This window comes from Vicugna pacos, chromosome 35 (assembly GCF_048564905.1).
Source record: "Vicugna pacos chromosome 35, VicPac4, whole genome shotgun sequence".
In the NCBI taxonomy this organism is placed as follows: domain Eukaryota; kingdom Metazoa; phylum Chordata; class Mammalia; order Artiodactyla; family Camelidae; genus Vicugna; species Vicugna pacos.
The window spans coordinates 15157038-15434296 of NC_133021.1; the positions used below are offsets into that span (position 1 = coordinate 15157038).

The following is a 277259-nucleotide window of genomic DNA, read 5'->3' on the forward strand; positions in this document are numbered from 1 at the left end:
CATTCATACATAAATATTTAAGAGAAAAGAAATTAATTTGGAAAACTTTACCAACAATTCATCAAAACAAAGGTTTGCTTTTGACAGTGGATGCACAGTATTACTTAGTTTGCCATCATTTCCTCTCTGGGAATACAGGGAAAATGCAAACTACGGCACAGAAGTCATTAAAAAACCCAGCAGATTTTTTAAAACACTTAAGAGACGTGAGTTAGAAAAAGCGCAACCAAACCAATTGAAAAAGCCATTTTTGCAGCAATAAGATAAATCTGAATATGGACCACATATTAGATGATATTAAGTAATTACTGTTTATTTAAGTGTAACAATGCCACTGTGGTTATTATGGTTTTTATTTAAAGGCCTTTTTTGTGAGAGCTGTAAATGGAAGTGTTGTAGGTGAAATGATTCACGTGGGATACGCTTTAAAATATCCCAGCTTAAAAAAAATGTACGGGGGCTGTTGACACATTCAGTAAACAGAGTTAACAGACCTTCATGTGTATGTAAGTGGCCCGCGGCGTGAGTCACTACACGGATAAGAACTGTGAAAGGTACTCAGGCCACGCACTGCTAAGGACGCCTGTGACGCGGAGCCAGAACCTGGCACGGGCACGCGGGTGGGAGGGTGGTGGGCAGGCAGGTACCCCAGGTGCCCCTATAACCCAGAGAGGCGAAGGGAGGGCAGCGGAGGCAGGGTGAGCCTGCCCCAGGGCTGACGGACTGTGAAAACAGAAGCCAGCCTCAGAACCGCTCTTCCTGAGCCAGACGCAGGCCGGACGCGCTCTCGTCCCTCGTTTCCGGGGCACAGCAGGGGACCCCCAGGAACTCTTGATGGAATGAAACCCTCGCTATTCAAATCGCTCGCATCCAAGGTACCCCAATCCATAAAAACAAAACATTCTTCCTGCTGAACCCCCTTTTGGGCACTTGAGAACAGTAATCTAGACATTTTTCAAGCAGGATTAGGCAGGCGCACAGCGAGTTAAACCGCCCAGGCACAAACACAAAACGGCTGCATCTGTGCCTGACGCCTCACGAGCGCTTACATGTGGTGCTTCGTGTGATACTCCAGCCACATGGGAAAGGCGTTCTATTTCTTTATTTTTTTTTTTATTTGACAAGCAGCAATATCATGTTTGTCATTTTAATGTAGATACAATTATTAGGTTATCTGTCATATTACAATATTTAAGTTTTTATCGTATGTCCTTTAAGATACATTAAAAAAAAAACACATCAACTGCAAACGTGAAGGCGAGAAAAAGCATGGTACCCAACCAAATTTCCACATTTCAGCAATATTTCACTCGTTCTTTTTTAATAAAGTTTTAAGAAATGTCATAATGACATGAACTTGAAATATCTCTAGGCATTTTCTCTGACGCTCGGGACGTGGCACTGGTGATGTTGTAAACAGCAGAAAAACAGGGGCTGCCAAATGACCAAATTATGGAGGCACAGGCCTGCTCTCTCCCCCGGGGACACCCGGAGGGCGACGCAACTACCGCACACGGCGCCGGCGGTGCGGGCTTCACGCCACGTAGCTGTACTCGTCCGCCGACGCCTGGCTGCGCTCCACGTACTGCTTGTCTATCAGGACCTCGATGCACTTCTTGATCATGCTGATGCTTGGGTTAAACCTGGCCCTGGACTGGCTGATCACCTGCAGGAGGGAGACCCGCCCGTTACACTGCTGTCCTCACGCGGGGGCGCCGAGCAATCAGCTCACTTTGGATGTAATGACTGAAAACAACTTAATGCAAACTAACAAATATGAGCTGAAGGAATTAAAATGCAGAACACAGGTACAGCACAATCAAGTAATACTGATACATAACTAAACTACAAACCAACCAATCTAAACACTCACACACCTGCAAGCTTCCCCTTGGCCCCTCCTCGACTTCCAGCTCTCGGCCAAAGTAACACTTGCTCAAGAAAGCGTCCCCAGCATCCTTAGGGCAAGACTCCTACACACGATCTTAGGTCCCTACAGCTTTTCTTCACTGCATGTTAATGCAATTTTACATTTACTTGTGTATTATCTCAATAATGCATTTCTTTCCTGTTGGACTGTGAACTCCAGAAGGGTAGCAGCCCCGTTCTGAGCCACTCTGCACCCCGACTCCCGCCCCGTCCTGAGCCACCTGAGCCACTCTGCACCCCGGACTCCAGTCCTGTCCTGAGCCGCTCTGCACCCCAACTCCAGCCCCGTCCTGAGCTGCTCTGCACCCCAACGCCAGCCCCGTGCTCTCTGCACAGCAGACGCCCGTCTACTCAGGGAATGAGTGAGTGATGCAGTCGGCTTCCTTCAGTAACCGCACAGAGAACTCAAACCGGTGAGGCTTGGACTTGTAAATTCACACACGAATTACATACTGAAATTACAAGCGAGCACTGCTCTAATTAAGTGATGGGGCATTTCCTTATGCTCCTTGGGCGTCTTGTTATTTCTGTATCATCTTCACAAAGAACCCTCCCTGCTCCTGACACCCCGACGCCCCTTTACCTCCTGAATGAGGGCATTATGCCGCAGCACCTTCCGCGCCTTCATGATGCGGACGATGGCGGCCTGGAGATACATCTTCCGGTCTTCATCCACGGCACTTCTCGTCTGCTCCATTTCCTGTTTCACATGGGGGGAAAAAGGCCAATGAGACATTAAGTCCTCGTACTCGCTTTTAACTCACTCTATTTGCGGGTTTAAATAAATCTCCAATCAATACCGAGAACCAAGTTATACAACCGTTTGCCCAATGTCACACAACCGTTACCAGAAGCACCGGCACGGTGTCTCAGGGCACAGCTGGAGAGCTACGCACAAGAGGAACACGCACAAGAGGAACACCGCTGTAAACAGAGACCAAGGCAGACCCAGTGCCCTGAGCAGTGGCTCCCAAGACGCTGGTCCGCTCAGCGAGTGAAGGCTTCGGGCACGACGCCCGCAGACTTCAGTGACCGGCTCCAAGGGCCGGTCAGGCTTCAGGGGCAAGGGCTGCGCCGCGCTCCCTGCTCTCAAGCAGGAGCGGTGGGCCAGAGGGTCCTCTCTCCACGGAGGCCAGGAGAGACGAGGGGAGGCACAGAGAGGCAGGCCACACTCCCAGGGGCCTCACAACAGCTTTTCAAAGGTGGGGTACGACTGATGTTACAAACCATTATTCATCAGCCTGAAGGAAAATGAGACCTCGAACATTCTGGGGTTCAAATTTAACAGCAGTTAATTAACATCTGCCTCCATGGGGGAGCGAGTTCCCAAAGAGGCCTGACGTCCCTCGTACCTTCACAGCCAGCTCTGAGCCCAGGACGGGGCGCACACAGGAGGCAATCGGGAAACTCAGGGAAACCAACAGGCCAGCCCGGAATGACAATCACTGCTGAGTGAGGGAAGCAACAGTGGACATGCCTGGGGCAGACTCACTTGTCTGTGCTGGACCCTCCCTGCTGGCCGACCAGCTCACAGTCTTAATGTTAACACAATCCCCACGTGGTCTATTTGCACACAAAAGTTTGAGAAGCGTTTCAACAACTTTTTTTTGGAAAGAAATGTGTCATAAAACTTTCCCTATTTTTCAAATGAAAACTGTAAGAGACTACATTACTACTCAAGGTAGAAATATGAGGAAAGAATACAGATTTATACATTTTAATACAGCTTAAGAGCAAATATGACTATGTTCACAGCAGCATTATTTACAATAACAGACATCAAAGCAATATAAGTGCCCATCAATAGATGACTAGATAAAGAAGTTGTGGTATGTATATAATGGAATATTATGCAGCCATAAAAACGAATGAGATCTTGCCATTTGCAACAACATGGATGGACCTGGAGGGGACTATGTTAAGTGAAATCAGTCAAGCAGAGAAAGACAAATACTGCATGATTTCATGTATATGTGGAATCTAAAACAAAACAAAACAAAACAAATGGAACAAATGCAACAAAACAGTTACACACAGAATAAACAGGTGGTTGCCAGAGAGAAGCAGGGAGTAAAGTGAGTGAAACAGATGAGGGAGATTCAGAGGTACAAACTTCCAGCTGTAAAATAAATGAGTCCTGGGTATGAAATGGACAATGTGGGGAATACAGTCAATAACTGAGATCTTTGTGTGTGACCGACAGTAACCAGACTTGTCAGGGGGTCAGAGCACAGAAATACTGAATCACTGTGCTGTGTGACTGGCACTAACATAGTATGGTGGGTCAGTTAGTTATATGTTAAAACCAAACAAACACAGAGAAAAAGGGGTCAGATCTGTGGTGACCAGAAGCCAGGGCGTGGGCAGAGAGGGCTGGATGAAGGTTGTCAGAAGGTACAAACTCCCAGTTACGAGAGAAATGAGTCCTGGGGGTGTCGTTCAGGGTGCGGTGAATAAAATTAACGCTGCTGTGCGTTAGGTAAGAAAGCTGCTGAGCGAGGACACCCTGCAGTTCTCATCACGATGCTCTTCCTATTTCTTTCCTTTTATGTCTGCATGAGAAGATGGATGTTCACTAAACTCGCTGAGACAGTCATTCCACAAAGTGCATACATCATGTGGTTATGCTGCATACCCTAAACCTTACAGGGCTGTACGTCAACTGTATCTCAATAAAACTGAGAAAAAACAAAAACAAAAGAGCAAATAGGACTGACGTATGACACCTCTTCCTTAGACACTCACTACACCCAACTTTTAGAATCTCAGATACTGGCAGAGACTTGGTGTGTGAGGCTGGTAAGTGCACAGAATAAACCAGAGGAGACGCGGCATAATTTCAACGAGCAAAGTTCCACTTCTGTCGCGGTGTCACCACTTGCAGTGTCCGGGGACCAGGTGCCTCCCGGGACCCGGCGTCAGAAAGCACTCACCTGTGGCGTGTCTTTCTGCATTGATGTAGTAATTTTGAATTTTGTCCTTTTACTGCTGAAGTTCATATTTAGTGAAAATGAAGATTCTGCATCAATGTCTTCCTACAATTAAAAATAATCCATTTACATTTATAAAAAATAAAATCTCTAAATAACAACTCTGCAAAAATATGTGTGAAATTAAATAACGATCAAGCAGAGACTACACTCTCAGGATCTTTTATACTATATATGTTATTTAAGAGAAAAATAATTGTCTTCTGTCAAACAATGAAGCAACAAACAATTCTTTTCTAATTTTACACTTGATAGAATTAATCAGCTTCGATTTTGAAAACAGCTATTTTCTGGCCCAGCTGTTATATACATGTTACCGTCGGGTAAGACGAGAGTCAAGCTCGAGGGCTTAAACAAAAACAATTGGAACATTTTAATTTGAGTGAAACACCAAGGCTCATAATTTTTCAGTCACATTTTGAAAAACTGAACAACCAAATGTTTTTTCTGAACACTGCAATAACAAAACAACTAAAAACAACCTGACTACAGAAGCTGGCTGTTTCTAGTGGCACACGAGGGTCACCTCTCCATGACCCTCCGTGACGCCAACACTACTCCCCAGTGCATGTTCTGTTCAGGAGCCGGGGCCGTCCTCACGTGGGAGCTGCTAGGCCAGCTTTCAGAATCACAACTGCTCTGTCGGACTGAAGAGAGCCACTCATGTCACATGGTGGAATTTCTCCACCAGCAGGACTCGGCAGATGGCACTTTCTCAATAACAACCAAAGAAAGTCTGCTAAGGAATGCCAGCTTCATGTTTAAATTTACAGCGTCAACAGCCAATCAGTATTTATTTTGTACATTTCTGGGTAGCAAAAATAACATGTTTTAGAAAAATACTTACCAACTTTTTAAGTACTTAATTAAGCTTAAAATTTTAAACTTAAAGCTTAGAAACTTTTAATCATTAATTAACTGCCTTAAGTAAAACCTTAATATTAAGAATTTAATACTATTAATATTCTGTAGTAGAAAAATTAATCATTTCTCTAAATTAAGAAAAGCCTGAACTTCAGCATAAATGCCATTTAGTTCAATTACAGGCTACAAAAGCCATCACAACCTTGGGATGTTAGCAAAATGAACTGGTGACAGACAGGCGGCAGGCCGTGAACCAAAATAAAAGTGAAACTTCATTTACAAGAATTTTTTCTAACAGGCACAATAATTTGAAGCAGGAGATTTAACTCATATGTGTTCATATCTGTTGCTATTTTAACCATTTAGAAGTATCTAAGATACAGTATAACAACAAGAATGTGTTACGAGAGTAAAAAGTTATAGAGAAAAACAGGATCCACTGTTGGTATGCTATTCCCACGACAGGTAGTCACACACACGGGGGTTAGCTGAGGCCTGAAGCCCGCGGGCGGGAGCGCGAGGGGCTCTGAGACGGAGACGGGCACTAAAGGCGCATGGACACCAGAGGGCGGTCGTCTCCTGTGACAGAGCCGTGTAATTACACACCAACTGAACATGTGAAAGAAACCAGAAAGGTTTGTGACAGACGGCGGTTTAAAAACTCAACCAGAATCCGTCTGGAGTCAGTTCCTGAATAACTTTTCAGTAAAGTGTCGCAGTACAGGACAAGTAAAATCAAACCATAAAGTCGCAGGGCGCGCGAGTTCTGACCACAGAGCCTCTGCGACGTCCCGCCCACTGCCGCTAGGAGCCTGGAGAAGTCCCCCAAGTGCAGTGGGCGTCGACAGAGACAACCTTCCTGCAGAACTGCACACGCCCCGTGAGCTGGTTTCCCGTACCTTCTCTGAATCGTGGTTGATCATCTTCACGTCGAGCAGGGATTTGATCGTTTTTGTCAGTTCCTTCTCGCTCATCTGCGTGCTGTCCTGAAGCTCCCTGTAGCTGACAGCCTCGCTGTTGTTAAAGGCAAGAAGGACTGCCATCTGGTATGTGGTGACCATGGCCACGTATGGTTTGCCTAGGTAGTTCATTTTAACTTCACCTACAATCAAAACAAGACTGTGACAATAAGGTGATCGTTCAAAGAAACACACCAAAATCATCTGAGTAGTAATTGTTTATATCAGATGCTTTCTCTTGAAAGAGTGAACTGAAGAACTCATGAAACCGTCCAACAGCTATTCCTGCCAGTAGTAGGGGCTGGGGGAGGGAGGGCTATCAGTTTTGAGTGTGTAGCAGAAGTCACAGTTAAGCTGTCATACCATTGCCGGCAGGCGTAAATGATGTCTTTAAATACTAATGGGAAGGCTAAGATCTGGGCAAAAAAACCAGTGAGGGGGTGGGGGCAGGAACAGAAACAGACAGACAGATGGAAACGGACACAGACGAAGGCGAGCGTGACAGCCTGCTCCCAGCACTGCCTCTCGTGTGCTTCTGGTCTACCCCTGGAAGGTTCCCGCACACGCAAGGACACGTGCATGGCGGCCCCGTCTAAACCATCACTGCTGCCTTAGTAAAGAGATGCTATTTTGTCTCATAAATGACATTCTTCTTATCAGTAATTTTGTAGGAGCAAATACAAATGGGAACAGAGACAAATGCGCAGATCCATTACTTTGCTGAAACAGCTGACAGAACACAAATGTTCCAGACTCTACACCACCTGAGCCCAGAAGACATGCCGACTCCAGCAGACACACCCCTGCCCATCCCAGGGGCCGCGCTCTGAAAAAGCGTGCTACACAGGCCTGTGCTTATACTATGTAAGAGACAGTTCATGCAGGTCAAAAAGATGCCTCCTGCAGCATAAAGCCATGATTCAGTGACACTCTCTCTCTCACACACCCTGCACTACTAGGCTGCGAGTGAACTACCAGCTAAACCAGCATGAAATTTGGGTTTAGGGCTCTACCTGGTAACTCGAGGGAGCTGTATTTCACATGAACTCACCCCAGAGGCTGCATTCTCCCTGTTGGTAATTAGTAACTCTGATCAAGATTTTGTGCTCTATTGTTTAATGATATATATTTAATTCATTATGTAATTAGAGCTTTTAAAGAATATAAGTCAATTCTCCAACCTATTAACACCACACAGATGCCTATTCTAATTGGCACTACGCCTTGATTTGTTAAAAAAAAAAAAGATACTCAAAAATATTTTTCAAAATTGTTTGGATAGAAACACCTAGAGAAAAAACTCCTAATCTCTGAGTTTCCATGAAAGGAGGGTTACCGTATTGACTGGGCTATCCAGGTCATGTGGAGTTTAAGTGGAGCATTGTCAGTAGGGCTGTCCCAGCAATAAAGAGCACTTTAAGGTCCTCACCTCAAAGTTTAAGTTTGGGAAAAGTGGTGAGAGGTGAAAAAAACCACATAAACTGCATGATATCACTTATGCAACAACTGCTTAATCCTGTCCCAGAAACAGGTACACACTAATGCATGGAGCGCCACGGTGACAGCTAGACCGCCACCGAGCTGTCACCGTGGCTGCAGAACAAGGCTTCTGCCGCCAGAGCCCAGTGGGCATCGGAGACAGTGCAAGCTAGGAGTCAAAGCATCAGCTCCTGGCACCAAGTCCATCTGCAGCCCTTAAAAGAGGAAAACTTATTTGTTTGTATTATGCCTTTTTGATGCTACTTTGCAGTAAGTTTTCGCTATCGGGGGTACACGGATCTCCTCCCACTTTTTTCAGCACCATCTTCTTATTACCTCACAGCTGGAAACCCTGGCGAAAGGGTGGAGGACCACTGGGGGCAGGGAAGGAAACCCCAAATCGGGATGATGCATTTAGTTCCTGCCCCATAAGCAGAGAAGGAAAATGACAAAGAGGTCCCTGAACCCCCAGGATGGGGGACGACCTCTGAGAGACTCCCAGCCTGACACATGCGCTTTGACAGGCACACTGCACACCACTTGAGGCACACTCTCCAGCAACAGAGACAGGGCAGGCAGGACCCTCCCGGCAGACCCATCCGAGTTCCTCGCCGCACCCGGTCAGCAACCGAGTCTCTATGGGAAAGCTCTCCTTCACAGAAGACGGTCAGCTACCAGCTGCCGAGTGTACGACAGAATGCCACCGACCTGCGACGAGGGGAGACACAACTGATTCACGCATGACCCCGGTGGGTCTAAACCACCAGGTAAAGCTGTCCCTGGAGGGGCATTTGCGTGGGATCTCAGAGTCACCCCTCGGGTCACCTGCTCACTGAAGAGGGCCAAGTTCCTCAAAAGGGGGGCGCCACCCGGACCACGCAGGCACCTCTGGATGACGGGACAGCCTGGCACCAGCCTCTACCCTACCGCAGCCTCAGGACATGGGGCTGCTGAGGACGTGGCCGCCAGCTGCAGCTCACCTGCTGTGATCCAACCCTGGGCCCCGACTCCCACCTCACAGGAAGTCAGGGCCAGAAAACAAACAAAACACACGGCAACCAAGTAATTGGACAAACCCAGACGCTGGAGGTTCTGTGACATGACCGTCCGGTCCCCTCAGAAAAGCGAAAGGAGGGCTGAGGGGTTCGGGGGAGACACCATGGTCAAGTGCGAAAGGGCATCTCTGGTGACGGTTAAGACCCGCAGTCACTGTGAGGACAAACACGGAAGTCTGAGTGTGACCTGGATGTTAGAGAATCCCAAAGCCCCTCATAATCTTAGCTGTGAAAGTACCGGAAACCGAACAGAAAATTCAGTCAACGACAGAGAGTCGCTCCTGTTTCGGGCATGTGTGGCAACACGGCGAGATTCTCACGGGGACAAAGAGAGACCCCACACCTGTGCAGCGACGTGCACGTGTCACCCTCCGGCCACCACTCCACTGTCTCAGCCACACCTGCAGCTTCTTGCTCTGGCACAAGTGAAACTACTCACATCCAGATGCTGAAATAATTTCTGGGTTCCCCATTCATATCTCTTTATCTCTTGTTCTCTGAGAACAATTCCATCCAGCGTCCTTGTCACAAGCCCCTGGGTTGCATCTCTCTCATCTTTGTCATGTCTGGTACCGCAGATTACTTCCTTCTTAAAATGCTCACCTCTGACGGCCATCCACTCCCAGCGCTGCTCTTTGCCTAACCTGACTCAGTCCTACTCAACCCTGAAAACCAAACTGAGGTGTTAGCGCAGAAGCTTCCCCTCGCCAGCAGCTGTTTGCCCCAGCACTCTGTGACACAGGACACCCTGGGCCTGGAGACCGAAACACCCGACCCCTCGCACCGTCAAAACACTTAGGTCCTCCTACTGCACGTCGGCTGTCTGGGGGTGAAGGCTCTGTCTGCTCGGCATGCAAAAGTAGCTGGGACACAGAAGATGCTCTCTGAATTGATAAGTGAATTTTATAAAGATAAAGATGAGGAAACAGGCTGAGAAAAGTTAAGCGTCTTGCTGAAGATCGCAAAGCTAGGAGGCAGACAGAACCCTATACATCTTCTGATTCTAAATTTCTCCAAATTTACAGCCTCTCTCCAACCATTTGCAAAGCTCGTCTTACAATACAGAAATACTTGGGAATGTGGAAATGGACTGGGAAAGAGCAATTCTGATTACATACTTTTATAAGAGAGAGGTTCTCAAGAAAGAGAACTCCCAGTGATGGGTCTAGGCTCAGAGCCAGCGTTTTAAAGGTGCCCAGGAGCCTCAGGACACATGCAGGCGCCCTGCAGCAAGAGCCCTAAACACAGGTGTTGCTTGAGGTCCTTTTGTTAAATGAATGAATGAATGAATGAATACATGCATATATACGCACATACATACAAAAACAAAATAAAACTTCACTCAACAGTTTCACTGATAAGATCACAGGTATTTTCAGTGCTTTCAGTGATTCAAATTAAGAAATAAATTTACAAGGTTAACATCTCTTTTCAAAAGGAAGAAACTGTTTGGCTTTAACTAAGACACAGACACAAGACACTAAAACAAGACAAAACAAAGGAAAGAGCTCCCAAAATCTGGTTATTACGGACCAGTTTGGGAATTTACTTCAGCAAAGAGAAAGGTAAGTTGTTCTCTCTCCTGCTTAGGCATTACTGCTAACAGTTTTCAGGCCAAATCCCAATGGCAGAAGCTATGTACATAGTTTTTTCTTTCATCCTCCGTACACCTAGTTGCCAAACATCAAAAGAGTGAGTCCCTCATCAAAATCACTTCAGGAAACAGACTGATTGTTATGAAGAGAGTTTAAACTCCCCAAGACAGATATTTAGAGGAAGTAAAAGTAAATTTAATTCAAGTACATTAAAGCACCGGTCCAGGGATGTTTTTTCCTTAAAGTCAATTATATACACTAAATGAGAACAGAAAAAACTCACAATAGATGTAAAATTCAAGGCTAGCTCCTAAGTGACCACTTAAGAATGTCGATGAACATCTATTTCACAAACTATTGAAAACATAAAACGCCCAACTTGTTCAGTAAACTTAACATAATGTGTGTTACCATGTACTAATTAAAATGTACTGTATGTATCACTGACTAGACTAACTGGGACGTCCTAGTCTAAGTGTAAAGTAATCAACTGATGGCACTTCAGGGAGACCACGCAGATGAAGCTTCTCTCAGGTGAGTGAACTTCCTAGCGAAGTTACGGCACTGCTCTGATTTTCCTGTACCGTCTCTGGAAACGTTAACACAGTCACACTGTCTTCTTACACAAAGGGAAAGCTGGCTCAATGCACGCTTCAAAGCATAGCTTTAGCGAAAGTAGGTAAGATCAGAGTGTCTTCTTTACCAATAACAGCTTCAGGCAGCTTAGAGTAACTGCACACAGTCTCCAGGCATTTAAGGTATTAATCCTACTTTCCAGTAAGTGACCCCACTGCTCCAGAAAAAAGCTAAGGAAATCAGATTTTGATGAAACTTTCGTAAAACTGGAAAGTACTGGAAGTTTACTGGGACATTCTGGGAAAGTGTCTTCTACTGCCGTTCACTACAGCACCACAAATAAAAATCAGAGGGCGGGTCTCCCTGTGATGCTGCAGTAGTTCGGGAAATCTCTGAGGCGACCTGGCATATCTAGAGAAAACAGGTTTTCAGGAATATCTGACTCATCAAGTCTGGGTTTTAATATCTATAAAAAGTGGCTTGCTACAGGAATGTAATAAACCATTGTAAGATTCAGAAACTTCCTTTAGAAGCAGCATAACCATAAAATACTATTAAAAAGTGCTGCACTTGAACGTCATTATTAGTTGCTTTAATGGTAACCAGAAAGATGAAGAGAAGGTTAAAAACTGTAATCAGGGAAGAAAAAAAACTATAACGAGACTATACAGAAATCTTTTTCCAAATTTTTAACACATCAGGTAAGTTCCATTAAACTACATATCATTTAAATGCATTTTACCTGTACAAAGATAATGCAACCATGTAAGTTTCCTTCCACTGAAATGCTGGCTGTAAAATAATTCAAACTGTAAAAAAGAAAAGAGGAATCACATTATTTTCAGCTACTACAACACAACTCATGTGGCTCTCAGTATACTAAAAACGTAACAGGAAAGCTCGTGTTAGGAGAGACTACAGCCCACGTGGCACATTTCTTGGTTGTACCGGTGAGGAAACACGCATGCAAGCTCCTGATGAAGACTGCGCAAACTGGAGCCCAGCTCTGCTCACTCACATCAGGCCATATTCTCCCCCAATCCACGGCCCTGCAAATCTGACTTTTGGTATAAACTCAGAAATTATCATTTTGAATGATATCAATTTGGACTTTATAAATACAAATCACTGACCAAAAACACTCTCATATACATTTCAATATGAAAATAGAAAGCGTACTTCCATTCCTCATCTCCTATTTGCCAACAGACACCCTTGCTGAAGGGTCAGGTCAATTAACACCAGTGGATGCTACTAAAGTGACATCTTCGATTTAACTCCCACATACAAACACAGCCCGGAGTACTCGCCTTTGTAGCTTCTGTTGATGTTATTAAATTTAACATTCTGTTTACAGCCTCACACAGGCACCTCTCGCCTGTGGGCCTGCTGTTGCCTATAGCAGTGTCCCTATTAAACTTTCCTAAACTCTTAAAAAAAAAAACTATTAACCTAGCTTTGAAATTTTAAAAACTCCTTCCTTGGATTGAATGTAGGATGTCAGACCATAAACACAGAGTTCACATCTTTAAAAGAGCTAGTGCATAATTACAGTGAGAAAATGATGCTAAAATGTAAAAAGGGCAAAACCTCAACTTCCTTATAAACCTGAAAAATAAGGAAACGCATTTTGTCACAATTCAATCGCGAACATACTTTCAGCACGATGTGCCAGACGTAATATACGTAAAGCTTTTATCTGTGTTTCAAACTTGACCTTCCGTGCTCTCAAAAAGAAGTTTAAAGAAAGCTACCGGCAGCATCTGACCACCTCACAGCAGAACATCACGGTGCCAGCCGGGACTCGGTGAGTCCTTCAGGGGTTGCTCCAAGTCCGCCTAGTCATGGGGGTGACGCTCAGCACCCTTCCCTCCTGTGGGCACCCTCCTCTGTGAGCAAACACACCAACCCCTCCACACGACAAATGCGACGGGACTGGCACATGGAACACGGAAACTTTCCTGCCTCGCCCTAACCTAGACAGAACCAAAGTGCATCGTAAAGGGTCTCAGAGGTTCGCCTGACTAACCAGCCATCCCCACGGGTGCCGACAAGACCCAGCGATCATGACACACTTTGTAGTTTAACTATGAAACACTTACAATGAGTTTGTAGACAAAAGCAAGATAAAACATTTCTGAAACTAATAAAACCAACCTTGGAAATGCTCTTTATAAATTAATATAGTGCAAAGCTAGCTTTAGGATGTCTAGTCCACGCTCTGAGGCACACGCTTTCTCTCTTTATACTCCCAGCAACCAGTGCCCTCAGGAACGGTTTACTGACGGTGCCCTCAGTACGCCCAACACTCCTTTACCTTCAAGTTAAAATCTGGTGATAAAGATTCTCCTTTCTACAGCCAGTAAAGAACCAAAGGATTCAGTTCCAAATTAGAGTATTACAAATTCACCTGGTGTTATAAGATAAAAGCTGTAGAATCTTGCTTAATTACACCATTAAATAATTGCTATCAAAGTGTATTAATAAGAAATATACCTTGACTAAACCTCATTTTAAAGCCAGACTTAACAGTCACAACAGTCAGGCTAAGAGGCAGCATTTTTCAAATCCCATTTGAGGGCATTAATTAGAGCTCAAAGAACCTCAAAAATGAACATCTCACACTTGAGCTTATTTGCTTCAAATGGAGCTGCATTAATACACACGATTTTGCACCTCTTCAGTATTATTCAGGTTTGGGGACCAGGTACAGACAGAGGATAACAATTAAGATTTATTGTTCTAATATGCAAAATAAATTACTTTTAAATAAAGCTTAATTCTGTAGTTTTAAGATACATTTATGTAAAATGGACATGATTTCTGATAGTCAGCTATATTTAAGGTAAAGATGTGAAATATACAAATGATCATTAAGGCAAGATGAATTAATTAACTTAAGATTAAAAAATGTACACTATTAAATACACAGACTAATTTTCATTCTTATGTAACTGAAAACTTGGATTTACTAGGGGAAAAAAAATGAAAGGACAGACTCCCTCTACTGGTAACCAGAGAAAGTCCAAGTGGAGAGAACAGCACTCCCGGAACCGCCATTCGGCAGCCAGAGAGAAACACGCTGCCTTGTCTGGAAATGAGGACACCGGGACCTGGGGAAGGCCATTTGTTAATAAATTAAGTTTAAGGGGCTTATTCCAATATTCCAGTAATTACTGCAAAATAATTATCTCAAGGGGAAAGAGAACAACAAAGTTAAAAAGAAAATTTATTAAAGCTGGCTCTTAAGAAGGAATAAGTTTTAAAGCTGCCAAAGGCAAGAGGTCAGTTTTCTTTTTCTTGCCTGGTCACAAATACATCAGAGTGCTTTACCTGGTCCCCCCCCACTCCCCCCACCCCCAACTCTGGGATCACAGTCTGCCCATCCGGACGGGTGCACTTCTCCATAGTTTCTAGCATGGTTTGTGCTTTCCGCCTTCTCAAAGATGCGAAGAATCCTAAATTAGACTCCTATTCTGAAAGTCTGTCTTAGTGCGGCATCTCAAAATCCACCTGGTCGTCCATGCGAGTCTGCTCTTACCACTCCTGTCGCCATTAACTACTGCTTCTTCCACCATCAAGACCACTTCTTGAGTTCTTACTAGACCGGCTAAGTGCTTCACATTCTCTTGTTTCATCTTCATATCAACAGTTGAGGTGGTATTACCAGTTAACAGGAAAATTAGAAAGTTATCTGCCCAAAGTCACAGAGCACAGTAAATGACAGAACAGACGTTTAAAACCAGGAATTTTGATTCCAGAGCTTACACTGTGTTATTTGTTTTATAATCTTTATTTTGAAAGAAACAAAAATAACGTACTTTTAAAAAAGATTAAAACTACACATTGTGAGCATCTCTAGGAAACAGTGTAATAAAGGAACAGTTTCATTTTAAACTTCATGAGCATACGCATAACCTGATTCACAACCTTCAGTTACTACCCAAATATTTAAAGACTAATAGATAATGAAGATCCTGCTGGGAAAAAATGCTGCCCAAACTTCTACCCGATTGAGAAATAAGAGGCCTCTTCTGGTGAGTTAGAGAATCAAAAAGGGTCAGTTTCAAGAGGAATGAAAACATGCTCATCCTATCAAAACCTTGTGCGTGAATGTCATCTCCGTAGCAGAATTATGCACATGCCGAAAAGGCAGGAAGGGCGCACACGCCATCACTGACGGGCAAAAACAGGATGTGGTGCACCCGCACGACAGAACACCATTCGGCAGTGAAAAGGGGGCACTGCTGACCCAGGACGGCAGGATGGACCCAACACCCTGCGAAGTGCGTGAAGTCAGTCCCAAGGGACCATGAGTCCTGTCTAAACCAGGCAACTCTAATCTCCCCCCGGCTAGCTCAGTCGGTAGAGCATGAGACTCTTAAACCAGGCAACTCTACAGAGGAGGAGCACAGCCTGCCTGGGGCTGGGGCGGCGGGACGAAGGTGGGCACAGTGAGGAATGACGAATGGGAAAACAGTTTCTTTTAGGGTAATAACAATGTTCTAAAATTAATGGTGCTGATGGCTGCACAGCTCTGTGAATACACTGAAAACCACTGAAAGTGGACACTTGAAATGAGTGAACCGTAGAGTGCTGTGATCTGAAAGTCTGTGTCTCCTCAAATTCGTACGTTGAAATTCTGGTGCCCAATGTGCTGATTTTAGGAAGTTGCGCCTCTGGCCGGTGTTTGGATCATGAGGTAGCAGCCCTCACCCAGTGGCATTAGCGCTCTTACAATCCCCAGCCCCTGCCACCACATGGGTACCCAGCCAGCAGTCTGTGACCCGCAAAGGACTGGCACCCTGACCTTGACCGTCCAGCCTACGGACCTGTGCGAGAACTCAGGCTCTGCTGTTGACAAGCCGCCCAGGCCGCGCGCTCTGTCACACCTGCTGGAACGAACTGAGCCGTGTGGTGTGTGAGTTACAGCTCAACAGCCGTCAAGGGCGTGGTCTCCAGCGTCTATTTAAAAACTTTTGGTAAGTATTCTAAAGTTTCTATTTAGTCACATTTACAAACCATTTTTACTTGCATTTTCCAGTTTCCATCCATTTTTTCTAGGATACTTCAGTCTATATATTTACCTAAATTACAGCCCAGAAATAAAACTAACTTTTATAAGATGAATTATTAAAATGGCTCAACATTCAAATGAAAAATGAGAGTGACTGTTTAAGTACTGGATCCTAAACTTTCTTCTAATATCAAAATTTTTGTAATTTAATATTGCTTAAGCCAGATAACAGATTTACTAAGAACAAGAGATGTGCTTTGGCAAAGAACTGTCTGACTCTCAAAGCATTTTACTTTAATATTAGTAATCACAATAATTTATACTCTTCCTACAAGGCAGACTACCCACAACTTATGAATGTATTTTTATATCACATGAGCCCTTTAGACTTTGGAAAAATATTTAAAGTCATGTAACATGAACACAACTATTACAATTCCTTAGGTCTTCCAAAATATTTTCTGCAAACTTACCATCTGTACACTTTTTTCCAATTCCTGGGGAATTGCAAACGTAGATGAAGGAGCCTGAGTGAGAGGCCACGCGCCAGCCTGGACGAGAAGACAGCAAGTAAATGGACAGAATCTCCCTCGAAAGGACATGTGTACACAATGATCTCCCTCCTCAAAATTTTGAGAAAACCCTTCAGTGTTACTAGCTCAGCACCTTTCATTCCAAATCGACATAACTTGTCCCTTTACCAGTGACAATCCTCTGACTGGAAGAAAGGCAGCCCGGCAGCTGCTTATTGCTCCTCCGCGCCAGAGGATCTGCAATGCTGAGAGAACAATGCCACAGGAAGACGCACACGCGTACCTGGAGGACATATATCTGAAAACTAATTCCCAAGTCTATCGCTGTGTCCTGACTCTTGATGAAGTTGTTGAACTTATTGTTGAGGTCCGCGCTGACGCTCATATCCGTGTACATCCGATGCAGCTTGCTGGTGAATTCATAACCACAGGCTTGCTGCAAAAAAAAGTTTAAAAAATAGATGATTTAAAAACAAAAATAATAAAGCACACTGATAAGCACGCTCTGCCAGCAGGTCTGACCAGGGTCCTGCTCGCACGTCACACAGGCGTGTGCTAGTCGTGACCCAAAACAGCTACTCAGACCCTTCCCAAAATTCCCTTCTTTTTTTTTTTAATGCAGATTAAGTAAGTGAATTAAAACATATTTATGAAATGACAAATCTCCCTTTAAGACAAGAGCCTTCCTATAAATCTGTACACTGCTTCAACACTACAGAATGCTCCATCACCGTGTGTGAAACACTCTGTAAGGCTTACAGACAGCATCAGACACACGTGGAAGGTACTGGGAGCACCTGAGTCTGCAGTCAGTTTTAAAAGAAGGTCACTGAGACATGTATTTAATGCCATCAATGGGGTCACGGAGAAACCTATTTCTTTGAAATTGTTCAAAACTCTGTCATCACCAGGTCAGAAAATTTGGACCTCTAGCCCTGGGATATAAAAAACTTTGTTAACATTACCTTTAAAAATTAATAGGTAAGTTTTTTTTGTATATTTTAAAAGGACTGCACATCCAGTGTCTACCATACAGGAAAATTATCAAGTACCGAGTAACTCAGGACAAACATGAATCAGTTACTACTTATTCTCATCAGCATGTAAGCTAAAATGATGTAAAAATGAACTGAAATTCAAATGTACTCCAAAACTTGTACTTAAAGGAATATTTCAGCCACGTTGACTTATGAATAACACGTCTTTTGCAAAGTTAACACTGCTCATCCTGTGGGTGATTCTGTACCAACACGCAGAGAGCCTGTGTCCTCTAACACAGCATGTGCACCCCCGCCACGACTATATCGCTGTACATTCATTCGCCACCTGCTGATGGATTACTTCCTGGTGTCACTCAGAGGCTACCATGAATGTCTCTGTGTGCTAGCGGAGTAATTTCTAGGACATTATCGTACCAAAGGCCTACAGTACCTTTAATTTATTGATCATGGCTTCTTCAGAATCCATAGACATAGATAACCCATGAATTAAACGTTTCGCCAGCATTCTCGCGTAGAACTGCATTAAAAAATATTTTAAAAGATTACTTCCTTTCTGATGATTTAAATCACACATAAAACTTCTCGACTCATAACTTGCCTTTTGAAAAACATCCTTGTCGTCAATGTATTTGAAGACGGTGATGAAGCTCGTGAGCTTGTCCTCGACCTCGTTCTCGGTCATGCCCTTTGCTGATTTCTTCAGCAGGTTGTCGCAGTACTTAGCGAGCTCAAAGAGAAATCAACAGAAACTCTCAGGAAGGAGCCTCCTCAAGGAGGAACGTGGCAGCCTCACAAAATGAGACCAAGGGTCTTCACCAGCCTAAAGCTTACATTTTAAAAATCACGGACATGCACTGAAGAACTTAAAATACACATTGGCAGATAAATTAAAAAAAAACTATAAACAAGTCAAAAATCTAACCAACACTTAATGATCAATAAAAAACCAACACCAGTTTCAGTGGGAACACCTAGGTGAGTTTTGAGCAGTTCTTTAATTTCTGACATGAAACAAATACTTTTTAAAAATCTTACAACCTTGTAATCAAGTTTCCTTTAAAGGTTATCAAACATTTTTCATCACATTCCCTTTAAACTTCAGATAAAATAAAATCTCTATGAAAAGTAATGCAAACTATTTTAAAGCAATCATACTTTCAAACCCAAACTTTGTAAAATGGGATATTTTCTCCTTTGATTATTTCCTAGGAAAAGACTATAGAAATGATCTATTCATTCCTTAAATGAATGCCAAATTATACACATCAGGTTTTATTTTTAATAATTTAATTTCATCTACTTTTCTGAAAAACTCTACAAAAACAAATTAATTTGACATTCTCCTCACCTTTCATTTTCTAATACTGATTTTTTATAATACATTTAAGCAACCATCAAACTTACCAACTCAGGGGCTTTGCAAACAGACTTGGGTTCTCTGTAGTTAACAACTGATGTAAGGGCCTAAACAGAAGACAGACCAGGAATTGGCCTCCAGTAACAGGGTAAAAACCAGCTGGCTCAGTGCACGCTGTAATCTGTGCATCCAGAAGTCACCACCCCACCCCAGACACAGCGTCCTGGTGCTAGTCTGTTGGCACTGTTTTCATACCTAACACAGGGCAAACTCCCCTCCCTGTAGCCTTCAGGGTAATTAGAGTAATTATACATCCTGCTCCTGCTGAAAGATACTCTGTATAATTCATTACTGATGCTTGAACACAGATAAAATAAGACTAAATTTTTAAAAATCTTAACTACAACCATGTAAGCAAATTTAAATGAAAAAGTTTATAAAAATAGTATTTCTTTCGAGTATCATCCAAATATTAAATTCAAAGGAAAAATGAGCACTAAAGAATATTAAAATTACACATGTATTTTTCAGAACATACAGTTTATTAACAATTCTCCTCATCTAGCATAATCATGGGAAGTTCAATACCCTTCTGATTTAAGCATTTGATTTAACCATTCAGTTATTCACTTAAAAGTTGTAAGTTACATACTTCTGTTTTAACTTTCACTACGAAATTGGTTGTTAAGGTTAATCTCTGTGTCCAGACTAGAAATCTCACATTTAGAAGCCCTAGTTCTGGAACTGCCTTAAAGAATGATTAAGTGAAGAGTATTTTATATAAAGAAACATGTACTAAAAAGTTACCTTGTCCAATGCACTCATAAAGTGCTGATCACCATTCAAAACAGTGTTGATAAGTTGAACAAATTTACCGTGTACTTCCAAAACCGACTCCACAAATAGTGTTGGCATCTAAAGACATGAAATACAAAGTACAAAGCTTATTTTAAGAAGTTCAAGGATGTAATGAGGCTTAGTGAAGAACTATTTAAGAGCAAAGATTTCCCCAAGCAAATTAATGTTACACACAACACCCACCCTCAAAAACTGTTTTTAGCTAAGATGGTCTTAAAAATCTAATGCTTTGATGTTGAACTTAGTTGTCATTCAACACCAGAAATGCAGGTTCCTCTGCCAGCAGAGCCCACTGAAAACACACTTCTGCCCGGCGCTGGAATTCCGCATTGTAAGTGTAACAAGACACAGTCAGAGCACCAGGCCTCTCAGTTTCAGAGAGGATTACATAAACCAAAACAGCCTTCAAGCCACTGGAGGCGGAGAGAGGGGAGAAGTCAGAAAGCTATCATCCGTGAGAGCTGAGGCCCCGAGAGCTGGGCAGGGCATGTCCGCACGTCTCAGAGGGAAGAAGCGCCCAGCAGTGTGAAAGATGAATTTTCTCTCTTAAATCAATGGGGCTAACTGTGCAGCTGGACCAAAGACCCCGAGTCAGCTACAACGATGTGAGTCTCCTGCAAGGGGGTCCCCTCATGTTTGCTGCCCACAACTCAACACCATGCCCTGTGCCCAGTCGTCAACACCCTGAACATGAAAAACCAGTAAAAAAACCAATAAGCCTGATAAATAATACAGGCCAGCAGACCTGAACAATACAAACTAACAGTTTTACAAAAACAGAAAGAGAAGTAGCATTTCCTGTCATATCTATCTTATCTGTCAACCATTATGAGTAAAAACAAGGAGCACAGTCCAGCAAAACCTGCCAACAGGAGTGCACTCTGACAGGAGGGACACCCTGCTGTGAACGGCTATCAGACTGGCAGGGGACCCTTGAGAGGAGATGTCAGGGACCTGAGTCCCTGCTGGGCACTCTGGGTGGTAAGCATGTATTTAGGGAAGAATGCTTCAACCCAGACTCGCTTCCTGGGTGATCCAATTCAGAGCATGTGAAAGGAAACCAGACTGCAAGCAGTCTGCACTAGCAATGACTGACACTGCTGCTACTCACCGAATGCCAATGCCAGCCACACAGGAACACAGTTATTTAGACACAGAAACGTGCTTTTCTGTGAGAAGCTGGTCAGCAACTGCTAACTGGACACAGCAGTGCGACTGAGAAGTCTGTCTCTCTCACCGATTTTCTAATAATGCGATTAATTCCAAAACGTGTCCAACACAGTCTAGGTTCAGAACATTTTAATAAAGACGCTTCATTCGCGGGCATGGCGGGACTCCTCCCTCACGGTTTACAACAGCCAAGTCAAAAGAAAAGCCCCATGGCAGCCGAGCAGGCGCCCAGCCTGCGCGGACTCACGTTTTCCTGAGCAAGGTTGCCAGTCGCCCGAAGGCCTTCGTCGTGGACGTGGTCCTGCAGCTCCTGAATCATGTGAGGTAGGCCGGTGGACACAGCGCGGAGGAGAACGTACATGTTCGCCATGTCTGAGGGGACAGAAATGCCATTAACAAACTTCCAAATAGTTCAAAATATTTTAATACACTAGGTAACATACAGTTCAAATGCATGATTACAGAAGGGCATGCGGGGCCCACCCTGTCACCCAGTCCTCTTCCTGGAGAGCCACATGGTGGTGGCCTGGTGGCCTTCAGGGCTGCTTCCTACCTGGTCAGGGAAATTCCCTGTTCCCACCTCTGCCCCTTTTACACAGACAGCATGGGAGACCAGTGGACTGTCTGCAACTGCAGAACCACCTCTCACCCCAAGACCCTTCATGTCAGGACACACAGCCTCTCCTCACACTGTGCCACCACCTGGCACCGCTGCCTGTCACATGCTCTACTGCAACTCCTTAACAACTGATGGGAAACTGCCTGCTCCAGTGCCCTGACACTACTGTCACGACTGACATCCCCACGGGCAAGACCACTTGCAGCGTAAACCCGCGAGGCAGGCCCGCTGTGCAAGGGTTCCAGACAGTTCCCAGAAGCCAGGAGCTCCCTGGCGACAATGTGTCACCTAGCGTTTTGATCTCTGCACTGAGGGGTGGAAATGACACTTCAGTATAGTGGTTTTTAAACTTTTTATTGATGTATAACACACAGAAAAGCCCACAAACCATTTAAGTGTACATCTCAACAACCTGTCGCATGTGAATGCCCCCCCTACCCCAGTTATCACCACTCATGGTAAGAAACGGATGTTCCCTGCACCCCAAAGCCGTCTTCACACTGCTCCCGGACCACTCCTCCTAGTTCTTCTGCAAAGGTCACCACGGTTAGGACAGACTAGCTCCGCCTGCTCTGAACTACTGTGAAAACGCAATCACGGACCCTCCGCGTCTGTTTCCGACTCGCTTCGCTCCTGGGGTCCACCTGTGCCGTGTGCAGCTGTGCCCTGTCCACCCCCACCCGTCTGCTGCTCCTGGGCGCCTCAGCTGCTGCCAGTTTGGAGCATCACAGACAACACTGCTGTGAGCACGCACGTACATGTCTTTTTGTGCGTGTGTGTACGCAAGCTGGGCGGTGGGGGGGACACCCAGGAGAGCGGGGCTGGACCACGAGGGACACGTCTGCTCAGCAGCAGCGGTCACGGTCCGTCTGTCCCGGTGGCTGCATCGATTTACACTCTTGGTCTGGAGTGTAACAAGTTTCCATTACTCCACACACTTCCACACACGTTATTTCCAGTCACCTTCATTTTATATCAAAACGGGATTAGTACTGACTCAGTGTGTTTAATTGGCACTCCCTATTTTAGTGAGACTGAGAGCCTTTTAACATGTTCCCTGGCCATCTGGATAGTCTCTACTCTGCAGCGCCTGTTCAAATTTCTTGACTGTTTAATATTCTGGACATAAAACTCTCTCAGCCATCGCAAATACGTGACCCTATGACTGTCTCCTTTTTTCTGAGGCGTAGCTGACATATAACATTGTATGAGCTTCAAGTTTGTAACAGTGATTTAGCATTTGCACATGTTGTAAAACGGTCACCACCGCAAGTCTAGTTAACATCCATCACCATGCATATCTACAGTGATTTTTCTTCTGATGAGAACTTTAAAAAATCTACCCTCTTGGCAACTTTCAAATATACAACACAGTGTTATTAACTAGTGTCACATGCTGTATATTATCGCATCCCCCTTAGTGTTTTTTTAATAACTGGAAATTTGTACCTTTCGACCCTCTTCACCCACCCCTGAGACTCTGGCAACCACTGATCGGTTCTCTGTATCTGCCAGTTTGTTTGTTAGATTCACATGCAAGTGAGGTCCTGCGGTATTTGTCTTTCTCTGACTTTATTTCATTTAGCACAATGCCTTCGAGGTCCATCCATGTTGTGACAAAACAGTAAGATTTCATTATGTTTTTATGGCTGAATGATATTTCATTATGCATGTGTGTTTGTGTATTTTTATCCATTCATCCATTGATGGACACTCAGGCTGTTTCCTTATCTTGGCTACTATAAATAATGCTAAAATAAACATGTATCTTCTTGGGTTTGTGTTTTCATTTTCTTTGGAGAAATACCCAGAAGTAGAATTCCTAGGTCATATGATAGTCCTATTTTTTATTTTTGAGGAAACTCCACACTGTTTTTCATAGTGGCCACACCAACTTACATTCCCACTAACCATGCACAACACTTCCCGTCTCTCCACATCCTCGCCACCATTTGTTACTTCTAGTTTTTATGATGACAGCCACGCTGCAAGTGCCACCTCACCATGGTTTGGATCTGCATTTCCCTGAGGACTAGGGATGTTGAGCACCTTTTCATGTACCTGCTGGCCGTCTGTGTGTCTCTTTGGAAAAATGTTCATCCAGATACTCTGCTCATTTTTTAATCATTTTTTTTCTACTGAGTTGTGTGAATCCTTTGTATATTTTAAATATTTATCCCTTATCAGACACAGGATTTGCAAACAACTTCTCCCATTCAGAAGGCTGCCTTTTCATTTTGTTGGTGGATTCTTTGCTGTGCAGCTTTTTAAAAAGTCTGATGTCATCCCACTTGTTTATTTTTGCTTCCGTTACCTTTGCTTTTGCTGTCAGATCCAAAAAACATCGCCAAGACAGATGTCACGGAGCTTACGGCCTACATTTTCTTGTAGAAGTTTTATGGCTTCCAGCCTTATGTTCAAGTCTTTAATTCACTTTGAGTTAACTTTTGTATATGGTGTAAGATAGTGGTCCAGTTCCATTACTTTGCATGTCCAGTTTTTCCAAAAACATTTATTAAAAAAGTCAGCCTTTCCCCATTATGTATTCTTGGCTCTTCTGTCCTCTGACTGTCTCGTGATGCTCTTCTGATGATCCAAGGGTCTTAACGGTCTTCAGTGACCCAAGGTTTTTAATGTTGAGGTAGTCGACTTGATCAATATCTCCTTTGTGGTCAGTGCTTTTTGTGTCTTATGTGAGATATCTACCTCTGCTCTCAGAGTCATCAAGTTACTCTCCTATATTACATTCTGGATGTATCACCGCTTTCCCTTTCGATCAAAGGCCCACAATGAATTGATTTTGTATAGGGCATTTGAGGTAGAGATCACATTTCACTGCTTTTCCAAATGGGCAGCCAATGGCCCTGGCACCCAGTGCCCTGCAGGGCCACCTTGGTCCTAAACGAAGTGTCCACGTGTGCTCAGGCTACTTCCTGGCTTTTTACTTCAGCCCACTGGTCTCTCTGTCTAATCTTGCGCCAACGCCCCATTTTGTAAGTCATGCAACCCTGCAGCTTTCCCACCATGCTCTTCAAAGCTGTCCTGACTGTTCTTAGTCTGAGTATTAACTTCCCGAGCTCAAAACAAATCCTGGGTTTTGAGGGGACGGCCCTGATCTGTGCATCAGTGTTGCTCTCAACAGTGTTTAGTCTCCTCGTAGGTCTGGCACGAGTCTTGTTACATTTATTCCCTGCTATTTGAAAACTTTAACTACTATTTTCTTTTTCTAAAAAATTCCATTTTTTTTACTGCTTATTGCTAACATCTCATTGTATTTTTATTTTGTACTTCTATTTTGAGTGAAATTGAGCATCTCCATATATTTAAAATCTATTTATATTTCTCTTTCACATTCTTTGTCTTTTTGCTATTAATTATTGTTAGAAACTCTTAATGTATTAAGGGAATTGGCCCCTGTGATGTGTAAACACATTTTCCCAGTTTTTCTTTTGACTTCAGAATAAAATGTGAAAATATACTTTTCCAAAAAAGTCTTTTAAAATATTAATAACCTGTAAAAAGGCATATTGAATATTCCAGAGACTGTTACTCACATATGTTTGAAATCTCGGCTGGCTGGGGATGACGCAGAAAGCTGGTTTATCACCTGCTTTCCACCCACACGGAGGCCGGGGTGTCACTTACCATTCTTCTTCTCTTGCCGGACGATGTTGTGACACTCTGCATGGAGGAACTGTAAGTGGTCTGCGACCATCCGCTGCTGACACTCATGAATCACTTTAGTATACGAACTGGGATGTAAGTATTTTCGACATCGAATTTCTTCATCTTTTAATCTGCCTAGAACCTTTAGAAATATATTCTTACAGTCATGAGCCACTATGAGGAAAAAATCCTGTAGTATCGGTAAGCAACTGACATGGAAAAGTAATAAAAAGAATCATATAACCAATTTAAACTCACATTCCATAAATCATTTCAAAATTTTGCTTATGCTTCCAGCTGACACCTACATTTCACCATCTTATGAACCAAAACTAAAGCTAAGAGGCTGCATTTTATCCTCACTCACTGACCTCGATCATTCTACATACAGACAACTCAACCGGCAACAGGACAAGTGGGTGAATATTAAAAACCAGAACAGGTGGTCACTTCATGAATATTTAACTACCAAACTAAAAAGTAATTTACATCAACTGGACATAGATTAGTCTATTTTATGCTGATTCATCTTAAAAAACATAAACAGTATGTAATGATAATCATAACATTAACGACTTCATTAAAATTTTTGAAAGTCAAGAAAAGTCACAGTCAAATATTTCAATCAAGACCTTTATTAAAGCGTATCCTGTATAAAAAGCACTGAGGTACAAACAATACACTGATTAACATTAACAAGAACCAGCTAATAAAGACAGCAGGCAGAGCATCTGGCTAATTTCTACCTCAAAACAAACCACATTTGCAATGAAAATCATGCTAGCACGGCACATACCCCTACAGAAGTTTAGTTTGAAAACATTCTGTGATGTGACGCTATGGAACCAGAGTTTCTGCGCGTGACTGGTCCCAGGGAATGAAGGACCCTTAAGCCTGGGGGAGAACTGCTGAGTCTGCCTGGACATAAAGGGTGATGCTGAGAAGGAAGTAACACAACACTCCCGGACTCCTCTCAGACATCCTCTGATGAAAACGAGGCTCAGGACTGAGTTTCATGGTCCTCACTTCCCACTGTGCTGCCTGTGGGGCCAAGAGTTCAGGGCAAAGTCACAGAAACCAAGGTGGGCAGAACGGTGTCTAGACTAATGGGTGCCCCCGTGTATTTCATCAACTGAGAAAGTCATCTTGGTCAGTGTTTTCCTTTCAAAATAAAACAGCCTTAGCCATGTACAGCACACAAGTACGATGTCATCTGCTTACGGATTAACTAACTGCAAAAAGGAACTAGTCTGAGGGACGTGAGGGAGGATGGTAAAGGAAAAAATAAAGTGACAGTAAGTGGAGGACCAGGGGTCACATATCGAGAGAATGTACACAGGGCTGGAGAGCCTCAGTGCAGCTTTGAACAGCTATAAACCCCCTGTGGTTGGGGAAGAGCCCAACCAGGGAAGACACAGAGTGGGAAACAGGAGGCCACAAGGATTAGTCGTAACCGAATGAACTGCTCTTACAAATGCTCTTTTCCAAACATGACCTCCAACGGCTTTCCTTTTAATAGTGTGAGATCTATTCACACATCATGCGACCACCCATTTAAAGTACACAATTCAATGGTTTTTGGTATATTACATTATTAGTGTTTTTAAATTGTGGTAAAATATATATAACATAAAATCTGTCATTTTAACCATTTTTAAGTATACAATTCAATACGATTCATTACATTCACAATGCTGTGCAACTATTTCCAAAACACTCTCATGACACCAAACTTACTCCGCGACCACTGGGCAGTAACCCCTTTCCCTCCCCCCGCTAAGTTCTAATCTCCCTTCTCTCCCTGCGAATCCCCTGCTCCAGACCCTTCGTGTAAGTGGAAGCACATGACACTTGTCCTCTCCTAGCGTGTCCGAGGTTAGCCCCTGTGGGCACAGGTGTCAGGACTTTATTCGGACTGAAGGCTGTACAATATTCCACTGTGTGCATGGACATTTCCCTGTCTTCCAACTCCTGACAGACATCTGGGTTGTTCCCACTGTCTGCGCACTGCTTGTGTGTTTTCATCAGCAGTGTTGCATTTTAAGCATTTTATTATCAGCCTGGTTTCAAGGGCCTGACATGAAGAGGGAATAAGCAGCACTGACACTCGGTGCACTTCCAAGGACTGGGTCTGGAGCCTCCAACAAGGGTCTAACATGTACAAAGGGCTATGTGCTGAGACGCCTGACGCAGTACAACCTGTGCTTCATAGACGGTGGGAAACGCCTGACGCCTCACTCAGGGCCCCTGAGCTCATCGGCGACACAGCAGGAGGAGGATTAAACAACCCAGACCCTGGCCTGGCTCTGCCTGGCGGCAGCAGCACAGCAGCTGACCCTGATGCTTCCCGACCCGCGTCCTGGGGAAGCCTCGCCACGGTCATCCCTTTACAACATCTCACTTTTCTAAAAGGTAAACAAACTAACAAAAGTCGTCCAATAGTAAAATGTTTAAAATGCAACACTGCTGATGGAAAAGACTAGGAAAAACTTCTGAAGTATCTTGTATGATGACTGAATTTATAATATATTCTTCTACTGAGAAAATACACATGGAATTTTAAATACGGTAATCAATACGTGTTGGTTTACTGACTAAACTTCTCGTGGTTTTCCACAGCCTTCCAAAAACTTAAAAGACAAAAAGAGCAAGTTCTAGAACGACTTTATCTTGACTACTTTCTCCTTGCATTTAGAGGAAGGAAGGTAAAACCTCAACACACAGCTTCTGCACTTACCTCATTCCCTAACACGTCTGCTGAGCACAAAAGACAGTGTATTATTTTGCCAAGGAAGTGAATATATATTAATTTCAAAGATAAGCAAACCCAGCAATCAGGATTTGTGAAAAAGCATCAACCACGATAAAAATCGGGACAGCACTGTTTCTCCTGGAAAACATGCCACGGCAAGAACGATGGTTTATCAGCAGGTGCTGAACACTGACTAAAACCCAGCACAGGGACCAGAAAAACAGAGCCGTCCCACCAAAAACATACATTAACTCGGATAACTAGTGTTAAATGAAGCCACACCTGACATATAGTAAATGATGGAGTTAACATGTTTTCTTTCTTACCTTTTCCATATACTGTGAGCAGTTTGATTCTTGTAATAGATTTGAAGCTTCTTGTTTGTAATACTCTCCTGTTTCAGTCAGAAAGGGAGACTCAAAGATTTCCTGATAAAACTAAATAAATCAATTAAATCACATTTTAAAAATGAGAAGAAGCAATTTAAGAAGTTAAAGGTCTGATGACTTATGTTTTTAAAGGAGGCTTTTTACCTTTAAGGGGAATTTTTTCTTATACTGTTCAACATGAACAAAGGAGTTAATAACCCCATGGATTACTTTCTGGTTTGGGTCTTCTCCACCACGATCACTGAAACAGGTAAAACATAAAACATTCTTGAGAATGCAAGTATCTACAGAAATACACAGAAACGTGCCAAAGTGGAGCTGCCTCTTCTACTGGTCCAATCACATTGTGAATAAAACATCTTAAAGATCAATGCATGCATGATGCTTAAAGATAACTTTCATACTGCAGCTGAATTTATATTTATGATGGTTAATGTACACATTAGATGTAATTTCAATGAACAACAGAAAAACTTGAAAGATACCATGTTGATACTAAGATGACACGTCTTCAGTTGTAACAGAGTAGATATGAGGCTGTCAGTTCAAGACTGTAAATACACCTGGGTAATACCCCACCTGCTTAAGAACACCTGGCTTTTACTCCCACCAACTCCATTCCTGGAGGAGCTGGTCCGAGAACTCGGTCTCTGAACACTCCTCATAAGCATGCCTGGCGGGGTCTGACAGGACGCCTTCCTCAAAGGCACACTCAGTACAACGCAGGGCCAGATGCAACGTCTAAGGGCCACTTTGGGTCCCTGAGGTCCGCAAGCGCCCCAGCGGCTCCCACTCAGGCACAAAGGCATTTCTCCACTTAGAAACTTAGTGTGAAGCATTTTGACATGTCCACATCCCTTCACAGCTGCAGGGGATCAAAATCACCTCAGTCATTCACGTGACACTGTGACAAGGTCCTATTTAGTCAAGGTACTAGTGTGACGCAAGTCTTAACCATAGTAAGAAATGTAAATGAATTTGGTTTCTCTAATTACAGAAATAGGAAAATGAAATATGGAAAAAAAAAGTTTGCCTAAAGCCGCAGTAAGAGAGTCTGGCTCTAAGCTGGGCATTTCTGACTCCAATAACAATGCTCCAATCAAACCATCATACAGTCAGAGGCGTACCTTTCTGCTGGAATCTCCCACCTCACTTCAAAACAGTTTTTCCTTGAACTAAAAATTATTTTACAAAGAGAACAACAGAAAAATATATTACCATCATTTCCTAGTAAAATCTTCTTGCTTTTTACTGGGAATAAAGGTTTCTAACATTTAAGAACAGGTGAAGTGATGACCTTTATACGTCTGTGTCCCATCCTCCCTCCAGCCCTCTCCTCCCCTTCTTCCCGCCATCATCTGAATGTTCTGGGAAAAGGTTTTTACTTGAATTAATATGCTACAGTGCTCCTGTCAGCCGTGGAATCCTAGTCACACACCTGCACTGTGGCATCACTACAGAGAAGGTGGAGTTCATGCAGGTGACATGGTGAGTGTCTCTTCTGCAGAACTTCCATCAGTTCCCTCCCAAGCCCACATTAACTCTGGTGACATAATGATCTCACCTTTTCTAGTGATCTGGAGTGCATCACTTTTTTCCTTTAACTTTGCCTGGGACCAAATGAAAATCAGTCAAAAGTGACAAATATCTGAATATTTGGAAAATCAGGTTCTCTAAAATTTGTTTCATGACCAAACCCTGCTGTCCCTGCCTGGCACCAGGAGAACTCCCACTCCTGCCCTTTGTTTCTGATTCCAAAAGACCCAGATGTGCTGGAATCAGGTAAGACTGTGCCTGGAAGGACCACTGACATTCCCAGTGCTTAACAACTAAGGTGCCCTCTCTGTAAGAACAACATCTGAACTCAGAAACTCTCAGGCATACTTACTCAGTCTTTAAGTTCAGTACACATGTTTATAACTGCACAAAAGGCACTATAGAAAATCACTATCATTTATTTTTACTAGTCTGACAGCTAATGAAAACAAACAGTGAAATGACGCTGTTAGTAACATACAAAAGCATCGACTCAGCTGGTCATCTGAATAAACTCTGGTCTCATCTAAGAACAGTGATCCCAAGAGATGAGGTCAGATCATAGTCTTGAGAAAAGAATGTAAATAATCTTTAGAAATAAATGGCTTATAATCTGATCTTGACAGAAGCATGTGGAAAATGCCTACAATGACCATAAGAAAGTCACCAGGATAACAAAACCGCTCAGCTGGGCGGTGGGACCTCATGGGAAGGGTCCAACAACAGCCTCCAGGACCAGAGTCTGGACGAGCCTGCCTGGGCTCCAGCCCCGCGTCACCCCGCGCAGGGGCGCCCCCTCTGGTGGGGATAATCGCAGAATCTTCCCTGGCGAGGACACCGCAAAGGTTAAACACAACTCAGAAAAGCTTGCAGCACAGGGCCTGGTGTCATGACAGTGTTTTAAGTGTGGACAGCGGCAAAATGGGAGCATTTTCAATGAGTTAGAGGGAAGAAGGCTGAGAGAGCAAAAAAACACCGGTTGTGACTTTAAAATGAAGGCTATTAAAGCCAGTTTAGCTCAGACAGCAGACCGGGCTGTGATGATCATTAAAGGTTAGGCTGGAACTCTCTAAAGTCCTGACTCAGCTGTGTGATGAGGGCAAATTAACCTCTTAGAGAAACTTCTTGAGAACAGGGTTCCAACAAATTAGGTGCAGCCACCTGCTCCGACTCCAAAGTCTGAGAAGTGACAGGAAGGATGCTTTTTAATACTCTGGTGTTGGCAGTAGTCCCTGGGCCTGCAGAAAATGAAAAAAGATGGAGTATGGAGGGGAGGTTGTAGTCAGTGGTGGAGCATGTGCTTAGCATGATACACAAGGTCCTGGGTTCCATCCCAGCACTCCACTAAAATAAACAAATAAACCTACACCCCCTCACCCCAAAAAGAAAAAAAGAAAAAGATGGAGTGAAGACTGGATAGCACAGAAAATCAAACTATGGACCAAAATGCGTAAGAGAAAGAACTGCTACGAGGAAGGGAGGGAAGCAAGTGAAGGAAGATGGGCGCTGTTGTGGCACAAAACCAGTGGGGTCGGTGGCCACAAGAGCTGCTCTGTGTGTCCCCGCAGGAGCAGCAGGTGTGGTGCCAGGAGGAAGGGACGCCTGCAGCAACCTGGGTGCACCTGGGGGCCCTGGGAAGCCGGGCGATCAGGGAATGGCTCGCCGGCAGACTGGACAGACTGGCAGCGTCACACACTGGTGGCAACGGAGAAGGCAGGTTCTCACAGCCAGCTGTGTAGGAACAGGCGCATGCACACTTCGACTCCAGACAAACATCTGCACGTGCGCACGACAGAAGCAAGAGCTGTGGGAGGAAAACCTGGGGATGACCTGAGGCACATCACCAGGGAAGAGGCAGACAGACCCACCACATGCCACGTGGGCTGCAGAAAGGAGGAGGAGGGCCTTTAGGTACTAACACAGGAGCATCACAACACGTAACTGAATTTTAAAAGAAGTTAATATGTATAAATATCGTGTATGTCTTTGAAAAGTTAGAAAAAAATTTAAAATTACATACTTAGACAAGAAAACAAAATTAACATTCTCTATTGTATTCTGTATCATATTTGCTTCTGTACCTAGATATAAAAAAATACACAAAAAGGTGTGAAAAGACAGTTAATCAGTCACATGGATTACTGTGTGGACAAGACTGCTGAGGAAAGGGTCTGGAACATTAAAGGTTTTCAAGAATGTACTTACATATCATCTGTGTATTTAGGACTAAGTTTCTCACTGAGTACCTGACGCTGGGTCCAGGGAAGAAAAGGTACAAGACAAGCCTGGAGCGCCCTGACACACACGACAGAGCGCTACCAAGGACGGCCAGGGTCCTACCAGAAGGGCTGCAGCAACACACAGAAGGGGGGCGATTTAGGCTTTAATAAAACAAGACAGTGAATCCAACATATTTAAGCCCGTAAGTTCATCACGATACACTGAAAAAAGGTTAACTGATCACTTTCTGAGGACGACAGCAAACCAGCTCATTATCTCACCAACCAGGTTAAGAAAAGAAACAAGCTGATACTTTGCCCTCCTAAGTGGTAACCAAACAACAGATAAAGGCAAGCATATCGTTATAAAAATTTTCAAGTTAAGAAACAAAACCAAAGGACAGAATTAAAGTGCCACTGTCTTACAAACGTCAATAAACTGAAAGATGTTGGTATTTAGCACCTGTGGCTGCCTAAGCCAAAAAGAGTGGAAAATCAAACATCACAGAAGAACAAATCTCTATAGTTTTTCCAGTGGGAACCAACCAGAATCTGAGGAAGCCACTGAGCCACCAATCTGCAGGGAGCAGAGGACAGAGGAGCGCCCACAGGAGTGCCCGCATGCAGTCTTCAGGGGACAGGGGACAGAGGAGGACCCACAGGTGTGCCCGCGCGCAGTCTGCAGGGGACAGGGAACAAAGGAGCGCCCACAGGTGTGCCCGCGCACAGTCCACAGGGGACAGAGGAGGACCCACAGGTGTGCCCGTGTGCAGGCAGCAGAACCCAGACAGCGGGAAAGTCTGAAGATCAAACCCAGGTCTCGTCAGCAAAAAAATGACAAGGGAAAAAGGGCGGAGGAGGAACCTGCTGATTAGAAGATTTAAAAGACATGTACAGTTTTTTAAGGATGTACAAGACTAAACAACAGAGTCTAGGAAAGCATGTGTGGGTGATATGACCACGAAGAAATAGAAGGTGATTGCTCTGGCATCAGGACCGTGGTGACCTCTGGAGAAAGGAGGGGCGGGACATGAGGTTTTGGGGGCTGGCATGCTTCTTTTCCTAACCTGGTGGCATTCATAAGGGTTTCACCCAATAAGAAGTCATCAAGAAGCACACCTGTGTTGCAGGGTTTTCTGTATCCATACTTAACTCCACACTCAAAAAGTTAAATGACACATATACAACAAAATCCCCAAAGTCTAAGAGAAAACTGTTCTAACAATATTAGTAGGTGACAAAATAAGAAGAGCCCAAGATACATAAAGTTACTATATAACAATAAAAATAATTAACCACAGGGCAGTCCTGACATTTACTCAACTAACAACAAAGGCTCAGAATTTATAAGACAGAAACTTACAATTACAAGGATGAAAATCGGTAACTCTAAAATGAGCTGGGAAATTAGAAAAACTTCTCTCAGAAACTGAGAGGTACAAAAGAGAAAGACTGCAAACTCATATCTCACTGATGAACCTACCCCTCACAGCTCCGAGACGGAGCCATGAACACGAGCACGTGGAGAACTCTCTGTCAAAGCCGGTCCTGAGTCAAAGGGGAGGGAAGAGTTTTGTGCAGAGCTTTAATTTTTGTTCAAAGACCACCTGACATGGGAAAGTCACCTGCAGACCTCTGCTCCACCTCCCACCCCTGCACACCGAGGAGTCATCAGAAGCATGAAAGACAGTCTTTCAAACCAAGTCACTTAATGCTGGCATGTCACTTTCTACTGGGTATTAACAGGACATTGAAAATATTCTCTCATCCTCTCTTGTGGCTTTTTTAACCCCTCATCTACCACAAGGAGCCTCAGCGAGAACAACACTTTGCTTCTTTCCTCACGTAGAAACCCCGTGTCTGGGTCTTAAAGGAAGCGGACTTGGGGGGTGGGGTGGGTGCTGTTGCACGGTGACTGCTGGCCTAGAGGAGCCCCCCCAGCACCTGCAGGGTCATGCACACCTGTGTCACCAGGTTTCACTTCTGGTTCCCCAGAGCTGAGGTCCAGCAGGAAGGATGCTCTACTCAGGACCCCACGGGAACACTTTCTCTACCCTAAACTCCTTGCACAGCGGTCAGGTGAAGAGCCAACCACTGGGCCAGGAGCGGAGCGGGGAGCCACCTTTCCACAGGGCTGCCTCACAAGTCAACCGACTATTAAAGTAACGGACTAACTAGAAGAATCAGTTTTCCTGAACAGGTTATCGCCATCAGACGTTCAGCTGAGGATACATTCAAACAACCCAGTACTGCCTGCAAGTCCAAGAGGTTTCAGGCTTGCAAAACAAGTCACTTCCTTCAAGGACTTATTTATTTATTAAGCATATTAGGCCATAGAAAAATCTGCCCTCCCCCAAACCAAGAGATTATAAAGTGATTTAGAAATACTGGCATTAAAATAGAAAATGAGGCTCATTACAGTAAAATGAGGCCTCGTGCAGCCAACAGCCATGCAACTGACACCATCTCAAACTGCCCCAGACCTGCCCGGAAGGGCGGCGTCAGTACTCACTGTTTGATTTCTCGGAGCAGCATTCGGATAAGGGTGGTCTGAAGTGGCTCGACCATCAGTTTCCTCCACATGTCCAGCGCTAGCTGCCAGGAAAAATGGGCATCATCGAGGCTGAATTACTTAGCGTATGTTTTTAACATCTGTTCAAGGCTTTTTTAAAAAGTGAAAATACCCATCAAAAGTACTTATAACCAGTATTTCAAAATTCAAATGAAAACTGAATATATGTAAGGAGAATACATTCTTCACTTACGACAATGACTATCCTACCAGACTTGTATAAAGAACAGAATTAAGGTTTTAGCATTAACTGGAAATGTTACAGAAGTAACTGGTTTTTATAAAACCTTAATTTACTGACTATAAAGTGCCCAGGATGAGGGAAGGGCTACAGATGCCAAGGTGGTAAGAAAAACCAAGGAGTCACGTTAAATACGAGATTGGCTGCGGCTGATGTTTGGAATCATAAAACCTCTTGTACAAACACAAAGGGGTAAGTCAATTTAACAAATAATCAAACACTCAGTTTAGTAACACAACTTCATCACCGTTGCCCCAAACGCCCTCCTCTGTATTTCCCCTCAGAGGCTGTCCCACCACACCCTGTGTTACATCACCTCCTCCTCGGAGCTGCACCGAGTGTGTAGGTGTCCCTGTGTAGGATTTCTGAATCGACTATTTCTCACCTTCTTTAATCACAAAATCACACTGTACGCTGTTCTGTGGATGTTTTTTAAATTTCAGTGTTGCTACTGAAATCCAACCAAACAGAGAATGATGGTTCATCGTTCAGTCGCTGGCACTGCTCCATCCCCGCTCTGGTGTGAGGACACCGTGACTGCTGATGAGCGTGTCTGTGGCTCCGGCCTGCGCCGGGACAGGGCAGCACTGGCTGGCCTAGCCGTCATCCCGCCTTCACCCGCACAGGCAGAGGGCGCGGGCTCTGTCAAACTCTGCTCATCGGCAGGGAAAATGGATCTCCCTGCGGTTTTAACTGGCATTTTCCTGAAATTAGGCTGCGACTCTTTTTGTTTTTTTTGTGTATCTCCATTTTTTTCCCCCATGAAATGCCCGTTCATATCGTCTGCCCGTTATTCCATTAATGCCTGTCCTGTTCTCAACAAGCCCAAGGAGTTCTTTGTATGTTGCGGAAATTAATCCCTTGACAGTTTTACGTAGTGTGGTTTGTCATAGTTTGTGATTTGACTTTTTAATTTCTTTATAATTTTTACAGTAAAAAAAATTTTTTTTAATGTACTCAAATTTATCAATCTTTTCATTTATTGTTTGCCTTTTCGTGTCTTTTAAAGAACTCCTTCGCTTCCTAGGATCAACTCTAAGGAGACATGTGTGCTCCCACACTGCCTTCTGAAAGTTTTCAAGTTCTGCCTTTCACATTTAAGCCTTTAAAAGCCAATAAATTTCTCTCATGCAGACTACAAATTATTCCAGTATCAAAAACTGATCGCTCCTGCTTCCAACTTAACCGAGCCCACAGAGGCCTAAGTCTGTTTTCAGCCTTTCTACTGAGATAACTTTATTCAGACCCACTGGTAATTCTATACAAATAAGTAAGAGCATCTGTCTTTCCACAAGGCACAGTCTTCAGGTTTTGCCTTCTTTTTCTTTCTTTTCAAATAGCACAAACAGGAAAAAAGGAGATAATATATGGGAGAAATGGGATCTTATAGCTGGAGTGGGAGGACAAACTGGTAAAGCCCTTTGAAAGGCTGGGGGCAGGGCCATCAAAATTCAGGCTGTGCTCTGACCCAGGAAGCCCACTTTCAGGTACACACCCCGTGAAAACTGCTCAGGTACAAGGAGAGAAATACACTAATGGAACTCCACGACCATAATGCTTTTGTCTACTTAACTCATCACTGTGTCCCCAGCACACAGAACAGTGCCTCGCACAGGGGGAAAGGGGGGCTCAAAAAATACTTAATAGATGAACAAGTGAACAATGATGTTCATGCAGTGTTGTTTGTAACAACAAAAAACTGACAACTAAGGGAAATGTTTTAATAAATAATTGATAAATTATTTAATATCCCTACTGTTTTTTGAAAAAGGCAAGAAATACAAGTAGAATTTTATATATACTGTGATCATGAAACTGTTGTGTATATATGTGCGCTTGTTTATACAAGAATGCACAGTTAAGAGTCAGAAAGGTGCTTCCCTCCGGAGGAGGAGTGGGCCTGACGCTGCCGGCCATGACGGACGACTGCGAAGTGAAACACTCAAAGTCCTGCAAGCTGAAGAACTCCTGTGAAGCTTTGGTACTCCCCACTGCCCTGTTTCTCTGCACCCTACTTCCCAACAGTTTCATTCCCATTAAACATAAAATGTGTCCAAATGTTTTCAGAAACCAATTTTTCCCTCTGTTAATGCTTCTATGAAGTATCTTCTACTAATTTATCCATCTGCTTACTTTTATAACAAAATCATATTATATACATTCTGTGTATGATTTTTATTGTTGGATATTGAAAATATGACTGTTTCCTCATTAGTCACCATTATTGCTACTGCAAGGACTACTTGTAAACTTTTTTACCCATATTTTTGCAGTACAGATTACTAGACATGGGATTACCTGGTCAGCAGGTGTCGAATATTTTAAAGTCTACTTCTGATAAATTTCTTTCTAGAAGGGTCATTCTAATTTAAATTTCTACTAATGCTGCGTCTTAGTTGTTTCCTTCCTTCATTGCTTTACTTGTTTGGCATCTGCTTCCCCACGAGGACAAGGACCATCTGCCACCTGTCTCCCCAGTGTCTGGCTACTGAGTAGACACGTGCTGCAGTATGTCTCCCACAGTCAGTATCACATGATATATTACTATAATTACTATAATTTCCATACTTAGGTTTGCACTGTGCCTCCAGAACCTGAGTGAGTCTTAAGCTGCACACTTGACTGGTTTACTCTGAATTTCCTTAATTACTTTTTAAAGTTAAAGTAAACTTGTTACATCCATAAACCTGTACTTCCTCTCCTGAGGTTCTCTTTTAAGTCCATGTCCTTTGCACGTTTTAACTACAGGAGCCTTGACACTTTTTATGGGACTGTTCACACAGCGGAGCTGCGGCCGTCCCGCCCTTCACCCACCACTGCCTTCATTATTGAAATAACACTCATCACATCTCTTCTGTTCTTCTTATCCACTGAAGTGTCTTAGGGAACCATGACAGTATTTTATTTACTTAACATTTAGGATGTTGTAAACCTTGACAATTTTAAGACAGTCAACTCAGTGTCCTCAAGAAAAGGACTGGATCCAATCACCTCAGTATATAGAACACTCTTACGTTCGCCAGTCATTTAAAGAACTTCCTACCTCTCCTATTTCCATAAGTGGTTCATTCATATCTACACCACCATAACCGTACTGAAGGTCGGCTTCTGTCAATTTATTCTTTTTAATAAACTGGGTGTTGAGATACCTGAAAAAGAAACGTAATGTCAATAGAGACCATGTCAAAATCAGCAGGACAACAAGTAACTTACAACTTCAGAACAATAATTTTAGGGTTATAAGGTAACTACAGAATAGTTCAGTAATACATCCAAAAGAAATTCACCATGTACAAATTAAAAATGTAATTAAAAAAGATAAAACTATCAGCCCAACTCTCAATAAGGCCCTAAGAGACAAAGAATAGGACCTCTAGAGCAGCAAAAAATCCTGCTACCCCGTCTCACTTAAAAAACACTCAAAGGTTTCGCTCTAAAAATTTCCAATATTCTTACAGCTCAACAGCTCCCGTCCAAGGGTCAGACCTCTGCAAGCTAATCTGTTCACTCCCAGATTCTGCTTAAGTCAAGGTAAGTTCACTTTGCAATAAACAGAAAATGATTTTTAAAACATGGACATCAAGTAAGTTCTCTAATTTATATATTATCACCAGTGAAAGATGTAACTTTTCATTTTAAAATAAAAGATCACCATCAGGAGGTAAGAAAACAGAATAGAAATATAAGCAGAGGTGAGAGACTGACAATCACTCTGTTACCAGACTAATACCTGATGGACTCCAAGAATTACTGAGATGAAAAGAGAATTCTAGGATTAAACAAAATGCGTAGCAGGGTGTGGACCATCCCAGCACTCACTTTTCACCGTCCCAGACCTCACAACCACGCCTTCAATGCTCACCACCTAAAACTATTCGTTGGACAGGTTCTGCTAAGGTGGAAACACAGCTATTGACAAATACAAGCGTGTAGGCAAAACCTGCAAGATCTCTGCATTAAAACACACATTTCGGTGTTTGCTGCATCAAAATGAAAGGCCCACGTGACGTCTACAGGCAGATGAAACTGAACGCGGAAGCAACTAAATTTCAGCTGTGTGACTCCACCGACAATTCCAGGAGATGATGGAAACAGGTCCTGCTGTTTACTCTGAAGCCCCGCAGCCACCACCACCACACGCAAGCCCTCCCACAGCCACCACTCAGGCTCGAGACGCCAAGACTTACAACCTCAGTGCTCCACTCTTCGGCCCGCTGGCCACAAAATCATTTTTTCCCTTCAAAATACCATTTAGCCTTTCCTTCCGTCCTCACCGTAAGCCTCCCAACTTCCTGCAGGTTTCGAACCCCTGCTCCTGCTGAGCAAGGGGGACCCGGGCTGAGATGGGAGCATCAGCTGCAGGGAGAGCAGCTGCTCCCCCGAAGAGACCCTGGACTGTGCACCCCACCTCTGGCCTCTGGCCTGGTCATTCTGGTCTCATCTCACACACGCTTCCCTCCGCCCAACCTGGCCCCTCGCCAAATTAGCCTTGACTCCCCACCCCTGATGAAGTAACAGTTACGACACACCTCGCCTGCTCTCTTTTCAGCACTGGCTACGTGCAACAGCCTTGCTCCTTCCTCCATCTGCCTGTTCTGCATCCCGACCTCCTCTCTGGAAAATGAGGCCTGCAAAGCGCAGACCTGGTCCGGCAGGCAGAGAGGCAGTCCTCGAAAGATGCTTCTTCGATGAATTACGAAATGTATAAATGGATAACATTTCAGACAGCAGGGATGGCAAGAGTTAATATTAGAACACAAAGTTGGAAAAGCAGCCGGTGCTGGACCATAAAAGCCAGGAACGCCAGGACAAAGAAGTACGCACCACACGGAAGCAACCCGGCAAGACGGACAACAGGACATGAGCACACGTGGGTCTCCGAGGGGCCCCGTTACACGGTAGGTAAACTGCGGCTGAGAGAGCTTGAGGGGCTCGGCAAGGTCCGCTCACCAGCAAGGGCAGAGCTGGCCCAGGACACTCCGCAAGTATCGACCAACTGCGCTCGACACGCCAGGGACTACAAGGCACCAGGCACAAAGAAACGAAAAATGAAAACGTGATCTCTGCCTGGAGAGCTTCCCCATCAGGCAGAATGTACAAACATAAGCATGGAGCCCATCGACAGTGAGCAGCGCTGAGGAGGGGACCCTAACAGTCACGACTGCACCACATATGCGTCTTCCCACAGGGCCCCCGACTCCAAACCACTCCTGCCTGGTCAGTCTACCACGCCATCCCAACAAGCCAGCCTACATGCCCATCACGGCCTCACCCGCCATCAGCTCCATCATGGCGCCCCCGCCTCCCACACTCACAGCGCCTCTCCCTCCCGCCACTCCCCTCACTAACAGGGCGACCTGCCCACGCCCCGCAGGGATCACGGGCAGCATTCTCCACACGGGTCTCTACTTTCCATTTCTGGCATCTCTGATTCACGACAAAATTCTCCTTTGAGGAAATCAACACCCTATTCGGGACATACGGCAGCCCCAGTACTCTCACACAGTGAGTGCAGACAGCAGAGCTCTGCGCTCAGTGACCCTGAGCGCCGCTGGCCGTGGGTCCTCAGGAGGGAGTCAACCGGTCCCTGCCCAGGTCTGTGTGCCCTGGGCGGCCGGCTGTCCCAGAACAGCTCCTGGAGGACAAATCACTGCTCTCTTCCCTCACGGGATGAATTTAAACTAACTTTCAATAACTATGTCCTTCTCACTCCAGACTACGATTCTTGATATTAGAAGCTTGACAGACAACATTTAAAATAATTTATAGATATAGTTTAAAGTGTAAGCAGGGCAATTTTTCATTTTGATACAGACACCAATCCTAATTTCTGATCGTACTATTTCATAGTCTAACTTATTAACAGCAAAATTATTTTCAAATAAAGACATATATATGTGGAGATCATAAAAGAAAATAGAATCCAAAAATTCAAAAAATAGTTCACACTACCTCACATAGGCTCCCACACTGTCCTGCTCACACTGCCTCACAAAGGCTCCCTCCTTGTCTGCTCACACTGTCTCACACAGGCTCTCTCCGTGCCTGTCACAGTACTCACACAAGCTTCCTCCCTGTCTGCACATACTGCCTCACACAGGCTCTCTCACTGTCCTGCTCACACTGCCTCACAAAGGCTCCCTCCTTGTCTGCTCACACAGGCTCCCTGCACTGTCTCCTCAGGTGTATGCAGTGTACGTATCTTTATAATTCATCCTGTCAACAAAGTGGGTAATAAGTACTCCTTGCCCTTTGGAGTATCCGAAGTAATAATTAATAACAATGTTAACTTTCAAGAACTACAGCCTAAGGGAATGAAGCCTAAGACCAGGCACTTTAATCTATCGAAACTGCGTTACGTGTAGGGTTCACGCGCTAACACCTACTGGGTTCCAGGCTTTTAGTTCTCAAGCTAAATCCCTCAGGACCCCAGGTCAGGGTCCACAGCATCCTACAGACAATAGTGCCTGGAAAGGTCGGGCAGAAGTGTCACCGTTTTCCCTGAAAATGACAATCCCTCTCACGTATGCTAATGCACGTCCCTCTCATAAAGGATTCTAAGCAAAGAAGAGGCTAGAAATTGCCTCAAAAGATAATACTGAAGAGCACTTTTGAAACAAAACTGGTATTTTCCTTTATATTTTCTCACACAAATTTCCTTATAAACCATGATTAATAACAAGAGACAGCCTGGATGACCTACTACCCCACAGGAAAAGACAACAGCCTTTATTTCAGCAGTTTTCACTTAACTACTGCCACACCTGCCTTCTGTGAGAAGGGTCCACCACTTGGTCTGCCCCCATAACCAAAGAAACAGTGCTGAGTCCCATGCAGCCACCAGCACAGGAGTGAAGCAAAACCCTCTATCAGTGAATCCCATGGCCCAGTGCTTCTAAGTCTTGCTGCAGACAGTGGAAAGTTAGTAAATGGTTTTGGACAGGGATCAAGTTTGCACTTGAGAAATTTACTAAACTGAGTATGTTAGGAATCAAAGGCTGGAGACTGGTTATGGGGACTTGATCACTAATAGTCCAGGTGAGAAATGGGGAAAAGCTTGAACTGTAACAGTATGATAGCAATGCAAAGGGAATAATAAACTTAAGAGACATTTGGAGGATCTGACCAACAGGGCTCAGGTAGAAGGGATCCGCCCCCATGGAGGATACCCGAGGCTCCTAGCACAGCCTGGCGCATTGCCTGGTGTCCAGTACGACCACTCCCTGACATCAGTAATCATGCAGGCAGTGTGTCCCCAAGACAACAAGCTCCCTGAACATCGGCAGGAGCTCCTTGCAACCACAGAGCACCCTGGAGGTGCAGGGAAGCTCACTCCTCCTAACTTACACACCTGGGATAAAGCTGGGTGCTTACCCACGTGCAGGCTATAGCTAAAACTAGGAGTAACCAATTGAGATCTCAGAAAGAAGGTGGAGACTAAACAGAACCCACATAAGTGCCTGGAAGCACGCGTCCAGAATGAGAGTAGGAAGGATGAAGTTACGTGGACTTCATCAGGCTGACCTGGGTTTAAATCCTAGCCTCATGATTTTCTCAGCTCGGTGACCTTGAGCAAAGTCATTTAACCTCCCTGACCCTTAGTCTTCCTCAGCTGTAAAAACGGAGACACTAACTACCTCACATGGCTCTACATGCACACACACATGCATGCATATCACACGTACTGCAGAACTTAATGAATGCTCATTAATGGTACCGATTTCATGGTATTAATGTAAACAGCACCAAACTGACTGTGGTAAAGAAAGGCACAGGAGAGCCAAGAGAACAGGAGTCCCGGAAACCAAGAAAGAGCAGAACATGCTGAGTCTTTAGTGACACGTCTCAGCGGACGGGGGACCTGCTGCCTGACACGGAGTCCGTGCTCCCTCTGCCACCTGTGCACCTGCGGCCCCAGTTTCTCTGCAGTGGCGATGGCATGCAATGCTGTCACTCTGCCCCAAATCCACTCCGCTACTGAGCTAAGGAATTCTTAAAGCTCTATCTATGACTACTCACTTTGCAGGATGGGGGAAAAAATGAAATGCTAGGATGTTTCATGATCAGCAAACACTGTTCAATATAATAAGCCAAATGCTGCCCTTGTCTGTAACTGCTGGTTTCTGGCTTTATTACATTTTGCTCTTGTAAGAAGAAATAAAAGGTACTGGCCATTTAGAAGTCAGCTCCAGTTTCTGACACAGACAACTGACAGTGAGTCAAGGCCAGTGCTGTTACAAAAACCAAAGAGAACAGGAACCAGGAAAGCAAAGGACAGACATGCCTCGGCAACTATGCCTTGGCCCTAGGGTGGCTTCCTGCAAAGCAGCACGTAACTGTGCAGGTGATGCTTTGAGACCCAGCAAGAGACTGAGGCAGGGGTCCCCCTGTGGCGCAAGCCACACGCACAGCACATACCTATCACTGCGGCCAGCACAGGCCACGGTCGCTTTCAGAGCGGACACCAGGTCCAGGCGTGAAGGCCCCGGTGCTTAGCGGCACTATCCTTACCTACCCACTATCTTCAACAAACGGTCTCTGCCTTTTGCACCTCGGGACCTATTTCCATGATCTCTGGGAAGGAGCCAGAGAGGGCCAGCCCAGAATCCATGGGAACCACAGGAGTGGCGTTAACACCAGAGATGGAGGCAGTGGCCAGAGGTGGGGAGAGGGGAGCTCAAAGCGGGGACCAAGGAGAACACATCAGAATCAGTCATTCAGGGAAAGGAAGAAAAGCAATCCAGACAGAAGGGCACGGGCTAAGGCAGGGAGAATGAACCACAAGGCATTCTGACATGTGGGCAGCTGGTGGCGCCTAGAGAGGGGCGGGCAGGAGAGCCCGAGAGAAAGCCACCAGCACCCCCTGAATGTAAGTGCTGCATCCTAGAGTCAAGGGTGGGGGCGCTCGGGGTGGGGGGTGGATTTACTTTGCTAAGTTTCATCCAAGCCAAAGTTCCCCTTTGGATCTGTCGAGATGTGGTCCCAGACAACTGAGGAAATGGAGCTATGCTGTCCAGCAGTCAAACACAGCTTTCAGTTTTCACAGAGTAAGTTTCCACACACCACCTGGGCCCCCAGTCACCCATGTGACCCACACTACAGCCCTTCCCCCAGAACAGAGAAACGTCCCTCCACCGGGAAATGCGTTTGCTCTGTGTGTTCTGCTGGGTCACAGGAAACAAAACAAACCAGCAAAATTCCTCCAGTTACCCAGATACAGGCAGCTCTGCATGGGCTGCAGCAGGCCCCAGGAGCCCACCTGTACAAGTGGTCCATCCCCCGGGCACCCACCTGTACAAGCGGTCCATCCCCCGGGTGCCCATCTGTAAACAAGCGGTCCATCCCCCGGGCACCCACCTGTACAAGCAGACCATCCCCCGGGAGCCCACCTGTACAAGCGGTCCACCCCCCGGGCGCCCACCTGTACAAGCAGTCCATGTAGTCTGCACCCTTGCTGTACTCCTCCCAGTGCCTGTGGTACATCACCAGCACTTGCTCTTCAGACTCCAGAACTCTCTGTGTGGAAAGAAAAATCGTTTTCACACATGAACATGGAGGACTGACCAAGTCAAAAACAATTAAAAATGTTCATGACCTATCACCCAGCAATTCCATGTGTGGGAATTTATCCTATAAAAATTGTGGTAACAGCAGAATAAATTAGCTACAAGGATGTTCACAGAAGTATTATTTACAAATTGGGAGCTGGAGGTTTGGAGATACTAACTACTATATATAAAACAGACAACAGCATTCTTCTGTACAGCACAGGGAACTGTATCCAGTATCTTGCAGTAATCTATCATGAAAAAGAATATGAAAAGGAATATACGTATGTACATGTAGGACTGAAACACGATGCTGTACACCAGAAACTGACAACACTGTAAACTGACTATACTTCAGTAAAATAAATTTAAAAAAGGACATTAAGGCCCTTTGCGCTCTCTCTCCATGGAGTGTGTATCTACTTTTACTTTAACCTGAGCACCCAATTCCCACACCTCTTTCCTTGCCTTTCTCTTACCTTACATCGTATGCAGTGTGTATCTCTCTAAATAAATCTACCTTTACTCAACGGTGGCTCGCACTTGAATTCTTTCCTGTGCGAAGCCAAGGACCCACACTTGGCGAGGCATGCCCCAGGGGCTCAACCGAGACCTGGGACTCAGCCCTCCTTACACCCTACGTCCGTTTTCCTGCATCATATGTGTTTCCTGTCTTTCTTTCTTAAAGAAAACTTGGACTCTGCCATCCAAAAGGTACAAGTATTATGTACATATGGCGGCCAAGCAAATATATTGGGATTCTCAACAATTCTTTGATTGTACCAATCTTCAGGAAATTGGCCATCTTAACCTTTGTTGCAACAGCCTGGACCACAAAGGTCTTTACCTTTTGGGGAGTAAACCTCTGAATTTTATCTACGTGACACACCCCACTCTCATGTGGAAAAGCCTCTTATTGCTTTAAAATCACTATATATATACACACACACATATACATTTATATATATATATATACACACACACACACATATATACATTATTTAATTGATGGCCATATGATGGATCCTTTAATTTGGAGAAACTTCTAAATTGGTGAAAGTTCAGAGAGCTCTCATTATAAACAGCTGTTGTATTGGTATCTATCAAAATCAATCAATTTTAAAGGTGGAAAAATATATCTAATGTTTAACCTAAGAACTTAGTTAAAAAAAAAAAAAGGTTTGAAAAGCTACATTTGTGCTTTCCCTTTCCCCTCAATGGGTTTGAGAGATGCTAATAAAATCATTATAATAATTAATGTTACTTACATTGAGTAACTGGAAAAAGGAATGTAAAAAATGTCAAAAGATTTTTCTTAACAAGCAGAAATAAGGGACTTATCCCAAATGGATAAATATTTTTATATGGTTATTTTGAATGGGATAAATAAAATGGACATTTTGGATTAAGATACAAGAGTTTGATACTACAGTGCAGTAAGTTAAAAAAAGGCCAAAGGGATCACCTACTGGTCCCCAATATTAAAGTTCAAACAAGTCCGCTTTATCTACCCCAGTTTAAAATGTATATATTTAAAGGGCTGGAAAAACATATAGACTGACATAACTGATCAGTGATTGGGGCAACAGACCAAATTAATCAAATTAAAAACTGACAAAGGCCTAAGTCCTTTGGCTGAAACTTAGGGATCCCAGAGACTTTTAGATAAAATTAGATAAAATGGACAAAAAATAAAAGGAAAAGGCTTCTGGCACTCCTTCTAGAATTAAGACTTATTGATTAAATCTAATAAATATTAAAATTAAAGGTACAAGAATTGATAAAATTGAGATAAAAGTTTGTAAAATTAGTATATTTAAATGGGCTTTAGATAAACCTCTTTTGCTTAATTATGTTGTGGGATAGATATGTTTCAATGGGAAAACGCTTCCCCTCCGAAAAAAATAAAAAAAATAAAAAATAAATAAAAAAGGACATTAAATTTAAAAAAGGAGAACTCATTATATTACTGTTAAAACATTTCTATACATCTAAAATTATTCCAAAATAAAGTTTTTAAAAATTATACAACCTATGCTAAAATATAAAATTAGAAATGCCTCACACAGTTGTCAATTATAACTAAAGCTGACCAGCTCACAACAGAACTTTAGCTGTAAAACCAACACAGTAAACATTTTAAGACCACTTTAAACTACCTGCTATTAAAACAACTTTCATGAACTAATAAATGCAATATTAGAACACTAAAGTGTATCTGCCATATATAATAAAAACAATACAGCATTTCCTACAAGTCAAAACCAGAATGAAGTATCACCTCACACCTGTCAGAATGGCTATCATCAAAAGTTAAGAAACAGCAAGTGCTGGTGAGGATGTGGAGAAAAGGGAACCCTTGTGCACCGCTGCTGGGAACGTAAACCAGTGCAGCCCCTCAGGAAAACACTATAGAAAACACAGTGGTCCCTCCAAAATTAAAAACAGAATTACCATATGAGCCAGCAATTCTACTTCTGGGCATTTACCCAAATAAAAAGAGAACACTAATTCAAAAAGAGATATGCATCCCAGCGTTCACAGCAGTATTGTTTACAACAGCCAAGACAGGGAAGCAACTTGTGTTAATGGATAAAGAAGAGGTAGTATCACATCTGTGTATGTGTGATGGAATATAGATACATTCCAGCCTGGGAAAGAAAGAAACCTTGCCATTTGCAACAACTCGGATGGATGCATATGCTAAGTGAAGTAAGTCAGAGAATGACAATAATCTCATGATCTTACGTATATGCAGAATCTAAAAAACAAACGAACAAGCAAAACAAAAAATGGACTCATAGATACAGAAAACAAAGAGGTGGTTGCCAGAGGGGAGGGGTGTGGAATGGAGGTCCAAAAACGTAAGGGGATTAAGAGGTACAAACCCCCAGTTAGAAAATAAATAAGTCACAGGGAATGTAAGGTACAGCATAAGGAATACAGTTAGTAATTTCGTAATAGCTTTGTTTGAGGACAGACGGTTGTTGAGTCTTAATGTGATAATTTCATAATGTGCAAACGCTGAGTCACTATGCAGTGCACCTGAAACTAAAAATATTGTACATCAACTATATTTCAATAAAAACAAAATAAAGTAGGCTTTGGAAAACTAAAAAAGAGAAGGGTAGATCATTTCCTTCAAATGTTACAAGGAAAGTATCACATGATCGGCTGTGCTCTACTTCCGGACCACTACCTGCTCCTAGCCATGCGCAGGGTTAGACACATTATCACAAAGACCATGTTATCGTCCCTCCACTGTACAGATGAAAGGAAACTCAGAGCTCAGTCCACAACGCAGGTTACATGAGCTGCCCGTGGTCACAGAGCTAATAAAAAGTAGTCAAGTTTCTAGACCAAACAAGAAATGATCTCATCCAGTTCCTGAAAAGACCAGTCATCCAAAGTAAGTTTAAAATGCTGCATAGAGTGAAACATTGCAAAATTCATTTGCTGTTCACACTCATGTCCAGTCTGTGATGCTGTCCTCACGTATCTGGCACCTGAACCCAAATAACTGCTCACAGAGGTCTTCTTTTTTTTAAATGAAGTATAATTGGTTTACAGTGTTAGCTTCAGTTGTACAGCAAAGTGATTCAGTTATATACATATGCCTGTTCTTTTCCAGATTCTTTTCCATTTTAGGTTATTCCAAGATATTGAATATAATTCCTTGTGCTACATAGCAGGTCCTTGTTGTTTACTGATTTTATACATAGTAATGTGTATCGGTTCATCCCAAACTCCTAACTTATCCCTCCCCCAATTCCCTTCCCCTTTGGTAACCATAAGTTCGTTTTCTATAAACAAATATATGTATGTATATGCATGACTGGGACACTGTGCTGTACACCGGAAACTGACACATTGTAACTGACTATATTCCAATAAAAACTACAATTAATTTTTTTAAAAAGTTTGTTTTCTATGTCTGTGAGTCTGTCTCTGTTTTGTAATAATTTCATTTGTATCATTTTTTTAAGATTCCACATATAAGTGACATATATATTTGCCTTTCTCTAACTGGCTTCATTTAATGTGATAATCTCTAGGTCCATCCATATTGCCACAAATGGCATTATTTCATTGTTTTTATGATCAATATTCCATTTTATACACATGTATGTATAGATATATACGTATACACACACACACACACACACACACACAAAATGTACATCCCACAACTTCTTTATCCATTCATCTGTCGATGGACATTTAGGTTGTTTCCATGTCTTGGCTACTGTAAACAGTGCTGCTGTGAACACTGGGGTACATGCATCTTTTCAAATTAGAGTCTTCTCCAGATACATGCCCAGGAGTGGGATTGCTGGATCATATGGTACCCGTACTTCTAGCTTTTTTGCGGAACCTCCATACTGTTCTCCATAGTGACCAATTTACACTCCCACCAGCAGTGTAGGAGGGCTCCCTTTTCTCCACACCCTCTCCAGCATTGACCATTTGTAGACTTTTGATGACGGCCATTCTGACTGGTGCAAGGTGATACCTCACTGCAGTTTCAATTTGCATCACTCTAATAATTAACAATGTTGGGCATCTTTTCACGTGCCTGTTGGCCGTCTGTGTGCCTTCTTTGGAGAAAGGTCTATTTATGTTGGGTTATTTTTTTTATTGAGTTATTTAATTAATTAATTAATTAATTAATTAGACACTGGGTTGGCTGTATGAGCTGTTTGTATATTCTGGAAATTAAGCCCTTGTCAGTCACATCATTTGCAAATATTTTCTCCCATTCTGTAGGGGTTTTTTTTTTTTTTTTGCTTTGTCGATAGTTTCCTTTGCTGTGCAAAAGCTTTTAAATTTAATTAGGTCCCATTTGCTTATTTTTGCTTTTATTTCCGTTACTCTAGGAGTTAGATCCAAAAAAACATATTGCTGCGATTCACAAAGAGTTTCTAATGGGCTTTTAAATTTACCATTTCCCTTTTTAATTCTAGGTTTTTGTAAGACCTTATACAGGATATGAAGAGACAGCTAAAAGGTTGAAAATAAAGACAGAGATTCACCAAGAGGTGGAAACCAACAGTGAAAGAAAACCTGCTTCTATAAACACCATCCAGGACACGTGAGAACATTTTCAAGTTGAACAAACCTTGACTTTAAACTCTGCTCTTTCACTGACTAGTTGTATGATCTTGAGCAACTAAACTGCTTTCCCTTGGAGAACCTAACAGCACAGTGCTTGACCCGGAGCTCCTAAATACGTATTAGGAAAATGCTTTTCAGGAAACAAAACAAATAACTTTAACTTGATAGAAGTTCTGTACTAGGAAACAGTGAACTAGTTGAGTGACTACGTAGCTGTAGACGCGCCAACATCATATACATATTAGGACTCACCTTGTGCAAATGCCGTACGTGATTTTCCAAAAAAATCTTAGTTTCTGCATAAAGTCTTTCTCCAAGGGGTTCAGGATAGGCCACACATAAAGCATAGATATCTCTAGTTACATTGTTAAGGTTTTCATATTCATTCAGGACATTACTTTAAAACACGTAAGATTTAACTCATGTTTGGCATTAAAAACTGAAAAATCAGGGTGAGGGGTCTAGCTCAGTGGCAGAGTATGTGCTTAGCATGCACAAGGCCCTGGGCTCGATCCCCAGAACCTACATTAACAAAATTAATTAATTAATGTAATAAGAAAAATCATCTCACTTTTACAGTTTAGGATTATATGGATATACAGAATAAAAGGTAAAATATATAACCATGCTTACTTTAAAGAGCACTGTAAGATTCATTCATTTATTCATTCAACAAATAATCAGTTGATGGCATTGTAAGGAAAATTGTTTCTCTCAGAGAGGTTAAAATTCAGAGTGGGATTCTGGGAAATCAAGTTACCCCAAAATCTAAAAAATTAGGTTTTTGTGAGAACAGACACATGGGACTCAGCAAAGGGCTCTGGAACATGACACAAGAGGCAGATACGTCTAAGCAATTCCGAGAAACCAAAGTCACAAAAATTACTCATGTGACGCATTTTCCAATATCACAGTCCTCGTCAGAATGTTCTACAATTGACCCACCATCCTTCAGAATTTATTCTATTACATGAATTACAGAATGAGCAGGAACATTAGGGAATCCACCGAGCTCCTGAACACGGCCGCGCACCCTGGCGGCAGCGCCCTCCCCTGGACTCCCAGGGAAGCGGCCTCCTGGGCCTTCACCACGGCAGCCAGCCACCTGGACGGGGTCTCCGCCCTCTGGCTGCCACTCCCTCAGCTCTAAGGCAAGGACGTCCGCACGGAGCCCCTGCAAGACCCCAAGCGGCTCACGCATGGTAAAGAGCCTCAAAAGACTACGCACCGCTGACCAGAAGCAGACAGTGAGATGCACATGGCGACCCCAGACCAGCAAGCTGAGTCTCAAAGCACGGCTGATTATCTGGGGTGGAGACAAGTGCTATACTTCACATATGGATCAGAAAATACTACAAAATAAAACCTTGTGCTTAAAAACAAATCAGACGTAGGATGCAGGTCCCTCCTCCTCTCTTCCCCGCGCCTTCTGTACCTTTCTCCTCTTGGTGCAGCAGCAGTGACTGACACCTCTGCCCTGCCCTCCTCCGGTCCTGACCACCCGTGTCCCCAGCCCCTGACACACAAGCCACGTAGCATCTACCTTCTCCTTCAGCGGGAGAGCTTCCATATTGCACTGCTGGGGTTTGGGGATTGTCCTGACAGCTGCCAAAAGGCAGAAAACCATGAATGAAGGTACACTTGCTCCTCAGTCTCCAGAGGATTGACTCCAGGACCCTCTGTGATACCAGAATCCCATGATCCCAAGCCCCTTCCGGTTGGCCCTCCACATCCAGGGTCCAGGGTCCGACAACCGTTTACTGAAAAAAAGCGAGTATGGGTGGACCCAAGCAACCCAAACCCAAGCAGGGTCAACTGTACATCAAAAAGGCCTGAGAACTCCAACCCAGAGAAGCAAACAGCAAGTGCACACCTGCACCCGGCCTGTATCACATCATGAGACAGCCAGCAAACACACCGCAAGGGCAAATTCCAGCCACCCGCCTGCGCCCGAGCTGTTACAGAGCGTCACCGCTCCATGTGACACAGAATTCTAAAAACGGTCCCCCGAGATTCCCACCCTCACAGCTGGGATGTGGTCTAGGGCAGCACACCCCAGGTACTGCGCTCGAAGGCACTGCTCTCGGCGAGGGGATGCTGCAGCTGTGATAACGATCGCTAACCAGCTGACTGGAAAATGGTGCGCATGCGGACTTGCGCTGCGGCCTCATTTAACCCCAGCGCAGGCCCCCGCCAGGCCCACCCCCTGTGCCAGTTGCAGACGGGGAAGCCTGACCTGCATGGCTGGCTCTGGAGACAGAAGGGGCCACACACAACCACCAGAAAGACATGGAGAGCAAGTCCCAGTCAGCAGTCACAAAGGAAACCGGGGCCTCAGCCCTGCAACTACGAGGAACTAAACTCTGTGGATTAACAGGAATGGGTTTAGAAGGGGACCCTGAGCTCTGGATGGGAACACGGCCAGTAACCCCCCGATTTCCACCATGAGACCCTGAGCTGAGAACCCAGTCACACTATAGACTTCTGACCTGCACAACTGGAAGGTGATGAAAGGGTGCTTCTTTAGGTCACTAAATCTGCAGTGACTTGGGCCCTCGAGGAGAGCACGATGTCTTCCATCTATACCACCCATCAACCAGAACGCCCTGCACACCTGCCTGGGCCCGGGACCCCTACCAAGGACGTGCGCTTGGGTCCCCTGCTGGCAATACCTCCACAGCTCACCTGCCCCTTGGGGGGAAAGACCTTCTGGTTTGTAAAGTGTCCACCCAGTCCCCAACGCCTCCCTCAGGGCTCAGACACAGAGCTCAGGCCCCAATCCCACCCCCTCCCTCACCCTGGGATCCAGCGTGCACAGGGTATCCTGTGGTGCAGACTCAGGATGGTTAGGGGTCTGCCTGGCACATGGCCTGTCCTGCCCCATCTCCTGGCTGATGCTGGGCTGCTGCCACGACACTGCCCCAGCTCTCTGTGCTGAGGACCCCAAAGCTAAGGAGCTAAAGCACTGTAACACTGTGGGTTTACCTTGGTGCCAGAGTTCAGATCGTGGGTGCTGCGTTGCATTGTTTTCTCTATGTATATAATAATATTTAACAACATAGTAATATATATACACTATACCTACATGTATATATAAAACCTGTGTGTCTGTGTATACGTGTATTTAAAAAAAAAAAAGACTGCTGTCATGTAGGACTGCAGGACCCCAGGTTTCAGACTGTCCAAGGGAAACCACAAGTTTGTGTTTTCATGTAAAACCCCTAACTCACAAATGCAGACCACCCAGTTAAGAAACGTGTCCATCTCACCACCACTGAATCTGCCGCCGCTCTGTGCCTGAAACCCTCCCCCAGACACTCGCACCCACCCCTCCCTCTGTTCCAGTCTCCACTCAAGTACCACCATCCTCAGGGATGCCATCCTCAGCCACCATCCTTGGCCACCATCTTTAGAGCCTCCACACACACTCGAACCCCTTCCACCTGCTTTACTGGCCTCCCGGCACTGACCCCACCTCCACAACTGCAAGTCCTGGGAGCTCTCTTCACAGCTGTCTGGCTCCGTTTCCCTCAGCAGTGGGAAGGGAAGCAGTCTGTTTTGTTCACAACCACTCCCAAGCCTGAAGCTGTGCGAGGGCTCGGCTCGTACAGATGACTGGCTGCCCCATGCCGGGGATAAGCCTGGAAACGTGCACAGTGGTGAGTGTGGAAAGTCCTTCCGTTCCGAGAGAGCAGAGACCTGCCTCAGGGCCCAGCGAGCTTGTCGGCCTCCCAAGAAGGATACGAGAAGCGGTCGTTCCACGTGGCTCTCTCCACGTACTCCAGCATGACCACGGCTTTGATTGTCGTGAGGAGCTTGTTCCAGGTCTCATCAAAATCCACCACTCTCGGTTTCAAAGACATCGTGCAAGTTTAGTGTTGAAATCTGTGAATCAGAAAACAACAGCAACGTTAGCCGAGTGCTGCGAGCTCGGCTCGGGGGATCTGACAGCGAGACGCCCAGAGGCAGAACCGGGCACGCGGGCGGTCGTGCCGGTCCAGACAAGGGAGTCCACAGGATATTCGCATCCACCACAAACTCTAGGAAACGAAAAGCTTTCACCACATTATTGTAATCCAGGGTGTTCCAAGATCGAGAAGCCTCAGTTACTGCGCTGAAAGAAGCACGGACCAGGGGGCCGAAAACCCAACCATGAGACACACATAAGAGACACCCAATAACAAGGTTTTTGGCCCCAATTCCTCGTGGTCTGCACTCCTTAAACTGGGGGCTGAGGTCGTACACAGGGGGGAATATGAGAAAACATGAGAAAACTAGACGGTTCATTTTCCTGGAGCATTGGTTCATCCAGATTTCAAATCCTTCTCAACATTACATCAGACGAACAGAATTAAAAGAGAAACGTCTTAAGGGTTAATTTAACTGCACGAGGGAACACTTTTTCCAGCATGTTTTCACATCCTCCCCAAAGTTTTCCGTTATTACTGGGACTATGATGCACCAAGCCGGCCTGCAGCCCCGGCCACACGAGGAGGGAACATCCTTTCTCCTGCCTCCCACCGTAGGGAAAAGGGGGGTGCACAGAAAGGAAGAAAGAGGCGAGGCGGGGAGACCAGGTGCACGGCCCCAGCCCCCACACTGGAGGTGGCCCCAGGCCCTTCTTACATTCTGTCCCAGGAAAAAGAACTCAAGAGGAGTCCCAGGAATAGGCTTCAAGGAAGAGAAGGAAAGGAATCGGCAAGAAGACTAACAAAAGCCCAAAAGAGTGTGTGCCACCCTGAACTAAGTTAAGACTCTCTTTCTTCAACGTGCCAGGGACCCCACCTTCAGGCCTTAAACTTCCTCTAACTAGAATGGGCTAGCAGTAATTCCTGTGCACTGCATGGATGCTCTGGGGCCAGCCCTCAGGAGTTCTGGGTTGCATTCATCCTTCATTCATCAAGGAAACACTACTGTTAACGTCCATACAGTAGCACAATTCTAAGTGCTTTATATAAACTCATTTACACCCCCCAACAAACTGACTGAGGGGGCCTCACTGTTCTCCCCTCCCCGTTTTCTCCATAGAAACATGACAACAGGGTGACAGGCATGGAGCTATTTACTGGTGGCACCAGGAGGACTGAGACTGGGCGGGAGCCCATGCCCTAGGCCACTACACACAGCTGTTCTGCTACTAACATTTTTAGTGAACTCTTAAGATATACACCAGGCACTGCTCCAGGCTGAGGAAGTTCCTGGCCTTCAGGAAGGTGAGAATCTTGGATCTAGTACTCAGAAACAAAAATAACCAACCTAAACCCCAAAGCCGCCGCCCCACTTGTCCTCAGAGCTGGGGGCGGGGGGGGGGGGGAGGAGGCGTGCACTGCAGGCAGCAGCTCAGGCTCACAGGCCGCTGGACGAAAGCATCTGTGCTCCGGGTCTTCTCAGGGGACTTTCTTCCCTGACATCTAAGCCAGTAACGTCCCTGCTCCGAGGTCACTGAACACAGCAGGCTGATCCACACCCTGCCTTTTATCCCGGTTGTTTCTATACCCAAAATTCTTCTCTTCTCCGTGTCACCCGCCCCCACCTCCCACTGACGCTCAGCCCTGGCCCAGTGTACCAGCGCTCAGGAAACTTTCCAGGCCCACTTAGGCCAGGTAAGGTGCCCGCTTCTTAATTACTTGAGAACCCTAGGCTTCGTCTCTGCTCGGGGATGAAACCGCCCTCCACAGTAACTGTCCGAGTATTTCCCGAGGGGAGGGGAGATTCTGTAACTCTGTACCAAAAAGCCGGCCTGTTCCCTTCGCGTTCATTCCCTCCCCTCATAAAAACAGCACGACGCCGTACACGCTGCTCATGCATGACTTTAATGGTGGCACAGATTACCTTTTACCTTTAGGCAAGTTTTGACAGACTCAGCCTGGCACTAACGTCCATGCTGAGACCAACAGCTCTATGGCAGAAGGGGTTTATGTGCGGTATCAGCCCACTCCTAGACAGTGGACGACGTGGCAGCCAAGGTGAGGGAAGCACCAGCCCAGTGACACACACTGGGAACTAACAAACCAGTAACAGGAAATATGCTGAAACAGTCTGTTAAATTCTCTGCTTGCCCAACCGAAAACTCATATACTAAAAAAATGTTAAGTTCCTTCATTTTACTTAAATTGTTTAAACAGTAATTAATTTCTACAGCGTTTACGTAAGGATATTTCAGAGAGAGAGCAAAGAAACAGGACCACGACTGCCGCACTGTTCTCTCTGCTTCCCAAGCGGTCAGACAACTCACAAAGTGCAAGGGGCCTTGCCTGTCACTCCTGTGCCTTCCCGGGACCACGACACGTCCTGCCGGGACCACGACCACCCCAGTCAGTGCGAGTATGGTCCACTGCGCGCCTGCAGGGCTCAGACCTCACGCCGCCCAGTGTCCTCCAGTTTTCCCCCAGGCTCACGCACGCCAGGCTGGGGTCTTGAACACTGCGGCACACAGGTCCTGTGCCTATGGCCCATGAGCGATCTGGGCCCCAAAAAGAAATCACAGGCTCCAAATACCAAAAAAAAAAAAAAAAAAAAAAAAACCCTGCAAAATACAAATTCATGTTTAAATTCATTTACAAATAATATTAGATCACATTAACTACATTGATATAGTGATTTCATTACATTTGAAAGCGGCTTATAGATTAGATTGATCAGGCACTCAGAGCACCATTTCTAAATATGTACGACTGTCACCAACTTAAGTTAGATAATTACAAAAATAATCTGTACAGTCACCACGTGACCCAGCAATTCCACTCTTATGCAAAAGAACACACGTCTACACAGAAACCTGTACACAAATGTTCCCAGCAGCATTATGCAGAGGCCAGAACAGTGGAAAGAACTCAAATGTCCATCAAGTGATAAATGGACAGATAAAACGTAGTGCGTCTGCACAAAGGAGCCTTATTCTGCAATACAAGGGAACGAAGTACCGACAGGCACTGCGATGTAAGTGAGCCTCGAAGGCACACCAAGTGAGTAAAGCTGGTTCCAGAAGACCCGGTATTGTATGACCCCATTTATATGAATTATCCAGAAGAGGCAAACTCGTAGACACAGAAAGTATTTTAGTGGGAAATAACTGCTGATTAGGGGACAAAAAAGTTCTAAAATTCACTGTCATGTCAGTGTTTGCACAACACTGTGAATGTGCTGAAAACCACTGGATCATACATTTCAAATGGGCATATGGAATGGTGCGTGAAGGATATTTCAGTAAGGCTGTTAGACATTTGAGGAAATAACCCTATCCAAAATTTTGGAGCAATGTGACATGGAGGGGAGGGGAGAATGGGTATATTTACGTGGCTGCATTTCTGAAACCCGTCTCCCTCACTGCCACATACCAGTCACCAGCTCCCCCTGCCAGAGGCAGTATTTATTACATGTGTCTGGGGTGTTTGTGCATGTAGGGTATTCCCTCTTCTTACATAAATCACTTACAGAGATGATCTTTTCTCACCTGTTTCACATAAATGGTATTACACTGCGTATTCAACAATATATTTACTTAACAGTGTATTTGGGAAAATATTTCATATTAATACATAAGGATTTCTTTACTCTTCACAGCATTCCGTTATTTGGCTGAATCAGGATTCATTCTACTATGTTTGACACAGTATGTGATGAATCCTCCAAAATTAAAGTGCCTAGTTTAGTAACAGTAATTTTAAGTTAAATTGTTTTTTAAAAAATGGATAAGCTCTTTTTACATTGACATTCACACAAGACTTTCTTCCAAAGACTGTGATAATACAATTTAAGTTACAACTGCTACATATACTTATTGATAAGATAAAAAATATTATCATTATCTTTAACTTAAATGCCTTATGAATTCCTCCCATGCTATATGTATTACACACACAAGCATTATTAACCATCAACCTGCAAGTCAGCAAAATCCAGACTGCAGGAAACTACTGGATAATCAGATTTCTTCAATAAACTGTACACACAAATAAGAGAGGGAGAGAAAAGAAATAAGACAGAGAGATATATACAGGGAGAAATGAGCTAAAATAGACCAAAAGGCACATTAATCTAGCACAGTGTGACTGATCTTATCTGGATCCAGATTTAAGCTCTTTTTCTAAATTATATTTATGATACCCCTAGAAATTTGAAAACTGATGCGATATTTGGTGGCAGTAAAAAAACTTATAATGATAATTACGAGAGCTTTAAAAATGAGTTTTTATCTATTGACACATTCCAAAATATTTATGGATGTAATAAATGCTGTCTGAGATCTGCTTCAAAATTAAATAGTGTGCTTATGAGCTGGTAATTGTTGAAAATGAATGACACGTACATGAGGGATTATTATACTATTCATTTTCTGTATATGTTTGCAATTTTCCAAAGGGGGAAAAATCTTCACCATCAACACTCACATAAATATAGGGGAAGTACAGAAAAGTCAGAAATCTTAAGAAATAAAAAAATAGTATTAATATAAGAGGTCTAACATTCGATTAATATGCATTCTAGAAAATTAGAGGTAATTTATCCAAGAAAAGATATCTCAGAACTCATACGAGTTTTCCAGCTTAAAAGGACCTATTAAATATCCAGAATATTTGATTTTAAAAGTAAATATGAAGGCACCTCTTTCTGACATATTAAAACATTGGGGTAAAGAAAAGATCCCCAAAGTTACCAGAAAAGGAAGCAAGCTCACAACAGACTACAAATTAGAAAGTCTTTAGACTTACGATAGCAGCAGGGAAGCTAGGAAGTAGTTTAAGTGTAAAGCAATGCCTTCAAACCCTCAGGGAAAGTGACTAATTACCTAGAACTCTCTATCAAGAGTGACATCAAACAGTTTACTTTCCCTGTAGCCCTTCCACTAGGAACCTGCTGGAAGACACCCTTCATCAGGAGGAAATGGGACAAACCAAGAAAGAGTTGGGAGCCTGGAGATGGGGGGGCTCTAACACAGGAGAGAGGAACAGGAATTTTTCAGAACAGCAGCTTCACAGATTTTAAAAACCACCTGTCCACATGGACACACGAAGGGCTCCAGGAGGATTATCTCCGAGAAAAGAAAAGGAGGGAGGAGGAAGAGTGTCTCAGGGGTCAGCAAGCTTTTCCCGCAGAGAACCACATAGTAACACTGTACCCCCTGAGAGCCAATCAGTGTCTGCTACAGCTACTCAACCCTGCCACTGCAGCACAAAAGCAGCGCCAGACAGTACACATGTGAGCGGGCATGACTGTGTTCCAGTAAGACTTTATTTACAAAGAGCAGGGAGAGGGAAGAATTTAGCCCCAACACCATACTTTGCCTGGACCTCTCCCACCGCACCCTGCATGTTTGAGGTCTGAGCACTGTAAGGAGTTGGCAGCCCTAGTGAAGAATCTGGGGATAATTTAGGAATATGACATTAAAACTAATCAAAGGATTAAGCAAAGATGCACTAGCTAGCACACAAAAATCCTGAACCATTAAAAAAAAGAAAAAAAATTAGATTTCAACAAAATGTTTAAATCCTTGTCTTGGAGTAGCACCAATAAGAAAATGATAAATGTGGTAAAGGTAGTGGAGTAACCACATGTGAAGCTAGTATGAAGGTTAACGACAAAAGTAGTAAGATAGCTATAACTACAATAGTTAGTTAAGGGATACACAAGATAAAAAGATAAAAAATGTGACACTGAAAACAAAACATGTGAGAGGGAGAATAAAAATGTACAGATTTTGAACGCATTCAAACTTAAGTTGTTATCAACTTAAAATAGACTGTTATAAATAAGCTGTTATATATCAGTCTTATGGTAACTACAAAGCAAAAGCTACAGCAGATCCATAGAGAGAACAAGAGGAATCCAAGCGTGCCATTGAAGAAAGCTATCAAACTACAAGCTAAGACAGCAAGAGAAGAAAACTACAAAAAAAGCCAGAAAACAGCAAAATGGCAAAGGTGCACACCCATCAATAATTAATTTAAATGTAAATGTACTGAATTCTCACATCAAAAGACAGAGAGTGAATGGATCAAAAAAACAAGACCATCTATATGCTGCCCATAAGAGACTAACTTCAGATCTAAAGACACACAGACTGAAAGTGAAGGGATGGGAAAAAAATTCCATGCAAATGCAAACCAAAAAAAGCTGGGTTAGCTACACAGATAGCCCTTGAACAATATGGATTGGAACCACACAGTTCAGCTTATATGCAGAATTGTTTCAATAAATACATAGCTGGCACTCCATATCATCAACTGCAAAATCTGTGCATACGGAGGGCTGACTGAAAAAGCCTTCAGCCGTAGACTTTAGTATCCGTCAGGGGCCCAGGAATCAATTCCGCATGAGTACCAAGGGACAACTGCATTGTATCAGACAAAATAAAATTTGAAACAAAGGCTGCAAGATGAGACAAAGGGCAATATATAGTGATAACAAGAGGACAGGACATTTGTAAATATATATTCACCCAACACAGGAACACCTAAATATTAACAGGTATTAACAGACCTAAAAGGAGAAACAGATATCAGTACAATACTAGCAGGGGACTTTAATACCCAACTTATATCAATGGGTAGAGAGAGCATCCAGGTCGAACATCAATGAGAAAACACCAGCTTTAAATGACATACTATACCAGCTGGACTTAACACATACATACAGAACATTCCATTCAAAAGCAGCAGAATGAATATACTACATTGTTCTCAAGTACATACAGAATATTCTCCAGGACAGATCATACGCTAAGCCACAAAACAAGTCTTAATAAATTTAAGGCAGGAATTGTAACAAGCATCTTTTCTAACCACAATGGTCCAAAACTAGAAATTAATTACAAGAATAAAACTGGAAAATTTACAAATATGTGGAAATTAAACAACATGCTACCAACCAACCAATGGGTAAAAGAAGTAATCAAAAGTAAAATTTAAACATATCTTGAAACTAAAGAAAATGGAAATAAAACATCCCAAAACTTATGAAATGTGCAAAAGCAGTTCTCAAAGAGAATTTAGAGCAATAAATGCCTACATCAGAAAACAAGAAAAATCTCAAAAAAAACCAAAAAACCAAAAACAAAACCTAACATTATACCTCAAGGAACTAGAGAGAAGAACAAATGAAGCCCAAAGTCAGCAGAAGAGAGAAAATAAAAATTTGAGTGGAAATAAATGAAAGAGACTAAAAAGACAACAGAAAAGATCAATGAAAGTAAGAGCTTAGTCTTTGAAAATGTAAACAAAATGACAAACCTTTATCCAGACACACCAAGAAAAGAGGACTCAAATAAAATAAATGAAAGAGACATTACAACTGTTATCACAGAAATACCAAGGATCATAAGACTATTATGAACAATCATATGCCAAAAAATTGGACAACCTAAAAGAAACAGACAAATTCTCAGAAACATACAAACTACCAAGACTGAATCATGAAGAAACAGAAAATCTGAACAGACCAATTACTAGTATGGAGACTTGAATCAGTAATTTAAAACCTGTAACCAAAAGTCTACAACAAGACAGCTTCACTGGTGAAGTACCAAACATTCAAAGAATTAACACCAATCCTCAAACCTTTCCAAAAGACAGAAAAGGAGATATTCCCAAACGCATTTTACAAGACCAGCATTACCTTTATCACCAAAATGAGACAAGGACACTGTAAGAAAAGGAAATTACAGGTCAATATTCCTGATAAACATAGATGCAAAAATCTTCAAAAAAAATTGGCAAGCCAAATTTAACAATACATTAAAAGGATCATACCCTATGATCAAGTGGGCTTTATTCCAGGTTTACAAGGTTCAACAGCTGTAAATCAATCAACGTGATACACATTAACAAAATGAAGGATAAAAATCATATGATCATCTCAACAGATGCTGAAAAAGCATTTGACAAAATTCAATATCCATTTATGATGAAAACTCAACAAAGTGGACATAGAGTGGACACACCCCAACATAATAAAGGACATATATGACAACTCCACAGTTAACATCATACTCAACAGTGAAAAGCTGAAAGCTCTTCCTCTAAGATCAGGAATAAGATAAGGATGCCCACTCTTGCCACATAGTATTTATTCAACATAATATTGTAAGTCCTAGCCAGAGCAATCAGGCAAGAAAAAGAAATAAAAGGTGTCTAAATTGGAAAGAAACAGAAAAAACTGTCACTGTTTGCAGACGACCTATTATATGGAGAGAACCCTAAGGCTCCACCAAAAAACTGTAAAAACTATAATCGAAGTCAGTAAAGCTGCAGACACAAAAATCAATATACAAAAATCTGTTGCATTTATATAAATAACTATCAAAAGAAAAATTAAATAAACAATCTCATTTACAATTGTACCAGAATACATTACATCTATTAATACAATAGGAATAATTTTAATCAAGAAGGTGAAAGACCTGTACACTGAAAAGCATGATATTAGTAAAAAAATTAAAGATGACACATGTTAAAAGGAAAGATACCTATGCTCATGGATTGGAAGAATTAATTTTGTTAAAATATCCATACCACCCAAAGCAATCTACAGATTCAATGCAAGCTCTATCAATATTACAACGGCACATTTCATAGAAATAAAAAAAACGTTCAAACTTCCATGGAACAAAACACAAAACTGAACTCATAAATACAGAGAACAGACTGATGAATGCCAGAGCGGAGGCAGTTTGGGGGGGCTGTGAAATGGTCGAAGGAGGGCAAAAGGTACAAACTTCTAGTTATAAAGTGAATCCTGGGGATGTAATGTATAGCATGGTGACTATTGTTAATAATACCATACTGCATATTTGAAAGTTACTAAGAGAGTAAATCTTAAAGATTTCCATCACAAGAAAAAAATCTTGTAACTATGTATGGTGATGGATGTCAACTAGACTTACTGTAGTGATCATTTATAATATACAGAAATATCAAGCCATTACATTGTACACCTGAAACTAATATAATGTTCCATGTCAACTATACCTCAATAAAATTTTTTAAGAAAAAGAAAAGCCACAGCCTAGGAGAAAATACTTGTAAAATATTTACCTGATACAGCAGAGATACACACACATAAATGACTGGTACTTTGAATATAAAAAGAACTCTCAAAGCTCAATAATAAGAAAACACACAACTCAATAAATGGCTAAAAGACCCAAACGGACAGTTCAGAAATACTGAAGGCAAATAAGCACACACACAAAATGCTCACCATCATCAGTCATTAGGGAAAGACACATTAAAACCTCAGTAAGCTACCCCCATACACTAACTAGAATAGCTCAAAAAACCTGACAGTATCAAATGCTGCTGAGAAGACAGAACAACCAAAACTCGCACTTGTCACAGGTGGAAATTTAAAAGAAAATAACCACAGAGGCAGTTTCTATTAAAGGGAAGCATATACTTCCCATGTGACCCAGCAATTCCATGTTTGGGTATTTATACACGAGAAAGGAAGACATGTATCTACAAAAATACCCTAAACACAAATTCTCAGAGCACCTTTATTCATAACTACCAAGCCCCAGAAACCCAAATGTCCCATCAACTGGTGAACAGAAAACACAATGTGGCGCGTTCACACAGCATTATACTACTCGGCGGTAAAACGGAACAAATTACTGACATGAGGACAAGGGATGATTCTCAGAAGTATTACACTAAGTGAAAGCAGACAGACTCATTAGGCTACATACCACATGGCTGCTGGAAAAGGCAAAAACATAGGGATCTGCATCAGCTCACTGGTCGTCAGAGACATGATGGACTACAAAAAAGCAACAGGAAATATCCGAGGTGATAAAATATTCTGCATCTTGCTTGTGGTGGCGGTGGTTACACAACTATACAAATTTGTCAAAATTCAAAGAACAGTGTATCTTTTTTAGGGTGAATTTTACCATGTATAAGTTATACTTCACCTGACCCCTCAAACTCAACACGTCCACCTATTTCTAGTATTTCACATCTTAGTAAATGATACTATCATACACCTAGCTTGTCTGGTAGAAATTTTATTACTCACTTCTTACTTCTCTTAGTCTTCTCTACAAATCAATCCAATCGATCAATAAACCCTGTCAACTCCATCTTGGAAACATTTCTTGATCTATTCACTTCTTCCCACTCACACTGACATCACCCTAATCCAAACCACCACCTCTCACCCCACTACTCCTAAATGAGCCGTCTGTGTCCTCTTTTGCCCCCTTGGTACATTCCAAATACCACAGCCAATGCAAGCTTTCCAAAATGCAAGTCTGATTATATCACACCACCCTTTAAGAAAAATTCTTCAAAGACTTTAACGTACAACCTTTATTATATATCATTTTTACCACTTAAGAAAAAATAAAACTCCTCCCTGCTTTCTTAATTTACAGCTCCGACTTTCCATAAGTCAATAAACATTTCACTAATACTCCTGACAACAAAGATTGTAAAAATCAGTCACCAGTTCTAAGAGAACAGCCAGGTAACCTAAGACAAAGATGGAAATAAAGACGCGATCAGGAAAACCAAACTGATAAACTACATTTCTGATACAAATGTTCTAAAATCTCTTTTGCTTTTTTCCTCCTCACAACCTCACTCCTCAGAACACTAAAGGCTGACCTGTCACTAACCTTCTTTCCTTTCTCCTGAGAATCTTAACTTTCCAGTGAGTTTTAGGTACCAAGGTTAAGTGAGAGCCCCAAAATAATATAGCCTGCTCAGGATGATGTATTAACACAACCTAACAAAATTCCCACTCCAAAAAATGTCTTTAAAAATAAAGTTACCAGTAATAGCAGAAATATAAAAGAGATAACTTTGCCAACATCAGACGGATGTTAATATGGAGTGTTTAATTTCACTTAAGACATTTTTCATTCAAAGAGCGATTTAGATAATTACACTTCAGCAGATAAAGCAGTTACAAAATCTCAAAACATCAACATTTTAAATCTAGAACTTAGGTTGGTGCATAATTAGGCAAATATTTTATTTGAAGCATAAACTATTTCAGTGAAACATCTAACCATGTTTAATATACTGATGAGTAAGACTACAGCTTACCTACTGATAAATGCTTCCATGTGCCACATTTCAGCTGCTGTCAAAGGTATCAATGATGAAAGTGGCTAAATACTTCATACTGTGATTCTCTTTTTAGTAAAAAAACAAAATGAAACAACTACCAAATGATAATGTTTTATTTGAGTATTATTATCAGCAATAAAAATTAGGTCTCTCCAAAAATTACCAAAGAGATATTATACTGGGGCCTAAATTAATTTCAGATAAGTCAACATACCATAATTAGTTTTTTACATGACATTCAGGGGGCTTACTGAGCAGGTTATGTTCTAAACACACAAAATGAGGAAAATATTTAAGACCCATAAAAGAACATTATTAACTATTATTTCCAAAGCTCCCTCTGCTGCACAACCACGATTTCTCCTAAAAATACGCTCCAAGAATGCATCTGAACACTTTCCTCTTGCCATTAGCTCTTGCCAAGAGATGCCTCTGTGAGCTGGAGCCTCAGGGTACAACACTTTTGCAATAAGATTTGACACACAGGGCTCTGCGCCACAAATGTCATTTCCATCATGTGACTTTCCTACTTAAGAATTTCTAGTAGTATATTTTTAAAAAGGAGGACATTGGTGGAAAAAACAGTAAAGAGAAATACAGTAGTCTGCCATCCCAGCAGACAAACCCTTAGTCTCAGAAAAGGGAAGGGGACAGTGGAGAGGAGGGGACGCATCTGTAATACAGCAAGGAGGCTAGAGACGGCTTCTGCTTCCAGAGCAGACCCACTGACCAGGATGAAACACCCTTCTCTCCACAATGAACTCGAGAGTCTCCCACAAGTCTGTTTCTTTCCAAGTTTTCACATCAACTCTTATCAGTGTGAAGATTAATGTCACTTGCTTTCTCACTTTTTCTCATTTTTAATGATCTAGGCAAGGACTTTAAGATACCAACTAGCTTTAAAAAACAAAACAAAACAAAACAAAACAAAACAAAACAAAACACCCAAGCTACTCTCATATAGGTACTAGGGATGAGTTAGAGGACCTGAGTTTGTCTTGAGTCCCTCATGGGGAGGCAAGCCCACAGTGATACACAGACTACACAAAGCCATGAACAATGAGCCTTTGCACAAATAATCCATATGTGAAGGGCAGTTTTTTTTCTGGGCCTGACCTTCCATCCAAACATTTAAAAGGGTTACTTTAATTGTCCTCTGCACAACCCAATCCTATTCTGAGAGTTATGTCAAGTCACTTATATCTCAAAATCCTGGATGTAAATCTTTTCTCACAAACAGCAGGCCAAGGTGCTAAGATGAGTGGTGATTTTCTTTGCTTTATCTGAGGTTTTTCTTTTTTCCCTTTGGTTATGGGGTTACAATGCATTTATGGAGGAGAGATCACACTCCAGCCAACCCCTAGTGTATTTTATTGACTGTAATAAAACCCAGAGTCCTGCCTCACCTTCCAACTCTTATCAACTTGATTTGTCACTATTTCTCAACTGCCCTTTGTTCCAGACAAATTAATCTAACTGTCAGCTTCTCCATGTTAACTCCCACGTAGATCCTGGTGCTGCTGGAGAAGACATGGACACAGGAGGATAAAAAGGGTGGCACAGCTGGGCAGACCGCCCCAGGTAAAAGCCCAGGACCGCTCCCAGTCTGGACACCACCTCCTACAACCCGCCTCACCTAAGAGAAGTGAAGGCGCCCAGCTTGGACGCTCCCCCGGAGCGGGGCGGGCCCTCTACCTTCGTAATAGTGGCCACTTACAGAGCCGCCCACACTCCCAGCAGCAGCAAGCCTTAGCAACACCTGCGTTTCAGGGACTGCGCTGAACACTTACGTACACCATCTCATTGACCCCTCAGAATAACCCTTAAGTGATTCTCTCTGTCTTAAAGATGAAGGGACTAACATTTAGAAAATTAGGGTAAAACATATATAACTATTAATCAGCAAGCTCAGAATTTGAACCCAGAGCCCTCTGGCTTCAGCACAAAGCTCTCGTCCACTGCCCTCTACCGCACAACTGCTTGCCGCTGCAGAAACTGGAGCTGGCTCAGAGAAACGGGTGGTAATTGGGCCGCACTCCAGAGGAAGGCAGGTCTCACCCAGAGCGCTGAGTGGGGCCTGACCCAGAGTATTTCTGCCCGATGCCAAAACACGAAAGAGAGAAAAAAAAGAAGGGAGGGAGGGAGGGAAGGAGGCGGGAGGCGGGGTGGAGGGAGAGAAAAGCAAAGGAAAAGGAAATTACTGCTTTCAAAAATGAAAAGGCTGTGAATCAAGAAACTAATACTCCAAATTGGTTCTGTCAATGACAAAGTAACCCTAGGCTCCCGGTTGCTTCATTTTCTTCACCTGCACAACATAAAGACAGTATAAAAGACAATGTTTAGAAACACATTTCAAGCTTGCCGGACGACGCTGAGAGAAGGAGGTACTACGGTCCGCCCTCCTCTGTAACTCTGCCTTTCCGTCTACGCTTCTGAACTTTACGGGGACCAAACTGCACTGCTGCTGAAGTCTTTACACCTTCACTTCACTCCCATGTTGCCTACTAAAAAAAGGCTTTCTTTCATTCCATTTTTGTCATAAGCAGTTCATTTTCATGTTTATCTGTTTCAGGTAAGGGAAAAAAATGCAACCCCTTTCATCATAAAGCTGTACAATTTCCTTCACTCTCCACTGTCTTTGTAACTGCTCTTTCTTTAGTCCTCTAAGAATTAGCTTCTAAGCTAGTCGAAGTTTGGAGCTATCTATCTGTAAGTACCGACATAAAGCCATCTACTGAAAATCCACAAAAGTCAATTCGAAATGGATCAAAGACCTATATTTAAGAATTAAAACTATAAAACTCTTACTAGAAGAAAACACAGGATGAAAGCTGTGTGACATTGGATTTGGCAACGATTTCTTGGATATGATGCCAAAAGCACAAGCAACAAAAGAAGACATAAACCGATCTTCATCAAAATTTAAAACTTTCATGCATCAAAGGACACTACCAAGAGAGTAAAAAAAAAAAAACAAAACCCATAGAATGGGAGAAAATATTTGCAAATCATGTATCTGATAAAAGATTAATATCCAAGTATACAAAGAACTACACCTTAGCAGCAACAACAAAAAACGTATTTAAAAATGGGCAAAGGACTTGACTGTGTTTCTCCCAAGATATGTGAATGGCCAATGAGCACATGAAAACGACCAACATCACAAGCTCACAGGGAAATGTAAATCCAAACCACAATGAAATACTTCACACCCAGCAAGACTGCTACTACCAAACAAACAAAAAATGGAAAACAACTGAGGTTTGCAAGGACGTGGTAAAACTGGAACTCCTGTACACCGCCAGCAAAAATGTAGACTTGTGCAGCCACCATGGAAAACAGTTTAGCAGGTCCTCAAAAAGCTAAACTCAGAATTATGAGTTCAGCAACCGCACTCCTTAGGTTATATACCCAAAGGGACTGAAACCTGTGCTCCAGGGTTCACTGAAGCATTACTGACAACAGCCAAAAGGTGCAAACAACTAAGGTGCCATCAAGAGAAGGATGGATAAACACAATGTGATATGTACACAAACGGACTATTACTCAGCCATGAAAAGAAATACCACAATAAAGTTATGATACTACAACCAGCATGAATCTTGAAGACATCATGTTGAGTCAAACAAGGCAGACACAAAAAGATAAACACTGCATGATCCCACTTACACAAGGTACCCAGAATAGGCAAATTCACACAGACAAAAAGCAGAGCAGAGGTTACAGCGCTGGCAGGTAGGGGGAATGGAGTGACTGTTTAATGCTTGCAGTTTCCATTTAGCCTAATGAAAAAGTTTTAGAAATAGACAGTGGTCATGTTTGTGATGACATCTTGAGTGCAATTACTGCCAGTGAACTGTGCACTTAAAAATGGTTAAAACGGCCAATTTCACATTATGTATGCTTTACAACAACAACAAAGAGACTGCCCTTATTCTAAGTGCTTAAAATCCAGATCACTTGGACAACAAAGGTCTGACGCAAGAGAAGTATATGAATCTCAGTGCAAAGTGCTCTCTAAAAACCTTTAAATGGATGCTTATTAACCAAAACAATACTTAGAGCTATGAAGACAACATGGCATTATTTTTGGTTCCAACAAACTTTTACCAAATAAAAAAGAAATATTTTGAGTTATAGCTTAAAATTTTTATGAAGACTCAGGACTACTCGTGGGGGAGGGTCTTTTTCTTGTCACGTTGTTCATTATTTTGGTAACTTCATACTACATACATTATAATGACTATGAGAAAAGTATGCTCTATTTCTCACTGTCAGAAAAGAGTGGTTATAAATAAAGGGGGCTGGCTAGTGTAAACACTGAAGTGTTTGACTAGAATCAGGGTTATCAGTATGAACTCACGGTTTTCAAGACACATACACAGGAAGAAAGATACATAAGCAAACAGCTGTCTGTGCACATACGGATCAGTGTACATTCATGTATTTCTAGCTCCATGCACCAAGGAGCAATGACACCCCAGTGTCAATGAGCACACAAGCTTCCAGATCTTGGTTCCTAAATACCATTCTCCAATAGGAGGAACCAGAGCTCCCTGGAGAAGGGATTGATTCTAGGGCTGCAGCATGGAAAATATAAGACGAGCCAGGACACCTTATGATGCCAGAAAATAGGAAGTGCTTTCCAAAAGAGGATGGGGGGGGTGTTTAAAAAAAAAAACAAAACAAAGGGCCAACCTGAAGGCCACAGTTGGAACGATTCGAGTGACAAAATAAATTATGATAGAATTGGATAGAGCAAAAGAAATGTCTATGACCCACACTGACACAAATAACCAAGAAAATAAATGTGGAGAAGGGACCGTCCTCCTCACAGAAGAATTCCAATTAACAAATGTAGATGGAAATAAGAAAAATATAAAATTGCCATTAGGTAAACACTACTATAATAACTGCTACAAGCAAGAACTACCAAAGAATGCTGCACTGAGTGGGCAAAAATTTGAAAACAGGATATCTGCATTGTTTCAAAGACTCTCCCCCAAGATACCCAGTAATTACAAAGAGACAAAAAGTAACTTTACTAGCAGAGAGACTTGACAAACATGATCTTAAGTAAAGAAGCGTTAACATCATCTCTAACAGGATATGCTGACACCCTGTACCCTGTGAAGTGATGTTCTGAGTAGCACTGAACATGTACAACCTCAGTCTAACTATGAGAAAACACCAGACATTCTACAAAATAGCTCTGACCACACTCACCACAAGCATGAAGGCAACGGAAGATGGGAAAAGACTATCACAGGTCAGAAGAGATAGGGAGACACAACAGCTCAATGCCGTGTCTCACCCTGGACTGAATATGGAAAGAAGTGAAGGGCATTAGAGGAAAAACCGGTGAGATCCCAGGAGGGTCTGCAGCTTAGCTAGCAGTACTATACCAATGTCAATCTCCTCGTTCTGATCACTGCGCTCTGGTTACGTGAGCTGTGACATTCGGGAAAGCTGCGGGAGAGGCATCCCTGAGCTCTCTGTACCATTTGTGCAACTTCTCTAAGTTTAAAGTTATCTCAAAATTTTAAAAAAATGTTTAAGCATCCTGTACTTTCTCTCCTTGAACTGAATTAAAACAAAGTTGATAAATTCAAGAAGTATTTACATAGGGTAAATCCAGCATTTCTTTATTTGAAAAGCAACCTACACTGGAACAAGACTTAAGCCACTGAGTTATCAGGTATTGATTAAGTGTTTACGGTATTCCAGACCTCTACCAGATGCTAGAGATGATGTCTTCAAGCAGCTTACAGCTGGTAAGAGAAACAAAAATGATAAATTATCCACCTGATAGATGAAAACTTCTGACACACACATAACCAGGCTATAACCCAATGGTTAACAGACAACAGTAGCATCACTCACAATGTTAAAGTACGTAAATGAAAATCCTGTGGACAACTAGAATCTTCAAACACGACGGTAATACCCACACATTTACAGAGTCAGCTTCATATGCTCACTACATCTATTTCATGTAGCAGTCTTAAACATAGTAATTAGCATCCAGTGTTTCAAAAAGAAATATTAAATATTTTGATCAAAGACTCTTATTTCTCCAACCTAGAAATGAGCTGCTTCCCTTAACCTCAGGCAAAAAAAAGAAAAAAAGGGAGGTAACAGTTACAACCACAAAAATCGAACCGAACAAAACAGTTCATAAATCAAGAACAGTCTCAGAAAAAAACAGGTGGATTAATTTACATGGAGAGTATCTGGCTAAAGACAGCTGACTGAAAATCAAAATGCCAACCAATATGACAGTATTATAAATTCAGTAGAGAACTCAATGAGTCTGGACTTTTAATTCTTCACTATAATAAAGCCTGAAGCAACTTAGGGAAAACATTTCATCTTCCCTCCTGCAGGTCAACTAGCAGGGTTCGACCGCACACCAGGAGCTGGGGCAGACGTGCACACCTGTTCCTGACACCGCGCGCTGTCTCAGAACTTGTAAGAATCAAACGGCACCATTCTAGTGTCCCCGACAGACCTTTCCAAATACACAGCAGTAACACAGTCTAAACCTACATACAGGTCTACTTAAGACGGGGTTACACCCCACCAAAGCCACTGTAGGTTGGAAACATTGCTAGGCTGAACTGTATCTAATACACCTTGCCTACCTTACAGGTGTTCAGAACCCTTCGTCCACCCATGGTTGTGCAAAATCATCCAGCACAAAGCCTGTTTTATAATAAAGTGCTGGACATCTTGCAGAATTTACTGACTCCTGTGCTGGACAGAGTGGCTGTCAGATACTGACTGCTCAGCGCGTGATCACATGGTTGACCGGGGGCTACAACTCCTGGGCCCTGCCCAGCGTCACCATGCCGCTAGCCTAGGAAGAGATCAAAACTCAAAATTCCAAGTATGGTTTCTACCGGCTACGTATCACTTTTATATCACCACAAAACTGAAAAACTAAGTCAATCATCGTAACCTGGGGACAGTCTATATTCTTAAAGTTGGTCACCCAAGAGTTACGCTAACAACTGCGATGTTATGGAAACATTACTGTTAAGAGTCACACCCAGGGAAAGAGCCAGATCCCTCGGAATGGACAGTCTGATTATTACCTGACAACTGAGAGAGAATTCAGTCATACATACAAGTATCAATAAGTTGTGATAAGCCTCACAATAACATGTCAAATTTCTGCCTGTTTTTCTAAGGTTGCACATTAGCCAGAAAAAGCCTTCAAAATATTCAGATGCTATGGCTGATCCTGTTGTCAGTTTACTTGAATTTCACTGATAGTACATACATGAAAACACTGCTCTCAATCATCATCAACATTTTTCTAGCAAATAGAGAACAGGCAGATAAGAAAGGTGAAACACAAAAAAAACAGTGCAAACTTTCATAAAAAGTCTCACAAAAAAGTAACAGCTCTTCAAACAGCTCCACATCTGCATCTGCAGGTCCCAGACTCAAAGCTGGCAGGGACCAGCCAGCAGACGCTGCTGCGCCCCGGGCTGCCTCTTCCCTCCACATTCTTTCTTTAGGTGGTACCATCCTGTGTTGTACCTTCTAAATACTTAAATGTTCTGAAAAAAATATAAAGTGTCAAAGCAAGTGAGACATGCTGCCACTTTTTAAAAACGGGAAGAAGAACCCACACACACTTCCTCACGGGTGCACAGAGTACACCCCTGGGAGGACGGGGTGTATTTGGCCTCAATGAAAACTGCGCAGACAAGACATAGAGATTTTCATTCTACACCCCGTCAGACTCTTCAAATTCTGAATCATGTGAAGGCAGTTTGTATTTAACATAATTAAACCAACAGATAAAGGCAGAAGACTCCCCATCTTCTTTCTCTCATTAGCATTTAAATCGCACAAAGGCAGAGATTTTTGTCTATTTTTTCACTGCTATATATCCCCTCTGCCTAGCTCACAGCTGGTGCTCGGAAAATATCTGTTCAATGAAAGAACTCCCTAACCTCTCCAGTAAGTTCCAGACTTGTACATCCTCCCCTGCACCTCACCATCAAATAGGCCATCCTTAGTATGTCCCACCCATCCCTGTCCCCGCAGAACAGCCTGCTCCTCACACCTCTTTCCAGCTCAATCCATGTACCACTGGCCACCAGGAAAGCCCCAAACCCATGAATCACCCCTGTCCCAACCAACTGCATTCCCAGCCAAACATGCCAAGTTCGGTACCTTTAAATCCAAAACACAGCCCACCCTCTTTTCCACCTGACTGCAGTCACACTGGAACCTCCCACAGCCTTCTCCCTGGCACCCAGTCTTCTTCAGTCAGACTGTAAACCACCCCAGCACCCCCAGCTTCACACAGAGGCCCAGAGCTTTTCAATGCACCTGAAGAATAAAAGCCAGCCCCTCTGGGATAACAGACCTCACGTGACCTGACTCCTGGCAGCGACCTAACCTCTTACCTCCCGCCAGGGTCCATGCTCACTGACTTCCTATCAGTTGCCGAGCCAGAGACTGAACCACCTCTGGGCATTTCCATGTGCTGCTCCCTCAGACAGGAACACTCTCCCCTCAGACTTCCAAAGGCGAAATCATTCTGTTTTCAGACAGCAGGTCAAAAGTCACCTCAGACAGGTCTTTCCTGACCACAGCATCCGAAGCCATCTTTCCCAGTCACTACCACAATACCCTATTTCACTCCCTTGGCAGCACTTAGGACTCTCTGAAATCACTTTTATTTCGTAATTCCTTTGTCTTTCCCTTACCTCCCAGAACTGAAGCTCCAGGAAGGCAGAAATTTCACATTTTGTTTTCGGCTGTAGCCCTAATGCCTCCAGTACTCCTCGCTTACAAACCAGGTGCTTAGTAAGTCTTGAACTAACAGAAAAGCAAAAGTGACTTAAAGAAGGGCCACGACATTTAACTCAGTGACAGGCTGGTGAAGATAAAAGACAGGACTAAATTATCTTCACCCCTAAAACAATGAAAAAGCAACACAGAGTGGAGAGTGAAGAAAGCATTTCAGATGTAGGCGAGAAAAGGTATTTTTCAAACTCCGTGCACGCACACTACAGAGATGTTCCCCCAACTTACAAACAGCACCTGAAAAAAAAAAGAAAAAAAGAGTAACTCGAAACGCTTTGTACATCAGCTATTTCATCTCTGACTCTCTTGGAAGGGTCTCCCAAACAGTGCATTTAGGTAAAAGAAGCAGAACACGACCAATGTGTTCAACTGTCTGTCTTGGAAAAGAATGTGAGGCTGTGAGGAGGAGTGTTTTCGGACGCCTATTACGCGGTCAGTAGGAAATCCGAACTGAGTGAACACTGCCCACATTTCACTACGCCTGTAGATTTGGGACAGGTCTCGTTCAAACATTTCTATCCTGTGAAACCAAAGAACCTATAGCGAATGTTAATAGTTTTTTCTTGTTACCTTCAGAATTTAAACTTGCAAGGCACTGTCCTTCAGCGGGGAACAGCTGTGCCGGGGAAGGGAGAGGACCTAACCCAACAACAGTGCGCCCCGCGGACGTCCGTGCGCCCGCACGCTCGCGGGCCCGGGCTCCCGGCACGGAGCCGGCGCTCCGGAGGGCCCCGGAGGCTCCCACTCCACCGGCCCCCGCGCTGAGACAGGCGGGCCCGCACGCAGGACGCTCCCCGGAGCCACCGGCCGTCGCCGTCTGCGGAAACAAAAGTGAAAACGCCGCGGCCAGGACGCTAGGGGCGGACGCCCCACCGCGCGGAGCCGTGCGCCCGCGTGAGCGCGTAAATAAGCGGAGAACACGCACTCGCACCTTCCCCCCGGCAAGAAAATGGGGCCGAGGGAGGGCAGCCGAGGCTGGCCAGGGGCTCAGGGGACGGCCGCAGGGCCGGGCCGGCGCGGGGCCCGCTCCCACGGCCGGACACCCCGGCCTCACCGGCCCCGGCCTCCCCTCCCCCTCCGCGCCCCCAGCCCCTCTCCCCGCCCGGCCCCGCCACCCACCAGCGGGACGAAGGACCCCCGGGGCCCGCGGCCGCTCCGGGCCCCCGCGGGTTACCTGCTGCGGAGGCGGGGCGGGGGCAGGGGCCGGGGCCGGGGCGTGGGCGGCCCGCGGGCGCGCAGGACCGAGCCGGCGGGGAGGGTGGGCGGCGGCGGCTGTCAGCTCCGTCCCCGCTCACCGCGCTGCCATTACTGCGCGCAGGCGCCTCCCCGCCGGCCGCGCCACCGCCGCGACGGGGGCCGGGCCGCGCGCTCACCTGCCACCGGGCGCTCGGCGGGGCTCGGACGGGCCGCGCGGCGGGGCGGCGGGGCGGCGCGGCGGGCTGCACAGCCGTGGGCCCCAGTCCGCCGACGCCGGCTCTCCGACGCGCCCTCGGCCCGCGCGGCCGCCACCCCCGCGCCGGCGATGGTAGGGCCCGCGTACGGCGAGCGCCGAGGGCCGCGCCTGTGCGAACGCGAAGGCCGACCTGCGCCGGCGGCTGCGCGCAGCGGGCCGAGCTCGGGCGGGGGCCGGGGGGTGGGGGCCGGGGGGCGGGTGCGGGGGGCGGGAGCCGGCGTGTCGGGGTAGGGAGGCGGGGTCCAAGCCCGGGGCCGCTGACAGGAGTGGCAGAAGCAGGTTTCCACGCGAGCTCGTTCCTCTGCGTTCCAGCAACCCTGCGTGAGCGTTCCGAGACCTCGCCCCCCACTTCATGGCTTTTCAAAGATCTAGAGGTAATAGCAAAACTGAAATATGGAAACGAATACGTGTCTGTATATGCGTGACTGGGACATGGTGCGGGACGCCAGAAACTGCCACATTGTAACTGACGATACTTAAATAAAAGTAAAAAAAATTTAAATAAAAAAAATGTACTATCAGAACGACTCTTCCTCGGACCCAGCCCTTTGCAGCGGGTTTTATCGGCAGACGCCGCGGGACACAGTGTGCGTGCTCAGTCCAGGCCGGCCCCGCCGCGCCTGTCCGTCCGGGGCCTCCGCACCTGCAGCCTCCAACGTGGTGCTCACAGAAGTGCGGACGCGCGCCGGGGCCTTACCCAGCCGCCAGATCGCAGAAGTCAAGTGCGGTCTGCTGCGTGCGGACCGAGCAAGACCTTGCCTCCCAGCACTCTTTTCTTCCAACTATTTGGACCAGTCCTCCAAGGCCCGCTTAAAATCCTGACTTCTGACCTGGTAAGTCCCACCAGTCGGTCTCCTGTTCGCATCTGCCCCTCCGGGCACTGAAAGTCTGCTCTCCTTACTTTAGGAAAGTCGTTGTATGCTGAATTCAGTGTCCGTTATGTGACCTGTTTTCTCACACGTCTCCGCCTTCTAATTCAGTAACTCTCAAAGTGTGATTCTCCAGGCCTCTGAAAGTCTCCAAGACCTTTTCAGGGCTCTCAAGGCTGAAGACACTCTCCATCGTAAACGACACGTTCTTTGTGTTTCATTCTGGGTTCACCCAGCACTGCTGACGTCACCCCAGCAGGAGTCCAGAGGGTGGCACGAAACGACCCCACTCGTCTGTCATCTCTGCCACACACTCCCAGTTTCTTTTTTAGTTTAATTTAGAAATATCCTTGATAAAATGGTAAAAAAAAATAATGTTCTAACTGCAACCCGAGCACACTCTTTGTAACGCTGTGAGTTGCGGAAGGCACTCGTGCCCTCTTGCTGTGCACCGAAGCGGCACTGTCCCCCCGAGGGAAGACACTTGCTTCAGTGGCTCAGAGGCATAGGGAACTAGCTGCTTTTCACGGAGGACCATTCTTCCTTGAAAGGACAACTGACACAAAAACCAATGTTACTCTAACTTGGGAAGTGAGACACACTTCCCCAAAATGAATAAAGTGAGCCGGACGCTTCAAGCAAAGCAACTGAGAGTGTTTGTTGCCAATGGTAAAAATTAGCTTTCAAGTGGAATTTGGAAAATTTTTGTCAACACTGTCAACGGAAATAATCAATAAAAAACTATAGATAAACAACAAGGTCCTACTACACAGCACAGGGAACTATATTCAATGCCTTTTAATGACATAATGAAAAAATATGAAAAGGAATATATATGTGTATAAATGAATCACTATGCCGGACACCAGAAATTAACATAACATTGTAAATAGACTATACTTCAATTTAAAAAAAAATCTATAATAGGTGTAGAAAGTTTTAGTGGGGGAGGGTATAGCTCAGGTAGCAGGGTGCATGCTTAGCATGTGTGAGGTCCTGGGTTCAATCCCCAGTACCTCCATTAAAAGTAAGTGAATAAACAAACCTAATTACTTCCCCTTCTAAAAATTTTTTTTTAATTTTTTTAAAGCAAATTTAAAAAGGAAAAGAGTTTTTACCAGCCAAACTGAGGATCATAGACCAGGAGATACAAATTCAAGTAGCACTTAAATTGTGTTCCTCCAGGCTACAAAATGGGAGAGGCCTATGTGTACTCATATGTATCTAAATCTGAATCATCTTTTCTTAAACGTTTACTGGAGATTCGCATTTCGTGGTTATATCATTTATTAAAACACCTTTCCATCTTTTGTTTCTAGTAAACTAAAAAAGAAAAAGATGTTGAAGAACAGTTTTCATGTTTGGAGTAGCTGAGTAAGGAGCTGTTTTGTGCTTATAAAAGGACAAGGCTCCTCTGTGGAGACATATCTGGCTGGAGGGCTGCAGCAGGAAATGCAAGATGAGCTGGAACATCTTGGTGTAAGGAAGTAAGGAAGTGCTCAGAGAAAAAAATCCATGTTGGTAGGAGCCTGTCAGAGGGCACTGGAGCCCACTGAAGCTCCCATCAGCCAAAGCTAGAATAGTGTGGGCAAGAAAATACTGGAGCCGTGGATTACAGCCCCTTGGACCAAGTGATACCATGGGCCCACCCTGAGATACAGAAATTACTGAATGAGGCATTACCTCGGGGAGAGGAAACGGCCTCCTGCAGGAGAGTCCTGAATCAATTCTGTAGGTATTCCAGCTGAAGGAAGGGGAGCATAACTCCCCCCTCCCTAAGTATAGACTGGGAAAGGCGACTTCCTTCTAAAGAATACAACAGAGAAAGGGAATTTAAGTTCTCTACAGTGGAGAAACCCGGCACAGGTCCTCTCAGCCAGGTGATGAAGGTTGACATGAGCAATGACGACGTGCTGCTGGCAGTGTGTCCCCTTGAAGCCCTGAGAGGAGAAGGGTATTTACATCTGTGATCTTCCTCCCCACCCCCAGTTCCAGTCTAATCATGAGGAAAATGCCAGGAGAGGGGCATTGTACAAGATACCCGGCCAGTCGTCCTCAGAACTGTCAAGGTCATTGACACCAAGATAAGCCTTATCTCCATAAATCTGGAAGAAAAAAAAAACACAAAGACACAAACAACAAAACAAGGTAAGTCTGAGGAACTATCCCAGCCAAGAGGAGACATGACTGCTGAATGTAATAGGGGTTCCTATAGAGAATCCTGGAACAGAAAAAGGACATTAGGTAAAAACTAAGGAAATTTGAATTGTATGGGTTATAGTTAATAACAATACATCAAAATACATTCATTAATTGTAACAAATGCACTATCTCAATATAAGACGCCAACAGGGAAAACTGGGGATGGGGAGAGAGGGGATATGGGAGCTCTCTACTGCTCAGTGTCTGTGTAAATCTAAAACTATTCTAAAAAATAAAGTCTACTCATTTTTTAAAACCTCATTACTTGTACACTTAAAAAAAAGAAAAAGTACAAAGTCTCTAATCAGCAAAGCTAGGGTCCCGTGAGATTTTTCCGTACAGGAAGGTGGAACCAATTGCAAAGTTTTTTTAATCTATGCCTCTCCTAGACAATTCTGGTTCAAAGCTATTTAAAAAAAATCATTCTCTTTTAAATTAAAAATTACCTATGAATCCTCTATATTTCTTTGCAGCCGTACTCAGCCAAGCAATTTAACAAGATCAAAGCTATGTCAAAAGAGAGCTCATTTTAAAGAAATACAGTGCATTTGGAAAGTGATTCCCCAGGATTGGGAAGACAGAGTGAATCTGAGTAATGGGTTACAGTAAATAACATGATATGTCAAAGAAAGAGAGATGACATTTTTCTCAACTGTTATATCATATTAAAAATATGTGCCACTAGAGTGAAACAAACCCTGATCCACCCAGGAACTGTAATGCCAGAGAGTATTTAATATCTACTATCTTAGCATCTTTCAATATGTAATACAGTATTGTTAACTGTAATCACCATGCCATGAAAAATGCCATTGGAATTTTGACAGGGATTGCATTGAATCTATAGATTGCTTTGGGTAGTATGAACATTTTAACAAAATTCATTCTTCCAATCCCTGAATGTAGAATTCCTTTCCATTTATTTGTGTCTTCTTTAACTTCTTTCATCAATGTCTTATAGTTGTCAGTGTACAGATCTTTCACCTCCTTGGTTAAATTTATTTCTAGATATTTTATTCTTTTTGATGCAATTGTAAATGGGATTGTTTTCTTAACTTCTCCTTCAAATAGTTCATTGTTAGTATAAAAAATGCAACAGATTTTTGTATATTGATTTTGTATCTGCAAATTTACTGAATTAGCTTATTAGTTCTAACAGTTTTTAAGTGGAGTCTTTAGGGTTTTCTGTACATAAAATCATAGTCTGAAAATAGTGACAGTTATACATCTCCCTTTCCAATTTGGATGGCTTTTCTTTTCTTGTTTTTTTTTTCTTTTTTTTTGCCTAATTGTTCTGTCTAGAACTTCCAATACTGTTGAATAAAAGTGACGAGTGGGCATCCTTGTCTTATTCCTGATCTTAGGGGTTAAGTTTTCAGCTTTTCACCCCTGAGTATAATGTTAGCTGTGGGCTTGTCATCTATGACCTTTATTATGTTGAGGTACAGTCCCTTTATGCACTGAGAGTTGAGAGTTTTTATCATAAGTGAATGTTGAATTTTGTCAAATGCTTTTCATGCATCTATTGAGGATATCATATGATTATTCTCCTTCATTTTGTGAATGTGGTATATCACATTGCTTGAATTGTGGGTACTGAACCATCCTTGCATCCCTGGAATAAATATCACTTGATCATGGTGTATGATCTTTTTGATGCATTCCTGAAATCGGTATGCTAATGTTTTGTTGAGGACTTTGGCATCTAAATTCATCAGGGATATTGGCCTGTAATTTTTTTTATATCGTTCTTGTCTTATTTTGGTTATAAGGGTAATGCTGGCCTGGTAAAATGAATTTGGAATCATTCACTCTTATTCAATTTTTTGCAAGAGTTTGAAAACCATAGGTATCTTTGCATGTTTGGTGGAATTCACCAGTGAAGCTCTCTGGTCCTGGATCTGTTTGTTTGGAGTTTTTAAATTATTGATTCAATTTCATTACTGATCAACTTGTTCTATTTCTTCCAGATTCAGTCTTTGAACATTGTACATTGCTAGAAATTTATTCATTTCTTCTAAGTTACTCGATTTGTTGATGTAAAGCAGTTCCTAGTAGTCTTAATGTCCTTCGAGTTTCTTTGATGTCAGTTGTAACTTCTCTTTCTTTTCTGATTTTATTTGTTTGTCCTTCTCTCTTTTTTCTTTAGTGAATCTAGCTATAGGTTTGTCAACTTTGTCTTTTCTAAGAAACCAGCGTTTAGTTTCATCAATCTTTTTTATTGTCTTTTAGATCTTTATTTCACTTACTTCCACTATGATCTTTATGATTTTATTCCTTCTATTAATTTGGGGCCTCCTTTTTTTGCCTAGTTACTTTAGGTGTAAAGTTAGATTGTTTATTTAAAATTGAGGTAAGCTTGTTGCTGTGAACTTCTTTCTCATGCTTTTGCTGCATCCCATAAGTTCTGGTATGTTGTATTTCCATTTTCATTTGTCTCAAGGTATTTTTTAAATTTCCTCTGTAATTTCTTCATTGGCTCATTGGTTGTTCAGTAGCATATTGTTTAATCTCTATATATGTTTGTGATTTTTCTAGCTTTTTTCTTGCAATTTACTTCTCATTTACACCATGTGGTCAGAAAAGATGCTTGATATGACTTCATTCTTCTTAATTTTACTGAGACTTGCTTTGTGGCCTAATATATAATGTATCCTGGAGAATGTTTCATGTGCTTTTAAGAAGAATGTGTATTGTTGCTTTTGGGTGGAAGTTTGTACATATCTGTTAAGCTCATCCAGTCTCACGTTTCCTTATTACTTTCTGTTTGGATGATCTATTCATTGATGTAAGTTGGGTATTAAAGTCCCCTATTATAATTGTTGCTGTCTATTTTTCCATTTGGGTCTGTTAATATTTGCTTTATATATTTAGGTGCTTCTATATTGGGTACATAAATATGATACACGTAATCTCTTCTTGTCGGATTGACCCCTTTATCAGTATGTAAGCAAATGCTAGTAAGGTAGAGTGAGAGGGCAAAAATGGTGCTCACTGGCATCTCTGTCTCCAGAGAAAGTCCCAACAGGCCTTTGTCCCGCTGGTAGATGATTATGACAAGCAAATGAATCTCCTGCACATAGGGTCTAGGTACTTTTCAAATTGCTGCTTTTGCACTGGGTCCTGAGGTGAGTGAGAATGCACTTGATCCGTTAAGAGTCGAGTCTCAGTTCCCTACAGCCTGGAGGTAAGCCCCACTGATTTTCAACACCCAGCGTTCTGGGGGCTCGTCTCTCTGGTACTAGTCCCAAGGGCTGTGGTGCCTGATATGGCATGGGAACCCCTCGCTCCTTAGGTGGAAGCTTCATGTTTGTGAGATCTCTCCAAATTATGGGTCACCACGCTGGAGATGGAGTTTTTGGTGGGACCTCTTCTCTGCCTCTGCTGCCCATCTCAGTGTAGCCCTTTCATCCTTTGTTGTACAGGACCAGTTCAGCTAGTTTTCAGATCTTTTTCAGAGGGAATGGTTCCATATGCAGCTGGGGATTTGGTGTGTCTGTGGGAGGAGGTGAGTTAGGAATCTTCCTACACCGCCATGATGAACCACCTCCTCAATTCTATTTTTAAAAATTGAAAGCACAAATTGTGTAAAAATTTATGGGAATAAAAACTGAAAATTGAAATATTATGCCTAGTAGTCCAATGCTTTTTATAATTAAGAACATTATTTTTCACCTTTTGTGGTAGAATGATTAAGTCCAGCACACAGAGGATACTAGACTGGAAGAGTCCCAAGTTTATGTCCAGGTCACACATTTCACAGTTCCATCTATAGGCTTTACCTGTCTGTGTTGGAAAAGGATAAATTGTGAAGACGATGAATGATATTTGAAAAGAAAACCAACTCAAGCTATAGCACTTGGTTTTAGAATAGACATATTTTCAAACATTTTGAAATGTGAGAAGTATCCAATAAATTTTATGTAAGAGACTTACAAACAAAAGTCCAAAAATCCATTACTTGTGTGTTTAATATGTCTTACAAGGTTTCAAAAAAGCAAGCATACTTATACATTTAAAGTCTCATTTATTAGAGAATAACAGTACTTGAATTTGAAACCAGTCCAGTGAAGTTTGCTCAAAGATGCAGGTTTACGTTCCTGAGTATGAATTTGGTCTTGAACATAAGGTCAGAAAAGAGTGCAATTACAGTTACGTTTGATAGTGTTGGACATATTCCCCATCTAATGGGCGGATACTTTCCAATATTATCTCCTGCTACCCACCCAACTTATCCTGTTACTAAACTAAAATTTTCTCTGTTTCTAGAAGAATCAGGTCCCTTAGTGATTCTTTGCATTTGTGTACATTGTCCCTCTCTCAGGACTCTCGTCTGTGGAAGTTGTATTCCTCCTCCAAGACCCTGTTCTCCCAACCATCCTAACCCTACCATCAAGCTGAGCTAGTATTGACAGTCGTACTTCTGCATGAACACCCTCCCTTTCATTCTGTAACATATCTACTCACATATAGATCACCCTGACTAGACGTCAGGCTCTGTGAAGGGTCTGAGAATTTATACTACTTGGAAGCATACAAGTCGCCGCTGTTTCATGGATGTGGGCAGAAGACAGGAAACTCTCGGATCCAAGACAAAGACTTTGTTACGTACGTCACAGCGGGAAGCATGGGCTTCACATTCACACTGGTTTCCCGTGTCCCCCAGCGAGTGCCACAGGGGTGACTTGAAGCAGCCCAGGTGACTGTTGAGTCCATGGCGGATCTGTGTTATATCTGAGGAACCCTGAGCTCAGGAATCTCAAATCTTTAACAATCAGCTGCTTTGTAATAGCCTGTTTGCTATTCAGCATCCTTGAAAATGTGGTCTGGAGCAAAAGTAGTCAGTGCTGCTGTCTGCAAGATGAACAGAAATACGAGAGAGCCACGGGGAAAATCTGCCAACACTAGACTGAAAAGCTACCGAGCAATGACTATGTGCAAAACAGCAGGGAAGATATAAGAAGGCTGAGACATGACCAATGGGACACTCAATGACTGTTGATTGCATGAACGAATGATTTGAGTAAGTGGGAAATTACTGGGCCACATGGGTATGTGTATTTCCATGACAGACATGTTTGCCTCTAGTTCCATATTCCTGCTGCACAATCTAATGTCCTTGATTTTGGAAGTAAGCTTTGGAATCAATTATTAAATTGATTTTGTTTTCATATTTTTTTTGGGGGGGAGGAGGTAATTAGGTTTATCTTTATTTATTTTTAAAGGAGGTACCGGGGACTGAACCCAGGTCCTTGTGCATGTTAAGCATGTGCTCTACCACTGAGCGATACCCTCCCTCTAAGCTGGTTTCTTGACTGGCAATGGGCCTCATGTGAATCTGGTTAGCATGGACAAGTTAAACTTAGGACCTTCAGAGTCTCAATAGCAGTTAAAGGAGACTCAGTACTCTGCCTCTGCCTTGCCTTCTGGCCTTGGAGGCGCTCCCTCTCCTGTGTGTACTCTATGCTCCAGCCATATCAGTCCTCCTGCGCTGCCTCAGACCCCAGACGCCTTCATTTGCAGAGCCTTTCCACAGGCGTCCTTTGCCCAGAACAATTCTGTACTGACTCTCCTCCAAGATAACTCCTTCCCATCCTTCAGGGTTCAGCTGAAAGCTTCTTGTTCAGAACCAACCTGCTGCTTAGACTTGATTGAGTTCCTGTTTCATGTCCTTGATCACAAGTGTCATCAAGTAATTATTTGCATGATTGTTTACTTAATGTCTGTCTCCTCCACTTTTCTGGGTGGGGACCACGTATATCTTGCACCATCGTATCCTTACACGTGGTACAGTGCTTGAGACACGGTCAGTCCTAATAATTACTGTTGAATCAATGGGTGGAGGAGCAATGTTGAAGTTGACCATCACCACTGCCCCTAACTTCACTATGAAATATGAATCTGCCTCTGAGGCAAGAGGGTGATATTAGTGTCACTGCATTCACAGCTATGATTAGCAGTCATCGCCAGATGTGCTCTTACCTGTGGAGGTCTGATGCTCATGTAGATCTCAGTGCAATGGGATCTCAGCTCCCTTGGCCAGAGAACCACTAACAATTGACCATTGAGATCCATTTATTCATTCTTGATGTATTTGTTTTGTGATCCAAAGAGCATCTAGTTAGATGACTGATTACATTATACATTTAACAAAAATATCTGAGCCACCATGGAGAATAAAGCATGAGGTAACTCTCCAGCTATGTTGTTCTGTTATTCAACTCATCCATTGAGTTCTTTATTCCATTAATATTAGTCATACCCAATATCCAACTCAAAAATATGTATTTTTGCATTGTTTCCAATACTTTTCCTTCTTTGTCTGAAGGTTTTTAGTAAGTGCATTTGAAATTCTTATTCTGTCTGATCCCACCAGTTTGCCTTTCTCTGATACAGCAGTTCTATGAGTGGTTTACCTGAATCGTTATCTTGCTGTCAGAGGTTTTGTAAGTTCTCCCCTGGTGCCTGTATGTATTCCTTGGGACTGTCAGCTGCCTTGGCTAGTAATGTCCACCTGAGAGAAAGAGAGAAAAGCCTAGATGTGGGTTTGTGCTGCTCCGGGTGAGCTTAGGACTTGGGAAGAGGGGTATTTCATGAGAAAACTCTTTATTCTTTAGGAAAAGATTTCTTAGGTATGACACCAAAGTCTTGATCCATAACATAACAAATTGGGGGGAGGGTATAGCTCAAGTGGTAGAGCACATGCTTAGCATGCACGAGGTCCTGGGTTCCATCCCCAGGACCTCCTCTAAACATAAATAAATAAGCCTAATTGCCCCCCTCAATAGAAAACATAAAATAACTTTGATAGACTGGATTTCATAGAAGTTAAAAACTTCTTCAAAAGCTGTTATTAGGATAATGAGACAAGCTGAGATATGGAGAAAATACTTGCAAAACACATATATAGTAAGGACTTTTATCCAGAATGTGTAAATAATTCTCCAAAGTCAATAGTAAGAAAATTTAAAAAACAATTAAAAAACAGGCAAAGACATTTCACCAAAGATATAGAGAGGGCAAATGAGCACATGAACACGTACTCGGCACCCTCAGTCATTGGGGAAATGCAAATAAAAACAACAGCGAGATTCCTCTGTACGCCTACAGGATGGCTAACTGTGACATAATAAGAAGTATGTACTTGGTCACTGCACCGGGTTCCTGACACAGAGCTCCTAAGACCCTTGTGATGTGCTAAGCGTTAAGGATGCTGGGAGTATCTTTTGTTCTAATGCTTTGTCTTTGGCTTCAGTCCCTGATACAGAGCCCCTCAGTCCCTTGGAATTTCCTGAGTGATAGGAGCATCTTTTGTTCTAATGAGCTGACTCTTGGTGGCCCCCTGGGTGGCGTCAGGATGAAGGCCGGTCACCAGAAAGACCAAGCCATGATTAGAAGCTTGGAACTTTTGGCTTCGGGGGAAGGAAGGGGGCTGGAGTTTATCTACATGATGCAGCCTCCATAACACTCTCTAAACTACGCGATTCTGAGAGCTTCCAGGTTGGTGAACACATCCATGTGCTGAGAGGGTGGCACACCCCAACCTCAAGGGACAGAAGCTCCTGCACTTGGGACCCTTTCAGACCTATGTTTCTCTTCATCTGCTTGTTCATCTGTATCCTTTGTAATAAACCAATAAACATACATTTTAAAAAAACCCCAAAACCTGACCATCCGTAAGAGATTCTGTGAATCTTCACGGCAGTGTATTAGTAAGGTTTCTTTTATCATTTAAATGTTTCCAAATTCTGCATGCTTACAGCTCAGATTCCGAAGCCCCAAAATGAATCTATATACAGCCAGTCTTAGGAACCAGTATTAAATTAGAAGTTGTCGTGCCTGGGTGTGGCATAGCTGGGCTTCCCAATCATAGTTTTTGAGTCTCTATGACAAACATGTTACATTTCATTTTGGGAAAATGAAGTAACCACATGATGGCACTATAACCTACAAAGTAAGAGGCTGCTAATTTATGAAGACCAAGAACTTGGTAAACTCTAGTTAAAGTACCTATGATAAAGGAGCACACTTAAAAATAAGGCATTTTATATGCAAAATAATGTGGATATCATTTCCCTTCTGTTTTACAGACACAGTGGCTGATCTTTCATTTCAGGTGCATTTTTTACACGGCTCAATTGATAACAGGACCTCAGTCCGCATCTTTCTAGAAAACAGTAAATAATCATTTCCAGCACATGGCACTGAACTGTATGAATTGAACAAAAGCAAATAAACAGGTATTTAAGAGCCTAATATGAGGTTGCAACTGTTTGGGGAACTACTTACTGCATTCCCCATAATATCGTATATTCCTATCAGCGATTCTAAGGAATAATTCAGAAGTTATTAGGGAAAAAGTGTTGAATAAGACAGATGCCATCATGGAGTTTATATTCTGGCAGGGGAGACAGGCTTTAAATTATGGTAAGTGCTTGAAAAGAGAAGTCTCAGTAAAATGAAAGTATATGAATGGTTAAAGGGGCTGACTGTGGTCTGCCAAGAAAAGGGAAGAGACAATGAGCTAAGCTCTGAAGAATAAACAGAATTCACTAGGCAAAAGAAAAGGAAAAGTACTATAGTCAGAGGGAACGGCATGTGCAGAGGACCTGAGGTGGTTTGTGCCAACAACTGAGAGCATAAAAATCCATCCTATCTTGACTTTCACCAGTCAAGAATTAGTTCAGAATATTTTTTTACCAATTCATTAATCTCTGGACCTGAAACTTGTATCTTACTTATAGATTAACTGTATTCTAAAAGTCTGATGAAAAATTAACTGTTTAGAAAGAAAAACATTTCTCCACTATAACAATAGTAGAATAGTACTAAGAAGCCTATTTAAGCCATAATGTAATCACTATTGACTATTCTTCTCAAATGAAGTCTATCCTCCATAGTTCTTAATGTGGAATTATACAATACTTTGCATAGTAGTATGGATTATAAGTAATTAACAAATAGAAGAAAAATAAAGCAGAAGTAATTTAAAAAATTATTTTGTATGCTGAGGATGGACGATGGTTTAAGTAGAGACACATTTAGGTCATTAATTGACAATTCTGTAGAAATGCTAAACAGAACTTCTTTGCACATTAAAGAGATCTTTAGAGGCTAAGGGCATCCTGGGGGTGTGGGACGCAGGCATAGCCTCCCGAATGAGGGAGGGAGAGAACTGAAGCCATGGCGGGCCCAACTGTAAAGTGAGCACTCAAAGGCCGAATGGGAGTGTGGCAAGTATAAAACAGCCTCTCTCCTCCAGTGAAGAAAGTCATAGGAGGAAGGTAGATCAGACTTTTTCCCCACCTGCATGGGTGGTGAGGTCTGTCAAGGACATTTTATGAGGTAATGGTTCCTGTGACTTACAAAGCCGACACTAGTGAAAAGAGTCCAGCGAGAACTGACTCATCACTGATGTGTAGAGGCGACTGGATGTTTTACAGGGAGGATGGGAGAGCGGGAGAGGGGTGAATGGGTCTCAGCAGTCAGGGAAGCGATCAACTACCAAAAGCCGGAAGGCAGGGTTGGGTCCCGTGCCCCTATTCACGTGTGTTAAGTGGTGCTAAAGGAAGCTCCTAGGACGCAGGGTCTCTGTCATTAGGTGTTGCTGGGGCAAGCTGTGATTCTATGGGCAACTCTGAGTTTTCTCAGGCAGGCACTGAGTGGGGCTGGGGTCATCCCAGCATGCGGCCATGAGCTGTTAGAAACTAAGTTTGCTTTTATTTAAGTCTTTAGAGGCCAAGGGTAGAGGCCTAAGTGAGAAAAGGGCTCAGTGGAGAATTTGGTCCAGACGAGAATCTTTGTCAGCCACAGGGGTGCTGAGAGGTGGCAGTGCACAGCGGGCTGTTACAGACCTGATTTTCACAGGCTGTAAGCCCAAAACGTGAGACGTGCACGTATTAGGGGTTAAACTTTAGGTGATTTCTGAATGTCTCTACCTCTCATACTATTCTGTGATTACGACATAAAGTGACTATACAGAGCAGTAATGATAGCTAATATTTATTGAGCATTTTATGTGATATGTATTATACTAAAGCCTTTACATTATTTATTAGTTAACTTATTCCTCACAAATATCTTTAGGGGTATTATGATCCCTCTTCTGCAGCTAAAGGAAACAGGCTGAGGGAAGGGCTAAGGTTGCAGAGCAAAAACGTGGCACAGGGCTCTTTACCAACATGAAATAGACTGACAATGACAATCTCTCTCTTCCTCATAAACTGGTTTCTTCCTTGCTCGAGTTGTTAAGGGCTTGAAGGGGGCTGGGTATACATATAAACAGACTTCTTCCCTCTTACTTTTTCTCTCCTATTCTCTCCTCCCCACCTCCCCGCCCGCAGCCCTCTCTGCAACAACTCCATTTAGGATTCCAGAGCACCTGACCCCAAGTCATAGCACTGACAAGTCCTGTGTTCCCTCTTCTTGGTCTGATCAGTTACCTGCCTCACCATGAGTCAAACCAACCTGATACTTTTTACCCAGCTCCTGATCTGTGTGTTCAGTTTGGCTCGCCTTAACTTCTCCTGAGTTTTGACAACTGTCATTTCAGTGTTATGGAATTTAGTCCTCAGAATTTAGTCCCTGACCACGCAGTTGTTGGAATGAGCTCTCTGTTCCTGAAGGTGCTGTTTTATTTTAACCCAGTAACCTAATCCTCTTGTAAAATGGGGCTCCATTTTCTTTAACGGGTTTTATATAATAATCTTTGGATTTAACTCTGGGACTAGTTTCAAATTTCTTTTTAATAGTTAAAAAGATCTATAAAGTACTTAGAAAGCAGTTCATATGCTCTATGAATTATTACTGATGTCTTTACATGCTACTGTTCCTTTGGCATCTTGATACATACTTAAAAATATAAAAATAAAAGAAATGTGAATTATTATTATTCTACCAAAAAATATTCAGAAAACAGAACCAAGCCCCTACATTAATTCTATCAAACCCTATACTGCAATTCCCAGGGTTGAGCACAGGTCAGTTTTAGACAAGCTTCATAGTTTTCCGGTCCTTACCTCTCTCTGAAGACAGTTACAATATAATTCTGTGTGGAAACAGTAAATCCGGGAGGCAATTGAATTTGTTGTTAATTAAGAACATATAGACAAATATTTGAAAGTAGATTATCATTGTATTTTTATGATTTTAAAAAGTAGACATGATAGGTTAATGACCACAGACAAATTTTAAAGAATTCAGAGGCCTGAGTTTGTATTATGATATTCATCCTTTAAATATCACTCTAAATATTCTGCTAAGTTCAGAGCACATTAGCATTGGAAGTTTAAGTTTACCAAACTCAAAAAACAAAGCACACACACCCATATATAAAAGGATATTTCCTACGTTGGAACTTACTAGAGTGAAACATTTCTTGCCAAACAGCAAATTGGAGACAACATAAATCAAGTACCTATTATTCGGACTTGTTTTACCATTCTCAAATATTTAAATTTGGCACCCTGTATTTGTTAGAGTCTTAAATCCTAAAATTTGAATAGAAACGGGCTGTATAAAATACTTCAAAGTGAATTTGTTTTCTAATCCTCTTCTGCAGTAAATTAGTAGAATAAACACAGTAGGAGGTAATCATCTGAAGGATGCAAATTCCCAGATCTCTGCTGTAATGGAAGCAGTAAAGAACTGAGTCACCAGTCCTGGATTTTAGCCCTGATATTACTATTTATTAGCCAAAGCAGATCTCATAACCTCTCAGCCTCCACTTTCTAACTTATAAAGCAAAGAGGTTGACTTAGATTTTTAAGGCTTTTTCTAGATCTCAGATTCCACAGAAGTCAATTAAGGAACTTAGGCAAATCATAAAGTATGCATCATGGCTAACACTTATTTACTGCTTACTTTGGGCCAGGCACAAAGTTCTACATACTTTACATGAATTAATTCTCACAACAAACTGTGATGCAGGTACTAACATTCTTTTAAGAAAAGACACAGTCTCTGCTTTCTGGGCTTTATGATTAAGAATATGTACACATAGGAGTGAACTATTGGTAGTATAGGGAACATAGTAAAAAAATATTTTAAAAACAAGAAATTGCCATTGCTCTGGTTCTTGTGGCCTGATATTAATTTCTATTCTGTGACAGGAACAACTGTTGTGGATACAATTCCTCCTGAAGTGATGTATGGTAATTAGATGTGAACAAAGCTTGGATTTAGACTAGGCCCTGCTCGGTGCAAATTATGCAGATACTTTTTGACACCACGGTGGCTGGTCATACAAAATGAGGCTGCTCTCTGACGATGCTGCTCTTCCTCACCCCGGAGAGCCCACTTTCAATGTCGCTATCATCTTCAAGCCTAAATATGAGAAACTGAAAAAATCGGTTACTGGCATTTCTAATCAAATGCTTGAATTAGTTGCAAGAAATGACCCCAAGAGGCAGGTGATTTGTCTCAGGATCCCCCAAAGATGCCCACGTCCAAATCCCTGGAACCTGTGAACATGTTAGGTTATGTGGTAAACGGGAATTAAGGTTGCTATCACCTGGTTTTGAGATGGAGAGATTGTCCTGGATTCTCAGGGAGGGCTCTCTGTCATCACAAGGGTTCTTTTCAGCGGAGCAGGGAGGCAGGGGAGAGAATCAGATGGCAGCTCACTGGGAAGGACTCAACCAGCTTTGCTGGCTTCTAAGATGGAGGAAGAGGGCCACAAGCCAGGGAGTGCGGGTGGCCTCTACAAGGTGGGGAGGGCAAGGAAATGCACTCTTCCTGGAGGCGACCCCTTGATTTTAGCCCGTAGAGCTGTCAGGCAGTAACTCAGTGTTGCGGGACTTTTTCGAAGCAGCAGCAGGATACCACATGTCCCTCTCAGACACCAGCTACCGTCTCCTGTTCTCGGGAAGGGCAGGTTCTCATCCCTGCTTTCAAGGATTTGACGGACTCTTCTGCTGTAGTATATGCTGGTTTCCACTGGTACTTGCATTTCAAGCCTGTCTGATGGATTCTGTGTAAGAATGTACTTCGTTAAAGACGCTTAGGAATGAACAAGCAGGTGGAGGACAATGTCCTGGGAGGAAAGTGACCACAATTCCCCCAAGTAGCCTGTTCGTCCAGCGTGGGGTCAGCCTGACCAGGTGAAGGTCCTGAGTTTTCAGGTTTAGCGATCTGGTCTTTTCCCTTCTCTCCTTCTGTGACCCCTTCCAACTGGGCTGAAGGGAGCTGCACCGACTACTCACAGACAAACACCCAGCGCCCGCCCTGCCTTAAGCACCCGCAGGGCTTGGTCAGTGTCTGAGTTCAGCTTTTTATTAGGTTGGGAGCGCCGCTAACGAGGAGCCTGACTTTCCTGAGGGGGTGGGGACGCACGTCCTAGGAGGAAGGAGCGCAGAGTCCGGTCCTTGTGGGGAGGGGGGTACGGGGACCCACCAGCTGCGCTTGTCCCCCGGGTAGTGTCGGGGGCGGGGACGGGGACTCAGCGGCCAGCGCTCGCCCCCCGGCCAGTGTCGGGGGGAGACGGGGACTCAGCGGCCAGCACGCCACCACCGTCCAGCGCCGAGAGGTCAGGACGCCCCGGAGGACGCACGGCGCACAGCTCCCCGCCCCGCACCCGGGACCGTGCTCTCCTTTCCTTCTCTCAGCCGCCGTCCAAGCAGCGTCCTCGGCGGCGGCCGGGGACCCCTCCTCGGAGCCCGGCCGGGACCGCCCCCGTGGGCAAGCCCAGGGTCCAGCTGGACGAACGCGGAGCTCTCCTCCCCCGGGCGGGGCCCCTCCTGCCCCCCAGCCTTCCTGTCCCGTCACATCTCCCAGTGCGGACCTGGCCAGTCCCCGTCACACCGCCGCGCAGACCAGGTCGCGGAAGGCAGCTGGCAGGCCCTCCGAGCTCGCGGCCCGCGGCGTCAGGTGGGGTCAGCCGGCTGCGGCGCGCAGGGCTCGGCGAGCTGCGGGGACGCCCCGAGGAGAGGCGGCCTCCACATGGACGCCGCGGCGACCGCGGTTACCTCAGTTTCTAAGCGACTGGCCACCCGGCATAGGCGCGGCGCCTCGGGTTTCCCGCCCGCCCCAGGCCCCGCCCTGGCCCCGCCCCTACACGATCTCCCCCCCCCCACCAGCCTACTTCCTCCTCACGGTCCCCCGGCCCCGCCTCCCACACAAGGCCCCGCCCCTCCGACCAGGCCCCGCCCCGACACCCCGCCGCGTTCCGTTCAATTGTTGGATTGTCGGCGCCGCACTCCCGCGGGCCGCCGGCAGGGGGCAGGGCTCGAGCGCAGATTCCCCCGGAGTCCCCGGGGCAGGCGCGGCGCGAGCGGGCGAGCTAGCGGGCCGGCGGACGCGGCGCCGCGGTGGGTCGCGCCCAGCGGGGAGGCCGCGGCGGCCGCATCAGCGCTGACGTGAGGCGACGTGGGCCGGCGCCGGTCCCAGTGGGGCTCGTCGTCCCTCCTCCTCGCGTCCGTAAGCAGTGACGAGGCCGCTACGTAAATCGCTTCGCGGCGGTAAGTGGCGCGCCAGCCGGCGGGGCCCGCGGAGCCTGAGGCGGCGGCGCCGGAGTTGGGGCCGCGCGGGTCCGGGCGGGCGGGTCCCCAGGCGGGTACCAGAGCCTGCCCACCGTTTGCCCCGCGCCGCCCCCGCGGCCTACGCGCTCGGGGGCGCTTTCCGGAGCGGCCCTGAGGGAGGGAGGCGGCGGAGGAGCGCTTCCCGGGCGCCGCCGGACCCCGGCCCCGCGCCCGCGCGCCCGCGCGCCCGCGCGGGGAGCAGTAGTAGCGGCCGCCGGCCGGCCGGCCCGGGCGGAGAGACCGGGCATCCCCAGGCGGACCCTCGCCGGCGCCCCCGGGGCACGTGCGGACCCCGCCGCGCTGGGGGCGGCCCGGGGGCGCGGGGAAGGGGCTCTCTCCCTGGCCCACGTTCCCCCGGTCTCGGTGCTGCTTCCCCTGCAGGAGTCAGTCTTTGATCCTCTGAACTCAGAGGAACTTTTTCCCCCCAAAGAAAGGCAAATTGCAAACAATGTGTTTTCGCCAACTAATACCAAGTATTAAAGCTGATGTTAAAAGAGCTGCTTGTGGATCCGGGCACAGCTTTTAGGAGGATACGTAAGTGGGCTTGGCCCGGGGCGAGTAAGCGCCGAGGGCATTGTCCGCTGAGTGCCGGGTAGTCCGGGTGCTCCTGCACAGGTGCGGGTGCTGGTGCTGCCCGGCCACCTGCGGGTCCACGCGGGGTCCCCGCGCTGACCCGGAAGCCTGGTGACACAGACGTTTGTGTGCGCGCTTTGTAAGCGAATAAATTTTTATTGAATGTATAAACAGAGGAGCTCTTCAGTCCTTTTGTTTTCACATTGTCCCCGAAGGTTGGTGAAACTTGCTTGTGCTGGTGAACTTAACCAACTCCAGACTCCGCAGACGACTCTCTTCCCTGCTGAGGCCAGCTACTGCAGGACTACGGTGTGAACGCATGTGTAGAATTGCGGTCATTTCACGAAAAGTAGGGAAGAGTTTCCTTCAGAGTATTAACATTCATAAGGAATTCTGAGTGAATCTTTATCAGCATAGACGTGTATTCCTGACCCAAACCATTTTCCGTAGCCTGGTATTCTCTACAGGTTAATACTGGGCCAGAAAAGTAACCCAGGTTTACTGTTGAAGTGGGTAGTCTATGGGACAGTGCTCAAATGTGTTGTCCCATTTAGACAGACTTTTCAAAATAAAACTGAACAATGAAAACACTTAACAGCCGAATCATTGATATTTTGGCGTGCAATCAACATGGCCTGTTAAGGAAATAAGCCTGAAGTGTCTGAATCCTCAGAACTGTTTCTACTTTATTGAACTGATGTTGACATACATGAAAGTTAACTTTGACAAGTTATTGTACATTGAATACAATTTCAATATTATCAATACAGATACGTAGATTTAAAAATAAAAATTTCAGGGAAAGTTTCTCATCTGTTTCGCCTATGTAGAAATAAGCATTTAAAATAATATTGTTAATTTCCTTTTAAAGAACACATAAGGCATTTAAAATACTTTTCACCATAGGAACTGCACAATAAAGAGTACCCTGTTTTGAAGAGTAAATCTTTCATTCATGGGTTTTCTTTTCATGATGCTCTAAGATATCTAGGAGAGAAAAGGGAGAATGAAGAGGAAAACCTAAGGATGACATTAGTGAGAATTTATCTCGATATTACTCATGAGACAAATTGAGTGTCTTGGTATAATTCAGCTACAGCAAATTGAAAAAAAAATCTCTGCACATCTCTCTTTTGACGCTCCCAGGAGTGTTACAGGAAATTACTGGCAAGGTGTATGTGAAACAATTTTGAGAAAAAGCATAGACTAGTAAGTTACTTGGGACTGTTTAGATAATTGCCTCACTGGTGAGGATGAATGCTTGCCTCCAAGAAAACCTTACTAGTGACTTTTTTGGTAAGGCTCTTTTAAAGTCTCCCAGTTCTCCCCAAATGGGAAGCATCTTCATGCATACTTTTTGGACAGTGATACAACCAGACCAATCAAATGTCAAAATGAAATCCTGTGAAATTTTAACAGTGGGGCTTATGTGATTCTAATATTTTTGCTTTTGAGAATTCCATATAATAAACTTGGTTTCTTCAAAGTTACCTTAAGGAAGTTTTGTTTGTTTGTTGTTGTTTTTTTAACATAGCAGACTTAAACCATCTTAGCTCAGAATGACAAATGTCATAGTGTTTTGCTCATATTCTCAAACAGTCTCAATTTTTTAAATTGAAAGCACAAAAATGATTTTTTTTGGCTTAGAAATGCTAAGGAATTTATATCCTAACATTGATTGTGGTGGAAGCTTCCAGCTCTGGAATCGAGGCAACTATGTCATACATAAAGACATGTGTTGCTGTATGTGGACGCTTAGGATGCTTTGTACCTCTGAAAATTGTTGGAGGAGTGAAATTTAACTGATTTAGGCATGTTTCTGCACTTAGATACCAGTTTGTTCACATACACAGGATAGGACCTATCTAGGTAAGTACAGTAACGCTGAAATTCATTTCTCTGAACTTCAGCTAATTCAAGTGTCTTATCTACTCTTTCTGAGATTTCCTAGTTAGTAGTCAGTGCAGTTGTACTTGGTGTGCAGAGAAGTGCTGTGAAATGTACTGAAAGTGCAGTGACGAAGCTGCTGAAAAGAAAAACCCTGCAATGTCTACAAGCAAACAGCTGCCCCTAAAGACTGAAAGTTTTGTTTCCCTTCATGAAGAGGTAGGGGGTGTTGGAGAGGTGGAGGTAGGCCATGATTACTTGAATTTCATTTCCTCCTCTGCAGTTGTTTTTCCTGTTCATTGACTCTGAAGTAGACAAAAGCAAGCGCCAGGTGGGAAATGAATTGGAAGAGATGCTTGACTAGTTAGTCCTTCGGTAATTTTAGTAAAGAATTAAGACTTCCTAAATAATAATAGGTATCTGAAGCAATGAAATTGGAGTGACCTTATGTCTGTATTAGAATGCTGCCTGATTTTCTATGTGGTTCATATTTAAAATAGTAAAGACAGTAGTTATAAGCGTTTCAAATAATTATTTACAAGTACTGCTCCTGGCTACTTCTGTTTTCACACAGAAGTGTAAAGATTGTTACTTGAAGATTATTCTAACTTCACTTCGCAAAGTTTACAAAACTTTGAGTGGCATAATTTCCTATTCTACTGTGTTGCTTCGTTTTTCCTGTGCTTGTCTCCTTCTCCTGAAATGTGTAACAACCATAGGCTCAGCCCTGCCAACCTCGGGTGTATGGCCTTTTGTAATGATTGTTGACTCTTGAACAACATGGAAGTTGGGGCACCGACCCCTGCACAGTCAGAAATCCCTGCGTAACTTTTTTCTTTTTAATTGGAACATAGTCAGTTTACAGTGTCGTGTCAGTTTCTGGTGTACAGCATCATGTTTCAGTCATACATATATATACATATATTCCTTTTCATATTCTTTTTCATTAGAGGTTACTACAAGATATGGAATATAGTTCCCTGTGCTGTACAGAAGAAACTTGTCTATCTCTTTGACTCGTCCAAAACTTCCCTAATAGCCTACTGTTGACCAGAAACCTTAATAACATAAACAGTCAACACATATTTTATACATGTATAATATACTGTACTCTTAAAGTAAGCTAGAGAAAGGAAAATGTTATTGAGAAAAACATAAGAGATACATTTACAGTACTGTACTGTATTTACTGATACTTTAAGTTTACATCATCTGTTTACAAGATGAATCATTTGTCAGTACCAATGTCAGGACTGTCTTAGAAGATACAAAATGCTGTAGATGTTACACATACTAATACTAGGCATAAAAAAATGAACCGATAATGTGAGAAATGTGCATTTATTTACAGGGATAATGATTCATGCATTGATGACAAAGCAGCAGCAATGTGATTGCTTCATGGTCGCCTAGTGTAGTTGCCACAGTTGCTCACAGCAGCCTAGCCTATACGCTAATGAATGAGTCAGTATAGAAATTTATGGCATACAATATTGTAGTCATATTCATAATGTATTGGAAACACTTAAATTAAAATTTAAAAATAGCCCACTTATTTGTGGTGATAGCTGATAGGCAGTTTCTCCAATTGTGACACTGTACAGTAATGTAATTCTTTGAAAGCAAAGTTATAAAACAGTAAGAAAACTAATACATTATTAAATTTATTTTAAATATCACTCACCTTATGACTTTGTGAGGGTAGATTTGTGTCATAATTTTATGCATTCATGGCATACCTTTTTCTTAATTGTTTTGATATTTCTAGGCTACGAAGTTCATCTGTCTTTTCAAATTGTTGCAAATCTCCAACATTTCCCAGTATATTTATTGAAAAGAACCTGCAGGTATGCAGACCCATGCTGCTGAAGCCTATGTTGTTCAGGGGTCGGCTGTACATCTCCCTGCCAGCTCGCCTGCTTTTGCCCAACTTTGTAATCCACGTGGTTGAGAAGGACCAGCTATATAATAGGAGCTTTGTATTCTCCCATTATTGTTCAAACCTTAGTTGCTGTTGCTACTTAAATTATAGTTAACCTGTGAAGACCTGCTTTCCCAAAGAGCTGAAACCCTTCTTCATCCAGAACCCGAGAAATAGGCTGTACTTTTCTGTGCTCTCTTCCTGCTTCCGTTAGAAGTGTACTGCCCTTTTAGTCCACGTCCTTGTCTTTTTGTTTTGATCATGCTAATTGCAGTGGGGTTTTGGGGTTTTGTTTTGCTTTTCTTGCAATAACCATTGCTAATAAGTGATAGAAGTCAATGCCCAGATCAGCCTCCATTGCTGTGCTGTTTATAGCGCATACTGCTCTTGTGTGACCACTGCGAGTCGAGGACAGAGGAAGCAGGAAAAGGAGGGAGAGGGCTCCCAAATCAGGGGGCTGAGTGAACGGCCATGTCAGTTCCTAACTGAGATTAAAGTACAGCAAGAGGGGAGACGTGGAGCAAGGGAGTTGAGGTTAGTTAAACTTTTTGGGCCTGAGGATATGTGAGCACATGGAGTATGCAGATATGTACAGACTGGAGCTCAGAAGGGCGAGGTCCAGGCTGGAGGTGAGATGTGAGACCCATTGAGTGGGGATGGAGTGCCTAGGGAGAGAGCATGGAGGTTTCTGTGACTGGAAGCCCTGGAACGCCAGCCCTCCCAGTGGGCCCAAGAGCCTGTAACGAAGGACTGGGTAATTTGGAGGGGAAACATGAGCGTGGTGTCCTGAAGAGTTCCAGGAGGATGGCATGTGGGGGTTAGGCAGTGCTGGGGGTGTTCAGGGAGGTAGGAACTGAAAGTCATCCTCTTAGATTTGGCACGCAGGAGATCAGTCGGTGATGACTTCTTAGTAGTTGGGACGAAGTAATTCTCTGATAAGCCTGAGTCAGGACTAGGTGTATCTGGGGGTCACTATCCTGTTGTGAGACTAGTCGTTTTCTCTCTTGACGTCTTGTGGCCGTGGCAGCAGGAAGCTGGTAGTGTCTTCAGAGTTGGCGCCTCTGGGGAGAGGAGATGGGGACTGTCCCTGGACTTCACCAAGTACCTCTTCTCCTTTTTGAGTTCTGAATCCTAATGTACTACTTATTCAAAAGTTTAACTTTTGAATAAAACTTTTGAAAGAAAGTGGGATTTCCAGGAGAAATTGGGAGTGACTTACCTTACGTGGTGCCATGTTCACCATTATTATTCAGATAATATCATCATTATTCCTCGTTCAAACGTCTGGCTCCCTCATTAGAATCCACGCTCCTGCTGTAGGGGAGCAGGGACATTTTACTGTCTGTGTCTCGGTGCCCTGCATAAGGGGCTGGCCTATCACGGGTGCTGAGCACTGTTTACTAAATAAATGGCCCCTGCTTCCATGGTTACATAGTCCTTATGGAAGGAAGATAGGTGTCCCCATGTGCAATGCCAGCACAGTACAGCACAGAAGAAGGTTTAATCCAAGGGAATGGCACCATTCTTGCTTTTTGTCCACATTGTGGGTGGCCTGGTTCAAATGCCCTGCCCTCTCCCGTTGTCCCTGGGGGGAGTGTGCAGGTGGTAGCAATAACCTTTGTCCCTGTGCCCTTAGTGAGGGGCAGCAAACCTGCCCATTGACTCCGTTTCCAAGTTGGTTGGGATGATGTGACAGCATTTTCGAGGCACCACTTGGGAGGGAGCCCTGAGAGCAGCCTGTCTGGCCACCTGCCCTGGTCCTGGCCTCATTGCCTGGAAGGTGCTCCGGGTCGGGCCTGTTGTTCTTTCAAACCTCAAGTGCACTGAGGGCTCCTTGCTCTCCTTTCGTCTTTCTCTTTGCCAGTTTTCCCTCATTCAGCAGGTCAAGTGTATATTTTTAAAAAGATATTAGTAAAAAAAAAAATGGAGTTTACTTGTTAGAGTGTCTAAAACAGTTTTTTAAAAATGGATTGACGGCCCCTGGAGGAGACTTAAAGAAACTCTTACTATTTAGTTTGGAATTAAAATTCTCAGATAAAACCCAGGTTTGAAGTTAAGGTAAATGAAAAATAGTCGACAAATTTGTCACAGTGGAGTTAAATTTAAGAAAATGATAAATTCATTCAGTTTGCTAAGTGATTATCATCATTTTTAAACAGCGGTACCTCTGAGCCATGTGTGGTGTGCATCAAATGATTCAGACAGTGTTGCTTTCTCTTCAGTAGAGAACAGCCTGATCAATAATTAGAAATTTTTTTCTCAGAAGATGAGGAAATTGAATACAAGTAACTTTGAAAGAAAATATGCAGTTGTTTTCAGCTTTCTATGCTGTGTTTTTTCAGTTATGTAGAAATCAGGGTATTCTGGGGTATTGTGGTATAGTTTTGAGAGATTTTAATTTCTTTAAATAAAATTGTATAATCTCCCAATTCAACATTATAATTTTACTGCAGGCTAAATACAGAAGGAAACGGGAAGGAGCGAAGCACTGATTACAGATGTCTTAATAATGAGCAAATGTGGCAGGAAAAAATATATTAAGACAAATCTCAGGTAGGTGGATATATGTTTTCCTCTTCCTTTGAAAGTTCAATTTAGAGAGCGTAAGGTTAAAATGATGGTTAAAAGAATGGTATGTATCTATGTATAACAAGTGTGTGTGTGTGTGTGTGTGTGTGTGTGTGTATTATAATAATAGGATCACGTGTATCCACATTACTCAGCCGCTCAGTTCCGGCCTCCTCTTCTGCCGAGTACCGCACTAGGCGGTGTGTGCACTGGAGGACCTTCATGCTCAGCATCTGAAGTGCTGACCTCTTTCTCACCGGGGAGACCGTGTGCAAGGATGAGGGCAGAGTTTTCTTTCTTGCCTGTAGTCTACACTTGTACCCAACATTGTAAAACAGAGGGAAGTCTCTACCAATGTTTTACGGAAATCCAAATGTTATTTTTCATGTTTTCTTTTAGTTACTTTTAGAGACATTCCGGTTTATCAGTTGGCTCTAACTTCAAAAAGAAAATGAATTTTCTATGACAGTTTTTGTAAAACTATTTAAAAATGGGTAATAGAAATGGCTTTAATAATCTTTCCTTTTGCAGCTGGATTCTATTTTTAAAAGAGGTGAGAACATTTTACAATGGTAAATATAGTTGCTCTGCAGTATAATTTGTCTTTGCAAATTGGATACAACTAAAATTTTAGAAGTTATTTGTTAATTGTACAGTTTAATTATAATTAGGAATTTTTGTCTTATTTTTCATTTAGATATTTTTGGCCTGTGTTCCTTTTCTCTTTTTTGTTTCTGTCTTTTAGGAACACTTTTCTGGGTATCTATGATAATATTTCTTTTAAATGCTTTCCCTTTTTCTTCTCGTTTTTCCTTCTCCTTAAATATCTTGTGTGTTCTTGATACACAGGTATGCCTAAGTAACTTTGGTCATTGATTACCTCAATATTTCTATAATCATAAATACGATTTTTACAAATATATTCCTTTGTATTCATTTCTTGAAAATATGTTGCACAAATAGTGTACAGACAATACTGTGCTGTTGTACTTCAGTGTTTTGGGGCGTTATTGCAATATGATGTAGATGTTCTATTAAAGGCCTAGAAAATAACAGAGTAAGCAAACACAGTTCTATCCCCCAAAAGTAGGTCATCCTAGAAGTCTTGGAACTTGTGCTAATTTTTGGATCCTGTTCTTTTAAAACAATAGTTATATTAACATTTATTAAACATTATTGGGATAACATTTACTTTTCTATCGAAGAAGAAAATGGCTTGCTAATAATATAAAGAAGATTTCAGAAGAAATATTTAACTTGGATAAGAAAAGAATATTGCAACTACTATTAATCATTTATAAGTTTAAATATACCCGTTTTAGCAAATCCTTATCTGTTCTTTAGAATTATGGCACCAAATATTTGCCAGTATTTTGTTTACTCTTAGTTTATAGTGATTAATGGGCTTTTTAATTTGTTTTAGTTTTTTATTGTTTTATCTCATATGTTTTTATTTTAAAATATTCTATAATTTTTATTTCCTAGTTGGTCTTTTTCTTTCTAATTTGGATTATTGTATAAGATTAAAATATTACATGATATATTTATAGATTATTAATATTAGTATAATTATATTTAAAATTTGTTACAGTAAGTCAGCTTTGGGGGAAATATCCTATGATACACTTCTTCAGTTTTTGCCATGACAAATGTAGTGAACATTGCAGGATTGAAATGGATCTCTCTCATACACTGCATCTAATAAGCTATGTCTGGACTAGCTGAGGCCAATTTGCAGACGTTAGTGTTTATGTACATCATTTCCAGCTGAGGTCTGGGTCCTGTATCTCCTATGAGGTCGTATTTGAAGGTGCCCAGTACAGTACTTGACCCATGTGGAGCGTTTAAATGTTAGTTGAACCTTCTGCCCCGAGTCCTGCCCTGGGGTTGTCTTTTAGTGGGTGTAGGAGGTTGTGCTGCAGAGAGTTGGCTATAAATCAGCAGGAAAATCTTGTTTGGAAATAACAGAGTGTACATTTTAAATTGGTAGTGCTGACCCAAACCTTACTCTTCTGTGGATGATTTTTACCTTCAAACAAAGTGATTTAGTATCAACTTTTATTGAATAACATGTACTGAGCACTATGCTAGGCACTCCAGAAGAATAAAATGGGATAAAATTGGAGCCTCCCCAGCCTACTGTGAAAGGCAAAGTGTACCTAAGTGAAGACCGTGGCAGCAGTTGCAGCATATACTCAAAAGCACACTGTTTCTGAGACTCACAGACACAGAGAACAGACTTATGATTACCAGGGGCAAAGGGGGTGGGAAGGCCCAAATTGGGAGTTCGAGATTTGCAGATACTAACTACTGTATACAAAATAGATGCACAACAAGTTTCTTCTGCATCTTCTGTGTAGCACAGGGAACTATATTCAGTGTTTTGTAGTAACCTCTAACAAAAAAGAATATGAAAACAAATATATGTATGTTTACGTATGACTGGAGCATAATGCTGTTCACCAGAAATTAACACAACAGTGTAAACTGACTATACTTCAATTTTTAAGAGACAAAAAGAAAAAAAAGGACACCGTTTTTGTGAGATGTTATCTAAACTGGACTACTACTCAGGGCACTGGCTGTGGAAGGGACCCTGGGGTCACAGTCACAACACCTCTTGTTCACCCTCAGTTCTGCTGTCTGTTATGTGCCCTGTAAAAAGCCACATAAGTTCTCTCTGAACCTTATTTTTATCACTTTAGTAACATCTAACAGTTACATAGTCTTCCAGAGTAGTTGATTAATTGGCTTAGTTAATGATGATGGTAGATTCTGTACAAGGCACTGGGAATACCTTGAAATCTGAGATGTAATCTCCGTTGCTCACACCAGTGGTGGATCTCTGGGGACAGACGTGCATGATGCTCAAGTGTGGTAATGGGGGCTGCACAGGGCGCTTTGGGAGCTCACTACAGCTAATTCCACTCAAGGCTATTAGAAGAGACTTTTGAAAGATGGTGTCCTTGAGCCAGGCCTTGAAGAACTAGGAAGAATTTGCCTGTCACACAAAGAGGGGGAAGGGCGTTCCAAGAAGAGGGAAGAGTAGATGTAACAGATCAGAACTGGGGGAGTAAGATGTGTATTTGACCCAAAAATGGCTTATAAGGAGGCTGGGATGCAGGTTGTGGAAAGAACAGAGTGATGGGACACGAGGCTGAGGATAAAACGGGGTCACATTGTGAAAAAGGTGGGACGGCAGTGTGGGTTGGTAATTGAGAATATGGACTTTGGAGAAAGACCTCTGTTTGAAACCTGGCTTTGCCCCTCAATACCTCTGAGGTAGATCAGAGTCCTAACTTCCCTATGTCTCCTTTCCCTCACCTCTAAGAGAAGGACTAGTTGTACTGCCCTTACAAGGTTGTTAAGGATTAAAACTAGTAGGCATTTGCGATGTGGTAGGCGCTTAACAAGTGGTAGTTATAGTTCTGATTATTGTAAGAAGTTTGGGTTTTGTCCTGCAGTAGGAAGCCCCCAAAGAGTTCTGAGCAAAAATTTGTGTTTTAGAAAGATAACTGGCAGCAGGGAGAGTGGTGGCAGACTGTTCTTTAGAAGGTGGAGTCATCCCACCTGCTGATAACCCTGTAGGGATGAAGGGGAGAGGGTTTCAGGGGTGACACTCAGGGTTCCACTTGGGCAAGTGGGTGGGTGGTGGGGCCTCATTTCCTGAAACAGACTCAGAGAAGGAATGTGTTTGTGGAGGAAGAAAAGGAGTTTGTTTGGCCCCGTTGAGTTTGAAGTACATGCAGGGCATCTGTTTGGAGAAGTTAAATGGGCATTTGGATACATGCTTTTGGAATCTGAGAGAGACCTCTGGGCTGGAGATCTAGATTTGAGAGCCTGAAGCTAAAAGCTGCTGTTTGGATCCAGAGAAAATGGATGATATTACCCAGGGGAGACTTGAGAGCGGGGCAGGAGGGCTAACCAGAGCCCCGGGACCTGCAGTGTTGACGGGTAACGCTGAGTAGGGGCAGGAGTTGTCATAGGAGCTCCCGGAGACACTGTCAGAGTCGGATGAAAGTGGAAGGTCAGCACCATGACTTTAAGAGTCCAAGAAGGAGTGTGTCAGCAGTTTTGAGCACTGCTGAGGCTTCAGACGAGAGGACTTAAAATGAACGTTGAATTCAGAGACAGATTGATCACCTTTACTAGAGAAGCTGTAGTGAGGCAGAGGCCAGTTTGGAGTTTTTCTGGGATGAGGTAGGAGATGAAGAAATGGAGGTAGTGTTGGCAGTTCTTGAGGGTAGTTTAGAGGTGACAGGAAAGAGAGGGTCAAGAGAACAGCCAGAGAAGCGCGCCTGGTTCCCTGTGTGTGTGTATGTGTGTGTGTGTGTGTGTGTGTATATGTGGTTGGAGAGACATGAACATATTTAAATCTTGGTGGGAGGAAACCAGTGGAGCGGGCAGAGGGGGACTGACAGTGTCCTGAGTGTGATGCCCCTGAAATTTTACGTGATGTAGATGCTGGAGACCTAGAGCGGAGGAGGCCCCTGAGTGGGGTAAACATTCTCTCCTCTCTAGAGCAGTAAAAGCAGTTCTTAATCGGTCCCATCCAGACTTTCTGGTTGTCCTCATCCCAGTCAGCTCTGCCTCCTGCCCACCAGATCTCAATCAGGTCCCTGAGGCTCCCCAACGCCTCCCCAGGCCCTCTGCCGCCAGCTGCTCTGTGACTCCCTCCCCTTACAGCCCTCCTTTCCCTGTTTGGCGAATCCTCCTCATCCTTCCCTGCACACCTCAGGTGACCCCATCCTCAGCTGACCTCAGCATCATCTGTTTCCCAAAGTGTTTATTTATTTATTTATTTTTTAAACTTTTTTTTATTGAGTTATAGTCATTTTACATTTTACAATGTTTTGTCAAATTCCAGTGTAGAGCACAATTTTTCAGTTACACATGAACATACATATATTCGTTGTCACATTTTTTTTTTTGGCTGTGAGCTATCACAAGATCTTGTATATATTTCTCTGTACAATACAGAATAATCTTGTTTATCTATTCTGCATTTTAAAATCCACGAAGAAAGTGGCCTGCATATTTTTGGTGTATGTATAAGCGCATTCCCACAGAACGTGGTGGGGCTCCCTTGGCAATGCTCCCCTGCAGTGAGGAAGGGGCCTTCAGTTTGGAGAGTTATGATTCTGCCACGAAATCTGTTTCTTGAAAAAACTAAAGTGGTACAATTGGATGATAGAAACGCATATCAGAAAGCCAGGTGAAAGCAGAGAACCATCTCAGATAGGGCCTTAATACTTCTCCCTTTTTATTGTCTTTTCAGACAAATGGAAACACTTGACTGTCAGCAGGACGGAGGTGTACCGGGCTCTGTGGCCGAAAGTGAGTCTGCTCACCTGCAGGCGCAGACTGGCCCAAATTCAGCCCCCACTTTAGCCCAGGTAAACCCAGTGTGGGCAGCAGGAGGCACCCCGGAAAGCTGGCCTTGTGGGTTCTGTTTTTTTGCATTTGACCTTGAGTTTCCCGTCTCCTGGTTCTCAGCCACCTTACTGATTTGACTTTGTAGCGAAGATAACGTGTTTGAATTACTTTGCGTGAAGGAAAACAAAACCCCTCCTTAGTTTGTAATCCTCAAATTATTATTTGAGAGGGTCGGTGATTCCAAATGGATCCAGTTTTATATTCTTTGCTATAAATATGGCAGAAATCATTTGTCCAGTATATATTTGGTTTAATCTTTACTTTCGTTTTAGTTAACCAATAGGAGTTAGCATTTGTTATTCAGCTCCTAAACTTTATTTCTGGGATATCTATAAAATAGGTGCTAAAAACAAACGCATCTATTTAGCTCATCAGATACCTCCTGAGTACCTCCTGTACGGAGGCACTGGTCTGGGGAGATGCATTTCCCAGCTGTAGGTATCGAATGGGCTTAGTGGGGCGGAGATGTTGGAGTGATGATTCCAGCAGTGTGAGAGGCTGGAAGCTGTCACGGAGCAGTGACAGGCGTGGTTGCCCGGAGTGTTTGTAGAGGATTTTACTTTCGGGCTGGACACAGGGTGAGTGGAGGCCGCCAGGTGGACAAGGATCAGGAAGCATGCTGCAGGCCTGGGAAGAGTGCGCAGAGGCCCAGGGGCGGAGAACGGGGTCAGGAACTGTAGTGTTGAGGGCCCGCTTGTCTGGCTGGGAGGTTGAGCTGGTCCAGGTCTGTCCTGAATTCTAAATGTTCTTGAGATGTCGTCCAGGGTTCATCGTGCTTCAGACCCAGCGGCCGGGTGGGGTTAGACTGGAAGTCAGTGCCCCTGCGTGGTGATGTGGACGAGCAGTAGGCAGTATCTCAAGAAATAACGGAAAGGGCTGAGGGCTGATCTGAGGGCCAGGGGTCAGGGGGACTTCCTGCCCTGTCTACCCGACTGGTTCCTGGGAGACCCTTCTCTCCCAAGGCGCCCCCACCTGCCCTGGGGGCCTCTCCTCACAGGTGGTCCTCCCGCTCCCGCCCCCACCCCCGCCCCTGCTCCCACCCCCGCTCCCGCCCCCCCACTCCCTGGAAGACAGGCATGCAGGCCTTGGCTCTGTTTTTTAAATGCAGCCTTTTTCTTGTTAAAAAAAAAATGCACGTTCATTGTAGAAAATTGACAGAATATATATTATTGTAAAGAAGAAAATTAAAGCTATCTATACTTTTCATATCCAGAAATTTAAGCTTTGTTAGCATTTTGGTATTTATCCTTTAGTCTTTTTATCTGTGTAAACAGAATGCACACATAATTTTTGGTGAATTTGGGGTCTTCTAGAGTTTTTATAACTATAATTCCTGGCCTTTCATAACTATAATTTTATAGCTATTTATCTTTTATATAATTTTGTAACTGTCATTCAGCCCTTTTGCTGCACATCTTCCCTCTCCCTTTAGGAAATGGCTCCCTGTCCTCCTGCTCCCAACCTCTGGTCCTGCACAGTCAGAACGGTAGACCTCAGTATCTAAGAGTGGGGGCCTGCGGCCTGTAGGCCCCCAGCTGTGGGAGCCTCAGTAAGAAGTTGCTGGAGAGGTCAAGTAATATGAAGTGTGTAAAATAACCTTGGATTTATGAGGTTTTCGAGTTGAATAGGAGTCCAGTGAACAGAAACCAGGTTTCAGTAGGAGAGAGAATAAATCAGAGGGAGAGGAAGTGGAAATTGGAAGTATAGATTCTTCAAGCAATTTTTCTGTGAAGTAATAGAGGAAGATGGGTCTGTGAAACAGCAGTGAGACGTGGGGTGTGGGAAAGTTGGGAGTGTTAAATAGAAGGGGAGATAGAGGTTTATGAGAAGGCTGATCTCAGAACTAGAAGAAGGCTATGGTTTACATTTATAATGTTTGCTTCCTTAAAAACCTCAAATGTATCAAATGTTGATAGTCATTAAATCTGGATAGCAAGTTTATGGACTTGCTGTATTATTTTATTGTCTAATAAATTGTCTCTGTTTATTTATATATTTTAAATATTTGATCAAAAATAAATTACAGTTTTTATCTTTCACATACTAGGAATGTTAGGAGATTAAGAAGGAATCTGTATGCTGATTTGTTGATTCTTTTGGTTCAACAAGAGTTATCCTCTGTGGACACGAGACTACGAATCCTCCGTGGATCATGGTTTAGTGAAGAGTTAGGGCATAGTTCTTAGCAGTCAAAATTTTCTGAACATAATTATTAATTTAGATTCTTGTGATGCCTGAAGCTGTTCATTTATGAGGATTCATCATGTTATGCAGTATTACGTAGGTGGAGGACTAGGAAATGAAGCTGAAATCTTTATTAAGCCTGTAATGGATGCTCAAACTGACGGGCTTTCCTGAGTAGTTCCCGATGTCACCATATGTACTCTCCACTTGCTGCGTTTAAACTCGAGGACTGAATTTCCAGGTGTTTTAGACTTAAATTCAGTTTTGTAACACTTATTTTCCTTTTTACTGGTCTAATTATTAAATAGTGTGGGAATAGAAGTGGTGGGTTTGCTCCTTTGCAGCTGGTCGTTCGATGGTGCTAGTTTGGCACACCCTGGCCTTGCTGAGGCTGCTGCCGGTCATGCTAACTCTGAAAATCATCCCAGTTCCGAAGGTCTGAGTATCGGGCATGCCCCTGGCCTCCCCACGCGGCGGTGGTGACTGACTGAGGGAGGCAGAGGTGCGTCAGGGGAGGTGGAGCTTTCAGTTTTCAGTGTTTATGTTTCATGACTCCCCAGACACCAGTGGAGCCTTACCCTTCTCTCTGTGTCCAAAAGTAAATAGAAGTCATGGTGGTGACAGCGTCACAGAGCTGGAAGCTGGGTTGGCAGTCATCGAGGTTGAGTGTTGTGACTTGGTTTTCTTTCTGCCTGAGTTATTTTTTATGCTGATTTATTTTTAATTAAGCTGGTATCTTGTCTGTTTATGTTGATATATAAGAATAGATTCTGCCCCCCTCTCCACCTCGGGAAATTCTTGGTGATAAAGTGGAGAGTCTATTTTAAATAACCAAGCCAGGAGGAAACCCTTTCCAAAAGCCAAAATGGTGAAAAGCAAAATTACTATATATACAAGTAGTTTTTAAAGGCACACTTAGAGCCTTTGGAAATAATATGATCCTTCGGTGGGTAGCGGGAAGTTACTTCTTTGGTGGTGGAAGACTTCAGACATATGCAGGGGTAGAATAATACTCTGACATATATGTAGATATCTAATAATTATTAAGATTTCATAGCACTTGCTTCATTCATCTTTTTTCTTTTTGTTGAAGTACTTTAAGCGGCTCTACGGATCTCAGACACCCTGTCATGCTGGGTTTGCTACTCTTAAAGGATTGTGGAGTTTTTCTTATTTGGCTGAATGTCACGACTGTACTTAATAAAATTGAGCTTAATTCCATGGCGTAATATGGGCTCCCCATTTATCTCACAAACGCGAGGTCTGGTCTGAAAGCAGCAGTGATGGCACCCTGAGTGCTTCCGTTCTGTGTCTCTTGGGGACTTGCAGCACCGCCTGGAGGGTCTGGGTGCGCGAGGCCATCCCGAGGGAGCCTGGGAGACGGTAAGCTGTCCCGAGCGCCAGGTCTCGCAGCTAACGGCACAGCCGGTGGCCTGAGGGTGACTCCTCACTCTGAAGGCTGACAGACTCTGCTTTGTAAATGACCGGTTCCCACAGTTTGGGCAGAGATGGGGAGGAGAGTGTGAGGAGCAGAATCGAGGTCATAGAGCTGGAGGGGAGCTCCATGGCTTCAGGGTCCAGGGACGCCTTGGGGACTAGTTCTCATATGAAGCCTAAGCTTCCCGAGGACCGAGTATTTTGGACACACGGAGATGGGCGGCCACTGGGGAACGCTGTCCAGGGGTTATACACCGCGCACCTGCTTTCCCGTCCTCTCTGCTCTAACGCAAGCAGTTTGTAGGGGGGCACCTGGGGGAACGCAGTGAGGGGCTGAAACACGATGACTCAGCCATGTGGGTCTCCATGCACGACCCACGTGTTTTCTGTTTCAAACTGGTGGAAAACTGGAATGGCATTCCTCGTCGCTTTGGCCAGCTGTGGCTAAAATCCGTCTCCTTGGTCCTGAGTAGGACCAGGAAAGGTGTGGATGGCTATCAGAAGACAAAACAAGCAGTATTTGGTCAGCAACATATTTGTATATGAAATAAGTTCTGCATCGTGTTAGGTTGACTTGGTGTATTTACTGTCGGCTAAGTACGTCTAGTTCAAGCACAGTGTGAATTGAATCTTGTTTTTTAACCTCAGTGTGCTCATTTCCCGACTTAAGGGGCTCTTACTGAAAGAGAAAATGTTCCTGTTAAGATTTTGAAATAAAAATTTTCATTTTACTGTTGGCTTTCTATTGCTCCTTAATTTTATGTATTCTTTCCCCTGGTTATTTTTAATTGCCCTAATTTTTTTTAACATCATGTTTGTATACACTTAGAATTAACACTAAAAATTAACGAAAGTTGGGAGGGAAAAGTAACATTGAATTTTTCTCGGTAAATGCTAAATCTTTATTGTTACTTAGTCAACTAATTCAATGAAATATACTGCTTTGAAATGTAACTCATTCTTGAAGGTAATTCAGGGTTTAAGGGATATAAAGTAAAAGTAATTTGTGAACTGCTAATATTAGTGACCCTCCTCCCTTTTTCAGGGAGAAAAATTAGCTAAAGGCATTGTCTTTGAAAGCATGAAGAACTCTTAATTTTAACTGCTCATCACTGATCATCACAGTACTATTGGAAGTATTATCAAAATAGACTATGGAATTAAGAATGACTAGATTTTGGTATTTGCTTTGCTTTCAGGAGGGGAATTTTCTTGAAGAGATATCATATTTGGCCATTTATAATTACAATACCAGAAACAGATAACCACTTCTCTCTTTTTAAATTCAGACCATAGGTTTCAGACAGAATTTGTTTATCTCCTGCACACAGAGAGGACTCAGGGCCCCACTGCAGTCCTCGTTAGGTTTTAACAGAGCAGACATGTAAATACCAGTCTGACGTGGCTAGCTCTGTCTGTGCTTTCAGCTGATATTTGCAAGGTAAAAGTAGGTAAAATTTAACTCCACTGATTTTTTTGCAATTTGTTAGCCACACTGTTTAAAAAAAACTCAGTGGGAAAGACAAACACTGAAGACACTAAAATGATACTGATTCTACATTTTTCATTTTGTCTTTACTTAGCACAATTAAATACAGCTTTTTAAAAAGTGAAATATTTTGCATCTTGATGAAAATGTTCACATTTGTAATATTAGTTTCTTGTTTTCAGCCTTAACAATATTTGAAATATTCTTTAAACCCTTTTTCCGTAGAAGAAACAGACTCTTTTGGGAATCCTGTCTTAATACACAGAAATCAAGTTTTCCACCTTCTCGTGCAGAGTGTTAGTGGGCTTTCATTGTAGTCCTTGAGATTAAAATAGGTAATCTATAGATCTGAGTTCTATAGGCAGCAGAGTTGATAGTAAAATCTGCTATACCGTGAATTCACATTTTTCATCCTTTATTAACTGTCTTACACACAGGCTCAGTGGCTCTGTGACATGGGCAGCTGCTCTGTGACACCATAAGCCCCGTCATAAGGGAACCTAGCGACGGACTGGAGCCAGTCCACTGGGTGTTGATCAAATGCCGTGGTACCACATTGTGAGCTTTCCCCAGTTATAACTGTCGTTACCAGAGTTTTTAAATTGCAAAGCCAAGTCAGGCCATCAGTTGCGTCATCTTAAGTTATCATTTCTTCTGACTGACTACTGTCTGTTGTGGGGTTTCCGGTGAATGTGGTGGCATCGGCATAACCTGTGTTCCAGTCGCCCTGTAGAAAGAGATTATTCTTCAGGAGGTCTGCAAAAGAAGGTAAAGTAGGTCTGCTGTGAGTCCATTTCACGCACTGTTAAAGCCTCACAAAAGGGTATAAACTATGAAGCATAAAATGCTCCATCTTATGTCTCTGCTTTTGAGCAGCTGCCCACTTGATCATTGGATGATGATGGTACTCATGTGTCTCCCCAAGGCTGTCTTCCCCTCTTTTCTTTTGGGCTTTTTGGGCAAATGTTCTCTCCTCTGGGGAGCTTTCCACAGCAGGTGTACTTCATTTAGCTTCCTTCCACCCTCCCCCCACCACCTTGCCAGTTACCTTACTTTATTTTTCTGTTAAGAATTTAGCACCACCCCAAATCATATTTGTCTCGTCATCAGTTTTCTGTCTCCTTCTGATCTGGGAGCTGAGACTTCTCTTGTTACCTGCTGTATCCCCATTGTCTAGACGGGTCCACAGGGCAGGACACTTAGTCAATAAAAGAATGAGTTAATTCGTACTTGTGACTTGTTTCTGTGAGATTTCCTTATTGGAGTCTTGGAGTTTGATGCTTATGAGGAAGATTTTTCTCCTTCCACCTGAAGTATGCACACTTTAGTTCAAGTGAGCTGAGTTTCGTGTTCCACACAGCAGTCTTCAGGAGAGACGCCCTCCTCTTCTCTTCCTGGGGCTTCTTGAGAATTCTGTTCGTGCCCCAGGAACAGAGTAATCACAGTGCTCTGTCTAGACAGCTGTCTCCAGTCTTTCTCCCGTCTTTATTTGCTGTCTGAGCTTGAGCCAGCATCTGTCCATCCTCTGCGCCTGGTTGCCTCCCATTGCTTTCAGCCTACAACTGACCCTGCCACCTTGCACACAAACAAAAAGCTGCTTCTTCATTGTCCGTTTTTGGCCTTGGGGCCACCTCGCGCGTTCCTACCCCTGAGCACCGTAGCCTTCTCCAAGGGCACTCTGTAGTCCGCGTAGAGTAATACGGTAATAGTGCTCAGAGGTTAAAGGTGAGGAGCCACATGACGTTTTCTGTGAATAATGATGAAGTTTGTCCTTTAACTCTGCCAATACAGTTATAAGCTTAATGCTGGTCACTTAGCAGTTTTGGCAAAACTAGTGAGGATGGAGAAAGCCTGGCAGCTCTAGGTCTAAGGGTTTTGCTGTTGGTGGTGAGGACACATTGGAATTGTAACTCTAGGGCACGTCACTTGGGCTGCTTCTCAGCCTCTAATTAATGAAAGAGTGGTCCCGGGGACTTTCGTATTGCCCAGAGTTGGACACATGGTGTTCACTGTGGCTCCAGATTTGTGTAACTCATCTCCAGAATTGTATGCGTATAGTTTCGTACTAGTGGGAACAGCTCCGTTCTATAGCAGGTTTCCTTGACACTAAGCCATTTTGATAGCTCACTGCTTAATCATTTAAAATCCTGAAAATTATACTTGAAAAATAATCAAAGCAAGTGAAGGCATGATTTATACTTATCAAAACTCTATAATTCTTCCTGGAGTTGATCTTCTCAGTCTCCGATGTCTCTGAAGCTGGGGCATTCCGCCACAGACATGAGTGGGGCCCTGTCTGCATTTGGGCCCCCAGGTCTGGTTTGCGAGGACGCTTGCATGTGCTACCGTGGGATACAGTTCATACTCTGCTTCGCTCAGTCTTTGATACGTGGATGCTCCGTCAGGATTACTGGATGTGCTGCTGTGGCCGGGCAGAAACCGCAGCCTGCGTCAGCACTTTGCCCTCTGAGCTGTGAGCAGAGCCTGGGGCTGCGTGAGGCCAGAGCAGTGGTTTTCAAAGTGGGGTGCCTGGAACCCTGGGGGGAGACTCCAAGGACTTGGTATGTTCCAAATAACTACTGTATGATGTTGCAAAGTCATGCCTGGAGGTTTGTGAGGACAAAACTGTCTTCACAATCATGCTAAGATTTCTTTCTCTTTTATCTCTGTATTGGCGTTTGCCCTGATGGTGCAGAAACAGCAGGGGGTAAGCCTGTTGGCGCCTCAGCACAGTCAAGTCAGTGGCACAAAACCGCATCCAGTTCCAGTTGAAAAAAAAGCCCCTGATGAACCAGTAAATGTTACCGATTGAGTTAAATCTTGAGACTCAGGTACATGTTGTCTTCATATTCTGTGCTGTGAAACTGGGACGTTCATAGAAGCATTCTCGTGCCTCCTGGAGACTGATGGTGTTCTTGAGAAAAAACACTTGAGTTATTGTCTGAGTGGCAACATGAACTAGCTGTGTTTTTTCCCCACAGAACATAATTTTTCTTGAAACAATGGCAAATAGCCAAACTGTGGCTGTTCAATTCAAGTATTTGAAAAACATTTTCCCCAAAGCAAATGAAGTCATAAGCTTGTCACTTCAAGGAAAACAATTAACAATGTTTATTGCCAATGATAGAACTCAAGCTTTTAAATGGAAGTTTTGAGTTTTGGAAAACCTGCACCTGTCATTTTGAGCTTGACAGTGCCCCAGTATTTATCGTCTTCTGATGAAACTGATGTTGATTTAATGAATGTGATTTTTGGATAGTATATCATGAAATGTGTCAGCATTTGGGAGGCCTACTTAATTCAGTGAGCCAGTATTTTCTTAGTAATGACCACATGATGTTCCAAAATCATACCTGGCTAAAGAGCTATCCAAAGTATAAGACAGACCAGTGGATTTTGACATAACTGATCGGTTTTCAGATTCCACATGGCAGCTAACATTAAGAGACAACCGCTTGCTGAGTTTGGGTGTAGTATCACAGAAGAATGTCCACATTTTTCTGAAAAAGCGATTGAAATACTCCTCCTTTCCCAAGCATATCTCTGTGGAAGGCGTCTTCTCTTCACGTACTGACTAAAACAACACCTTGCAACTGATTCAGTGCAGAAATAGGTATGAAAATCTAGTTGTTTTCAGTTAAACCAGACATTAAAAGAATTTGAAAAATGTAAAACATTGACACTCTTGTCACGAATTATTTTGTTTTGGAAAATAATTCATCTTCATAAAATGTCATTGATGTTAGCATGTGATGGAATTATTATCATTATTTTAAAATGAGTTACTAAATATTTAAAAACTTCTCAGAGTTGATTTCTGATGTGGCAAATGTCAGTGCACATAAGCAGTGGTGACTTGGGAGAGCTGGTAGTGCACACCCTTTGCAGTTTGGTGTCCGGTGACATCGCTGGGAGCTGAGAAATCTGCTGTAGTGGCAGTGTTCACGTTACACAGGCCGCAAACGTTACACACAGTGTTCTGTCTTCCCAGGAGCTGGCTGCAGACATTTACAGGCGTTTATCCTGCTGGATGTACATTACATGAACAGAGGTTCTTTGAGGTCATCAGTAGTTTTTCAGAGTGTAAAGTGTCCTGAGGCTAAAAAGTCTGAGCTTTAGTTGTGTGGCAGAGGAATACCTTTTGGCAGTTGGTTCACAAGGAGGTGGATGCCTGTTTGTAATTCACACGGAATTGCCTTTTGTGCTGGAAACATTTGTACAACAAATCCAATGGTTTTTAATATTTGTTTTTTTTTTTGAATGGAGATACTGGGGATAGAACCAGGACCTCGTGCATGCTAAGCATGTGCTCTACCACTGAGCTGTATCCTCCCCCAAATCCAGTGGTTTTTAAACTTCCGGGTGTTAAATCTGCTGGCTCCATCATGGAGGAACCCTTTTCTTTTCCCTAAAATCTAAATAGGCAGTGGTACTCTAGGGTAGGCGGGCTGAACCTGCTTCTTGAGCTATATGTTGGGTGCCCCTGGCCTGGCTTCCCACGTTTCTTTCCCCTGGTGTCCAGGCTGCAGCAAGGCCCCCACCCGTGGTTCAGGCTGCACTGCCCTTTCTGGCCTGTGGTTTTCATGACCTGGCCAGCAGAGCAGTTCGTTCCACAGTGTGTGTGTGTGCTATTGTTTCTCAGGTGTTGGTCTTAGCAATTCTGTTTCTACCCTAGTGCACCTAATTCAATGCTCTCCGCATAGGTTCCCTCTCACGGATGAAAGAGTTTGTTCTTTTGGATTGCCAAAGACGTGTGCCTTCCAAGGGAATGATGTCGTAAATAAACCTAATTCATGTAAACCCAGTTTTGAGTACTTTTTAAAAAGTATTAATGTAAATAGTTTGGAAATGACTGGTTTTCCTTAAAGTGAGGCTTTCCCGCAGAGGCTTTCTTGAAAATGTTTTAGCTTCTGTGCTTTCCTACCACTCACGATAGAAAACAGTAGCCTCCTTCATTTCCAAAGTCTTTGACTGTTTTGAGCAAGTCATAATGAAGAGTGAAACTCAGTAGAACGAGGCAGAGTTTCTAAGATTACTCTGGCCCATAGGAGTGAGTTATTTACAAACTAGAAACTTGGCAGGTTTTGAAGTCCAGAGGAGTGAAGGTTTATTGTGTTCTGCGCAGGGATCTTTGTCAAAGGCACCCAGGGTAGCCGGGAAGTGGTGGCCCTCTCCTCCCGTGTGAGCTCGGGAAGCTTCTGGGCCTCTCTGGATGCTGGGGCGTGGGGAGGGGGCTTTCTCTGGTTCAGAGACGCTGGGGGCATGAGAGGTCCTGGGGTTTTTTTGGCCGGGGCCTTTTTTGCGACTACAGGGGCACAAGAGTAATGGCAGTTTTCATCAGTATAGAGATGAGGCATCAGCTGGTATCTGGAAGTCTAGCCACTGTAATATATGTAACAAGTTTCATTTATTAAGAAACAATGTACCATGTTTAAGTTCTGCCTCTAATTTCTCTCTAGAAGTAGAGGGTGGCTTATACTCTGGCCTAAAGAAGGCTTCACTTCTTGGTAGCCGTGCAGTCCTAGTGAGGTAGTTTAACTGCTTTAGAACCTCATGCTTGGAACATTCTTAGCCACCGAAGCATGGGACCCGAAAGTGAGGAGCATGGGTTCTTTAGTATGTGTCACATCAGGGGATGACCATTCCAGGACAGTAACCATCTCCTAATGGTAAGGACCCTGGCTTGCCTGCCATTTCTTAGAAGCAGGGAAACCAGGCCAGTCCTAACAGTGAATGGTGTCTCTTTAAGAAAAACGGAAAGGGCGAAGAGAAGGTCCAGCCTTAATCCTCCACGATGATCACTTTGCAGGTTTCTGTAGCTGGACCAGGCACCGGAAGAGGCTCCCCCAGTGTGACTCTGGTACAGTTACCTTCGGGCCAGACTGTCCATGTCCAGGAAGTAATTCAGACACCACAGCCATCGAGCACCCTGTCACCACAGATACAGGCGGTGCAGGTCAGCTTCCTTCCCGGGTGATCAGCCTTTGACCTCCTTGAGCTTTTTTTTTTCTTTTACTAATCCATTTATCATCATTTTCTTTGTGTAGCTTTTATGCTCAAATACCACTGTGAAGCGCTTGGAGGGGTTTCCTCCTTGTGTGCGAGGTGCACTGGGCTGGGCGGGCTGCACGGATCTGACTTGGGTTGCGGTCTCCTTTTCGGCTCCGAGTCACTCTGCTTTACGCTGTTGCTCTGGGCTCAAACTCAGTGTGTCAGCTGAGCTCTCCAGAGGTGCTGGGAAGTACTTGGAGGATTCTCCGGCAATGTCTGATGCGCATGGTGACATGAGGTCTGCAGCACTGATGCCCCCTGCCGCCGACACTCACGGTAGTGGGTGGACGTTTAGGTTCATTGTTAATTCGGTGTGTGTGACGTGATCCTGTTGTTTCCCTGCTGTTATGTTCGTATGTCAGATTAAACCTTGGTTTTTTTAAGACACGGTTAGTGTTGTGGTTGTGAACCAGAGATGTAGTTTTTTATTTATTAATATCAAAGTTGGTCATAAATGCTTAACATTTCTTGAAGCCAAAACATTTTTGGCATCAATAGATGTGAATTATTAAGTGTGCATTTTTTTTAAAGCATACTTTTCTCTTTTGCTGAATTTATTTCTGTTCCTTTTTAAGATCTGTTACTATCATTTAAATGTTTAAATTATTTGAACCTAATTGCTGACAAAAAGATGCTGAGGAAAATGTAGCTGCTTACAGTCTTGTCCTTTTCGTGCAAGTTGAACCCGGTTCTTTGTGGGATGGGCTGAGGCCTGCAACGCGGCACTGGAAGCAGTCCCCATGTGCCTTAAGGCTTGGTTAGCTCTCGGTGTGGTGGTCTTTCTCGTCGTTTGGAAGCGTAGGAACGAGCCTCAGTGTTGTCTTTTTTTTGGGGGATGACCTTTGTTTGATTCTGGGAGTTTCTGACTCTTTCTGACCCTAATTATCAAGCAAGAAGGCCTTTGCACTCTCCTTGTGTTACGACTTTCACTGAGTGCAGATGTCTCCACCTGGTTTTCACCTGGCGGGTTCCCATCCTCAGTAGGCTCTTCTGGATTTTGCTAAATGGATGATTTAATTGTGTTAGAGATAGGTGCCTGTGGATCTTGTTTCAGAATTCCTACCTGTTGAATGATAAACTTCAGTTTTTACTTTCTAAAGTCACAGCCGCACGAGGAGGCTGCTGTGATTATATGAGAGATGTGTGAAAGCCCAGCATGAAGTGGTGACTAGCAGGTGGTGAGGTGTGGTTGTCTGATTGCAACATTTTCTCTAACAGCTTCTACTCATGGGTGATAGTGCTTGTGTGTGGGGTGTCCACCACCAGAGGCGCACTGTCAAGCATGCAGGTGAACACCTGTGCACAGCCGTGTGCCTTGGGAAGTACATCCTCCTGCTTGCACTTTTGGTACTTTAGTAAGCTCTTTTGATTGTGCCCAAATCAAATGCCCACGTAAGTGTGATAAGTAAACTGAGTTTTATGCTAGGCCCTGAGTAATAAGTGGCTGAATGTACTGAGAGCAGTCGTGTTGTAAAGAGGCCATTAGTTCAGTTTTCTGACTTTCTTTAATAACCATGTTATTATATTATATTATTACTTGAAAAGTGAACTCATGCTTAAAACTGGGATCTTTCTTTTAAGGAGTAATTCCTTATTTTGACTTTCAAGACCAAGCCCCAGCCCACTTCTTAAAGGTAAAGCCTGACTTTAACCAGGCTTGTTGTGTGTTCATCTGCTTAAACAAGTTGCTTCTTCCACAGACGTATCCAGGGTATAGCCTGGAGACCCACCTCAGGTCAGCAGTGGTGCTATGAAACCGAGACTCTCCTGCTGTCGTGGCCAGCGGCCCCGGCTGGATTCATGAGAGTGTTCCCAGGGCTGGATCTTAGGTCTTAAGTCCCTACATCTAGTGCTTTCCTGTGAAGGCTCGCCTGACATTTGTGTTTCTGCGGCACCTGTACGCGGCCGTCCCAGGCCCGCCGGCTGGCCCTGCAGCCTGGGTGCTGGGGTCCGTGTGCGCCCGACTCGGTGCGCCGGCCTGGTGCCGCACTGAGACCCTGGGCCCTGGGCCGTGAGTGAGACAGCGCGGATTTCGCATTGCATTCCAGGAACTCTTGTGTTGTAGGTAGTAGCCGTCGCAGAGGCTGATGACTCTGCAGAATCGGAAGGTGTAACTGACTCTCAGAAACGGAGAGAAATCCTTTCACGAAGACCCTCTTATAGGTAAGTTAAGTCATGATACTGTCATGATACTTTTTCCAAAAAGGGAGAATAATTGTGCATCAAATGGGTTCTCCCGTTGTAGCTTTTTCTGCTTTAAATCTCATTCATGCATCTTAATCATTTATACTGTCAAATTATATTTTAGAAAAATACTGAATGAACTTTCCTCTGATGTGCCTGGTGTTCCCAAGATTGAAGAAGAAAAGTCAGAGGAGGAAGGCGTGCCCCCTCACGTGGCTGCGATGGCAGTGCCGACTAGCATTTACCAGACCAGCACGGGGCAATACAGTATGTATGCCGCGCCGGAGGGGCCTAGCACTCGCCTGAGCCTGTTGCGCTACTGGAGCGCCTGGTTTTGGACTAAAGCGCCCTTGTCACGGTGCATCATAATACTAAGCTGTGTGGGAAAAGCGTGTCAGAGAAGTGAGAGATTGGGCCTAACAGCTGTTGTAGACTTTTGAAAAGTAAAAGAATGTTTTACCAAATAGAAGAAAACCTTGAGGTAAATGCAAAGGGAGGGTCTCTCCTGTCTGTATGTTTATGTTCGTGCCTCATACAGGTTTAAAGCTCACTGCCTTTATGATGCATGTGACCCTGATGAGATATAAAGTATGTTTCATTCTTGTTGGCCTTTGTTACCAACAATTACATTTTATACTGACGAATCTAGAAGAGGTACATATGTTTTCTAAATTATGTTTCGAATGTAATTCTCTACTGTGTTAATTTGTGCTACAGCTTTTTCTAGAAGAGGATGGAAAAATGATTTATCTTTTTTAAACTAAAGCGATTGGACAGATCATTTATTTGAAATTTTAAGCACCAAAAGCTGGAAATAAACAGATACATTCACATTTAGTCTTGCGCATTTTAATTGGCTGTTAATTCTGTGCTTTTTGCTCCAGTTAAAGCACTAGTCTTTTCCCAATTCAAGAATTTTTATGTTTGGTACATAAAAATACTTCACTAAAATATGAGAGCTGGGAAGAAAAGTGGGGAGGAAAAGATGGAAAAAGGACTGAAAAAAATGTTTTTTAGAAAAAGCTAGTTAGGTACAGGAATATGTATGATGTTAATTACTGTGTTGATCCAAGTACAGTGTTAAGATTTTAGATGTATTTTCTGTTTTCCCTCAGAAAATAATACTACCTACAAAAAGTGTCAAGTCTTAACTTATGACTTAGCTGCTAAAGCAAGCTGTAGTCTGTGGGAAAACCTTATAGAGTCATTAGTTTTTAGGGCTTTTCTTTTAGTGGTGGTAGATTTGCAGTATTAAATGAATTCTGCCTTGGTGATTTCGGCTCTTTGGCTAGCTCCCACCCTGATACCTGGCAGAACTGGGCTGTAATTTGTCCATATCCTCTACAGGGTGCTGCTTGGACGTGTCCAGAGTCAACGTTAGGAAAAGAAACCTCCCCACGGTCTGTAAGAGTTAAACCCTGAGGATTTTTTCAATTTCATTTCTCTTGTATTGCTTCTCTGATTTATTTGGCTCCCTTGTCTGGCCCGCTGGGACCATGCGGCGGGAGTTTTAGGACCGTTAAGTCAGAGCCTGCTCCCTGGTGTGCATCAGTCCCCATGCAGGTCCCCAGGCCCTGGAGCGGCTGGCTGGGGCTTGGGGCTACTCGAACTCCTGGCTGGTCAGCTCTGACCTTGAGCAGCAGGCCGTGCACATAGTATCATTTTCTGTTTTGTGTCACAACGGGGAAGGTTGGCAGTCACTGCTGGAACAATCTAAGATGTCTTCAGTAGGAGGGAGAGCTCAGACGCTGTCCCCTCGGCATTTCTCCAGCAGGTCCTGATGCTGCTTCGCACTGATCTCTTTACAAGTGACCTGGGCGGGGTGGCTGAGGGTTAACATACCTGGTTAGTACCCACAGACGTGATGTGAAGTTGTACTGGGGGTGGAGAGAGTGCTGGAGCTGGGGACGGGTTGGGGCAGGCGGCACCGGCCCTGTGCTCCACTGCCGGGGTCAGAGCGAGAGTTTCGAATTTCAGGTTTCTGGTCTGTGAAGTGGGAATAACACTAATTGCCAGACTCTGGGGTTAGCGTGAGACAAACGGAGAAGACAGGTTTTACCAGAGCAGTTGGCTGGCTGAGGCAGCGCCTTGGTCATAGTCACGGTGGCTCCCATCTCCCCTCCGCTGCACCACAGCCTGGTCCCCTGCTCCGGCGCACACTTGCAGAGGGGCAGCACCTTGGGGTGGGGCATGTGAGTGTCAGGAGTGGAGTCAGCCCTTCTGGTTAAGAACTAGACAATCGAATGTTTAGCAGGTAGGCATTTATCTCTTTGCCACATGAGAAGTCATGGACGATTTCTTACTTGGGGTTCTCAGTTCGCACCCACACGCTAAGATGCAGGCAGGAGTTTCAGTGAGCAGGGTGGTTGTCCTTCGTGTGCTCTCTGTAGGTAAAACTTCCATTTCATTGGTTCACAAAAAAGTGATATTGCCTTTGTTAAACATGCATTTCATAGACATTTAGTGACACTTACGTTGGTAATTCTGTCATCTGAAAAGTGAATACTAACATTCAAACTTTTCTTTAGAAGTCATTTGCTTTAACTGGAGGGTAAATGTGTATTTATACCTACATCAGATCCATGTTCATCAATCATTTCTTACCAGCAATAACAACTGAAATTAATGTGTTAATGTTCCTGAGTATCTAGACATAGAAACAATTACTGATGTCCTTTGGTTTTTGGAATGGAGGAGTTTATTTTACTAGGATTTCTGGTGATTTTTCTGTGTATTTGCATGTACCCATTTTTGAGACCATTTGTAACTTTTTATTGTAAAAAATTTTTAATTCTTCCTTCAACTTTTATCCATGGATGACGTTCTCCTAAACATCGCTTTGTTTCTTTTTTTCCTATAAAGTATTGTTGTTATTTATTTGTAATTTGGTATATGATTTACTTGGAGTTAAAAACAAAAGAACTAAACTAAAAGGCCTTTGTGAGTCAAAGTTGAAGAAATAAAATAAAAATAAATGTACTTGGGTTTTCTTATATACAAGTAGGCACGTTAATACTTGAAAATGAGGTATTTGACGGAAGTTGGGCTTATTATTTCAGCGTATTTTTTCAATCACAAAAATAAGAAGTGAAAGTTAGAATAGGCTATTTCCGGGAGTAGGGAAAATAACTTAAAATAGGCAGGGATTCATTACTGCGACACCAAGAAAGTGAGCTGCACTTGTGAAATCTTTACTGGGGTGCAGATCTCGGTGACAGGTCTGCTGTGTGCCCAGCAAGTCGCTCTGGTCAAAGAAAATCTGTTCTGTCTCAAGAGACTCTTTCTGAAAGATGGTGGTCTGGATAGTCTTAGAACCCGCAAAGAATGGTACTTGCTGCCTGAGACATTTAAGACGGGCACGAAATGGGAGTGAACCCAGAGTCGAAGTTGTGGTTCTTCTGTATGTGCTGTCGTAGGTGAAGAAATGTAAATGTTGGAAGTTTCTTAATTCACTAAATTTTCCCTAAAGACAGTTGTTTTGAACCCTTCATCTGCTTTACCCAGCCTCTTCCCTTACTCATAAGGATTCACCCAAGACTTCAACTTTTTTTTTTTCTAAACATCCCTGTCTCTCTGCTTGCTCCTCCTTTATTTTACTAGGAATATTGTTAGAATGAGTCTCTATTAACCCATCTTTACTGACATTCTTAAACCCGAAGGAAAGTGGGTCAACCCGAAAACCCACCGTAATGAAGAAAGATACATGAGCTTTGTGGACTGCTTGAAGAATTCAGAATTCTCAGGAGACACGAATGAGTGCACTCTGATTCCACTTCTTCTAACAGGAGTCTGCGTGCTAGGCTTGCACATTCTAAAGTGAATACGGTGCATTTATCATTCTTGGGACTGACTTTGCTTGCATGCTCCCAAGGTTCCTTTCAAAGCCCTCCTGGAAGGTGTGTACTCAGTGCCAGCCTGGCTCCTTAACCCCAGCGCTGCTGCTCCCGGTACAGCCGGGGCTCTCAGGCTTTCTTCTGCTGCATCCACGTCTTGGCTTTTAAGGCCCAGGTACTCACAGGTTCTGGTTTGTGCTCACTTTTTGAATTTCAATCTGAGAATTCACTGGAATAAGGTCTGCTATTCCTTTTTAAAGTTCATTCAATGAAATTTTATTTATGAAACTTTTTATTGCAATTTGGAATACAGATGGTTTTAAATGATAAGTAAACATTTACAAGTTTATGTATTTGAATTAGCTCATGGTATAGAGGTTTAGGATTAAAAAGATGTTAGCATCAAGTGAGAAAGAGGTCAAGTGAAGTCTTAATTTAAATGAATCACACTTCCTCATTTGGTCATGAACTCTTTTTTTTGGTTTTGCATCCTTATTTTTCTCTTCTGCCCTCTTTACTGATTATACCAGACTGAAAATATTATTTTTTAATTAAAACTTTACCAAAATTTTTGAATTTCCATCCCATAAATAGTATTTTCCTTGCCTCAGTGATATTTAAAGGCTCTGGGAAGGAAGTGCTCAGTGGCAGTGAGGGGTGGAAGTGGCGGGTTTTTTAAACAGTTCCGTACACCAGGAATTTTCTAAGAACTCACTGCCTAGACTAGTTGGTGTGATATCGTCTTGGTTACATGGTGGACAGTAAGTTTGGGGTGGTGAGAACATACTCGGGTTAACACTGATTTGAAATGAAATATCATGACTGCATAGTAATGTATATAAAGACATTTATTTAACTACTAAAGCTAAGTAGAAAAACACTTAGTAAATTAACGAATTATACTCTCTAGACAAACTCTCTTTCAAGGTCATTGTGTTCAACATTCAGCCTGTGGTTACAGCCCAACCTACTTAATTATGGAGTGTAGCTCAGCTGAGACATCGGGGTGGAGGTTGGGGGAGCTAGGGATGTCCCAGAGCAGCCAGGACAACAGGCCTTACCCTCCACCCGGTACTGCTACGCGCAGGTGACACATGAGCAGGCTTCAGCCAGTCAGCAACAGCGTTGAAGTAGAACTGAATTGATTATATAACCGAGCTGCTCAGTTTTAATGCAGTTTAGATGATTTCATCAAACTGTAATGCTACTGAGGAAAACAAGTATACGTAGAGTATAAAATAATAAACCACTCTTACTGCTGCTTAAGTCCTAATCAGTGTTCACAGGCCAGTGTGGACTCTTCGTCAGGAACAGCGAAGTGGCTGAAGGTGTGAGCTTTGATGTCGCAGTTGCATGTGTCTGTCCAGGAGAGCATTAATAAAACCTCAGGCCCTGAAGTAAAATCAGAAGGAAGATGGAGGTTTTTTTTTTTTTTTGTTTGTTTGTTTGTATTGGTCACTAATGGCCTTGATAGGGGCCAATCATTTTATTTAAAAATGATCAGCCAGACATGATATCTGAGATTTGTTTTGAAATACTCCAGACATAAGAGGGAGGGCATAGCTCAGTGACAGAGTGTGTGCCTAGCACGCATGAGATCCTGGGTTCAATCCTCAGCACCTCCATTAAAGATAAATAAATAAAAACCTAATTATCTCCAATAAAAAATTAATTAAAAAAAAAGAAATACTCCAGACACACACACACACACAAATGATTTGGAATGAGTGGGCAGGGAAAGTAAATAACAAAATTCTTTCACCTTTTCTTTTCACTAGAAGATTTTTATAAGTTAAAAAATAGTAATTAGCTAAAACAGGATATGACTAAATTCATTCTGTTAATTTCATTTTAGTTTTTCCTACTATTTATCTTGATGTGTGTTTACTGAAGACATATTAATGCTATCTTTGAATATTTTGTAACCTAAAAAGTTTCCTCCTCAAATCTTTTGAATGCACACACATGCCCACAAAGTGTATTTCTGGTATCCTGAAACATTGGGAAATCTTGTTTCTTGTCAGTTGAGAGGCTTTGTATGGGAAGGCCCTCTGTTGTTGGATAACGCCAAAATCAAGAGCACCTCTGGTGTGAAAAATAAAAGCCAGATTAAAGGACAAGACTCATCAGGAGAAGTATTTCCCTCCTAGAGCCAGCTTGTGTATGCGTGTGCGTGTGGCTTTTGTTTTCCACATCTAATTATATAATGACCAGAAAATAAAATGATCAGAGGAACAGATTTTTGATAAAACAGATTACACAGTGTGAAAGCAAAGAAGTTTGGTTGGAACTATGGGGAAACACTGGGGGAAAAAAGACTGAAAAAGTATAAAAAGAAAAAAGAAAGGATCCTTGTCATCTACCTGTTTCATGGTTCTTATCCTTGGAAGCAACTGCTCTCACCTTAGATTTTTCACTAGTTCAGAAGCTTGATAATTGTGTTGTCAATATGGAAAATTCAGTTCTATAATTATAACTGGAAACCATACTTTTGGAACTCTTCTAGGCTCACAAGTGGCCTAAGTTGTTGTTATAGACTCTATCTTGAGGCGATGATGGCCCTTCATGCATCTTGTTTATTGAGTGCCTGCTGTTTGCTGGGCTTTGTGGTCACACTGCTTGGGTGTGTTCTTTCTAAAGTGCCATTTCTATGACGTCAGACTCAACTGAAAATATGCATTCACACAAATGATCACGTGTGAACCTCATTCATGTCCAGAGAGGAAGAGTGATTTAAAGCCCTCCTTTTTCAGACTGCTCTCAAATCCTCTTACTATTAAGGAGTAAGTCCTGAGACCCTTGGAATCTCTGGAGACTCCTGGTGAAAGCTTGTTTGTAAAATGTGCACAGAGTGTGAGACTCCAGGTGAGCCAGATAAATAAAGTGAGATCACTCCGAGTTTCTCAACCATAGCACTGTTGACATTTGGTAACTGATTCTTCAGTTTCTGTCAATCGTATAGCAGCCTGTCAACGAACAAAACCAGACGGTGCCTCTGTGTCGAAGTCTTTAAAAAAAAATGTTAACCCATCTTTCTGTGTGAGCCTGAGAACCGCAGGTCAAGGAACTGAAGGTGTGTGGTGGTGGTTACTCTCTCCAGGATTCTCAGGTCAGGCGGTCACCTACGTGGTCCTTTGCTTAGATACCGTTACAGAGTTAGGGACTGACTCAAACGTTCAGGTGTGCTCTGGACACTGCTACAACACTCCTGTAAGGCACTGACATTGATTTATAGGTGCTGTGTTATTCTGATTATGTATTATTTTTATCTTCATTGTAAAGTCTAGTTAGCCAATTTATATGTAATTTTCCTTCTTTTGTTAATGGAGGTGCTGGGAACTAAACCCAGGACCTCAGGATGCTAAGCACACATTCCACCACTGAGCTATGCCCTCCCCGCTGTGATTTTCTTCTTTTTAACAAGAATAGCCCTTGGTTCCACTTAATCTCTAGTGTTTAAACTCAAACATGGCGTCGTAATCTTTATGTTAAAGTATGTACAATTCAGGTATTTTCAACAGTACTTACTTGTCTATTAGAGTGAAGTTTAAAAACATAACATTTAATCAATTATTCTTTTGAAACTTTCTGTTAATGTGTTAACTTTTAAATGTGGCTGGCAAGTCCCACTGTTTAAAAGGACGTCTGCCTCCTGTTTGTTGCCATTAGCTGTTCTTGTTCAAGACGCTTAGTAGAGGTAAATATTGTAGCACAAATTCTTTCAATAGTTACCTTTTAAGGTTCTTTCCAACTTAATGTTTTGTATTTCAGGATTCTCCTGACATAGTCAAAGTGGTAACAGTTACAGTTTTATAGACTTGAGCTTTAAAGCCAACATGTATAATATATATTCCATTAGGAGATACTTTCTTTTGATGATAAATTAGACAAATGTTTGCTGAATGAAGGTACAAATTCATTGTAATTATAATGCTCAATGGAATTTAATGGGCCATTTCTTAAATGTTAGAAGAATGTTGTATTTCTGTAACTAAAAATAGAGGAAAGAGTGGAGAAGATTAAGAGGCTCTCCCTGTCCACACCTCCACGCATTCTCTTAAACATCTAGGTGGAGGGATGCCAGGGAGGAGGCAAACGCCATGAGTTCTGTTTCAAACAGTTCTGAGTGTAAGAGATTTTCAAGTGTCCTGAGCTCTTTCAGAGTATTATCCATGCGGGCGGGTTCCCTCATCAGCTCAGCACAGGGACCTGAGGGTAACCTGAGAATGAGAAACTTTGGTAATAAACAGACCCAGAGTATATGCTTCCAATATGGGGTTATTAAAAAACGAATCTTGAAATTCTCTAATATTTCTTTTCTTTTTCTGTTAAGTTGCTATAGCCCAAGGTGGAGCAATCCAGATTTCTACCCCAGGATCTGACGGTGTTCAGGGCCTGCAGGCATTAACAATGACAAACTCAGGAGCTCCTCCGCCAGGTGCTACAATCGTACAGTACGCAGCGCAGTCAGCTGATGGCACACAGCAGTTCTTTGTCCCAGGCAGCCAGGTGGTGGTTCAAGGTATATGTCATTCGTCTAATACGTTTAGCGTACCTGGGGGTTACGGTAGAACGCCATTCCCTGGAGGTTTCATAGTTTTCTGAAATACACAGGTAGATTTGGGGGGTAAGGGGACACTTAAAGGGGCTTGAAGAAGAAATATCTTGGTATATTAAACAACAAATTAAATAAATTATATAATTTCCAGCTTTTAGCAGGTTTTATTGGCTCTATAGAAAAGTTAAATTCAGGATAGCGTAATGGAAAAAGGGAGTTGGAAACTTGAATGAATTTTTAATTAAGTAAATATTCTTCATTTGGGGGTTATAAACGTTGTACTGAGTATGTTTTTAGTGCCTGGTCTAGGAAAATTCAAGTATCCTGTCCACGATGCACTGAATTTGGGTTTTTCCCCGGTTGTTGCACTCAAGTCTGCTTTTTTGACCTCTCATTTCAAAGCCAGTGCTGTTTTTCCTCTACACCATTCTTGGTATGTTTGAATTCTGAGATTCTTCCTCTTATGGAAGCTGAGAGCAGTGAAATCAAACAGTTGGGACAGAGCCTTGAGCTTTTAGAATAACCTAAGATTTCAATTAAAACTGAGTTATACATTATTTTATTCAGTCGTGCTCAGATAACCATATGTGTTCAGTACAGCTTTCAAAAACCGTACGTTTTAGTTTAATTATATTCCCCTCAGTTCACTTGCACTAATTTTAAGGGGAGTACTATCAGTTCTTTTAGTTTGAAAGTATCACAAGTATAGAAAACAGATTATAACTGACGAATCTCTTGTTAATTAGCTTTACTCTTCGGTATTTGGGGGGCCAATATGGACTATAATATAAGTGTAGGAATAGCTAAAGTGGTGACATTTATGGACTAAAAAATCCATTTTATTTTCCCAATACTTTAATGTTTTAAATATAAAATTAAAGCACCCATTCTGTTTCCTTGATACTCAGGAACCCTGTATGTTTAAATGAATAATCATAAAGAAAGCACATTTCTTGTATCTCTTTTATATGGGAAGTCCACTGAGAACGTGATACTTTAAGGAGGAGATTTTTTTAAATGTCTCATGTTTTGCATTGATAGTACATGCATAAGTTTTGTACTTTGGAGCTTTTCAGAACTCTTTTTCTTCTGTAAGTCATAAAGATGTTTTTCTGCATTGATTTTGCTGGCTTTATGGTTTTACCTTTCACATTCTGCCCTTAAGCCACCTCTGTGTGAGTGCTAGCTGGGAACCACACTTATGTCTTCTCCATGTGTCGCGCCCATGTTGCCTGCCCACCAGTCAGGCCTTTCCCCATGGATGTGGGGCGCCGCCCCTGTGCGGTGGGTCTTGCGCAGCCTGGGTTTCTTTCCTGCAGTCTGGTCTCTCGTTCTGCGTGCTGGCACCACCTGGGTTTTCTGTCACAGAACAAGTGCCCTTTTTTTCTTTTAATTTTTTTTTTAGTGCTGTTTTAGCTTTTGTGAACTGTTGTTCTCTCACATGCATTTGGAATAAGTTTGAGTTTCCAAGTAATAATATAATAAAACCAAGGATGAGATTACATTTAATTTACAGATTAATTTAGGGAGAACTGAAGCCTTTTGTTTTGTTGAGGTGTGATTGACACATAACATTATATTAGCTTTAGGTGTACAGTATGGTGTGTCGACATTTGTGTAAGTCACAGTAAGTGGTCACCACAGTAGGTCTAGTTCACATCCTTGACCATATATAATTACAGATTATTTTTCATGTGATGAGGACGTCTAAGAGCTACTCTCAGCACCTTGCAGATACGCAACCCAGTATCCTCACATCCCTGGGACTTAGTAATTTTATAACTGAAAGTTTGTACCTTTTGACCCCCTTCACCCATTTCCCCACCCCCACTGCCCACCTCTGGCAACCACCAGTCTGTGTTCTGTGTCTGAGTTTGGGTTTCTTTCTTTCTTTGTTTAGATTCCACATGTAAGTGAGATCATACAGCGTGTCTTTCTCTCACTGATTTCACTTGGCGTGACGCTGCCCTGGGGGTCTGTCTAGATTGTCACAAACGGCAGAATTTCCTTTTTTTATAGCTGAATAAAATTACATTGCATGTGTATACATCTGCTTTACCTGGTCATCTGTCGATAGACAATTAGATCGCTTCCACGTCTTCGCTGTTGTGACTACTGCTGCAGTGCACATGGGTGTGTGGGGCTTTCTGGGTTTGTGTTTTTATCTTCTTCAGATAAATAACCAGAAGTGGGGTTGCTGGATCGTATCGTAATTCTGGTTTTAGTTTTCTGAAGACCCTCCATGCTGTTTTCCATAGCGGCTGCATGAGTTTACGTTTTAACCAACAGAGCACAGACTGTCTTTCTTATTCAGACCGTAACTTCTTTGACCGGTTTAAAATGTTCTCCATAGGAGTCTGTCATACTCTGTATCCAGTTAGTTCTTGAATGCTTGATGGTTTTGTTGCTATGATGAGTGGTGGCTTTCTGTTACGTTTTCTAGTTGTTGCTGGAAAAATACTTTTTTTTTAAAAGCTTGTCTTTTATCCATGAACCTTCCTGAACTCTAATTACATTTTTTGGGGGGGTGGATAGTAATTAGGCTTATTTATGTTTGTATGTATTTATTTGACGGAGGCCCTGGGGATTGAACCTGGGGCCTCATGCATGCTGAGCATGCTCTCTGCCATTTGAGCTACACCCTCCCCTAATTACTTCTAATACGTGATTCTTTGTAAATCACCCTGTGATGCTGTGTGAATTTTATGTCAAATACAAGATGTCTGCTTTTTCCCTTCCCGTCTTCATTCCTCCTTCCCTTGCCTTCCCTTTCCTTTTCCTTTTCTCTTCTTTCTTTTCTGCTTCTCCTTCTTTTTTAAGATAATAATGGCCAGGAGTTTAGGTCCGTTCAGCAGCAGGGTCCATGGGGTCTTGCCCTCCTCTCTGCCCACTCTGCCCACCTCCCGGCGTGTCCTCCCCTTGAAAGGTCAGAGCAGTGTCTGGGAGCCTCAGTCCTCCTCTAGGTGGGTCCTTTCACAGCATTTAGCGCTGTTGGCTTCTGCTGCCTTCACTTCCCTGGTGTTCTGTCTCTCTTCCAGTCTCCTCCGCCCAGCTCCTGAGGGTGGTGGTGGCCCTCAGGGTTACATCCCGGGCCCCCTCCGCCGGCCCTGGGTGACCTCTCCCTGCCCACACCTCTGATGCCTGAATTCCAGAGCCTGCTTCCATCCCTTCCACCCCAGGTCTCCTTTTGTTCCCATTTCAGGAGCCATCCACCCTGTTGCTTCAGCCAGAAACCTGGTGGCGCCTGTCACTCTCTCTCATTGCTAAAGCACCGGCTCTTCACTGCTCTCCATCAGGCTCTCTCTTCATCCCTCCCCAGGGTTCTGGGAACTACTGCTGTGGCTTAAACCCGAAAGTCTCTGCCTCCAGCGTTTCCCTTTCTCCACTAGACTCTCCCTTCTGTGGTTAGGGGTGGTGCTTCTAAAATTCACGTGGTCGTGCCAGCCTCCCACTTGGAGCCCTTGGTGAGTGCCTGTTACTTGTGAGCCACGGTCAGAACCCTTGGCAGAGCCCCCTCCCCTGCCTGATCCAGGCCATGCTGCCTGGCCTGGCCACCTCCCTCTGCTGCTCCCTCTTTTGTGCTGCATTTCTGTCACTTCCTGTGACGGGAGAGGCCCTCTCTCCTCTCTGGGCCCTCACACATGGCCCTGGCAGGAGCACTTCCCCAGAGGTGGGCACTGCTCAGGTGCCATATGGGCCAGCACTTCCCTCGGAAGCCTCCCCCTAACCCCCCCGTCCAGGTCTGGCTCACAGGAACCCCTGCTGGCTCCTCCTGCGCCCACAGGGTCACTTCTGTTTGGACAGGGGTCTTTAGTCCTAGCACAGTCCCTGGCGTGATAAATGTTCAGTAACCTTTACTGAGTGAAAGTGAAGCACTCCTCTGGGGAAAGGCTACTAGTTCTGTGTGCTGATTAACCCAGTCTATCTGGTCCAGGGGGTTTACTGAAACCTTACCAATGGCAGCAGTCGGTCACACAGCCAACCTCCCTTCTTCCTTTCCTTCCTCCGCCCTTTTTTTTTTTTTTAACACTAATCTTTACTGAGCACCTAAGTGCCAATTTAAAGGAATGTTGAGATTAAAATCAACTTGAAATTTCTGGAATTTGAAATAAAGTTGACTCGTGTTCTTGGAACCAAGCCCTTAGGTGTGGCTGGGATGGAGAAAAGTCTTCCCTGGATTCTGGGGTGGGCCCCGGACTTTTTGACTTAGCCAGGGTGTCTTTAGTTTCTGTGCTCTGGAGAATGACTAGAAACACGGGTCCTCACAATGTTCCACCTGCTAAGCGTCCAAGTGTAAGGGCCCTGAGGTCTTACTAGAGGTGCTTACTCGAATAAGGCAGAAATGTGGTGGACTGCCCTTGCATTGACGTAAGGTCGGGTTGACTCGTACTTATCCAGGGAATGGGCTTTGTAAACGCACTGATAAGGATAAAGGTCAGTGATACGGCCCTTACTTTGTGTGGTGGAGATGCGTGTCATTTCCCCCGGGCTGTGGTTTGCCAGACGGTGGAACAGGCACCTGTCTTCTGTCTGACTTTGCAGTTGAATTGCTAGCTGTTTGTGTGCTGAACCCTCATTAAGTACCCACATGAAGTTGGACATGTTTTAAAAAACTGACAAATAGTAATTGTGATTTTTTAAAATCACAATATTCTTTTCAAGGATATTTAATTTAATAAGCTAGTATATTAGACCTAGCCACATGAAATAGCTGTTTTTGTGGGTGAAAAAGTTTGAATAACAGTAAATTCATATGGTTTTTTCTAATTTTTATGGAAAAATGCTACTTAGTACTTGCTACTTTGGCACAGTGAATTTTTAAAATTTAAGTCTCTATTCTCTGCAAGTGAAATTAGCAAATTCTGTATCATCTTAGGAGAGGCTGGATTTTATGGTGTTGTAGCAAATAAAAATGTGTTTAGTGAACTAAGGTAGCTGGGTATTTCTTACTTGGTCGATTTAGAGTGTCGGTGAACATTTAAAAGTGTCTGCTTCTGTGTTTCACAATGTTCTTCTGGCTGATTGTCAGTTGTGTGTGTGTGTAGGGGGTGGTAACTAGGTTTATTTCTTTACTCCCTTTTTTAACTGGCGGTCCAGGGGCAGGACCTCGCGCGTGCTGATAAGCACGTACTCTGCCACTGAGCTCTGCCCTCCCCCTTCAGTTGTTAATCAGTTGTTTTCTGCTTCTATGAGTTATGAAAAATATGTAGGGTTTATAACCACTTTGGTTTCTTAGAAACCTTGGACAGAACAATGATAAAGCAGCAGCCCTGTAACATGTCACTCTTCATGCTAAGGAGTTGTTTTTTTTTTGTTTTTTTTTTTTGCCGGAGCCCAACTCAGCTGAATTTTATGTAAAAACGAGAAACCAGAGCACTCAGCTGGTTCGTCACAGGAAGGGTTGCTAGGGTTTGGTTTCGGGGAGCCGGCCTGTGACAAAGCGCACTGACGGCAGCGCGGGGCCGGGGACGTCACGGTGACGCCAGCGCCCCCTCGCCCTGCGCGCGCCGCTGGCCTGGAACACTCGGCGCCGGCGCGCGGTCCGGCGGCGCGGTGCGCGCGGGGCCCGTCATGGCCGTGACTGGGGACGACACAGGTGAGAGTTCCAGCGGGGAGTCAGATGCCGCGGATTTGGGTTGAAGTTTAGAAGAACGATGTAGGGACCGCTGGTGTTCGGGAAAGTGCTAACTTCTAGCAGCCGAGGAGGGAGAAGTTTCTTTACTCTGGAAGCGTGAGTGCCCGGCGCGGTTAGGGGGCCGGCGCGTACTGCCCGGTGCCCGGTGCCCGGTGCCCGGTACGTGCTGCGCCGCTGACGGCGCGGACCGTCCCCGGCCCCCTCCGCGCGTCTCGCCGCTGAAATCAGCTGTTGCTTCACCTGCAACCTGTTGCGGACCCAGCGCAGCTGCGCGGTAACGCACATTCTGCTCGACTCGTGAAAAAGGCAGCTTCCGATTCCCTTGCGGTGTCGGATCAGAGCTGCAGAACCGGCTTGACACCGGCGTCGGGGGGTTTGTGCGGCGGCCGCCCTGTCCCGGTCCAGAGGTGGCGTCACGGCCTTTCCTGGAACCAGCGCGGCGGGGGCGGGAAGTCAGCCGCGGGCAGCCGGGCGGACACTGACGTCAGCCGGTCACGCAGGGCCTGAGTCACCCTGCCCTCCCGGCCGCCCGGCCGCCCGCGCAGGTGGGGCCCCGGTGCGCCCCGACCGCCGCTCGGCCTCGCCCGGACCTGGGGCCGCAGGTAAGTGTGCGGCCCGAGCAGGTGCCGGGAAGCAGCGCCCGCTAGCGCCGGTCGGGGAGGTGCCGTCCTGCCCGCCCCCACCTACCCCCATCCCACCCCGCCCGCCCCCAACTACCCCCATTCCCCCACCCCCACCTGCCCCACTCCCCGACCTGCTCTCACCTGCCCCCGCCCGCCCCTGCCTTCAGCTCTCTCCAGGGGCCGTGCTTCCAGTTACAGGTAGTGCCTGTGACTGGGTTACTTGCAGTGGCCAGCCCACTACTGAGCCGAGGTTGAATTCCCTCCCGAACCGCTTCTCTGCTCCTTAGCTGTTGCCTGAGGTCTCCCTTCTTGGATGGGAACATTCCATTGTCTTGAGCAAGAAAAGCCCTTGTTAGGTCGTTTTTACCAAAGAAGTCTTTGAGGTGCTATAGATTGCAGAAGCCCCCAAATGACCGATTTATTGTAAGATATAGGTGGGCTTTAAATAATCTCAAATATTGCATGTCACATGATTCTCAGGACCAAAAGGCGTTTTTGTGCCTATTTCTTTTCTAAAAATTATTAGTTGTTTCTTATATCCTTATTTAATAAACCTTCAGTTCCAATTCTCATGTCCAAACATGAGAGAATTGTAACAAAAAATAAAATTAAATGATTTGAAAAGGCACAGAATATTTTTAAATATTAAATTTTTAAGTAAAAATTTACGTAAAATTTTAAACTGTTGCTCGTAAATAAGTGAACATTTTTACACATTTAATTTTACAGCATGGACGTGCCGCCCTTGGAAAGATTTTTTCCAATTTCACCTGTAATGGCTATCCATTACAATTTAAATTTTCAAAATGCTGAAATTTTTAGATGTCAGACTTTTTTCACAAGACCTCATTGTGCCTCTGGAAATCATTATTTTTGGAAATCTGCTGAGTTCTCACAGAATCAATTTTATTTAAAGTGCTATTTGAAAATGAAAAGCAAATTTTATTTCCTCTTTTGGGGAGCCCAAAGAGCAAAGGATATGCAGGGGCTTTTGTGAAGGTGTGGGAGGGCAGCTTTGGGACTACCTTTGGCGCCTCATTTCCAGGTACCCTCCCCCACCGTCCCCATCCCCTGTGTGGACTGGTGAACCGAGACTGAGCTGTGAGCTACATGTCTGGCTTGTAGACTTTGACCATGACCCACATTTTATCATGATGCAGTAGACCTCTGTGTGTATGTGTGTTTACATAAAACAAGCATGTTTATATAAACCACGTTTCAAAAAGAGTGCTTATCCTTGACTGTATGTGAGGTACTCCTACTTTTCTGTTCTGTCCTTTTTTAAATGCTATTCTTGACCCATGAGATTGATTTGATCAACTATTCATGATCTACAACTTAGACTTTGAAAAACTGATCTAGACCAAAGTCAGTCTCCAAATAATGACTGGCCTGGAAAAGGCTTTCGGGGCATTTGCTTATATGACCATGGACTGGAATGTGGAATGAAGATGTATAGTTTCTATTATTACAGAACTGATTGTGCTGGGTGTAGTTTAAGTGTTTACTAGACATCGGTTTTGGGCCTTATTCATAAACTGATTGTGTTTAGCAGCCTAATTGTAGTCTCCAAGCCTAAAAAACTTTTAATACAGTATATTGTGCCTGGATTTCTGAATTGCTGAAAAACAAATGTTACAACTTATTCAAAGCTGGAAAACAGTATCTGGGTTGATACTCGATGTGTAAGAATAATGATAATCCACCTTCGTGGAAGAAGGCTGCTGGAAAGGTTTTTGTTTGGAAATTTCATACAGAAGAATGGTTTGGGTCGGGTTGTGACAGCTTCTTGAAGTTCGCAGCAAAGCTGGTTATGATCATGTTGGAGATGAAAATGACAAGTCACTCGTCTACCTTAAGTTTCCATAAAACTCCAAACCTGTGTGGAGGGTACACGGACACTGCCTTTATGCTATTTCCTCACTAATTTTGAAAACAATTTAATGAAATGTAATTGGGATAATTGTTTTACTTTGCCTGGTTTTATCTGCATATATGACTATATTGCCTAAAAAAACATGATACTTTGCATTTATGCAAACTTTAAAAAATCACTTCTTGTTGCAAAGAAACATAAGTACAAATGTGGTGAATGCTGTCAGAGAATCTGTCAGGTGGATCCGGGTGAAAGCATCGGGACAGGCCACCTTTGGAAACCATGTTTCCCCGAGAGGAGCAGCGCCCTCAGGTCCGTGAGAGGCAGAGCTCTCACTGGCGTGCTCAGCACAGACTAGGGCGCACTCAGCGGAGTGCGGTCAGCGTGGGGAGGGACTTCTAGCTCCCAAAGTGAGCAAATGGTGAACCTGTTTGGATTTTCAGACTCCTCGTCTGGTTCTGTTCACACCACATTACAGTGCTGCTCAGAACTCACCTGACCTGGGTAAATTCACGCTGCTGTTAGATGAGTTAGAGGATGTGCTGCATGCCGCTTATAAAGACACAAAGTGAAGTTAGCACCATGTTAAGGAGTCAAAATGCAAATCTGTGGAATGTTTATTACTACTCTCATAGGACAGTAGAGCATGTACTTGGTCTTATATAGAACTTTAAATTTCAATATTCTTAATTTATCACCTTTTACATAGACTTTTTTTTAACTTTAAGATTTTCACTTAATTGAACACTCAGGAAGGTCCCTTATGTGTAACTTAAAATAAAAAAATATGCGCTGGCTAGATTCCTTGTGGTCTGTGTGTTACAGTCTTTGTAACAAACTTGAAAATATTCAGTGGTTAAATAGTGAGATTTGTGTAGGATTTAATCTTCCTGGAAAGAGTGGAGCACGGGAGGGCAGGTCTCTGCACGTGTGAGGCCCCAGGCGAGGACTGGCCTGATTTGGGCGTGAGCAGCACTGGTGTGGGAGGGACAACAGAGAACAGTGAAGGTGCCAGTCGTCTGCTGGAGGGAATGAAGCCCCGGCGTCCAGGTACCACCTCCAGGTCCCCTCCGTCACTCCTGACCTTAGTGCCTTTGGGGTCAGCGACAAGTAGCGAAATGATACATGTGAAGGCAGAAGCTGCACGATGAAAGTGCGTCTGTTCTGCTGCCGTGCTCAGTGCCACGGCAAGCTCAGGACAGACAGGCCCCTCCTGTCACCACCGGGGGTCTGATCATCGGTCACTGTGGAAGCTACCAAGATAGGTACGCATCTGGCTGGGTGTTTCCTTCCTTTCTTCCTTCCTTCTTTTCTTCCTTTCCTCGAAACAAACACCTCTGACTAGTGAGGTTTTCACTTTTCTTGTTACCAGTCTGATGAGATTGTATCATTTGGTGATTTGAGAGCCTCCACCTCCATGGTCTCTTTTAAATTACATACACTGGAAAGGATATTTTGTAGTATCTTTTTGTAATTTATTTTCTAGGGATATAATAAACTCGAGTAGAAATTTTGCAAGTTTTTAAAGAGGTGTATTAAGTTAAATAAGAAAGAAGAGCCACACATTTTGATCATTCTGTTAGAAGGGAAACTCCAGGGGAAAATATATTTATGGTTGCTGTCTGCCTTTTAACTAATATACCGTGTAAGCATGATGTGGAACATTGTCTTTCAGAACTTAAGGAAGGGAAGAGGAGGGGAACTAACATTTGCTGGATGCCTACCATGTGCCAGGCACTGTGCTAGACACTTTGACATACTTTGCAGGGTCTGTTGTGAGTATTACATGAGATCATGTGTCCCCATTTTACAGATGAGGAAACTGAACTTGCCCCAAGTCACATGGCTGGTAAGTGGCAGAGCTGGACTAGAACCCAGACTCCAAATCTCATGCTTTTTCTGCTGTACCGTGTTTAAAGCTCGCAAACAGAGGTATGAAGTTCCTGACCAGAACTGAGCATTCTAGGAGTTTTGTTCCCCATGAAATGTTGATACTAAACCTAAAGCTTTTTTTTGTATGTCAGGAGTTAGATGGTAGGAAACACACTGTAATTAGAACTCTTCTGCTTCTAAAATGCCAGGTTAGATGACTGGTATCTAAGGGAAGACTTAAATAATGCCTTTGGTGGGGAGGGCGTGGGTCAGCGGTAGAGCGCAGGCTTAGCATACCCATGGTCCTGGGTTCAATCCCCAGAACCCCCTCTAAAAATAAATACATAAGTAAACCTAATTACCAACCCCCCACAATATTAAAAAAATTTAAGAAAAAAGAAGTAAGAAAGGCCAGTTTGAATAAATACATGGCAGCTTCCAGAGCTTTCCATGTCTTAGTGTTAAAGACTTAGCTGTAATAATAAGAGCTAATTATAGTCCATAATAATAATAATACCACTCAGTTTAAACATTCTGAATGACAGTGGGCTTTTGCAAAACCTTGGGCAGTTCTGGATTTACTTTGTGGGGCACAAGTAGTCTTGCCAAGCACCCGTCATGTGCCAAGGGCTGCACTGGGTCCTGGGGTACCAGGCAGGGAAAATGCCCCTGATGTGTGTTTAAAGTTGGCTGCCTTAGAGTAAAATGAGTACATACATCTCTCTTTCTTTTCTTTCTTCAATCATGAGTTTAAAGCCCCCAATGATGATCCATTTATTTTTGGAAACAATTTACACAATGAAATTCTAAAATAAGTAATTTGGACACTTTTAGCACTTGGAACAGGAACTGGCCTTCGTAGGGGGACAGGGAGCAGACTCTGTCATCAGAGAATGTAGTGTGGTGCCCAGGACTGTGAGCCTCCACCCCTGAGTCCATGACATTGGAAACTGAAGCAAAGATAAAAACTACCTTGTGACATGTTTCAAAAACAAAACTTTGACATTTGGATTTCCTCAAAACAGGAGATTCTCTTTGCTCATATCTTACTAACACGCACTAACACGACCACACTGAGTACGTGGGGTCTGCCATAGATGCTCATTCAGGGACCGTCAAAAGTGTGCCATCTTACAGGTTCTTTGGGATGTTACTGAAATTATACTAATGTATACTAATTCCCATTTCTGGTTTGAACTTATGAGCTGCAATCTGATTTTTGTTGAAGGAGATAAAATGATTATGTACTATGTCTGGAAAATTATAATTAAAACCCAATTTGTTAGCTAATATCCTGGAACTGATAAATTCAGACGTATCATTTTCTTCCAAGTTCTCATTTTAAAGCGATGTTTTTTCCCCCGAGCTGCTGCTCAGAATGTTTTAAGAATTCTCCTTTTGAAACTGCAGAAATCCTTCAGAGTTTGGTCTTTGGAGAGTTTTTCAGCTTTTGGAAATGGGCGAAAGTTTAGAATCATTTCTGGTTTTAAGACCAGGGAATGAACTTCATTTGCCTTTCGGAGCATTTCATTGTCCCTCTGTGAGCAGAGTTTGGCGTCCATGCTGCCTGCAGACGTCAGCACGGTGACACACGGGTGACACACGGGGACTTCTCATTCGTCACTGCCATCGTTCCAGTTTTAGAAAGCTTCGTTTCTCCAGCTGTTCATTGTTTAACCCTCATTGTCCCCTAACTGCCTTCTCTGGATGTGAGGAAAGAGAAGAGGACAGAACTCTATTGTTCTGAGCATTGTTCTGTCTCCTCTGACAGGAAGATTAAAATATTTTAACAAATCTTTAAGGGGGTGTTAGTATCTCAGTGGTAGAGCATGTGCTCAGCATGCACAAGGTCCTGGGTTCAATCCCCAGCCCATCCATTAAAAAACTTTAGTAAGTTAACAATTGATAACTGATTTTTAAAAAGATTTTAAGTATTTCCAAATATTTCTAAATTTTCTATGACATATAATGAGACATCTGTGTATATAGCATTTTAAATAGTCACAAAAACAAATTTTGGATTTTTTCCAAATTTATTCATAGAGTTTTTGCTGGTGATCATTGCATCCATCAGTTACTATTTATCACCATTGTTTATTAAATTAGATGTAGAAGGAAGAATCTTATAAATGATATTTTAAAAAAATCATATGAAGAAGACCTGTAGTGATATTCACCCAAAGCCCTATTTTTATTCTTTTACCTGATCCTTGAGCCCTAGAGGGAAAAAACCTGGCATTTACCCCAAAGAAGCACATAGATCAATTTTTGACTAACCATTTAAACTGCTTGGTTGTTTTCAGTGATAATAAATAATTCCATTTAAGTGAAAAAGTCTTTGTCTCCTTTTTGGGTAAAATTTCAGTTCTTACTCAGTGGGTATAATACATTTTAATGAAATATGGCAGTGATATATTTCATGTTTCAGTTGGCATTAGGTTCAGACCAATTTTTATAGGATTTGATCATTTTAAAAAATCTTTTTCTTGCATTTAGCTTTGAGAGAGCATGCATTTTGTAATATCAAGAGTGTCTAATCTGGACCATATATCCTCCAAGCTGAAACACTGGTGGTGGCAACATATTTAACTGCTAAATCCATCTGTCCTTTCTAGGAAGCTATGTTTATGGCAATAGATAGACAGATTTTCAAATTAAATTAGGACACTTTGAGGACTTAAATTTAGTATTCAATCTGAATACTAAATAAATATAAAATCTGTAATTTAACTATTACTATACTATAATTAGAAAGTGTGTTGTAAAAAATGAATACTTAGAAATATATTATTATCCCAACAAACCTAAGAAAGACAAAAATTATCATTCCCCAGAGAAACCAGTTTTAAGGAGAGCTTTCCAGTTTCTTACTTTGTTTTCGTTTTTAAGCTGAAAATACAGTAAGCTAGTATCTTCCTTCCAGTACATTAGTCATCTTCTGTTAATAAAACTTGCACTTAAAGAGACTCAGTGCTGTGCTTCAGGCATGATGTGGGGTTTAGGAAAATCTCTTACCTGGGACACTCAGGAGATGGAGATGTTCTGCTTCATTAAAATTTCTGCAGTGACGTGCTAGGGCCAGTTCCCACTGGTTTGCTGGAGCCAATGAGTAAATTTTCAGGGTTTTTATGAACCTGTTGCAAAAACAGCCATTATTAAAAATTAAATATATATGAATACTTATATATTAACAAATAAATTGCATTAAAAACATTAATACTCAAAACTCCCTATTTCTGATAATTTTCTCTCTGCCCTTGAGGTTGCTTACACCCACTGTATCTGCACAGTGTGCTACTTCCGTGTATGTCCCTCCAGCTCTCCACTCGGTGAAGTCACGCTGGTAGCTTGGCCATGGTTGGCCTGTTAAAGTCATGGGACTCGATAAACACTACAGATCAGGGCTTCCTCCCTGTGAGAGCTGGTGGTTATGCACTTGGCAGCACACCACTGGTTTTCAGGCTAAATGAATTATCAGTTGAAAAGCCTTTGATGAAAACCTTTCTAAAATGCATTAGGGCATTTTCCTGTTACATGCATGGGGCAGGCGAGGTGTCACTGTCCCGAGTGCGGCAGGAGATCTCTGACACCTAAGGTTTCCATGACGTTCAGAACTGTTGTCTTAAACATCAGCCAGACACTCTTACGAGTGAAAAGACATGAGTTTTATATAAGCTACCAAGTCAAACATGGTTTATATAACTTGTGACATTTCGTTTTGTTGCAGCCGCCACCGGTGACATGCCTACTTACCAGATCCGGGCCCCAGCTACGGCTCTGCCTCAGGGCGTGGTGATGGCTGCGTCTCCGGGAAGCCTGCACAGCCCCCAGCAGCTCGCAGAGGAGGCCACGCGCAAACGAGAGCTGAGGCTGATGAAAAACAGGTGAGACGCTCCATAGGCAGCAGGCAGCATGTGGGTGGCTGGGGGGCTTCTTAAAGATCACTTTTCTGGAACCGTTGCGCCCAGGTTGTGTGTTGTGTGGCATTTCATGTGGGCTTGTGCTCTGCATGTGCTGATGTTCTTCTGGTCAGAGTCCCCGCCAGGAAACCATCTCGGCTGCAGGAGGTGCACTGCTGTGTGTTTTCTGGTAGTGTCTAACAGATACATTAACTTTTGTTAATAATAATGGAAAGACACATAAAGATTCATTTTTACTTGGTATTTACTTTGTGAAGTGGGTGATAATCTTTTAGCTGCTTTATAAGCAAAATAAGTTTGAGTGTGAGTGCAGAGTTTTCCGTCTCTTACACGTGGCTTCCTTTTATTTATTCTGTAACTTTGCTTTTTCTCTATTATGCTGAAACACATTTATTTTGGGAAATTCTGGCTGAGCACAAGTACACAGCAAGAGAGAGAATTAAACTCATGGCCAGCCCGCCACATGGAGACGCCTCCTGGTACCAGCATGTGCCCTCCCTGCCTCACATGTCCCTGCACATTTCATTGGCTGGAATGAGCTAAGAGACTCCCTGGCCACGAGGGACCCCGGGTTTCAGTTTCAGAGCCAGCCGAGAGGACGAGCGAGCAGCAGATGCTAAGTGTCACTGGGTCGCTCAGGGTCTGCTGAGCGAGTGCGCAGCGCTTGTCTCTGCCGTTCCTTTACCTCGCAGTGACTCTCGCAGGAGCACAGGTCTGCTCTTCTTACTTGACAGGTGAGGAACTGAGGTTCAGAGAGGGTCAGTAGCGAGCTGGTTAAGGTCACACAGCGTGAGCTGCAGTCGGGCCGTCTTCACCCAGGGCCCGTCCCCTGCACCAGCGCAGTCACCTCCAGGAGGCTCCAGCTTCGTGGAGAGTGCAGGCCTCCCTTGTCAACATGACGGGCCTCCTGTCCACTCTCTCTGAGGAGAGAGTGAACGCATTGGCGGCAGTCATAATGGAGATTTCGTGACATTTCTACCAACCCAGCGACAGCTTTTATTTCAACAGCCATTTTTAAAAATGCATTCCACTTTGCCATGTGTTCCCCTCCATGTGAGGATGTGTCCAGACGAACACAAGGCCTGAAAATGGAGCTATTAATAGAAGAAACAGGTGTTTTCCATAGCTGAGACCTCCTTAGGAATGTACCACCTCCTGGTGTGACCGTCCAAAGCTTTGTGCTTGGAACATTCTGATTCTGGTAACATGCGTGCAGCGTGAGACACGGAACGTGGACGTGCACAGTAAATGGTGCACCTGGTGCCCGCAGCGCTGCGGTTAGATACTTAAACTTTCATTTAACAGTAACTTGTTCTGTAAAATGACTGTTTTCCTTCCAGATCTAGGATTTAATATAATGATTTAGTCATGAGAACCTTGGTATTCAGAACTATATTTTAGTTTCCTTGTGGAGGAGTTGAATTATGTTTCCAAACTGGCAAATGTATAAGTGTGCTTGGATTTATGGTGGACTTTGCCCTGTGAGTCACTGAGATGAGATGAATCTGATTTATCAGACTCAGGTCACTTTCACACTGTTAATTTTTCTGTTCACCAGTTGCGTAGCCGGAGAGCCCTGGGGGGGTCCCGGGGTGACAGCACTGTTCTTGGCTGGCAAGTTAGGCTTGATCTTTTCCTGTAGTTCACGGGGATTTCAAGGTCTCCCCTCTGCTGACAGAGGGGACTTCCCACAGAGAAAACAGATAACCAGCCGTGAGCGTCAGCATCCTAAAAATAAAACAAAGCTGTCCCAGTGTGCTACACGTGTCGCTCCGGGTTCGGAGTGGCCGCACTGCCAGCTGGCATTGTAGGACCCGGCACTGAGCCGAGAGCACAGGCTTTGTTTGTGTGTCTCAATTATCTGCTTCAATGTGACAGGCACCCCAAAGGCAGTTAATCTCAAATGAATACTCCAAAGCTGTTTTCAGGGGGTACATTCTACAGAGGAGTCAGCAATGTAGTTGCCACCCCCTGCCCCCAGGAGGAGAGAGCGAATGCTGGCTGCACCCGCCGTCTGTAGCGGGATGTGCGCGGCAGCGACGAGCTCTGTCCAGCTGTTTGTGTTGCTTTTGCTGCTGGTCGGTCTGTCCCCGGGCGTCTGCGGGGCTTGGTCCTTTCCAGCGTTTGGGCCGCCGTGTCCTCACGTCTGAGCTGCTGAGCGCGCGCTCTGTGCTCCCCCCACCAGCCCCCGGCTTCGGAGGCAGAGCCCTGCGTCCTGGTCTGAACGTGCGCGGTCTGCCTGTCGGCCTCCGAGTGCTGGCGTCCCCCAGCCTACAGCCTGGCCTGCGGCTTGTTGTGCCGAGGCTGAGCCTTGGGAGAATGGAATCCCCAATCCTGACGTTAAGGTTCCTGAGGTTTAACCCTTTCCCTCGTTTTTGATCAAATAACATAACTCACAGTGATATCTCTGGGGCTCCGGGTGGACAGAAGTAGCTGAGAGAATTGAAAAGATCCGTGAACACTTTTGTAGAAATTCCACGTGGGAATGAAGCCCTGCTGTTTTGGCCACTGAAGCCCATTGTGGCCACTGTGATCCCGGGACGTGAGCCCAAGGACGCAGGCTTCACGCCGGGCCTAGGGTGACCCACGGAGAGCTTGGCTGCCCCTGACCCGGGGCCCCACACAGACCTTACCGGGGAGGCCTGCCAGGCGGTTGAGTTTGGGGGGCAGACGCGGAGAAGCTCTGGATCGTGCTGGGAGGTGCCCTGTAGTCACCTGCCTTGTGTTGGTTCCAGGGAGGCTGCCCGGGAGTGTCGCAGGAAGAAGAAGGAATATGTCAAATGTCTTGAAAACCGTGTGGCGGTGCTTGAAAACCAAAACAAGACTCTGATTGAGGAACTCAAGGCCCTCAAAGATCTTTATTGCCATAAAGCAGAGTAACTGTCTTTGACTTGGACCTTGTTTGCTCTGAACTACTAGCTGCCATGTGGACTTGGGAGAGGGAAGCTTGTGACCCTCCGGAGCCCAGTGCGGCTTAGTGTTGGAAGCGGAACGGGGTGTTGGTCCACGTTGTGGAAGGCCACCATGGCCACTTCACCAGGCTTGCTTCCGCCTCGTTGCTGCATGCCAAAAATATTTTCCCTTTGCCCTTTCGCTTCTGCTTTCTTTCAGGGAAGCCGCTAAAGAGTGTCGACGTCGGAAGAAAGAATACGTCAAGTGTCTGGAGAGCCGCGTCGCAGTGCTGGAGGTCCAGAACAAGAAGCTCATAGAGGAACTGGAGACCCTGAAAGACATCTGCTCTCCTAAGACAGACGTGTAGAAATATTTAACTATGGACTGATGACAGCGTGTACAGTTGCTTTTGAAGGCAATACAATATACAGCCGGCAAGAACGATGGCTTTTCTCCTTTGTATCATTCATCGGATTTTCTAATCTCTAACATTCCCAAACTGCTTCCCTGTACGTAGTTAACTCTTAGCTGTAACTTCAATTTTTTAAAAGAGACAAACTAAAAAAAAAAAAAAAAGTACGTAACAGATCCTTAAGGTGCGGTATTTGTAGGACTTGTTGCCACATATTTGTAGCTCCCAATCTCTGGGTCAGGAATAGTGTTTTATGCAATAAATTTTGTGCAGGTCTTTAAAAATCACTTTAGGGAAGGATGATCACAGATTACGCATCCAGCAGTACAATAAAAGTAAACCACTGAAAATACCTCAGGAGAAACAGAATGCACCCAAGGATACGCCTGTGTGAAAGTAATGCCAAGGAATTTACGGCACCTGCAGATTTTTATGTTAGTTGCTTTGTAAAGAAGATACTGTGTTGCGGCCCTTGAGCGCACAGCTGAAGGGAGTTCTTAACAGAACTGTGCTGGTTACACTTTGTAGTATTTGCTGCTCATTTATCTATCTGAACAGTTCCTATAGTTTTGACTCTGTTGTGTTACATAAAAGATCTCACATAAGTTTCTGAGTTTTTAGTGTCGCTTGGATGTTCTGTGATGAGAGGTAACACAAATGTTAACATCTGGACTGAGTCGCGAGCTGAGGTAGGAGTGTGCGCGCCTTCGGGGGTCCCTGGCCGCCCCGGCAGTGGGCCTGGGCTCTGCAGGGCTTGTCCCGCCGCCTCATCGGGCCCGGCGTTTGCCGAGAAGAGCGGCTGCCGGAGGTCAGCCAGACGGGGCCGTCAGCTTGGAGATCTGACTAACCATAGGAGTGTTCAAGTAAAAACAAAAACAATCCGAGATTGTATTTCCCGTTTCCGAACAGCCTGCAGGCTCCGTTAGCTCAGGTATGTGTAAGTTAGCACATCCGGATGCAGCTGTGTTGAGTTCTTCCTGGCAGCCCGTTTCAGCTGCTTTCATAATAAAAAGCTTCAGGGTGTCACCCTGCCGGTGAGAGGCTCCAGCACCTTCGCGCATGAATCTGCTCGGCGCCCCCGAGTGCGGGTTCTCCGCTGACTCCTGACCCCGTGTTGGCCATGGAGCTGGTCCCTGTGGATGAGGGCCAGACCTGGGGGGCCCCCCACGCCCTCCTCCTCTTCTCACCTGTAACCCCTGCCTTGCAGGGCTCTCTTTAGAAGCACTCCTCCATCAGGGTCTGGGCTTTGAAGTCTTTCATCTCAGCTTTTGCCTTGTCTCCTACAGAGAAGAGAGACGAAAGGCCAGCAAGAAAGGAGGGAAGGAACCCCAAGTTTCAGGTGAAGGAAGAGGGTGCCTCGAACTCACACATTCATTCACTGACTCGTCCTCTCCTGCAGCTGAGCAGCTGGGCAGTCAGTGGCCGCGGCATGCGCACCTGGGGTGTGGACGCAGAGGGAGACACCAGCCAGCAGACAGGACGCACCTGAGGCGAGGTGGTCAGCGCTGGGGGCCGGCTGCAGGAGGCTGGGCTGGGGCAGGTGTCCAGACGGGTTGCAGAGCCTGTGCCCCTCCAAGGAGCTTGAGGCCTGGAGCTGGGGTGGGGGGGCGGAATTAGGACCTACCCGGGTTGCTTTAGTTTAAAGGACAGAGTGTGTGCACGTGCGTGTGCCCTGCTCTAAGGAGGTGGTTGTTTCCAGGAAGGAGATTCCATCTGATTACTGGGGCCCCTTCTCCCTGGCCACGTGACACTAAGGAGCAGGGCGGAGGAGGGGGTGACGCAGCCGGACTCTCGGCCTCTGCTCCCGTGTGACCTGGCCCCGGCCCTCCTGCCCGGCTGCAGCTCCTCTTGTGTGGTTTGCAGGGCAGGGAGGGTGTGCACAGAAGACCCTGGCAGCCCACTCCCCCAGCCTCACCAGCCAGACATGCGTGTGGTCCCCTCCTGGTCGTCACAGGTGGCCGGGAGGAGAGGGGATGAGAGCTCTGGTTTCTGGTGCGGAGCCAAATAAATTTTTATTTTAACACTTTCATTGTGGTCTGGTTCCTGTACAATAAAGTACACATATTTCAGATGCACACTTTCATGAATTTTTGATAGGTCTATACACCCCTGAAACCACCACCACAATCAAGATACCGAACATTTCCATCACTCCCCAGGAGGTGCAAATTTCAAATTCCCAGTTTATCCCTTTCGCCTCTGGTAGCCAAAAGTTTGTTCTCTGTCTGTGAGTCTGTCTCTGTTTTGTAGATAAGTTCATTTGTGTCCTTTTTTTCAGATTCCACATATAAGCAATATCATATGGTATTTATCTTTCTCTTTCTGGCTCACTGCACTTAGATTCCATTGTATAAATACACCACAGCTTCTTTATCCAGTCCCCTGTTGATGGACATTTAGGTTGCTTCCATGTCTTGGCTGTTGTAAACAGTGCTGCTGTGAATAGCTGTGGTGTTCTATTCTTTTTCTTTTTTCCAGCCTCAGTATTTTAAAAAGCTCTGAGGGCTGGGGTCAGAGCAGTTTCTTACTGTTTACAGCATTGTAAAGCAACTATACTTCAATTTTAAAAAATTAAAAAAACCACCCACTAGGGCTAGGCTCCATCTCCTTGTTAACTGGAAAGGGGGGCATGGAGACGGGGAGAGTGGCCGGTGCTTCTGAGGTGCAGCGGGACTGAGAAATGGGGGCCACACAGAGCAAAGTCCCTGCCCACATATGGGCCAAGTCCTCGACATGCAGGTGAGCACCAGGGTCCCACAGGGAGGGTCCAGGGGGAGGTCGAGGATCTTATTTGCTAAAAATATACATATTCTCTTAATTTCAGTCACTTCCCCCTAAATCTTCTAAGAAAAGTGACTGCTTTGTGTTTTAAAAGGGGTTTTAAAGAACACTAGAACCTTCTAAAATCTGTGAACTGACCACCAGAGGGAGCCAGATTGACAAAGAAATAAATGACCTCCCTCCTGGGCTGAGCAGTCTTAACCCACAGGTCCAAGATGAGCCCTGTGTGGGAATCACTGGTCTGAAAGTGGCTTTTAAAACAATTCCTCGAGATAACAATCAGCACATTCAATGTCTAAAAAAGGCAGCAAACAATGTGGTTTTCAACAAGAGAAGCCTTCATGCTAAGCCTTTCCTATTGGCTGTGGGTGGAGAGCAGGTGCGACCCCAGGACAGAACACACTGAACCTAGAACTGCAGGCCAGAACCGAGTGTGACAGCTGACCTAGTGTGTCTGGGAAAGGCCCTGGGAAGACGGCGTCAGAAATCTGTAGGCTCTCTGCTCCCCGCCCACAGGATGCCCCCTCCCCAGAGCTCTCGGACTGGGCAGCGGTGGGTGGGGGGTGGGGGGGGGACCAGCCAGGGCGGCTCCCTCCAGCCACTGCTTCCTCTTCCCAGGCCGGGAGAAGGAACTTTTCTCTTTTCCTTTCCTGTTTCAAGGGGCTCCCTTACACTCTGGCCTAAAGTAATTGTGTTTTACATTTTTCAAAAGCTCGTCAGTGTGAAAGTTTATGCCCTTGTCATTCACAATCTACGAGCCAGCCTGATTTGCCCCTGGAAATACAAAGACAGTGCATTCGGCATTGAGAAAGTTCTGTCTCTTTCAAAGCCTGTTTTGCAAGTTTGTGATCTTAAAAATTCTCAGAAGCAAAGACTAGACTGAAAAAACGTAACGTTTTCTCTTGGCCTTCCTTCCACAAGAATCATCATCCTGCCTGAGACAGATGGACACCGCCAACAGAGTGGGGAGGTCTTGTTCCAGGTGCTGGGAGAACATCCCATCACGTATCTAAAGACAATACCAATTATGATTAGTCAGCCTGCAGTCAGCCCAGCTTCACCGATACTTCTAACGCCTGATGTCTGAGCGGTCGTTATTAAGAGCCAAGCAAACAAATAGTTCCCATTCTCTTGCACACACCTTCTCCATTAGGGTGTTCCAATCTCCCTACCTGGAGGCATCTGCTGGGGCCACTCCAACCCTCCACAGACATTAGACCAAGCAAATGTTTTCCATTTCTCGATGACTGATGTGAGTACAATAACGAGTCTAAACGGCTAAAGAATCATTCCAGAACAATTTTTCAAACGATCCCAAAACTATACTAACAGAACTGGCTGATGTGGAGGGTGGCTCACGTGGTGCCTGCGCACCTGCTGGACGGCTGGGTGGTGCCCTGACATCGGGTGAGAGAGGCTGCAGGGGTGAGGACACCCTGGGCTGGTCACCCAGTGCTGGAACAGTTACATCTTGGCAGCTACTAGGTGCTGTAAAAGGCTGAACAGCAATTTGAAACGACACAGTAAACACCAGTGGGAGAAAACAGAGACCAATGAAGAGAGAAAAGCAGAGCCCTCCCTCTGCTTTGCTGTAGTCAGGGAGCCAGTCACTGTCACCTGTGTCCTGGTGGAGACACAAAGGTGGGCAGAGGAGTGGGAAGGCTTTGAACAGAGCAGAAAGGGAAGCTTCCAGGTGCGCCCGACCGGAGGCTGTGGCAGGGCAGGCCGGGGTGGACCATCCCGAGTCCAGCACCCAGCGTGACAGGTTGGGGTGCATTTTGGCTTTGTCTGGTTGGTCCTAAGGTGGAAGCAGGGACAAAAATCAGGAAAGGCTGTCAGTTATTAATCAAGTCCTGGCCGTTTGGGGCCAGTTGTTACTTTACAGAAGTTAGTTTAGCCTCCTGGCTTGTTGCTAGAGACGGTAGCCTTGCTTCCTGGGCTGGTGACTAGGCGGGGCTGCTCCCCTGGGCAGGTGGCTGCAGCTTATGGGTCCGAGCCCTATTTTTATGGATGGTCTGGCCGTTGTCTGTATGCACATTCAGTCTCTCACATCCCATTCTTTACTCTATATAACAGAAAGGAAAACTAAACAGACACACCCAAAAGATGTTACTGATAAATTTTTTAATCATTGTGCTCTTTTAGAATTAAGATATTTAAATTTCAAATATATTCTTCAGACGGGTCAGGTGCAGACATTCTGTGTAAATCACTTGTTTTATGAAAGCCTACAATCAGGCGCCTCACTAGGTGGGCTGCAAAGGCGTGTGTGTTTATGTGCTGTGCTCTGGAACGTCAGCTCTGAGAGGCACCTCAGCCCTGGCGTCAACAGGCCTGATACGCAATAGGCACAAAAGAGGTATTTACTGAATGAATTAATGCTTCTAGCTCTTTTTTAAAAAAATTATTTTTAACTGTGGTAAAATACATACGACATGAAGTTTACCGTTTTAGCCATTTTTAGGTGTACACTTGAGTGGTGGTAAGTACATTCACTTGGTTGTGTAATCATCTCCAGAACTCTTTTCATCTTGCAAAACTGAAACTCTACCCATTAAACACCAATTCCCCATTGGCCCCTCTCCCCAACCTGGCTCTGAGTATGATTTCTTGTATCTGCGGAATCATAGTCTTTGTCCTTTTGTGATGGACTTATTTCACATGGTATAAATCCTCAAGGCTCATTCATGTTGTAGCACGTGTCAGAATTTCCTCGCTTCCTTTCTTTGGTAAATTTTAATGTACTTTTAAATTATTTTAATGGCAGTAATGGGACTGAACCAGGACCGCGTGCATGCTAAGCATGCATGCTACCCGCTGAGCTGTACCGTCCCCCTTCCTTTTTTTAACCTTCCCCCACCTACCCCTCCCCCACCAACTCAGGAAGGATCAGTCTGAGAACGGTGAACTCACAGCAGTGCCTTTTTTTCTCTCCGCTCATTTTTGGCATTTGGAAATGGCCACCCCTCCAATCCTCATCTCCCTCGTCAATAAAACAGCGTTGTAAGGTGTTCATTGCACACGTGCGCTGATCTGTCCTGCCCCACGAGCCAGGCTGAGGGCTAAGCCCTCCTGATGGGCCCCTTGAGCTTCCCCCCAACCCTATCTCTGTCCCTCAATGCCCTTCCCTCCTCTTCCGACCCTCCCGGAGCTGAGGGCCCAGGGTACGGGTGGGTCATGACACTCACAGGTCAGGGCTGGGATGAGAGTGACCCAGAGGAAGAAAACCCACACCATCCAGGACAACGTAGGGATTCTGGGGGAAATCCTGCCTTTTTAAGGCTGAACGATACTCCCCTGTGTGTACGTACACCACGGTTCGTTTATCTGTTAGTGGCCCCCAGGTTGCTCCCACTTTTTGACTGCTGTGAGTAGGACGGCTGAGAACAGGAGCTCACAAAAGCCTCCCGGATCCTGCCTTCTCTTCTTCCGGGTATCCGCCCGAAAGTGGGGCTGCTGCGCCAGACGGCTCTTTCCACTCCCGGGGCCCCCGCGCTAGTTTCCACAGCGGCCGTGCCATCGCGCGCCCGTGGCAGCACCGCACAGGCGGCTCCCGACTCCGGAGCCGGACGCCTGGGTGCTGGTCCGGGGCAGGGAGCAGCGGTGACTCGGGACGGGTGAGCAGGTGACAGAGCGTGGAGTCACCCGGGAACCTAACGCTGCCTGACGAGAACCCCAAGACGCAAAGCTCGTGCGGGGTTATTGCAATGTTCAGTCATGGGTGCTCTCACGGTGCTCCGGACGGAAGGGAAACGGGAAATTGTGTTTGCTTCCCACTGTGTAAGGAGGCAGGCATCTGCGTGTGCTTTAGAAAAACATCCACTGATAAGTATGTAGTACTGAAGTGTTCAATTTTATTATAATTTCCAAAACTAAGAGTTCCATCAAAAATAGTGACATTTTTCAAAGGGCTGGTCTTTGTGTGTATGTGTGTGTGCCTTTTAAAAAAATTTTATTCTTTACTGAAGTATAGTCAGTTTACAATGTTGTGTCAGTTTCTGGTGGACAGCGTCGTGTTTTAGTCATACATGTACATGGATATATTCATTTTTGTGTTTTTTTCATTATAAGTTACTGCAAGATATTGACTACAGTTCCCTGTGATACACAGTAGGACCTTGCTGTTTATCTGTTTTATGTATAGTAGTTAGTATCTGAAAATCTCGGTAAGATTTGTTTTCTTATGTTTGTTTTCTATGTCTGTGAGTTGTGAGTCTGTTTCTGTTTTGTAAATGAGTTTTGTGTCTTGTTTTTAGATTCAAAGGGCTGATCTTTCAGGTTTTCCTTTATCCAGGAAGTTCCTGTACACGGCCTGGACCCCTCATTGTAAGACCACGTGAGACTTTCCAAATATGAAGCATGATGTATTAAGGACATATACTCAGCCAAAATAATATTTTCAGCTACTGGTGAGTACGTGGTTGTGAAATGTTTATTGATTAAGGAAGGAAGTAATCCACAGAGCTGGGAGAACAGGTGTGGAGCTGAAAACTCAGACACCTGTGAAATAGGACCCTGAGGGTGGAGGTAAAATCCTGTAGGATTTCTGAAGTGGCATCTTTCCCAGCCTCATCTTTCTTAACTCACTGACAAACCAAACCACAGGAGAATGACAGGTCTAACAGTTTGTCACCACTTGTGAGGGAGGTGGGTCTTACAGATGGAGTGCTAGGAACCTGGACGGAGTGAGGAGGTGACATCAGGCCTGGGAGGGGCATGACCTAGCTATGACACACAAGGGGCATTATTACAGTGTGAGGACTGCACCTGGGGGCACAGGGGTGGCCGAAGGGACGTGCCCCTAACCCAGGCAAGGACCACTGCGCCCACCCCAAGTGTGGCTGGCAGGGAGAGGCATGGTGGTGAGCTGGGAGCCTGGCCAGGGGCCGCTGGGGATTGGGGGGTCTGGGAGTCAGGAGAAACATCTGTCTGAAAGCTTGGCCAACAGAGACTGAAGCCAGGGAGACCGCAAGGCTAGGGACCCCAGGTGATCTGAGCAGAAGGCACCGGAACTGAGAATAAACAAGAAACTGACAGTTAAATCGGCAGAGGGTCACTGGAGGGAGTGTGGGGACATCGTGACCATGAGGCTCCCCTGTGCACCTTGACCTGGGAAGGTGCGCCATCACTCTGTTGGCCCCGTGCCCTGGCTCCTGGGTCACGTCAGGTGTGCTGTCACTCCAGGTTCACGGCGAGGAAGCTGGGCAGTGAGCCCGAGCCCCCTGGGCACAGGGACACCAGGAGCTGAGCTGGGACTGGAACCACCTGCTCTGGAACTTTTTGCCACCAGGTGAGCCTTGGTCCTGTCATTTTCCAGTGCTGAACATCTTCAGCCTAGAAAGCTTTTGTTTCTAGTAAATGTATTATGTCTTCATGGGCAGTGAGTTGGGGGACAGTGACTTGTGTAAACAAATCATTCAAAATGTATTTTAGTTAAAGTGGCTGTGAGAGAAGCCTCGTATCTCTGCTTTTAAGAATGTTGATGATGGATAAAGAAGCTGTGGTATATTTATACAAGGGAATACTACTCAGCCATGAAAAAGAGCAATGCCATCTGCAGCAACATGGATGGACCTGGAGACTGTCATTCTAAGTGAAGTAAGCCAGAAGGAAAAAGAAAAATTCCACATGATTTCATTCATATGCAAATTAGAAAAAGACACAAATGACCTTATTTACAAACGAGAAACAGACTCACAGACATAGAAAGCAAACTTATGGTTACCAGAGGGGAAAGAGGGTGGGAAGGGATAAATTGAGAGGTGGATATTTGCAGATACTAACTACTGTTATAAAAATATAAACAGTAGTTTATATATAAAAATATATAAAAATATATATATATTATATATATATAATATATATATTATATAATATATATATAATAGATAAATATATATAAAAATAGATAAACAGTAAGTTCTTCTGTAAAGCACAGGGAACTATATTCAATATCTTGTAACCTACAATGAAAAAAATATGAAAAGAAATATATACATGTATGAGTGAACTATTACACTGTACACCAGAAATTGAAACACTGTAAACTGATTGTACTTCAATTAAAAAAATAAAGTGCTGGTGACAGGCTTGGGAGCTGTTCACAGCAAGCCTTCACACTGGGAGGATTAGGAATACATTGGGATTGTTAGCAGACTGGAGATACCTGGCAATGAAGATAAGCGTGAAGGAACAATCTGGGCCTATTCTGTACAAACCTGTTTATTTTCTTGACAAAGGGGAAAGTTAAGTGGAGAAGCCAGCTGAGGGTTTCTGCAGCAGTTCTGGTTGTGGATCTCTGAGTCATTTCTATTATCCCTTACTAAACTTAGGTTTGCAATTTTTGTGCTTAAGTAACCTCCTTGGAGATGTTCCGCCTGTGTCTCTCCTGTGTGGTTGTGCAGCCGGAGCTCAGGGCCCTGGGAAGAGGGCATCACAAGGACAGTGCCAGAGGACTCTAGGTGTGTGCCTGAGCGGGCTGCAGCACAGGTCTGAAGACAGACAGAGGCGTCGTGTCACTGATGTGGGACACACGGTTGCCCGTGTGGAGCCGAACATCCCTAAATGTTAAGGAGAAAGTAAGGCTTTTCAGGGCAGATGCTCCAAAGCCCACAGCTTCTCAGAAGCAGGAGCACAGGTCCGGCAGGTCGGTTGCTGGAGGGGATCTGGCTCAGAAATCCCACTTCAGTGTCGACCTCCTGGGCCCTACCAGTCTTAGATGATTCCTGGAGACAGAGATGCCACACTGCATGCAGGGAAGGGGCCGCTTCACCTGGAGGCCGGTGAGGTTCCAGGGATCCGAGAGCTCTACACACCGTATATGGTCATGACCCTCCAGGTCCACTGTGAGAAGCGGCGTGCTCCTCACAGGCTCACCGGTCAGGGTGAGGTTAATGTCCTCATCCACAGGCACAAACGAGCTGAGGAACCCCCTCTTGTGGGTGGGGCTGGCAGATCCAAAAGTTAGATTACTTTCTAAGGCCGAAATGCTAGAAAGGTTGACGATGGAGTTCTCCCTCCAGGTCCCCCTTCCCTCGGTATTTTTCTCCCCAGCTGCTCCTTAGGAGAAGGGCCAAGAGTTTAGGACAGGGAGTGAGGCAGAGAGAAGTGGCTTGCCCGAAGTCAGTGAGCCAGTAAATGACACATGGAAACCTCCCATTCATTGTTGCTTGACCAGCCATCAAACATCAACTAGTCTGGGGTGCCGTCTGGGGTAGGTCACGTGTGTGGTTTCTCTGGGAAGGGCTTCGTCCACCTGCAACACACTGGACTTGCCTGATGAGGTTATTTTTTGTGGAAGGAGAAGAGGAACTGGCTAAAGAGAATTTAAAATTTGGTGAGACCAGTTAAATCAGGGTAATTATACCGTCTGCACCACAGTGTCAGTTTAGGTTGAGAAACTCAAATCCAAAATAATTGAGAGTCAGTTCCTCCAAGGATCAGCAGTCATCCTGACACCCAGCGTCGCCCTCATCCCATGTCCAGTCTGCTAGGAGATCCGTCAGCCCCCTTCTGAAGCCTCTGCTGCTGCTAAGGTCTGAGCAGCCTGCCTGGCTTGTGCGCTCTCCCCTTCCCCACGGTCTTCTCTGCACGGCCGCTGGCCTGGGGTCCTTTCAGAGCTCTGAAGCCGCAGCCACTCCTTACTTCACGTGGAGTAAAAGCCTCACAGTGCGCTAGACAGCGGAGCTCTTCTGGGGGACCCTGGGCCCTGTGACCTGCCTGCCCTCCCACGCACTCACGAGCTCTTCCAGCCACACTGGACACACCAGGCATGCTCTCACCGCAGGACCTTTGCTCTGTTCTCTGCCTGGAATGCTCCCCTCTGGTATCCTCTTGGCTGACTCCCTCACCTTCATGCTGGCTTCCAAGTCCCACTTCTTCAGTGTGGCCTTCCCAGTCACCCACTTCACATCCCTCTTGCCACCCTGATGGATGTTCCCTGCACTGCTGTTTCTTTGTGGCCTGTCACCTCTGGTGCATTGTGCATGTGTGCACGTGTGGTACCTCTTTCAGCTGCTCTGGCATGTCAGTTCCAGTAGAACGTTCTTATTTGGCTCATTGTGCCAACTGCCAAGAGCAGTGCCCGATACCTCGAAGACACTATGTATATATTTGTTGAACAAGTGAGCGAAGCCGGCCACTGAAGGAGGTCAGCACCTGAGCATCTGCGTGTGTGTTTGCTGAGTGAGGACACTGGAGGCTGGAGGGAGAGAATGAGGCTGGGGGCAGTGACAGCCGACTGGATGTGAAACTTTCAGCTTGTTTCCGTTTTAACCTGGGAGGTAAGCAGATAGGTTGATGTCCTGAAAATGAAACAAGAAAACCCACACAGACCCAAACTGAAAGGAAACCGTGGCTGGTGGAAATCTGTTCAGGAGTGTGATCTTCCGATAAATGGCTTTAGTTTCACGTCTCTAAGGATCAAAATTAGACTGAAATGCTAACTGAGCTAAAAAGTACTCGATAAACAGATGCGAGCGTGGACGTAGCCCCTCGTGGTGGTTTGCTCGGACTCCACGTGATATGTCCTGGGATGCTCAGCAGTGGAGTCTGACCCTCCTGTGGCCAGAGGAGCTGGAGGCCTGAGGGGCTCATCCTGGGCATGGAGGGGGCTGGGAGAGCCCTCTGCTGAAGGCGGGGGACAAGGGATTGCTTCAGACCTGAGTGCCTACTGGGAGGGTCTGCAGCCTGTGGGTGTTCCTCTCTGCCGCCGCCTTTTCTCGGCCCCCTTTATCCTTCCCAGCCTGGTGGGCAAAACTGTCCCTGTGGGCTTTGGTTCCAGGTGAAGATTTATTAGCTGCGCTGCATCCGTTAAGCTGCTGGACTGAGCGCGGGCTGTCTGCTCGGTGGTGGAGGGCCGGGGGTGAAGCCTTCCCGAGACAGCGGTCCTCTGGGCGCCCGTCAGGGCTCTGAGCCCCGCTGCACTCGCTTGTCCGATTTCCTCTCATGGAGAGTCCCTGCTGCCATGCCCTCACTTCACCGATGAGGGTGCTGGATCTGGGGCAGTTGCCCAGGTTGTGCAGATCCTGGGCCTGGGTGGTGAGTCTTCAGCTCTCTCCCATTTTACAGGAGAGGAGGTTGAGCCCTGGAGGTTAAGAAATTCGCTCAAGCTCCATGGCTGGCTGGTGGCGGAGCTGGGGCCCCGCCTGTCCTCAGCTGCTCCTTAGGGAGGGAGTGGTCTGCATTCGGAGGTCCGCTCACTGCCTGCGTGCTTCTGGCTCACTGTGCTTGGTGGTTCGGAGTTTTACTTTTTGGCTCCTTTCTGAGAGGAGCAAAGATCAAATAATTTTGTGGAATAGTAGATTTTCTCACCCGCTTCAACAAAGCTGATTGTCTCTGTCATCTTAAGGGGATGAATTGCTTTCACATTTCTGGCCAGATGAAACTAACAACACACAGAGGAAACCCATTCGTAGCCAGGAAAACGTGGTGAGAGGCGAGCTGTGTGAGCAGCCCCGAAATCCTGTGTAATCACGTGGGGTCTGAGGTTCAGCTCCAAGCTTGTCGCGTTGGGCTCACTTTAAGGAAGCAGCGTTTGGTGTTTTTCACGAGCGGCTGTTGACGCTGTCAGGCCTGTCTGGTGCTTCCAGGTACAAATCCACTTATGACTCAGCATCTCGGCGCCTGGTAAGTCGGGACAACAGCAGTTGATGCGGGCCCTGTCGGGCTTTCAGTGTCATTTCAGCATCATTCCAAGCTTGTGGCTGGAAGGAGGGAGAGCTGTCTCCCCGCAGCCTTCTGGGTTACCTTGAGGTGTTGAGTTTGGTGCTGGGGGTCTTGGGTGGGAGGCCATTTCCTCTATCCTGCCTTTCCTGAGGAACAAAGGATGGCTCTTCTGGGGGGTTCACAGAAGGTGCCCCGGCTCTGGAGTGGGTGGAGGTCAGAGATCAGGAGCCCAACAGTTGGGAGGATGTGGGGCCCTCTGTCCTCCTGAGCCCCTCTCTCCTCTTGCTTGAAAAAGGTGCTTAAAAGTACTGCCATAATATCTGGCCTGCGGGACCTAAAAGGAGACTGAAATTCTTATTAACCCAGGAAGGACCAGGTGTACGCCTGTCACTGTGAACGTAGCACTGGTGTGGATTTTCTCGGGTGAGGTGTGCAGTCCGGGCCTGAACCCGCAGAGCCAGCGGGCCGGAGCCTGAGGGCTGTCCCGCAGACGCGGCAGGTGTTTCAGGCTGGCTGGAAGGAAGGGCAGCTGGGATTCAGGCGCTGGGCGGGGTGGGGTTATACATGCCAAGTATACGTGCGATCTTTGAATGGAAGCTTGCTGGCAGTTGATTTTGCAATAGTAATAATCCTCTTTCTAGCATGTATTGCCCTCTGGGTTGCATCTTTCCAGAGCCTCACTGTGATGCCATGCAGTGAGCAATCGGGTGAGAACTTGAGACCGCATCCCCGACTCCAGGCAGGTCAGCGTGGGCCCTGACGGAGAGCCGGGGCCAGGGAGTTTTTAAAGAAATTCTTCAAAGAATAAGGTTTTGAGGCATGCATACTTGCACTTTCTGGTATTAAAATATGCTTTAAATAAAGGGGAATTGATGCGCTGAAAGGGGAGCTCGGGCGGCCCTGAGTGAGTTCTTTGGGGCGGTTTGTGCCCGGTTCATTCAAGGAAGGGTCTGCCTGGCTGGGTCCACAGCTGTGCTGACCCAGAGGAGACCCCACTCTGCTCCCCTTCCTGGCCCTCGTGCCGCTGAGGCTGTTCTGCGGGGCTCCCGGGCCTTTTTGTGCTGGGAGAAGGGCAGTGCTGAAGCTCAAGTCGGGTGTGCTCAGTCTGGTGGCAGACAGGCCGGCGGATTCCTGCATCGGCAGGGTCTGCCCGGAGGTCTCTTGGTGACTCTGAGAAGAGACGTGGTCGCAGAGACATCAGTTCCAAACCTTGCTGGGCAGGCTGCACTCGGACTGGAGCAGAACATCTTGAAATCCTCTACTTTCCTCCTTTGTCAGAAGAGTGACATTCTGTACGTTAGTTTTGACTTTGTAAAGGAACTTCTGTTTTGTTTTTGATTTGTTTTTTCATATGGCTCAAAAATTGGACCCAAAGGCAATTCTGAAAAGGGAGTTCTGAAATATTCGGGCAGTGGTGACATCTCTGGGCTAAGTGTGGTCTCCTGTGGTTATACTGCTTTGATAAATATTTCAGCCAGATTTCATTACTCAATAGACACATTAGCTCGGATGTGTGATTTTAATTCCTGGGTCATTATTCTGTGGTCTTGGTCCGCTGCTTGGGATGCGCAGGTGGGGCTCCTGTGGGTTTGGTGGATGTGGGTGCAGTGCTCAGTGGAGACGGACCAGCCTCTGTAGATGTGCCAGCTCCTCCTGGTGCTGAGCCACAGCTGGAGTACACTGGAGAGAATTGTTAGCAACTGCAATCACACTTGCCAGTTTGCTGTGTGAGATTTGCAGAATGTTAGTTGGGTGGCAAAATGCAAGTCACTTGATTGTGGATGCCTCTGATATAGACCTCGTGCTCTGAGGGGTGACAAGGACATACTCTGAGTGGGAGCTCACATGCCACATGGCTGCAGCCAGAGGGTGGTACTGGGGATGCTGCAGGACTGCGTTCTTCCCTGTGCGTGGGCGCTTCTGCTCCTGGTGCAAAGGGGAAGCGATCGAAGATATTTTGATTGTATTTGGTAAACTCTTGTCTCCCTCTCCAAGTGTTGCGTAATCAGGGGAGTCAGTGCATGGGTGGCTAGGTTAGGAGGTCTGTCCTTCACCTCAGGATAAGAGTTCACTTCCCATTTCGAATTCTGTCCAGTCGTGAACCTGTGACTCTCTCAGGACACTCGTTGATTATAACTGTTTCAGGATGTGTAATCGTGATTGTCCTTTGAACAATCTCTGGCTTTTAGATGTGGATCTGGACTTGGATAGCTGCTTCCTGGTCCAGGTTTTAGGGCTCCCTGCGTGTCCTGCTGAAGTCTAGGATGAGAGGCCATCAGTCACAAATGCATCAAGCAGTCCTTTCATCTTAGAGTGCAATAAGATAATCTTATTTTTCCACGGCCGTCCCCCTCAAGCCGTGTGTAAGTGAGGTGCTGTTACTTCACTGCGTGGCTCTTGCTCCTTCTCTGCTTGAAGGGCACTGCTGAACAGGTTCCACAGCTCTGGAGACTGACTGCCTCTGTCTTCCGAGACTGGAGCTGACGTTACCCAAGAGGTTCACAGGGCTCGTTCACTTTAATGTTGGCATATTTGCCTCTTACTTTTCTTAAAATAAATCTAACGTCAGATTTTCTGGTTCTGACATCTTGTAGGAAGTCTGGAAGGAGCATAACAAAGCTGGTTTTCAGAAGTGTGAGTTTCTTAACCGCGTGGTCTTAACTGAAGGAGGCGGGAGCGTGTTTTGCTCTGCATACGGCTCTCCAGTGCAGGTTGGGGCTGGTGCTGGGCTGTGGGTCTGAGAACCGGGCTGGTCAGCACAGGAGGGACGTGCTGGGGAGGTGGCCTGGTGCAGCTGTGGGAAGCAGAGGACATGAATGGGGGCTGGGGGGAGACAGGGAGGCCCCAGGGCGAGGCCCACATCCTCTGCTGTTTGGGTTTCTGCCTCCTGGAGAATGCTTTGGGCTGGATGGCAAGTGTGGTGTGGTTTTCCCAGGTGGCGGGGTTTGTCCGCTGGGGAGAGGTCCTGAGGACTTCTAGTGTGAGACCAGAAGGCTGTGGACAACGTTGTGAAATGAGAGGGAGGAGGGTGTGTCGCTGGGTGAGCTGGGGCCGCCCCCTGCGAGGGGATAGTCTGCACAGAGGCCGGGTTTAGTTCAGCTGCAGTGGTAAGATTGGTGAAAAGAATGGATGTTTGATTCGGGATCTGGTATTCAAGGTCACGCTTAGTGAAGAACTTGGGGGGAACCCTCTGGGTGTGGGATCTGTGTTGCACTGTTACACTCAAGAAATGAAAAAAATGTTTAGGGGTGAACCCACTTAAATCATTTGATTTGAAGAAGTTTCTTTACCCAAGCACACTGCTACTGAAATAAGGAAATGGCCATGTGGGTTTCTTGAAATTGAGGTTTAGAAATTCAAACACATTCTAAAAGATCTACATTTTTTAGGTCCCTCCCCCTTGCTTTGTTTTGTTGATGTCATATTTATATCTTCATGTTACTCCCTTTACTGCTTATCTCAATTATAGTTGATTTTATAATTTTTGTCTTTTAATCTTCATACTGTCTCATTTAAGTGGTTAATCCACAGCCTTTATTCTATATTTGCCTTTCATAGTGGGATTTTCCCTTTCCCATAGATTCTTACTTCTTGTTATTATCTTTTCCACTTAAAGAAGACTCTTAACACTTAGGATCAGTTTAGTATTGATTAAATCTTTTTGTTTTTCCTGTCTGAGAAGTTCTTTATCTCTCCTTCAATTCTGAATTACAACCTTGCTGGATAGAGTATCCTCGGTTGTAGGTTTTTCCCTTTCAGCAGTTTAAATATGTCATGCAACTCCCATCTGGTCTGCAAATTTTCTGCAGAAAAATCATTGATAGCTTTATACGGGTTCCATTGTATGTGACTATTTTTCTCTTGCTGCCTTTAGAGTTCTCTAACTTTTGCCATTTTAATTGTGGTATATATTTGTGTAGGTATCTTTGGATTCATCTCTTTTGAGACTCTCGGTATTTCCTGTACCTGGATATCTGTTTCCTTCTTCAGTTTTAGAAGATTTTTTCAGCCATAATTTCATCAAATACATTTTCAACCCCTTCCTCCCTCTTCTATTCTGGGACTCCTATCATGCAAATGATAGTTTGCTATAAATAATAACTATAAATAATTCAGGAACTACTTTAACAAAGCTACTCAAGAACTTCATGAAAAAATTTCAAACTCTATAACTGTATTAAAGGAGACTAGGATAGTTTGAAAGATATACTGTACTAATGGATAAAATGACAGCTTTCATATGTGTGATCTCTCTCTCAATCTATGAATTCAATGAAATGTAATCAATACTAGGGCAAGTATTTTATTTTTTTTAGTAAATGACAAGTTGATTCTTAATTCTTATGACAGAATAAGGGCATGAATAGGTAAAACAAGAGTGTTGATCCTAGTACACATTAAGACAGGCTACAAAGCCATAGTAGTAAAAACAAGGTAGTATTTCCTTAGCACAGATAAATAGGCCAGTGGAATAGAATAGAGAACTCAGCAACAAATTTATATATAGATATATAAACTTGCTATGTGATGGAAGAGGCACTCCAAGGATAATTGTTCACTAGATGTGATGGCAAACTTGGTGTTCTATATGGTAAAATGAAGCTGGGTCCCTCCTTGGTATTATGCAGAAAGGTGATTTCTGGGTTAATAAACTGTGATTTGAAAAAATGACACAGTTAATGTTTAAAATGAAAGAGATGCCTTGTGACATAGAGGTTGGAAAAGATTAGGCAAGACTGCAATAGTGTCAAATAAGAACTTATAATTTATGATTAGACTATATTAAGTCAAAGATTTCTAGTCAATGAAGAAAGCTATAAACTGTTAAAAGATGAGTGACAAATATCTAAATTCCATAAATACCATAAGAGATTAATATTTAGAATAAACAAGGAATTCTTGGAAAATCTACACAAGAATTTCAGGAAGCCTTATAGAAGTATGAATAGGCAGTTTGTACACATGAAAGAATGCTAAATAGCTAACAATTACATGAAGAAAATGCTCAGTTATATTTGAAATTGGAAAAATATAAAATAAAGCATTGTGATACTACACATTCATCAGCACGGCAAAATTTTGAAAGTCAGCTAATATTAAAGTGTTTGTGATTATGTGGGTGTATCAGTTATACAAGTAGGTCTATCTATTCCTCTTAACAAAATAAAATAATTCGTATGTAACTTATTTCTACTTCAGATTCTCATCAAGAGTCCGATGTTTGTGTGCCTATCTCTGGCCAGAGCTTCAGAATCTTTAGTTATCATTGGAACATCTGCACTTTTGCCCATATATGCAGAAAGTCAGTTTATGTTACCACTCAGTGAAGCAACTACACTTTTAAGTAGGTGTTTCTGCTCATCGTACTCCTAGTGAAATTTTTATGTAAAGTTTTCTCTTATGTATTTACGGAAATATTTCAAATAGGCAGGAAGTAGGAGTGGTGGTATTTGCTCAAATTTTAAATACCTAAATGTTGTTCACTCAAATTTTAAAAATATGAGCACTTTGCCATCATTGCATCAATAGTTTAAAATACGTAAAACCTTTAAGACGTCTGCACCTGTCCCTTATCCCGTTTCTCTTCCTCTCTCCCCATGGGTAACAACTCTTCTAAAGCTAGAGTGCATTCTTTATATATTTTTACTTATGTGCCTATGTACATACGATTTCTAAAATTCATCATTTTGTGTACTCTTGCATTACTTTCGTGTGAAATTATGTTCATCAGATTCATGTTGCTCTCTATTTAGTGCATTTTAACAGTGCTGTGGAACTCTATGAATATACTACTGTTTATCCATTATAATATTAATGGACATGAAGTTGCCTCTAACTTTCTCACCTTTCCAGACAATGCAGTAACAAATAGATTTGCACATATCTACTTGTACACGTTTGTAGAATTGATCTGTGTTTGGACATTGAAGGGGAATTGCTTTTGTGTACATTAGTTTTACTACATATTGAGAAATAGGCGCTCCAAAAGAAGTTACAAATGAAATTAATTGTTTTAAAATTCTAGCATTAATGGGAAGGTGGTAGATGTGATCATTTATTATTATGCTGTAAAAAGTCAAGGATGTGTGTGGTAACTTTGAGCTAACCAGTGAAAGAATAGTAAAAAGAGTAGTGAAAGAGTGTGTTAATTTGAAATTTTGATTAATAATTTTAAAAAACGAGAGAAGGAACATAAAATATGTGGGCCAAATAAACAAATGTTAAGATGTGCAAAAACATTTACTATCAGCCTTTTATTGAATAGATTTTGTGATAGAGGGCACACCATTGTGAGACTGGAAATAGTCCAAAAGCCAAAAACATGAGTTTCAAGGGCCATAATGACAGATTTTTTCCATGAGCACTGTTTTACCACTGTTTACCACACTGTTTACCACTCTGATAAATCTGATTAACAGATACGGGGGCTAAATTCATTTAACTTGTTTCATATAGTATTTAATTGTGGCTAATATCAATAAGACTCTAAACAACAAGATAAAGCCACCTGCAGTATTGGCTTCAATCCTGCTGGCTAAGTCCTGGACCCAGCCAGCTGAACAAATTTCTTGGCCCTCAGGGTCTACCTTAAGAATAATGTCATTCTCCTTAAGTTTCTGTATTGACCTTTCCTCTTAGCCTGAGATAGTTAATCCAAGTATAAAAGAATGCATTAGCAATTGCATATATTTATCCCTGACCTGCAAGTGTGAAGTTTTGGGCGGTTCTGTCGTCCACAGCAATGCTGATCAGTGACTGAGGCTGACCAGAATGCTTTCCACAGATGAGCTGGTGTCATTTATTATTTCAGGTAAAATCAGGGACAAATTTTGTACCACATTTTCTAATTGGGTTACTCTCAGAGTAATAGATACCTGCCCTCAGGGTGCATATAAATAATGTGTCAGTAATCCCTCTGGAAATCTCCCCTTAGTAACCAAGAGTAACTTCACTTAAGAGATTTCTAGTCTTCTGAGGGCTGTGTGATCCACTGATGGTGTTTCTTTAAAGATCTGAAGATCTCTTAAGACCATCCCTGTGGCTTTAATAGATCACTTCCAGTTGATAAGTAAGGCTTGCCAAATGGTTAGTTGTGAATCTATTTTGGTTCATCTTAAATGAGAATAGCAGTCCACAAAATCACGAAGTCTCTGCAGGACAGGGCTTTGCTTCTGACAAGAGGTCAGTAGTAAGCTAAGAGTTGCTCTTCAGATATAGCTGTTTCCGGGAGGCAGTGAGTCCTGTACAACGGAGGATGCTTCTGAGCAGAGGTTGCCTTCCTTTTCCAAAGACTCTGGCACAAAAAATCATCAGTCATGGAGGCTTGTAGCTCAAATAGGTCATTAGGTTTGTGGTACCTCAGAGTAGGGAGCACACCACAGCATGCTGATTAACTTCCAGTGTAGGTCTGTGGGTTATACTCCCTGTAGGTTACCTGATACAAAAGACCAAAGAGAATGCCCAAATGTGTCATCTGCTGTTTCCAATATTCAAGAAGCCAAAGAGATGCTAGGCTGGATTTCGGATGAGGGGAAGGGAGAAAATTTTCCCTTAACTTCCAGAGTGATAGACCATTATGAATCTGTCTGCACAGTCCTCCCAAAACTTGACAAGCAGTCTTTTTTTGTTAGGCTTCATCAGTCAACTTTGCTAATGATGGTGTGATAACACCAAAGTCAGAGCCACTGAGTCTTAGGCTTCTGATCCAATGGCTAACTGAATATTATCTATCATTGAAAGCTTTGGGCATCATAAGGTAGTGGTAGTCACAATAAATCCTGACCTGCTCCCTTGTAGTAAATGAAAGAGGAATTTAGGTACCCCTGAGGGAATGCTGAAGAAGTATATATGTAGGTCTATTTCTACATGCTGTTCTGTTCCATTAGTTTATTTTTGTATCCTTGCACCAACATTATACTGTCTTAATTGCTATATATTTATTGTGAACATTTGTATCAATCTTTGTGGTAAGTCCATCTTTGAGATTATCTTTGTCATTCTTAGCCCTTTGTATTTCCAGGTGATTAAAATTGCCTAGTCATTATCCATAAAAGATATTCAGAGATTTTGATCGGAATGCCTTTCAGTTGATTTGGGAGCATTGCTATACTTACCACATTGTCTCTTGATTAATTAGTGAAGTATAATTCCTTCATTGATTTAAATCTTTGTTTCTTCCAATAATGTTTCATAATTTTTGTTTTCAGAGTGGAGGTCTTATACCTCCTTCATTAGTTTCATTCCTAGATAACTGATGCTTTTGATGTTTAGTATAGCATTGTATAATATAGCATCCTTTCATGTGCCTATTGGCCATCTCTGTCTTCTTTGGAGAAACATATGTTTAGGTCTTCTGCCCGTTTTTGATTGGGTTGTTTTTTGTTATTGTTGTTATTGAGTTGCATGAGCTACTTGTATATTGTAGAAATTAAGCACTTACCAGGTGCATCATTTGCACATATTTTCTTCTATTCAGTAGGTTACCTTTTCATTTTGTTTATAGTTTCATTCACTCACTGTGCAAAAACTCATAAGTTTAACTATTTTTTTCTTTTTGCTTTTATTTCGATCGCTTTGGTAGACTGACCTAGGAGAACATTGCTAAGATTTATGTCAGAGAATGTATTGCCTGTATTCTCTTATGAGATTTATGGTGTCTTGTCTTATGTTGAAGTCTTTAAGCCATTTTAAGTTTATTTTTGAATATGGTGTGAGGGAGTGTCGTAACTTCATTGATATACATGCAGCTGTCCAGCTTTCCCAACAGCACTGGCAAAGAGACCATCTTCTCTTCACTGTATTTTGCCTTTGTTGAAGATGAATTGATCATAGGAGTGTAGGTTTATTTCTAGGGTCTCTGTTCTGTTCCATTGATCCATATGTCTGTTTTGTGCTAATAACACACTGCTTTGATTACTGTAGCTTTGTAGTATTTAGTATTGTCTGAAGTCTGGGAGGGTTATGCCTCCAGTTTCATTCTTTTTCTGCAGTACTGCTTTGGCATTTATGGGTCTTTTGTGATTCCATATAAATTTTAGATTATTTGTTCTAGTTCTGTGAAAAATGTTGTAGGTAATTTGATAGAGAGCCTATTAAATGTATAGCTTGCTTTGAGTACTATGGCCATTTTAACAATATTAATTCTTCCAGTCCAAGAGCATGGGCTATCTTTCCATTTCTTTAAATCATCTTTAATTGCCTTTATCAATGTTTTGTAGCCCTCAGCATATAAATCTTTAACCTCCTTGGTAAGGGTTATTCCTAAGTTTTTCAGTTTTTTGGATATCATTTTCAGAGATTTTTTTAACTTCTATTTTTTGATATTTCATTGTTAGTGTAAAGAAATACAACATAGTTTTGTATGTTAATCTTGCTACCTAGCTGAATTCTTTTATTAGCTCTAGTAGTTTTTGTGTGAAGTCTTTAGGGTTTTCTATATATAGTATCATGCCATTCTCATATAGTGACAATTTTACCTCTTCCTTTCCAATTTGGACCCCTTTGATTTCTTTTTCTTGTCTGAATCCCATGGCTAGGACTTCCAATATTATGTTGAATAGAAGTGGTGAGAGTGGGCATCCTTGTTTTGTTCCAGATTTCAGTGGGAAGGCTTTTAGCTTTTCTCCAGTAAGTATGATGTTAGGTGTGGGTTTGTCATAAGCAGCTTTTATGATGTTGAGATATGTTCCCTCTATGCCTACTTTGGTAAGAGTTTTTAATCATGAATCGATGTTGAATTTTATCAAATGCTTTTTCTGCATCTGTTGAGATAATTATGTGGGGTTTGTCTTTTGTTTTGTTGGTGTGGTGTATTTTCTCAAGTGACAATGTCTGGGTGCTTTAGAATTGAAGAGAACTATTCCACAAAACCTCAAGTGTTGATCAGGATGAAGGAGAACACATCTATACTTGGTGGCAACAGTTTACTTTAAAAAGGAAGATTTATCAGTGGATTAAGTCCTAGAATTCATATGATAATACATCTTAGGGACTCTAAAGTCACATTGCAAAAGTTTTCATTTCAGCCTTGCTACTCATCTGTATGATCTCAAACAAATCACTCAACCTCAGAAGCCACAAAGTCTTCACTGTAGAAGGGAAATACTACTACCAGCCTCCTAATATGGGTTTGAAAATTAAAAGAGATAATGCTTATAAGGTGCTCAGTTTAGTGGATACGCCAAAAACTTTTCATTTTCTTCTTAGCCCTGGCTGCATGAAGAAGACTGTCACACTAAGGACACGGTATACCACAGCAGCCCTATGCTGTTATAACACTATTTTGTTCTAACTTGGGGGAGGCAGGAGAACACAGGTATGAAAGAATTTCAAGGTAACAATTTTACTTAAATCCATCAACATCAACACCCTTTTACTGAGACAGTAACAAAAGTGTTAGGAATATATTTATCAAAGAAATACTATTACTCAGAGCTTCCTAACTAATGTGCTGTGACACCACGGGCATGTCTATGCTGAGACACAGGTCTCTTGGCCCTCAGAGTTTGTGGGGAAGGGCTGGGGTGAATCAAGCTCTCAATGACTTAGAGCTTTTCCTGATTACTCCAGATAGAAATATCATTTTCTATCTATGCAATGTCATGAAAAGGGTAGGGAAGTTACGGCTGTAACTAACCACAAAATATATACAGTATATTTAAATCTGTATGTGGAGAGTTCTGTTGCTTACATGATGCTATTATCCAGAGAGTGTCTTATAATCACAAGATTATTAGGACAATGATGAGCAAGAGAAGCAAAGGGAGGCCAGGGATCCCAGGTCTGAAAAGTCATAAAGGCTTCTGAACAGATTAAAAGAAAATATATGTGTGTCTCTCCACATTGTCTTCCTTAGCACCATTCATTAAATAGTTTCTCCAGTGAGAGAACAGGTTGTATCACCATTCAGTCAAGTAAAACTTTAAATATATAGGCAAATTCATCAAAGTTACAAAACATTTTAAAATGGAGTTCAAAGGATCACAGTAACATCTATCATGTTAGAACTCAAAATAAAAAGAATGAGAATTACAAAGGTCATTACCCACTGTTTTAGCAGCACTATGAACAAAGGAAAATGAGAAATCAAAGTCTGAGCACAAATTCTGAATTCTGCATGAACTAAACCACCACACATTCAGTCACAGATGAAGCAATCATACACAAAGGAGAAAACAGTGACCATATTTTCTGACGCCATCATTTACTGACTCATTCTCAAAGAGGTTAATTTCAACTCAGACGCATACATAGTTAACCTTGATCTCCACATAATTATTTTCTTGAGAGCAAGAAGACAAATTATACATGAAATACTCAATATATGAACACCTCCTTCTAAATTGTAAAGTTAAATCAAAGCCTTAACGTTGACTATCATATCATACCAGTCTTCACAAAAATCTTCTCGCCCCTTACAGAAAACAAACCAGCGCAATTACTTTAAGAGGCTTCTCAGGGAACAAGCTTCCCTAGTGACTGTGAGTTTCAAATCCCTATCGAACTACTAGTCATCACTCACTTCTTTTCTTGCCCACACTATGTAAACAAAAGTGGGTACATTTTCAAACTATTTACCGCATTTCCCTCTATAACTCAGCGTTGCCTTCTGTAAGCTGCCTTACATGGTCTCTCTTGAATATTACTGTGACTCTTTTGCATTAAGATTCTTCCACTTTCAGATCTTTTTAAAGCAGATCAGATTAAGCCCATAGTTAACAAAAAACTAACAAATCCACTAGAAACATTTTCATCATTTTTTTCTATAATCCAGTTAGAAAAAATTCTCAATGTTCCAATTTTAAATTAGTTGCAGTCATAGAAGGAACTTATTATTAAAAGCAGAATTAAGTGATTGAGAAAAACCTCTCCCTTTGTTAATCTCTTCCTTTCGCCAATGAAGACATCATTCTTCCAGTCTATCCTATTTATTATATACCTACTAAAGCAAAACTATTACCAATGTCTTACGCATTTCTCAAGATCCATTTCAAGTGTTACTTCCTCTGCAAAATACCTCTATAGATTGAATTTGAAATCATTTCTCTATAATTGCAGAGCATGATTATCTCTGTTACATCTTATATCATGGTCACCACATCCTCTGTATAATTTGTAGACAGCACCACTCAAACTGTACTTTGTGTGAATGGCAGTCCATAGATGTATGACCAACAGGTATGACCATTCCCGTTGGAGCCCTGTCTTTTCTGGACCTGCAGTGTTTTTTAAATAACTCTTTCTAGAAGACCACTCCCAAGATAGGCAGTCATGTTCATACTACCATCACAATTAATACAGTACTTCACCAAGAACTGTTTAGTGGAACACTCTCCCTCCTGCCACTGAAACATCCAGAAGATTTAACTTAATTCATAATTTCACTTGTACTAGCCGTGTCTAGCAATTTAACACCCTGAGCTTTGATTACTCTACCAAAGTATTTTACTACGTGTATTTTGTGCAATGTTAACATGTAGTGTATGAAAAAGGGGTCTTTGGTTAAATACGTTAGGAAACTACTACATTCAATAAAGTTAAAAAGTTTTCTTTACTGTAGGAGCCTTTGTATTATCCTAAGAAAATTAGGAATCTCCAAAAAGAATTCATTGTTTTTACCCTAAAAGGATATGCCTCACTGACTTAAAAAGGGAATATTTCTAGATTTTCATTTGAAGGGAAAACAAAAAGTAATCCTATCACTTAGGTCACTGAGTTTCTTAAGATTGGGAATAAGCAGGGACAGAGAAATTGCTTGTGCAGGGGTCAAATAGATCTACTTCAACACGTGTTTACACAAAAAGGAAAACTACCTCCATCTATGACAGTAGTTCTCAGGGGTTAGAGTTCAGGCCACACGGCGATGTTTTGAGAATGTTTTAGGATGTTTCTGGCTGACTGATAATTCAATGTCACTACTGGCATTTAAGAGTTACCAGTTAGGGTATCAAGAGGCCCTATGATGAACAGGACAATCTTGAAAAATGAAGCCTATCTCACAGGCATTGAAGTAGGTGAAATCCTATTTATAAACAAACATATGGGCATCAAATTGGGTTCTGTTTTAAATGTAAACACTTTTTTTTTTTGCATTTCTGCATTGATCTTATTACATACCAAGAGTCCTAGAAATGCAACTACGGAAATGAGAGGGAGAATAATCTTTGTTTTGTTCAAAACTTTACCAAGTTTGCTATCACTTCAGAAAATCACAGCATCAACTTGAGGTATTTAACACAGGCCTGCACAAGTCTACCTGTATCAATCACATTCACAGTAATTGCATATACCTGTCTACTTCATTATGTCTTCTATGTAGCCATGCCTGAGCATTTTTATATTGAAATATGTATTACTGTACCTTAAATTACTTTCTTTTAATCCTTTCCACTTTATTCAAGATATCAGAAAATTTTGAAATTATATACATATAATGATTATATATATAATATATAATTATATATATAAAAGAAGGTTGTATTTTTTATTTTCATTTCAGGATAGTAAAGGGGGCATTATCACCAGCATGAAAGGTAGAGATAAAAAACACACACACACACACACACACAAAAGGAGCTTGGGGTAAAAAGATAATGCCAGGAATAGAAAACTTAAAATAATTATAATTATTATTATTTATTACTTATTACTACTGTTTATTATTACTATTACTACTACCACTAGTATCCTCGGAGGCAGTACAGAAGATGCTACAACAAGAACATGATGTCTTGAAATTAAGAACATGATGTTAATTCTCCCTAAATTAACAGGAAGAAAAAAAAAATAAAATTGAGGAATTCTACCACATAAATGAAAAACGAAAAATCCAAAGAGATTGAAAATGGAAGAAAAATGACCCCAAAATGAAAGGATCAACAGAAAGAAATATCTGAAAAACAAAAGTTCTAGAAAGAACTATTAAAACAAAATGGAGAAAATAATCAAAGAAATAATTCAAAAAGGTTTCCTCAAACTGAAGTACATGAGGTTCAGATTAAAAGGGTATACCATATATCCAACACAGCAAATGAAAAAACAAGTATCAGGGCTAAAGAAAAGCTCCTAGAAGCATTGGAGAGGGAAAAACAGAAGCATAGAAACAGAAAAAAATTAACATACAACATACAATTAGAATGGCATCAAACTTCTGAACAGAAGCACTGGAAACAAGAAGACAACAGCACAATGCTTTTAAAATTCTGGAGGAAAATCATTTCCAACCTACAACTCTATTTACACACCCAAACTACCTTCACATATGAAGGTAGAATAAAGATTCACTCAAACACACCAGATCTGAAAGAAGTTTACTTCCTCTGCTAGAAGGATAACTAGAGAATTATGCTCCACCGAAAAGAGGAAGTAAATGAGGAAAGAATAACATATGCGATCTAAGACACAGGGGATCCAACATAAGAGAAAAGGAAATTCTCAGGACAACGATAAAAGGAAATTTCAAGACATCTCTACAGCAGGATTAGAAGCAGACAGAGATTGAAACAGGAGGAAAGTACACTAAAAAAATGATGACTACAAAAATTAAAATGAATTCTCGAATGCATCTGAACATACTGAGAGAAGATTTATGCTTCTGTAAGAATTCTGGGGAATTAATAAATACTAAGGACGTGGAATACTAATGAAACCAAAAAAAGCAGTTATTAACTCCAAGAAGAGAAACTGCATTAAAAAAAATTGCATGGTAGTACACTATAATTCATATATACATGGTTATAATATACTAATATTGAATATATATTTAACTGAAAATTAATTATAGTCAATGATTTTGGAAAAAGGAAGAATAGAGATAAAAAGAGTTGAGTATTGGCCCTAAAAGTTTAATCCCCTTGGCAGGTAGAATAATGCTGCCCCCACTCCCCAACCAAATGTCCACATCCTAATACTAGGACCTGTGAATATATTACCTTACATGGCAATGGAGACCTAAGGTTGCAACAGAATTAAGGTTACTAATCAGCTGATTTGAAATACAGAGATTATCCAGGTGTACCCAATGTAATCATCAGGATTCTTGAAAAAGAAAGAAGGCAGAAGAGGAGAGTCAGAGAAAGACATGTCATAACAGAAGCATTGTCACAGAAACGCAATGTTGCTGGCTGTGAAGGTGGGGATGTGGGCCACAGGCCAACGAATGCTGGTAACTTATAGAAGGTGGAAAGGCAAGGAAACAGATTCTCTTGTAGAGGCTTCAAAGAGGAACACAGCCCTGCTGACACCTTGCTTCTAGTATGAGACTCATTTTAGCCTTTTAAACTACAGAAATGTAAGAAAATAAACTTAGGTTGTTTTAAGGCATTATGATTGTTTTAGTAAAGTATGTACATAATACCTAAACGCAGAAGTTAAGAAAATTTCACTATGCATATTTTATTTAGAAATTTAGAGGTATCTAAGAATTAGGTGAAAATGACTGCTTCTAATAAAACCATGATGATGATAAGGGCCCAGAGGGCTGCCCTTTTTGTTACCAGCCTTACAAACCTATAATTTAATCAAATAAAACAAAAAGTCTTTCAGGACACTCAAGCATCCAGGACTCAGTACAGATACACAAAAATAATAAAAATCAGAGAACAGTGAACCAATAGTGAAGGTTTCTGAAGAGGGAAGCAGTAAGTTCTTTAAAAATATGCATTGAATGGATAGTCATCCCAGTAGGATTATTAAGGAACACTCCACAAAATGACAAAAGCAAAGAGCTTCCAAATGGTGGATACTGTAGTAAAAACCAAGCATTAGCCTTTCAGATGAAGAATAAAAGGAGAAAGTGAAATGAGAGGAGAAGAAAGTGGAAGTCTTAACAAGAATGGCTGGACAGGCAAGAACAAATAGGCGTAGCAGGAAAGCGGGTTCGCTTCAAGGCTCGATACGTGACAAAGACTGGAAAGGCTCCCCGTGAGATCACACGCAAACAGGGGACAGCAAACTTTAGAAGATAGTGGTTGTTTTATTATTACTGTTGATGATGATTTTCTTGCCTTTAACATGGAAAAGCAGATGAAGTAACATTCCAGGGTTAAGCCAAAATATTTCAGTAAAAATCACTTAATATTCTCAACAGAATATAAAATATAACCATTGAACTATAACCAATTAAATGATATAAAACAAAAAGTAATATCGAAAGCATAGGTTACAATGATAATTAGGTGACAGAACTGAACTTTAAATCTTCACAAGGAGCAAAACACAAAGTCTTCTATAGCAAGAGCCAACTTTTCATTGTTCTACTCTCACTGCAATCCCTGTCCATATTGCTGTAGTTTCCAACAAAAAGAGAGTCAACAGGTATTTACTGAGCAACATGTTATCTACAGACAGGCTTCTTTTAATTCTTAAAGCACACCCTGGGCCCGCGTCACTGGTGTTGAAGGCACACACTCTGCATGGGTCACTGGCGCTGATGGCTTATGCTGTATGGTTATTCCCTGCTGTCAGCGTTTCAACAATGTCCGCTGCTTTATGGGTTTTTTTTTTTTTGCATCTTGGTTTTCTCTCAAGGTAAGCCTCAGGTGGGGGCTGGCTAGAGGAGAGTTTCTGTTGGGGGCGAAGTGGGGGCACCAGGGGTCTGCCTACATGGGGGAGGGGGGAGGGGGCCAGGTGTGTGTGGAGAATTGTGTGGGGGCCCTGCTTGATGTGGCTGCACTCCCCAGCGTTGTCGAGATATGTCCGGAATCAAAGCAGGTTAAATGGCCACTCCCTTGGGTATGGGCTCCAGTCACAGCTTCACCTCATCAGGCACCTGACTGACGCAATCCCCCCTCACAGTGTGAGTGAAAGGGGCCTGGCCTCCAGATAGCCAGGTGCAGAGAGGGCGGTGTTGAGTCTTTTAACTGGTGTTTGGTCACCAACCCTGAGACGTTCAGTCACTCAAGGCTGAATCAGCTGGGGGATTAAAAAAGTTGAAAACAGTGTCTGTGACCACCAGGTTGTTTCTGCTTCTGCCCGTAACTTTGAGACACACTGGCCAAGCTACTTCCTGCCTGGATATTGTTTCCTTATTGTGAGCTGAGGAGGTGGAGTGGGACCTCTGTCTATATCAGAGAACCCAACTAGAAGGTGTATCTTTGCCCACAGTTTGAAGAATGTGAATTTGAATGCCTTTAAAGGGGGCATATATTCTTTACTTGGCCACAGCCCTCACCAGTCCTAGATTCTTTTTTTTAAACATTTGTTTTATTGATTTATAATCATTTTACAATGTTGTGTCAAATTCCAGTGCAGAGTACCACCTTTCAGCTATACATGAACATGTGTACATTCATTGCCACATTTTTTTCTCTGTGAGCTACCATAAGATCTTGTATGTATTTCCCTGTGCTACACAGTATAATCTTGTTTATCTACTCTACAATTTTGAAGTCCCAGTCTATCTCTTCCCACCTCCTGCTCCCTTGGCAACCACAAGTTTATATTCTATGTCTGTGAGTCAATTTCTGTTTTATATTTATGCTTTTTTTTTTTAGATTCCACATATGAGCAATCTCATATAGTATTTTTCTTTCTCTTTCTGGCTTACTTCACTTAGAATGACATTCTTTAGGAGCATCCATGTTGCTGCAAATGGCGTTATGTTGTTGGTTTTTATGGCTGAGTAGTATTCCATTGTATAAATATACCACTTCTTCTTTATCCAGTCATCTGTTGATGGACATTTAGGCTGTTCCCATGTCTTGGCTATTGTAAATAGTGCTGCTATGAACATTGGGGTGCAGGTGTCTTTTTGAAGTAGGGTTCCTTCTGAATATATGTACGTTAGATTTTTACGTCCAAACCTAACAATTTATTTCTTAGTCAGTCAATAATTATTCATCCAATAACCCTCATATTTTATATCATTCTTGGAATTAATGAACATATAAAAGAAAGGGCAGAAATGTCATAATGATAGCTTGTGATATGACTACTTGCAGTCATATAGCCTAAAGAAAAAACACATTGAAATGAATCAGAACCTAGAAGTAGAATTCTGTATTAAAATGAGTAGCCACTGGAAGACCATACTAACTGTCTGTACAAAGCCAGTCTTACCATTGTTCCTGAATTGGTATGTCTGCCTTTTTATCAGAGAATGGAACTGGAAACATCTGAAAGTATGTATAAATAATAGCTCCTCTAAGTTAAACATACAAAAGTTCAAAGAACTAGGCAGAGATTGTTGTTAAATAAGGGCAACATAACCGGAATTGGAAACCAAAGGACTAAGCAAGTAAAATAAGTAAAGAAAATAAGACTTCCACTTCAAGCTACAATGGAGTAGCTTATGCAGAACAGTGCTCCCGCTGAGAACACCTAGAAAAACTGAATGAAGTTTTAAAAGATTTCTTTTTTAAGGGTATCAGACAGTTATTTAGACAACTAGGAAGTTAAAGCCCAAATTCCTGGAGAAAGGCAAAACTTGAGAGGAGAAGCAACCTCTGCAGTTACTTTTTCCCTGAGGATATTTATTATTTTTAGACATTGGCAAGAAGCTGAGATTTTGGCAAAGGGTCTGAGAGGAAAAACAAAAAACAAATCTAGTAAGATGACAAAAAACTGGCACAACTTTTGACAGACCTATGAACCTAAAGAGACCAAAATTAGGGCATGGTGTGGGGCAGGATATTTCAGTAAGGAGAAAGGTAGATAAGTGAGATAACACTCTGTTGGGTTTTCAGTTACTACATTTGCTGAATTATAAATCTTAGAGCTAAAATCAAGCAGAAATCTTGTAAAAAGCAGAGAAAAATTTCACCGGTATTGTGATGCTCTATAGATAAGAGTTCAAATTTAGAAAGTGCTGTTGTGGAGAAACTGTGGTAAACACCAGATGTTCACAATTGATATTTCTGTAAGGTTAAGACCTAACAGTGAGGGCTTCCCTAAAGTGCTGTAACTCAGACAGGAGTTAATCTGTTCTCTAAGTGGATTAATTTGGTCAGCCAGCACTCTATCTAGCAGCCAGAAGACAGACTCAGCTCTCTCAAAGAAGGATAATACCATACAAAGCTGTAAAATGTTATTGGCAAGGTTCTTACATATATATATATATGGGTAGGCCAAGGACATGGCCAAAATCCATGAAACAAAACAGATGATAGAATAGACCCATAGGGGATCTAGATATTGCATTAAACAAATAAGGATGTTAAAATAGTAGTTATATGTGCAGTAATACAAATGACTGTGAATTTCTCATCAGAAAACCTAGTTTCTGGTGTAAAATTGTGTGTAGGGGGAGAAGAGGCATATGCTCAATTATTATGTAGATCTAGAACTGTTATGAAAAATAAATTCTAGTAAAAAAGGATATACAACAGACAGTACAAGTTTTGTAAAGCCTAAATATTTACTATTTGGCCCCTTATAGAAGATATTTATTGATCCCTAATGTAAACCTACCTATTTGAAGGCAGCAATTGTCAGATTGTATAAAAAAGTAAACCCCAACTAAATACAGTCTACATGAATCCTACAATAAAAAATGATTTCTGTAGTTTAAAAGTTAAAAAGATGAAAAAAATTATACAAACACTAAATAAAAGAAAGCTAAAATATTAATATCAGACTTAAGAACCAAGAAAATTACAGGGATAAAGAGACATAGAATTATAAAATGGTCAATTTACAAAGAACAAACAAAATTCTATTTATGTATGCAGCTAACAACAGAGCCTCAAGATTTAAGAGGGAAAAATGTACAACTGGAAAAAAAGAAGATAAATCCAAAAATATACTTGGAAACTTTATCACTACCCTCTCAAGGGAGAATAAAGAAGTACTGAATAACGCAATCAACTTGAACTAATTTTATTCTTTATGGAACACTCCAGTCAACAACAGCAGAATACCTATTCTTTTTTAGTACAAATGGAATATTCACCAAAATAGACCATACTATTGAGTCATAGAACAGACCTCAGAAGTTTAAAAGAACTGTAACTATACAGAGTGTTTCCTACCACAACATAATCAAACTATAGTCAAAACAGAAAGATAATGAGACAATCTCCAAACACTTGGAACTAAATGGCACACTTCTTAAAAAGTCCGTGTGTAAAAAAGGAAGTCTGAAGGGAAATAAAAAGAAAATACATTACATTGAACTGAATGAAAATGAAGCTACCATATATCACAATTGTGAGACAAAACTAAAACAGTATTTAGAGGGAAATTTATAGTACTAACTACATACAATAGGAAATAGGAAAACCTCAAATCAATAATCTAAGCTCCTATCTCAAGAATTTAAGAGCAAAATAAACCTAAAAGAAGCTAAAGGAAGCAAATAATAAAGATACAGGTAAAAATCAATTAAACAAAAACCTAATTCTTTGAGAGATCAATAAAATTGACACATTTCTAGCAAGATTAACTAAGAAAAAAAGCATGGAACACACCAATTACCATTATCGGGAATCAAATAGGCAATAACTATCTACACAGATATTTAAATTGTAATGAGGGACTACCACAAATAACTCCACAAACATAAATTTGACAGGTAATTTGGACTAATCCTTGAAAACCATGCTGAAAAAACTCACCCAATATGAAAAAGATAATTCGCTTAGTTATAAAAGAAACTGTTTTCTCGTTTCCTGAGGTAGGCTTGTATTACCATGAACTTCCATCTTAGAATTACTTTTGCTGTTTCCCAGTGATTTTGGATCGTGTTTTCATTTTCATTTGTGTCCAAGTGTTTTATGATTTCTTCTTTGATTTCTTTGGTGATCCTTTGGTAGTTTAGTAGCATATTGTTTAGCCTCCATGTGTTTTTGTTTTTTGCAGTTTTTTTTTCTTGTAGTTAATTTCTAGTGTCATATAGTGTTGTGGTCAGAAAATGTGCTTGATATGATTTCAGTTTTCTTTAATTTGCCAAGGCTTGTTTTGTCACCTAGCATGTGATCTATCCTGGAGAATATCACATGTGCACTTGATAAAATGTGTATTCTGTTGCTTTTGGATGAGATGTTCTGAATATATATCCATTAAGTCCAGCTGGTCTAATGTCATTTAAGGCCAGTGTTTCCTTTTTATTTTCTCTCTGGATGATCTGTCCACTGATGTAAGTGGAATGTTAAAGTCCCCTACTATTATTGTATTATTGTGATTTCTCCTTATATGTCTGTTGATATTTGCTTTATTTATTTATGTTCTCCTATGTTGGGTGTGTATATATTTATAATTGTTATATGTTCTTGGGTTGATCCTTTGATCATTATGTAATATCCTTCTTTGTCTACTATAACATTTTTTGCTTTGAAGTCTATTTTATCTGATATAAGTATTGCTACCCCAGCTTTCTTTTCATTTCCATTTGCATGGAATACCTTTTCCCATCCCCTCACTTTCAGTTTGTTTTTGTGTCCTTTCAGCCACTCTATGTCTTTTGATGGGAGCACTTAATCCATTTACATTTAAAGTAATTATTGATAGGTATGTACTCATTGCCATTTTGTTAATTGTTTTGGGGTTGCTTTTGTCATTTCTTTTTGTTCCTTTCTTCTTCCCTTGTGATTTGATGACAATCTTTAGTATCAACAACTATGCACCAATAATATGGACAGCCTAGAATAAATGGACAAATTCCTAGAAATATACAATCTCCCAAGGCTATACCAAGAAGAAATAGAAAATATGAACAGACCAATCAGTAATGAAAGTGAATCAATTAAAAAAAACAAAATTCCCAACAAAAAAGCTCAGGACCAAATGGCTTCACAGATGAATTCTACCAAACATTTAAAGAATTAATACATACCCTTCTCAAACTATTCAAAAAAATGGATTAAAGACTTAAATGTAAGATGTGAAACCATAAACTTCTAGAAGAAAACATAGGCAGTATGCTCTATGACACAGTCTTAGTAAATTTTTTGAATGTCTCCTCAGTTACGGGAAACAAAAACAAAAATAAACAAATGGGACTACATCAGAACTAGAAAGCTTTTACTCAGTAAAGGGAAGCATCAACAAGGCAAAAAGGCTGCTTAATGAATGTGAAAAGATATTTGCAAACAATATATCTGGTAAGGGATTAATATCCAGAACATACAAAGAACACATACAAATCAACATCAAAAACAAACATCCCTATTAAAAATGGGCAGAGGATTTGAGTAGACATTTTTCAGAAAGAGAACATATGGATGGCCAACAGACACATGAAAAAAATTTTAAAATCACTAATCATCAAGGAAATGCAAATAAAAACCACAATGAGATATCACCTCACATTGGACAGAATGGCTATCATCAAAAAAGATGACAAATAACAAGTGTTGGCAGTGATGTAGAGAAAAGAGAATGCTCATGCATTGTTGGTGGCAATGTAAATTGTTGCAGCCTCAGAGCAATCTCCAGTATGGAGATTGCTCCAAAAATTAAAATTAGAACTTCCACATTATCCAGCAGTTCCACTCTTGGGTATTTATTGGAAAAGAAGAAAAATACTAATTAGAAAAGAACCATGCACCCTATATTTATTGCAGCATTATTTACAATAGTCAAGATATGGAAGCAACCCAAGTGCCCATCAACAGATGAACGGATAAAAAAGATGTAGTATATAAACAGTGGAATATTACTCAGCCATTAACACTAATGAAATCTTGCTATTTGCAACAACATGGATAGAACCAGAGGGTAATGTGCTAAGTGAACTATTTCAGACAAAGAAAAATACTGTATGTTTTCACTTATATGTGGACTCTAAGAAACAATTGAACAAACATAACAAAACAGAAACAGTTCTAGATACAGAGAACAAACAAGTGGTTGCCAAAAAGGAGGGAGTTGGGGGAGGAAAGAAATAAGGAAGGAGTTTTGGAGTTTTTTAAGAGGTACAGACTTCCAGTTGCAAAATAAATGTCATGAGTATGAAATGTATAGTGTGGGAAAACTAGACAATAACTATGTATTATATTTGTATGGTGGCATATTGTTAACTGGATTTACTGTAGTGATCAGTTTGAAATATATAGAAATACGAAATCACTATGCTGTGTAAGTTTTAGATTTATAGAGTTTTTGCACAAAAAATTTACAAATAAACTAGAGAGTTCCCCTTATTACATTAATGAACTAATATTGATACATTATTATTTACTAAAATCTATATTCACTCAGACTCTATCATTTTTTTCCGAATGTTTTCTTTACCAGGATCATCCAGTAGTCATGCTTCCTTAGGATCCTCTTGATCGTGATATTTTCTCAGAATTTCCTTATTTTTGATGATTTTGATAATTTTGAGAATTACTGGTCAAATATTTTATAGAATGTCTCTCAACTGGGATTTGTTTATTGTTTTTATCAAGGAAGACTGGGTGATGGGAAGTACATATTACCGCCTCCTCCAATATATCTTTAAAACCTTCCCCTTTCTGGGCAGTTTTCTCTGAGACCACTTTAAATTTCCCGCCTCTCCAGCTGGCGCAACTTCTCGTGGGACGTGTGCGGCGTGGGCGGGGCCCCGCAGCTGCTGCCGGTTGACTTGGGCGGTTGAGTTCCGGTCCGTGGGGAAGTCGCCGGCTCTGTTCCAACCGGCTGGATGCGGCGGCAGGCGAGGCCCAGCGGAGCCGCTAGGCCGAGTTGCTGACCACGGAGAAGCCACATTGCAGCGGGACAGCGACTGTGTCGGCTCCGGAGAGGCGCGAAGACCGGCCTGGAGGTAGGGCAGGCGGCGAGGGCAGTGCTCCGAGCTAGGGAGAGCGGGCTCGGGGGCCGCGCGCAGTGAGGCCGCAGAGGCCGAGGTGAGGAGAGCGGAGCCAGGGAGGCCCAGCCCGGCTTTAACGGTCGGGCTTCTAGTGACAAACTCTTTCTCACTCTTCCTTTGTAGGAGAACATCTGTATTTCTCTTTTCTTGTTGAAGTTTAATCCTCTGGAGTTAGAGGCAGAAAAGTTCTGCAGCGATATTTTTAAAACATAAATTTTGGAAGAGGTAGTGTCAAAAGTTAAGAAAAGACTAAAACCAATAAATCGCTGAAGTAGTAATTAGTAAAATCTCATTTTCACACACACCAAAAGATAGTGAACCAGGAGCACTCAAACCAGAAGGTGGAATGAGGTTCAGGGGTATTTTGTTATAAAGCAACTTTTATAGTGAGAAGGCCGTGACTTAATTTTGCTTATGATTTCCAGATAGCAAAGAGTCTCAGGTTTGACTGTTGAAAACCAGTGTAATTCAACAACATAGCATTTGCAAGCTAGAGATCTTGGAAAAACATTAGATAACAATGAAAGTTACAGTGAATTGAATTCAATTAAAATTAAAGGAAAGCATGGATAACAAATAATAAAAATACAGTAACGAAAATCATTATGTGATAACAAATAGAAGTCTTAATGCTGAGTAATATAAAACCAAAATGTAAAAAACAAATTTCTGTATACAAAAGAATTTATGAAAGCGTATTGTATTTGGAGAGTAAAAAAAAAAAGAATCTGTGACTGATCAGGTAGATAAAATTTAAATGAGAAAATGAGAACCTGCCATATAATAAGCACCAAAATAATCTTTAATTAAATTGATATAAATACTTCAGTAAATAAGTAGAACCAATAGATGTATGTTGTATTTTATATGGTGTAGTCAATAGTTTTTCATATGGTCATGGAATGTTTTCCCCCAATGCCAAATATTAGATACTAGACCACAAAAAGTTCAATAAATGTTTAAAAAATATTGATGTAAAATATAAATCCAAAAAATCAAGAAACTCTGCTAAACACATGGGGAAAGATGATGGAGCTGATTAAAGGAATTCTGGTCCTTATTTTAATATTTCCCAAGATCATTCCAGATGGCCAGCATGAGTTCAAATATGTTTTTGATAATCATGTAAAAGTACCACTTTCCATCACCAATAAATTAAAAAACTAAACTGCAATGAAGATTTTCACTGGAGATTTATATAAAATCTGTAATTTTTTCATGAAACACAATAAAAAGGAAAACAAAGTTATTTATATCTTATAAATCTCTTCTCCCCCTCCCTCCCTCACCTCAGGCATCCATCTGTTCCCTGTATCCGTAACTCTGTTTCAGCTTTGTTCTATTTGTTCATTTTTGTTTTTCAGATTCCACGTATAAGTGAAGTCATACAGTATTTGTCTTTGTCTGACTTCACCATTCATAATATCCTCTAGATCCATCCATGTTGTCACGAATGGCAAGATTTCATTCTTTTCTTATGGCTGAGAATTGTTTCATTGTATATATAGACATCATCTTTGTTCATTTGTCTATTGATGGGCACTTTGGTTGCTTCCATATCTTGGCTATTGTAAATAATGCTGCAGTGAACACTGGGATACATATATCATATATTTTGGACAAATAACCATGAGTGGAATTTCTGGATTGTATGGTGGTTTTTTTACTTGGGTTGTTTGTGTGTTTAATGTTGAGTTGCATAAGTTCTTTGTATATCTTGGACAGTAACCATTATTGCCTATGTCATTTGCAAATGTCTTCTCGCATTCAGTGGGCAGCCTTTTTATTTTGTTAATAGGTCCCCTTCACTGTGCAGAAGTTTTCTGGTTTGATTAGGTCCCATTTGTTTATTTTTGCTTTTGTTTCTTTTGTCTGAGGAGACAAATCCAAAAAATACTAATAATATGTCAGAGAGTGTACTGCCTGTGTTTTCTTCCAGAAGTTTTGCGGTCTCAGGTCTTACATGTAAGTCTTCAATACATTTTGAATTTATTTTTGTATATGATGTGAAACACTAGTCCAGTTTGATTGTTTTGCATGGAGCTGTCCAGCTTTCCCAAGACCATGTATTGGAGAGTCTGTCTTTTCCCCGTTATGTATTCTTGCCTCCTTTGTCATAGATTAATCACTCATGAAAAGGTGGGTTCATTTCTAGGCTCTCTGTTCTGTTTCATTAATCTATGTGTTGATTTTTCTGCCAGTACCATAATGTTTTGATGACTGTAGCTTTAGTTTGAAATTAGGGAGCATGGTATCTCCAGCTTTGTTCTTTAGATTATTTTGGCAGTTCTTGGGTCTTTCGTGTTTCCATACAAATTTTAGAATTATTTGTTCTAGTTCTGTGAATAATACCATTGATATTTCCATAGGGATGGCATTAAAGCTGTAGGTTGCTTTGGGTACTGTGGTCATTTTCACAATATTAATATGCAACATAGCTTTCCATCTGTTTTTGTCATCTTCAGTTTCTTTCATCAGTGTCTTATAGTTTTGGCTTTATTCTTCATCTTATACTTGGTGCTTTTCTCACCAGCCCAATTCAGGCTTCTGCTGAGGGACAGGCAACAAGAGAAGACACCAAGTTTAGAGGAAGATGCTCACGCACTTATAGAATTCCCTGAGCCAGCTCAAGAATAGACAAAGTGACTTTCTTTTTCAGATCTCTATATCTGGTAACTTAGTGTCACTTGTCAGTAACAAAACCCCCGAATGGAGCCAGAATACCAGCTGCTTCACGCTCATTGTTGTCCAGGGCAGCTGTAGACGTGTACCTTTCTTTTACTCTGAGGCTTATTCAAGTTGATGTCCATATTTGGCTGTTTCAGTAAATGAAAGTTAAAAAATAAAAAGGTGTATGTGATGAGAGTAAAACTAGTTGAAGACCCATGAAAGTAGTCAGAAAGATGAATGTTCTCCAAGTGTTCTGTGTTCATTAACCAATTAGGATTTTCATATCAGTTGTACTGTCAGACCAAATGGGTAACTTTTTCAGAGCCTGCCCTGTGAGCTTCGCTGACAATCACAAAATTAGGCTGCATGCTTTTCAAATTCATACACATCACCAACAATAAAAATTCTGAAGTCTGAGTAAGTTTGCAGTTACGCTGATGCGTAAGGAAGATCGGAACCCAAGGGGTAGTCTTCATAATACTCACTTTCCATCAAGGCTTCCAGGGAGTATGGGCCCCAGTACTGTTCTGCACATTTATGAGGCATCTGGGAGGGGCTCAGCTATGACTCTGTAACAAGGTGAAAATCCGGAGATAAAAGGCTCGTCTCTCTTTGGTTAACCTTGTGAACATCTCCTGTATTCTTCTCTGCAGAGCCGGCCCTCTCCATGATGGCTGCTGGCTGTGAAAAGCACGAGTGTGTCACGAGGCTGATGCCCACCTCGACAATGCCATTGTCAGTGCCTTAACCTAGGTTCTGAGAGTCACAAAGTTGGGACCCAGAGTTATGAGTGCTGCAGCCCCTTCAGCTGTGCTGAGTGTTTAGGAGTGGGGAGAATGTTGATTTTCTGATTCAAGCTTATATCTTCTTAAAGACTAGAACCAAACATAGTATGTCATGAATGTGGCTCAAGTATATATGCTTGCAGCCCCACTTACTGGTGGCTCAGATTCCAGTCTAGCAGGAGGCTAGGACTTCATGCATCCATTTCTCTCATGGAGATCAGCTCAGCCCACAAAACTTACCCGACTGCCCACCTCTGGCCAACTCTGATTCCCAGGGAGGGACACAAGGTGGACTCAACACTAACAGAAATACACACAAGTGCATCTTCAACTTTGACCTAAGTTGGTATTTTGTTAATCTTGCAATGTAAAAATGATAATTCACCCTTTCTGGATTTTATCCTTTTGAGCAACTGTTGTAGCCAAACAAAGATGTCCATTGAAACTGAAGCCAGTGTTTCAATTTCCCAGAATGTCTCCTCTTTATAGATTATTTTCCATTTCCTTTAGGCAGAAAGTCCTATAATGGTATTTATCTGAATCCCTAATACAGATGCTCCTCAGAGGATTCATATTTGAGATGAGTAGAATTCCTATTCCTATGAAAATGATTTCTCTTCATTGTTTCCTTCTATTTCAAGGGCAAGTAATTCAATTTCTTAATGTCTCTAGTGATCTGCTGACCACTGTCAAGCAATTATCATAATGATCAAAGAGTAGGCCATTATCTGAGATGGTGTGATAGCTCTGCTAACTTCTGAAGTGAGCATCCATGCGTTTAAGGACAGTGAATGTTCTCCACGTTATAATCTCGACTATATATCTCTTAACAATAGGCAATAAATACAGGAGGTAGAAATCATTTATTGAAGTGGAGATAGAGTGATATATTTCTACTGGTTATAAAATTCAGCATATCTTGAGTCAATGGGAGACCGTAGTAAGAAAATACATTTTAAGAATTAATGGAATTTAGGGATTTAAAGGAAGTGGAAATGTCACTTCAAACCTAATAAACCATTTAGGTCTTTGCCACAGTTTGATGTCAAGCTGAGGCAAGGTGAAGGAGAGTAAGAACTCTTTCTTGCCTTGAAGTTACTCATCAGTGGACTTCTCCCACAATGAATAGGGTTTTAGAAACGATGATGTATCTGTGGAGCAGCTAATCTGTGTTTTTGGACAGCTTGCTTGCGGAAGACCTCTCCCAGCTAGACCGGAGGTCTTGGAGTCTGTTCAGCCTTGTGATGACTCATTCTGGCCGTGGTGCCAGCTTCTTGGGAACTGCCTCTAGTTCTCTCTCGAGGTTCTTGGTGTATAACAGAGATAGTCGTCAGTCATAGGTTTCTGAGCAGTCTCACACTAAGGCAGAATAAATACCATCTTCCACATCACCTAACTTTTCTTTAACTGCCCTGCTCAGCTTTTTGTTCCCCTTTCCTCCTCCCTGGCTCCCTGGACCACTATTCACCCCCTTCTTTTCCAGCTGACTTAGCCTAGTTGGTGACGCAGATGCATCATCTTTCTCTTGAAGATTTCCCTGCTCTGGAATATGTTAAAAAAAAAAAGAACTTCCACTTGACGAAATTCATAATTTTCCTGTTTGACCTGATACTAAAGTTGACAAATTTGGGTGAATTAATGAACCTGCAGCAGATATAATTAAATGTTAGTATGCAGCCATACTAGGCCATCCCACTCGTGTTTCAAATAAAGTAAAATAGGGTTGGAAATTTAATCAACAAAATGGGCACGGGAATTTGTCTTGATGCAGTCCTTAGTGGAGCTCTCAAATCAGCCAAATAGGGAGACACTGCTTCGAGTGGCTTCTACTTTAAATTTACCTGTAGCTGCATGAATTGAATGCAGTTGAATTCATAATCCATCTATAATCCATCTGTTACGCTGTTGAAAAGCACTCATTCTGTAATTGTCTGAGTTAAAGAAAATAGTAGATGCTTCTGAGAAAATCTGACCTCACTGTCCTTCACTGGAGCATTATATGATGCTTCATACCAAGACCTTTTCAGATTTTAATTGAGTTTTTATTTATTTTATACTTAATTTAGAGATGCCTTTTCTTTTTCAGCAGTCATACCCTCATATAGAGGTTGGGCTCTCCTCTGTCAGATCCAGTAGCTGCCAGTCATAGCAACAGAGCATTTTTAGCCTCAGCTGACTTGCTTGGACATTTGAGATGAGATCACCAGCGATCATCAGTTTCCTCTTCTACCAACTGCAGCCACAAGATGGCGATGTGACAATTTAAATAAAGCCAAAAGGTTTAGAGCTTTGTTTCATTTCGTTCAGGGAATTTTAAAGACAGTAGAATCCACTTTTAGCAACTACTTAAGTTGGATTGGGAACCATATCCCACAAAGGGTGACTGTTGGTGCTGTGGTTCATGAGACGGCTGACCTCTAGTCAGTGGTGCCACGTGGAACAGGATACAGTTCTATAGGTGCAAGCACACCTCTTGCCTTTTCCTTCTCTCTGATGTGCTCAGGTATAGTGGTTGGTGCACGTCCATGGCTTCAGCCTTGACAGAGTGATGAGAAGGTTTCAAATGACATTGTCTGTCCCTGGAAGACAGTAGCAGACACTTTGATTTTGTTTTTCTTCCTGTGAGATGAACAGAGTAAATTCCATCCAAAAAGTTAGCTTTTGTAGGACAATAAATCCTACTCTTTGATAGTTAAGTCATTTAATAATTCTTCAAAATCTCTTGTTTTTCTCAGTGAGATGCTATATGATGAGCCTTACTTTGTAATTATTTGGGTTCTTGATTCATTATAGAGAAATGTTTCATGTATTTTGGGACCATGCAGTTTGAAATATGCAAGTGTGTGTGTGTTTTTGTAGAATGTACAGGCCATGTTTCTTTCCATGTGACCTAGAATTTAAAAGTATATAGTAACTATCTAATGGAAAATTTGTGAAGATTAAGGAAATAATCCATGTAAAACATGTGGTACATGTACATCATACAACAAATGTTAGTTATTATGTTATTACTGTTTTTTTGTTGTCATGTTCATAGTTGGTGTTCCATTGGCAGTTATTCCTGGGAACCAGTTAGCTTTGTTCTGTCACAAAGCCACAGCTAAGGTGATTAGCTGATTTGAAAATGCAATCAAAATAATATTAATAGCTAATTCACGTTGACTGAAACTTTAAAATGTATGATTTATATGCATCATTTCTGCCTTCTCCCTCATTCTTCCTTTTAGATTGCCCAGAACAGCTCAGCTCTTTCCCCTACAGTCAGGAATTACTGAATAAGATGTTTTCACCACTTTAACCAATGCTTAGCTGTGTTTATCTTTGACAGAACCATAGGAGAAAAGCAACTGTGATCTCAGGTACTGTCACTCATAGTGATCTGAGTGGGGCTGGATGCCTTTTGCCCCTGCAACTCTGGACTCTGAGGGTTAGATGTCCTGGTCCCTCAGAGTGCACTTTTGCCAGGGTCCTTGTAAATTGCCATCTACATCAGTCAACTGGGCACGTTGAATTCGTTGTTTACAGAGACTGACAGGCAGGTGCAGACACCGTCTTGGCAGGAATAATTGATGCTGAACATCAAGAGGATGAGGACTTCTGATACACAGTTGTGTTGAGGGTGATACTTAAGGAACCAAAGTGGACTGTTTAGGTACCCTTGGTTCTCCTTATGGATTGAATTGTGTCCCCTCCTCCAAATTGGTGTGCTGAAGTGTTAACCTCTAGTGTGACTACATTTGGAGATGGGACACTTAAAGAGGGAATTAAGGTTCAATGAGGTTATAAGGGAGGAGCCCTAATCCAACAAGACTGGTAAAACTTAGAAAAGAGGAAGAGAAACCAGAGCTCACGAATCTCCCTGCATGTGTAGAGGAAAGGCTGTGAGAGGGCATGGTAGGAAGGTGACCATCTGTAAGCTAGGAAGAGGGGCCTCACTGTAAATCACCTCTGTTGGACCTTGGACTTCCAGCCTCCAGAACTGTGAGGAGGTAAACGTCTGTTGTTTAAACCACTTAGTCTGTGTATTCTGTTAGGGCAGCCTGAGCAGAGTAAGACATTCCTCTTGTCCATTTTATTCTATAAATGAACAGTTATAGCAACTCCAGCCTGAGAACAGCATGCCAAATGGGGACCCAGTCCCCTCCGGGATCAGAGTTTGGATTGTGTCACCAAATAAGCCCTGAGACCAGAGGAGATGGGAGCTGAGAGTCGGGGAATCCTGCAGGGGTAGTGGAAGAAGGTGAAAATCAGTGTTGATTGTGGATTGGACAGCAGTTTCTCTCTACAAAGCTGCTTTTACATTTCTCTCAAGAAGCGAGGCTTTGTGATTCCTGAAGATGCTGTTCCTTGAGGATACATGCAGGTAGGACTCACAGTGGTGCACAGGGGGTATCTGTAGTAGGACTGTGGACCACCAGATCCCTTTTGAGGGGAGTGCTTGTTACCTCAGGTGTTGCAGCAAATAGTCTTTACCTGTTGAATGATGTCTCAGTGGCATAGCCATCTCATATAAAGGCATGTCCTCTCAGGGTCATTTCACATCCAGTGGCTGATGGAGGCCAAAGTATAAAGGCTCATTTGTTTTGTTCCAAAGCAGGTCCACTCCAAAGTGTCAGTTGAGCTCTGGCGAGGCTGTCAGAACTTACAGCAGTTTGACCTTTTCCTCTGCTCAATTCTGATTCCTCCCCTTCCAGGATTGTTGATTTAACTGATGCTCCGTTATCAGTATCTTAACCCTAAACTGTCTCAGAATCTGCTTTCCAGAAACTTTAACCTGTAATGTTCACTAACAGTTGGGGTACTCTTCTTAATGGGGACTGTTTAAAGTCTCTGTTTTTCATTTGAGATCCTAGTCACCTCTGACAAAATGCAGAGTCACATTTACCATTTGGTTGCATAAACAATTGCCTTTTGACTGAGGTTTGTGTGAGTTGGTTCATAGTCCAGAGAGTCCTCAGTGTAACCAAGAGATGAGGCTTGTATGCATGAAAATGTGTCAGTGTTGTATTGGAGCTCACTGCTAGGCCCCCGTCACTCTGATGCCTCCTTTCCTGAGAAGACCATACAGGTTGTAGGGAGATGGAAAAGGCTAGTATAATAGAGCTGAGAAACACTGAATTTTCCTTCCATGGGTGATACATAACTAGGTATAATCTTATTTTTGTGCTAAAATTGTGTCCAACCGACAGTCATTGTAATTGATATTAAAGGGACCAAAACAAATGGGACAAGCTGTGTGTGATCAGTTTATTTTGAGATGAGACACCCATCCTGGGTAGACAGCCTGTAATTCTGTAATTACATTCTGCAAGCTATGTGAAACAGCAACAGCAACAGCAGCGGAAAGCACCGTGTTCGATTTGCGCATCCTGATTGGCACAACGCAGAATAAGAACATCCGACTTGATTGATAAACTCCTTTTCTGAACAGTTCCTATCAGTCCATATTTCTTTGGTGCATCAGATGTCTTTGTTCCACTGAGATTGCCCTTGGATTAGCCATATTCCTCTACAGAAACTGGGGGAAAAGAAAAAGGAAAACAATCTGAGGAATTTAAATAGAAGAAAAATCCTTTACAAACTAAATGACTTTATATTACAAACAAATCATTAAACAATAAAATACTTAGAAGAGTTTTTAGTTTAGTTTTTGTATAGTAACTTAGATCTGGATTAATGGAATTTTATGATACAGAACACTGATACTGACTAATTATTTTTTATATTATTTGCTGAAGTATAGTCAGTTATGTTGTGTCAATTTCTGGTGTACAGCATGTTTCAGTCACACATACATACATATATTTGTTTCATATTTTTCATTATAGATTTCTACAAGATACTGAATATAGTTTCTTGTGCTATACAAAAGAAATTTGGTTTTTTAAAATCTATTTTATATATAGTAGTTAATATTACCAATTCTTGAACTCTCAGTGTATCCCTTCTCTCCCCTTTTCTACCTGGTAATTATAGGATTGTTTACTATGCCTGTGAGTTTGTTTCTGCAAAACACATTTAAAAATTATTTTCTTTTAGTCCTTCATCAGACTTATTTCTGTGGCCTACATTTTGAACTCCCTAAGTCCACCATTACCTCTCTTATTAACTAATGTGTGTTTTAAGTTTTAAAAATTTTCTTAAAAGTTAAAAAAATAACTAAATCTAATTTCAGTGGATATTTGCTGTTTCACATAGTGGCTTTGTATTTTTACCTCAGTTTCCCTAGTCTCCATTCTGTTGGTAATGGCTTTTGATTTCCTTTTAGAGAGTTATGCCTCCCCTGGTGTCAGAATCTCAGTGTATATCCAGGTGCTCTGCATGGAGTTAAGGGACAGAGAACAGAACAGTGTTCCGGGGTGGCAGCCTCACGAGGCTGCTCAGCAGCTCCGGTGGCCATGACCTCAGGGGCATCCTTGCTTTTCTCCTTCTACTCAGTTTTTGATCTTCTGTTACTCTCACTGATGCTATGAGTAGCCAGATAATTTTCTAATAAAGTCTCTCTTCAATTGTGTTAGCCAACCGCTTGATACTGAAGTGATGAAAATAAAATCTCTGACTGATTTAAAACCTTAATAGTACCTGAAAATGTCAAATGTTACGTTACTAAAGCAACTATAAAGTAAGGAACTATTTTACCTTAAGTGTTTTAAAGCCAAGGAGTTTTATACTTTGTCATTTGATAAATTTCTTACTCATTTTCCTCCATGATCACTAGTATTTTCTCCTTATGTGCTTTAATAATTTATTTGACCCAAGAACATGTCTCCACTGCACTGGAAGTTCTTTATTCTGGAGAATACATGCCAGATGATTGTCAGAGTGTAGAACCTTTAGTGAGTGAGCAGGATAGGGGAGTAGGGTCTGAATCAAGTAGCAGTAATGCTCATATCAATCATCTTGACTGGTTCCTTCATCCACTGGACAAACATCGTGCACTGTTTGTGTGCCAGACAGATAGTGGAGGGAGACACTGAAATAAAGAGCATGTTGCAGTGCCTGAAGGTAAGAAAGCATGGGGTGCTGTGGAAGCTCAGGGGGATCCTGAAAGGGCCCTCGAATTGTGGGATTAGATGATGCTTGTTTTGGGTCTGGAAAAATTTATAGGAAGTATTCTGGCAAAGAATGAGTAAAGGGAAAAAGAACAAAAGCACATGGGCAGGATCACTCACACACACACAAAACTACAATACCTTTGGAAAAAGGAAGCGGTTCAGTGTGGCTGAAACAGAGTTTGAAGGTTTACATGAAGTATTTGACAGATGAATCTAAGGACGGTGGAAGTAACTAACAAAAGAAAATTTTATATGTCAGGTGATCTGATCTACAAACCTGTGAGGACCTTGGGAGCTACAGGGTTGATACGTGTCTTCGGGAAAATGAACCTGACTGCTATACAGGAAGTGAATTGTAGGAGATCTAAAATCAAAATGGAGAGAGTCAAGGCAATTTTCAGAGTCTAGGTGAGATGTTGGAGGGAAGATGGAAGGCAGAGACTCACTATAATTAATCTGAATGTCCCTTCGTTGTCGTCACCAAAGGAGGGAACACGAAACCCACTGTTAATTTAAAATACCAGTCCAGTAAGCAGATTTTTTCCCTCCTCCTTTCTTTCCTTTTTCATTCATTCATGAATTAAAGGTTTATTATGTGTCCTGGCCCTGCATTAGTCAAGCTACTCAGTGAGTGGTGGGGGATGAAGCAGGTGTCTTGTCCACCCTCAGGTCTGTCAGCCAGGATTCCAACAGGAAGCAGTGACACACTCCAAATTCCAAAATTCAAGGATGACTCAATAAAGGGAATGGTTTTTAAGGTGGTGGAAGGTTGTAGCTTGGGGCTGATAACAGCTGTAAATACTCTTGATCTGAAGAAACAAGGGAAGGGAGTGGTTTTTATAACCTGGAAGAAGACAGCTGTGTGGAGAGCAGCTACCTTGGGGGAAACCATGACCTTCACTGGAGTGGAGGGCACTGCCAATCCAAGGGGACTTTCACAATGGGAGCTGGAGAACTCTGTGCTCTGTCTTTCCCTCCAGTAGCCTGCTGGGCTCTCAGCTGACTCAGCCACATGGAAGGGCAGAAGGCATGGGGATCTGTGATATTTTCTCTTCGGGTCCTTATCCTGGAACAAAAGGTGCAGAATTTTGGAGAATTAACTGGGAGGAGCAAACAAAAGGTATAGAGAATGTCAGGAAACTCATGCTTTCTCCCATGGGTGTGTGTGCAGGTGTTCCTCCTCTCAAGACTGTATGTAATGTTCGTCTCAGCGTGGCCTCACCCACAAGGAGCCCGAGGGAATGGGATTAGTATGCTGTGGGTTTCCCCTGTCAGGGCTGCCTCCCTGGACCACATCCCCTTCTTCAAAAGAGCCTTGTTTTTGAACTAGACAAGCAAATAGGAGATACAAAGCAAATATTTGTTTGTGGTGTATTCAGTGTCCTATGCAAATGGCATTTAGGTGTATGTAACTGGTGCTATGGAGCCTGGCATTTTAAGCAAACTCCAACTTGTATAAAGAAGCATTTAAAAGGAAGAAGGTTGAATGCTGTGGCCTGTGTTGGCCTGTGTGTGAATTATATGGCATTTTTGCTTTCTACACTGTTTGAGGTCTGCAGTGATGAAATGCTTCAGTGTCAAATCTGTAAAATCCACTGCCCTCTGTTCTTTTTCCTGTATAAATAGAAGCTGACAGTTGGAGCTTTTGTCACTGGCAATTTCAGATTCATTATTCTGAATAGACCTGACATTCAGGTCCTTGGTTGTAAAAGACTTTTAAATGACAAGCAGAGTCAATTTCCTTAGGTAAGGGGAATTTGTGGTTGTGTGTTTACCTTTGATATTGTCAAAAAAGAAGCGTCATGACATCCTGGAAGGATAGATTTATGATTATAAGGAGTCAAAAACATTAATCTTACTTCTAGATGTCTTCCAAATGGACATTAATAAAGTGCTTTCATAAAGAAAAGAAGCAGAGTCTGATCAGCTCTGCAGTGGTATGTCTGAGAATACCAGTTTTTACTTATTGAGCATATGCCAGTGTTGTGGGGAGTATTCCTTCCATCTGTAGTATACTTTATTTACGTGGGAAAAACATTAATAAACAAAGAACTACCATGAAGTTTAAAAACAGGAAAGCCACTGGAATCAGGCGGCATACTGGAAGAGGACTGCCTCTGTCCTCCACTCTCACTGGCAGAGATAGTTAAAAGCAATATCATAGCATGTTGGGGCAAGGAGAATTCAGAAGTAAAAGACTGGATCGCATGCTTCGGAGGTGAGAGGTAGGATGTGAGCACAAGTGGATCCCAAGACTGTAATAGCCCATTCTAGAAAATGCAGAAGGCCAAAGTCTGCACAGGACCTCCAGGGAACTCCACCTGTACTGCACTTTCAAAAGGCCACGTGCCTGCTGTGCAGAGGTATATTGGAGGTCACCCAGTGTGAGTCAGCAAGAGAGAAATGCGAATATAAAATTTCATCTGCTTTCTTTAAATTTCTCACAGACTCAAGAAAAAGCCGGAAATGGCAGGGAAAGAGGTCAAGTGGTAGTGAAGGAACAGGTGTTACCTCTCCCACTATAGCTCCATGGTTCAGGCTCGTATTGGAGGAGGAAAGCTTTGGGTTGAGAAGGAGATGAAAGTTTTGATTTAAAATCGATGAAGTTTTTCACCTAAAGGTGAATCTTACTTACTGACCATGGATTTTGATCCTTTAAAATGACTCAGAAGTCATGTGATATGTGTAAAATGGGAGCAGAGATTAAGCAGAATGTGTTTAAAGACAATATTTGTAGGAAAATAAAGCTACTCCCTGGTCTCTGTACACCAGTTATAATAATAACCTAGGATTTTCTGCATATTGAATTTGAAGCCACAGTAACCTGATGAGTCAGTACTACGCTTTCTGAATAGTTTTATTTCATTAACAAATAGGGTGAAAACATTGAGATCACTTGGATTGAGCAGAATACATCTAGTAGTGATTGTTCAACCAGAGTAAACTGAGTCACTGAGTCTTGGTCTTCACAACTGCTACTTTTGATGCTTAACTCTTTAACTTCTAGGAAAGCTTCCACTAAACTTGTAATTACTGTAACTCAGCAGTAATACAGACAGCATTTCATTCCAGTTTTTAAACATCAGTGTCTGTGGGTAGGCATGCGAAACATGCAGATGATTGAGAATCTAAGGAATTGGGAGAAAAAAAAACCCAAAGGAAAGTCTCACTTTGAAAAAAGGAAGAAGACAGCAGTGGAAAGGGGAGTATGTATATATTGGGCAAAGAAAGATTAATGCAGTGGTTAATGATGAGTTTACTAATAGACTGTAAAGAGGCATTGAAATGTGGCAGAGTTTAGGAAAGATAATAGAGTTGGACAAGAAGGAGTTTTTTGTCATGAAAGTTTGTGAGAAAGAGGAAGGGAGGGAGGGAGAAATAGGATTGATAGGAATCAAAGTGAAAAAACAAGAAAGGGAAAATTTCATAAATCCTGTATGGGTAAAAAAATGAATTCCTTGTGTGTGTGTGTGTGTGTGTGTGTGTGTGAGTTTGAGTTTTGTGTGTGGCTTTACATTATCCTGGATATATTGCTGCTTTATCCTAATCAGTCAAAATACTCTCCATGCTGTTGATGTGATTTGAAGTTTAAAGTTCTTGGTGACTATGCAGGATGCTTGCTTTTCTCTCATGATGTTATCAAGCAAGGGTTGCCTGTGACACAGAAAGCTAAACTCTGACAAGTAGGTGTTTGCAGCGAAGGATTTTTTTTTAATTTTTTTTTTTGCAGGGCACCAAGTAAGGGAGTGGGAGACAAATCTCAGATCGCCTTCATCTTGATCTTTGAGTTAGGGATGTTTTAAAGGGGAAGAACAGAGAAACTGTGAAAGAAAAATCATCTTGTGACGGTTCTGTGACATTGCCTAACCAAGGTTTCTGGAGTCAGGATGTCTCCAGTTTATGATTCTCTGTCAGGGTGGTCCATGGCTCGTGGTTCTGTGAACTCATCTTGCCCTGGGGGAAAAGCCTGAGTCTGTATGTTAATGATATCTACAAGGCAATGTTAGTACATTGATGCTATCAGTAACAGCTGTCTTAGTCTTCTGACTGTGGTTTAGTGTTCAGTTAGCACAGGATTGAGGTCAGAGGGGACAAGAAAGGGATTCAGGTCAGAGGAGACAAGGGAATAGTTTTAGATGGAGAGGTGAATCATAACCTCGGTAAGGAAACTCAGTTGTAGGGGGCTCTGTTTAAATCATGTAAACTGAGCATTTCCTCCAGTATAGAGATATTCTCAGTGAAGAGCTGTAAGCTCTTAGAATAGATCTGGTGAGAAACTTATTTTAGCGAGAGGAATGCATTACCCCAGGCTGTCACTGTAACAAGGGCTTAAATCACAGTCCCCAGAGTGAGGAACGATGCCAGGCACCATGAGCATGCCTTTCCTGGTGTATTCTGTGCACCTGGAGCCGAGCGCTCACACTGTTCTTCAGCTTTTCCCTCCCCCTGTTAGCGTGGTTCAGTCTTTCTCAGCAGGTTTTCTACTGGGCTGGTTAGTCGTTTGCAGCCACCCTGTTGCTGGTGGACTGTCTGCAGCCCATGTGATGTTGATGGTACCATTGGCTGCATTTTCAGTGTGATGACACCATAAGTTTGATGGTTACTTTTGATTTCTTTAGGGGTTTTGACTTGTTTTTCAAAGTATTTCTTTTTGAGGGAGACATTTATTTCAGTTGTTGGCTTGGGCAAAGCCATAGAACTAATGCTATGAGGCAAAATACCAAAAGCACTCTGGACTATTTGAAGAGCAGAATTCATAAGGTATTGGTGTATTTGTTCATCTACAGTGTAGAGAGAGCAGAGATGGGATTCCCAGGCTGTGCTTCCCTCAGATTGTGCTGTAAAACATTAATCTTTAATAATTGAGGGTAAAGGACAGTTAATCAGCAATTTCTTCCAGTAGTAACTTACATTTGATATATATTCCTGTCCTTTTTACAGGCTACATGAGGGCCCATAGTTTTATATCTCCTGCTCGCTGGCATCTAATAAAAAATGCCAGTGTATAAATCAACTATGAAATTGGCCTAAATTGTACAATAAATTGTGTCACACTTTAGTGTTTTTGAAAATCTTCATTAACCTCTTTGTAACTTTACTTACTAGAATAAAGTGAAAACTTTCCTCTCTTCACTTTCATGTATCTGTATGTGCACGAATGCATACATAGCATGTTTGGTTAATTATTTGAAGAATTTACTGAGTTTTGAATGTAAAACAACTTAAAAGTTTATCCGGAGTTCTCCTTCTACCTGGCATATTGAAAGTTGCAAAAAGTGTGTCACTCTCAAACTAAGTAAACCAAAAAATTAAAACTTTTTTTGTACTCACTAGAGAGCTGAAGTCACAGGACAAGCAAGTTATCTGATTTCTAGTGAAAAACAGGTCCCTCTAAGGGTATCAGACACAGCTGTGCAGGATATGGGAGGATGGCACATGGGCAAGAATCCGGTTAACTTTGTAACCACTTCCTAAAGGCTGAGTATGAATTCCAGTGAGAAGATAACCCCTCTCTCCTAACATGGACAGAAGGGAATTTGCACCCATTCACAGGCTTTTCTCCACGAACCTCCAAAGGGTCCTCACAGGAAAGACGGGAGGTCAGGCGGGAGATGGGAAGCCTGGCTGGAGGTGGGGTCCTGGGAGGAGGGGTGGCCCCCTGGGGCAGGGGCTCTAGGGGCCTCACTCCCTTGTGAAATGAAAGCCTTAGTCTCGGAGAGAAAAGCAGCAAGCCCCGTGGCCCCCAGGGCACAATTCAAGTTTCATTTTAGACACAAAAATATGTTATCCCGGAGAAAGAAAAAAAAAAAAAGGTGATTGGATTTTATCAAAATTAAAAACATTTGCTCTGGAAAGGACATTTTTTAAGAGAATGCAATGACTAACAACAGACTATGAGAAAATACTTGCAATCTGCTTACCTGTTAAAGGAGTCAAAACAGTTATATAAAGAATTGTTAAAACTCAAAAGAAAATAAACACAAGAAAATGGGTAAAAGGTTTGAGCTCATACTTAAAAGAAGACGTAAGTATGGTGAGTATGCATATTAAAAGATGCTAAACATTATTTATCATTACAGAAATTCAAATTAAAACAGCAGTGAGATACCATTATGCACTTATTTATGTGGCAAAACCCCCAAATCTGACAATACTAACTGCTGGCAATGATGCAGAAAAACAAGAAAAAATAATTATCATTGCTCTTTGGTTTTATAGCATATGTAAAAGCAAGGACAGCAGTAGCATGAAAGATGGGATATGGAAATAAAGAGATTTAAATGTGTATTCGTAAATATTTGCACACATCTGTGTATGCATGTATGTCTTCAATTAAACATGTTCCCTAGCTCTCTCCCCTGCGATTAAGTGAAAACAGCTCATCTCAATAGCAATTAGCAACATAGAGCCTTTGATCTCTGAACATTTGTCCACCGAAAAGAACCAGGGTTCCATCCAGGAAGAAATGCCTGGGCTGGGATAGGGAACGTACCAGATAAGACTGGAACTTCTTTTTGAAATACAGAGTAAAGAAGTGTTCATAAATGATGGGGATATGTTGAAAGTACATAGGAGCCAGCTTTGATAGGGTTTCCAAGGGTTAAATCTGGAAACATTTAACACTTAAACTTAAATATTGTTAGTAATGGATCATGACTCATTGAATAAAGTAGGTATCCTTATGTTCATATTGATATAAGCAAATCAATAAATTCAGTTTATTATTAGGGATGGAATTTTTACAGAGCCTCAAGATAACTTCCAACAAAAATACGTGTTCATTACAAAAGGGAAGAGGGTGACTTCTTAGTGACGAAGCCTGGTAAACACTACTCTGGTCAAGTGATCAAAGTGAACATTGTCAATAATGGGACAAGTTTAAATCCTGGGACTCCTGATAGGATGCAAAATAAAGGACACAGAATCAGTAATGTGTAAATACTTATTTCCTTTCTTCAGTTTTCATACTGGATTACATAGAAGATGGCCTTCATTTGTAAGGAACCCACTCAAGTATTCGGGGGAGTACAGCATCATGTCCACAGCTGAGACTCAAATAGTGTAAACATTTTTGAGGTTTTCTTAAATTCTCTGTTGGAGTTGAGTTTTTTTTTTCCTGAAGAAATGCTTTTAGAGTTTTAATTGCAGTTTACATTCTGTATCTTGTTTTTGCTGCAATAAAGAGATTGGTGCATCCAGTTAGACCAATTAAATTATTAATTTTGGTTAAAGACTTTTCAGAGATCATTTAATGAAAAAAATTAGGCTTTACAGATTTGAGATTCAAGGTAGTAAGTTCCCAGAAATCATGAAACCATATTACATTCTAGAGTGATTCAAATATTTTACGACAGCAGTGGGACTATGGAAATTTATTGAAAATTTGACTTGAATCTGTTTTTTTTTTAAATGTTAAGATTGTTGTTATAAATGACAAATTTAATTCTTGATTGATGAAAATCTTTATTTTTCAGCCTTTCCCAAATACCAGTGGCATGTCTGTCTCCACCTATTACTCAAATTTAATCATGGAGGACTTGTGAAATAAGGCAAATAAGATAGAAAAAGGTTATCTAATCCATTTAAGATCTTAATAGTACTCTTTCTAAGTTATTAAGAGAACCATCACTTAGAGACTGAAATTATTTTATTTTCCTAGATGACATCTCCTATTTCCCTGTGATCTTTTCAGAGGTTTCAGAAACGCATGCGTAACACAATCATGTATGCCTCAGGGATGGCACATTGTATAGCTCTGCCATTAGATAAGGGTACTTGCTGTATCTATGGGGGAAATGCCGTGCTTTGTCAATTTACTGCCTCTCTGAATCTGAAGGCACCATTTAAAACTGGATGTAGTAGTTTACTAAGTGGTGTCAAGTGTTTAAGCTCTAGAAAATAAGCTGTTTGAACCGTGGTTGCCCAGGGATCAGATTTCCTTTTCTTGGTTGTTGGAAGTTGTTTCTCCCAGGAGTGTGTGTAGGTATGTGTGCAAGAGAGAGAGAGGGAGGAAGGGAGAAAGAGTGAGTTGGATACTAAATTATTTCCATTTTTGATGTCCTTTGGGTATTGGTAAGAGCTCTTTTGAAATGATCCAAGATTTCTGGAATTGTAATTTAAGCGTATAATATAGGATTGAATTATCAATATCCTGGACCAGTTTGTGACTAAGGAACCCTTTGAGGTGACATTTAGGTGCAAATAGCCAGGCTGAGAGACTTGACTTGCATAAGTGATACTTTATGAACTCCACAAGCATGCCCTAGTTAGTAGCTGAGTCTCTGTGCTTGCTCCGCACTAAAAGCCACTTTTACTTTACATTTGAGAGAGTGCCTCACGTTGGTGGCATTCAGAGCCAGGGTGTATTCCCGCAGTGGGCAGTGAAAGGCCCAGCAGTTTTTAGATTTTGTGAAAAAACTATTGTAGAAACCGAGTAGCCCTAGGAAAGCCTGAGGACTTACTTTGACTTTTTGAGTAGATGATACACACTCTAACACTTGATCCTAAGTGGTCTTATGTTGAGGTCTGTTGATACGTTGGTATTATACTTATCAAAACAGCTCACTCTTACTCATCAAGAAAAAAAAATCATCTGTTTTTCTTAGGTCTCTCATGATGAAATCAGTGCTCTAAAGTCCACGATCTCTGGATTCCATGATTCACAACACAGTCGAATCACAGAATTATGTAGTGTCTCTTTTCTGAATGCTGGGTCTTCAAAAAGTGCTTAAAATTTCAGAGTCCATAGAAAGGCCAAATGATAGGACAGAGTTTGATCTCTTTGAACATCTATGGTAGCAGCCTGAACAATAATTTATAAACATAGGATGTATTCAGTTTTCGAGACTTCTGTCAGGGAGAGTCAGGAGTTAGCACTGCAGGTGAGTTGGCCATGATGCTGAAGTGCCTCATCATCAGAGGCCAGATCATCTGCTAGGCATAGGTTTATCCTCTTAAGAGCGAGTGAAGCTGTGTTCTGTAGCCGTACCCTCTGGATCCCACCAGCAGTGGGCCCGACTCCGGCTGCTCCACATCCTCACCAGCACTGGATGTAGGCAGTCTTTCTTGCCATTCTTAAAGCTGGGTAGTGGGATCTTACTGTGGTTTTTTCATTTGTATTTCCCTAATGACTGATGGTGTCAAATGTCTTTTCATGTGCACATGTCTTTGGTGAAGGATCTGTTCAAGTCTTTTGTCCATTTTCTTATTGGGTTGTTCTATTACTGAGTGGAGAGTTCTTTATATGTTTTGGTAACAAGTTTTTATCAGATATGTAATTTGCAAATACATCCCTCCAGTCTGACTTGTCTTTTATTCTCCTAACAGTATGTTTTGTAAAGCAAAATTTCAAAATTGTGTCCAGTTTATCAGGTTTTTTTGTTTTGTGTTTTGTGGATCTTGCTTTTTGTGTTGTACCTAAGAAATCTTTGTTTAATCTCAGGTCACTAAGGTTTTCTCCAGTGAGTTGTATGGTTTTAAATTTTACAATTTTTAGGTCTGTGGTCCATTTTAATCTAATTTTTGTAGTGTGTGAGGTATGAAGCAAAATTCTTTTTTTTTTCCCCATGTGGACATGCTGCTCAGCCCCACATATCAGAAAGGCTCTCTTTTCTCCATTGCACTGCCTCTGTGCCTTTGTCAGAATCCTTTGAAGCATGTAGGTTTATCTCCAAGCTATCTCTTCTCCATAGGTTGGTTTGTTTTTATGACTGTAAGTAACTCTTAGAAACAGGTATGTTTGGTTTTGCTGGTGGTTCCATGAGGGGAGATAACTCCAGGCCCTGCTCCCCATCTTGCCTGAAAGCAGACGACCTCCTGTCTTGCTGTGGGAAGAGCAGTTCACACCCTGACACCTCGAATCTCCCGGTCCTCCGTCCCCAAACCCTTCACCTGCCGTGTCAGGAACCTTCCACGTAGTTGTATCCTCTCTCATGTTCAGTGAAACCGCCCTCCACACCCTGTCTCCCCCATCAGAACTCTCCGGAATCATCTGGACCAGCTGTCTCTGTGCACCTCTGGCTCCCTCTCCAGCCCCGTGTGGAGTGGCTGGGTGGCACGACGGCCCCGTGCCCTGTGGTTTTCCTCCACTGTGTCACAGTCTGCCTGACACTGTTTGTTTACTGTTTACTTGTTTAACTTTTGATTGCCTCCCACTGAGAGCAGAGGCTTTGCCTCACTGAGGCTGAACAAACAGCTTTGACGGTGCCTGGCACACAGGAGACATGTAGTGAATATCTGAAACGTGGGGTGTGGAATGTGAATTCGCCTGGGTGCTAAAACAGGCCTTTCTGGATGAAGGAGTGAAATGAGATTGTAGCTTCAAGAGCCGTTTCTAGTTTTCAGTCTCATCAGGTCCATTGGTTTTGTTTTGTCTGGTTTTTTTGCTGGTGGGGGGTGGATTTTGTTAAAGCTCTTTATATAAAAGAAACTCTCTGTCTTTATTTGTTGTAAATGCCCCTGCTTTGTCTTTGCTTTTTGATGGTTTTTGACTTTTAAAATACCAGTGTCTCTTGTTTTAAAATACCAGTGTCACATGTATTATTGTACCATGAAACTTATGTAGAAGTGTGCAGCCAGAAACTAACACGTCATAAATCAACTACTCTTCAGTTTTAAAAGTTTTTTTTTTAAGTGTGCAAAAAAACTCTTAGTTCTTAGAATTTAAGTGCTTTTCCTCTCCTAGTGCCACCTTAAAATGGGATCCTGACCTGGTGAGCAGAGTGCTGGGGAGGGCCCGGGGCCTCACCCTGAGCTCAGCGCACCGTCCTGGAGACCCCGGTCCATGGTAGGTGCTCCGTGTGACCCCCACACAGAAGTTACCCACATGCCATCTGACAACTTAGGAGGGCTCTCCAGAATCTAGTACCAGGTTCTGTTTCTGCTAGCGGATCTGTTCACTTAGTGTTCTCTGGTGGGGTCGCTGTACCCGAGCGACCTGCCTTGTCCCTTTGCCTGTCCGGCAGTGTAAGGGCCGATGTGTCAGGCTGTGGTGTAGACACAGCATAGCCTCACCACCACGTGTGTTCAGGATCCCCAGCCTTGATTTTTGGGGGGCCTGTATTTATCTTTTCCTTATTTTTATTCTTTCCTTTATATTTTATTGTCATTTTATTATCTTGTGTTTTTCTAGGCTACCTGAAAATCTCTTTAGAATTGAGACAAAACGTTAAATAAGCTTATACTCATTTTGTGATAAAAAGCACCTGCTAAACTTCACTAATAAATACCACTTCTTAGGCTGTTTTTTTGAAACTCTGTTTTTGTGTGGGGGAGAAGGGGTTTTTTGTTTGCTTTTGCTTATGATTTCCTTGTAAAATAGCATTTTTCTTATTTCTCTATCTTAATTGTGCAGATGAATTAATATGTATATTGAAAAATGAGCATTGTTGTACAGAATTATCTGTTTGGTAAATTTTAAGCCATTTTCCCTGAGCTAACCATTGCTTCTGTGTAGGAAGAAATGAATCACAACCAGAAAGCCAGGAAGACCCCCGGGAAGTACTTAAGAAAACATTGGAATTCTGCTTGTCCAGGTAAGGGTGGTGGTGCTTGTGCTGGCGCCTTGTGGCCAAGGTGGTGTGCACTGGAACTGCACACACAGACAGGGTGCTTTCCACGGGAGAAGAGGCTGTCTGTCAGCCTCTGTGTCTTACATCTGTTGATAGGGAATGGAGACTGTTGGCCTGCTGCCCACTGTCCACAGGTGTGTCTTGATCGTTACCTGGGTTGCTTTTGAACTTTGGTTTCCTCCCATCCCTACCCACCCTCCTGTTGTGAGTGAGGAGCCTTGGGGGGGGTCAATCTCACAGAGACATTTTTTAGCACGCCGAAGTTCGAGGACACGTTTCCTATATTAGTTCTCAAAGTATGCCAAGCGCTGCACTGTGAAGCTGTTTTCTTTGTGTAGCAGTCATATTTTTGTTTTTTCTGTTAAATAGAGCAGAATGTGTAGGGTCGCGTTGCGGACCGGGGCGTGTGGGGAGGTGGGGCTGAGTGTGAGGGGACAAGCCAGGTGAGACGCTCCCTGTCAGTCAGGGCAGTTCTCCGGGTGTTCCTCTGGGCCGCCTCTGCCCTCAGACCTGGCGCAGGTGTCCGGTGCAGGTGTGTGAGGGTGAGGGGAGGGGCGCTGTGCTGGGCGCCTTCCACTGCTGTGCAGCCCAGACTGGGACACCGCCTCGATGGCTTGCTGATCAACTCCCCGGGAGGAGGTGCTCCCGCAGGCCTGCCCTGGGCTCCTGCAGCAGAGTCCACACCTGCGGGGCTGCTGGGGGGCAGGGTGCACCCTTGCACAGCACTGGCTTCGTGGGGCCTTCTTTTGGGAACCAGAGTTCAGCTGTGTGTGGTGCTGAGGGGTTTCTGAGCGCGTGGTCCTCTTTGTGGAAACTCCCCGGGACACCTGCCCTCCTCCCTCCAGGGCTGTCAGTGGTTTAACTGGCCCCGTGGCATATGTGGTTGGCCACATGCACAGCTTTGTCACCCTGGCCGCTCCAGGGGGCTGGGAGGCCAGAGTCAGAGTCCTGGCCTCTGCAGGTGTCCAGCCTGAGCCACAGGCACTCTGGGCACCAGCCTTCCCTGGTGTTTCTGCATTTTTCTTTCTTTTGTTCTATCACTGGATTTCCTTACTTTAAAAGGTTGGGTTTATATTTTTAATAAGCTACTCAAACACTTTGGGACAGAGATAAGCTATAAGCACATTTGTGAAAGTTTTACCTGCTTGCTGATTGTGATTGTACAAAGTGCAGCATACTTTTACTTTTGCTCTCTCTGCCTCCTCAGATGTCTTTGATAAAAATTGTCCCAAGGTAAGAGAGGTGGCAAATGGTAGGTGGGGTTGGAATTTAGAGAAAACTTCAAAGCAACACCGTACCACGCTTGTACCTCTTGCGAGGCTTCCTTTTAAAGAAGTTATCAATTAAGAGAGATTGTCTTCTTTCTGCAGGGAGAATCTTGCTAGTGACATGTACCTTATATCGCAGATGGACAGTAATCAGTACATGCCAATCACCATGGTTGCTAACCTGGGCCACATCAAGAAGCTTAGCACCGACATGGACTTGATTGTCGAAGTGCTGAGGTGTAAGTAGGCCGCAGCCGGCCGAGACGCACGTGGCCCAGACGGCATCTTTCTTGCTGACGTGACCATCAGGTGCTCAGCCATTCGTGAGGAGATACTCGGTGGCAAGTGGAGTCTCCCCTCGCCTCCCAGGCCTTTCTGACAGTCCTGGTATCTGGTGAGGCACATGGCGCTGGGGCACTGATGGGGCTCCATGACAGCCCTCAGGAGCATCTTAGATTGTGGCCTGTGGGGTAGAAAAGGCTAATGGAGAGGTTAACCGTTGTGTATTCATAGTAGAGTCATGTGCATTTTGATTAGCATGCCAGCTGCTGAAAGAGTTTTTCAAATTTCAGCTTCCTACTGAAGTTCTGTTTGGGTTTATTGCATTCTTCCTTAGAAACATTCTGTGAATTAGGTTGTTCCTTGGACATTTGGCAACATCAAAAGAAGATTTAAACATATCGAGACCCACAGGGATTCAGGAAGAGTGGGTATTTAAAGTGTGACCTGGCCTAGTTTGCTTTGCAGACAGGCTTCTCACAACCTAACCATTTTATTATTTGTAAAAAACATTTTACTGAGGTATAGTCGCACGTCGTGAACTGTGTGTGTTTAAAGTATACAGTTGGATCATTTTGGACCCACATGTATGTTGGTGAAACCCAGTTTCCTCGTGCCCCGTCACGCTGCGCCTGTCCCCTCCCACCCGGGATGGCTTCTACAGGTGTTAATTTCATAGTAAATGTGCACTGTGTGGGATTTTTTTAAAAATGGGATGATGTTTAATTCTTTATAAAGTTGCACTTTTTATGATGGGGCTACAAGTACCAGCTGGTGGTTTCTGCCCCCGCAGTTCTGAGCATCTCTGAGGGGCACCCTTCGTGAGGCACGCAGTGGTGGGTGCCCGAGTTAAAGCCACCTTTCTGTGTCTCCGCCATGACTTTCCATCACTGACTCTTACACAGAGTGTTCATGTTCTCCCAGCTTAGCTGTGCTGCTGACAGTGAAGATTTTTTTTCTCACGTGCATTCGATTTAACAGCAGTAGAAAAAGATGAACATCCTATTTTAGAACTTAGTTGGATTTTCTGTTCACATAAAAAAGTTCTCTATTTCTGTTCCTCTGTAAATCTCATAAGGCCATTAAATTAATTAAAAAAAACTGGCAAACATAGAAATACATTAAGTTTAGTTCTGAAAATTATACCCCCATTTCTTTCCCAAGGCAGTGTTGTGTCTCCAGTGGTGCTTTGTCTCTTGGGTCCATTGAGAGCAGGCCCTGTTGTGTGTCAGCTGAGTTTGGTTCCCATCTGACCAGCAGCTTTCTTTACTCTGTTAACAGTCTTTGGTTATTGTTAAGAATCTCATATTTACTTATTTCTTTCAGGCTGTCCTTATAAACTTTGCTGCCCTGCTGAGGATAATTTTCCATTGACACTTGATGGCTGGGAGCATGTTTGGTAACCCTGTGTAGTTGCTTAAAGGAGCCATTTCTGCCACGGGCAGCCCTGTTCTCCCCTACTGTTTCCCACTTCCTTCTCCAGTACTGTTTCTGTGCGAGTTCTTGGGTTGGAATGTTGTTGTCTGTCCATTAATATTCAGCTAGTTTTGTCCAATTGTTTTCACTTAACTTTTGGACAGAAATATATGTACGTATGTAATAACCTGCATAATCAGAGTAGAGTCAGCGCATTACCGTATTAGTTGTAGTTCTGGAGAGGGTGAGCAGAGAGGCTTCTTAAGTTTGAATCTTATCCCCATCCCCAAAATACCTAACATAGAATCAGATACAACACAGACAGTTGGTAATACCTTGTTTTAATTTAAATATTCTCATGTTGACTGAGTTGCATAAATTACTTTTTTAGACTTTTTATAATCAATACGTATATAGTGCATGTCACACTATATCTAATTCAGGTGCTCTATATTTATAGTTAATTTAATTGAAATTGTTAATTTAAAAGAACTCTAAAACATTTGTCATCAGGGTGTGAATAAATACACTGAGCTAGCCACACAGTGAATGCTAGAGCAGATAAAATGAACTCGGCATATGTTTTTCAACAAGAATAAAATTTAAGGTCATAATGTTGATTAAAAGGGTGTTTCAAATTACGTACAAGGTAATACCATTTGTATAAAGTTTCGGCATGTGTAAACAGAACTATGTTTTTGTGGATTCAGAGATAAGGGGTAGGAGCATAAACACGTGAATAGGATTGAAGCTGCTGACTCAGCGTGTTGGGGGCAGCTAAGCGGGGAGAGAGACTGGCAGAGGCGGGGAGGGAGGGCACGGAGTGCTTTGCCACTGCCTGGTTTTTGTATGGGTTTACAGCTTTCCTTGTTGGTGAGGTGGAGTTTACACACTTCAGATTCACATGGTGTAAGTGTACATCTGGTACATTTTGACATGTTTATACACTTGAGGATCTGCCACCATCAGCATGATGAACGTGTCCATCAACCTGCCCCAACCCACCAGAGTTTACTCCTGCCCCAGGCAACTACCCTGCTTGTTCGTTTTTTTGTCATTATAGATTAGTTTAAATTTTTAGGAAAGTGTATATAAATGGAATCAGTCATGAACTGTCTTTTTTCGGGGAGTGTCTGCATTCTTTCACTCGGCGTAATTATTTTTTTTAGTGTCAGTAGATTGTGGCTTTTTATCGCTGAGTCATGCTCCATCGAGTAGATACAGCACAGTTGGTTTGTCCCCCAAATCGGAAGATGCTTAGGTCATGGCAGGTTTTGGCCGTTACAGATGAAGTTGCCAGGAACGTTGGTGTGAGTCTGTGTGGACAGACATCCCCGCCTCTCTTGGGTAGGTCGCTGCGAGTGGGAGGTCGGAGCAGGTGGCAGGTGTGTGCGCTTGGGAAGCTGCTGCCTGTTTCTGGAGTGCTGAGCCGTGACCAGGGCAAGCGCTCCCAGCGATTCTGCGTCAGTTTTCCCAGCGGGTGTGGGTGTGTCCGTGTGGCTTCATTTTCTCTCTCCCAGGTGCCCCCACCTTGTCCCCTCCTGTCTTTGAAGACGCCCCGCCGTAGCCCAGCTGACTACCTTGTTTCTTTCACAGAGCTTGCTTTGGGTATTGTTCCTAAGAAATCTTTGCTAAATCCCAGGCCACAAGTGATTTCTCCTAGATGTTTCTGGGTTTAGGTTTACATTTTTAGGTCTGTGATCCCCACAAGCTCATTTTTGTGTATGGCATGAGGTGGATCTGAGTCCCCAGCTCCTGGTGTGTTGGTGTGCGGCTGCTCCCGCCCCTTGTCGGAAAGGCTCAGCCTTCCCCACTATACTGCCTGTGCCGCTCTCAGTCATTTACCTCACAGGTGGGGGCTCCTCTCCGGCTGGGGGTCGGCCTGAGTCTGCTGGGCTGTTCTGACACCTGTCCTGCAGTGTCCGGGTGGTGCTGGCTTGACAGTAGGTCTTAGAGGAGGTGCAGAGTCTCCCACTTATTTTGGCTCTCTGCATTTTGCATAAATGCTTGCATTTCCATGTGAACTTTAGAATTAACATTTTGGTTTTTCAAAAGGGCCTGTTGGTATTTCTATTGGGATTACACTGAATTAATAAATCAGTTTGGAGAGAATTGACACTGTAACAATATTGAGTTTTCCAATCCACTGACACAGAATATCTTTCCATTTACTAAGGAAAGTCTTAAAATTTTTTCCTTTGGCAATGTTTTGCAGTTTCCAGTGTGCAGGTCTTTCATATCTTTACAGATTTATAACTAAGTATTTCATATTTTGGACACAATTTTAAATATTTTTATTTCAATTTCTGATTGGTGCCAGTATGTAGCAATACAGTGTATTTTTGTGTGTTGATCTTATACTTAAACCTTTTCTAGACTCACAGTTGTAGTGTTTTATAGAAATTGTATGAGGTTTTCTATATAGAGCTTAGCGTATCTGCAAATGAAAAGCTTTACCTTCCTGCACCCAGTCTGCGTGCATGTAATCTCTATTTCTTGTGTTACAACCCTGGCTGAGGCCTCCAGGGCTGTGCAGAATAGAGTGGGGGTCAGCATCCTTGCCTAACCCATCTACTGGCACGAGTGGTGCTGGACGTTGGCATTTTGTCAGTGAGGAGGTTTGCCTTCCCCTTCCTTGTTTGCTGAGTATTTTTATCAGGAATACAAGTTGGATTTTGTCAGATGCTTCTGTGTCTATGTGGTAATTGTGTTTTTGTTTGTTTTTTAAGTCCATTAATATGGTGAATTACGTTGTTTAATTTTCTTTGGAAACCAGTCTTATTTACTGAGAAAAATCCACTTGTCATTATATAGTTCTATTTTTATGCTTTGTTGGATTCAATTTGGCAAAATTTGATGAGAATTTTTTATTAATCTTCCTGAAGGATATTGGTCTGTAGTTTTTTTGTCTTGTGATGTCTTTGCTTAGTTTGGGTGTAGAAATGCTGGCTTTGTAGGTTGAGTTGGAAAGTACTCTAAAGTGTTTTGGAAGAGTTTGTACTGTAGAATTGGTGTTTTTTTTGTTTTTGTTTGTTTTCCTGAATGTTTGATAGGATTGTGTAGAAAATGTTCTTTTTTTCTATAGTACGCTTTGGTATGCTCTGTGTGCTTTACGGACTGTTTCTGTTTCATGGAAGTTGTCTGATTTACTAGCAGGAGCTTTTCCATAATGTTCCCTTGTTACCCCCTTGATAGCAGTAGAACCAGAGTGAATTTATGTCCTTTCTGGAGCTGGTAACGCATGTCGTCGTGGTGGTGGATGGCCCTGAGCTCTGATAGTGACCTTGATGTGCTGTGACCTGACTCTGTATGGGATACAAGTTTACAGAGTGACACCAAAAGGCAAAACCTAACCGAAAGGAGATCAGTAAAAGCCAGTGAGGCCTGAGTCAAGCCTGACTGGTACTGGCGGTGTTTACCCCTGTTTCAAAGGTGCAAAACCTTTTGATAGTTTGTGTTGAACTGTCAGGATTTCTGGTGTTTACCTGTCGCACAGCTTTCTTTAACGCAGTTAGTAGTACAGTCTAGCACGCCCCTCCAGGGTATCTATGTGGTCGTAATGAAAAACAAATGGTTGATTTGTTTTAATTTTGTGCACCATCCTTTTCCCTTCTCTGCACAGCTTTACCTTTAGTCCAAGTGGACGAGAAGGGAGAAAAAGTGAGGCCATACCAGAACCGCTGCATAGTCATCCTGCGCGAGGTATCTGAGTCCACCCCCGTAGAGGTAAGTCGCTTCTGCTCCGAAGGGTATTTGCACTTCTCTGTGGCTTTTCTGCTTACTTCTGTGGGTTTTGGAGGGTGTATTTTAAAGAATGAGTAGGTAAAGTAACACTTTTCCCCAGGATTTACACACTCAGAGTGAGAGTGGTTCTCAAGCTTTCTGGTCTTGGGACTTCGAGTACACACTTGACGTTAAAAAAAAAAAACAGTTTATGGTAGCTTCCATTTTTAGAAATTAAAAGGAGAAAGGCTTAAATATTTATTCGTTTTAAAATAAGAATAATAAATCCACAAGTTGAGACAAAACATATTTTTATGCTAAATAATTTTTTGGAACAAACGCTTTTTTGAGGAGAGGGCCGCCACGGGCGCCAGTGTGCATGTGCTGGTTCGAGCCAATGTGCGGCCTTAGCGCCTTTCTGGGGCCAATTTGAATGATGATTTTTTTCTCATTATACATCATATCTTTATGTCTCTTTGTGTGCCTGGTAAATTTTGAATGCATGCCGGGCATTTTGGAGTTCACTTTATACTGAGTGGTGGTGTTTCCCTGGGCTCTGTGTTGAGGTTTAGTCAGTGGCGGGGGAGCAGAGCAGATGCACCGGACACTTCCCGGCTGAGGCTGGTGGGAGGGGCAGTCATGCGTCCCAGAGAGCTCAGGGGTTCCCTCTCGTCAGGTGGCTATTTCCTGCGTGCTGGGTCCTGGGGTGCCCCTGAGCTTGCAGTTTTGGGCTGGCCTGTGCTCACTCTCCTGGCACCATGGCTTGGGAACCCCAGGCCCTCACTGGGCACTCGGGCTCACTTACACCTGTCCCCCAGGGACTGTGCTCCTGTGTGGCCTCAGAAACCATTCTCTCTTATATTTTGTCTTTGTTTCCTGTGGGGAGGGTATGTTTGGTCCATCTTAGCTGGAACTGAAAGCCCAGCTAATTTTTAAGTTTCTTAAATTACCTTCCTCCCCTCCTCCCCCAGTTGTGTGGTTATTGGCCTCCTGGTAAGATAAAATGGTATTTTCACGGTAATTGAGTCAGTGGTACATTGGAGGTCAGTAGGTTGTGAGCTTGTTTCCTGTGGCAGTGGGATCCTCACTCTGGAAGCCACACTGAACGCCTAGCCACTTTGGGAGGGTTCTAGACATCAGTGTGTTTGGCTTGTCTTCTAAGCATCTGTCCTTCAGAGTGTGTCATTTCTGTTTAGGGAGGACAAATGGTGGCACAGCTGGGAATTTAATTAACTTCTGACCTCTTTCCTGTAGGAAGTAGAAGCACTATTTAAAGGAGACAACTTACCAAAGTTCATAAACTGTGAATTTGCCTATAATGATAATTGGTTTATTACATTTGAGACAGAGGCAGACGCACAACAGGTGAGCTCGCTGCCCCTCCCCCCACCCCACCCCACCCCACCCCGTGGAGCGCACTAGCCGTTGGTACACAATGGGACTCTGCGCCTGTGGGCCGCTCTCGTGCCGCGGTGCTGGGTTTGAACATAAGTGCAGAGCAAACCAGAGCAGGTGTGTGTGTGCAGACAGTTCTGTAGCAACATGGAAAGTGCAGGCATGACTTCCTAAGGACGTGGGAGACTGACAGCGTAGGAAAACTGGTTCTGCTCTTTCATCTGTGCAGAAAAAGGTTTGAATATTTAGAAAAGTGTTTGGGGGTTTTGAACCTGACCCTGACGTTGCAGGGCAATGTTGCATTGCAACATCCTTAAAAAAGCGTCAAGAGGCTCTCTGTGGGAGACAGAGAGTTCAGGGGGTTCCCTTCCCGTAAAGGAAGACTCTTCCTTAGGGAGACATGCGCCCATGTAGGGAGTGCCCTGTATGTAGTACCAGGTGTTGTCAGCGAGACTGCTGGGGCTCGGCCAGAGAAGCCAGGGTCTGAAAGCTGGGTTTTAACTGGGTGAAGGGAAGAGGGCCTCACAGGAACAGAGAAATGGGAGGAGGGAGAGCCTGTCTGGAGCAGCACGAGCCCTCCTTCCCACGTGGGGCGGCTCAGAGCCCTCGGGGTCGTGGGGGACGTGCGGAGAAGGAGGTGGTTCGTAAATAATGACTTGAACACTGTGATCTTCACTCTTTCTTTCCCAGTCTGTGTAATTCCAGGTGCACGTTGGGGTCATTGTTTCCCTGGGTGAGGATTCTTAGCCTGTGATCTGTGGGATGCTGTTGTAGTTTCTGTTAATGCTTAGAAAGCTGTATACAGATATTGTTCGTGAGAATTTTTGACAGTTCCGTAGCCTCTGTCAGGTTCTTTTGAGGAGTGTGACCCAAAAAGGTCAAAGGGTACTGTTCTTGGTCACGTCCACCGTGTGTTAAGTACACAGCTCCTTATTCGAGGCACTGAGTTGTCAATTCGTCTTATTCGTAAGATTAACACATTGGTATCATGGATGGTTCTTGCCCTCAGGCGTACAAATATCTGCGAGAAGAAGTCAAAACTTTTCAAGGAAAACCAATTAAGGTAAGCGGGACCTTTGGCTGTACTTTGTGTGCGAATCAGTGTTCCTTAGTATTCTCCCAGAAGCTTACTGTTTTCACACAGGTGCGGATAAAAGCAAAGGCAATAGCTATAAACACATTTTTGCCAAAGAACGGCTTCCGGCCCCTGAACTTGAGCCTCTACACGCAGCAGCGCTACACGGCCTCGTTCTACTTGCCTTCGTTCTACTTGCCTCCGGTCTACAGCGCCCAGCAGCACTTCCCTCTCTACAGCCTGGTCGCCCCCCAGGCCTGGTCAGCCACACACAGCTATCTCAACCCGCCCCTGGTGAGTCCGGCTTCATGTGGGGCTCAGGCGGGGACACCTGCCCCAGCGCAGCAGCCCTCATGGTCAGTTTATTGGGAGGCACGGGGGCTGGCTGCACACACTGAATGCATTTTGTGTGATGTGATCCAGCCCTTTGCCCAGGTTGCCTCCCTCCAGTCTGGCGTTCCCTAAGCTGTGTAGTCCTTCGTACAACGCAGAATGTGACTGCACGTTCCAGGAGAGCTGGGGCACTTGCAAGCATGAGGGGTGCAAGGAGGTGCATCTGAAAAGGGTTTTGCAGTGGGCTCCCAGCAGTGCAGCCGAGGAGAAGACACTCTAGCGGGCCTCACCCTGCTGCGCCTTTCTCGGAGTGGACGTTCCTTGCAGAACGTGGAACAGAGGTGACCCAGGTTGCCGCAAGGTGCAGCACTAACCAACTGAAGTCTCTTTGTTCTTAATAAATCTAGGTAACTCCATTTCCAAATGCTGGATTTATAAATGGGTTCACGTCTCCCACCTTCATACCTGCAGCATTTCCTCTGGCCTCCCTCAGACAGTACCCTCCAGGAAGCAGGTAAGTAATATGAGGTCACCGCCATACTGTGTGCTTTCAGAGCAGAGCAGAAACATGACACGTGGAAAACCTTGGCAGTCCTCACCACGTGCTCAAGTCCCCCTGACACTCGCTGATGATAGATTTGACCAGCGTTAATGTCCATCAGACATGAAACACCCAGAAGTGTGGGATCACGCACTCTGAGAATTAGACCCTCAAATGTGTGCTGTGGTGCCTGCAGAAAGGACAGGCTCACTGGAGACAAAGGCTTCTGGGGACCTGGACCATAGCCAAGCAGAGCATTGATGTTGTTTTCAGATTGGCATTATCAGACATACTATAAGTTAACAATGCTAAATAAAGCTTTTTATATTTTTTTCTAAATAGAACACTTTTGCCTAGACGTTTGCGTATTAGCATGCTCATTTTGTGACTCTGTGACCGTTCTAGAGCTGAGCTGTACAAATGCTTTATTTATAGGAACCCTAGTAATTCTCATCCATGCCATGCCATCCCCAGTGCAGAGAGAGGGCCTGGGCTCCTGGAAAGTCCTTGCATGTTTACCTTCACTGAGGATCAGCTGATTAATGGTGTCCAGAGCCCGCAGATGAGGCCGGCAGGTCAGCCTCAAGCACGGGCACAGAACCCTCCAGCCTTCGCCAAGAGAGACGCAGGGCCGGGGCGCGTGGAGCCGAGCAGTCTGGAGCCCTCCCCTGGCTTAGGTAGAGGAAGGTGAGTGCTTAGTCTTTGCTGGGCAGGCACCTGGTGTTTCATAAACTGTTTGTAGTTTCAAGTTCCATTCATTTAGGTGTGTTCTACAATCATTATTTTCAAATCCATCACAGAAAATCACATTGAAGGCTGTAGCCATCAGAGGTTTTGTGTGATTACTTAGAGGGTAACTTTCAGAGCAGGCACTTGCTGGTTCCCTCTTTTTGGTGATAGGACACCGTCCTGTGAGGACTGGGGGTGGGCTGAACCGTGTTAGGTCCCAGTCATCCTTTGTGGAGAATTGACCAGCCTCCGTGTTCTGTGAGCCTGTGGTCGCCCCGCCTCACTCCTCCTGCCACTGCAGAGTCATATGGCAGGCAGGCAGTGAGTTGTGTGGGCGGGCAGACCAGAGTTTAAATTCATATTGAACTTACTTATAAACAAGAGCTGTTCCGGTTACGTGGTGCCGCTGGCCACATTTAGGGGAGGTCTCGCCTGCCCTTCCATGGCTCTGGCAGGTCCTGCACAGCCTGCCCCTTGTGCCCTCTCCCCGCTCACTTCCATGGGTGCCACTCCCTGTCTCGCCCTCTGCGGGGGACAAGATGGGAACGGGGAGGGGTGCAAGGGTTCATCAGTGATGTCTGGCACGGCCTTGACAGGTGGAGGCTGGCTTTATCCATTTCCTTCCCTCAGCGGTTAATTCCAAACGGGCTGCCAGGAAGGACTTGCCCTCTGACCCAAAGCCACAACCAGCACGTGTTCAACCTGCCTAAGATTTTTTTTTACCCACTTGGAAAACTTTTAAGAACAATTTCTTCATGTGTTCTGTACAGAGCAGATAGGACCATGTCTGACACACAGAAGCCCCTCCGTCAGGCACCCGGTGTGCACCCAGGGCAGTGTGGATGTCCCGTTCACCATGGCTGGGTGGAGTTGGCATGGCCGGGGCTGCGTAGCATCAGGAAATTGGACATGAAGTTGGCTGGACAGGCACTGGAGGGCTGAGGGGCAGAGGGGACACTGAGGAAGTGCAGACGCAGCGACCTCAGGAAGCACCTGCTGCTGGGGGAACGGCATGGGTTGTAAACTGAGGGGCCTGGAGCAGGGCCTGCGGAGCTGAGGCTAGGCCCTCAGAAAGGTGGTCCTTGGGCGCAGTCAGGGCTGGTTAGAGATGGTGCGGGAAAAGTGCCACCAGGAAGACTCGTTCCCAGGCCTCGCCATCGTCCTGGGCATGGAATAGGGCCCGCAGGTGCAGAGCCACTGCCCAGCGTCTCCACGGTGGGGGCAGGCCACGCATCTCAGGTGGTCCTGCCACCACTTCCGGCTTCAGACCACAGCAAGATGCGTGTGGTTTGTCCAACTTGTGGAGACCTCCTCCAGTAGGGGGTCGAGCTCCCCCCAAAGAGTGCCCCAGGACTTCATCCAACACCAGCCAGACATCAGGAAGGGGGAATGGTCAGCTGAGGTGCCCTGGGACGTGAAGCCGGCAGGGAGGGGCTGGTCAGGACGCCCTCATGGTCCTTGTTTCCAGACCAGGCCTCGGGCTCTTCAGGGCTTTTCAGCTGGAGTGTCGTTCAAACGCAGAGGGCAGGGGGGCTTTGTAGTAGGACTGCAGCCCAGGCCGAGACATGCTGCTTCTGCCGGGGTCGGGGTGGGGGTCTCATAGTCATGCCCGTCTTCATGACTTTGTGCCCATGCACCACGGGCAGAATGTTCCTCAGTCCTGTGGCATCCTGTGGGCAGGCATGTAGTCTCCATCTGCTGGGAGTCCCTTGAAAGCTGGGGACTATTTCTGGACTAGTTTCTACAGGAGGGTGTGGCTTTGGGCCAGAGTCCTGGAGGCCTGCACCGTGCTTCCCCTAGCGGGGCGGCCAGGCTGTCCCTGCTCAGCACAGGGGTCACACTCTGACACCTTAGGCCATCTTAGGCAAGGCTGCTGGGAGGTTCTCTGAGAAATAAAGGAATTAGTTGAGATTATTTCTAAATTCCCTTATAGTTTATGTAATACAGCCCTTAGGGAGCCTTTGCTTTCAGTGAAATGACAATCGATAAGTAAATAAAAGTAAAATTATGAACTGGAATTAGTATGTGGCTTGTCAGGCCGTGGAAGCCCGGGCACCACCCACAGTTTTGGCTGCGGCGTGTGGAACGGCTCTGCTGCCTGCGGGTGTGACTCTGCAACCTGGGAGCCCAGAACGGGGGTGTAAGGATGGCAGACAGGTGTAGAAAGCACAGGGGCTCCGCGACCTGCGTGGTTGGTTCAGCCAGTGAAGGCTGTTGGCCCAGAGCATGAAGGCCGGGGCAGTGAGCGCCTGCAGCTGCTTGGGATCTTGGTGATGACCACGCAGATGGGCGTTCATCACCGCTCTTTAATGGTTCGTCTTTGTAGCTCAGGATCAGATCTTACACGTCTTCTACAACTGAACGGATACTCAAGTATTTGCATGCTAACAGAAGTTCCAAATGGGAAAATCCTTTCAGTGTGTGTTTTACTTACCTTGCTAGACCTCAGGTTTAGTCCATTACTGTAAAATGTCTGTTTTGCTTACGCTCGTTAGGGTTGGGAATTCAGAATCAGAAGTCATCTGTATAAAGGCTGAATATACGTGCACTACCTATGTGCTCAGTGAAATATGTTTCAAGGGGAAAAATTTAACAGTCCTGTGCTTTCCTCTTCCCTAGGAAAAACTCCCTTGGCTTCCAGAAGAAGAGCGAAGAGAAGTTCACAGTGAGTACATCGTGCCGCGCTCGGGACACTGAGCCTGGTTTACACTGAACAGACTTGAAGTGTAATTCAGTCAATTAAGGCACGAGAAGGAGCTTTTCAAAAGCCGTTTCCTCATATTACGACGTCTGCCAGATGATAATGGACGGTATTGATGCTCTGAAGAGAAGGCGGTGGTGGCTGGTTTCCTGAGGAGCCCCCGGTGCCTGCGTGTCCTGTGCAGGTCACAGGCGCAGCCAGGGCGCGGTGTGGGCACAGTGGGGTCCGTCCGCAGGTGTCTAGCTGGGTTCTTTCTGTGTGGTAACCACGTCACCTGCTTTGAAATCCCTGGAGTTACAAGTTTGGGCACGCAGAACAGACCTCCCCCCCGTAGGAATTAGCTCATGAGTATTTCTGATTCACAGTAGCTTACTCTGTCCCCACTATGTAGGGAGCATAGTTGCCTCCTGCCATAACTCACGGTCGCGACAGACCCAGAAATGAGTGATGATTTATGCAGGTGGTGGGTACCTGAGGCGTGGTCATGTCTGCTGGGGGTGGTTGAATGGCCCCTTCCGTGGGGGACACTCTGCAGGGCTCTGGGGTGGGTGCATGCGTCCCCACATGGCCAGGTGGGGTGCATGAATTTGGACGCTGGTTGTAGAGGGCAGGGAATGACCTTGGGGAGATTCTTGGTCTCACCCCGAGCCACTGAGCATGTGCCTTCTCCTCACAGAAGGTACCAGGTATTTGCCTGGAGCTTGGAAAGGGCAAATTGGTAGAAAATGAACACCCCTAATTCTATCATATTGGTCATTTCAGGCCAGTTTTCGGTGAACCCTTCGGTAAGGCAGTTTATGTCTGTTCTCGTTGGAACCAATGAATTCCTGTAACATTTGGATGAACAAGTCTGTGTCTGATGTCTCCTCAGACACTCGTTACCTTTTAGTCACTACATCACCTTCAAAGGTGACATTTTTTTTCCATTGCCATTTCCATTTCATTCTGTTTTGCATTCCGTTCCCATATTTGGACCTGGAGCCACTTAGAAGCCCAGCACGTGGAGCAGATGTGTGTGTTCAAGAGTGGGCCTCTTGTTGCGCTGGGTGGTCTGAGGGCCTGAGAAACCAGCGGTGGGTCCCAGACTGTGTGAGTGGGAGGCGAGGCCCAGCCCGGCCCGTGGCACCAGGGGCAGCGCTGTGTCTCTCCTAACGCTGTTGAGACCCTGAAAATGCTACACACATCTCCTTCGTTCCTGGAAATTGAGACTTAGTAAATTTTTTTCAAGTATTTTTTCCTAAAAATGTGTATTTTCTAAAAAGCTGAGTTCACCTCAGAAACATGCAGATGTTTAAAATAAAGCCTCTAAAAATTGCTCTGAGCTGGTGGGGTCTGAGCACGAGCTTGCCGAACCTCAGAGTGTGCAGCAGCCTCGTTCCGAGGGCTCGTGCCTGCCTGAGTCGGGCTGCCGCGGGCCCCAGTGGCACTGAGGGGATGCAGGCAGGGGGCCCAGAAGACATGGCTTCGTCAGCTTGGGTCCGCTTTCATCCTCACCTGCTCTCCCCTGAGTGCTAACAGAGTCTTCTCCAGATTTTCCTTCTGCGGGGATGGTTTTCCTGTTGGTGTAAGTTTCTGGGACAGGTTGGCCCTTTCAGGCTTCGTGGGCCCTGTGAGAGCCGAAGGGGCCCACGGCCCACCGCTCACCGCGAACGCCCCTGCTCTACTGAATACGAACGCGGTTCCTTGTCTGCTCCTTGTCCCTTTCAGCCAAGGAGCTGGGTGCTTACAGAACAGCATCCAGCAGGATGACTAACAGTGTTTCAGTAAAAATACGTCACTGCCTTTCTCCTGAGATCCTGGGCTTATAAATCATGCTCAGATATCACTGTGCTGAGTCACTGTCTTACAGTCAGGGGACATGATGAGACTCTTAGCAAATACCATGCTTTTACTTACTGATTAAAATACAGGGCATTTCAGTAAGTTAGTTTTCAGATAACTGGAGCCCCCTCCCTTTTTCTGTTAAACTGTTTCTTTTAAAGGAAATCTCTGTAACATTTCTTACATAAGTTGTAGGGAGCTGAGAGAGTGGCCTCTGTTTTTCTTTTACTGTTTCCTTTGTGACTTAGATTGCAGACTCTGCTGTAATAACACGGAACTTGTCAGGAGTGAGGAAGGTGAAGGCTGGACTCGGGCTCTTCTGCATCTGGCACTTTGCTGTGTCCTCCTGGTCTGTGTCGGCTGCCAGAGGGTCTTGGTGGCCGTACAGATGCGGCTCTTACCCCCATCTCTGACCGTGGCTGCAACAGCCCTGAGGTTTCATCTTCTCAACTCTGCCCTTGAAGAGCTCTTGCCTAACAGATGAACTCTTTTCAGGTGACCACGGCTTGGCATGGTTGGACTAGCTGTCCATTTGGAGGCAGGTGTGGACACCAGGAGACTGGGGACCAAGCGTGGGCCTCCCTCACCTGCTGTGTTTCTCAGCACCTTCCTGCCTGTCCACCCCAGGCAACTTCATGGTGTTCTTCTCTTTCAGAGGAGTCAGACTCAGTCTCCAACACCACCCAGGCCTCCGTCCCCCAGCTTTGAATTAGGGCTGTCCAGCTTTCCCCCGCTGCCCAGGGCAGCAGGGCATCTGAAGACAGAGGATTTGTTTGAGAACAGGCTGTCTGGATTGCTCACAGGATCGTCCAAAGAAAGGGTAAGACCCAGCTCCCACCCTCTGCTCGCTGACACCTACCCAGCACCTATGTGGGCTCTGTGCTCACCTGCTCGCTTCCACATGCACAGGAGGCTCGTTATGTGCCGGGCTGTGCTGGGCACTGTGCTGTCAGGGTGAACCGAGGACTTCCGATGCCTGGCCAGTGGGGAGGAGGGCTGCAGCTGGTGGTGCTGGACCACAGAAAAGGGCCTCGGATGAGATACGTCGACAGCTGCAAGAGGATGGGGGCGGCTGCGGCCTGGCTGTGTTTCCAGCTCTGGTCTGGGCTGAGCACACCCGTCCTCAGGGCAGGACCACACCTGGGCTTCCAGCACTGTCAGCCACATATTTGTCATTACGTCTGGGGTCTCACAGACGCTTGTCTACCGGTTGTAAACTGTTTTTCCGATGGTTTTCAGAGCCTAAACGCAGATGCCAGCATGAACACTCTTCCCACGGTAGTCCCCCAAGAGCCCTTGTTGCCGGCCCCCTGTGCCACACCCACCACCATCGAGCATGCTCCCTTCCTCCCCCGCCCGCCCAAGTAAGTGCCACCCTGTCCCCATCCCCACGTGTCCCCACTGGGCTGCCCGTGGGCGGGGCACTCACAGGCCTGTTGGGTGGCACTTTTGCAGGGATCCCAAGGTGGTGGAGAAGCAGAGGGACACCACAAATGTGTTCAGACTTCCTCCTGTCCTGAGTACAACCGCCAGCAAATCTGTGCAGGTGAACGGCGCCACCACGGTAGGTGCCCCGCTGGGCGCTGTGCTCTGTCCAGGGTGCCCTGCGGGGTGCTGGCACTCGTGACTGCCCGCTCTGCTCATTTCTCCTGCCACGGCCAAGGGTCTCCCGGCCTTGGGCTCCTGAGCGGGGCTGCCTTCCTGAGTGGCCTGGGGCTTGCAGCTCCAGGCTCCGCGGGGCTTCTGGCCACCTGAGCATGTTGGGACCAGGGCCACTGGCCCAGCCCCGCCCCAGGCCGCTGGCCCCTCCTCTTGTCTCCTCCCCTGGGTGCTGGTCCCGACTCCTTTCTGTCTGATCTGTGTTGTCAGCTTGATGCCGGGTGGGCTTTAATCACCTGGATTTGGAAGTTAAGCGCTTCTTGTCCACTAGGTTTTCTCATAAGTTACAGTTATTTTTAAGTTAATAAGCAGTTGATGGAGGTGACGTAGCTTTAAATGTTCTCTTCTGTCTTAACCTTCATCCTCCACTTACCTGCAAGCCCCGCTCACTTTTTAAACCTTTTTAGCTCTTGCCCGAGCCCCAGCCCGTGGTCGTTGCCAGATGCCCTGGAGCCGTGTTGCAGTTCACCTGCCTTGCATCCCTGAGGCTCGCACTGGGCTGCACAGGGTGTCTGGCGTGGAAGCACGTGCTGCCTCTGTGTTTCTCTAGGCGTCTGGTGTCTTCGCCTCCTTTCTGGCTGGAATGTGGCTCAGAAACGCCAGAAGGCCAGAGGCTGGAAGGAGTTTAGTTGGCACTTTGTATCCCCACACCTTTTCCAGTTTTACCTGTTTTTACCACGTGTTTCTAGAGTATCTTGGAAGGAAAGATGGGCTGCAGTGGAAACTCATTGTTGAAATGTGGAAACTTTTTATTTAAAAGTAACAGTACTTTAGAGTGTGGAGATTTAGTTACAGTTGAATCTCTTTGAACTTTACGTCAAGTGACCTTGACCTTCGCATGCTGTCCTGTAACCCCAGAGCTGTGTCTGCTTCCCAGGAACTGCGAAAACCCAGCTACGCAGAGATCTGTCAGAGGACGAGTAGGGAGCCGCCGCCGCCCCCACTGCAGCCCCCAAAAGAGCAGAAGCTAAACACTGTCAGCTGTGGGAAGGAAGAGAGGAAGCTCGCCGAGAGGGAGCCCCCTGCCCCCAAGTCCAGCCCGAAACCACCCAGAGACCAGAGGAGGCCACTGGGGCACCGGCCCTCACCCCCAGCTGCGGGGCAACATCCGCACAGAGAACAGAGCACCCTCCCCAGGTCCCCTCAGTGAGTACCAAGGTCTGGCGGGCTGCGAGGAGCTGGGGTCGCCACAACGAAGCACTGTCCCTCTCGAGACGGGAGTGAGCTGCTGGTTAGGAGGTTGCAGTGTAGATAAGGTCCCCGAGGTGCCTGCAAGTTATTTTTCTTCTATGAGTCGGATTTCCCCCCTCTTGAAAAAAATCTATTTTTCAGGATTTAATTAATATAAATCTTATTTTAGGTTGGTGCTTAACTGGAGATGATGCATAAGTCTGATTTTTTTCAGGATATAAAATGCATTTATCCTAACAAATTGATATTTTTTATTAAACCTCCATGTGACTATGAATGCAAGCTATATATATAGTGAGTTTTTCTAAATTAAGCAGAACTATGCTACTTCATTTTTTAAAATAACTGGTTAGCAAGTGCATATCTCTAAGATGTCCAGACCGATGGATGAGGCTGAGGACAGTGGGACTGAGGCACGGGGCAATGCTGAGTGTAGCCCGGAGGTGGTATGGGTCAGAGGGCGCCGCACGCTGGCCTGGAGGTGTCCATCCATTCAGAATCTTGACAAGGGTTCTAGCATTTTCTTAAGTCTAGCCCGTTTTGATCGCCTGGGCAGAGTGACCCTGCAGAGCACCCCAAGAGCCCTCCTGTCCTGCCAGCAAGTAACCAGCTTCTCACTCCAGTCTCAAGTGGCTGTTAAGTGAGATAAACCCAAAGCACATTGTGAATGGAACCTACATGAGAACATAAACTTTGTTGCCCACTGACACGTTATCGCAAAATGATACCCTGATGTTGTCTTACTCCCGCGAGCTGGCAGGGAGGGTGTGGAGCCGGCTCCTGCATCGGCCCGTTGCCGGGGTGCCTCCCCATCCCTCTGCACTGGTGCGCAGCTCGGAACATTCCTGAATTGTGAGAGAAAGTGTTTGTGGTGCCCGTGTGGTTGTGGAGGACCAGTTTCCCGCTCTCTTCCCAAGACGAGGGTCTCATGGACCCTTCTGAAAGTGCTGCTCTCAGAAGAACACACATGCACTAAAGCTAGCAGTTGATGATAAAGTTAAACATAAGTTATTTTGTTTTAAAATACCTAAATTTTTCCTTTAAGTGTGCTAAGCAGCAGACATTAAAATAAGAATATTTCCTGCTAAATGTAACCATACAGTTTATTCCACAAAATGTTATTTAACAAGCCTGAGGTTTTTTTTTTTTTTTTTAACATGATTTCCATCCAATATTTAAAGACTTGAATTTTATTTAAACTTGAAAATGACTTTGCCTTAACTTTTGTATAGGACAGCTTAGAGTCCATGAGACCGGCCCCTGGGTTGGTGCGAGTGATTGCCGCTGCTCAGCTGCGTGGGCTCTGTGTCGCTCGGGCTGCTGAGTGAGCGTGCTGCAGGACAGGACGTGGCGGCAGTGCTGTGACACCGGGAGGTCCTAAGCAGTTGGTCTTTCTTCAGATTGTTGAGAAATCCTGTAAGTGCAAATAGTTGATACTGTATTATACATGTGCACTTGGGAGCGTGTGGTTTGCTTGTACAGTTGTAAGTAATCAGAACATATTAAAAAGGTTCCCTACAGAGAAAAATCTGATAAAAACTGATATATTATAAATGTTGCTATTGAGCTGGATGTAGATAAACTCAGTGTTGTGGTTTGAACATTATTTTAATTCGTTGAGTTTTTTTCTTTTTCTCTTGTACTGGTGTGTTGGGCTGACTCTGCCTCTTTGCTGCTGTGAAAGGGAGATGAAAAGTCTTATTAAAACCTTCCAATATTTTCATGCTCTTCCTAAAAGTATGTAAATATGTACTAATCACAGCTAATGTGAAAGGGTTTTTGAGGTATAATCCAGAAAGTAGAAACTGGCAGGATCTCAAGTGAAAGTAAGAAATGAGTCTACCTAGAATCACAGGTGGCTCGCGCGACCCTCCCGCCGGAGGAAACGGTGTCTCCCTCGAGCAGCGCCTCTGTCCTAGCGCGAGGCCTGCATGGCGCCATGCTGCTGGTGCCCCAGGAAGGAACGGGGGACCTTGCTTCTTTGTGGTTGTGAGATTGCTGGCTGAAAGATCAGAAATAACTGGCCTCCTGCACCCAAACTGGTGAGTGCTGTAGAAGGAGTCAGAAAGGCCAGCTCCCAGTGCTGAGATCCCCTGACGCTGCAGTCTGTGCTGGAGGAGGGGGTGGATGTCGCCAGCCACCGTCACCCCCGAATGTCACCGCCTGAATCCGCACCCTCTTGGAGCCCGAGGCCCTGGAGGCGTGTGCTTGGCCCCGTGCTGCTGCCGTTGGAGGATGGGTGGAGGTGGCCTGTGGCGGCCGTGGCCTACACTGCCCCCTCTGCAGTCCTGGCTTCTAGAGTTGACCCCACTCGGGGGTGATTTTTGCAGCATCCTTTCTAATTAAGCCAGGGTGCGTGCCCAACGGCCCCCACCTTTCTGATCCTCCTCAGAAAAGAACGGAAGGTGCAGGGCAGGAAGCTGGGAGGGCAGCTCTGCCACGTGCAGCTGCCCGTGTGGCTCTTCCTCCCCCAACAGTGTCTCGAGGTGCAGAGTCAGAGGTACCACAGCCACAACGGCGCTCTCGCCTGTTCAGCTATGTGACGACCCGCACCTCCTGAAGTGTAAGGGTGAGACCCTGGCGCCTCACCAGATGTGAATTTCAAGCAGTGTAGTTGCTTTTTAGGAGTCAGCGTCTTGCTGTTCTGACCAGGCCTCCTGTGATGGCATCACTTCTGGTCACTCCAGCAGCAGGAGCGCCTTCTGTGGCCGTGGGGAGGCCGCAGCGGGGCAGGCGAGTGTCCCCGGGGAGCAGTGACAATCGCAGCTGGAGGAGGGGCCTGAGCCCAGCTCCCGGGGGGCTGGACGCTTGGCCGAGAGCTTTTGTTTTTGTTCTGCTTCTTTTCATTGAGACTGGAATCAAGCTTACGTGTAAACTATTGGTAATTTAAGTTTCCTTTTGTGTCACTTCAGTGTAAAACTGTCTAATTTGAAAAAATGTAGGTTATGAAAAATAAAGATTTAGGCACTGGTTTTTCTTTTGATTCTTTTTAAATTAAAATTTTCTTCAAGAGTGCATCCTTTTAAAAGATACTTTATTCCCATCTGTGTCATGAGAGTGACATGTGTGCTCCGTCCACCCCGTGTTCGAGCTTCGAGTTGTAGTTGGTGGGGTGGGGGTGGTGGGCGCGGTGTCAGACCATGGGTGAGCCTCCAGAGCAGGGTGGCTGACTCAGCCCTGAGTGCAGGTGACACAGCGCTGGGCAGGCGGGAGGTGGGGGCCGGGCACGTCGGGGCGGCTGGTCTGCGAGCCTACCCCCTTTTCTGCTGGGGCGTCCTCCCTGGTTGGCTCCGTGTTCTTTGTCTCCAGCTGTTCATCCTTTGTTACGCATCTCCTGTCGGTCTCTACCAGTTGTCTTTACCTTATTTAGCGAATCTTATCTTACAGTTTCTAATTATGTAGTAAAACTGATGGATCTCCTTTGTGGTTCGAGTGTCTTGATCTTGTTTATGAAGTCTCCCTCCTCCAGGGTCACAAAGACAGTCTCCTTCTATGTGGTCCCCTGGGGTTGGCTGACGTGTTCGTGCCTGTGTGGTCTGAGGTGAGGGCGCAGGTGTTCTCTTCACCACGTAGGAAGTTTTGTATCACACGGTCGTGAGCCCCACCCTCATTACTTCCGGACTTCTCCCCTTTGCAGATCAGCCTTTTCTAGGTACTCTGTTCCATTCTGTGTGTCGGTCAATCTCTGCTGACAGCGTGGACTCGCATTCACCCATCAGTCTAAACTCCTACGAGTTTCCTTCCTAGGACTCCCCACGGAGATGGGGAACATGCTCCCTGAAAGTGGGGGTCAGCCCGGCTCAGCCTCGGCACTCTGCCTGCAGCACAGTCGATGCTCAGTGAATACCTGTTGGCTTGGCGAGGTGTCTGTCGACTGTTCTCCACGCATGGCATGGGCCTTAGAAATTTGGGGGGAAATGGGTGAAGCTTTGATTTGCACTTTCCGTGTGACCATCCCCAAACCCTAGCTTCAAATGACACACGTCAGGGTCGGCTGAGGCTTACGCTCAGCTTGGAGGCCAGCTGGTGGGCGGGCACTGGGTTCTGGGACACACCGCTCACTGCCAGCGCGTCTCGTCAGTGGGCCAGCCAGCGTGCTCTTTCACACCATGGGTGTTGCACAGGAGCTGAACCCGAGAACCCCGACTGTCCCCCCACCTCAGGAACTGAAGGGTCTGCACTGCATCCCGTGGCATGTGCACATCTGCTCACGTTAAATTGCTGCGTTTGTCTACATCCGTGGATGAAATCCCCGGCTTTCTCTCTGATCGGGACCAGTGATGTATGTGTGGAGAAGGTTGGCAGGATGGGGTGAGGTGCGCCCTTCTCAGTCTGAAATGCTGCCTGGGCGAGGGGCTGGGCTCTGAGCTGCGGGTGAACTTGAGAATGCCCCAACTGAAACACCTGGGCCTCTGACAGCAGAAATGACAGCCTGGAGCAGGTGCCCTACGTCCTTCACTGCCTGCTTCCTCTGCAGCAGGTCCTCGTGAAGCTGGGGGGGCTCCGGTTTCCATGATGGGAAACGCTTGGCTGTTAGGGTGAGGAGCCTGCACATTCCATCCGGTTCCATCCGGGCTCTGCTCAGAAGCATCAGGTGTGTTTCCTGGATGTGCGCCACCAAGCACAGACAGCATCTTTCCCCCATTTATGGGCGATGAATTCCTCTAATGTTTTGCCAGTTACTCTCTGGAGCTCATTAGAGTTAATCAGCTGAGTACACAATACAGAATGAGGAGAAAAGAGATGGGCCTCGAAACACTAAAAAATAACTGCTGTGGTGCACGGTTATAATTGCGTTGTTCTCTGCTCTTTGAACACACACATTAGCTCTGGGGGAAGAAAACCCTTGTTCCATAAGTCGCACAATTTATTGCAAACCTGAAATGATTGAGAATTGGTTTCCAAGAGAGGAAGGGAGTGCAGCTGCTTACACAGCGCTGCAAGGTGCGTGGAGCCTGGAGAGCAGTGACGACACAAGTGCGGAGATTCCAGCCTCGGTCCTGCAGCAGAAGCTGACAAATGAAAACGCAGCAGCAGTGATTCCAGAAGCTCAGAACACAGCATGGGCACAGCAGCAGAAGGGAATGGGAGGGGAGCGGGGCGTGGAGGTCATGTGGGGCCGGCTGGACCCGCACGCGTTGCAGGAGGCTCGGTCACTCCTCTGACCCTGAGGGCTGCAGCCCTTCTCTCTGCAACGTGGGTGGGGGGTGGGAGGTGTTGAGGGGGGTGTAATGACTCACTCCCTTCCCTGTGCCTCTGGCCCAGGGCAGGTTCCTGGTGATGTACCTGTGCCCGCAGGGCTCTGCTCGGTGCCCACACCGGGTGAGGGAGGAGGGTTCCTGGGCTGGCTTTTGGGGGCAGTGAGTGGGCAGTGGCTGCCTCCCCTTTCCAGGCTGCTGGGCCTCTGTGTAAAGGAGGGGGACCCACGGCCTGGCTCCAGCATCTCATAGCCTCTAAGGTTCCTTTCAGCAACAAAGATGGATTGGATTTCAGTCTGAGAACCAGGGACAGGCTGACCAGGCTGTGACCAGAGCCCACTTTGGGCCTGTGTGGGGTCAGCGGGGAGGGCCATGAGTGTCACACTACCCTATCCCAGAGCCCCGCTTCTTGCACAGATGCACCCCAGGCGGCTGGGGCAGGTCTTCCCGCCAACACGGAGAGAAGCAGGTCAGCCTCCCATAGCTGGGCCCGCCGTCAGCAGAAGTGTAACGTGAGAAACTGATGTGACTTTAAGTTGCCTAGTGGCCAGGCTACCTCGATTTTCTTGTATTTTATTCACTTACTATGTGCAAAGCACCACCACTTCGACAGGTAACAAGTATCAACAATTATCCATGTGAGCTCACACTCAACCTTGGAGGCTGGATGTGCTTCACACCCACGCCGGCAGCCCAGGGCCAGTGGCCACCCTTGGACAACACAGGTCTCGTTGGCCTGGGATGGTCTAAAACCATAGGCCCTGCAGCTCACGGAACTGCCCCTTCCCGAGGCCAGGAGTGGCTCCACTGAGAGCAGGGCCGAGGCAGTGGGGGCTGCTGAGGGCCCCTCAGGTCAGCAGAGCCACCTCGGCTTTCAGCGGCCGGAGCAGGGCCAACCTGCAAAGAAACGCCTGAGGGGGACATAAAAAGCAAGCGTGTGCAGGCGACGGGTGGGTGGTGGGTGGAAGCGGTTTCTTTGTAGGTAAAGCTGTGCATGTATGCGTGTGCACGCATGTGATCTGCATGTGCATGCATGTGTGCGTGGATGCGTGAGGGAGATGAAGTGTGAGGGGACCGGTGTTCAGAGCACTGCCCATTTTCCAGTGAGCTGCTTCGGGTAAGGCGTTGAACTGAGTGAAGCTACTTTGGGCCTGTCTCCCTCCCTGGAGGGTCTCTGGGGCTCGTCTGGGAAGCGAGACCCCTTTGTCTCTGTGGTTTCAGGCCAGATGCCCCTTGGAGCTGAGGACCCACTACAAGGCACTGGCCTGGGCTCTCCCATCCAGAACGCTCGGGGCGTGGAGCGCTCACAGCCGCACATGGAGTCAGGCCGTGGAGCCGCTTTCCTTGGCTGAGGCAGGGACAGCGAAGCTGCAGGTGCCCCAGCCCCTCTTACAAGGGACAAGCCCTGGACTGTGCCCAGCTCTGGGGGCTCAGGTGTCCACCAGCTCCCAAGTGTCTCAAGGAGGTCCGAGTTCTGCTCCATTGTTTAATAGCTGTGTGACCTTAGGCATGTCACCTACCCTTTCTGAGCCCCCTTTTACTCACCTCACAAATGAGGGAAATAGCACCAACCTGTGGGGTCATCTGAGAGCATTGAAGGAGATGGCATGAAAATGCGGAGATCAGGAGCGAGGGGAACCCCAGCAGGTTACCCCCCTCCCCTCCCCACCCCATGAGGAGCACCTGTTCCCCCAGGACCACCCAGTCCAAGGCCCAGCCACCCCTCCTGCCCTGTGCCCCATAGCTTCAACCCGCCTCCCACACAGACTAATTCTCTGAGAGAGACAGAGACAGAGACAGAGAAAGTCAGGAGCATGCTGGGTGGGGAGTCTGGCCTGTGTTCCTAATGGTCTGTCCTGGGTCATGCCCCATCGTGAGGCCTGGCGGTACCCCTACCCTTCCTGCCTCAGTGGGAATGGTCCCTGGTCCTCGGCGAAGCGAGGCTGGACGAGCAGGGGTGGGACAGGGCTGCAGCCCAACGTACCGTCCTGTCATGGAAGGGCTGAGCTCTCCCTGAGGCCGCAGCCCAGCGGGTTCCCCATGCTGTGCTGGCCACGGTGCCTGGGGCTGGCCTAGGGACCCACAGCTGTCCCTGCAACCTGGGGGTGTGGGGCCCACAGTTGAGCTCTAGTATGGTGGGGAGCCCAGCCCCCACCTCCGCCCAGCACGCTGGGACCCTGCCTGCACCACGGGGACCCCAGCAGGCATTGCCCCCCCATGCCCCGCTCCACCCAACTCTGGTTGGCCTGTTCTCCCATCTAGGCTCAGCACATCTGTCTGAAACAGGAAGGCTGCTGCCAGCCCCCTCGATCTGAGTGCTTCCCTATGGGGAAGCCGCTAGCCGAGCATCTGCTTGGGGAAGTCAGCCCCTCAGTGTGGTGAAGAGTCTGTGCTGGTGCCGGGGAACAGGGTTCGACTGCTGCATCTCGTGCTGCAGCCCCGCTCCCCACACAGGCTGGACCAGTGACTCTTCCGAGTCCTGAGTAGAAAGTAAACATGGGAAATGTTTATGCAGGATGGTCACTTCCAAGATCAGGTCACAGAGATGGTGTCCCTGGCTAAGCCACGCCGGGACTCCTAAGCCGGATGTGGAGATAATAATTTGTTACACGGCTGTGGATAGCCGCTACAACCCTCACTGTGTGTGCTCCTCAGCTGAGTGTGACTTCTGAGTGCAGCCCGTTCAACTGGACTCAGATCCTGGGCTTGACCCTTAGCTTTCCTCCCAGGACAGCAGTACTTTCCCTGCCCAGCTGCAGCCACAGCCCCATGAAGCAGCAGTCGGAGAAGAAAGATGGTGGTGCACCTGCCTGAGCAGGAGGAAGTCAGGGCAGGTGGGTGCTGGCGTCACCTGGGGTGTTGAGCTGGTGCTCAGGACAGTGGCTGACCATGGCCACCTGCTCTGCTCACCACAGTCCAGCAGGCCTGGCCCATGGCTTCCTTCAGACGCTCACGAAAGGCCCAGCCCATGATCCGTACCGACCTGGGCCCCCTCCCCGTGTGGACTCTCCTTCGTATACTCTCCTTCGTATACTGACCTCTGGGAGAGGCTGGGTCACAGGGCCTGTGTGAGAGGCCTCATCCCACCGCATGGGCTCCTTCCCTTCCTGCCCTGCCTGCTGGGAAATAGCGTTTCTGCAAATTATATTTCAGTAGTGGAAGGTCTGATTTACTGGCACTGAGCCCTCGGTGAGGCTCTAAAAACAGCATTTCCGATCACTGAGTCAGTGGTTAGGAGGCATCTGGAAGGTTCGTCCCTGCTATGGAGGAGGAATGCCTCATCCTCCCTGCACGGGGGACTGGGAAGCTCCTCTGACCCAGCTCAGGAGTCCAATGCCAAGTCTGGGCTGGTCCCGACCCAGGCAAGGGCAGGGAAGCCCCAGCAGGTCCAAGTGTAGGAGGGTGCCCTGTCCCAGGAGGAGAAGAGCTCTTCACTTCTCCCAGCTAGGAGGGGCTTCCCAGAGGGTGTGGCAGCTGGCTGGTCTGCAGGAGGCCCTCCGTCCGCCAGGGGCTGTGATGCCTCTGGATTGATGCGGAGATAGGGTGCCACCTGGGCCAGGCAGTCAGGGCAAATCCCAGGCCCAGAACAAATATGCTTACGTTTCTGGGGTTCTGGCCCCTCTCATTTCTGTCTGTCTTCTCTCCCCTCGGTGTCCACACGGGAGTCTGCGTGCGCGTGACTCAGGCTGGGGCCTCCCCACGAGCATGTGGGCCATTTGCGAGGTGGTCACAGAAGAGCCCGCTGGGGAGACGGGCAGGGGGCCGGCAGACCCGGGAACCTCATCCGGCTATTGGATTGGAGTGGGCAGGTCTGGGAGTCCCCAGAGGTGGAATCTGGGGTGTTACCCACAACTCTGCCTGGGGGCCCCTCCTGCAGCCCAGGGAGACGCCGTCCGGCCGCAGGGCCCCATTCTGTGCCTCAGCCATTCCACAGCCTCAGTCAGACTATCCTCCTCTTCCTGTCAAGGCAACAAGAGGGTGCACCGACAACGTCTTCACAGGACGCTCGGGAAATGCCACGGGCTCATCCTGGAAGATAAATACAGGAACAAACGTCAGGGGGACAGTGAGGGAAGAAACCGGCCCTGAGACCCCCAGCCGCAGGTCCACCTGCGGTGCCAGGAGGCCTGCTCCACGGGCGCCCCTTCCTAGGGGGGAGCGCGCCCCTGGCCTCCAGCCCCCCGGAAGAGGCTGGTGGGCTGAGTGCTTCGCTGGCCGCCTGCTTGGCCTGGAGAGGAGCTGCTGGAGGCTCAGCACCTGCCTTGTAAACCCCCCAGGAGCGAGCTTCCCTGGGCGGGGCCCAGAGAGCAGGGCCCAGCTTTCTGGCTTCGGGGACACCGGGAAGGAGCTTGTCGCCGGGGCTGCATTGACCGCGGCTGCCTTGGAATCAGGCTGGAGGCAGAGTGCCGCTTTCAGGCCAGGGCTTCTCACTGACGATGCGGTGGAATCTGCCAGAAGCTCTCTGAGCGTGTTTCTGGGACCCAGCTCTGCAGGCCTGACGGGCCTGGGCACCCGGGCCAGGACCACGGACCCTCCTCTGAGGAGCTGAACCCCGGCCGGTTCGCCGTCAGAAAGTAGGGCTCCTGGTCCGCGCGCCCGGGCCCTGCTCCTGGGGGGGCCTCCCACTGAACCCCCAAGTCAGGGGAAGGGCACCGATCCTTCAGGGCTGTGAGAGGGTCAGGCTAACTGCTCACAGGCCCCCTCCGCCACAGGAGCGCCCCGGGCCGGGCAGACACCCTCAGGCCCCACCGGTGCCTCTCCTGGAGCCCTCACCAGGGTTTTCAGAGGGACAGGCCCAGTTACAGGTGGGCGGGAAACTGAAGCCCCGCCAGCGGCCTGCACAACCGCCAGGCCTCACGCCCACGTGCGAGGCGCCTCAGGAGCTGTTGGGCAGAGGGTCTTCCCGAGTCCTGGCTCCCTCACCACACTGGATGCTCCCGCGCTCTCCGAGGGCACCGAGCGGGCACTGGTGGACACGGACCTGAGGACGAGGCCACCACTGCTCTGGAAATGTCCCCATGGCCGCCTTGCAGGTAGGGGTGACAGGTGGGCTATCCAAAGCCGTCGCAGCACTGGGCGGGGGGGGGGGTCGACTGACACAGTAGCCTCTGGGGCGTGGGGTCCAGATGTGTCAGGGCAGCAGCTGGAAGGGCAACGGGGCGGGGAGTGTCTGCCGCCCTCCTTTACAGCGCTAACCCTAACCCCAACCCTAACTGACCTCAGGCCCGCCCCGTGGTGGGGGCCTTGCAGGCTCAGGAGTTGCTGTGAGTGGGTTTCATTTCAGCAGCTCTTGTCCCAAGAGGCCCCACCAGCTGCTGAGCCTTGAGCACCCCCTCCTCCTGCACTAAACATGATGCTGTCACCACCCTGTTTAGTGCCCTGAGGGCCTCCCTGTGTTCTCCATGCCCCACCCCCAACCTCCCTGTCTTCTTGTGTCTCAGCTCACTGAGCTCCCTGACCTCAGGGCCTTTGCACTGCTGTTTCCTCTGCTTGTAACCCTCTTTGCTGGTTTTGGATTTCATCGCAAGTGTTGCTTCTTACAGGAAGCCTTCTCTGACTTCTTTGACTAGGGAATTCTCTACTTTCTGTGCTGCTCTTTCACACGATTAGTGCAATCACCTTTTACATTTGTTTGTGCGACTAGTTAATTTTTATTCCTCTCCACCTTCAGACTTGCTTATGTGGGAGCCCCATGTGGATAAGAAACGTACCCGTTGTTGGGCCACCCCTGCCATCTGCCCAGGCAGGTTCATCGTTTAGATTTGGGCCCCCAGCAAGTGTCTAAAGATGGGTTGTCAGGCTTGCAGACTCTCAGGCCCCACCCCAGCTGCCAGGTAAGAATCTGCAGTTTAGCCAGGTCTCCAGGTGATTGGCCAGCCCAGTGGAGTTTGAGGTGGGCTGGCTCGAGGCAGGGGGCTGGTTCCCCTTCTATCCCCTCCCCCTCTCCCTCCCCCTCCCCCCTTCCTGCCTGACTGGGGCACCTGGGACTCTGCCTTCTGCTTTAGGTCAAAGAACCCACCTCCCTCCTCCTCACTGGCCCCGCCACCTGGGCAACAGTAACTCCTCCACTTAGCAACAGCTCCATTCATTTTTCCCTTCCATCCTCCGTACTTCAGTATCTCAAACCCTCATGATGTCAGACAGTCCCTGTTCTACTTCCAAAAAAATGAATAATTAGGTCCCAGAGGAAAAAGCAACCTTCTGAAATTAAGGGATGGCAGATGGGCTGTTGTCCACCGAGGAAACCACCCAAATCACACATACATGCCTCCAGCCATGTCGATGCCTGAGTCCTCGGCTGCCTCGGCCACAGGTGCAGGGCGTGAAGGTCGTGTGCTTCCCGTTGCTTTGCCTGCAGCTGCCCTCCCCCATCAAAGCAGCCTAACGCTTCCAGCCGGGCGCGGCCACCACGAGAGGCCAGCCTCTGGCCGCAGACGCACCGCTGGCCTGGCTGGGCCTACCTCGGTCTCAGCCTCCTCTGCTGTAAGCCCCTCCTCTGGTCCCTTCTGAGGGGCTGGGGCAGGATCCAGGGCCTTAGGTCCCCAGGGTCCCCAGGCCCCTGCAGCCTGGAGAAGGCCCTCCGGCCCCACTGTGGTCACCTCTGACCCACAGGGACGCCTGCTGCTGGGCCTGAGTGTAGGTTGAGCTGCGGTGGGGTGGACTTGCAAGCCAGCGCCCTGAGGTCACAGAGACCGAGTGTGAGGGGCCTCGAGGGGCCGCCTGCCCGGTGGGGATGCAGGCCCCTTGGGTGCCGCCCGGGAGAGCTCACACAGCCCCTGCCCTCGGCCTCCGTCTGCCTCCCACTTCACAGAAACACAGACTCTTCTTTGTTGTTGTTGTTAAAGTCTTAGTGAATTAGCTTTATTTTATTAGGCATGATAGAAAAGCGGTTTCTTTTCTTTTACAAGCATTTGGAAATGATCTGAATTTTGAAAATAGAACGTTACAAGTTCTTGACTTCTTTTTGGAGAAAATTCACATGTGAGTCTCTAAGAGGTTGGCTCTTATTTAAGAGTAATTTTTTATTATTATTTTATTTATTTTTAATTAAAGTACAGTCAGGTACAATGTGTCAGTTTCTGGTGTGCAGCACAACATCCCAGTCATGCATATACGTACATATATTCGTTATCATATTCTTTTTCATTAAAGGTTATTATATTGAATATAGTTCCCTGTGCTCTACAGAAGAAATCTGTTTTTTTCTAAATCTATTTTTATATATAGTGGCTAATATTAGCAAATCTCAAACTTCCAAATATATCCCTTCCCACCCCCTTTCCTAGGTAACCATAAGATTGTTTACTATGCCTGCGAGTCTGTTTGTTTTGTAGATGAGTTCATTAGTGTCCTCTTTTTTCTTTTTTTAGATTCCATATATGAGTAGTATCATATGGTATTTTTCTTTCTCTTTTTGCCTTACTTCACTTACGATGATGATCTCTAGGTCCATCCATGTTGCTGCAAAAGACTATTCTATTCTTTTTTATGGCTGAGTAGTATTCCACTGTATAAATATACCACAACTTCTTTAATCAGTCATCTGTCGATGGACATTTAGGTTGTTTCCATGTCTTAGCTATTGTAAATAGTGCTGCTGTGAATATTTGGGTACATGTATTTTTACTAATTAGAGTTCCCTCCAGATACATGCCCCAGAGTGGGGTTTGGATCATAAAGTAAGTCTACTTTGAGTTTGTTGAGGAATCTCCATACTGTTTTCCACAATGTCTGCACCAAAATGCATTCCCACCAGCAGAGTAGGAGGGTTCCCATTTCTCCACACCCTCTTCAGCATTTATCATTCATGGACTTTTCGATGATGGCCATTCTGTCTGATGTGGGATGACACCTCACTGTAGTTTTGATTTGCATTTCTCTGATAATTAGCGATACTGAGCATTTTTTCTTGTGTCTATTGGCCATTTGTATGTCTTCACTGGAGAACTGCTTGTCTAGGTCTCCTGCCACTTCTGGATGGGTTTTTGGAGAAACACCGATTCCTGAGGGTTGCTCTGGGCCAGCCTGCCCTCCACCTACATAGCTCACCACCCAACAGCACAGAGGGTATGCCCCACTCCTGGGAGCTCCCTTCCCAGCCTCTCCCCTTCCCTCAGCCCCAGCTGGTCCCGCAGCTTCCCCCCCACTCAGAGCCACCCCAGCCCGTCCTCCCTCTCTGTCCCCTCCTGCACCACTTTCCTTACCCACCTCCACGTGCTGTCTTTGCTGAGAGCCAGGCCCAGGCCTGTCACTCCTGACCCCCACGCAGTCAGGGGCCCAGCAACTGGTGGTCGAAGGAGTGAAAGAGCAGCAAATATGATATTTCGGCTACTGCGCCATGAGCCCCAGGTTCTTACCTGTCACAGGAGCTGCACCGTCCTCCCCACGTCTGTGCTGTCTGGGCCAACTCTGTGTGGAAACTGGCCTGTGTCCCTTTATTAAATCTCGCCAGGTTCAGGATCTTTTCAGAGATTGTGTCACCTGAGCAGGCTGATCCACCTCTGTTTCCACCTGACAGGCCCCAGGGGATGTTCTCAGGTCACCTGGCTCACAGTCACCTGAGCACACCTGGCACAGGGCCCAGGGCTGCCCAGGCTGCTGCAGCCTTTAATCACCAGTCAGCCTGCATCCTCTTTTGCAGCCTGGTGCGTGGACACAGACGGGTGCCTGTTCTCTAGGCTCTCAAAATGTCCGCGTGTCCACATTTAGGAAGTCAAAAGAAGCAGGTAAAATTCACTGTAATAATATTTAAATACTATATCCACGATATCGTTTCAACATGAAATCAGTATAAAATTATTATTTTTTTAATTGAAGTATAGTCAGTTACAATGTGTCAATTTCTGGTGATATAAAAATTATTATTGAGACAGATCACAGTGTCCCTCTCTTTGTACCACCTCATGTTTTAGGTGGACAGCCCATCCCACCTCCTCTTGGCTGTATCCCCTGCGGTCCCTGCGTCCTGGCCCCAGAGTCTTTCACCCAGCCCCTCCTCTCCCATAACAGGGCCAGGGCCTGCCACCCCTCCAGTGCAGTCTCCCAGCGTCTTCCTTCCCTGCTCACGTATGTGAGGACAGGCGCCAGGTGAGGTTGGCCAGAGCCCCAGGCAGGTGCCTCACGTGGCCACGCCTGCCCCAAGAGGAGGGCTTTGTTGGTCCTCGCATCTGCAGCAGAGCCCAGGGCTGCTGGTCACCTGACACCTGGGCAGAGCATGTCTGGCGTGGATCAGGGCCTGTGGAGCTGCCAGGAGACTTGCGTCTCAGGTGCCTGTAACCCACGGGGGTGGGCAGCCAGTCAGGGTCCTGGGGCAGCCCCCTCCGTTTCTCTGCCTCTCTCTTTCCACAGCAACCCCCCAGCCAGCCACCAGGAGGACTGTTCAGAATGCACACGCACATGTCAGAGGATGCCTTCCACAGTGAGAGAGAGTTTGATCGGTTTCCAATCCTAATCTATAAGAAACGCTGGTAACAGCACGGGGTTGAACACTTGAGACCTAAGAGGGTAGATCCAGTGTTAAGTGCTCCTACTACGATGATATCTTTAAGAAATTTAAAAAAGAAATGTCCGCGTTACAGGGAAAGGAAGGGAGGTACAAAAATCTCAGATGAAATTCCGACTTTTGACTTTGACGTGGTTTTATGAAAGAGGCTCTAAATTCTCCATGTCCCTCTCTGTGCCTTTCTCACTGCAAGTGCATCTCAGGACTTGGAAAAGTGCATCATTAGAAAGTCTCGGTGAGGACTTACGTGTGGCCCTTTTGAGGATAAATTCTGACCTCTTTCATTCTGAAAAATCTCCATTATTTCTAGGTCTGTTACTATTGACTGATTTTTCGTCTGCTCATATTTCACACTTTCTTGCATTAGTGATGCCAGTCATTGTGAATTTTAGACTGTAAATACTACATTTTGTTGTATACTTTTCAAGAGTATGGAAGCTATTTCCAGTTCTGCTTTGTTCTTTTAAGGTTTGTTTCAAAGCTCTTTTAAGACAGGTTAGGCTTTTTAAAGAGTTGCTTTAGCCTCACTACTGAGGAGTTACTGATTGCCCCTGTATTCCTCCAGGTCTGGGTGTAGGGAGTATGAACACTTCCTAGCCCTGTGTGAGCTCTGGAAATTGCTCTGCTTGTAGCTCCCGGCTCCTCTCCTTTCCCTGGGACTTGCTCTTGCAAACCAAGGAGATTTTCCTTGATTGTGAGCAAATGGTTTCCAACTGAAGACTCAAGAGAATCCCTATGCAGATTTCTGAGCTCTTTGCCTGCAAGACTTCCTTCCCCCTCTTCAGTACCCTGCCCCACAGATTTTAACTGCCTCAGCCTCCCCAGGGTCCGGCCTCGGCCTCCTCAACTCCACGAAACCACCTGTCCCTATTTCCCTACCTGTGCCAAGATCGCGAGGTGCCTCCAGGCCGAGATCGAGGCTGCTTGAAGGGCCCATCCCTGCTGGTTCCCTTCTCTTAGGGATCACAGTCTTTCACTGCCTGTTGTTTAACATCTAAAGACAACTTTATGTCCCGTGGCTATTTTGCAGATGGTTTGTTTAACATATTATGTCCAATATTCAGTGGAAAGATTAAGACTGACTTTGTTACTCCCTTACAGCCAGAAGTGGAAAATTTGGTTTTATATTTAAAAATAATTTTTTCTTAATTATAAAAATGACACATGTTCATTTTAGAAAATTTGAAATTACAAGTAGACACAAAAATGAAAATAGAAATCACTCACCACAAAAAATAACCATCGTTGTGGTGCGTGACCTTCTGTAGAGTCCTGAGTACGTGTGTGTGTGTGTGTGTGTGTGTGTGAGTGCACCTGCATACACACTGTTTGTTTCTTACAAAAATAGAATGATGGTGCATGTACTGTTTTATAATCTGATTTTTTCATTTAATATTATATCACAAGTCTTCTCCCATTTCCCTGCAGCCTTGAGACTGTCACTCATACACACACACCCCTCTGCACCTGCCTTCCTTCCCTACTTCTGTCTTTTCCTCCAACTCTTCCTCTTCCTCAGAACTCTGTCGACCCTATCCCAGTGCTAACACCACCCTAGACATTGCAATGTGTGCAAAAGAAACAGCGGTGCTTGAGGGAAGAGAGAGAAGTGCTGTGCCTGCCAGGAGGGCGGTGGCAAAGCCAGGTGCAGACAAGCAGTCCACCGAGTGGGGTGAGACGTCTGCACGCGGAACACGTACAGAAGAGGACAGGATGGGTTTTGAAAAATAGGATCACAGACCAAGAAGTGAACTCTGTGCTCTCTCTAGATTCACCTCCCAGAGATCCCACAGGGCTGGAGTGATGTGATGAGTCGCCAGGTTTCTGGGGTTTTTAAAGCTTCGACTCTCTTTGTTGAAAAGGTTGCTTTGCCTAACTTGAGCATCAAACCCTGCCCTGGTCCTGTTGCTAAGGGGAGCCCGAACAAACTCATAATCCCTACCGGTAGCTCATTCACTTAAAACACCCAGCAGAAGACAGTCGATCCTGTTTACTACAGTATTTTGGTAACATAGCTATTAGGACTCCTTAAAGAGTGAACGCGAGACTTGCTTCTGGTCTGGTAATCATAGAGGGTAAATTCATTATAACAAGAATCAACCTCACAATTATGTGGGGGGTAAGGTAAAGTGAGGGCTAATTTTTAGACATCTTCTTTCCTTGAGGCATATTTTTTAATGTGCCTATTAAATTTCCATTTTTTTATGACTCAGGTAATTTCATATTTTTATCCTAGTTATCAATAGGTATTCATATTCACAAACTATAAACACTGAAAATTGCAAATATGTGCAGGTTTGTTTCTGAGCTCTCTTTCTGTTCCATTGGTCCATCCACGAACCAGAACCACCACACTGGATTGATCCCTATAGCTTCATAAGTCTTGATATTTGGCAAGTTTCCCACTGTGTTCTCTTCAGGAGTGTCTTGGCTATTCTTGGTTCTTTGCCTTTCCATAGAAATTTTATAGTTAACTCATCAAGTTCCACAAAAACACCTCTAGGGATTTTTATTAAAAATTGCATTGAGTCTATATATCAATAGGGGAAAATAAAATCTGTATAAACTTGGGTTTTCCTATTCATAAATATATTTCTTTAAGGTATTCTTTAAAGATCTTCAAATAATTTTTTCTCCATAATGGTCTTACAAGTAATTCTTTCATTATATTTAGAGTTACTAGAAGTGTGTCAAATACATATTTTTGCCAAATACTGAATAACCAAGTGCCAAAACAGATATTTGGCCAAAGCCATGGAAAAATCTGATTTCAGATAACTAAATAAAGTAAACTAAAACTAAATCTGTGAAACACATGCATAAATATAAAATTTTATCAGGAAATTCATGTTATGAAAAAATATTTCAATTTTATAATAAAATTTTAGTACAAAAAGTTTGTTTGATACTGTAATGCAGGAACAGTCAGTTCTCAGAGCCAACAACTGTTAGACTGCTCCCACAGCTCGCAAACAGCCCGCTGGCAGTGCCCTCACTTCCAAATGAGACGCAGGGAAAAGCAAGACGTTTTTGAGGAATACCAGTTTCTTCTCTAAGACTTTTATCTTCATGTTTTTTATGTTTTATTGGCTAGATCTTTTCTTCTTAGAGAAAATTTGAAGTGGCAAACATAACAATATATTTTAAATTTATCTTCATGAGATGTGAAGGATTACCAAACAATAATTTTCCTCAAAGATCTCATGTTTTAAGTGAAATTAAGTAACTGAAAATTAAATGCAGGTTAAAGATTATTTTGTTTAGTGTAATGAGTGCTGGTATGCCAAACACTTCTATGATAACTAGAATAATTACATGATCTAATCCTTAGCTTTGTGCTTGTATAATTGCAAAAGTTTTAGGAACATTTCTTAGTTCAAAAATGTTATAATGTTCATCCTAAGTCAATCTCACTAATGCATTCTCTTAATATTCATATTAACCTACCGTCTTTTCCCTTATTTAGCTATTTGGGAGCTCTGTATCATTGTTTTTCTGCATAAAATTAACTACTTTCATAATCATCATTAATGATTGTGGAATTTTACTCCTGTGATAATAAATACACAGTTACATTACAACCAACATTTCAACAGGGGAAGAACCTAAGAGTTTTTCCTCCAAGTTATATGCAGAATGCTCACCTATATTCGTAAATTAAAGACAGATTTTAGCAATAAAGTCTAACAGCATGCTTTGTCTGTATTACTAATGGTAACCTGCACGGTCTTGTGGTCACACATAGGTTCAGGTATCCAAGAAATGACATGAAAGTAGACATCTGACCTTCTCACATCCAAAGCCAACACAAAGTAGCAAATTTGGGCCAAAAACAGAGGGTGAAGATCAACTTCAGTGACAATAGTTCTAGATAACTTTTTCTTAATTGCTATTATAAGTGTTTTTAACAAATTGTATTTCCTATATATTATTATTATATGTACATAAATTTAATTATTGAGTTTTGCATATTGATCTTAAATCTAGCAACTTTGACAAGTTTTCACCTTAATTTTAACACTTTGTGTATTTTGGGGGTCATTTTGAAGCGCACCATCACAGCTGTCAATAGGGATAATTCGTCTTTTCTTTTACAACAGTATTCTTTGTATTGCAAGGGCTTCAACAGCGCTGAATAGAAGCAGAGCGAGCAGGTATCTGTCTTGTTTGATTCTTAAAGAGAACGCCTTTCAATGAATGAAGATTCATTACAAAGTTTGCTGAGTTTATCCAGAAATACTATGGAATCAAAACTGTAAACCGTACATTCTTTGATTCAACACATCACATATTCAGTAAGTTCCATAAACTTATATTTAGCCTGGCTCAAAAAAAAAAATCAAGCATATACCAGAGATTTAGAGTCTTTTATTAGCATTTATTAGCAAGAAACTTGGGAAGATAAGGATTGTTGACTCAGGTAGGAAAAGAAATCAAGGATAAAGTTTGCAAACACTTGTAGAGCATGTAAAGATCCCAAGAATGTACATCTTTGGGTTTTTTTAAATTGTGGTGAAATATACATAACATGAAATTTATTTATGAGGGGAAGGCAATTAGGTTTATTTATTTATTTTTAGTGGAGGTACTAGGGATTGAAGCCAGAACCTCATGCTTGCTAAGCACGCACTCTGCCACTGAACCATATATACCCTCCTGCCTAAAATGCATCATCTTAACCATTTTTGACTGTACAGTTCGCTCACATTAGATACATTCACATAGTTGTGCACCATCACCACCATCCACATCTACAACTGTCCATCTCATAAAACTGAAACTCTGTCCCTGTTAAACAGTATTCTCCATTCTCGCCTGCCCTCAGGCTCTGGCGATCACCATTCTACTGTCTCCATGAATCTGACTACATCAGCTACCTCATATAACGGAATCATGCAACATCGGTCCTTTAGGGGCTGACTTATTTCACTTACAAAAATGTCATCAAAGCTTATCTATGTCGTAGCCTGTGTCAGAATTTTTTTCCTTTTTATGGCTGAATGATGTTCCGTTATACATATAATATCACATTTTGTTTATCCATCCATCCACTGATGGACAGTTGGGTTTCTTTCAGCTTCTGACTATTGTGAATAATGTTATAAACATGAGTGCACAGAAATCTGTTTGAATCTCTGCTTTCAATTCTTTTAGGTACATACACAAAAATGGAATTGCTGAATCATATGCTGATTCTAAGTTTTTTTTTGAGAAACCACCATACTGTTTTCTACAGCAGCTGTATCATTTTACGTTCCCATCAACAGTGCACAAGGATTCCAATTTCTCTGCATCCTCACCAACATGACTTATTTTCTGTTTTTGTGATGGTAGCCATCCTAATGGGTATGAGGTGGTATCTTATTGTGGTTCTGATTTGCATTCACCTAATAATCAGTAACACTGAACACCTTTACATGTGGTTTTTGGCCACTTATATATCTTCTTTGGGGAAATGTCTATTCAAGTCTTTGCCCATTTTTAAATTGGGTTGTTTTTTGTTGTTACTGAGTTGTAGGAATTCTTTATATATTCTGGGTATTAACTCCTTAGCAGATACATAATTTCCAAATATTTTCTTCAAATCCAGGGGTTGCCTTTTCACTCTGTTGATTGTGTCTCTCAATGCACAGAAGTTTTAAATTGTGATGTAGTCTAGTTTACTTTTTTCCCCCCATTTGTTGCCTGTGGTTTTGGTGTCATAAACAGAAATTATTTCCAAATTAAAAATCATGAAAATTTCCCTTAAGCTTTCTTCTAAGAGTTTTTATAGTTTTAACTCTTTCAGTTAGGTCTTTGATCCATTTGGAATTAATTTTTGTATGTAATATATTTTAGGGTCCAGTGTCATTCTTTCATTTGTGGATGTCCAGTTTTCTCAACACCATTTGTTGAAAAGACTGTTCTTGCGCCTGCTTAGTGGTCTTGGCACCCTTGTTGAAACTCACTTGGCTCCACATGCGAGGGTTTATTTCTGGGCTGTCCATTGTCTTCCACTGTTTTACTGGTCTTTTTGTCAGTACTGCACTGTTTCAATTACTGTAGCTTTGCAGTAATTTCTGAAATGAGGAAGTTTGAAACTTTCAGCTTTGTTCTTTTTTGAGATTGTTTTGGGTCTCCTGCGTCCCTTGACATTCCATATAAATTTGAGGATAGACTTCTCTACTTCTGCAAAAAAAAGTCATTGGAATTTTGACAGAAATTGCATTGAATCTGTAAGAAAGTAAATCTTAACCCAAGTTGGGTCAAAGTCCTTTTGTGTCGACATTAATACCCATTCTAGATCTTATCCTCATGACTTGGAGAATTTATTCCCTAGAAATTCCATTTTGCGCCATTTTGTGTCATCTGGATTGTAAATATTTAATTTCAAATACTTAATCTCTTGTGGAATGTAACAGTTTTGGGGCTATACAAACTAATAACTTGTCTAGGGAAACTGCATTTTCTGTAACTCACTTGTCTACAAGAATATTTGTAGTCTTTTGGTAATGAGAAAGCTTCAAGATCTTTGCTGGTTTCCTCACGTCAAGCTTGATTGCAATAAATTGATAATTCTTACAGGCTCAGTGTGTAAAAACACAGGAAGGATGAGCCATCCGGCTTTGTTCTTTTTCAAGGTTGTTTTGGCCTTTCAGGGCCCATTGCAATTCCACATGAATTTGAGGATCATCTTTTTCATTTCTGCAAAAAAGGCTGTTGGAATTTTATAGGGATTGCATTGACTCTGCAGACCACTTCAAGTAATATTGACATCTTAACAATATTGTCTTTCTATCCATGAACAAGGGATGTCTTTCCATTTATGGAGGTTTTCTTTAATTTATTTCAGCAATACTTTGTAGTTTTCAGTGTACAGGCCTTTCCCCACCTTGGTTAAGTTTATTGCTGTGTATTTTATTCTTTTAAATGCTATTACATATTGAATTGCTTTCTTAATTTCCTTTGCAGACTGTTCATTGCATGTGTACAGAAATACAACTGGCTATTGCATATTGATCTTATACCCTGCAACTTTGCTGAGTTCCCTTGTGAGGTTTAGTTAACTGTATTGTGGATTTGGGGGGTTTTCCTGTATATAGGACTATGTTATCTGCAAATGGAGATAATTTAACTTCTTCCTTTCCATTTGAGATGGCCTGAAGACACACTTGTTCTGGTTCACTGGCCCTGATACACACCATAGACGTTGGACCACTGGTATTTAAGGCACACCTTGGATCAAAGTTAATGGCCTTGAAGACACACACTTGGCCTGGGTCACTGGCCCTGAATTAGCACCCTGGGCCTGGGTGCTTGGCCCTGAAGACACACTCTTGGCCTAGATCACTGGCCCTCAAGTCACACCATTGGCCTTGTTGTCTGGCCTAGAAGACACACTCTGGGCCTGTGTCACTGGTGCTGAATGCACACCCTTCGCTTGGGTCACCGGTCCTCAAGACACACTCTTCGCATGGGTGTGTGGCCCGAAGGTACACCCTGGGCTTTGGTCAATGGCCTTGAAACACACACTGGGCCTGGGTGACTGGCCCTGAAGGCAAACCCTTCCCTGGGTCACTGCCGAGAAGTCACAATATTGACCTGGGTCACTAGCCCAGAAATCACACCATTGGTCTGGTAACTAACCCTGTAGATACACCATTGGTGTGGTCACTACAAACAAGCACACCTTGGGCCTCGGTCATTTCGTAGAAGACACAACTCAACCTGTGTCACTGGTGCTCAACACACACACTTGGCCTGGGTCACTGACCCTGAAGAAACACACTTAGCCTGGGTTACTGGCCCTGAAGACAAACCCTGGACCTGTGTGTCTGGCCTGAAGGCACATCTGGGCTCAGTCTCTGGCGCCGAAGGCACACCCTGGTCCTGGGTTCCTGGTTATGAAGGTACACTCTTGACCTGGTTCACTGATGCTGAAGACATACACTTGGCCCTGAAGACACACACTCTGCTCAGGTCAATGGCCATGAAGATACACCCTGGACCTTCTGGGACTTCCATATGTATATGCCAGTTCACTTGACGGTGTTCCACCAAGTCCCCTGGGCTATGTTCACTTTTCTTTATTCTTTTTTCTTTCTACATTTTTATGCTGAATAATTTTCTTTGTTCTGTCTTGAGTTTGCTGATTCTTCTGTCTGCTCAAACCTGCTGTTGATCCTCCCTAGTAAATTTTCATTTTAATTATTGTATTCTGCTCTAGAATTTTTTGGTTCCTTTTTATGTTTCTTCAATCTTTTTATTGATATTCTTATTTTATTTACACATCACTTTCCTAATTTGCTTTAGTTACTTGTCTATGTTTTCCTTTAGGTCATTGAAAATATTTAAAACAGTTATTTAAAAATATTTATCAGATAAATCTGATTTCTGGGCTTCCATAGAGATTATTTCTGTCAATTATTTTGTTCCTTTGAATGGGCCATGCTCTCCTGTGTCTTTGTATGCCTTTTGTTGTTGCTGCTGCTACTAAAAATGACATTTGAGAATTATAAAGGTGATTACCCTGGAAGTCAGGCTCCCTGATTTTCCTAGGGCTTGCTAGGTTTTTGGTTGTCAGATGTTGTCTATTTGTTTTAATACTTTCCCAAACTGTTATTTCAAAGACTGTATTCCCTGCTAATGTGTATGCTGAAGTCTTTGATCCTCAGTTGTGTTCAGCTAGTGTTTTTACAGAGATTTCCTGGAATTTCAGGAACTAAGAACATGAACAAAAACAGAGGTGGAGGGGGGAGATACAGAAAGAGTGACAGAGACAGAGACAGAGAGATAGAGAGTGAAAGAGATGCAGAAACAGACAGACAGACCTCTAACAATCTTTGAAAATTGGTTCTGTACCAGGACCCTCGTTCAACTATTAGCCAAGCTTGTAATGAACAAGCCCAAGGTGAAAATTTAGGGTCTTCTCAGGTCTTTTCTGAGCATGCATCTTGCCTGGGCATTTGCATTGTGTTCTAAATTCCTCAGTATGCACAGCTGCACTTGAATGAGGACACTGAATGAGGAATTGCCCCGAATGTCTGAGTGTTGGTACTCTGACTTGTAGTGTTTCCAAGCAGTATCTGCTGGTTTTTCAGTGTTTCTTTGGGAGGATGCAAACTTGGTTCTGCCTACTCCACCATTTTACTGATGTCACTTTCCAGCTTTATTTTGATTGGCATTTTCATACCATATGTTTTCCATTCTTCTACTCTTAAACTGACTATATCAATATATTGGAAGTTAATTTCTTGTAGGCAGCATATGATTAGGTCACTTTTTCCTATATTCTAAAAATTTCTGTCTTTTAATTGGTGTACTTAGGTGATTTATGTTTAATGTCATTATTGATATGCTTGGATTTAGGTCAAGATTTTATTAGTTGTTTTCTGCTTATTCCTTCTGGTTTCTGTTCCTGCTTTCCCCTTCCCTGCTTTCTTGTTTGTTATTTGAACATTTTAATATTTATTTTATCCAGTGTGGTTTTATCTCGTTGTATAGTATTATCTCCTTAAGGAATGCTCTAGGGACTAGAATACACATATTTAACTTTCACAGTCAAGCTATAACCACCATTTTACCACTTCAAATGGAATGTGGAACCCTCATCACCATGTAGGTTTCTTTACCCCTTCCAAACTTTATGTTGCAATTGTTTTATATATTACATTTACACACTGAGAAACCAATCAGAGAATGTTTTAATTTTTGCTTTCAATTACCATACTAACTGCCAAGGACTCAAGAGGAGAACAGTCTGTAATATTTGCCCAGATGTTCCAAGGTTCTTTATGGTTTCATTTTCCTTCTGTCTAAAGAAACTCCCTTTAGAATTTATTTTGTAACAGACCTATTGGCAATGAATTCTCTTAATTTTGCTTCATCTGGGAATATGGTTACTTCACATCTTGGTTCTTGAAGGATATTTTTCACTGGATATAGAATTCTGAGTTGACTGTTCTTTTCTTCCAGGATTTAAAAAAAATGCTTCACTTTCTTCTGACCTCCATGGTTTCTGATGAGAAGTCTGCACTCATTTGAATCTGTGTCCCCCTGTGAGTAATGTGTCATTTTACTTTGGTTGCTTTCAAAGTTTTTTTGTCTTTAGTTTTAAGCTGTGTAATTATGCTGTGGTTGATTGTGTGTTTCTTTAGACTTCTCTTATTTGGTGTTCACTGAGTCTCTTAAAACTCAAAAGACATGGAAGTTTTTGTCTTTTGTCAAATGTCAGAATTTTCCAGCCACTGTTCTTCAAATGCCTTTTCTGTACACACTCTTTCAACTCTCCTGGGACTCTGGTGGCATAAATGTTAGACATTTTGATGTTGCCACATAAGTCCCTGAAAATGTCATTTTCTTTTCAATCTCTTCACTCCATTGTTCAGATTGAATAGTTTCTATTGATCCTTCTTCAGCGGCACTGTCTTCTTCCTCCCATCATTTCCACTCTGCTATTGAGACTATCTTAAATTTTCCATGACTGTACTTTTCAGTTATAAATTTTTCATTTAGTTTTTAACTATGTCTTCTACTTCTTTGCTCTCACTTTCTGTATTTTCTTTCAAGAGCATTAACCCTTACTTCCTGGAGCATTTTTATTGCTTTAAAGTCTTGTCAAGTAATACCAACACCTGTGTCATCTCAGCATCATTGTCTGTTGATTGTCACACCCCCCCCCATCCAACTTGAGATTTTACTGGTTCTTATGTCCAGTAATTTTGGATTGTATCCTCGATAATTTGAGCATCATGTTATGGGACTCTAGGTCCTATTTAAATCCTATGGAAGTTGTATATATGTTTAAGGTCAGATCTATGCATGCACACTTCAAGGATGATCCCAGACATTCATAAGCAACTTTATGGATTCACTTTCCTGAGATCCTACTTCTCCACAAGTTCCCTGGTACTTTTCAAGCTCCCTGAAGCTCCCCACTTCAATTCCTCAGCCAGAAACTGGGGCTTCACCTACCTTCCTCTGCTTACGCTTCATGTAGCTGATCATGTTTCGAGGCCCAACCGACCAGAGGAGAGAGAAAGCAAGCAGTGATACATGCTTCCCTCTTTCCACCACAGCTCCTCCAAGTGGAGAGGGTGGTTCTGCTCCCTCCAGTTTCCAGCTCCTGTGGGCAGACCTTGATCATTGCTGTTGCACATGCTGCTACTACAATGTAGCTTAGAGACTGGGATGTGCATGAATGGATGGAAGGAAAAATGGGAGATTTCTGAGTATTAGGAGATCCTTTCCCATCACTCAGCCCAGAACTGGGCAGCCTCTTCTGGAGCCTCTGTCCTGTACTCTGTGCTCAGGATTTTACACTACACTGCGTCCAGGCTAGATCACACTGAAGGAAAAATATGGTAAACTCACTGCTGGTTTGGTGATATTTCAAACTCTGCTCTTCTTCTCCAGTCTGCCTGCTACTGTTTATCTTCAGGGACCTCAATTATTTGCCTCATGCATTGTATTCAGGTTTTATTTTTTATACGTAAGGCTGCATTTAGTGGAGACACAAGGAGCAATGTGCTTGCTCTATTAAAAGAGAAACCTGTATTTTACATTTGTAACTTTTCACATTCTAATTACAGTTGCTATTTTAATAATTCACATAAAATGTAGAAATCTTGCAATTATAGGTCCATACTTCTCCCACTCCACATTCTTTATGCTATAGATGTAAAATATATTTTATCTATACATATTATGAACTCCACAAGGTATGTTATAGTGTTTGCTTTAAATAGTCATATGTAGTATAAATAAATTAAAGGCAAATAAAACATATTTGTATTTGGCCAGATATGTACCATTTCTTATGCTCTTCATTCACTTCTGACAGTCCAAGTTTCCATCTGACATCAACTCCTTTCATTCTGAAGAACTTACTTTCATATTCCTTGTGGTATTAATTTGCTGGTAGCAAAATATTTTCTGTTATATGAGAAGGTATTTTGTTTTGATTCTTTTTTAACACTTTATATTTTAGAGTAGTTTAAGGTTTACATTAAAATTGAGTTATAAATTTCATTGTATTTGTACCTAAGAAATTTCCACATACCCCCTGATGCCACACCTGCATGGTCCCTCCCATTACAAACACCACTCACCAGAGTGGGACTTTTAATGCATGTGTGTGTTTACCAAGGATACACCTCCACAGACCAGTCACAATCACCCAGAGGTCATAGTTTACGTTGGGGTTCACTCTGGTGTCGTATGTTCTATGTGTTTGGACAGATGTATTGTGACATGTGTCCACAATTATAGTATCTTACAGAGTAGTGTCACTGCCCTAAAAGTCCTTCGTGTTCCACCTACTCATCCCTATCTGTGCCCAGTCCTTGGAGGCCACTGAATTTTTACTTTCTCCATAGTTATACCTTTTCCAGAATGTGATAAATTTGAAACCATACAGTACATAATTTTTCCAGATTGGCTTCTTTCACTTAGTAATATACATTTACAGTTTTCATGAGGTCTTTTCATGGCTGGATAGCACCTTTCTTTTTAGCACTCAATAGTATTCAATGTCTGTATGTGCCACAGTTTACTTTTCCATTCACCTACTATAGGACTTCTTGGTGATTTCCAAGTTTTGGCTGTTATAAATAAAGCTGCTATGAGTCCATGTGCAGGTTTTTGTGTGGACATACATTTTCAACTCCTTTGGGTTAATACCATGGAGTGTAATTGCTGGATCACATGACAAGAGTGTGTTCAGTTTTGTAAGAAACCACCAAATTGTCTTCCAAAGCGGCTGTATGAGTTTTGGCAATTATGAATGAAGCTGCTATAGATCCACGTGCAGGTTTTTGTGAGGATATAAGTTTTCAACTGATTTGGGTAACTATCAGGGAGCACAATTGCTGGATCGTATGGTAAGAAACAGTATGTTTAGTTTTGTAAGAAACTGCCAAATTGTCTTCCAAAGTGGCTGCAGCATTTTGCATTCCCACCAGCAATGACTGAGGGTTTGTGTTGCTCCCCATACTTGTCAGCATTTGGTGTTGTCAGTGTTCTGGATTTTGGGACGTTCTAATAGGTACATAGTGTTATGTCATTTTAATTTGCATTTCTCTGATGACATATAATGTGCAGCATATTTCCATATGCTTATTTGCTGTTTGAATATCTTCTTTGATGAGATGTCTCCTCAGATCTTTGACCCATATCTGTTTTCTTATTGTTGAGTTTTAAGGGTTCTTGTATATTTTGGACAACAGTCCTTTATTAGATACGTCTTTCACAAATATTTTCTCCCAGTCTGTAGCTTGTCTTCTAATTCTCTTGTTACTGTCTTTCACAAAGCAGAAGTTTTAAATTTCAATGAAGTCCAGCTTATCAATTCTTCCTTTGATATATCATGTCATTGGTGTTGTATCAAAAAAGGCATCACCATCCCTAAGGTCATCTAGGTTCTCTCCCTTGTTACCTTCCGGGAATTTTATAATTTTGCCTGTTACATGTAGGTCTATGATGGCTTTGAGTTATTTTTTAATGAAAGGTGTAAGACTGATGTCTAGATTAAAATTTTTTAGTGTGTACGTCCACAGTATTTCAACACCACTTGTTGAAGACACTGTCTTCACTGCATTGTGTCGCCTTGCTCCTTCATCAAAAGTGGATTGACTGGATTCATGTGGGTCTACTTCTGGGCTCTCCATTCTGCGCCATCGACCTGTTTGTCTACTCTTTCACTAACACTACATTGTTTTAATTATTGTAGCTTTATAATAAATCTTGAAGTCTGGTGACATCAGTCCTACAACTTTGTTTTTCTCCTTCAGCAATGTGCTGTCCTTTCTGGGTCTCTATAAAATTTAGAATTAGTTTGTTGATATTCACAAAATAACCTGCTGGTATTTTGATGGGATTGATTGACTCTGTAGATCAAGCTGGGAAAAACTGACATCCTGACAATATTGCATCTTCCTATCCATGAACATGGAATATTTTCTGCTTAGTTCTTTGATTTGTTCATCAGAGTGTTATAGTTATAAATTTCATTGTATTCGTACCTAAGTATTTCAGTTTTGGTGTTTCTAATATAAATGGTATTATTTTTTAAATTTCAGTTTTCACGTATTCATTGTTGGCATACAGGAAAACAATTGATTTTTTAAAAAATATTTATTTAGCATTTAATTATTTTATTTTGGTAGGGGGAGGTAATTAGGTTTGTTTACTTTTAGTGGAGGTACTGGGGATTGAACCCAGGACCTTGTGCATGCTAAGCACGTGCTCTACCACTTGAGCTACACCCTCCCCCCACAACTGACTTTTGCTTATTAGCCTTATATCTTACAATGTTGCTACAATCAGTTATTACTTCCAGGAGATTCTTCATTATTGTTGATCTTTTTGGACTGTCCTTCTGTGTAGACAGTCATGCCATCTGCAAACAAATACAGTTTTATTTTTTCCTTCCCAAACTGTATACCTTTCCCTTCCTTTCTCGACTTACTACATTTGCAAGGACTTTCAGTATCATGCAGAAGAGTAGTGGGAGGGGACATCCTTACCTTGTACCTGAGCTTAGTGGGAAAGCTTCAAGTTTCTCACCATTAACTATGACATTAGCCATAGGTTTTTTTGTAGAGAGCCTTTATCAAGTTAAGAAAGTTTCCCTCTATTCTTAATTTACTGAGAGTTTTTATCATGAATGGGTGGTGGATTTTGTCAAATTCTTTTTCTGTATCCATTGATCTGACCAATGATTTTTCTTTTTTTAGACTATTCATGTGCTAGATTACATTAATTGATTTATGAATAGTGGACCAGTCTTGAGTACCTGAGATAAATCCCACTGAGTTGTGGTATATAATTTTTTAAATCATGTTTTTATTCAATTTGCTAACATTTTGTTGAGGACTTTGCATCTATCACACACACACACACACACACACACACACACACACACACACACTAATAAGAACATCAAAGGCATTCTTCATTCCAGTGTTTGTGATCTCTAGTGTTTCTTTTTGGCTCTTTCTTAGGATTTCCATCTCTCTGCTTATGTTGCCCATCAGTTCTTCATGCTGTCTACTTTATCCAATTTGAACCCCATGGCATGTTAATCATAGTTGTTTTAAATTCCCAGTCTGATAATTCTAACATCCTGCCATGTCTGGTTCTGATGTTTGCTCTGTTTCTTCAAATTGTGTGTTTTTGCCTTTGTCTCATAGTTTTTTCTTGGTGTCTGAACAAATTGTACTGATTGACAGGAACTACTGCTGATAGGCCGCTGGTGATGTGATGGTGAGGTGTGGGGGGAGAGGAAGCATTCTGTAGTCCTATGCTTGGGTCTAGATCCTTTAGTGAAGCCTGTGCCTCTGGACTGTGAACTTCACAAGTGTTTCTCACTCTTTTTCCTCCCATAGGTGGGACAGGATGGGTAGAGTAGACTGGAGTGCATTTCCCCTTCCCTAGGTCAGTTAGGCTCTGATGATACTCCAGCAGGTTAGTCTCAGGTTAACTAGTTTTCCCTGAGGGCAGGCCTTGTTAAGGGAACATGGTGCTCTGGAGTATTTTAAAGTGGTTCTTTCCCCCTTTCTCTGCTGGAGACCTGAGGGGAGCTCCCTCAGATACTCACCATGGGAGGCTGGTAGAGATCCTGGGGATAAAGCTCACAAAGTGTGGAGTCTCTATGGTTGGGTCCCCACAGAGCCTCCAGGAATTCATCAATTACTTTTAGGTTTTCCTACCCTCATTGTTCCCCATGGTGTTGTCTGCTCCGGGTTCCTGCTCAGTAACTGTGATTCTCTGTGCCGGTACATCTCTCCAGTCTTGGGGGCAGCGGTTTGCCTGGTGTTATTTCCTCTCTTTCAGATTCAACAGTTGATGATTTTTCATTCCATTTGGTTTTTTACTTTTTGTTAAGACAGAGTGGCGAATTTGAAGTGGAGCTTGAAATCGGAAGTTCCCAGCTCCCTATTTGCAAAAATAAACTTAACTTTGCCTTGATTCTTGAAGGATATTTTCACTAGAAAATTCTGGGTCAACAGCTTCCTTTTTCCTGGCCTCATTCACATTTGAGGAAACATCAGCCAATAACTGAATTATCATCCCCGTATTTAATGTGTAATGTTTTTCCGTCCTTTCACAAGTTAGTCTCCAGTTCAGCTCCAGTAGTTTGACTGTGATGAGCCTCAGGATGACCTTCTTATATTTGTCCAGCTTGGCTGTACTGAGCATCTTAAATCTGTAAAGTTACGTCTTTTATAAGATAAAAAATTCAGCCATTGTTTCCTCAAATACTTTCCCCATCCCATTCTTTCTCCTCTCCCTCTTGGTCTTCAGTTGTACATGTGCAAGATTGTTTGATCTCACCTAATAGGTCCCTTGGGATTCCATCTTTTTTTAATCAATCCTGATGCTCTTGGTTCTTCTCACTGCATCTTTTCTGTTTATTGATCAGGTTTTGCTTATTCTTTCTCCTGTCAACTCCATTTGGCTGTTAAGTCCGTCCAGTGAATTTTTTATTTAAGTTTTTTCAGTTCTAGAAATTTTCTTTTGGTTCCTTTTTTGTCATTTCCATTTCTCAGTGAACATTTTTTTTTCCACTGGTGATAGTTATAATATCTACTTTAAAATCTTTGCCTGTTAGTTACAAATCTGAGTCATCTCAGGCTTGATATCAATTTATTTTCTTTTCTCTGGAGGATGAGTTCCACTTCCCTGGGTTTTCTGTTTGTTTGTAAGATAATTTTGGAAATTGTGGACATTCAAAACATTAAGCTGTGAAGACTCAGGCTTCTGCTCCTTTCCTCTGTTGGTTCTCAGTTTTAGAAGACAGCTATCCTGTGGGGCTGCAGAACCTGCCTCACTCAGATCTTTGCTCCTGAGTTGTTGTTCTCAGAGTCTGCCCTGCATGTGTGTAGCTCAGAGACAGACAGGATTTGGGGATCCCCTCTCTAGATTTCCCTTATAGGATTCTCTCCCTCTCTCCCTCTGGAGGTCATGGTCTCTGGATTCTGCTGTCTGGTTCTCCACGCCTTCACCACCAGCCCCTGTGGGGCCCTGTGCATGAGGCCCATCATGTCTGGTCCTAAGAGCTACAGAGACAGGCACTGACCTGTACAAGGGCCCTTCTCTGGGATGGACAGCCCTGGAATCCATGAGCTTCTCTGGACCTGCAGGCAGCTGCCTTTGTGTGATGTCTGGATGTTGTAGTTGTTCCCTGCAAGTGTGTGGTCCAGCAGTCATGAATATTAGTATTATTAGTTATTATTAGAAATGAAAGTCCTTCCTTATCGCATAAAAACACTTTGTCACATATGCCATTTACCCTTTTCTTTAAACTTTTCAAAGACTTTTATTTTTTTAGATTCTGTCAAAAATGGTAACACACACATCTCTCTCTTTCCATGTTTTCTAATTTGTCATTGTTGCTAGTGTATATAGGCCTGTTACTGAAATCTAAAACTTGAATTTACATGCAGCCACTTTTCCAAAAATTTAACTTTTTTATTTCTTTTTAATTTCTAGAGGGCTAATTGTAGCTTCTGTAAATAATGATTGTTCCTTTATCATTTTTATTTCTCTTCTAATTGGAATAGCCTGTCTTCTTGGTTGAACCCTTGGCTGGCATCCCACTGCCCGTCCCGGGGTCCTGCCGACCTTCCTGAGGATGGGGCGATGTTTGGAGGAGGCTGAACAGAGCTGACCTGAGAACTCTCTTTTCTTCCACAACTGGACTCGTCAGTTCAACCAAAATGACCAAAAAGAGTGTGTGCCCAATAGAAAGCTTTGGAAGATTTTAGGTAAAAAACAGTAAGAAAGGCTTTGTTAAAAACATGTGCTGAGTCTAGAAAGGTGGGGTTGATTTCTAGTATTAGATTTTTTGTGTTGTTAAGGACAAAGTGGAACCGTGTTTCATTTTTTAATTCTCCAAAGTACAATGGAAATAATCTAATTTTTCTTGGCTGAAACTGGAAAGTAAAGCAGAGAATTAAAGAAATTATGAAGATTATTCATATCAAAATTTGCCCTGGGAATATCCAGATAATTGAGTGCAATGTAAAGATTTTATTTGCTTGAATTACCTCTTTTATCTTCCATTTCACCTTTATGAATAAAATAGTGGTCTAGGAAAGGAAAATTGAGACCTTGCTTTTTTGAAGAAAATATTTAAACATTTTCTTAAAATGAAACCAGTGGATAAATGGAAAAAGTACGTGCAGAGGCGATTCACAGAAGAAATGCAAATAGCCAGTGTACGTATGGAAATGGACACGCCCTACTGCTGGCACAGGAAGTAAAATGAAAGCCATGATTAATGTAGTATTTTGCCTCCCAGGTTAGCATAGAGTTTTAAAATTGATAACATCCAATGTTAGTGAGCCTGTGGTGAAATAAAGGTTCTCATCTGATGTTGGAAGGACGGTCAGTGAGCTCCCACTGTTTGGAGGGTGTGGCTGGTGGGTAGCTCAGACATCCTCAGTTCTGCACCCCTCCCTAAATCAGCCCCTTGCCTCACGACCTGGTGGTTCCCGCCCATCCTGAGTCCAGGCTCAGCCCTGTGACTTGCAGCAGCCCCCGGGGTGTTCACAGAGTGCAAGCAGGGACATGAAAGGCGTGGGCCTCTCTCTCTGCCCCCTCCCCAGGAGGACGTACCAGGAGAATGTGCTGGGCTGCTCTGCTGGAGGACAGGACATGTCTGAGCAGAGCAGAGGACCCTACCTCCCAGCCAGGGCTGCCCCGCATCCCCTACTCAGCCTGAATGCAGACACACAGGTGGGCCAGCCAAGACCAGCAGTGCAAGGAGGGGTCACATGATCAAGAGGCACTCGTTATTAGATTATTAAATGTAAGGCTTGTGGGGTTTGGTTATGCAGCATTATTGGAGAAGGAGATAACTGAATCAGAAGGCAATAGGCCTAACATATCAAGATTTAAAAAATGTATAACCCTCAACCCAGCAATTATATTTCTGGGGAAAAACAGAAGAACTGATGGCTTTGCAAGATGTCCATGAAGGCATTATTTGTTACAGGAAAATTGTTTAAATATTCTAAATTTTTATCAGTAGGAAATGATTAAATAAATTATGTCTTATTAAGAGAATATCATGTAGCTATTCAAAAGAATAAAGTGGATTTATATAAGTTGGTATGGAAAAATGTTTAATATCTTAAGTAAAAAAATTTTACCCAGCAGTAAGCATAATATAATAACATATAAAAAATACAATTGTAAAATTATAGAGAAATGGACAGAAGAAAACATTTGTAAATTCTGAGAAGTTGTATTTAGGGGGGTGACTTTTAATAATGACCATGAATTACTATTACACTTCAAAACAAGTAAGACAAATAACTATTGTTTTTTTTAGTAGATTTATAAGTTTCTTTCCAATCTTATTGAATATAGTTGACCTCCAGCACTGTGTAAGTTTACAATGTACAACATGACTTGACACAAATATGTTACAAAATGGTTATCACAGTTAATTTAGTCAACACCCATTTCCTCATATAAACACCCTTGTGATGAGAACTTTTAGGATCTTCTCTTTTAACATCTTTCATATATAACACATCACACTGTGCACTACATTCCTTGTATTTATTTACCTTATTACTGGATATTTGTACATTTTGACCAACTTCTTCCAAACTCCCCTCACCTCCAGCCTCCACCTCTGATAACCACAAATCCGATTTCTGCTTCCGTAAGCTTTTTTACTTCCACATAGAAGTGAGATCATGCAGTATTTGTCTTTCTCTGTCTGACTTACTTCACTGAGCATAATACCCTCAAGGTCCATCTGTGTTGTCACAAACAGCAAGATTTGTTTCCTTTCACAACCAAATAATATTCCATTGCATGTGTCTACCACATCTTCTCTCTCCAATCATCTGTCTGCTCCAGTCCCCATGGACGTTGCAGTTTGTGACAATGTCCCAGAAAATTACAGTGAAGGGTCCTGGTCTAGTCAAAGCAGCACACTGAGCCCTTCTCTGCACCGCAGGGACGGGATCTTCAGGAAAAGGCACATCTCAGTGAGCCACTCCCACCTGCACCCCTGTCCTGTGGGACCCCTCCCGCCCACGTCGGGACAAGCCAGTGGGACACCTGACCTGGGTCAGGGCTCATGCTCCATCTTGGACTTCTGGTGACCAGACACATGGGGAGAAGCCCAGGCCGGTCTTCCAGAGACATGTGGGCCCATGACAGCCAGAGCCAACCTCAGGCCAGGAACAGACCGAAGCTCAAATTACCTGTCCTGGAGTCAGGGCCAGTGAGGAGGTGGCCCAGCAACAGGGGGCAAGGTGGCTCTGCCCAGTGGCAGACGGGGCTCAGTCCTTCCGTGATTTGCACACGGGTGCCTACTGGGCTACGCTTGAGGGCTCTTTGTATTTCCACCTCTTTGTTTCCACAAAATGCCACTCTATTACTTCTGTGGTACTGAGGATGAAATACTTAAAAGTTAAGTTTATTTCTGATCACAATAGAAAGGCTTCCCCTGCTTTTTAATATAAAAATGATTGTGACCTTTGAGTGGAAGTTCAGAGAATGAATTCAAGCCTCTATAAACTTATGGGTGAAGATAATCTCTTTCAGCGACTGCTGATGCTGTTGCCATGGACGGACAGGGTCCAGCCCACGTCTTCTCAACCCACTGGCGAGTGTCCTCCATTCATGCTAGCTGATAATTTCTCCACTTAGACCTGCACATCTGTGAGCCAGTGACAAAAAGGCAGTCCTGAATTTCACTCCTACACCCTGGTCCTTTTGCTGTCTGCTTCCCAGGTATCTAAGGGGAACACCACTGTGACAGGATGTAGGCCAGATCTCTGCAGCCGCTTCCAGACATGTAATTAATGGTGATGGTGATGGTCAAAGCTGTCAAGACGTTCTGGAGTCTCACCTGTCTGCTTCCTGGGAAGTTTGGAGACTGGAATGAGTCATTTTGGCGTCACTGCTGGCTAACGCTTAGGTGTTGGTGCAGTTGGTGGACGGCGTGTCGTCTGGGGTGTAAACTGCTCACGCAGAGGCTCTCCGCAGATGGGGTTTTGAGTGACACAATCCACTGCATGTACTTTAGAGAATCTCCTTCCTGTCTCTCTCTCTGTTAAAGTAATAATGACTTTGGGCCCAGACTGAAGAAGATCCGTCTTCCCCTGTAGTGGAAAGAATGGTGCTTTACTGCAGCTGATATTTGCAGCATGCCCTCCACAAAATGCAGCAGAGGTTCAGATCATGTCTTTCTTTATTCAAAGAACATTGAAAATTGCAAATGTTATAGACACTAAACCTTGAAATTGAAAAGAGCTAAAATTTGGCAGGCACGTTGACCAAAACCAGGCAGAGCCGGAAGTTCTCTCTCCCCTTGCAGCACGTGAGCGTGTGTGCGGTCACAGGCTTTGCTGGTGCTTCTGATTTGTTCAGCAGGGCTCCTCATTCTTGTTCTGTTCCTCTTAGATGTGCATCTCGAAGACATTTGTTGTAAGACTTTCCTCGGGTCAGACAGATGGAAAACTAAGTTTCCATTTCATTCATTTAAAAAGGACACTGAGTCATGTGCTCACTTGAAAAGTGTTTAAATGTGAGCTTGAGTTTGTTTTGTGGCTGGGGCCCATCTGGGTGGAATGTGTGACCGACTGTGAAGCCGCCCCTTCCTCTAGGGTACAGCTGATTTGTTCGGTAGAGAAGGAAGAAAGTCCCACCCCACCCCTGCCACCCTGCGAGGACTATCCGACATGACGGACAAGGGTAGCTGAGGTTCTGCTGTATGAGGATGTCCTTGGGCTGAACATCCCAGCTGAAGTGAAATGGAATGAAAAAGACTGCGTTTGGGGGAAGAAAGTGCCACAAAAGCACCAAGGATCTGTAGCAGCAGGACCTCTGGGGTCAGTTACTGGTGGAAAACAGGAAGGTTCAGGGGAGGCAGAGCAACACAGCCGACTGTCCCAGAGCTGTGAGGTCAGCCTTGTGGGGGACATGCCTGCGTCAAGACGAGCCCCTCGCGTACAATCTGCTAGCCAACAGCCACTGGGAGCAGCACAGATGAGGGTGCCAACAGAGGGCTTCTGGAAACAGCAAGCTGAGTTTGTGAAACAGGATGAAGACACAAAGACCTCTCAATAAAATCATTAAGAGCACAGCATCTCCAGGAGAACTAGATATATTCAAAGTCCTGAATGATGTAGAGATGCAAGGCGACCACAGAGTCAGAGACCGCAGGACAGGCTGAGAGCCTCCAGGCACCAGGAAGAGGCAGTGGTGGGGGGATTCTTCCCCAGCACACACCCTGGGCTCAGACTCCAGCCTCCAGATGGCGAGACAGCACGCTTCTCCCACTCAAGCCTGTGAGTTTATGCCACATCATGGCAGCAGCCCTGGTGGTCTGACACACATCCGCCGTCTAAGGCAGCATCCCAGCATGGCATTTTGCTTCCCTATTTTAAAAAATTTATCTGGTTTATCATATCTGGAAAATCATGAGTTTTTTGTCTGCCTGTGTTTGTGTTTTGTTCCATGAACCCTCTTTTCTGTTTTAACACTGTTCTTTTTCCTTGGATGCATGTTCCTTGAAAAATTAACTCGTCTGTATATTGTCCTTCGTCCCTTCCTGGCCACATCCTCCGTCTTTCATTATCTTCCTTTTCTGGCTCACTTGGTTTTGTGGGCATCGGGGTCAGAGAGGAAGGATGGCAGTACATCTGAGGGAGGGAGCAGGGTCCCCGGGGCACACAGCTTCCATGAGGTAGGGATCAAAGCCACACTCGAAGATTTAGTGAAACTTCCTAAATTATCTTCTTTAGAAACACATTGCTCATGTGACACTTACTAAGTTCTTCTTTGTTCTGCAGCGATTTGCATGCGTATCCTCTTCTTCCTGAGGTCTGAAACCGCTGAGGGACTTTGTGAATCCTTCAGTGGGGATGCCTGCTTGGGATGGAGAGGGTGCTGGGAGGAACCAGAGGTCTGGGGCAGTCAGGTGGGGACAGAGTCCCCTGGTTCCGCCCAGGAAGTGTGGGTGTTTGGAGGTGACCACTGCCAATGGTGAGTCTAGAACTTTGTGAACTGTGCGCACGGTCATGGTTTTCCCACCTCAGGCCAGACCCCCAGGAGGCCCTGGCCTGGAAGGGGCTGCTGTGTGAGGGGGCAGTGCTGAGGTTTTCCTATTCTTGCATCTAAAACTGGGGGCTCCGGGCCAGGGTGGGGGCTGAGAGCACAGGAGCAGATCCATCTCCTGGGAGCCTGTGGAGAGAGCAGGGTGCCCCAGTCCCGCCCTGGCCCGGGGACTCCCCGCGCCAACACCTGAGGTCTAACGAGGAGGGAAATGCCAGCTGCACAGCCTCTGGGAAGGGAAGACAGGGCACCAGGTCTGCAGCTGCCCCAGAGGGCCAGAGAGAGGCCAGAGAAGGGCCGGAGAGGGGCCTGCTTTGTGCTCTGGAGGCCGAGGCACTCGCGGTACAGACGGGCAAGTCTCCCGTGAGTCTGGTCTTTGGACAACATGGGACACGTTCTAGGCTTCACAGAGACGGTCTCCGTTGGTGCCTCTGACTTGGGCCACGTGCCACAGGACTTGCCCCTGGAAGGCTGAGTCAAAGCTACGTGGCCCAGCACCGAGCTTCACACCAATCACATCGTAAAGCTTTACGTGAATCACTGGCATCATCTGAAACTCTGAGCCCGTGCAAAATCAACGAAGTCATTTTGAATAATTCTTCGGCTTATTAAAAATAAAAATAGAAAACCCCAAGGAATATTAACATACAAAATTATCCAAATATTAACACAAAATAAACCCAAAACCCTCAATCACTTAAGCCCAATTTTCCCACCTGAGACTTTGCAGGTTCCTAATTTTCCATGATCTGTCTGCACAGACCAGCTTCATGGTGGGTGACTCAAGTGTCTGCCCTATGGACCTGCAGGCAGGGACATGGTGCTGCCCGAGCCCTATACAGGCTGGGTGTGCCATTCCTTGGCTGCTGGGAGTATTGGTGCTAATGGATCACTGCCTCTCACTTCCCTGGAGGGACAAATTGGTGGTGGAGGCGCAGTGGTACCAAGGTGGCCATCGGTTCTGTGTGCCCCTGCCAGAGAGCCAAGCACCCACCGACCTACGGACCAGGCTGCTGAGGCCCGCCCTTTCTCTCCTGCCCCGATGTGCTCACCCCTGACAGGTTCTACCTTTTACGAGCACATCCTCAGTAAAGCACATGCCGCTGGACCCTCGTCTCAGCTCTGCTACCTGGGAACCCGCCTGATCACCTCATCCATTTACACGCCTGGGATCACAGCCAGGACCTGAAGCACCAGCCCCGACTGCGTCAGCCCGGCTCTGGCTGCTCTGTGGTCGCCCAGGCTCTCCTGGCCCGCCCAGTCTCATCCTCAAAGCAGCGAGCTTCTCCTCTGATTTGGGGAAAGGTGCTGGCTGGGAATCCAAGGCCCGGGGCCGTCGGGACGCTCAGACTAGCGTGTGGTCCATGGGCACACGTGGGGGACAGCGTCAGCCTCTCCATCTTTATATTTATGTACGTACACTCAGTGTCTGTGAGCTCCCATGGACTGACAGCACTGCTTCTAATTACCTTCCCAGGAACAAGGTTCTGCGTTTCACACAAATGAATTTTATGGGCTTCGCGGTGGGGCTCCTCCTGGCAGCTGAGGCCCTTTAGGAATGTGCCTGACTCTCTCTCTCTCTTTCTATTTTGAAGGCATGAGGTCAATTTTATGACTTTCTTTTATGATGCTGTTCCACTGTGTGGATTTTTGATGGCAAAACTTCAGTCCACAACTACTCACTCCCTTTTCTTCTACTTCAAATGCTTATGCTTTAAACATCCATTAAAGTCTTGTATCTTAGAACTCTTTGAACAATCTTTGGGAAAAAAAGCCTCTGTGTCATTTGTCTCAGCCATTAATTGATACAAGTTCTGGGAGTGACAATTAACTTTAACATTAGCTTAATTAAGCTAGACAGTAGTCAATCATAATTGCAAAGGAAATGTGCTATAAAAATATGATGCAATTTAAGATGAAACAGTATTAATTTTTGGATAGTGCGTTTTGTGCTATCCATATCACTGTTAGCACATGTGATTAAAAATTCACTAGAATGATCAAAAGTAATTACATTATTGATGGTTGCAAATTGATCTATAATAATACGGACAAAGAGACACTCAGGCTATTATTTGTCCAGGATAAATTTCATACACTTACTTTTTCATCAAGATGTCTCTGACTCACTGTTAAGTTCTCAGCACTTCTGTAGGGTTGCTTCCTGCTTCTTCTCTTTTGTGGGTACACTTGCTCTTGGGTGAATAGGTTGGACAGCTCTTATTTCCAGAGGAAGGTAATGACCATGCACATGAATGCAAATGCGCATGTGGTTCACCAAATTCAGCCACATTTGCATTATTTAATTAACTCTATAGTGATGTGGGGGAAAAGTCACAGAAGTGTTAATGATCTCTTGCATGCATAGACTGGCTTCATTCAAGGGTTTAAGCTGCTTTCTTAATACTAATTAATTAAACCCAAACTTCTCGTGTCAGATTGTTCACTTCTGTTGTTTCTCTATTGCTCCACCCAAGCTGGATTTCCAGTAATATAGTAAGACCAACATGAAACATAACCAAAAACATAAGTTGTCAGCCATGGTGCTGCAGGGAAGTGTCAGCTTACAAAGGTCCTGTCATAGCAGGGCCGTGGGGTCACGATGTCAGCATGTGGAGGACCCGACAGCTGTATTTTACAACCAGCTCTTCCTAGCCACTTTGGAAAAGGTAGGAATCTCGCAGAGTTGGGGTTCATCGGAGAGAGCACAGCATGAACAAATTCTACAGAATCTGGTAAGGAGGGAGATGATCAACTCGTATCAGCAACGAGACTCGGGGCGTGCAGGTGCGGCCTGAGAGGGCTTCTGCAGGGCGCAGTCCCCCCGCGGCCCCTGCTTCCTTCCCGGGAGCTTCCTCATTAATGAGCCAGCCCGCCTGCTGTGACGACACCATCAGCACAACTGATTTAGAACCTTTCTTTACCGCTTTCTTCTACCCCAACCAGATTTTCTGACATCTGGAGCCCAGTCACATGTGTGTCATCAGGTTTTCATTCAGAATTGACTTGGGATTTGGTGAAACAGAAAAAATAGAGGTGTGGTGTTGCAGGTAGGCAAATAGTGGTGACAAATTACCCACAGCAGACAGTCAAGCACAAGGGAGACAGAGATGCTCAGGTGCTGGCTGGTGCAAAGATTAATTAATTCATTATCTTCAGGCAGCTGCCCCTCCATGGAACTCAAGACACTGCCCACAGGACTCATCTGGGTGAAACTGTGGAGGAGCAGAGCCAGCTCTGTGTCCTGTGTGGGCGTCCCTCCAGGCCACCGGCCTCTGGCTGGCCACCTCCGTGCAGGCCGGGGGCTGGCTGGGAGCCTTTCTCTCTGGGAGCCAGGACGGGAGCTGGGCTGCACTTTCAAAGACAATACGCTGTTTCTGTGTCAGTCAGCACAGTGGGAGAGCCACAGGTAAACGAGCTGCCCAGTGAGAGGCACATGTGAACTACAGCCCCAGGAAGAACAGGAGGGAAAAGAAGGGTGTCATTCCAGAGGTTGAGGGGGGTCTCCCTAACCAGGAGACTCAGAAGGAAGGCTTCATGGAAGAAAGGGCATTTGAACCCGGACTTGAACGGTTGATCCAACTCGTGCCCGCGAGTCGGGAGGGGTACACGTCACCAAAGAGACATAGGAAGGGGGAGGCTCCCCACAGACAAGTGAGCATTCCCATCCTTATGACCCGGAGCTGCGGGATAGCAAGTGGGGAAGGAAGCTTTGCGCCTGTGAAGCCTTTGATGTCAAGTCAAGGAGCTCATTGGTTTGTAGGCTGAGAATCACTGCAGGTTGCAGAGCAAGGGGGCTGTAACCCTGCCCGAGTGGCTGGCAGCCACGGTGGGAAAGACTAGAAGGAAAGGAACAGGGTGGGGGGGCTCAGAGGCCTGAGTCAGTGGGACTTCAGGGAAGGAGGGAGGTGTGAGGGAAATGCTGGAGGTGGATGTTGCTGAAGCTGTACCACAAGCATGACTCAAAGCAGGGAAGCCAGGAGAAAGGGCGTCTACTCCAGAGCAACAACCACAGTGGGGACCGGCAGGCAAGCGGAGTTTGATTTTGGACATGATGTGCTTCGAGGACTTGGCAGGATTTTCAGATAAAGCTGTCTTTCAGGCCACTGGTAACACCAGGAGCTCTCTCCCTGTGTGCTTAGTCCTTATACAGGACTGAAATGAAGACACCCCAGCTCAGAATGTGAGTAACTATCGAGGTATCTAATGCAAAATGATGGTCTTCTTTGGAACCAGCCTCAGTTACAGCATCAGATACCACGGTTAAGTCCCACCTATGAGCTAAAAGGGAATTTGTGCTTTTACTCTTGCACCATCTAGCCCTAGACTGACTTGATACACTTGTTGTGTGGGAAGGGCAGTAATAAAATGAGCCTGGAGCTTTTTTTTATTGTGTTCTGAATTCCTATGTCCAATAAATGAAGAACAGACTGTGAGTAAAGATAAGAATGGCCTCTAAGTATTAAACTTGCAGTATTGTTCCATGAGTAAAGGACTCAGTAGTTAAGAACTTTGGATAGGTATACAGTTAAGCAATTTTAACTAAGAGTCTGTATTGCTGGAGTTCTCAGAATCTTATTAATCTATCAGAGGGGGAGTATAAAGATTCAGTTATTTTACTATATTTAACCATAAAGTGAAAACCATTAAGTATAGTTCTGAAATATTCAGTGCCAAAAAATTTCATAAAACTGAGTAAAGCACACATACACACACATACACACAGTAGAGTCACAAAAAGGCAAGATAAGAGATTTAGAAGTCAGAGCCAGATGATCTAACATAAGAATAACAATACTGACAAAAGGAAAAGGTACATTAACAAAAACATGCAGTAATTTTAAAAAATAATGAGTAGAAAATATTTAAGTTTTCAGATTAAATTAACTTTTGAGAAAAAGATACTGGACTCCTAGCAAGGATAAGTGAAAAATTTCATAAAACTGAGTAAAGCACACATACACACACATACACACAGTAGAGTCACAAAAAGGCAAGATAAGAGATTTAGAAGTCAGAGCCAGATGATCTAACATAAGAATAACAATACTGACAAAAGGAAAAGGTACATTAACAAAAACATGCAGTAATTTTAAAAAATAATGAGTAGAAAATATTTAAGTTTTCAGATTAAATTAACTTTTGAGAAAAAGATACTGGACTCCTAGCAAGGATAAGTGAAAAAAGATACATAGTTAGGAATATCCTAGTAAATTTCCTGAAATCAAAGATAAATTGAAAAATTTTACAAATTTGCAGATAGAAAGAATAAGAATCACATTAACATGGAACTTCTCAACGGCAACATATTTAACTAGGAAAGAGCAAAACAACACCTACAGACTACTGGAACTAAAGGAGTATGATCTAAAAGTATTCATCCAGTTAGAAATACCATCTTGACATTCAAGGGTACTTAGATACCATCCTATCTGAGAAAAACCAGCAATAAAATGTTATATACACAGAAATCTGAATCAGAATTGAGATCTCAAAGCATAAGAACATGAGGATAAAAAAAGCTATGGTGAGTAACGACTCTCGATGGTTTGATATGTACATACATGCACACACACACACACACACACAAACATATATAGATAAGAATTTATAAGATAAGTTAAATAGAAATATATGAAACAGAACTGCTCTAAAAGAAAATAACAATACTTGAAATTTAAAATTATGAACAATATTCACAAAGCACAAGAATGTGCCTGTAGGGGAAAGGAGGAAGGAGAGTTACAAGGTGGGATGAATGGAGTAAAAACACTTTAAGGCTTTCATGTGAGATGCAAAAAGTCATGAAAAGTAAATGATTTCAAATCTTGAAAGGTAAAATTATAAACTCCTTTATGTACAAAACTTTTATGATGCTAAATAGAAAGAATACTTTTCTGCTGAGTTCAATAAAATAGACCATAACACTTTTGTTTCTTTAACCTCAAATTCAAAACAAGTAACCACTAAGAAACACTTCTTCCACAAGGGAAAAATACTATTTTAGCATTCCCAAAAATGACTGGATAAAAAAGATGTGGTCTATATATACAATGGAGTGATATTCAGCCATAAAAAGGAATAAAATAATGTCACTTGCAGCAACATACATGGGCCTATAGATCATCATATTGAGTGAAGTAAGTCAGATAGAGAAAGATAGATATATGCGTGTTGTTTTAAGATACTGAGTTTTGAGGTGCTTTCTTGTACGACAAAGACTAACTGCAACAAGGTCCAACCGTAAAGCATTCGGTTATCTTTGTTGAAGGAAGAAGGAAAAAAAAAAACAGCTGTTGCTTCCCTCTTTAATGTAGGGCATGGAATGGCGTCTGGATGAACAGGGAGCGTTGCTTCATGGAAACCCCATGAAGTGGAGATCCTACAATTGTCTGTGACCTTCTGGCCCCTGGCTCTCTCTCCCATGAGAGGACAAGTAGGCCCTCCAAGCCAAGTCCCTGGGGGCTAAGCTACAGGGGGCTCCAAGCTGCTGCCAGGCCTCGGGCTGGTCTGAACATCGAGTGGAAATAGGCTAACAGTGGGCTTGGGCACGTTCCTTGTAGAGCAGTCTGGACATTTTTGTGCAGGCTGTTATGGTCATGAACTTGACTGTCCAAACAGTGCTGAGAGAACCACAGGATGACAGCCGAGTGACCCTCTGCCCAGGCTCCCAGCCGCAGTGGGCACTTCCGTCCGTTGGCTGAGGAAACAGCAGGGCCCCTGGCTCTTGGTGCACGTGGACCTCAAGCAGAAGGAAAGCCAGCCTGGGGTCGGAAGGCCTTCTGAGTTGAGGTCTGCTGACCATAGCTCTCAAGATGCTGGCCTGGGCCTGAGCTTTATTCAGGGCACATGTGAAGCCGGGCAGAGGTCCTCCCAATGCCTCATCCGTGGGACCATCCTCGGCACTTTGTAAATGTCGCTCAATGCCCAGGAAATATTTGCAAATGATGATGAGAGTTGCTATCTTTGGATAACTCTCACACTGAGGACTGGGACGTGCACGGGGAGTATAAACATTCTCACGGTGCAGTTTTCCCACCACGCACTTGAATTGTACACGGCCCCTCTCCTACTCCACTCTGCGTCATACTTTGTGTCTTTACCATGGAAATGGGAAAAAGCAGGCGTGCCGCCAGGGTCTGCTCCTGCTCACTGCTGCTTCTGAGAAACACTCGGAGGCTCGGATGGGCAATCTGGCTGGTACATTAATGATTTTTACCATTTTTGAATAAAGAAGGCATCAGACATGCACTTGTAATCCCATTCGATCTCGCCAACAACCCTTCAAGGCAAATGGCATTATCCTATGTTAAAGATTAAGACACAGGGCTCAGGGAGGACAAACCCCTGCCAAGGTCAAAAGGCAGAGATGGAGGAGCAGTGGTCTGGGCGTGACACAGAGAAGAGGGTGGGTCTCATGAACACCCAAAATGCTGTATCAGAAGGGAGTGATGGGTGACGTTCGGGGTGGCCGTGGACCATCTGCCATGGGGCAGGCTGTGCCAGCACGGTCCCTCACGTGACTGCCAGCACCACGGCAAGAAAGCATCCTAACACAGCTCCACGGTGTCCTCGCCCCTTGTTGCACATTTCTGTGGTGAGGGCAGGCCCAGGAGAGGGCAGACCCAGGTGTCTGCAGGCCCAGGATAGAGCAGACCTAGGAGAGGGCAGGCCCAGATGAGGTCAGGAACAGGACAGGGCTGGCCCTGGAAAGCGCAGGCCCACGTGACTTCAGGTCCAGGAGAAGGCAGGCTCAGGATATGGCAGGCACGTAAGAGGGCAGGCCCAGCTGAGTGCAGGCCCAGGGCAGGTCAGGCACGGGGAGGAAATGCCCAGGAGTGGGCTGGCCCTGGTGAGGACAGGACCGTGTGAGGCGTGGCCCAAGACAAGGCTGGCCCAGGAGAGCAAAGGCCCACATGAGGTCAGGTCCAGGTGAAGGCAGGCTCAGCAGAGGGCAGTCCCAGTAGAGGGCAGTATCTGAGAGGGCAGGCCCAGGAGAGGGCAGGCCCATGTGAGGACAGAAGGAGTTGAGAGCAACACAAGGTGAAGGCTGGCCCAGAAGAGTGCAGGAGCAGGTGAAGGCAGGCCCAGGAGAGGGCAGGCCCAGGAGAGGGCAGGCCCAGCTGAGGGCAGGCCCAGCTGAGTTCAGGCACAGTTGATGGCAAGCCCAGGCGAGATCAGGCGCAGGTGATGGTAGGCCCAGCTGAGGGCAGGCCCAGGAAAGTGCAGGCCCAGGTGATTGCAGGGCCAGGGTAGGAGTGGCCCAAGAGAGCGCATGCACACACGAGGTCATGACCAGGTGAAGGAAGGCTCAGGAGAGGGTGGTCCCAGCTGAGTGCAGGCCCAGGGGAGGTCAGGCACAGAGGAGGGAATGCCCAGGATAGGGCTGGCCCTGGAGAGGTCAGGACCAGGTGGCAGGAGGCCCAGGAGAGGGCAGGCCCAGGTGAGGTCAGGCACAGTTGAGGGCATGCCCAGGTGAGGGTAGGCACTGGTGAGGAAAGGCCCAGGTGAGGGCAGGCCCAGGAGAGGGCAGGTCCAGGAGAGGGTAGGCCCAGGTGAGGTCAGGTACAGTTGAGAATATGCCCAGGTGCGAGCAGGCCCAGTTGAGGACATTCCCAGGTGATAGCAGGCCTAGGAGAGGGCAGGACCAGGTGAGTTCAGGCACAGGTGAGAAAAGATTCAGGTAAGGGCAGGCCCTGGTGAGGAAAGGGCCAAGTGAAGGCAGGGCCAGGAGAGGACAAGCCCAGGTGAGCGTATGTTAGGAGTCTGCCCTCAGCTTGGCCTGTCCTCTTCTGGGTTTGCCCTCTCCTGGTCCTGCCCTCACTTGGTCCTGCCGTCTCCTAGGCCTAACTTCTCCTGGTCCTGCCCTCTCATATTCCTGTCCTCACCATGGCCTGCCTTCTCCTGGGCCTTCCTGCTCCTCCGTTTGCTAACCTTCACCAAGGAGGTGCAGACAGAATCCAAGAGATGGGGACGCACACCTCCAGGGCTCTGTGCTGGCCTGGACACACCGTGTGTCCTGCCTGGTGGACCCTCTGCTTTGCGTTGTCCCATTAGACTGGTCCTACAAGACACGATACCAAAGCAAGTGCAGTGAGTCACATAAACACAGAAAAACCAGGGAAACATGCTGTCTCTGCACCCCTTGTGGGACCCAGGGCACACCGAGCGTCCTGGAAGCTCAGATAAGACCTTCAGGGGAGGCACCTGTTGGGCTCAGAATTTTTCAAACATACTTTAACAGAGGGGCACCAGCGCCCGGCGGGGATGTGCCCTAACTCAGCATGATTCAAAACAGCACAGTTCTCAGTAACCCTGCGGCGCTGCAGAGCTGGGAATGCCGGGGCTTCTGTGGGAGTCAGGAGAAAGGTCCCTGGACTCTGGGGGAGCATCTGATGCCCCAGAGCATGTAATTTGCACCAGGGAACAGAGACGAGATGGAAGGTCTTTCAGCACCCAAGGGAGACAGCTGAGCAGAGTGAGAACCTCCCGGCGTCCTGTGTGTCCCTCGTCCTAGCACTGGTCCACCGTGTGCTGACATCAGTCCAGCATCCAGCGTGGTCCTTAGCACTTAAAGTGGCACCATTGCTGCCCGACGAGTGAATAGATGCATGGGTGAGTGATGCCAAGGCAGGAGGGTGTCTGTCCCCGTGTGGGGGTCAGGGAGGCTCAGCGGCGGCTGTTCTACCACATCTGGGTGGAGACGTGGAGGCGGAAGGGAGAGGCTGGGAGGAGGCCAGAGAGGCGAGGCTATGAGAGGGAGAGCTTGCACGTGAAGGCTCTTTCCAAATAGCACAACCACAAAACCCGCAAAACCACAGCCCAAGCATGAAGACAGAGGGAGAGTGGGAGGCAGGAACGGGTCGGGTGCAGCTGAGAGCCGAAGAAGGAGGAGGAGCCGGCATGAGCCCCAGACTTCAGGACCCTGGGGTGCACCTGGGAAGGACAGAGCACGGGGCATCTTCTCTGCAATGATGAGGATTTCAAATTCGAGCCAAATCCAAATATGGGCTTAAACTTAGGAAAAAAGAAATCTAAATACACAAGGAGAAGCTGGATAAAAGGCATTCTCTGAATGCTGGTTCAATGAGCATCTATTAAGTGAACCCTGACCCTGGGGGCAGCCTGTGCAGCAGAACAAGAGGACTCTCCCCGGACTCTCCCTTTGCTCAGTCAGTCAAGCAAGCAGGGATCTCCTCTTCCCTGTGTGACAGGCAGGGAGCTCCTGGTCCAAGCGAGGACATGGCCATGGGTGAATGAACTATGGAGTACGTTCAAGTTTCCTAATAGAGGCTGGTCATGGCTCACGGGTAACAGAAGAGGGAAGAATAACTCTGCCTGGAGAAATCAGGGTGGGCTTCTTGGTGGAGGAGACATCTGAGGAGGATCCCACAGTTAGGCATCACACATTGTGAGCTGAACAAGGCTATCAGGGAGGACACTTCCCTCTTCCCGTTCTTGCCTCATCTGACACCCACACCCCTGCGCCTGCCATTTGCTGCCCATCCATCTAATTTCCCTTGAGCCCAAAAGGAGAGACAGTAGCAATTAATATTTTTATGCAAATGTTCTGTGCCTCAGGGCACACCCTGGCTGTGATTTATGAACAATGATTAAAAAGAACTCATTTAATGTAATCCAACATGAACAAATACAAGAAGACAAGATTAAATTAAATTTCTTCCCCTTGGAAAAAGGCTTTTGAAGGTCATCGCCCTCTCAGAGGCGCGAGTGTTTTCCTTCATTGGTGTTCAAGGTTTCGGCCCCAAAATGACGTTCTAAAAATAAAGAGCTGAATTTAATATGTTGTCCTGCAATTAAGTCTGCACTTTTTGTTTATCCTCAGCCACCCTTCAGCTGCTCTGAGATCCTTCTCTACCCTCAGCTTCAAAGGCGTTTTTTTTTTTTTAACTTTTTTTTTTTATTGAAGTATAGTCAGTTTACAATGCTGGGTAAATTTCTGGTGCACAGCATCCTGTTTCAGTCATACATACACATACATATATTGATTTTCATGTTCTTTTTCTTTATAGGTTACTGCAAGATATTGAATATAATAATTGCCTGTGCTGTACAGTAGAAAGTTGTGGTTTATCTATTTTATATATAATAGTTAGTATCTGCAAATCTTGGACTCCCAATTTATCTCTTCCCACCCTCTTTCTCATCCGGTAACTATAAGTTTATTTTCTATGTCTGTGAGTCTGTATATGTTTTGAAAATAAGTTCATTTGTGCGTGTTTCTTTTCTTTTCCTTTTTTTTAAGATTCCACATATGAGTGATTTCATACTGTATATTTCTTTCTCTTTCTGGCTTACTTCACTTAGAATGATGATCTCTAGGCCCATCCATGTCGCTACAAATGGCATTATCCTTTTTATGGCTGTATAGTATTCCATTGCACAAATATGTCACGACTTCTTTATCCAGTCCTTTGTCGATGTACATTAAGGTTGCTTCCATGTCTTGGCTACCAAATATAGTGCTGCTGTGAACATTGGGGTGCACGTATCTTTTTGAATCATTATTTTGTGGGATTTTAGGCAGGTATGTTCCCAGGAGTGGAATTGCTGGGTCACATGGTGGCTCTATTTTTAGCTTTTTGGGAGCCTCCATACTGTTTTCCACAGTGGCTGCACCAGTTCAGGATGTTTCTGGTCTCATCTCAGGATGGCTGCTGTGAGCTTTTATTCCCAGGAAGATGTGTTACTATGACACCCAGAGTCCCAGGCAGGTGGAACACACAAAGTGTGACCCTTGGTGTGGGAGGACCCACCAAAAGCACCACAGACATGCGAGGCCCCGACAACTACAGTTTCTTTATGATGACAACTATCCATCCACCTGCCTGGTCATCATGCACCCCCACAACGCACTCAGATGAGGGGCTGGGGGCCGCGTGGGTCACTCACCCCGTCCCGCTGTCTGGGAGACAAGAGGAGGAGGGAACCACTTCTTTTCTGAGGGCTTCCTTTAGGTAGACAACATGCCAACGTGATCTCACTTAACCCTTAATGACGCACAGTAACTCTTCTCTGAATAATACTGATAGTTATATTTCTGTGGACTTATTCGTTCATCCATCCACTCATTCAACAAGTGACCATCTACTCTGTTCCAGACAGTCTTCTAGGTACTGGAGATCCAGCATCGGCCACAGAGGAGGTGACATTATCCTCACTGAGTCTGCACTTTAATGGAATACCACTTACCCAGCACTTTCTTATTTTTTTTCCATTTCCCTTACATTTCTTTAGCTGTGTGAGTTTGAAACAGTAAGTTTTTTAAAATTAACTTATTTAATTGACGTATAGTCGATTTACAATGTTGTGTTCATTTCTGGTGCACATACATATGTTCCTTTTCACACTCTTTTTCATTTTAGGCCATTACAAGGTATTGAATATAGTTCCCTGTACTGCACAGTAGGACCTTGCTGTTTACCCACCTTATATATAGTAGTGTGTATTAAGTACTTTCCGATATTAACTCTCTGTAATATAAAAGAATGCCCTATTTCAGCAGTTCTAGGAAGATTCTTTGCTCACATTTGAACATCTCTGAAATCCGGATGTACTGTCATGGCTGTGGTTTTATCACAGTGGGCATTGCCTGGGCGTGTGCATGGAAGCTTGCCGAGTGGGTGCAGTGCCCTGGAAGGAACCCTGGACCCCCTGGGGGGTCAATCCCTGAGGCACACTGCACAGGTGCTTGCGGTGGATGGAGGAGGATGGTCCAGGGAAGAGCAGCAGTACAGGTGATTCTTAATAGAAAAGTTCCGGAGACTCAGGCTGCAAGCATGACACAGGGTTAAGAATACTAGAGTGGCTGGTCAGATGGTGACCTCCAAAGATGTCCTCGTCTTACTCTCCAGAACCTGTGACCACGCTACGTCACATGACAAGGAGGGATTAAGGATGCGTCTCAGTTGACCCTGAATAGCTTATTTGGCTGGCTTTGATGTTGGGGGAAGGAGCCACGAGCCAAGGAATGCGGCCGCCTCGAGAAGCTGGAAACAGCAAAGGAGTGGATGCTCCTGAGACCCTCGGGGATGAACCAGTCCTATCAACCAACACCTTGGGTTTTGCCCGGTGACACCCATGTTGAATATCTTACCTGCAGAATCATAAGGTAATAAGTGTGTGATGATTTATTACAACACTGAATATAAATATATTAGCCAATTGACTTCACTTCTGTTTTACATGCACAAAGGTGGTGTAGGATAAAAATCTATAATGTGCACACTGGTTCTAGGAGACAGGAGCGTATCACATGTAGGTACAATGGGGGGGCTTTTTTCTTGCAATCAGTGACAATTGGTGGCAATTGGTGACAACTTAGATCCAATGAATAGGTCACAACAGAACAACAGAGTTGACCATGTTCCCACTTTCAGACATGGAAACTGAGGGCAATGAGTAAAGGGTCATGACCTCATTCCTCAGCTCACTCCCCAGCCCCACAGCATCCTTCTGGCCTTAGTGGTTGCACCCAGATCGCGGAAGGAAAATCCGGAACTTGAGTCTCGGACTTAGGGGACATCTGGGGGACTTGGAATCTGACCCACAAGATCTAAAGAGTGTGGGTCCCACCTGTGCCGTCTGGCCCTGGAAAAGGAGGTCTGTGCTGGCCAAGCTTTGTTCCCCGAGGTCAGCCTTGTGTCCCTCCTGCACAGGACACTGGGGCCCATTATGACTTGGGAGAGTTCAGATGTGTTTATCTCTCGGTGACCCCGGAAAATCAAAACCTTCCCTGCTCGTGGCTGGATCTCTGAGCTGTGTCTTCTAAGAGACCAAACACCAAGTGTGAGTTTGCCCTTGCAGTTCACCGGCAGTGACCCTCTTGGAAATAACTCTCATAAAAATGTCACCTAGGAGTCTTTATGACTTCAGCTGTTCATCTGTCAGCCCGACAGGTCAGCTCTTGGCCACCTGTGTAGAGGGATTTTCAGAAAACCTTCTGAAATAAATCCCTCATTCTCTTCCTCTCACAACTGAGAAGAACAAAACTCTATGGACCTGGAAGGGAACGTGGGGAATGCAGAGAGAAGCACCCTTTCTGTGGCTCCCTCGGTGCTGCTGCCACCTGCACGCGCCCCCCTCGCTGTCGGGACCTCTCCACACCGCTAACACGCAGCAGGCGCCCCGCCAGCTGTCAACCCTCTCTCCAGGGGGCCACCAGAAGCACAATTTATGTGCCGCCTGCTCGGAGCAGGACAGAGATGAAGTCCCCGAACTCACTCTGACCCACGCGGATGTGAGATGCATTCACTGTGGACCATCTTTCACGGGGGACGAGGCACCATGGAGCCTTCTCACTGTGCACCGAGGGCCCCCGACAGCTCCTAGGAACCAGGAACCAGGAACGTGCCCTCTACCCTCCCTCCGGGCGCTGGAGCCCCACTGATTGTCACTCATGGCGGGGGGCACCGAGACTGCCCCCAACCCCTTTCCTCTGGACTCTTCCAAGGAGCGCCTCAGACAGCAGCCTATTCCTCTGGGCAGAGATTGTGGCAAATTCTCTGCAAGAGGGAAAAAGAACAGGAGATGGCCTGCGGCCTGGCTCCTTCAGGGCTGCATATCTCCAGGCAGACCACGGGTCCCCCTGGGCCCTCAGGCTCCTCCTCTCCAGGCTGAGGATAATCACGGCCACCTGACACACCCTCCATATGCATATGAAAGCTCTCAAAAGAATAGGTCTTCAAGAGGATGGTGAGTGCCTGCCATCTGGGGGGCTGCTGGGGGAGCAAAGGCATCTACAGGTCAGAGTCAGCTGGCTCAGCACAGGTCCTGCTAAATCTGCCTGCTCTTTTGGTTGGGGCAGTATATCCACCACGTCTTGGGTGCCTGCTCTCCTGACTGGTCCAGCCCTGGGGCTGGTCTGTGAGCCCCCACCAGTGGCTGCCCCCAGTCCTTGTGGTAACTGACACCTTTAGTGGCCATTTGTGATTTTGGATAGATGCCAGAGCTGTCAGGATGCTGGGACAGTGGGTTACAGAAGATAACACATTTTCTGTGCTGGGAGAGCCCCAGGGGACAGAGCACAAGGCGTCTGTCCCGGGAAGATTGCTAGTGGGGTTCGGGGCAGCAGGTGGAGGAGGAGACCATGAGTACAGTCAACACACTCTCCTTGATCTGGACATGAAGGAATGAAGGAAAGGCAGGGGGTCAGGAGACCTGGCTTCCCACCAGCTTGGTCCCTGATGAAGTCCCACATAGACCACTGAGAGGACACCCGAGCCACCGTGGACCTGTGGACCCTCATGTGGGAGGGTGGGGTGCTGGCGAGGACAGACTCGGGGTGGAAGGAAGTGGGGGGCTCCCTCCCCACTCTGATACAACACTTGAGTGGCGTCCAGCCCCCACCCCTGGCCCTGCTGCTTCTAGCTGGCCTGTACCATTGTGGGAGCACTGGTCACGGGGGCCCACCTCGTCAGGGAGTGAAAAGTGTGGAGCAAACAGCCAGGCGCCTGCAGGACGGTCCCTTTTCAAAGGAAGGTGTGCCCTGGCCACAAAGACCTGACGCCGTCACATCCCAGCAAAGAGGAGACGAGGGTTAGTGTTTTCCAAACTTTGGAAGAGAAGAGATGGCGGCCCCGGGGGGTGACAGAACACCCTCCTTGGCCAGCTCTAGGCCCATCCCCTGACCCATCTTCTCAACCAACCTCCATCTCCAGGCTCTGCATTGCGCAGTTTGGGGGACATCCTATCAAGCCGGTTTAGCCAGAATCTCTGACCCTCCATATCTAATCCGTTTCCTTACCTGCCCCCGGTGATGTCCGGTCACCCTCCTGCCCCCAGCAAAGGAGTGCCCTACCACCAGTGTCATTTTCCAGCCACCCCCAGCCAGCACCTGGGCCACAAGTACCCACTTTCCCTGTTGTTGTAGGAAATGAACCCAGGTCCACACTGAGGTCTCTTTTCTATTGCAATAGTTCCAGAATAAAACCTGTTTTTACTGCTTTACAGTCAGGCCCTGGTTTTCTCCAACAGGGGAAGCCAGGATGTGCCCTGCAGCAGGCGACGGCAGAAGAGGAAACCCAGGTGGGACATGGACACGGGAGGGACAGTGATGTCACAGGCGGTCACATGGTGCTGGGAAAGCAGCAGCGGGTTTATCAGGGACAAAATCAAGACTAATATCCAAAGCTAGTGGGGATGTGGCAGTGCCCTGCCACCCCAGCGGGACACACAGGACCCTTTGGGAACAGTTTGGCAGAAAGTGCAAAGGATTATTCGGAATGAGCCTCGGTGAGGGTGTCACGTGTCCACTGGTGCCAAAGGCAGGATCCAAACCCAATATTGAGACCTGCACCTTGACCTATGGGCCCTCCGTGCTGCTTGGACAAGGAGCAGAACTGGTCCAAACCTGGGAGACTCGGGCCGTGGATGCAGAAAGCGTGGCTGTCACAGGGCTGGCAGGCTTGTGGGGACCTCGGGAAGGAGGAAGCAGGCTGAGCTGCTTCTCCCAGCCTGGCCTTCGGTGCCCCGCAGGGAGGCCAGCTGATCAGGAGGTGGGACGCTGGTGAGAAAGCTGACTTCAGAAGCAGAGAAAGGTAGAAAGTGGGAAGCAATGGAATGTGGCTGGGCAGAGAAAGGATCCATCGAGTCCATGGTAGGAAAAACAGCTGCACCTGAGGTCTGGGTGGAGAAAAGGAAGAAAGACGAGGAAGACTTTGGGGAAACCAGGGGCCCCTCAGGGACACCCCCGAGATTATCTGCAGGACACGTAGAGCCAGAGGCAAGAGGCGGTGGAAGCTGTCAGTGACTGAGGCCAGCACGGGTTTGTCCCGACAAAGTCTGCCGGAGAACCTGTCGGAGCCAGCCGACAATCGATCAGGTCCAGAAACCTGTGCCGCAGGACTGAGAAAAGGAAGACAAGACTAGAAGGTGGGGTTGAGAGGGTCTCACTCTAGCCCGCAAGACGCTAAGCCAAGAGTGGACCTCGAGTTTATTTCAGGCAGTTAATTTATACAAATTCAAGTGACTACCTTGTGCATTCTTGCACGTAGGCACAGGTATTGTTTTATGGTTTAAACAGTGTGTACTAAACTCACTAACTTGTGCATTGTTCTATAGATCAATGTTGTTTATAATACTCATAAACTAGGGTATATGTTCCCACATACCAAGATCACTAACTAAGGTTGTTGTTTCTATAAACTAAGATCACTAACTTGTATGTTGATTGTATCTCTCTGTTCAAAGATCATCAGTAGCTTAATGGCTCAGGATGTTCCTAGGGCTTTTAGATCACCTGGTGCATTCTTTCCTGAAAAGGGGTGGCGGGACAGAGATTGTCTTTGTTAGATCATTCTCAGAGCCTGACGCCAGCACTTTGGGATTTATTGTCCCGTTGTGTGCTCGGCAGTTCTCAGGTCATGAGTGGCTCCCCGCAAGAACCCACTGATTTCTCCATCAGTCACTCGTAGCTGCATGATCTCAGGCCAGAACCACCACTTCTTTGAGCCTCTTTCTTCGTCTGCAAACCTTCTTCCACTCATCCATTCCTTTGACTCAAGGATGAATGGACACTCCAGGATTTGAATCACATGCAGGAGGGAAGTCACTGGGCAGGAAAGACTCCTTTCTTAAAAATTCCCAGCGTGAGAGCCGTGGCACCTAGAAGATGCCCTCCTGCTTGCTTCCCTGGTAACTTGATCCTGAGGCTCATTTTGAGCCAAGAATATGTAGAGCAGTGACTTCATAATCTGAGATTTATGTGTCATTAAGTGCCAGCAGTACATGGTAATAAATAAGGCCTAAGTGCCCAGAGCTCCAGCCCTGCTCGGCGACAGGCGATGGGAGGCAGGGAGCAGAGGAGGAGCTGTGCTCCAGTGCCCCCGTGTGAGTGCTGCGTGCCCACGCGGCCTGCAGAGGGGCTGCTGGGGGCCGGGGCAGCGGGCTCCCGGGGAACGGCTGGAGCTGCCTGCCGGCCCCGGCTCCCAGGGCTAGGGTTAGAACATCTGTAATCCACCAGGAAATAGAACCCAGCCCTGAGTCTTGCCCAGAACTCAGTTCACTGAGCACGAGGGGGCAGAGCTTGTAGCAGAAGGGTGCTGTCAGTCAGGACCCGCTTGGTTGCCAGCAACAGACTTTGAAGTCACTTACGGGGAAAAACATCAACTTATTAGACATTTTCTGGAAGAAATAAACAATAACCCCCAGGACTGTGGGCACCAGCATGATTCAATATGAATTGGGGGTGGGGGAGACACTCAGTCCACCGCAGTCACTGGACTCACCTCTTTCTTGCTACCTCCACTCTTCTCCTTTAAAAAAGTTTGTATATTTTTATTGAGATCATTGTAGATCTCACGCAGCTGTAAAGACGAATGCAGAGGCCTCACGTGCCCTTTGTCCAGTCCCCCCCAGGGTGACATCTGGCAAGGCTGCAGCACAAGCCTGCAGCCCGGGTTCCACATGGATGCAGCCCACCCCCTCCTCCAGACCTGCAGCTCCACCTGTGCCCGGGTGCACGGGTGCGGGCGTGCATTTAGTTCCACACGATTCTACCACATGTAGGTTCATGTATCCATCAGAGCAGACAGGACACAGAGAATTGTTACCACAAGGAGTCACTTCTCACAGCTAAGCGGCATTCCACGGACTGGGTGTAGGATGTTTCGTGTGACCACTCACCCATCGAAGGACTTGTGGGATGTTTCCAGTTTGTGGCTGTCATGAGCAAGGCTTCTGTGACCCACATTCTTGGACTCCAAGGGCCCTCTGTGTCCTGTCCACAGTGGCATCCTCGTCTCCCACGGAGCAGGACCAC

The 277259-nt window shown here is 44.3% G+C and overlaps 3 protein-coding genes and 2 long non-coding RNA genes across 39 annotated transcripts; 2 read left to right on the forward strand and 3 right to left on the reverse strand.

The window, feature by feature from the left end:
* Positions 1 to 1087: 1087 nt before the first annotated feature.
* CUL2 (cullin 2) lies at positions 1088 to 75451 on the reverse strand. 5 transcript variants are annotated; one of them, XM_072955471.1, is made up of 21 exons: positions 75314 to 75451; positions 53785 to 53925; positions 50293 to 50395; positions 44799 to 44893; positions 38421 to 38526; positions 35077 to 35159; positions 28954 to 29050; positions 28747 to 28857; positions 25648 to 25810; positions 21631 to 21755; positions 20163 to 20270; positions 19403 to 19462; positions 18597 to 18725; positions 18429 to 18515; positions 17281 to 17433; positions 16938 to 17015; positions 12190 to 12256; positions 6683 to 6885; positions 4863 to 4964; positions 2513 to 2629; positions 1088 to 1666 (listed from the first exon to the last, which is right to left on the reverse strand). In XM_072955471.1, the coding sequence occupies exons 2-21, from the start codon at positions 53901 to 53903 to the stop codon at positions 1535 to 1537; spliced, it is 2238 nt and encodes a 745-aa protein (XP_072811572.1). In that variant the 5' UTR covers positions 53904 to 53925; positions 75314 to 75451; the 3' UTR covers positions 1088 to 1534. The 5 variants fall into 5 exon arrangements, with proteins under 5 accessions (XP_072811572.1, XP_072811573.1, XP_072811570.1 ...); XM_072955472.1 differs by lacking the exon at positions 75314 to 75451 and adding an exon at positions 75115 to 75214; XM_072955469.1 differs by lacking the exon at positions 75314 to 75451 and adding an exon at positions 74511 to 74757.
* Positions 75452 to 82471: 7020 nt separating this feature from the next.
* On the reverse strand, positions 82472 to 92475 carry LOC140691487 (uncharacterized). Of its 2 annotated transcripts, XR_012067143.1 has the most exons (4): positions 92245 to 92475; positions 90976 to 91434; positions 84881 to 84978; positions 82472 to 83318 (listed from the first exon to the last, which is right to left on the reverse strand). It is a non-coding gene; the product is annotated as an uncharacterized lncRNA (long non-coding RNA). The 2 variants fall into 2 exon arrangements; XR_012067144.1 differs by lacking the exons at positions 82472 to 83318; positions 84881 to 84978 and adding an exon at positions 90425 to 90802.
* A 234-nt stretch (positions 92476 to 92709) lies between these two features.
* On the forward strand, positions 92710 to 144363 carry CREM (cAMP responsive element modulator). 22 transcript variants are annotated; one of them, XM_072955404.1, is made up of 12 exons: positions 92719 to 92920; positions 93769 to 93902; positions 97209 to 97287; positions 99815 to 99914; positions 105208 to 105325; positions 116285 to 116431; positions 118592 to 118689; positions 118835 to 118977; positions 126877 to 127065; positions 137049 to 137084; positions 140835 to 140991; positions 143763 to 143912. In XM_072955404.1, exons 4-12 carry the CDS (start codon positions 99871 to 99873, stop codon positions 143905 to 143907), a joined length of 1077 nt encoding a protein of 358 aa, XP_072811505.1. In that variant the 5' UTR covers positions 92719 to 92920; positions 93769 to 93902; positions 97209 to 97287; positions 99815 to 99870; the 3' UTR covers positions 143908 to 143912. The 22 variants fall into 22 exon arrangements, with proteins under 22 accessions (XP_072811514.1, XP_072811507.1, XP_072811513.1 ...); XM_072955398.1 differs by lacking the exon at positions 143763 to 143912 and adding an exon at positions 144139 to 144363 and having other exon boundaries at positions 92723 to 92920; XM_072955400.1 differs by lacking the exon at positions 143763 to 143912 and adding an exon at positions 144139 to 144363 and having other exon boundaries at positions 92723 to 92920; positions 93769 to 93862.
* Positions 144364 to 151883: 7520 nt separating this feature from the next.
* Positions 151884 to 223686, forward strand: LOC102531930 (la-related protein 4B-like). 9 transcript variants are annotated; one of them, XM_072955008.1, is made up of 18 exons: positions 151884 to 151974; positions 152297 to 152402; positions 180218 to 180458; positions 201698 to 201799; positions 202469 to 202547; positions 203954 to 204090; positions 209169 to 209272; positions 210524 to 210634; positions 211674 to 211727; positions 211809 to 212033; positions 212480 to 212586; positions 213088 to 213300; positions 215962 to 216007; positions 218520 to 218684; positions 219104 to 219228; positions 219320 to 219428; positions 220401 to 220669; positions 221947 to 223686. In XM_072955008.1, the coding sequence occupies exons 6-18, from the start codon at positions 203973 to 203975 to the stop codon at positions 221954 to 221956; spliced, it is 1656 nt and encodes a 551-aa protein (XP_072811109.1). In that variant the 5' UTR covers positions 151884 to 151974; positions 152297 to 152402; positions 180218 to 180458; positions 201698 to 201799; positions 202469 to 202547; positions 203954 to 203972; the 3' UTR covers positions 221957 to 223686. The 9 variants fall into 9 exon arrangements, with proteins under 9 accessions (XP_072811109.1, XP_072811103.1, XP_072811111.1 ...); XM_072955002.1 differs by having other exon boundaries at positions 151885 to 151974; positions 213049 to 213300; XM_072955010.1 differs by lacking the exon at positions 211674 to 211727 and having other exon boundaries at positions 151885 to 151974; positions 213049 to 213300.
* Positions 189187 to 191687, reverse strand: LOC140691426 (uncharacterized). The gene is made up of 2 exons (XR_012067043.1): positions 191460 to 191687; positions 189187 to 189476 (listed from the first exon to the last, which is right to left on the reverse strand). It is a non-coding gene; the product is annotated as an uncharacterized lncRNA (long non-coding RNA).
* Positions 223687 to 277259: the final 53573 nt, after the last annotated feature.

What these genes read in the sequence shown, in the direction of transcription:
- CUL2 (XM_072955471.1), bottom strand. Translation starts at nt 53,903, where the DNA reads ATGTCTTTGAAACCGAGAGTGGTGGATTTTGATGAGACCTGGAACAAG. An exon ending in TTCAGATATATGTCCTCCAG is followed by an intron (nt 17,016 to 17,280) that starts GTACGCGTGTGC and finishes CTTCTCGTCCAG; the next exon opens with GCTGGCGCGTGGCCTCTCAC. An exon ending in GTTGCATTATCTTTGTACAG is followed by an intron (nt 6,886 to 12,189) that starts GTAAAATGCATT and finishes TTTTGATTGTAG; the next exon opens with GTGAAGTTAAAATGAACTAC.
- CREM (XM_072955398.1), top strand. Translation starts at nt 99,871, where the DNA reads ATGAGCAAATGTGGCAGGAAAAAATATATTAAGACAAATCTCAG. An exon ending in TGCCCCAAGTCACATGGCTG is followed by an intron (nt 137,085 to 140,834) that starts GTAAGTGGCAGA and finishes GTTTTGTTGCAG; the next exon opens with CCGCCACCGGTGACATGCCT. An exon ending in CTGAGGCTGATGAAAAACAG is followed by an intron (nt 140,992 to 144,138) that starts GTGAGACGCTCC and finishes GCTTTCTTTCAG; the next exon opens with GGAAGCCGCTAAAGAGTGTC.
- LOC102531930 (XM_072955002.1), top strand. Translation starts at nt 203,973, where the DNA reads ATGTACCTTATATCGCAGATGGACAGTAATCAGTACATGCCAATCACC. An exon ending in CTGAGTCCACCCCCGTAGAG is followed by an intron (nt 209,273 to 210,523) that starts GTAAGTCGCTTC and finishes TCTTTCCTGTAG; the next exon opens with GAAGTAGAAGCACTATTTAA. An exon ending in AGGTGAACGGCGCCACCACG is followed by an intron (nt 219,429 to 220,400) that starts GTAGGTGCCCCG and finishes TCTGCTTCCCAG; the next exon opens with GAACTGCGAAAACCCAGCTA.